Below are 243,793 nucleotides of genomic sequence, written 5' to 3' on the forward strand. Positions count from 1 at the left end.
GAAACATGGAGATGCTTTAATGTCAGCTACTCCAGGTAGTCTTGTTCTCTTTAGACCAAGGTTATTATAGTTAATGGAATCTAATATCAAAACTGAAACTATTATTAAAAAAAATTTTTGGTAAACTGAAATAAAGTAATTAACAAAGCCGAAATGAAAAACTAAAACTAAGCAAAACTATTAAAGTGGCTGGAAAGACTAACTGAAATAAAATAATATACTAAAAATATTTTTAGTTTTCATTTTTGAATGAATATTCTTGCCTTTAGTCTTTAACCCTTGTAACTTTTAACTCTAAAACTAAAAGTCATTGACCACAAGCCGCCCACATATGTCCATCCAGTGAACGGCAGCTGGTGATGGTGGGTGGCTGTTCACACAGCATTTGCGGTGACAGAGCGAGCTGAATACAGGCGCATAAAGCATGAGAAATAGCAATTTACGTGCTGCCTTTCTTTGCGCTTGTCGTATATGAAGATGTACTTTAAACGCCTGAAATCGGAATGTGCTGGTCAACAAAACCTTTACCATTTGGAAAGAAAAATCACAAGTGAGTAACGTTTCAGTTTATTCTCAGGTGTCTGCGTTTTGTTGACAGTAATTCACCTGCCACTTCACTCAGGAGAAATCCTGTTTGAAAATAAAACAGCATTGTTCGAGAGACTGACGGTCATTATACAGGATCAGCATATTGTTACTGACCAATTACTTTTGCTTTAAAAAAGTCGTTTAACAATTAAGTGATACAAACCTTGTAAAATTCCTTAGCTGGCAACGTCTCTACTGGACTACTGGTAGGTAGGCGAAGAGAGTCTGCCAACTGGTAAAAAAACTAATCCTACTAATGTGTTTTGTATTTATTCTAAATGTATTAACTTATCTTTTTTTAGTTTATATTCACAGCTCAAAATTTGTGAAAATAATCCAGTAGCAGAATTATGTTTAAAATATTTGTCCCCCTTTTTTCAATTTTTCTCTCTCTGTAAAAATAGTTGAAATATCATATTCTTTCTGTTCTTAACATCTGCCTTATCATACATTTTGCACACCAGGGATTTTTCCTGCCTTGCATCCAAACCTGCCTGGGTAGGCTCCAGGTTTCCTGCCATCCTGCTCTGGATAAACAGGTTTAGATAATGTATATATTATTAATAATCTCAGATGCTGTCTCAGTCGTTTTGTGCCCATCCATACACCTATTACCTGCTCTTGCTCTGCTCATTATGGGTTTACAGTTCTTATGCAAGGGCTATTCAAGTCTCACTGCCCCTAACTTTGACAATACATGCTTGTTTTTCTTTGTTTCCGTCAATACAGCTAGGTGGGCTCTATACACTGATTCAAGACTAAGAGCCCTGTTCTTCCTAAACCCCCATAATTTTCATAATCACACCTGTCAGAACACAGTAGAATCTATTTTTTGATTTTTGATATCTTTTCAGGCCTGCAGGTGACAAAATTCTGTCTATAAATTGTATGTGCCTGAGATGGAATCAGAGATCAATATGACTGGTAGAAAATAAAAAGCCCAGTATGGGAGATTTTTAATGCAGTATTGAAGGCATTCATTATAAGCACATTGTCTTGGAGTGAGATAAAAACCCAAACTTTAAAATTCACCTAAATTTCATTACAAATTGGCCCATTCTGGGCAATAGAAGGTAAAGATAAAAAGTGCCAACAATCAGTCCATATTTGTTCAGCATAAATGACATAGAAAATATTTTAAAAATTATAAAATTGTATAAAATTGTTCATATTCAGTATCTGGTTTTGATTATGCTGTTTTTATCAGACAAAAACAAAACCAGATATTAAACCTGTAGTGTAGTGTAGTAACCATCCACTAACATATCCAAATTCATTAAGTGTACAGTTCTGTCTGATTATGACACAAAACTAAACTCCATAGTAGCTCTTTAACCATACCATTATTACTAAAACTGAAACTAATAGATATAAAAATAAAATAGAAATGTCTTTGTGAAATAAAAACTAAATTAAAACTAAAAATACACAAAGGAAGGAAAACTAAAACTAAACTGAATTTCCAAGTAAAATCAGAAAAAATACAGAAATAAATACTAATATAAAAAGGCAAAAATATAATAACCTTGCATCAGACAGGTCTCGACCACTTCGCCCAGGTTCAGACTCAATTGCTTTATGCTATTATTTCCAAGGCACACCTGGGTACCTCTCACGGTGTACCACTATTGAAAGACGTGGCTTTAAATGTTCTGCTGATCTTTGTTCTTTGTGGGTGGAAACCCTGACATCGCTTGCTCCTGAGCCCTCCCTCTGGATATTTAAGAAAGCTGTGAAGGCTCAGGGGATGGAGATAATTTATTTTTAGGAGTTTTGGTGAGTAATGTGTGTTTTCTGTATTTGTTTTTCTAGTTTTGTTGAATCATTGTGCTCCGTTTTAAGGATTCTAATTGTTTGACTTGCTTTTTGGGACTGGTTTACTTAGGACTCCATTTTAGGTACTTCTAATGTACCTCATTTGTCCTCTTTTGGGCTTTTTGCATTTTTCTACACTTATTTTGAAACTCCAAATCATAAAACCAATCAAAAATCATAACACAGTCAACATGCCATGTAAAGTCAAAGTTGTAGCCACACCAGATAAATAACAGGCTTTCTTTCTCGCAGTTACAACTGGGCAAATCAGCAGATTGTCTTTACCACATTTTTAATAAAAACAACAAAATTAAATAATATCTCTGCTGTGGCCTTACTGGCTTGAACACCATAAGTACTGTTCCTTACCTGTCCATCCTGCCAGGCATTTACAGTATCCACTAATGGGGTCACAACCCCTGGCATGGCTGCAGTCACATTGCTCGCTACACTCAAGTCCATAAGTGCCATCCTAACAGCAGGAAACGAAACACAAAGTCGGGAGGCTGGCAAAACATTTGCATTTATCTATTTAGGAAAAAGGTAAAGCACTAGCAAATTGCCTGAAATTCGACCCTTAATCTGGCCACTCACCGGGCAGGGCAGTTCGCAGCTCAGTCCCCTCCAGCCAGGTGAGCAGGTGCAGGTACCGTCTATGGGGTTACAGGCAGCTCCATTAGCACAAACACAGCTCTGATTGCAGTTTAGCCCCCAGAATCCATTGGAACATGGAATGGAGCAGTCAGCCCCCTGCCATCCTGGAACCAAAACGGAGTACAATTTACAGCAAACAAAGTGGAATTAAACAACAAGCAGCTGCACACCAAACCTTTGTATAACTTCTTATGGTGGACACAGAGCTTGCATTCATGTGTTGTACGTTAGAGTGCTTGTAGACACAATAATTCTCACTTGTGTCATCAGGCACCATCATGTCACCAAATGTTAAACATAGATTGTATTGTTTTACAAAAGTGAGGTTTGATTTTGTGTTTGCAGTGTGTAATAGAACTGTACAGATGTGGACAGATTTGGTGGGCCCCTTACAGCTCATTGAAAAAGTGCTGTCTGCCTCCTGAAAAGTGATGAAATGAAAAGCCCATTGTCCCCAGTAGGAGGTGAGACACAAAAATAACAGGACTGGGCTTTCCTGGAAAACCGTTTGGATTTCGGAATCATAGAACTATATCCCCTCCTACACACCCTCTCAAACCGCCAACCGGCTAGGTATATCCTGTGAATAGCCCAGTCAGTATTTGCACAACAATTGCTACACGAGTTGCCGTGATAATGTTGGGTGAAAGAATTGAACAGCGAATCAACATCAAATTTCTCGCGAACTTTCTCTTTTTCCGTAAAGCAGTTTTTGACTGAAAACATCCCTGTCCTACATCATCCACCCTATTCGCCCAATTTAGCTCCAAGTGAGTTTTACTTGTTCCTGAAAATCAAAAGTGACCTGAAGGGAACACATTTTTCTTCAATGGATGAAGTGAAGACAAAAACGGCAAGCCTGTTGAAGAGCCTCAAGCAAGAAGCCTTCCAGCACAGTTTCAATCAATGAACGATGCGAATGGAGCGGTGTAGTGATCGGGAGGGGGAGTATATAGAAGGTGACAATGTTTAGAATGCTGTAATTTATCAATAAATATTTTTTTTTACCAATCCGGATATTTTTGTGTCTCACCTCGTATACCTGCATGCCTTTCATATGTCATCAAGTAAAGCAAAGGAAGTGAGACAAGAGATCAAGTGTTGCTTATTCTACAAAGATCTTCTAACATGACCTGGACATATTTATTGGTACCCCTAGACAAGTTCCTAAATGATTGGATTCAAGTAATTTTTCAGATTCGCTGTTTTCTTTAATTCATATCATATCTCCAATTGTGCAATCAGTCATTCATCCGATTTAAATGTAGGAAAGTCATCACTCTGCTGTTTGGTGTCATCATATGTCCCACACTGAACATGGACCATAGAAAACAAATGAGAGAGCTGTCTGAGGAGATCAGAAAGAAAATTTCAGACCAGGAAAATTCCAGAAGACCATCTCCAAGCAGCTAGATGTTCCTGTGACAACAGTTGCAAATATTATTAAGACATTTAAGGTCCATGGGACTGACGCCACCCTTCTTGGACAAAGCCGAAAGAAGAAAATTGACCCCAGATTGGGCAGAAGGATAGTGAGACAAATGGCAATGGACAACTTCCAAAGAGGTACAAGCTGAACTCCAAGGTCAAGGTCCATCAGTGTCTGACCACACCATCCGTCACTTTATGAATGACAGTGGGCTCAATGGAAGAAGACCCAGGAGGACTCCACCATTGAATGAAAAACAAAGTCAGAGTGGAATTTGCTAAAATGCATATTGACAAGCCACAGTGCCACCTTCAAGTCTGCATATCCAGTTCGAAGATGCAGGGAGCCCGTGGCTATGTTGACAGCTCCGGTCAGCAGTCTATTGCGGGGTTTGGTCACAGACACCCACATTCACTCATACTGGGCAAGTTTTAGGGTGACAACGAACACTCTGGTGTACCCAGAGGACGGGATGGAAACATGCACTCGTATGGAGAAATCGCTCACTGCACACCAACAGAGTCATGGACTGGATTCGAAGGCACCAGCACTTCAATCATGCCACCGCATTATAATTTATATTTTGTTAGGTGACTATTTTAACTTTTTGAAAAATCAGATGAGAAATTGAATATAAACAGCAAAAGCTGCACATTAGGTAGTCAGATACCCTCTTATCTGTGCGCTGAAGTTGCCTTTCTGGAGAAATCACAACAATGGCTCAGTTGCTGGCACTTTTTTTCGCAATAGCAGCTTGAACCTTTCGCATTGTCTCTGTTTCACTAGCAGATATTCTTGTAAGCCTGGGTGCAGGATAACAGCATGTTTGCTATGAGGCGCAACAGAGACAGGCAGGATTGGAATAAGCAGCACCAGCCCTGCCCCCAGACTTCCATTAACGTTTGAATCCAACAAGTCAGAGTCCGATTCAGCGATAGTATGCAAAACATCGTCCACTAACTATTTTGCTTTGTGCATTCGCTTTGGTCTCTCGAGAAATATAGGTGCCATTTTAGAGAATGTTTGCTCTTCACTACTTATGCACGCATAGGGAATCAAGGTCAAATCAACAAAACTAACTTTCCATAGTAAAAGAGAGTCAAACTAAAATGTAACGGTGAGTTTTGTCACAGTTTACTGCTGATTACCATCTTCTACCCCTAAATTATGACATCACCCTGAAAGAGTTAAAGATCATGCACAATAACAATAAATCCAACCAATTTTTCCTCCTTCCATCCTCCAATTGAGTGTTGTCTGCTACCTCCCGACTCTGACCCATCCAATGTGAGGCAGCAGGCATCTTTTCAAGCCGGACCCAGGAATGCTTCTGGTGCCATTTCATGTCTTCCTGGAAGTGCTTCCGGGCCATATACAAAGTAGGGAGGTCCCCTTCCTGACAACACCCTCTATTGGCACCCATGGGCTGCAACAGGGTTGCACTTCTGAAACTCCAACTCCCAAGCAACCCTGCTGGTGTCCTGACTGGGCTGCCACCTGCTGTATGGGGGATGGAACTGCTCCCCACTCCCGGCTTCCGCTGGTCCAAATAAAATTTTAGTCTGGTCAGACACAAAGTTATTGCCTCGTCTAGCCAGCCAACCCATCTGCCTTTCTGTTCTGGTTTCCCATGTGGATAAGAAACTGTCCTCCTTCTTGGCCGAGATGCCAATATATATATATAAAAGCCAAATACCACTGACTCACTCATCACGAAATCGCCCAAACCATGAGGACTTGGGACTTGAAATTTGGAATGTAGGTTACCCTTGGCGCTTAGGTGCTTGCTAAGAAACGGTTTTAAAAATTTCATGGTCCAACCGTGAAATTTCTTATAGTTTTTTAGACCCGTTTTTATGTCTGTCCGCTTTTCATGAGAGAACTACTTAACGGATTTAGATCGTGTTTTTTTCTATAATTTGCTTGAACATTCAGTTGATTCTGCGACTTTCTCATTGCGCTCAGTATCATAGTTCGTTTGCGGTACCAATTTATTAGTGCAAATCCGAGAGAGACTTGTCTGGCTTTGGGGAGGGGTGTGTGGCCCTCCTCACTCACGCGTCTACCTTGGGGTGTAACCTTAACTCCGATTAGTTAGCAAACGAGAGAACTACTTAATGGATTCCGATCTTTTTTTTTAATAATTTGCTTGATCCAGTTGATTTGGCGACTTCTATCATTGCGCTAAGAATCATAGTTTGCTTGCAGGAGTGATATATTTGCGCTAATCTGAGACAGAGGCTGCAGGCCATGGGGAGGGGGAAGAGTGACGTCAGGAGTAGAGAGCTGGGCCAGGCCCTCCTCACCTCTCCTGTTTCATTAATACGCGGGGGATGGCTAGTACTTAATAAATAAAAATGTGATAGCTACTGTATCTCTTGGATGAAGCAACTAAAAAAATGTAATGCTCAAACTTTCAAAGCCGCTAACTTAGCTGTCAAACTCGCCTAAAAGCTATGCCATGTGTGCATTTTGTAACTTGTTAACTGATGAAAGCAGCATATCTGAGGTACACAAAAACATTCTGAACAGCTGGACACAGCAAGTAACTTCAGATGGTTATACGTACAACTCTTTGTTTTGCTGATGGAAGTGTGTTTGTCGTGTACAAGATTGTCGTGTGTGTGCTCTTCAGCTGAAGCCTACAGATATGAATATGAAGATCAGTGTGTGACAGAGTGCTAGGAGGCATCTGTTGTGCGTTAGAGTTGTGCATTTCTGGTGTGATTAAAGCGTACACTTGTTGTCTATCAGTAGGTCTACAGTGCCCTCCATAATGTTTGGGACACAGACACATCTGCTTCACATCTTAAAATTACAAATCAAACAATTCAAACCTTGAAATGGAGGGGCTGTGTATAAAAGTGTCATTTCTACATGGTGTGACCAAAATGTATCCTTAAAAGTCTGCAGTGTACACTTGAATCACAATGTCTGAATTGTTTGATTTGTGGAGCAAAGTGGTAAGTCAAGCAGAAATGTGTCTTTGTCCAAAACATTATGGAGGGCACTATACTGTGGATGCATGAATGATGGATTAATGGACAAAAGGTCGTTTGACAATGTGTGTGTGTAGTGGGGGTCTTTGTACCTTCTCTGCAGATACACGAACCGTCTAACGGAGAGCAGTCGGCTTCATTCATGCAACTGCACACTGCTGAGCAGTTATCCCCATAGGTCCCAGGACGGCATGTTTGAGTGCAATCTTCTCCCTGGTGTTTCAGGATAAGAAATAAAAAAAGCAGAGATGAAGAGATGAACTGCTGACTGGCACAGGTGGCAATGCAGCATTCCCCTCATCACCCCATGTTTTAATAAGTGATGTCATTAAAGAAACATGCAGCTCTGGAGAATCACGGCTCTGCGCTCGTTACAGGGGTCTTTCAAGTATAAATGTGAAGACCTTAGAGACAGCAGTTTGAGTGACAGCTGACAGGAAGCATAAGGATCTCAATTAGAGCTCTAGAGCCTGAATAAAGTGCAATGACAGCCCCTCAGCAACCCCCATTACCACCACGTGGGAAAGTTTTCTGCCCGTCTCATTCTTTCTGCTCAATATTCCTTATTTCCCTCTTGTTTTCAGGGGCTCCCAATGTGCTCCTCGGATCTCTGTACTGCCCTCTCAGAAGTAGAAGATCTGCCCTTAGCGTACAGGTTCAATTCATGTTGCACTTGGTATCCTACTGAGCACAATTAGTTTGACAGCAGAACCCCGTGTGTCTAAATGTACCTCCCATCTTGGGATCCCATCCAATTTATAAGCAGTCACTGCTGCCATCCTCCTCAATTGTGAATAAAAACCAAAGTGGTAGAAAACCAGAGCAAACCATCATGAAACCAACTCCATGACAAATCTTAATAGTGGACATCCACCAATAAGAGGTTGATAAGGGAATATCTCCTCTTGCCACTTACACCACGTTGTGACACCTACCGTAAACCCTGGTGCGCACACACACTGTCCTGTTATGCTGTCACAGTCAGCCCCATTGTCACATGAACATGGCTCTTGGCAGCCTTCTCCGTGGTACTGTGGAGGGCATGTTTCATTACAATAGAGCCCCGTCCATCCTGCAGCACAGGTGCACTCGCCAGACAGGGGGTGGCAGCTGGGAAATACAAAAAAAAAATAATAATCACTGTTTAGCGGAAAATGAAATTATGTACATTTAGTGCAGCAAACATATAAGGTTGACATTGTTGAGACATCGATATTATGCAGGCTTACTTGTTACAGTATAGCAGGTGTGACCTCCAGGGGACACCACCGCACCCCAGACACAACCACACCAAGACAGTCCCTGGTGCAAGTAAATGTTGTTTTATTTCACAAACACCTCTTTCACAGTCCTCCCCACAATCTTCAATTGACGATACTCCTTCTTCTCCTCCAGGTGAACTTTGGCCTTTGCATCCCGAATCTGACTCAACTGGAGGAGGCTGGATGGCTTTCTTTTATGTTGGACCCGGGAGTACTTCTGGGTTAAGTGGAAGCCCCCCAAAATAGGGAGTCCTTCTCCCTGCAGCACCCTCTGACGGCACCCAAGACACTAACATTGTTATCCCTCAAGAATACAAATCCCATGGATTCCGGTGGGTGTCCATACTGGGTCCATGCCAGCAGAGCACTGCCATTTATTGTACTGGGGAAGGAACTGCTCTTGATAAAGAACCTCCACCAGTCCATCCATTAACCTTTCATCCATCCATTAATCATGCCCCATCCTGGCAGGGATATACCTCCTCTCATGTTGTCCTTCCATTATGGCTTCCCAGCCGGGCAAGAATCCACCTTTCACCCTGGTCGGGATGCCAGTCCATCCACCATGGCACTTACTCTGATCACCTCAGAGTAAGAATGCCATTTGTATAAACTCAGCATGGTGAGCTGCGTACCACATTGTGAGAGATGGCATCCCAGATGGAGCAGTACCAGGATCTTTACCCAACTTTGATGCCAGTACGATGGAAGGACAGGAGAAGGCAGTGCATTCAGGCCTTCCCCTACACCAGGGGTACTCAATCACGATCCTGGAGGTCCGCAGTGGCTGCAGGTTTTTGCTCCAACCCAGTTGCTTAATAAGAAGCACTTATTGCTCAAGTAACACTTCTGCTTCACTTTAGTTGTCTCGCTCGTTAAGATTTTGAACCCTTATTGCTTATTTTAGTCTTAAACAGCTGCAGTCTTGGTTTTTATTTGCTCCTTATTAGCAGTAACATGTAAATAACAAAAGAGACCAGCATTTCTCCATTGAGCTTGTTACCATTTACACCTATGTATTTATCGTGCACTAATTGGTTTAATTAAATATTTGGAAGGAAAGTGAAGAGAAAAAAGTGAAGGACTAAGAATCACTCGTCCATTTTAGCGTTCAGATCATTCGGATGATATCCTTAGAAAGAGGAAGAAAATCCAGGATATGAGAATGACCTGACATAGTAGAGTTAAAGCACTAACGAGCCATGAAATTAAATTATTGGCAAGAATTGCTTTCTAATTAAGCAACCAGGTTAGAACAAAAACCTGCAGCCACTGCGGACCTCCAGGACCGTGATTGAGTACCCCTGCCCTACACGCTAGATGGCAGGCTCCCTGGGTTGTGGCATTCTTGCAGATACCCACAGGGCATCATGGGACTTGTAGTTCTGTGGGTTAGCCCTGTTGGGTTCTATGGGGACCATCAGGGGATGCTGAGGGGATTAGTGAACCCTACATTGTGGGGCTTCAGCCTCACTCAGAAGTATTCCCGAGCCACACTCTCTGGGTTTTATATAAAAGAAGCAGCCAGCTTCGGTATGGTGAGCCAGAGTCGGGAGGAAGAAGGCAAAGCGTGAAGAGTGAAGAACAGAGACAGAAAGAGTGAAGACTGACAGTGTGGTGTGGGAAATGCTTATGTGAGAAAGAGTTTCACATAATTAAAACTCTTTGTTATACACCGGAACTTGTGTCCGTGCTGTTGTGTTGGGAGTTTGGGTGCTGCATCGCCCCCTGGTGGTCACAAGATGTACAAGGTCATATGGCGAATGATGTACACATTTACAGGTTTTGGAAGAGGCGTGTGTTCTGCATTTAGAGATAACTGTATATTCTGGCGTATATGTCCTAGTCATGCAGAAATGTTTATGCATATACACAAAGACAGGGAAGACGCATTAAATAATGAGACCTGGGGCATTGCATGTTTTTGCTGCCCCCTCAATTCCAACCCTCACAATGTATATCCTTACTAGGCACGAGCCAATACACTTAACCTACATACACTGTTTATTACAATACAGGGTTCATAATATACACTCCCATCCATCTATTTTCTAAACCCACTTTATCCTGAACAGGGCCATGGGGGAGCTGGGGCCTATTCCAGCAAGCATGGGGCGCAGGGCAGAAATAATCCCTAGGCAGGGTGCTAGTCCTTTGAAGGGTTAACACACTCATGCTTACACTAGGGTGAATTTAGCATCGCCAATCCCTCTAACCTGCATGTCTTTGGACTGTGGGAGAAAACTGGAGCACCAGGAGGGAGAACACGGAAACTTCATGCAGGGAGAACCCTGTGACAGGAACCCCGGTCTCCTTACTGTGAGGCAGCAACACTATATCACTAAGCTTAGATGCCACCCGGGTAAAAAAAAATAATATTAATTTGGGAAAAATATGAAAAAAATAAAAGGATTAGCTAAAAGTCAACAAAACACACACAACAGGCATTAAACACAATACAAAAGGTGTACATCCATCCATCCATTTTCCAACCCGCTGAATCCGAACACAGGGTCACGGGGGTCTGCTGGAGCCAATCCCAGCCAACACAGGGCACAAGGCAGGAAACAATCCTGGGCAGGGTGCCAACCCACCGCAGAGGTGTACATTTCTTCCAGATTTTTATTGAATTTTGTGATTGCAAAACTGAATACAAAATGAACCTCAGCTGCTTCACTCATCATGTACACTTCTCAAAATACCTGGGAAGTTTCAAAAATCTGACCTGCAAGCTTAAACAGTGTCTGCCCTTTGTAACTAAACACAGATGCTGCAAACTTAAAAGTCTGGCCACTATAGGGCATCACAGAGCCCCAAAGCCCAGTCACAGATAATCCAACTCCAGTTCTTGGTTCACATAAACATTATTTTTATTTAATCAAATACCTTCAGGCAGGCTTTTTCCATATTAACACAAACCAAAACATAATTCTGTACTTCTTTCTTCTCCATTCCCCAGAGGCGAGCTTTGTCCTTCCTCCACACCTGACTCTGTGCTGCGAGAAGCATCTCCTTTTCAACCTGACCTACGTCCTGGTGCAAGAATCACTTCTGGGTCAGACGGAGCCACTCCAAGAAGAGGGACACACCTCCCAATAAATCCCCCTGGCAGCACCTACGGGTATCCCAATGGGACCTTGCCAGAAGGAATGCTGTCCTCCAGTAAACAGGTGGTGGGGGTGGTGACATGTGCATACGGGGCACTTCATTCACTTTGGCCTGCCAAACTGGCAAGGGCAAACTAACCATCCCCACCAGGATGCTAGTCCAGCTGCATATTTCCCTGTGTTGGTGTCCCATCCATTCACCTCCTTTGGGACACGTGTCTATCCAATACAACAGACTTTAACTAACTCTGTGCCTGTGACCGACACCTTAATAGTCCTTCAGAAATTACCAAAACTTTACAAAATGACAAAATATACACATTTTGATATGTGAAAGATCAAGAAAATGAACACCAATATTAATTGACTGACCTGTGCATTTGAAACACGTATGTGCCATTTTAAGGCTTGGGGGCTGACAGTGCAGCTAAGCAGTGCAAACTGCAGTCTTAAGATATTTGAAACTTTTAAAATGAAAATAGTTCTTAGAATTTTAAAAGGCAGTCTACTAATTAGGCACTTGATGTGTATGTAACTCAAACTGTCCATACTTAAATTCTTTTGTAATGTTAAAGAAATAATCTTATATGAAAATGGCACCCTGACCCAAGTGCCACCTGAGGCCCTGAACAAAGAGGTGTATAGGTGTGTAGGATAATTTACTCTGCACTTTTCCAGATGTACAGGAACATCTTAAATGCACAGGGAGATGCATGCAAGCATACAGGGTCATGCAGGAGGGCTACACAAGGCTACAGGGTCAGGTAGGGTAGATCATGCACCACTGTGGGCAAATGAATAGGGACAATCAAATGCACGTGTAGCGTGTGATGCAGGAAAGTGTTTGCATGTCTACACATTCAGGTAGAGTATAGTCTGTATGTTAGGTCCAGAAGTATTTGGTCAGTGATACAATCTTCATAATTTTGGTTGTGTGTGTAACCACAATGGATTTGAAATTAAGCAATGAAGATGTGATTGAAGTGTAGACTTGCAGTGTGAATTAAAGGCACTTAACAAAAACACTGCATGAGCCATTTAGAAAAGATGGTCACTTTTATACATGGTAAAATCCCCCCCCACCCCCACCCCCATTTTCAGGAGCTCAAAAGTATTTGGACAAACTAACATGCTTATAAATATAACAATATTTGGTTGAAAATCCTTTGCAGTCAATGACTGCCTGAAGTCTGAACCCATGGCCTTCTCCAGGTGCTGGGTTTCCACCCTACTGATGCTTTGTCAGGCCTTCACTGCAGTTGTCTTCAGGTGCTGCTTTGTTCGTTGGACTTTCTGCCATCACTTTTGTCTTCAGCAAGTGAAATGCATTTCCAATTGAGTTGAGGTCAGTTAACTGACTTGGTCATTGAAAAATGTTCTACTTCTTTGCCTTGAAAGGCACTTGGTTTGCTGTCACAGTATGTTTTGGCTTATTGTCCATCTGTACTGTGAAGCATCATCCTATCAGTTTTGCAGCATTTGGCTGAATCTGAGCAGATAGTACTGCCCTGTACACTTCAGAAATCATCCTGCTACTTCTTCCAACAGTCATGTCATCAATAAACACCAGTGACCCACTTCCATTAGCAGTCACGCATGCTCATGCCATAACACTGCCTCAACCATGTTTCACAGATGATGTGGTATGCTACAGATCATGAGCCGTTCCTTGTCTTCTCCATATTCTTTTCTGTCCATTGTTCTGGTTCACTGATCTTAATTTCATTTGTCCAAAGAAAACTGTTCCAAAACTGGACTGGTATTTTAAATATTTTCTAGAAAAATCTAATCTGTCCTTTCTATGCTTGAGGCTTAACAATGGTTTGCACCTCTGTCTTTACTTTCATTAAGTCTTCTGTTGATTGTAGACGTTGGCAATGATAGGCCTACAAACCAGAGGGCTAAATTGGTTTTTCTTCACCAAGGACAGAATTCTGTGATCATCCAGCATAGTTGTATTCCATGGTTTTCCAGGCCTGCAGGTGTTACTGAGCTCACCAAGTGTGTTCCTTCTCTTTAAGAATGTACCAGATGGTTGATTTGACCACACCTAGTGTTTCTGCTATCTCTTGGATGGGTTTGTTTTGTTTTCTCTGCCTAATTATGGCCTATTTTTACTTACATGGACAGCTCTTTGGACCTCGTATTGAGAGTTAACAGCAACAGCTTCTACATTCACATTCCACACTTGGAATCAACTGCAGACCATTTACCTGCTCAATAGTTAATGAAAAAATGAGGGACCTGCTCACACATGTCTATGGAACAGCTTATCAGTTAAATATCCAAATACTTTTGAGCCTCTGGAAATGGGGGCACCTTGTATTAAAATGGCTGTTATTCCTAAATGGCTCATACAATATTTCTGTAAAAACCTTTGAATTAATCCTGAAACCGTGCACTTAATCATATAATTATTTCTTCATTTCATATCCATTGTGGGGGTGTATAGACCCAAAATTATGACAATTGTGTCACTGTCCAACTACTTATGGACCTAACTGTTGTGGCGGGTGGCCGGGACGCCTCTTCTACATATGATTCGGGGGAGCAACCATGGGCTTCTCAGTACCTCCCCTGGGACGCTTGGACGCTGCCTCCCTGGCGGACGATGGTTTCTCAGTTTCCCGCAGGGCTCCATGGGAGATGGAGTTCTCCACCGCACTGCTGGGATCTGGGCTGGCCGCCAGGGGGTGCTGTATGGGTCCCTGACCCAACCTGGACAACTATACAGCCCCGCCCGGAAGTGCAATTACAAACAGGTGATCAAGCACCTGGAGCACTTCCGGGTGGGCTATAAAAAGGGCCAGCAACCACCACTCAGGAGCCAGAATTGGGAGGAAGAGGACGTGGTTGCCAAGGAGGATGTGGTGGTGCCAAACAGGAGTGTTGTACTCATTTGAGTTAAGTGCTTTTGGGACTGTGTATTGCCTGTGGGGTTAACGGGGAAGACGTGCCCCACAAGTGAAGAAAAATAAGTCTTGTTGGATTTTACACGTGCCTCTGTGTCAGTCTGTGGCGGGTCGGGCGCTATACAGCGTCCACTAGCACACTGTATATATAAATTGCTAAGATCTGTCTGCTTGTCATGCAATTACTTGCAAACTACTGGAGCTTGAACCTTGATCTTAGTCTTGATCAAAAGCTTATAACCCAATACATACTGGTATTGCAAAAGTTTGAAGCAACAGAAAACTGGCAAAACTGACCTGTACTCATGGGGTTCTTACGGGAAAGTGATTGGCACACTGATCAGGGATGTAAAGCAAATTGCAGAAGGTGATTATGCAACAGGATGAAAAGGAATGAAAGCTCTGGCATCCACAGCACGTCAAGCACATTTGACATGAAAATTTGCTGGTACTCACAAACTACTGGGGCAAGAACCTTGTTCTTGGTTACAACTGAAAGATTATTCTAGAAACATTCTAGAAAGTGGTACTCAGCTTCAGTCTTGGAGGTCCACAGTGGCTTCATTTTAACAAAATTTTTATTTCAAACCCATTTATTTTCTACTAAAGCAATATGTTTTTGGGCTTACTTTATGATTCAAAACCCTTAAGTAGCCGACTTTAGTTTTAAGCAACTGCATTAAAGTTTTACTTGTTGCCTGTTTTCTTAAGCAGCCATCAGTTAATAATGGGGTGCAGCTCTCCAGCTAATGTGCTTCCATTTAAACCCGAGTACATGCATCGCAAAAAAAGTGTCTGTATTAATAGAAATCTGTTCTGGACCACACAACATATGGATAACGTTCTCAGAAACTCCAACAACATGTAAAGTGAAAAAAGAATAGGCCCCAGAATAGACCCTTAAGGGACCCCACAGGTGAGAAGGGCCTAAGAAGAAGAGAGATTGCCCAGACTCATTGAGGTATGTGAGGCCTGTGAGGTATGACCTATACAAATCCAAAGCAGTTCCTTGAATATCCACAGACTGCTCAAGATGGGCAATAAGGACACCATAATCAACTGTATCAAGTGCTGCAGTTGGATCTAATAGCAACATGACAGCAGTATCCACAGAGTCACTTGTTAATAAGACATTGTTTAGAACCCACAGAAGTGCAGACTCGGTGCCTTGGCGTGACTTAAAACTAGTCTTTAGTTATTTTTATCTTACCAAAAGATCTTGACTATACAATGTTCTCCTCTCCTGCTAAATTAATCTTAGCCTGGAGAGGTCCATTAATTTTTAACATTGAAGATGATCTACGTAAAGGTTTTCCAATGCAGTCTCTGTCTCAGTGTCTATAGGGAACTCCAGTCTCTGTACTACAACCTGCATGAACAAGGGGCCTGAGCTGCCTCGAAAGCTTGCATGTTGTAATCTGTTCAGATTGCCAATAAAAGGTGTCATTTTGCTTGACTTCTTATTTAATAAATTCAAGTAAAACTAAAATGGATAGTGACAAATGAGAACTACTTTGGAAAGTTACGTCCACAGTGTGGTCACTGTGAAGCTGTATTTACTTTCTCGTATATGGAGTATAGGGAAAGTATTGTAATCGTCCAAAAATTCGACCACGAGATTTTGACGTATGTCAACGTTTTAGACCTCCCTGAGTCTGAAAATACCATTTTTGGAATTATGTCTGTGTGTCTGTGTGTGTGTGTGCGTGGGTGTGTGTGTAAACACGATAACTCGAGTATGCTTTCAGTTAGGTTAAACAAATTTTGCATACAAGTATTAAGTACAAAACATAGATTTCCATCAACTTTTGAGCTATTTCTGCTAACCAGAAGTGGTACTTTGTTATTCATGCAGCTGCAAAGTCTGATTTATTCAACTTTACTTTTATAATAATTGTTCAATATATTATTCATTTGATTTGATTTGTTGTTGATGGTTCTTTAATGTACATAATATAAAAGTATAATCATTGTCTTGCGGTTTACTCCTCAAATATCCTTCCCCATATCTGAGTATAGTATACGATTAAGTCGAGGGGAGACCACTTATGATTTTTTTTCAGGGTGAATGTAAAACACTGTCTTGCCAAAATGAGTTGCATGTTGTGGAAGAAATGACCGTCACCCTCTGGGTGACCTAAAACCTCTAAAAGAAAACAGGCAGAAGGAGGTTTAAATCATAACCATTTATTCTTTTCGAAGAGAGAACACTCCTATTACAGGATGCTGTAACTAGACGCACACAGCATTCTGTAACAAGATGCACACCTTTTCTGCTAGATGAGGTCTTTTTTATACACAAGTAAAAGCTACAGATTTAGATTACATCATACAAAGTTTCTTACCATCATTGGCAGCTTCCAGTTGCTATCCAGACACAGGGCAAAATGTACCGTACTGAATTATAAGTAAACACATTCAGCAAAAGCATGTAGATCATTAATGTCAAGCATCCCGTGTTTGCTTTGCCATTTTTAGCTCCTTTCTTTATTAGCACAGAAGCTGAAGGCAGATGCCTTCCTCTTACAGCAAATAAACAGATAGTTTCCTGCTGACAGCCCGATGCAGTCTGCGTGCATCCCGTCCCAGCTTCCCTAAGATACCTGGAAACGCATTTACATTATATAGTGGACTTTGCTAAATGTGCTTAATTACTTTAAATTATAAAATCCAAACCTCACAACTATTAGTTAATTTGTCTTGTGATATTTTTTACCACAATGTGTTTCATAGTTAAAGACATAACAAAACATATACAGCCTTGCAGAATGCAATAAGCCATCATAACGTGTCGCAGGGGAAGGAGAATGCAGGTGTATACAGATTGGAGTATACGGCCATGGATGTACTAATTTAGGATATAATAGAACATGCAGACATACAGGGTTATGTGAAGTGCAAAGAGTCATATAGAAAAGAGTGCGCACATGTAGATCGACATTTAAACACAGAACGTGGTGTGCAGTTCTATGCAGATTAAGGTGTGTAGGCGTGATAGCCCGGTGCATTATCAAGAAAACATTTTGCCCCATTTTTAAGCAAAGCTTTGGACTCACCTCAGGGTATTCCTTAAATCGCAGGGGCAATGCTTGTCACACTTTCGTCCATAGAACCCTTCGGGACAAGATCGTTGCTGGCACCGGTCCCCTGAATAGCCTGGCTCACATACACAGGCTCCATTAACGTGGAAACACTTGGCTCCATTCAGACAGCCACACTTGTGGGCACACTTGACACCATAGCTGCCGATGGCACACTCGTCTTGACACCTAGAACGGAGAACAGAGTGTGTGAGAGGTGGAAGGTGCCTGATGTTAAGTGTCATTATGTGTATGATTAGAAAGAACGGTGTGATTAGATGCCATTCACTTATTGTGTTCAGTCACTAGGCAGAGGATAATCAGCTCATACTCATTATAAAGTCAGTATTCCAGGCAGATGAGCTCCTGGATGAACAGGTAGTTTGATTTCTCCAGAAATTGGGCTGCAGTAGCTAGAAATCGGGATAAAGGTTGGAGTATTGTGTGTTGCAGTGCATATTGCATTAAACGTACCCTCAGGCCCCAACCTATGAGCATGCACTGTAATTTTCTGCCTTATGCCACACATCCCGATGTCACACAACAGGACTCGACATGACTCTAATTGGAGAGTATGTCAAAAAGCTTGTCACATTACTTGATGCAATTTTCAGTCGTAGCCTTAATTTACAGTACATAATCTTAACAAGTTGTGGACAGTCGCGGAATGCTCCCATGGCAGTCACTTGTATAGTGTGACATCCTCGACATCTAAAATAAAATCGCCATGATTGTGTTGCCATTTATCTTTGAGTGCATGTGTGTGAGTGAACAAACAATCAGTGCTCAGCTAGAAGTATAAGACATACAATGCAGCAGCAAGGACAAAAGCAAAGAAGGTGTTTTGGAACACAGAAAGAGAAGAGTGGCTTGTCTCTGATATCTCATGTGACTGAAAAAAGAATCATAAGAACCATACCTGGACAGCCACCGGCACTGTCATGCATCATGTTAATTGACTGTCAAAATGAGGTACATTTGTACTATTTTTGCAGTGCACTAAGAATTTTGATACTCGTGGTGAAAAGGGAGACTGAATGAGGACTCTGAGTGTCTGGGCTTGCGAGTGTCCTGGATATAAACCAAGATCCAGGCCTTTAATGACATCTTGGGCACAGCCATCTGTGACTATTCCTATGACATAATTCCTTTCTGGTGACTATTCCTATGAAGTCAGTAGATGGATTGGGAGAGCATGGGGGGTCATGAGGTTGCTGGTTAGGGGTGTGTGGTTCTCCTGGACAAAAGTCCAAGTCTTTAGAGTCCAGGTGCTCCCTGATTCACTATGTGGTTGCAAGACATGGACGCTATCCAGTGACCTGAGATGAAAACTGGACTCCTTTGATACTGTGTCTCTTTGGACAACCCTTGGGTACTGTTGGTTTGACCTTGTGTCGAATCAGCGGTTGCTCATGGAGTCCCGAATGAGACACATTACCTGCATTGTGAGGGAGCATCAGTTACGGCACTACAGCCATGTGGTGCGATTCCCCTAGGGTGATCCGGCTCACAGGACCCTCATTGCTGAGGGCACGAGTGGCAGGAGCCCACGTAACACCTGGCTGTGGCAGATAGACATTCATTTCCAGAGGGTGGGATTGGACCACATGCTTGCCTGGAGGGTTGCGAACTGTGATCCCAAGTTGTTTTGTCATGTGGTGGGTGCGGCAACGCATTGTACTAGTGCCTGCTACCCAACCTGACCTGTGCTGAAAAGTCATGAGAGAGTCATATAAATCCATCATCCCCTGCGATTCTAAGTCATGTAATCTGACATTCCCAAAACAGTGAGATCCACCAACCACAGTCATTATGTATGACATACTCTCCGACTCAAAGTCACAGTGTTCCTCCATTGTGGAGTCTGATTACAGGATTCCCTTACAAACTTCCACCAAGGCTCCAAATGTCACATTGTGCCACAAAAATACTGCAATGTCATCTCATTTTGACAGCCAACCATTATGGTGCACACTAGAATAAGCCACAGTCTTGGCTTATTATTTATTCGCTTTTCATTTTGATGCATGTAATCTGTAAGTTGCTTTGTTATACTGTATGCCACTGTGACAAGCCCAGCAGGTGAGGAAACCTGCAGCTTTCATGTCACAAATCACTCAAGACACATTCACAGAGCTTCCACTTCATGAAATCCATGTCAGATGCTACTTGGACAAACCTATAAAGGGATCTCAAAGCCTCTTGTTTACGTCACACTTGGCCAGACACTGGTCTTATGTCACAGGCTCCTCAGGTTTATTTACTTGACAATATAGTCATGAGAAAAGGAAAGTGCACCCTATTTCAGTTCTAAGGTTTTACTGTATGTACCAGAACATAATAAAAAATATCATCTGGTCCATAGCAGGTCTTAAAATACAACCACAGATGAACAACACCACATGACATATTACACCATGTCTTTATTTATTTTACAGAAACTAAGCCAAAATGCAGAAGCTGTGTGTGAAAAATTAAGTCCACCCTTACTGCTTCCTTAGGAACCGAATCCAATGCACTTGATTAATGGATCATCAGCAAGTGTGACCACCTCTATAAAAGCCGAAGTTTTGGTAGTTTGATGGTCTGGAGCATTCAGGTGTATGATAATACAATGCCAAAGAGGAAAGACATCAGCAATCTGGGAAGGATTATAAGGCCATTCCCAAACAATATGAACTCCATCATTCTACAGCAGGTGTCCAGCTCTGGTCCTGGAAGGTCGCAATGGCTGCAAGTTTTCATTCTAGCTCTTTTCCTAATCAGCGACCAGTTTCCATTGCTAATTGCCTTCTTTTCCTTTCATTTTAATAACCCTATTTTTAAGGATTCAGTCCTCTTGAGTTAATTCTTTTCATCATTAAATGGCAGCCAAACAGAAATGAAACCGATGACCAGGTAAATCAGGGCTTCAAACTTCAACCAGTTTCACTCCAACCAGTTTCTTAATGAGAAGCCGATTCTTGCCTTTTAATTAAACCTATTATTTTGTAACGGCCGGCTCACTTTCCCTGAACTGCACCTACACCACCAAGACCCGTGGCCTGGCAAGCTGAGGAACGTTAGACCCAACAAGCCGTACTTCTTCCAAATAAACTTCCCCAATTGGCAATCAAAGATAAGCCAAAAGACAAACAATATGTAAAATAATAAAGTGAGTACATATTAATAAAAAAGAAATGAAACAAACTCCAAACAATATATATATAGATATATACAGTCATGGCCGAAATTATCGGTACCCCTGGAATTTTCCCAGAAAATGCACCATTTCTCCCAGAAAATTATTGCAATTACAAATGTTTTGGTATACACACGTTTATTTCCTTTATGCGCATTGGAACAACACAAAAAAACAGAAAAAAAGCCAAATCTGACATCATGTCACACACAACTCCAAAAATGGGCCGGACAAAATTATTGGCACCCTTTCAAAATTGTGGGTAAATCATTTTATTTCAAGCATATGATGCTCGTTTGAACTCACCTGTGGCAAGAAACAGGTCCTGGCAATATAGCAATCACACCTGTAGCCAGTTAAAATGGAGAAAAGTTGAGTCAACCTTTCTGTTGTGTTGTCTGAGTGTGCCACACTAAGCATGGAGAACAGAAAGAAGAGCAGAGAATTGTCTGAGGATTTGAGAACAAAAATTGTGGAAAAATATCAACAATCTCAAGGCTACAAGTCCATCTCCAGAGAATTTCATGTTCCTTTGTCCACTGTGCGCATCATAATCAAGAAGTTCACAACACATGGCACTGTAGCTAATCTCCCTGGACGTGGACGGAAGAGAAAAATTGATAAAAGACTGCAATGTAGGATAGTCCGAATGGTGGATAAACAACCCCAATCAACTTCAAAACATATTCAAGCTGTTCTGCAGACTCAGAGTGCAACAGTGTCAGCTCAAACTATCCATCGACATCTGAATGAAATGAAACGCTATGGCAGGAGAGCCAAGAGGACCCCACTACTGACACAGAAACATAAAAAAGCCAGACTGGAGTTTGCCAAAATGTACTTGAGGAAGCCAAAATCCTTCTGGGTGAACGTCTTGTGGACAGATGAGACCAAGGTAGAGCTTTTTGGTAAAGCTCATCATTCTACTGTTTACAGAAAACGGAATGAGGCCTACGAAGAAAAGAACATAGCACCTACAGTCAAACATGGTGGAGGTTCTAAGATGTTTTGGGGATGTTTTGCTGCCTCTGGCACTGGAGGCCTTGACTGTGTGCAAGGCATCATGAAATCTGAAGACTACCAAAAGATATTGGGGCGCAATGTAGGGCCCAGTGTCAGAAAGCTGGGTCTGCTTCAGAGGTCATGGGTGTTCCAGCAGGACAATGACCCCAAACATACCTCTAAAAGCACTCAGAAATGGTTGAAGACAAAGAGCTGGAGAGTTCTGAAGTGGCCAGCAATGAGTCCGGATCTAAATCCGATTGAATACTTATGGAGAGATCTGAAAATTGCTGTTGGGAGAAGACGCCCTTCAAATCTGAGAGACCTTGAGCAGTTTGCAAAAGAAGAGTGGTCGGAAATTCCAGTTGAGAGGTGTAACAAGCTTGTTGATGGTTATAGGAAGAGCTTGATTTCAGTTATTTTTTCCAAAGAGCGTGCAACCAAATATTAAGTAGAGGGTGCCAATAATTTTGTCCAGCCCGGTTTTTGAGTTGTGTGTGAAATGTCAGATTTGGCTTTTTTTCTCTGTTTTTTTGTGTTGTTCCAATGCACATAAAGGAAATAAACATGTGGATACCAAAACATTTGTAATTGCAGCAATTTTCTGGGAGAAATGGTGCATTTTCAAGGAAAATTCCAGGGGTGTCGATAATTTCGGCCATGACTGTATATCACACCCCAACCAGCCCTGACATAACACTCAACCCCATTTTAATTCCATGGCTTGTTGCTGCTCTCATTCTGCTACAGCAGACATTCCCAAAACTGTTGATTTTCTGTTTTCTATTCTAAGAACACCATCAAATATTTTGGTGACCTGAGCAGATCAGCCTTACTGAGACCTTCAGCTTTCTTTATTTTCAGATACTGTGGTTAGCTCATCATGTGGCAGCTTGTTTTGAGTCTCATTATTGTTTGGCTGCTAATTAAGGAAAAAGGAACAACTAAAGAGTCTGAGTCAAGTTAATTCAAACTAAGTTAAAAGAAATGAATTAGCAGCAAGAACTGGTCACTAATTAAGAAGCTGGTTAGAATGAAAACCTGCAGGACCGGAGCTGGACATCCCTGTGCGATGGTACGGGTTGCCTCCATGTTCCCTTTAGCTTAATTGATAGCCTTTTGAACCTGCCACTGTCGAGAACGTAAATTGGATGGGTCACAGCAAGTGAGGACACACACAGTCAACAAGGGATGGGTGTAAACAGGTGCACATGGCTTTTATTTAAACTCCAAATGAAAAGTGTTTGAAATAGTGCAGTAAAAAAATCATCCAAAATAAATAAATCTCTCTATTATCAAAGAAAATCTTGAGACGAGACTATTTCCAAGAGATTTTTTTCAAGTCCCGCCCTCCTTTCAACAATTTACGGTTAATGGCCCACGGTCCTCTCACCTCTCATTCGTGTGAATCCTTTTGTCAGACACATTTCCTGCGCTCTCAGCACTTATACATTTTTTTATTTTCCTCACTTTAAGTTCCCAATAAAAGAAGACTTATTATGTCCAAATCTTGAAGAATTTCATCCCGAAGGGTTATCAACAGAAGAAATGAGTCCTCAGGCAATCCTAGCACCGAGAAACGATGAAGTCAAAGAAATTAACACGAAAATTGTTGATCGGTTACACGGCAAATTGGTTAAATGCATATCAATAGACTATGCTGAAAAAGTTGGTGGTGATGTTGTGGAAGATGAAAACATCAACTTACAATATCCCGTAGAATATCTATAACTGTTAACACCCTCTGGTCTTCCACTGGCCGAATTACTGTTGAAAGAAGGATGTATCGTAATGTTATTGCGTAATTTATATATGAGTGATGGGTTATGCAGTTGGACAAGATTAGTTGTATTCAAAATTGGTTGAACAATTCTGACATGTAAAATTTTAACAGGTGATAAGAAAGTTAATGTAGTACATCTTCCACAGAAAACATTAAACACCAAAGGAGATCTTGATATGCCATTTGTATTAAAACGTTTACAGTTTCCCGTTAGAATAGATTTCGCTATGACAATTAACAAATCACAGGGACAAACATTCGAAAAAGTCAGTTTATTTATAAGAAAGAAAAGATATTCACTCACGGGAAGTTATACGTTGCGTTGTCACGATGTAACTCCAAACACAGAATCAAAATTCAGTGCAATATTGAAGAAATGTTAATTACAAATATTGTTTTTACTGAAGTTTTACAGTAAAAGTGTAAGTTTAAAAGTATTTGCATGTTAATTTCAATGCCAAACAGAACGAAAATATATAACGCAACGAATACCTCAAACGCAACATGAAACATAATTTTCTTTCAATTTATTACGTTTTACTGTTTTTAACTATGGATAATTACTTGGTGTAATGTAAAATAGTTAGTTCTATTATGCATATGTAACAATTCCCATGAAAATAACAATCTGTTTAAATTGTATACAGTATTTGCTTCCCTATACGCGAGCGGCAGAGCTGCAAAGTGGCAAGCGCATAGCGCCCGCATGAGGGTTGGTGAGCAAAGCGAGCAGGGGGCAGAGCCCCCTAGTAATCTATCAGAATAGTGTCCAGGAGGAATCTAAAGTCCAATAAATAAATAATCCTTTAAAATGAGGTTAAAATCTGAGACCTTCGAGCTCCAAATGCTGCCTTCTAAAAGTGATTTCGCCTGCACTTACCCCAACTGGGCTCTTGCAGCCAGTGAAGGTATCCTCCCAACAGGTGCAGTCAACCAATAAATCCAAGCTTCATTCCGAGCCGCCCTTCCATCGGCATGTGCCGGCCAGACTGTTGAGCCACATGTGCTTCTCCCGCTGCTCACATTTGGCCCTTGTGGGAGACGCCATCAATCAGGCTGCTCCTACTCCCTGGTATTCATTCAACAGGAGCGCCCATATCTGAGCCTACAGCCCTGAGACTCTGTCCTGACCACCTGCCTCCATTCTCCCCAACATCTCCTGCCCCCTTTCCTTTCCTTTCCTACCTCTGATCACTCCGTCTGTCGTCCTTTCCTTTTTCTGTTCTCTCCCTCTCTATCACTTGCGCAATCCTTTTAAAGGCAGGGGTGAGGCGCAGCTGCAGCAATCACAGCTCAAGCGCTAATTAGGGTCACGGCAATCCTGTAAGTGTGCACAAAATGCAGGTCCTTCCACTCTCACCTCTTGCATTGAAGCCGCTCCTGCCATGCTAGCACGCCCTGTCCAATGACGCAATTGTAGATGTGTAGCTGCTGGAGTATGTGAATTTCCCCTTGGGATTAATAAAGTATCTATCTATCTATCTATCTATCTATCTATCTATCTATCTATTGAAAATGTGCCAGAGCCGTGGATCTCTTACCACACCCTGTCCCACAATTCACAAGTGGGAAAACTCTTCCCAGGAGTGGATGTCCCAGCAAATTTACCCCAAGGTCAGACCGTGCAATGCTCCGAGAAATTGTAAAAAAACCCAAGAACTACATCTCAGACTCTACAGGCCTCATTTAGCATGTTAAAAATTCATGACAGTATTAGAAAAAGAATGAACAAGTATGGCTTGTTTGGAAGGGTAGCCTGGAGAAAGCCTCTTCTTTCTAAAATGCACATGGCAGCACAACTCAGCTTTGCAAAGTTGCATCTGAACAAACCATAAGACTTCTGGAAAAATGTCCTTTGGACAGACAAGGCCAAAGTGGAGATGTTTGGCCATAATGCACAGCGCCACATTTGGAGAAAACCAAACACGTCATATCAGCACAAACACATATCGAACACAGTGGTGGAGGGATTATGATTTGGGCTTGCTTTTCAGCCATAGCACCCAGGCACCTTGCAGACATTGAGATGACCACGAACTGCTCTGTATACCAAAATATTCTAGAGTCAAATGTAAGGCCATCACATGATGGGTAAAGCTTGGCCGAAACTGGGTCATGCAACAGGACAATGATCCCAAGCACACCTGTAAACTACAACAGAATGGTCCAAAGTCCAGACCTCAGCCCAATTGAAATGCTGTGGTGAGAACTTAAGAGAGGTGTACATAAATGAATGCCAATGATCTGTAGCAACGCTGTAAAGAAGAGTGCGCCAAAATTCCTCCCTGACGATGTGAGGGAATGATAAAGTCAGACAGAAAATGATGACTTCAAGTTATTGCTGCTAAATTTGATTCTACAAGCTATTGAATCATGGGGTGTACTTAGTTTTCCACACATGACTTTTCCATTTTGGCTTCATTTTTGTTAAATAAATAATGACACGCTGGAATCTGTTGTGTGTTGCTTTGCACCTGAGATTAGATTTAAATAATTCTAGAACCTGGTAAGGACCAGCTGATTTTATTATGTCCTGATATATAAAATTATAAAACTTGTGGTGGATGGCCGGAGCTCAACCGGGCCGAGAAACGCCCAAAGAGAAGAAAGATGGGGGAAACACCTATTCAGGGACACTGCCTCCTCCAAGACGCCAGATGGCGAGTTCCCTACAGCGCAGCGGTGCCCCAGATTCCCGCAGGGCATCATGGACTTTGTAGTTCAGCCTCATAGCCCTGCTGTGTACCGCCAGGTGATGCTGCCGGGAGACACGAGAATTTATACTTTCCATATAGCCCGGAAGTACTCCCAAGTCATGGGGACGGAAGGACAGAAGTACCGAAGAAAAATGTAATTCTCCATCTGACCCGGAAGTGTTGACAAGTCACGTGAACAGAAGAGGAGAAGCACTTCTGGGTCAAGAACTATATAAAGGACTACGGGAAACCCAGTAAGCGAGCCAGAGTTGGGTGGGAGTGTGATAGAGCTTGCTGGGAGGTGTGGAGGAGAATTTTATTGTATTGTTGAGTTTGATTTGTGTTTATTGTGGTGGATGTGGTACTTTGGAGGCACTACAGAAGAAGAAAAAGAAGTAAAATATTCTTAGTGCTTTTAAACTTGTGTCCGGAGTATCTGTCTGTTGGGTTCACGGGGCAACAGCACAACTGTAAGAGGGTGTACTTTCTTTTTCACATGACCGTATCTCCAAATTACATATCTCGCGCCACTCTGTACCACCTGCCAGACAATTCAGCCTATAGGTGGTTCCTTGTAACTTTGAGCCAACACTTACCTGTCTCCAGTATAGCCAGCAGGGCACTGGCACTGGCCAGTTACATGATTGCAAATACCTCCATTATGGCACGGACAGTCCTGTGTGCAATTAATTCCAAATTTTCCATACGGGCATGGCTGGGCACAGACAAAGCCCTGAAGGAGAAAGCCACAATAATGAAATATTCACAATTTGGACATTTATGGTAATTCTGGGGTATGAATTTGAGAAGCAGGCATTCCTAATTCATACCATCCATCCAGCAGGGCATGAGCACTCTCCAGTAATGTGGTGACACATCCCACCATTTTGACAGGGACATCTCATCTCACATTGAGCACCGTGGCTGCCAGGGGGACAAAGTTCTTCACAGCTGCAAAAAAACAAAAAACAAAAATGTATATGTAATAGTTCACACTGGTAATGTGTATCTCCATAATCTGCTCCCTTCCTTGGAGACTTACAACACTCCAGTGTAGCCAGGAGCACAGCGGCACTCCCCAGTCTCATGGTCACAAGTGGCACCATTCATGCACTGGCACTGGAACTGACATCCTTTCCCATAAGTCCCCAAGCTGCACGACTCCTCACACCTCCAGCCCTTGTAGCCATCTGTGCATACACAGGCGCCAGTGAATGGATTGCACAGCGCACCATTCTGGCACTGACATCGGTTACTGCAGTGTGGACCCCAGTGATCACTCTCGCAGCCTGCAAAAAGACAACAGGGCATATGGGAAATTACATAAGGGCACAAAATAAAAAGCTAGGTCAGTTTAGTAGAACAAATGTATAATTAAAAGACCAGCGACGTCGAGTGGTCCCAACCATACTTAAGAACAAATGGGTAGACCCATCCATTTTCCAGATCTACTTTTTCCCATTATGGGGCTGAAGGGATTTGGAGGCTATCCTGGTAGATTGGACACAAGTATTAATGTATAAATTAGTGTACTGTATATGCTGTACACACTGGAAACAGTAATACGGTATTGGAATGTGAGGAGGCTTGCCAGGTTACATTGACTGTCTCTTACATCTGTGATAAGGACACTGTATAGCGCCCGACCCGACACAGACTCACACTTAGGCACGTGTAAAAAAACACAAAAAGACTTTATTTTCTTCAGCTGGAGGGCACGTCTTCCCCGTGAACCCCCCCAGCCACAACACAGTCCAAGTAAGCACAGACTAATCAAAGCAACACACGCCCTTCTGGCACCACCACTCCTCCCTTGAAGCTTCGTCCTCTTGTCCCAACTCTGGCCACTGAGTGGTGGTGGCTGGCCCCTTTTATAGCCCACCTGGAAGCGTTCCAGGTGCTTGACCACCTGGTTCCAATTGCACTTCCGGGTGGGGCTGAAGATTTGTCCAGCTGGGCTGTGGAATCCATGCAGCACCCCCTGGCAGCCACCCCAGCTCCCAACTGGGCTGTTGAGGACTCCATCTCCCATGGATCCTTGCGGGAGGTTGAGGCATCACTGCCGGCCAGGGAGGCTGCCACCAAGTGTCCCGGGGGAGGTATTGAGTTGCCCATGGTTGCTCCCCTGGAACATATGCAGCAGCGGCATCCCGGCCGGGCATGGGACCCGGCCGTCCGCCACACATCCTAATATCTTTCAATCACTTTGATGAAGATGCTGAAAAGATCTTTGGAAACAATGTCTATAAAAATATTCACCCTCTGGAAATTTTCACAATTTATTATTATACAAAATTGAATCACTGTGGGCGTAATTTAGCTTTTTTGACACCAATCAACAGAAAAAGACTTGAAAACAGATCTCTGCAAAGAGGTCTAAATGAATTATAAATATCAAACACAAAATAATTGATCACTTCCTTCAAGTCAGTATTTCGTAGTGGATACTGTTTTGGCAGCCATGACAGCCTTGAGTCTGTGAGCACAGGTCAGGTCTCTATCAGCTTTGTACATTTGGTAATTTTTTTCCCTATGCGTCTTTGCAAAACTGCTCAAGCTCTGTCAGATGTCATTGGGACTGTGAGTGAACAGCCTTTTTCAAATCCTGCCACATATTCTCAGTTGGACCAGGGGTCTCACTTATAAAACTTCTTAATGTAAAAAATGGTATTACACCAAAAAACAGGAAAATGCGAACGCCTAAAAAATAATCACACAGTGTACACATTTCTACACAATTTACCCTTTATAAATCACAATGGTCTTGTAAATGTGTTTGTGAACACACCTCAAACCCGGCCCTGTCCCACCCTGAAACAACCATATATGGACCATGCTATTCAACCTTATACATATGCAAACAGGAAGCTGCAGACATTCATGGGCTGGTAGCACAGTCACATGACACATCCAATAGTGAGAGACAGAAGTTCTCATGACTAAATTTGAGGCACGCCAAAAACTATTTACACAAAATTTGTTAAATAGTGTAATAAGTACATAAGTTTAATATGTCACTGTGCTCTGTACACAAAACATTTTATAAATCCACTCACATGTACAGGCCAGATTTAGCACACTTGGGCTCAGCATTTAGCACTGATAGGAAAGCATTAGAAGACAAGAAAGGGACAACTACAAAAATGGGCATTGTACTATTTCTGTGTGTCAGAGTCAGCATGATATTGGATCCTCTCTTTGCCTTGTTTGGAATGGCATGATTTACCTAAGTAAGGGCCTGCACATGGAGAAAGAGTATAAAGCCTTGGAACATTGCTCGGCACACCTTTGAAGCCGACGGACAGATGGGAGATAAAGTCATCCGATCCTGAAAATCCTTCCAGCGCAGCGACGAAAATGGCAGACTGTATACAGTAGATCGAGCTCCCACCTCGGTAAAAGAATCTTGCTATGGCTTCCTTGTCTGTTATGCCACGTAAATCGTCATTAAAGAAAGCTAAGTTATTTTATCTTATGTGATTTCTTACCGCCGTATCACTATGGCAGGAGTATTGCCTTTTAATATTATATCTATATAGTTTTGGGTTATTTAAGACGCCACAATTAAAAATGAACTTATTCCAACCAGGGAGTTAGCGTCCCCTGGAGGAAAACAAATAGTAACATGTTATTCCTGCTGTAAATACCGTAAGTTACGGCCACAACATGCCTGAAATAAAAGAGGTCCAATTTCTGGCAATGAAGGGGATCGCTAGTCACTGTCTGAGTGTGTGTGTAATGGGAGGAGTAGAAAACACACATCTACGTTCTCTAATATCTATCTGTGAATTACATCTGTAATTGGAGATGATGCCTTTTTATTCGGTATTATGCCAGAGCAGTCCTGATGATTGTCAGTCTTATTGTGGCATCATAGATGACTTGATTGTTAATAAAGCAGCCTCATTCTTGCCTTACTGCAATATGAATACAGTAAAATGCTCAGATTACATTAGGGAAATGGACAATGGTGCAAATTGCCTTTTGATATTGGTAATAACATGTTATGTTTTATGTATGTGCACCCACACCATACAACAACTGGATGTAGCACTTCGTAGGTTGGTTAAAGGCATCCAGCACAATGGGCATGATGGAGTGAAGCTTGGCTAAGACATTCCTGACTTGTCAGCCAATTCCCTGAAAGGTGACAACAGGTACTCTATACTGACCAAAAAAAAAAAAAAACAAAAAAAAGTTTTTCAGTGTAAACACGCAACATTGGTCCTCTTAAAATGGAACTAAAATACAGTCTGTACATCATATTCATCACATTTGAGCTTTAATATGTTTGTCATGTCAACCCACATTATAATAACAGCTCAGTGATATGAACTATGCGTACAACTTGTTATTTGTCTGGTTTGGTGGCATTTCCCAAATTCATCAAAGGTGTTGTCATTTCCCAGTTTCTCCGAAATGTTGCATACCCACGGATCAGAGTTGCCATAAATATATGCATGTTCCCTTGTCAAGTTTTCTTTTATAAATCCCAACATCTGTGTGGGAAGTTGCATACGCACATTTCAAGCCTCTTTTTTGTGCGTACGCAAGCTTTATAAATAAAGCCCCAGGACATTCACACTGTTGGTTTTAACCCATCTATGGGTTTATGCTTGATGTCGTTGTTTTGCTGGAAAATGAATGTTTTTTGGCAATTTTCCTCCCCTGTATTTTGCTGTATTTGGTTGTATTGTCTACCTTCACAAGCATCCCCACAGCTTGATGTTGCCACCACGATGCTTCACGATAAAGATGGTGTATTTTTGATAATGTGCAGTGTTTGATTTACTCTAAACTTGGCATTTAGTCTGATGGCCAAAAAACTCAATTTTGGTCCCATCAGACCAAAACAGCTGTCTGTTTTTCCTTCTGGCAAACTCTAGCTGAGATCTTGTGTGCTTTTTCTCTTTGCTGCTCTCCCATAAACCGGCAACTGCTGAAGCACCCAGGTAACAGTTGTTGTGTGCACAGTCCCTCCATTCTCAGCCACTGTCAATTGTAACTCTTTCAGAGATCTCGCAGGGCCGTCTTCACAGCATTGTAGGCCCCTATACAACCACTCACAGGAATAAAAATGTAAATGGTCAATAAAACTAAAAATATATTGATTGTATTGGCACTTCCAATGAAATCAGTGTTTAAACATTAAAAAACATGATGTACAGCAAAGATTAATCAACACAAACGTTTGAACAATGTAACATGAGCCTTGAAAAACGCAAAAATTTCAACATATAAATAATAGTCAATTGGTAAACCATACAGCATGGGGCCCCAATGCTCGTGGGGCCCCCGGGCAATTGCCCAGCATGCCCATGCGTTACGACAGCCCTGAGCTCTCATAAGTCTTTTGGTGACCTCCCTTGCTCATCTTCTTCTTGAATGGTCATTCCGTTTTTGTGGACATCCTTTGCCATTCTCTAACCATTTCTTACTACCGTATATACTTGCCGATTAGTTCTCCCGCGGATAAGTCAGGACTTGATTTTACCGTATAATTTCTGGTATTTTTTTGATGTCATATAAGTCAAATGCGGAAAACTCACGCTATTGGTCCATGAGATTATGATATGCTAACGCCCATCTGAGAAAGTAACCACGGAGCACACTTCCTTTGCCTATGTGACCACACGGTAATACCTGAACTCTTCGAAGCAATGTTTGCACTGTTTTGTGTATCTCACACCCTCATACACCTTTATCGTAAGAGCATCCCTTATCTACAATGGAGGGTTCAATCAGAAGAAAATGTGAAGCTGGTTTTAAATTAAACATCGTTGAAGTAGCGAAAGAAATTGGAAACTGCGCTGCTGCAACAAAATTCGATGCGTCTGAGAAACTGGTGCGCAGATTGGAGGAGGAAAGAAGATGTACAAAAAAAAATTAAGTGTCGCATTTTTGAACAGGCGTGTAAGTTGGGGTCTGATGTTATGATCAATTTTTCAGGTTTCAAGACCCGACTTATACGTGAGTATATACAGTAATTGATTGCTCTGTTCTCCAGGAGACATTCAGGGACTTGGATATTTTTCTGGTGTCCGTCCTTTGACTTGTGCTTTTCAGTCTCCTTTTCACCGAGGGCCTTCATTATGTAGATTAGACCATAATGCTAACTCGTCACAAGATGGCCATTCCAGATAACGTGCGTTTATACTGCGATCAATTGAAACCCCTTGACTAGAAACCGGTGATCTCTACTTAAGTGATTAGGTGATTTCTAAAAGCAATTGGCAGCACCAGTGAATACTTATGCAATCAATTTAATGTATGTCTTATAATTTGTCATTCATTTGGGCCACTTTCACAGATATCTGTTTTTACTTCGATGATAATGATTCTTTTTCTGTGGATCATTGTCAAAACAGGCACTGTGGCTCAATGTTGTATAACAATAAAATATGAAAACCTCCAAGGTGTGAATCCTTTTTGTAAGCACTGTATACCAGATGGCACAACACAAAAACATAAATTTGTCTGAGAAATGTAGTAGTAGTAGATGTTGAAGTAAACTGAACAATTTTATGTTTACCCACCACCATGCAATTCACATCAGATCGGCTTTCTTCCCACATCCTTAAATACGTGTAGGTTAGACTGATTGAGAATATACTGTTACATAAATAAATATTAATAATGACAAAAGTGCAAGTGTTATGTGAGGTGTTACTGGTGACACAGGTTGGCTGGCATCCCAGCTAGGATGGGTGATTCCTTATCTGGCCATGAAGCCTTTAAAATGGAAGATCACTGATGGATGGGAATCACAGTTGGGTTGGTTGATGGAATCTTTCCTAGCCAGGAGGCCACAATAATGGAAGGACAGAGGGAGATTGCCTTCTGGGGACATGTATTCCCCACTGAACAACATGGAAGCTGTTGAGGTATGAAGGTGTGCTACCAGCAGGAGCTGCTGGGAGAGGACTTCTCCTATTTAAGAAGGTTCTGCCTGACCCGGAAGTGCTTTCTGGGTGTAATCGTGTGGCACTGGAAGTACTCCCAGGTCCAGCATAAAAGGAACCGTTCCACCTCATCCAGATGACATGGAGTTGGGACAGGAGAAGGATAACACTCACCAGGGCGGGAGTAGAGGAGAAAGAAAAAGAAGTATTTGTGATTAGGATTATATATTGCAGAATACTCCTCTTTAGGGTATATGTTAAAATAAGCAGTCTGTGAACCTGGGACAGTTGTCTGTTTGGTTGTATCTGAGGTTTTAGGCCTTGCTACACCCACTATAGATCACAGAGTCATGAAACATTAGAAAAACGTTGACGAGAACAATCGATTTAGCCCAACAAAGCTCACCAATCCTATCCACCTAATTCCTCCAAACTAACATCAAGTCGAATTTTGAAGGTCCCTAAAGTCCTAGTGTCTTCCACACTACTTGGGTCTCTTATTCCATGCGTCTATGATTCTCTGTGTAATGAAAACTTCCTAATGTTTGTACACTGTTTACCCTTAACATGTTTCCAACTGTGTTCTGATGTTCTTATTGTACTCATTTTAAAAAAGTCTCAATCCACTGGACTAATTCCCTTCATAATTTTAAACACTTCAGTCATGTCACCTCTTAATCTCCTTTTGCTTAAAATGAAAACTATAACTCCTTTAATCTTTCTTCATAACTCATGGTTTGTAGCCCTGGAATGAGCTTTGTTGCTCTTCTCTGGACTCTTTCTAGGGCTATTGTGTCTTTTTTTATAGCCTTGGGAACAAAACTGCACACAGTACTCCAGATGAGGCCTCACCAGTGTGATATAAAGCTTAAGCAGATCTTTCTTGGACTTGTACTCCACACACCAGGGTGCTATATAACCTGGCATTCTGTTAGCCTTCTTAATGGCTTCTGAACACTGTCGGGAAGTTAATCTTAATGTTGTGTCCACCATGACTCCTTATCCTTTTTATAAGGTGTACTCTCAATTTTCAGACCTCCATTGCATATTCAGACCTAACATTTTTACTTCCTATGTGTAATACTTTACATTTACTGATATTAATCTTCACCTGCCACAAATCTGCCCAAGCCTGTATGCGCTCCAAGTCCTTCTGTAATGATTCAACAGATTCTCAGTTATTTGCCAATCTAACTAACTTGGTATCATTTGCAAACGTAACCAGCATGTTACTTATGTTGTTCACCAGTCCTCATCTGTTTTGTTTTGGTTATGCTTATATTTAATCCCCACTTCTCTGATTCCAACCCAAATACTCTCAAAAGTTCTATTAATGCCATTATACTCACTGGCAGAAATGCTGTATGATGCACATATTCAAGATCTCTCACAGGTGCTCCGCCAATATCTAGTCCGCCACTATTATCTGTTTCATCAGCCTCCCTCAGGACAAGGTCCAACTTCAAGTTGAACAAACATGGCAATAGAATGCTTCCTTGTCATACTCCTGTCCTGACTCCAAACCACTGAGAGCTCTTTTTTAAAAGCCTGGGGAACAAAACTGCACACAGTACTCCAGATGAGGCCTCACCAGTGTGTTATAAAGCTTGAGTAGAACCTCCTTGGACTTGTACTCCACACATCAGGGCGCTACAGTATATAATCTGATATTCTGTTAGCCTTCCTACTGGCTTCTGAACACTGTCTGGTAATTGATAGGGATGAGCACTCCTTAATCCTTCTTCATAAAGTGTACTTTCAATTTTCAGACCTCCCATTGTGTATTCAAACCTAACATTTTTACTTCCTACACGTAACACTTTACACTTACTTACTGTGGCACGCGGCTGGGGTGGCACCCAGCCGGGACGCCCAGGAAGACAGGAGGAGGGCTCATGCCTCCTCCAGACCACGAGGGGGCGATCGCCCTGGTTCCTTTGGGGGCCACGGGTACAGAGCTGGGAAGCTCAACCCTGTAGGGGCCCGTGGTCACCGCCAGGGGGCGCCCCAGTGCCTGGAGAGCCCTGGACCTCAGCACTTCCGCCACACCCGGAAGTGCTGGGGGGAAGAAGACTGGGGACACCCAGAGGGCTTCCGGGAGCACAGCCGGCACTTCCGCCACACAGGGGAGTGTCCGCGGAGGAGTGTCAGGAAGCACCTGGAGCCCATCCGGGCGTGTATAAAAGGGGCCGCCTCCCTGCAAACGAAGACTGGAGTCGGGTGGAAGTGGACAAGAGTTGTGTTGGAGAGCAGTGGAGGTGACCTGAAGGAAGCAGGCACTGGAAGGAGAGGCCTGGACTTTGGGGGATTGGTGCAGGAGGCACTGGGTTTGTGCACTGAACCTTGTAAATATGTATAATAAACGTGTGTTGGGTGAAAATATGATGTCCGTCTGTCTGTGTCCGGGCTGCTTCTCACATTACATTAAATTTCATTTGCCACAAATCTGACCAAACTGTCCAAGTCCCTCTGTAATTAGGCAAATGATTCTAGATTATCTGTCAATCCACCGAGCTTAGTATCATGTGCTTGTTATTTATATTCCTATTCAAATCATTTATATATATTAAGAACAGCAGCATCCCTAGCACTGACTCCTGCGGAACACCACTCTTAACATCAGCCGTTTCTAATTGGGTTCCTCACACCACAACCTTTGGCTTCCTGCGTCTGAGCCAATTTTGCACTCATCTACAAACATCACCCTGAACTCCCACTTCTTTTAGTTTGATGCCCAACCTTCAATGTAGCACCTTATTAAGTGCTTTCTGTAAATCCAAATAAATAACATCATTTGCTCCACTTTGATCATATCCTTTTGTTGCTTCCTAATAGACAACCTCCCCTGTCTGAACCCATACTGACTGTCCAATAAAACTTGTGTTCTTGCCATGTTTTGCTCAATCTTATTCTTAACTAGCAAAATACCCGCGCTTTGCAAGTGTTAAAGAAGTTATGAAAAAGAAAAGGAAACATTTTAAAAATAACGTAACATGATTGTCAATGTAATTGTCGTAGGCTTATTTTAGTATTGAGAGTGAATTTGATGATTGTAAATGTTGTGTACGAAAAATGCACATTTTTAGGATGTAAGGATCTCTTTGTAAACGACGTTTGCAGTTCTGCCCTCTGGCTGTAAAATGACCAAGCTGTCTGCTGAGCTTACTCTTGAGCATGCAATGTACAGTTGGACATGTGAGAAGCAATCTTTGTGTCAAGTCAATGCCGACCTTTGAGAGTCTGGCCCTGTGACTTATTTATTGTCATAGCGAAGCAGTGTCACGATGCGGGTTCCACTCCATGCTTCCATCTTCTTTCTGGGAGCTCTTGATCCCTAAACCATCAGTAATGTCACCGATGAGCTAGGCAGTGAGGCACAACAATGAATCAAGGGGATGGTGCAAAAATGTAAAGTGCTTTTATTTAAAACCAACAAAACAAAACAGTGTTCAAATAAATCGTGCAGTGTCTCAAAAATACGTCATCAAATAAATAATCCATTAAAACAGAGGTGAAATCGTGGAGGTTAAAATCTATTAGGAAAAAATCCTTTAAAAAAAACAACGAGGTTAAAACAATGGCTGGAAGCTGTCTTTTAAGGCAACCCGGTGCCTTTCTTCTACTGGTGACTCCCCTGCTCCTCCCATCCAGGCTATGCACCAGGGGAGCCACCCTACCTGCACCTGACCTTCTCTCTGCCTTCTCCCGCTGGTCCATTCGCCTTACCGATCCCTGGCTTCGATAAGCTTCACTAAACTGTGACTTGGGCTCCCCAGTGACCAGGGCGCTCACGCTGGGGCTTTCACGTCCCAAGTCCCGACTCCCGCTGCCTTCTTGGCCTTACGCGGTGAGCCATCCTTCTTCCAGATCACTCCTGCTCCTCAAAATGCTCAGCAGGAGCAACCACTACCAACTGCTCCCAGGGTGCCGGCCAAACACCCCACAAGAGCTCACTGCCCAGCTGCATCTCTCCACAGACAGCACATTCGCTCACTCAAGCACTGGCTTTCTCCTCACTGCTTCTTGCCGCCTTCCTCACTCATAACTTCCGTACGTCTTTTCTTGTTCTTTTTTTCTTTCACCCTAGCTGCCTCGTGCTTCTATTTATTACAGGGATGTGGATCAAATGTGGCAATTAGCAGCTCCCGGCACCAATTATGGATGCAGACAACTCCTCACCTGTGCATTTAAATGAGCAGCATCTGCATCACTCAGGAACCTGCTCCCAACACACATACCATGCCCCCTTGCTAAGCCGCGAGTATGGCGATTATTTATCGTCATAGAATATGGAACCAATTTAGAAAGCAATTTAAGATGGAAAATCTTTTATCTGTGGCACCCCTGCAGGAGAACCACCTCTTTCAACCCTCGCAAACATATCCAGTTTTTAATACCTGGAAAAGATTTGGGATTAAAATGCTCAGAGATCTTGATATAGACAATATCTTTGCATCCTTTGAACAATTACATTCCAAATTCAACTTCCCAGCTACACATTTCTTTCACTATCTTCAAATTAGAAACTTTGTTAAACAGAAACTGCCCGATTTTCCTCATCTCGTACCCTCCACCATGCTGGAAAAAATACTGCTCAATTTCGAGGAATTAGACACCATTTCCGCATTATATAAAATTTTCTTAGAGTCCCTTCCTTTTAAAGATCCAAGAGGACATTGGGAAAAAGATCTCTTAATTAATATATCAGAAAAGGAGTGGAAGGTAGCATTGCAGAGAATTCACTTGAGCTCCATATGAGCAAAGCTTAGAATTATTCAACTAAAAATTATATATCGAGCTCATCTGTCTCGCTTAAAACTGTCCAAAATGTTTCCAGGGCAAAATTCAACCTGCGAACGCTGCAACCAAGCTCCTGCCTCACTGGGTCACATGTTCTGGGCCTGCACCAAATTAACATCATTTTGGACCAAAATTTTTAAGTGCCTTTCAGACAGCCTTGGTGTCACAATCCCTCCTAACCCATTAACAGCTGTGTTCGGTGTTCTTCCAGATGGACCTGAAGTGGAGAAGGACAAGCAAACGGTGATTGCATTCACTACACTTTTGGCACGCAGACTTATTTTGTTAAATTGGAAGAATCCTAACTCTCCTCTTATAGGTCAGTGGGAAACCGATGTTTTATATTATTTGAAATTGGAAAAAATCAAATTCTCAGTTAGAGGATCTGTACAGAAATTTTTTCAAAACGTGGCAGGATCTAATCAATAATATATTAGAATAAGATGAAATAATTATTTCTGCATTTCTTTCCCTTCTCCATTTTTTATTTATCTATATATATTTTTTCCTTTCTTTTGTTTATTTTTGCCCTATTAAAAGGCCCTAAGCAATTCTCCTTTGGCCAAGCTCTCCTTCTCAAGGGTGGGGTTTGATTTGTCTTCAATTCTTTTTTGTATAAATTGATCTATTTGTATGGAATGATTACAATAAAATTAATAAATAAAATTTAAAAAAAAAGAAAAAAAAAGTGATCTTTTTGACGTGAGCTGTGGACCCGCTACACCACAAGCAGACCCTTACTGGAAACTGAAGGCGTTTGAATTGGAATGGGAGGTCAGAGGTTATGAGAGGGACACAAGGAATAAACACAGTCTCCCCTGAGCCAGTTCCAGTGAAGACAGTTGCCTCAATGAGGTTCTTGTGCAGAGATTTGACCTGAAGCCTGGTGCCGTTACAAAGTTTTGGTGGTTGTAAGTTTTGTAGTAACATAATTGGTGTGCCAACCTTCAATAGTACAGTATGCGGAGGCATGCCCGGAGGATTAAGAGTGTGAAGAAACTAAGTGAAAAGGCAGGAGTCACCAGCAGGAAGATGTGAAGCAAGGCAAACAATAACAGGCTTGAAGCGGTGGACTAAAGAAGAAGGGAGCAGTGAGTAAGACGAGCAGCTGAGGAAAGTAAGGAAGCGAGTGAGGAGGCACATGAGCGCGGGATGTCGTTAATGTATATAGGTAGGGAGCCAACCATGTGGCAGGTTGGCCATGGAGAAAAGGGAAGGGAGACTGGGGGCAGCCCTTGTGCGTCTCTGCCATGAAATAAATCCTCTGTTAACAGAAATAAGGAATGAAACCGCCAAAAGGAGAGGTCAGTTCCAAAAGTTCCTTACAGCATAATGGTGAGAACCGCCAAAAAGAAGTCGTTATTTTTGAAAGTTTGTTACAGGGCACAGCGCGAAATGAAACATACTTAACGTTTGTAAGTACAGTGTAAAGGATGAGCATGGGAAATTTGGGCTTCCTACGTATACTGGAAGTCACAGAAATAGTGAGGAGGGGTTTTCCCTATCTATATATACAGTTTAGGGGGTACACCCGTTTCCCCCCCCTTCGGTGTTGCAATAGAACATGAAACATACCTAACTTTTGTAAGTACACTGCAAGGAATGAGCACGTGAAATTTCAGCTTCCCACCTATATGGAAAGTGGCAGAATTAGTCATGAGTCAGTGAGGGCTTTGCCTTTTATATGTAGAGATATGGATCTGCCTAATCAGCCTTTTTACATAATGAGATATTTGCCATTTTCCAGTCCCCAATTTCCCCAGTTTGCAGGGACTTCCTAAAATTATGTGTCAAGGGTTTGTATATGTACTCACTAACCTCCTTAAGAACTTGAGTGTTAATATTATCTGGTCCTGGTGATTTGTTTTATTCCAGCCTATTTAATCTGAGCAGCACGTCTCCCTCTATAATTTCCATTCACTCAGTACCTCCCTTTTACCGCTGGGAGGTTATCCACTTCCTCACATGTGAAGACTTCAGAAAATGCAAGTTTAGAGCATCTGCTATTTCTCTGTCTGTAATTTTTAATTCCCTTTTACTATTCCTGATGCACTTCCACCTCCTCCTTGACTGTTCTCTTTCCTACAAAAGTACTGAAAGGGTCACATTGGGTCACCTTTCACCTTATCTGCAACATTCCTCTCTAACAATAAAATGTGAAAACTTCCATGACATGAGTCACTGTCATCAAAAAGTCTGAAGCGTGGGGTAGCTGTTACACCAGGGGATAGAAGACATAAAATATGAATTTGTAGTACAAGTAATATAATAGTGGGGGGAGGACACATAAGGATATGAGGATGATATGCATGGGTACAGTAAAACATGGGAGTGCAGAGATGATAAAAGACGTGTGGACACTTTAGCAATAAAACATGTAGTGTCACCTTTGGGCATAGAAGGAATGCAAGATGACAGCAGTGTCAAATTAGAATATACTATATAAGCGATAAAAGTATTAGTGCTGTGTCACACAAGGGTGCAGAGAGGGTGATATCAGGTATGAGTAAGATAAAAGATGGGTACAGGTGTCATGGATGGTATTTAAAAAAGAAGCAGTGCCAAGCTATGGGCCACAGACAATCCAAAACATACTTGCAGGTGCACACCTCCTATGCAGGCAGATGATGATCCAAATGGTTCATTCTGCTGCTTCTGTCACCGGAACTGCACACAACCCCTGCTGGCTATCCTGGCAGAAGTACAAAAGGCACTAATAGGCCATAATAAGAGCAGCAGTAAACTTGGCAGTAGGCATCACAGTTCCAGTGTCTCAATTTCACAAGATTGCTACTCTGTGATTTAGTGTCAATTGTAGAACCTCTGCTAACTACTTCAAAGGAGCTCATCTTCCTGCTCGAGATTATTGCTGAGAAATCTGTCTGGGCACTCTGGGTCGGTGGTGTGTATCAGTGCCACTCAAGTAAAACAGTCGTCTATGCAGCTTTATTTGTGTGCATTGATTTCCTTTTTAATGAATAATTCTAATGATAATGCCTTGAGTTTTCTCAGCAGCACAAATCAGTGTTGATGCATTGACTGGTGTCACACTTTGTGATTCCCAATTCCTGCTAGTGCTACCTCATCCATATTGTAGCAAAGAGCTAGGGAAGGAGCCTGGATGTGTAAAGATGAAAACAGCAAGAAGGCCGACAGCATAGTGAGGGTCAGCCTCACACAGAAAAATGGCACCTTGAGACCACATTTATTCAAGGACAAAGCATCACATGAGGACATACACACACACACTAAGCATTACAATGGCTCTAAAAAGTATTCACCCCCTTGGAAGTTTTCCTATTGTATTATTATACAACATTGCGTCACAGAGGATTTGATTTGGCTTTTTTGACACTGATTAACGGAAAGAGACTCTTTACTGTCAAGGTGGAAACAGACCTCTGCAATATGATTCAGATTAATTACAGATATAAAAAACAAAATGATTGATTACATCAGTATTCACACCCTTCAACTCAGTATTTAGTAGATGCCCCTTTGCCAGCCATGATAGTCTTGAGTCTGTGTGCTCAGGTCTCTGTCAGCTTTGCACATCTGCACATCTGCACATTGCAATTTCTTCCCATTCTTCTTTGTAAAACTGCTCCAGCTCTGTCAAGTGTCATGGGGATCATGAGTGATCAGCCTTTATTAAGTCCAGCCACACCTTTTCAAATGAATTGAGATCTGGGCTCTGATTCAGCCATTCTTGGACATGCTTTATGCTGCTGTCATTGCTTTGCTGTAGAGCAAATCTTCTCCCAAGACGCAGGTATCTTACAGACCACATCAGGTTTACCTCCATGTTTTTTTCTACATTAATTTTCGTCTCTACCCTCATAAGCCTTCAAAAGCCTGATGCAGAGAGGCATCCCCATGGCATGATGCTGCCACCACCATGCTTCATGGCAGTGATGGTGTATTTTTGATAATGTGCTTTGCTTGATTTATGGTAAACATTCAGTTTAGTTTGAAGAGTCCTCACCAGACTAAACATCTTCCAGCTGACATCAGAGTCTCTCATGCACCTTCTGGTAAACTCTAGCTGAGAGGTCCTGTACATTTTTTCTCTTTGCCACTCTCTCATAAAGCTGCGGCTGGTGAAGCACCTGAACAACAGCTCTCGTATGCGCAGTTTTTCCAATCTCTTCTGTAGCTTGTAACTCCTTCAGATTCCTCATAGGCCTTTTGGTCACCTCCTTCACTAGTCATCTTCTTTCACAAACACTCAGTTTCAAGTGGACAGCCTGCTCTACGTGGATTTCCAGGTCCACCATACTCTTTCCATTTCTTAATGACTGACTTAACTGGACTCCAAGGATATTCAGTGACTTGGATATTTTCTTGTCTCCATCCTCTGACTTGTGCTTGGAGTGTTCATCTGTCTTCTTTGTGTTGGTTAGCTCACCATACTGACTCATTACATGTTGGACCTTCCACATGCAGGTACATTTATACTAAAATCAATAGAAGCGCCACTCAGGTGGTCTCTATTGAACTAATTTTGGAACTTTTAAAACCAGTTTGTTACACCAGTGACGATTTAGAGGTGCCCATATTAAAGGAAGTGAATACTTACATGATCAGTTATTATTGCTTTATATTTGTAATTAATTTAGCCCACTTTGCAGTAATGTGTTTTCACGTTGACTTTAAAGAGATAATGGACGATAGGAGAAAAATGATTATTGCACCACTGTATGAGAAAGGATGCCATGAAGAATGTAATAATGCAAGAGGTACTGTATAAGTTTGCTAACTGTTCTGGGAAAAGTGTTCATTAGAGTGATTCTGAATCGAATATTTGCAAAGATAAACCAAGTCGTACGTGAACACCAATGTGGATTCAGACCATGCCGTGGATGTTAAGATCAAGTATCCATAATGCATCAAATTATAGAGACGTCACCGGAGTTTGCACAAAAGCTTTATATGTGTTTCATAAATTTTAAGCAGACTTACGATTTGGTATGGAGAGAAGGACTGTGGGTGATAATAAGAAGATGGGGTATACCAGAGAAGATCGTAAAGATGGTACTCAAACTGTACTAGAACACAGACGAATGTGTAAGAATTGAAAAAGAGCAATGAGCAATAAGCTGTGGTCCTCCAGAACTCGACTCCATTGAGGAGGCTGTCATCAGTAATAATACCTGAATACACTATGGTTAAGGTTAGGATTGGAAGAAGAGTTATCTGACTCAAGTCAAGTAAACTAAGTTATAAAAACCTGCAATCCAACTGGCTGTCTAGCGGAGCTTCTGAATTGTGGAGCTATGGAGGTCTGCAGCTGGACCCATCTCAAGAAGAGAGCTCTCAGTGGTTTGGAGTCAGGACAGGAGTAAAACAAGGAAGCATTCTGTTGCCATGTTTATTCAACTTGAAGTTGGACCTTGTCCTGAGGGAGGCTGATGAAACAGATAATAGTGGTGGACTAGATATTGGCGGAGCACCTGTGAGAGATCTTGAATATACGCATCATACAGAGCTTCTGCCAGTGAGTATAACAGCATTAGTAGAATTTTTGAGAGTATATGTGTTGGAATCAGAGAAGCTGAGATTAAATACAAGTATTGCCAAAACAAAAGAGATGAGAACAACATAAGTAACATGCTGGTTAATTTTGCAAATGATACCAAGCTAGTTAGATTGGCAGATAATTGAGAATCTGTTGAATCATTACAGAAAGACTTGGGACAGCATACAGGCTTGGGCAGATTTGTGCCAGATGAAATTTAATGTCAGTAAATGTAAAGTATTACATGTAGGAAGTAACAGTTAGGTCTGAATACACAATGGGAGGTCTGAAAATCGAGAGTACACCTTATGAAAAGGATTAGGAGTCATTGTGGACTCAACATTAAGATTAACTTCCAGACAGTGTTCAGAAGCCACTAAGAAGGCTAACAGAATGTTAGGTTATATAGCGCCCTGATGTGTGGAGTACAAGTCACAGGAGGTTCTGCTCAACCTTTATAATGCACTGGTGAGGCCTCATCTTGAGTACTGTGTGCAGTTTTGGTCTCCAGGCTACAAAAAGGACATAGCAGCGCTAGAAAAGGTCCAGAGAAGAACGACTAGGCTGATTTCAAGGCTACAGGGGATAAATTACAGAGAAAGGTTAAAAGAGCTGAGCCTTTTCAGTTTATGCAAAAGAAGATTAAGAGGAAAAATGACTTAAGTGTTTAAAATTATGAAGTGAATTAGTACAGTGGATCGAGACTGTTATGTTAAAATGAGTTAATCAAGAACACGGGGACACAGTTGGAAACTTATTATGCATAAATTTCACACAAACATTAGGAAGTTTTTCTTTGCACAGAGAACCATGGACACTTGGAGTAAGCGACCCAGTAGTGTGGTAGACAGTAGGACTTTAGGGACTGTCAAAACTCGACTTGATGTTATTGTAGAATAATTAAGTGGATAGAAATGGCAAGCTTTGTTGGGCTGAATGGCCTGTTCTAATCAAGATTGTTCTAATGTTCTAACAAAAAGAAACAAACAGATTGGAATGTAAAAGGTCAAAAGCTGGAAAGAGAAGGGAGATTCACATATACCAAGATCATAGGTAAAATGCAGCTGTAAGATGGACGTGACAAAGAGATTAGGTTTGGCAGAAGCAGTATTTGTTAAATTAGAAAGAAAACTTTGGAGGCACAGAGACATCAAACTGTGGTCAAAATTATGAGTCTGCACCAGACTAGAAGTGCCGGTAGCCTTGTATGGAGCTGAAAGCTGGAGATTTAGCTAAGCAATTAAGAGAAATCTTGGGTGTGTTTGACTGAAGATGCTTCAGACAGATTATGGGAACAAGATGGCCAAAAAAGATATTAATGAGGATTTGAGAGAAAAGACCGTGTAAATGGAACTAAGTGAAATAGGCATATCAAGAATAAAAAGATGGCAGGACATGTATGGCACAAGGACAACTTAAGAACAGCAAGAAGAGTTGAAAGATGGTTTCCAGTAGGAAGGAGAAGAGCAGGAAGGCCAAGGAAGAGGTGGAAAGATATGGAGACAGAGGAGCAAAGGGGAAGAAACCAGGAGGAAGTGGCCCAGGATTGAGAGAAGTGGAGGAAACTTTATAGCTGGTGGGGACGCCGCATCAAAGACGATAGAAGCATGGCTAACTAACATTAAAGTGTCTTTCTCTGTTGGTTAATGTTAAAGAAGCCAAACAAAATCCATTGTGATTCAATTTTGTGCAAGAAGAAAATGTGAAAACTTCCAAAGGGGGTGAATATTCTTTATTGCACAATAAATGGCAAAAATGTATAAAGTCACTCACACGTGTGCACATCTAAGGGACGGCAATGTAAAACAGAGATTAGGACTAGAGCTTCACAGCCCTGGGCTCAAATTCGCAGGCACTACTAGTGTAGAGTTTGTACTTTCACCCTGCATCTGCGTGGGTTTTTCTCTCACATCCTCAAGATCTATAATTTTCGTTAATGTATGACTCTAAATCGACCTAGCTTGCACACCACCCTTGTGTCTTGGCTCTAGCCTCCCAACCCTGAACTAGAGAATTAGATTAAACAATGGATAGCTGTGCAGATTCAGTCCCATTACTTAAACGCTTACACCCCTCTGTGGCCTCAGACGTATTCAGACACTTCAAGGACACAGGATCAGACCTATCCACTGGTCTTGAGCGAGTCTCTTAACCGGCCTATGTTCAAAATGTGTAAACATAGATTTTTGAAAGAGGCAACACTTAAAATGTATGAAGCTCTTTGGAATGATCTCACAACGGAAGGTGCCTTAAAAAATAATCAGTAATTGATCCGGAGCCTTACACATACAGCTGGTGTTTGCCCAGTGCCTCTCACAAAGCTCTCACCTTCCACACTGTTATACTGTAGGTCATTCTGTTTGACCACCTGTCCCCCAGCCCCCACATCTCAAAGTGGCCTCTTGCTACTGAATTGAAGGAGACACTTGAGAAAAATCAGCCGGTCCAATTAGTAGTGCGGGCACTTTGTCTCAGGCAACGCACAAGGTATTTGATTAAGAATTCAGCAGAATACTGCACTACCGGCGGTCGGTGGAGATGTGGAATTCATCGACGGTACAGATGCACGCGGGCGAGCAGCGCGCTAAATGTCAGCCTTTAATGTAAAATTCAGATTGAAGCTCCACTTGCTTGGAAAAATTAAGAAGTTCCATCTGTAGTCTGTAGTCATTCTCCTCATAGAAATGCTCATGAAAATGGTGTGTGTGTGTGTGTCTGCAGCAGACACGAAAAACGTCAGTCCTAGAACACTGCAGTGGCTGCAGGTCTTCTAATTCTTGCTTGAAAATGGTGTCCTTGCGTATCTCCTTCATGCACTTTCAGTATAAAAATCATCAATCCACTGTTAAATCCCAGCTCAAGATCACCTAGGGCATTGCCAATTCTGGCAATATTGGGCACAAGGCAGGGTCCAAACCCAGACGGGGCACAAGTCTAAGGCATGACACTCTCATGCACCCACTCAGACGATGATGGTAACCTGTGCATCTTGGAGAAGACAAAAAACCCACACTGAAACAGGGAGAAGGTGCAAATTCCACACAGACACTAGCCCCTGGTCCACAGTGCCACCCCAGTGTAAAATTGTTTCCATTAATTTCATATTCACTTTTACACTATATTCCAGTATAGACTACAGGCTTTGTGTTTATGACTATCATAACATAAGAAAACATTCCACAGCCATCTTTGTGAAAATGCATCTCCAGTTAAAATGACTGCATATGCTGTTATTAACTACTGTACATCTTCACATTTGCACTATTTCTGGACAGATTTAAAATTATCTTCGTTCAAAGTGCCTGTCAATTTAGCATAAGACTGCAAGAAAACAGTCTATTTAGAAAGAGCCCGGATTCATAAAACACATCCACAACGACTCACACTAGACCAATGAATCAGTCAAACTGCAGAGCAGAACTACTGAACAATGGGCAAACATGCAAAATTTACACAGAAGGCATACCAGTAAGTAATCAATCCCAGCATAAAGAGGGTTTAGTCATCTGGGGTGTGGAAAAACAGAACTCCTCCCATGAGTGAACTCGGGGAAATTGAGTCCAAATGGATCCTGGTCTAGACCTCAGTTCTGGAAGTGGTGGCTAAAAGCTGTGCTCTTAAATTGTTCGAGAACATCTCATGGCGGCAACTTTAAGCACCCAATGGTGGACACCAGAAGTGAGAGAAGCAGTCAGACTGAAGGAGGTGGCCTACAGGGAAATGGTCTCTGTGGGATTGCTTAACTCGGTTGAGAGGTACCAACAATGCTAACAAGACTGCTGCAATTGTGGTTGTGGGAGCAAAAGCTTGAGCATTGGAGGAATTTGGAAAGGTCATGGAGTACTAGGGTGTTGTACCGTGTTAGCCATTATGAATGTAGAGAAAAGCCAAGCAAAATGACACCTTTTATTGGCTAACTAGAAAGATTACAATATGCAAGCTTTCGAGGCAACTCAGGCCCCTTCTTCAGGCAAGATGTAATGTAAAGGTCATGGAGAAAGACTATTGGATGGCCTCAAGGCAGTAATAGCAAACTGTTCAACGCCTCAGGAGGGGAAGGTGCGACCTTGTCCAGATTGTATTAATCAAGGATAGGGAGGTGTTTACCTCTTCTGGGAAAATTGTCAAGAGTTGGAAGGAACACTTTAGGAAGTCCTCAACATATAGACATGCTCTCCTACCACATCCTGTTGGGGGATCCCATCCCTGCTGCTGAAGTCACTATGGTGGTTCAAAGACTCTGGTGGTAAGGCTACTTGGATTGGATAAAATCCGACCAGAGGTGTTGAAAGCACTGGAAATTGTTGGGATTGCATGGTTAACACATCCATTCAATGTCACGTGGAAGGCGCATAAAGCACCCTTGGAATGGCAGATTGGCGTAGTGGTCTCCATATTGAAAAAGGGTGGCCTAAATCTGTGGTCCAACTCCAGAGGGATCACACTCCTCAACCTCCCAGGTATGTCATATTTAAGGGTGCTTCAATAGAACAGAAGACCAGTTCTTCTCTTTGGCCCAGTTTCAGTTGTCAAGTGGGAATTCTAGGGGTAGTATTGTTGCTTCATGCAGATGATGTTGTCCTCTTTGTCTCTTCTGACTGTGACCTTCAGCACATACTTGAGTGATATGTTCCCAGTTGTGAAGCGGCTGGGATGAGAATCAGCATCTCCAGGTTTGAGGTAATGGTTCTCTCCTAGAAAAGAGTGGATTGCTCTCTCCAGGCGAGAGGGGAAGAACAACTGTACTTAGTGGAGATGTTCCAGTATCTTCAAATCTTCTTCACAGGTGATGGAAAAAATGGAATATGAGATCGACAAGTGGATTGAAGTGGTGGCAGCTGTTCTACAGGGTTGTACTGGTCCAGTGGGGGTGAAGTAGAGTCTAAACACAAAAACCTCAGTTTACTGGATGATCTACATCTCAGTCCTTACCTATGGTCATGGGTTGTGGGTAGTGTCCAAAAGAATGAAAATATGAGTACAAGCAGCCAGCTCAAATGTGTTGGGCATGTCATAAGGATACCTCCTGGGTGGCTCCTCTAGAGCTGCTCTAGGCACATCCCATTGGATCGAGACCCTACAGCAGACCCAGGATACACTAGAGGGCTTATATCTCTCGGCTGGCTTCCGAACACCTAGGAATTCCCAGGAAGAGGTGCAGTTTGTAGCTGTGGACAGATAAGGATGGGCAGACTTGTTTGGCATCCTGCCACTGTGACCATGAAAAGCAGATTTAGAAAATGAGATGAGATGAGGGTGTGAAAAGGCCTGAAAGATGCATTAATTTCCCCTGCCACAACTTTAAGAATAATTGAGCACATCTTTTTTAATTCGGAAACAGATTTACAGAAAGGGCAACCAAATGAGAAGTTGTTTGACAGGCATGAATCAGCCTCTGTTTAATTAATTAACTGAAACAATAACTCACAACTAACTGAGGCCATCCAGGACCATTCTGGGCATGCGTGGTCTACCGAATACACCTTGCCACACATGATCTAATCCTTCACCAGATAAAGCTTGGTGTGCACATCAAATGACATGACTAGAGCAGACCAAACAAGGCTCATTAAGATTCTGAACTTAGCAGAACATTACCAGTAAGAGCCCTTTACAATGATTAAGCAATATCAGGGTGGACTGCTATTGTTGGGTGTAATCTGAATGGCTTATGTAAGTAGCTTGTGGACACTTGTAGCGAGAAACGATTGGTAATGCATCTGATCTCTGTAACTGTTATGATATAATGAATAAAACTGCAAAAACAGTATGCCTCTGCAGCAACATGAACATGACCAAAAATAGGGTCACATTGCCCAATTAATTCTTTGCACCTAATTTGCATTGTACACTGCATCATCTGAGTGGAACTAACACACAGAGAGAACAAAGAATCAGCAAAGAACGCAGATCACCTGAACAGAAGCCCAGTGTGCATACCAGATGTACAATGACTTCATGCTCTTTTAAGGTGCAGGTAGAAGAAACCTTTTTTTAGCCCCCAGTTAAGATGACATTGATATTTGTACCACTGGACCCCAGGTCATCTGGACAGCAGCCTGGAGTATGTTCGAGATGCACATTGATTTCATGCTCTTCTGGCTAAAGTGAGGCATCAGGAAGCTGAAGTTTTAGGTGGCAGAAACCCTCTTCCCTGGTAAGATGACATTGATATTTGCACCATTGGACCCCAGTTCATCTGTACAGCAGCCCATTGTTTTCATGTTCTTATGATTAAAATGATGCATCTCGAAGCTGAAGCTCAGGTGATAGAAGCCCTTTTTTTCTCTGGTAAGATGATATTGATATTTGCACCACTGGACTCCAGGTCATCTGGACAGCAGGCCAGTGTGTATACCAGATACAAAATTATTTTATGCTCTTCTGGCTGAAGTGAGGTACCTGGAATGTGAAGTTTGGGTGGAAGAAACCTTTTTTTCCCCTGGTAAGATGGTATTGATATTTGCTCCACTAGACCTCAGTTAATTTAGACAGCAGCCCAGTGTACAAAACAGATGCACAATAATGTCATGCTCTCCAGGCTGAAGTGAGGTACCTGGATTATCAAGTTTGGGTAGTAGAACCCCTTTCTTTTCCCCTATTTGCACCATTGGACCCCTGGTCATCTGAACAGCAGCCTATTGATTTCATGCTCTTCTGGCTAACGTAAGGCATCTGGAAGCTGACATTCAGCTGGTAGAAAACCTTTTCTTTCCTGGTAAGATGACATTGATATTTGTACCATTGGATCCCATGTTATCAGAACAACAGAAAGTGTGTAGACCACACACACAGACAATGATTTCATGCTCTTCTGGCTGAAGTGAGGTACCTGGAATGTGAATGTTCGGGTGGTATAAACCCATTTTTCTCCTTGGTAAGATGAGATTGATATTTGCACTATTGGACTCCTGGTCATCTGAACAGCAGCCCATTGTTTTCATGCTCTTCTGGCTAAAGTGAGGCATCTCGAACCTGAAGTTCAGCTGATAGAAGCCCTTTTCTTCTCTGGTAAGAGGACATTGATAATTGCACCACTGGACCCCAGTTTATTTGGACAGTAGCCCAGTGTGCAAAACAGATGCACAATGATTTCATGCTCTTCTGGCTGAAGTGACTCATCTGGAAGCCTAAGTTCAATTGGTATGAACCCTGAAAAGATGATACTGTATTGAGGTTTGCACCAAGGGACCTTCACTGTGTAAGGTCGAGGAGGAAAGGCCACAATGCAGATCTATGCAAGGGTTCTGGACGGAGAGCATTTCATTTCACAAGCAGCTTCTCAACCCAGACGCCAAGGAGTTAAGATAGCAAAGACAGAAATAGAAGGCAGAAGCACAAGTAATGAGTTCCTGAAAGCTGTTTTTCCTCAGCCTCCAATTCCGACGGGGCTCAGTGCATTTAAAACAAATTTTTATAATGCACCTTTCAGACAACTAACATCTCTCCTTGTGCCTCTCTAATTGCCTTTTAATGATCTCACATTAATGCAAATTTGATTCATCAGGAAATAAATCTTGTGATGCGCTTATGACTCTCTGCAGGTAACTCTTCCTGCTAACTGTAAAAATATGAATGCTTGTGCCAAGAGGCCAAGTCCCAGTAAGGGAGATGAGGCCACACTCCCCATTACAATGCACATTTTATGACCACCTCACACCCCCTCTTTTTTGTAACTAAGGTCTTTAATCTTACCATATCTACCAACATAACCAGATCTGTGCCTTCACCAACCACTTGAGCCGCAATCTTTAACAATTACCAGGTGCTGGCTTCCCTGTAGTTTCAGAGTTAAATGGTTCCTCCTATTCAAGTGGGAATAGAAATAAATAACCTTTAATACTGATTAGGGTACTCTAAGACATAGAAATTCCAGAACAGAAGGAACTTGGCTTACTGTACAATATCTATAGCCAGGCTGTCAATCCCAGATGCAGGAGGGTCGCAGTGGCAGCAGGTTTTTGTTACTGCTGCTTTCTCAATGCATAACCAATTACTACTGCTAATGGAGCACATTTCTATTGCTTTAGTTTTAAATTGATTTTTTTTTTTATTATTACGATTCAGAACCCTTTCTTCTTTTTTCCTTAACGATAATGAGATGCACAGTGAGCCAACAGATGGCCAGCTAGCTCAGGAATCTCAAACTTAGTACCTGGAGAGCCACCATTTTCGATCCAAACAATTTCTTAATTAGAAGCAAATTCTTTTTGTTAATGAAATAAATTATTTAATTCCGGGGCTTCTTAGTGCTGTCACTCTGCCACAACAGACCTTACCAGAACGGTTTCTTTTCTTTTTATTGAGAGCTCCATCACAATGTTTTCTGATTCAGGGAAGCTCAATATTTCTCAAGCCTTCACATTTTCTTTTTGTTTAATTTACTAAAACAATATGGCAGGCAGTGGCGCTTTTGGCATAAAAAGTCTGAAGGTACTGTAAAAGAATTTTCTTGTGAGTGTGCAAAATTCTCCAATGTAACAATGACTTATCTAACTAACAAGATCTGTCCCTCTTTTGCTTATTCCTAGCAAAACATTTAAGTTCATGGACATTGCAAAAAAAATAAATAAATAAAAAATAAAGCAATGCAGTGCTGGTGCCCAGTCTGTCCCAATTGGCATCAGATCATTCTGACAGCCGTCTACAGCGCCCTTCATAATGTTTGGGAGAAAGACACATTTTTCCTTGATTTCCCTCTCTCTTCTCCATAAATCAAACAATTCGGACGTGATTAAAGTGCACATTGCAGACTTCCACTTCAGGGGATTTTCATACATTTTGATCAAACAGCACTTTTTCTACATGGCCCCCCATTTCAGGGCACAATAATGTATGGCACTTCGCAATGGCAGCCATCATATTTAGGACTTTGTCTCATATCTGTTACAAGCAATGACTGCTCGAAGTCTGTGATTCATTGACATCACCAGGTGCTGAGGGTCTTCCCTAGTGATGCTCTGCCAAGCGTCTAATGCAGCCATCTTCAGCTCCTGCTTGTTTTGGGGGCTTGACTCCTTAAATGTTCTCCTCAGAACATGAAAGACCTGCTCAGCTGGATTTAAATCGGGTGACTGCCTTGGTCATTCAAGAATTGTTCATGTTTTAGCTTCAAAAAACTCCTGTGTTGCCTCAGCAGTATGTTTGGATCATCATCTTGTCGTATGAGACATTTACTGGAACTTGAGCAGATCAGATGTTTCAGTACGGCTCAGAATTCATTGTGCCACTGTCATCAGCAGTTCCATCATCAATGAAGAGAAGTGTGCCAGGACCTGTGGCAGCCATAAGTGCAAAAGCCATAACACCCCCGGCACCATATTTAACAGATGAGGTGGTCTGCTTTGGATCTTGGGCAGTTCCTTTTGGTCTCCAGACTTTGCTCTTGCCATCACTCTGATCAGGTTCATCTTTATCTTGTCTGTCCACAAGACCTTTCCCAAGAATTCCGCAGGCTCTTTTAAGTCCTTTTTCACAAACTGTAATCTGGCCATCCTGTTTGTGTGGCTAACTAGTAGTTTGCATCTTGCAGTGTGGCCTCTGTGTTTCTGTTCATGAAGACTTCTGCTGATAGTCGTCTCTGATATGTCCACATATCTGCCCCCTGAAGACTGTTTCTGATCTGTCAGACATGCGTTTGGGGCTTTTTCTTTACCATAGTGGGGATTCTTCTGTCATCAGCAGTGGAGGTCTTCCTTGGCCTACCAGTCCCTTTGTGATTACTGAGCCCACCAGTGTGTTCTTTCTGTCCTAAGGTTTTACCGATGTCTCTAATGGTTTTATTCTTGTTTTTCTGCCTCAAAATGGTTTATTTGAATTTCATTAGCACAGCTCTTGTCCTCATGTTGAACAATGGCAGCTACAGTCTCCAAAGGATAGAAGCAAGCCGAGGTATCTTATGAAGCCATAAAACCCACATGAGGAATCACAAACACATGTGACGCCAACTGACTCAAACATTATAGAGGGACCATTTAGTGAAGGTGTTGTCATTCCTACATGTTGCAACTGAAATGTATGCAAATACCCTTAAATGAAAGTCTGTAATATGCACTTTAATCACAATGTCCAAAGTGTATGATTTGTAATTTTAAATTGTTGAGTAGAGGGGAAAATCAAGGAAAAATATGTCTTTGTCCCAAATATATGGAGGGCACTGTAGATTTAAATGCTTAGTAAATCGAGAACCTCACAACCACCCACTGCTCAGGAAAACATATTGGCTATAAACTGCCGAAATCAAACTGGCAGCAAGTTTAGAACCGAACAGCTTGGAGTTGAAAAACAAAGACAGAATAAGCAGACTACACACATTGCAAGTCTAGTAGCAGTTCTAACCAGGGCTGGATTACCCATTAAGCAAAATAAGCACGTGCTTTGGGCATCAAGGGAATTTGGAGGCACCACAGAAATTTACCATTAAAATTTACCATTGCCGGATTTACTGTGGACCATATGGTGCAAAATTTGGTGGCAGTGGGTAGCGCTGCTGCCTCGGAGTTGGGAGACCTGGGGACCTGGGTTCGCTTCCCGGGTCCTCCCTGCATGGAGTTTGCATGTTCTCCCCGTGTCTGCGTGGGTTTCCTCCGGGCACTCCGGTTTCCTCCCACTGTCCAAAGACATGCAGGTTAGGTGGATTGGCGATTCTAAATTGTCCCTAGTGTGTGCTTGGTGTGTGGGTGTGTTTGTGTGTGTCCTGCGGTGGGCTGGCACCCTGCCCGGGATTGGTTCCTGCGTTGTGCCCTGTGTTGGCTGGGACTGGTTCCAGCAGACCCCTATGACCCTGTGTTAGGATATAGCGGGTTGGATAATGGACGGATGGACATACAGATATATACAATAATAAAAATAATAATAAAATAATAGAGGTCAATGATATATATTAATCTTGGGAATACAACAAAATTAGAAGCTGGTAACTGCCACACGGTCCACTGAGCCTCATGTGATCGTTCTTGTCCTGGTCATGTCGGCTGTCCTGTTCAGTTCAGTTCCACTGAGAGTGAGTGCAGCATCGCCAGATGTACAATAATTTTATGGCATGTATGGTAATACATAGTATACCATTATCATATGCATTCTGTACAATACTTTGAAAAAATGTTAATTTTGTATAATAATTTTATATGAAAAAAATAAATATTCTTAATGCCATATGTGGATCAGCCATTAACGAAAACAGGCAGATCCTTAGGGCAGCAAGGGAATGGGAGTTTTTTCTACTAGCTATCATGCCCTTAACTCTTTCAATCTAACACTCGACTTCACTCAGTTTTATTGTAATTGTTCTTATCTACGGAGTGGTGGCTCTGAGGCTAGGGATTTGCACTGGTAATCAGAAGGTTGCCGGTTCGAATCCCGTAAATGCCAAAAGTGACTCTACTCCATTGAGCCCTTGACCAAGGCCCTTAACCTGCAATTGCTCCATCCTGGGTATGACGTTAATCTGCATCCAGCCCTGCATATAGGCCCTCCAACCTGCAGGGAAAAACCTGGGGGTTGGTGGCAGAATTGTCACTCCAGCCACCATTAAAAACCTCACACTGGTTCTGTTCCACCTGAACATGTGTGGTGCTGAGGTGTCACACACTGCATGGCTGCACTCGGGTCCCAATCTGGGATCCTGAGTTGGTTTGTCATGTGGTGGGAGCGGCAATGCGCTGTATCAGCGTGTGCTCATAACCCCTCTCTCTCTCTCCTCTTATCTACTGTGTTTGGCTTTAATCTGCATTATTATTATTACGTTTACTTTGGCATGGGCTAAAACTGAAGAGTATGGATTGAAGGAGTCATCAGAAATCAATTTTTGTTTCCATCTCATGACATAAGAGTTTCACTTCCGTTGAGTGTAAAAACAGCTGGCTGAGGGTGCCTAGCATTTAATTCATCAGGTCATTTGCATAACAGACCCTTAAGATCCTTATTTTATTATTATTTTATTATTTCTTAAACACTTATCCCATCGGTAAAGTAATTGAAGGGTCGAGGGGACACCGTTGTTGGGTTGTGCTTAGGGCATCACTTGGTCTTATTCCGGCCCTGGTTCTAACTATTACGTGGTTAACACAAGGCCAGAAAACAATTGAAAAAGTTGTTTTCTACATTAATACCTGTACTTTTCACACTGGATTTTGCATGTCTTTGACACAGGAACATTATAGTGCTGGCTTCTTTTGCACAAAGTGGAACAAACGCACATTAGCTTCCTTTGTGGCTTTTTCAGGTTTACAGTGGTTTTCCTGAGCAGTGGGTGAAAATCAAGATGCAGCGTAATGTCTTGTGACCAGTGTATTCCTGATATTGATGTACTGATTATTTTTTAAGAGAGTAAATGCCGCTAGACTTTTCTTGCTTTTTTGCTGATGTGTGCTGCGTGGCCTTGCCTGGGAAATTCTTGAACCAAAAGTGCAGATGCACAGTTAAAACAAAGAAATAAATTACAACAGAAGGTTCACATTATAATATGGGTGACCTCCTTCAAACTCATTCACTAAACTGGTAAGTGTACACACATATGCACACACATCCAAGAGTGCAGAAAACAGTGCTGGGCCCAATGGTCCAGACGAATCACACCCAACCCAAAGGCAATTTCACAAACTACAAGAAGCAAGATTTTCTCAAGCTAGGTAATTACAATGAGGAAAATAATAAATAATGATAACTCTTTCCATTTATATGGCACTTTTCAAGGTACAGTGAGTAGGGAGCCACTTCATCCACCACTAATGTGCAATATCCACCAGGATTTCCACATTGATTACTAATAAAATGTGGTCTGAACTTCATCTAAGTCATAATTATAGACAAAGACAGTCTGACTAAACTAATAACACACAAACAGTTATAATTTCATGTCTTTTTAAAGCATAATATGTTATCATTCACAGTTTAGGAATGAAACAAGCAAGTGAACCCCTGTGTTAAAGTCTTCTCCAAAAGCTAAATGGAGAAAGGTGTTTCAATCAAGGAGATGAGATTGGAAGTGTGGGTTGCTTTGGTGCCACGCCATTTAAATAAACGCACACAAAGCCTGGTTACTACCAAATATGTTCTCCTCAAGAAAGAGCATGAATCATGCATCGATCCAAACAACTGTCACAGGACCTTGGAAGACACAATATAGAGATGCATAAGTTGGAAAAGGCTGCAAAAGCACTGCTAATGACCTGGGAGGTTCCTCAATCCACGGTAAGATAAATTGTCCACAAATAAAGAAAATTCAAGATTGTAGTTACTCTTAGGAGTGGACATCCTGTAATGATCACTCTAAGAGCACAAAATGTAATCATGAAAAAGGTGCAAAAGAACCCAAGAATAACAACAAAAGATCTCCAACACAAGACTACAAAATGTTCATGCATCCACTGTCAGGAAAAACACTGAACAATAATGGTATTCATGGAAGGAGACCAAGAAGGAAACCACTGCTTTCAAAAAGGAAAAATTGCAGCATGTCTCAAGTTTGTCAAAGTCCACCTGAATGTTCCACAACATGTCTGGGAAAAAGCTCTGCAGACGAATGAGACAAAAGTTGACCATGTGGCACAAATATACAACCATTTGGAGGGAAAGGGGCATTGCATACAAACACCAAAATCTCAATCCAACATGGTGGCGGGAGCTTCATGATTTGGCCTGCTATGCAGCTTCAGGGCCTGGATGGCTCACAATCATTGAGGGATTAATGAATTCAGAGGTGTATCAAGACGTTTTACAAGTGAATGTAAGGGCAGCAGTCCATGAACTCAACCTTACGAGAGGCAACAAGACAATGACTCAAAACACTCAAGTAAATTAACTAAAGAATGGCTGAGAAGAAGACGATTTGTGTTTTGGAATGGCCAAGTTACAGTCCTGACCTTAACCTGATTGAGATGCTGTAACATGGCCTGGAGAAGGCTGTGCAATCAAGACGGCCCAGAAATATTAATGAACAGACTTGTAGAATTTTGGACTATTCCTCCTATGTGCAGTGTTGCATGAGTCTTACAAGCAGCTACAGGAAGTGTTTGCTTGAGGTTGTTGCTGCTAAAGGAGGATCTACAAGGGTTCACTTACTTTTTCCAGCCTGCACTATGAATGTTTACTCAATATGCTTAATAAAGACCTGAAAATTATAAAAGTATTGTGGGTTATTAGTTTAGGCACTTAGTGTATGTGACATAGTGGAGGAAAAGACCACATTTTATTAATAATCAATGCTGAAATCCAGGCAATTCCAAATGGTCGATTACTTTTTCTTGGAACTATACCTATTACCATCAGGCAGTCCATGGATTGTCATGTGGTATGGTGGTATTTTAACTCTTTGACGTAAAAGTTCAACCATCCATTTTCATTTGTTTTTTCATTTCATGATCATACTGTTTCCAGAGGATATCTTTGTGAACCTCTGTGTTAAAGTCTTCTCCAAAAGCTAATTGGAGAAAGGTGTTTCAGTTAAGGAAATGAGATTGCAAGTGTGAGTTGCACTGGTGCCTCACCCTCTAAATAAGGGCACACAAAGCTTGGTGAATGACAAGTGTGTTCTCCTTGAGAAACAGTGTGAATCATGCCTTGATCCAAACAACTGTCAAAAGACCTTGGAAGACACAATATAGAGATACATGAAGATGGAAAGGGCTACATAAGCACTGCTAAAGACCTGGAAGGTTCCTCAATCCGTGATAAGACACATTGTTCACAAATAAAGAAAATTCTGAATTGTAGCTACTGGGCATCATGCAAAGATTACTCCATGAGCACAAAATGCAATCCTGAAAGACATGCAAAAGATCACCTATCAATCTATGTAGTACAAGGTAGCAACCATACATGTATGAGACTCCAGTCCATAACAGGTTACATTAGAACATTAAAATAATTGGGATGAGAATAGTCCATTCAGCCCAACAAGCTCATCCATCCCATTAACTTAGATTGTCCAAAAGGTCCCTAAAGTCCTGCTCTCCACCACACTACTTGGTCTTATTTTGTGTGTCCATGGTTCTTTGTGTGAACACACGTTCTAACATTTGTGCAAAATATGCCTTTAAGAAGTTTCCAACTGTGTCCCAGTGTTCTACACACCCTCACTTACTCATAAGAGGTCAGTCTGAATTACTACATGTACATTGTTGGAGTGTGGGAAGGAACTAGAGCACAAAGTGTAAACATGTTAGTTAATTCCACATGCTTAAAAGCGGAGTACCAAGATCAAAGAGGGCTGCAAGGGAAAGCAACCTACTATGCTGGCCCTCCATTCCTGGCAGCAGGACATCATTTATATAAGTGAAAAGGGAGGCATTTCAAGCAGCCATTCATTTCCAACATGATAATACTGACAGAGGGACGCTGGAGTGTGTTGTCACACACATGCGAGTAGGAGGCAACTAAAGGGCTTAGAGAATGGTACCGACTCACCCAACCGGGGGTGGCGGAGTGCACGGACTTTCTTTCTAAGTTCCCTGCAGACCTTTCCCAGGAAATCCCACCAGGTTCCGGTGCCTCGACTCTGAAGATGTCACTTCCTGTCGCGAAGGACGGCATCACTTCCTGTCCCGGCCCTGTGGACGACATCACTTCCCCAAGACTTCCTATAAAACCTCACTCCCCTCCTCTGGATTTCAGTTCTGTTTTGGACTCAATCTTGTAAACTACTCTTGCTTTACAATTCTTTATTTTTGCAGCCAGGAACATATTATACAGGTGGCTGCCCCAAACCTTTACCATGTCTGATGTCTTGTACTTTCATAGTGTATTAACTTCTGGCAACCTTTCACTTGTAAATTCAGATTAGATAAACACATTTTCTGCAATGGAAATATAGGGTTGTAAGCATGCAGGTCTTCTACCATCAGGAGGCTTGTGATTTCTAATAGTAGGAGCCCATTCATATTATCAATTATCAAACCAGCTTAATCTAGTGTGGGGGACTGGAGCCAATGCAGGCCATACTGAAAGCTTTGATGGGGCTTCAGTCCATCATAGTGCACTGTAATCAGAATTGAAAAATAACTATGCAATTCTGTGATTTGGGAGTTTGATTTAGGTTTTAAATACTTATGTTTAGTACAGACACATACTGTACATTTGCTAACTGAAGACAGCAGAAAAATCTTTTCAGGCAGTTGTAAAAATCCAAGGACTGTAAATGAAGGTTAGTGACTGGAACAGGTTTAAGTTCCTGACTGACAGAAGAAAACAGACTGGGCTAAAGGAAGCTACTCCATGTATATTACTGGTCAGCAGAACCTGGAAAAGGCTCACTGAATGTGCTACCGTGTTACTAATCCATAAATGGTATCGGTCAATGGAAAGTGCGAGCTTCAAAGAGCCAAAGGCCCCATTGACGCAGATGTGACGTCGACTCTGTACCAAGAGAAATGCCTCAAACTCCTCCAAAATGGGCTTACAATTGTCAAAGACCCAATGAAAGAACTGTCAGACAATACTGTTTCAGTGGCTTCTCTTCGGCTGCATGTATGCATGTATGTACAATACTGTGCAAAAGTTTTAGGCAGGTGTGAAAAAATGCTGTAAACAAAGAAAGCTTTCAGAAATATAAATAATGATTGTTTATTGTTATCAATTTACAAAATGCAAAGTGAGCGAACAAAAGAAAAATCTAAATCAAATCAATATTTGGTGTTACTACCTTTTGCTTTCAAACCAGCATCAATTCTTATAGGTACACTTGTACAAAGTCAGGGATTTTGTAGGATTATAGTCAGGTGTCTGATCAACCAATCATACCAAACAGGTGCTAATGATCATCAATGTCACACGTAGGTTGAAACACAGTCATTAACTGAAACAGAAACACCTGCGTAGGAGGCTTAAAACTGAGTGAGGAACAGCCAAACTCTGCTACCAAGGTGAGGTTGTGGAAGACAGTTTCATGTCATGGCAAGATTGAGCACAGCAACAAGTCACAAGGTGGTTATACTGCATCAGCAAGGTCTCTCCCAGACAAAGATTTCAAAGCAGACTGGGGTTTCAAGATGTGCTGTTCAAGCTCTTTTAAAGAAGCACAAAGAAACGGGCAACGTTGAGGATCGTAGATGCAGTGATCGGCCAAGGAAACAGTGCAGCAGATGAAAGACACATCAAGCTTATTACCCTTCGAAATCGGAAGATGTCCAGCAGTGTCATCAGCTCAGAACTGGCAGAAACCAGTGGGACCCAGGTACACCCATCTACTGTCCGGAGAAGTCTGGCCAGAAGTGGTCTTCATGGAAGAGTTGCAGCCAAAAAGCCATACCTCCGACGTGGAAACAAGGCCAAGCTACTCAAGTATGCACAAAAACATAGGAACTGGGGTGCAGAAAAATGGCAGCAGTTGCTCTGGACTGATGAGTCAAAATTTGAAATATTTGACTGTAGCAGAAGGCAGTTTGTTCGTCGAAGGTCTGGAGAGCAGTACAATAATGAGTGTCTGCAGGCAACAGTGAAGCATGGTGGAGGTTCCTTGAACGTTTGGGGCTGCATTTCTGCAAATGGAGTTGGAGATTTGGTCACAATTAATGGTGTTCTCAATGCTGAGAAATACAGGCAGATAATTATCCATCATGCAATACCATCAGGGAGGCGTATGATTGGCTCCAAATTTATTCTGCAGCAGGACAACGACCCCAAACATACAGCCAAAGTCATTAAGAACTATCTTCAGCGTAAAGAAGAACAAGAAGTCCTGGAAGTGATGGTATGGCCCCCACAGAGCCCTGATCTCAACATCATCGAGTGTGTCTGGGATTACATGAAGAGACAGAAGGATGTGAGGAAGCCTACATCCACAGAAGATCTGTGGTTAGTCCTACCAGCCGAGTTCCTTCAAAAACTGTGTGCAAGTGTACCTAGAAGAATTGATGCTGTTTTGAAGGCAAAGGGTGGTCACACCAAATATTGATTTGATTTAGATTTCTCTTTTGTTCATTCACTGCATTTTGTTGATTGGTGAAAATAAATGATTAACACTTCCATTTTTGAAAACATTCTTTGTTTACAGCATTTTTTCACACACACCTAAAACTTTTACACAGTACTGTATATTAATTTATTATTATACTGCACTGTATATTAGGAGTGAAAGCTGCATTTTAAAGCAGGTTAAATACCATATATCCTTTTTTTGTACCATGCTTCTCATGACTTACAGTTCCGCCATGGTTACTGTTATATTTCAAACAGGGTTTCTCTCCTAGCTAGTTCAAAGTCTTCTTTTGTCTTTTTTGTTTGTTTATTTTTGAGTCTGTGCTAATGTTACTTTTGTTTAATGTCTGCTTTTTTTTCTATGCCTGTGCTGTGGTCCATGTATTTTGTGGGTGGTCCTCCAAGAGGCAGGACCACCTACCAATATCCACCAAGGACTGCCCCCGACCCTATAAAACCGGAGGATCTCCCATAGGTCCTAGTGGTTCATTTCAATTGTGCTAGGGAGTTGGTGAGTGTTTGTTATTTGATTCTTTGGAGTTTTGGCCATTTATGCTCTGGTTGTTGACTTTGCATTTCGCATGTGTATTGGGACCCTTTTTTCCTGTGGACTGCCCTTACTGGCAACTCAACAAAAAAACAATTTATTTCTTATATGGCCAAAGTTTACAGAAGGTATGCCTCAATGGGCTTTAACAGCCCCCCAAGCCTTGACCCCCTAAGAATACATGAAAAAACTCCCAAAAAACCATCCATCCATCCATTTTCCAACCCGCTGAATCCGAACACAGGGTCACGGAGGTCTGCTGGAGCCAACCCCAGCCAACACAGGGCACAAGGCAGGAACCAATCCCGGGCAGGGTGCCAACCCACCGCAGGACACACACAAACACACCCACACACCAAGCATACACTGGGGCCAATTTAGAATCTCCAATCCACCTAACCTGCACCTTTTGAGGAAAAATAAATTAAAGAAATCTTGAGAAAGGAAATTCAGAGAGAGAGAGAGATCGAGATCTCCTTCGAGGTAGGTTGGGTGTGCAAATTGTGACAAAAAAATGGGGTAAATACAACACACAACACAGAACACAAGTGATCCTCTTCACAGAGCTTGACAGACAAGCTATCATGGCCGCAATACAAACTACAAGGGAAAACGCAAGAATTGATTATAGCACTCACTAAATACAGAACGATCACATATAAAGGATACAGATTTGTTCCAAATACATGAAAAGCAAAGTAGAAAATAATTAACATGAATTAAAAACAACATCATCTGTCCATCAGCTAATTGTAGAACCAGAAAAGGAGTCAAACAACCAGACACAGTCAGAGTCCTGGAGACCTCGACCAATTAGCCACCTTCCCCTTATTGGCCATTCGACAGCTGAGTCAGTGCTGGGCCAGCCAATCACATGAAAGGACCCTTCTACCTGATGATTCCAGTTCTCCTTTATCTAAGCAAGCAAATAAATTGGCAATACAGAAGTATTGAAGTGCCACACGAGAATACCAAGAACAGCTTTGCTGTGCTCTACAGTGCTTCATGTACTTACAAAGCATTTTTGTTATAATAAATCTTTTATTTTATAAAGATTAGACGTGCCCCTTTTTGTATCTGGCCAGGGTTTTTAACTGGGTTTCTCCCTCTAGTGGGCATTTTTTTGGAAGTGATTGATTGTTTTGGAACTCTCAGTCATAACATTTACTTGGGAGGGATATGTATAGTGTCAGATACGCGTGAGAATAAAAATAAGGTCCGATGGCCAGGGAAGACAGACATAACAAAAAAAAACTTCCAGACAGCTTGAGAAAAAAACAAAATCTGCAGGGGTACCGAGGCCACGAGACCACCTCTAGGCATTCTACCTAACATAAATGATCTCAATCAGACCTCATGGTTTACATGCTTCACATGTTAGAACTTGATGATGATGGTCATGTGGACTTCTGGCCTTTAATCAATCAATGGAGGGATAGCACGGTGCTTTGATTAGGTGGTGGTGGCGCAGATCGCCACCACAGAAAACCGGAAAAAGAACAGCAGGGAAATAGGGCTTAGTACGGATTTCGGAGCCACCAAGAATGATAATGATAATTAAATGCATATATAGAGTATCAAGGTTAAACTAAAATGAAGCTATGAGAAAGCCATGTTAAAATAATGAGTTTTTAGCATTTTTTTTTAAGTGCTCCACCATATTAGCCTGGCAAATTTCTGTCAGTAAGCCGTTACAGATTTTTGGTGCATAACAGCAGAAGGCTGCCTCACCATTTCTTTTAAGTTTAGAAGTCTAGAAAAACTGGTTCTCTGATATTGATACAGCAGTCTAGCTGTATTGAAATAAATCTAATTAATGCATGTGGCTAATGCTAAACTTATTCTTGCAAATATTTCACAAACTTAAATTAGGTTGAATGACCTCCCCTGATCCCAATTATTCTAATGTTCTAAAAATGGGCTTCCCACCCACAAGCATGGAGACTCTTCGACTGTACATAGACACATTTTAGTAGACATATCTCCAAAGAAGCTGGTTTAAAGTTCTGCCATTTGTAATGAATGGCAGACAGGAACTGGCAACCCAGCTTGGACTGAACAGGTATCCTTTTTCAGTTGGGAGTCCAGTATAATGGAAGGACCAGGGGAAAACAATTGATTCAGGACATTTTCTTCCCAAACTTGATACACAGCAGCCTCCCTGGTTTAGGATTCCCACACGGACGCCCACAAAGCATGCTGGGACCTGTAGTCCTGTGGGGCAGCCATGTTCGTTCTGTAGGGGCAATCATGGGAAGTTGGAGGGATTCACACTCCCTACGTTTTAGGATTTCCGATTGACCTGGAAGTACTTCCATTGGCCTATGCCCTGGCACTAGAAGTTCTCCTGGTTCCAACATAAAAAGGAGCCACTCGACCGCATTCAGATCTAACCAGAGTCAGAAGGAAGTAGACAAAGCTTGCCTGGAGGACCAGAAGAGAGGAGAAAGATATTGAAGAGTGTAAAGGTATTCACAAGATGAAACCTTTTGTTTACATAGAGAGTTGTGTCTGTGTGTTTGTGTTTGGGGTGCTGCAACACCCCCTGGTGGTCACACCTTCCAAAAGTAAAGGTGTCTTTGTCCCTGTTAGCTCAAATGCATGCTAGCAGATCTACATGTAGTAATCTCACATTAAATATAACTCATTCTGGCAAAACTCTCCAGCCTGAGCCTAGAGGAGCTCAGCTTTCTCAAACAGTAAAGCTTCTTTAAAACTAAGTGGCCATTAGTGCTTCATATGACCAGATCTGGCTTTGGCGCTCTGATTTCTTCAATGAATGCCGAACACCTTACACACAAGGACGAACCGGTCAGCTCTCCCGTGGAGTATACATTTTTGAAAGCTCAAAACAGGTGCGCTAGCCCCACAGGCAATGCATAATTTGTTTCTCAGGCAGAGACTTTTGAAAATTGCAGGGGATCTGGAAAAAAAGGATGAACTCAATGCACACACACCTGACTTTACAAATTAAAATGCACAATGAGCTGCTGCAAGACACGTAAATGTGCAGATAAACATTTCCTTTGTAAGCAAACAGACACACACACACACACATATGCAAAGGTGCATATATACACAGAAATGCATTTGAACACAAACACATACACCACAGATAAGTGCAAAGTTAAAGTAACACAGAGACATACATAGTGGCCTACTGGACATTAAAGATTGTGGATTCAGTTCCCATAATTAACTCTAAGAGTGAATCTGAATGAGTCATGTGGCATCTCCATTGTCCACTAGTTGTAATAAAAGGATAAGTGTCTGTTGGGACCTGAAGGGATGTGCCACAGAGCCCTAAACCTTAGACACAACTCCATAGACACAAGTTCCAGATTCAAATAATAATTTATTTGGTAAAATACCTTCAACAGGTTTCCAGAAGTTATGCCAGACACAATTCTCTCTTTTCCTTCTCCTTCTCCACTCATCCCAGTCAACCTTTGTCTGCCCTCCACAACCAACGTCAACTTGCCTGGGTGAGGCAGAGAGGCTTCTTTTATCTCAGGCCTAGGAGTACAGGGCATCATTACCTGTAGGAAGCACTTCCAGGTCAGATGGGAGCTCCACAAAGGAAAGATCATGAATTCCTGCAGCGCCCCCTGTCAGCGCTCATGGAACCCAACAAGGCTGCTCTATGGGACTACAGCTCCCAGCAAGCTCTGCCAGGGGTCCATACTGGTACCGAAGCCCAGGGATGCTGCCGCCTAGCATGTTAGGGGAGTTACTGGTCAGAGTAGGTCATCTCCCCTTGTCCCTCCATTACACCGGCCTTCCGGTGTACCCACTTCCATGATCTGCCAATCTTCTGGCTAAGGTAGGGAATACCCTGCCATTCTTTGTATCCTTTTCACATGGTGGTCTCCCAGCCAGGGAAGGTATCATGCATCATCCAGGTTGGAACTCCTGCCCCTGCCTGCAGATCATCAAACTGTGTGACTGTGTGTCCATCTGGTTGCTAGGTCTCTGTCATTCCCAAATATGGGGTTGAAATCTCAGTAATCAACATAGATCTCAATGCTAATATTTGCAGTGCACCACCTATTGGAATGTATTTTGTAACATACATAGTAATAAAATGCATTGAATTTGTCAGTCCAACATATGGTCATCACAAACATTTGTAGTAATAAAATGCATTGCATTTTTCATTCCAACAGATGGCGCACCACAAACATTAATCCTGCTTTTTATGAATCCCATACCAATAGGCATATAACAGATATATGCATTGCATTGGTTATTCCAACAGATGGCACATCACAAACATTAACACTGTGTTCAAGAATCCCATACCAAATCGCGCATCACAAACATTAACACTTCTTTTACGAATCCCATACCAATAGGCTTTTAACAGAGATATATGCATTGCATTGGTCATTTCAACATATGATGCATCACAAACATTTGAAGTAATAAATTGTATTAATGCAAATGTCTGTGATGCACCATATGTTGGAATGACAGATTCAATGCATTTTATTACTACATATATTTTTAAAAATACATTCCAACAGATGGTGCACTGCAAATGTTACTTAGATTTCAACCCATGTTAGATAAGTAGGACAGTTTGTATTGAAATAATTGTACTACATGTGGAAGTTTAATAAATTACTGCGGAATACATAAGACACATCTCCTCAATTCGTGGCGTACCAAAGTATATCTCTCTGTCTTCAAAGGGGAAGGTCACAGTGGACAAAAATACAGCGCTCTCTTCAAGGGAGTCGGCTATAAGACTGAGGTACATCACTGACAACAAACCTTGCACACCCACTTCAAAACAGCTTCTTGTACCCCTGTGTGGTTGGCGATTTACATACGCTAAAAGTTTCGATGAAATGCTCCTTAGAGCTCCTCACACCATGCTGGTCATATCAAAAAAGAACACCTGGAGAGAACCTCTACTGGTCAATTGCACTATGGTTCTGAAGTGACCAGTACCTCTTGTGGCACATTACAAGCTGCTTCAAGTGCTTTTCCAATGCCCGCACCCTTATCTGAGGGTTCTAGAGGTGTACTTTCACCAAGCCCCATTGATCTGACTACTTCTTTCGTCCCTCCTACCCAAATACCCACCCAAAAATGTGTACAGGCTGCCAGACAAGTTCACCATCTAAAGTTGCAGTCATTTTTATATTTTTGTACAAGCTTTAACATCCACTGCGTTTATTTGCTGATTTTCTAATGTCTTGCAAACACCATTCATGTCGGGAGCATTAGGATTAAGTCCCCCTCTAATCCCCCCTCCTCCCTGCCTGCTCCTTTTTTGTGCTTCTTTGCAATCTGACTGACCTCCCCCTGCCGCCACCCCATTGTGTCCTCGAGGCGTTCCATTTGTCCTCCACGTCTTGTTGTAAATAGCCCACTATTCTCGCCTCAGCGGTGCCAGCTTCTCAGATTATCAGGGCAGCTCTCAGCCTGGTGCTTTTGTGAGGTTATTAACGTGGGGGTAACTTACCCACCCATGGCCACACTTGCATCTCTTAAGATGAAATGGACTAGATGGGCTGATCACTTCAGAGATAAGCTGGTGCAGTCTCTTTATTAAATGGCCATTAGTTACACTCATGAGTAGCACATGAACCCGCTGTGAGACAACAGGACCGGCAAAAACGGAAAACTCCAGCTCCATATTTTAAATCCAAACACACTGGCTCTGTTCCTGGGATGGAAATGAATGCTCAAGATAATACATCTTACTCTGTTTTAATAAAATGAGTGAGTATCAGATCATTACCATTTCACTAGTTCCACCAGGACTGGACAATACACTTAACACACAAACTAGACACTGCCTTGCCACTGTAGCCTCCACCGACTGGTCTCTTAGCCCAAGACAGAACATCAAGCACTGCCAACCTGGCTCAAAAATGCATATGAGAACCCACTAAACAGGTAACCTAGTCCAGACTACCCTGACTGGACACCAGAAATAGTTCTGCATCATCATTTTCCTGGGGTTGCCACTTACCACTGGAACAGTCAATGCCTCCCCAGCCTGGCTCACACTGACAGGTGTCTGGAGACACACATCGGCCATGAACGCATTCCTCCGTGCACAGAGCTGTCAAGAGAATAAACATAGAAGGGGTTAAGTTCACTCAACTGGAAAATGGGGAAAAGAAAGAAGAAAAAAAAAAGTAAGAAGGTACAGTCATTACACATATAGCACCCTCCATAATGTCTGGGACAAAGACATATTTTTCCTCGATTTACCCTCTGCTGCACAGTTTAAAATTCAGACGTGAACATTGCAGACTTTCATTTAAGGGGATTTGCATATATTTTGGTCACAATACTTTTTTCCACATGGTCTCTCCCCCAAACCACCCATCCCCCCCCCCCAAATTTCTGGGCATCATAATGTTTCGGACAAAGCAATAGCAGGTCTATTAAAGCCATCATATTTAGGACTTTGTCTCATATCCCTTACATGCAATGGATGCTTGAAGTTCATTGACATCACCAGGTGCTGAGGGTCTTCTCTGGTGATGCTGTGCCAGGCCTTTAATGCAGTCATCTTCAGCTCCTGTTTGTTTTAGGGGCTTGTCCCCTTAAGTTTTCTCTTCAGCATATGGAAGGCCTGCTCAATTGGATCTGTGACTGGCTTGGCCATTCAGGAATTTTGCATTTTTTAGCTTTGACAAAACTCCTGTGTTGCCTCAGCAGTTTGTTTGGATCATTATCATGTTGTAAGATGGAGTCTAAGGAGTTTGGAGGCATTTACTGGAACCTGGGCAGATCAGATGTCTCTCTACACCTCAGAGTTCATTGTGCCACTGCAGTCAGCAGTTCCATCATCAGTGAAGAGAAGTGTGCCAGGACCTGTGGCAGCCATACATGCCAAAGCCATAACACCCCCACCACCCTGTTTAACAGATGAAGTGGTCTGCTTGGATCTTGGGCAGTTCCTTGTCATCTCCACAGTTTGCTCTTACCATCACTCGGTTATAGGTTCATGTTTGTCTCGTCTGTCCACAAGACCTCTATCCAGAATTCTTCAGGGTCTTTCGGTCCTTTTTCACAAAGTGTAATCTGGCCATCCTGTTTGTGTGGCTAACTAGTGGTTTGCATCTTGCAGTGTGGCCTCTGTATTTCTGTTCATGAAGTCTTCTGTAGATAGTCGTCTCTGACACACACACACACACACATCTACCCCCTGAAGACTGTTTCTGATCTGTCAGACATGCGTTTGGGGCTTTTTCTTTACCATAGTGTGGATTCTTCTGTCATCAGCAGTGGAGGTCTTCCTTGGCCTACCAGTCAGTTGCAATTACTGAGCTCACCAGTGCCCACCAGACTGCAGGTAAAGACAGACCATGAAACACCTCCTGATCTGCTCTCAGCTGGAAAAATGCACAATGGAGGACCTCATCATGGCCACAGACAGAGCTATAGCCTGCACTCACCACTGGAAGGGCATATAAAACCTCTGTTTAAGGACTTGAGGAGAACAAGAAGAAGAAGGCCAGTGCATTCTTTACTCTTCATGATATTCTAGACAGTTGATTGAATCATCCTAAGGTTTTACGGATGTCTCTAATGGTGGTTTGATTCTTGTTTTACAGCCTCATAATGGCTTCTTTGACTTTCACTGGCACAGCTCTTGTCTTCATGTTGACAACTACAGCCTCCAAAGGGTAGAAGCATGCCGAGGTATCTTATGAAGCCATGAAACATACCTGTGGAATTACAAACACCTATGACACCAATTGTCTCAGTCATTATTGTGCCCTGAAATGAGGGCACATGTAGAAAAAGTGTTTTGTGACCACAATGTGTGCAAATTCCCTTAAATTAAAGTCTGCAATGTCCACTTTAGTCACATCTGAATTGTTTGATTTGTAATTTTAAACTGTCAGAATGGAGGGGTAAATCAAGGAAAAATGTGTCTTTGTCCCAAACGTTATTGAGGGCACTGTAATTGCTGTGTTGCCCCCAAGAATGTAACTGGTCAGACTGAGCAACTAACCAGGAAAAAAAAAATCCCAACACCCCAATTCCCAGGACTCTACAGGTAAACTGAATTATGGTGGTCCACCTGGGTGTTGCTCTGTCTCATGTCCCAGTAGAGTTTAGCTGACATTAAGAGATGAGACATTCTCAGAATCCAAAACACTGACCGCCACCAGGCAAGCACCACGTTGATTTCTCAGATATTGGCTTAATCCGATGTCACATTAGATGACTACTAGTTGGAGGGAATGTCAAACTTGAGGGCAGTTATGGATCTCATCATGTAAGTATGCCAGATTACACGACCGTAAGTCACAACGTATGTTAGATTAGATGATTGTGTGATGACCTTCCATCAATTTCACATTTCCAAAGTATCGCAAGCTCCTCCCTTTTACTGACAGCCAATAGCGTGCGGCCTGATGAGCTGGCACACATGCCAAGGCTTTACAGGGGCAGCAACTTCAGCCGCAATCTCTGCTATTATTATTTTTTTTTGATTGTGTCATGGTACTTAAAATATAAGACATCAGATAGATAAGTCTCTCTGTTGCTCATGAGCTCCAAAACACCTATGTTCTTTACTCCTCGTTGCTGCATTATATGTCGTGTACTCCTCGTGAATGCTCATTGGTTGTGCACACAGAGCCCGCCCCTTTGACTTAAGACAAAATCAAATCTGTTTGACTTTGTTAGGGCAAGTCACAGAGTGGCTAGGCTGAGTCGCGGGGTATGTCAGACTGCATGACTAGTGGTCACAGGAGTGTGCCACAAATCCCTGCAACTTGCTAAGATTATGTAAATTAAACCTGGAGCTTAAAATCACTGGAAAAGTCATATAATGTGACATGGGCTTTAGTTGGACTCCACATGTTGCTGCAAACAACAGAAACTCTTAGGACTGTTTCTAGCAAGTACTGACAAGTTGGCACGCATTCCATTCATCTACCATACCTGCTTATCCAATTAAGCAGGGCACATTCTTATGTCTGTGTGGTAGGTATCACCTCCGGGTACGCCAAATTTTCCTCCCACATCCCAACTGTAATTTCTAAATTAACCCATATGAATGAAGGTGCCCTGTGATGGACTGGTGTCCCATCCAGGGTTGGCTCCTGTCAGGACTAGCTCTAGCCATGACACAAGCCGCAAAAAGTATATGTTGGAAACAGGGAAAGAGAAACAGGACTGGCCATAACTACCAAAAATCAACAAAGCAGGCAACTGTCTAGTGTCCACCCGTATGTGTACAAGGAATGCTGAAGTGTGGACACATGATCGTCTCCATCCAAAAAAACGTATGCTTTCAAGAAAGCAAGTGTAGCCAAATTTAAAAGAACAAACAATATATGCACTCCTCCACCCTGGGTGACCTTACAGGTCACTTCCATAACAGAAGATGCCAGACATTACACAAAAGTGATCAGATTGTGCGTGTTGCTGGGTGTTTGTGCAGACGTTTCATGAGAGATGGGACGTGCTAGTCTCTGACAGTGTGCCCAGTTGCGATGGAGGAGTGTGCGTGAGGAGCATGTGAAGAAGAGATTGAAGTCAGTATATATGCTAGCTTGACTGGGTTTTTGCCAGTGAAGGAAAAAGCAGCAAATTGGAAAGCACATATGGGGCACAGACCTCTTGTATGACTGCATGTGGCGTGTGTGGCTTTGCAACAAGCACGGCAGAAAATGTTTAGCACAGAAATTGCACATTTTGTAAGACGCTTACGATAAAAGCATCTAATCATTTAGTGAGTTGTTAGATTTTGACTGTTTTGTGGAGTGGAAATTCAAAAATGTAGAAAACAAAAGAGGATGCCTACATCCCTTTAGATGGTTAACGCTAGCAAGATCGCTTTCTATGGGATGATCGCACACACAGGGCCCTATTTGCCTGCACATTTCTTATCCAATTTGTGTGTGTTCATCCTTAGTACACTTGGATGTTATGCGAGTAGCTCAAATATGAGATTTTGAGTGCAGGTTCAGGCTGATGGGATGAGTCCCACGCATCCACGCAGCGCAGTGGTGTCTCGAGAGGCAGACAAAGGCTTATTTATGCTGAGCTGCGGACTCTTCCCAATCGATAAAGAGACGCAGGGCCGCTGCTACAAAACTGCGAATGACAATTCAATCAGCAAAATCATTTTCGCTTCAGTCAGGCCGCCTCGTCAGCAGAGCGGCACAGCTCAAAGCTTCCGCAGGGCGGGCGCAGCGCACAGGCGCTTATCTACGCGAGGCGCCGCGACGATCTTATCGAGCTGCCTAGTAATTGGCAATTGTCACCATGCTGCCAAGTGTGGCTCCTCGTCGTCCTTCAGCATAGCGCAACAAAAGTGACTACCACCACCCCCCCACCCCCCCATCAGCATTAGCCCCCTGAAACTCACTAACAGTTCCAAGTACTGACATCATCTCACTACCCCAGTACACCCCTCCAAAATGAGAAATACTCATTTACCATTATCTACTCCCCACCAGTGGTGACCTTTGCAAGGCACTGGCGCTGTAGAATTCTCGGTTATTATATTTTGGGTTTTTCTTTTAAAACAGATCTGAATTTATGAAAACAGAAAATGAAATCTTGAGAACTTTGGTGTTAAATGTACGAGCACATTGGCTCTGTGTGCTCCCTTTTTACCCATGTGAAAAGAAACCATCCCACTGTTTGCAAATTCCTGCACCTTCAAGGGGTCACAGGGGACGGTAAAGACCTTCACAAAAGAGGACCAACAAAAGCAAGAAAGCAATTGAGCAAGTAGACATAGTACTGTGTGAAAATAGGGATCACTAGGAGGCAGCTGACCCTGGTACATATGGTGTCCAGCAGACCTTATTGGTAGGTAGGGTTGGTTTCTAGTCTGGAAAATGCAATGTTCCCCCATGAGGATACAGTGTAGACCTTCCCAGAGAGAGAGAGAGAGAGAAAAGAGTGAATGAGGCTATTGAGGGCTGGCATGAAGTCATCAGGCATCCTGGCAAAAGAGGTGGAGGTGGTTTCCCTTACTAGGGACACTGGGACCAAGATACACATATTTAGGAGAAGTGAGGGAGGACTCCCTAGGAGGATACAGAAGGGTTGGTTTCTACTGTGAAAAATGCAATGGAGAGTGAAATCAGAGAGAATGAGACAATTGGGGACTTGCATAAAGTCTTCAAGCATCCTAGTCAATAGGTGGAATTAGTGTCCCTTACAGGGGACGCTGGTGCCAACATACACATTTATAGGAGCAGTGAAGGAGGACTGACAAAAGGATAGTCCTTCTCCATCAAACTACTAGAAGGAAGTAGGCAGATGGTGTGGTGGACAGGTGGGGCTCTTCCCTAACCGGGACGCCTGGAAGGACCGGGAGAGGGACAATACCTCCCTGGGTCCACGAGAGGGCAGCTGCCCTGGTCTGCATTGGGGCCACGGGATCAGAGCTTAAAAGTTCAACCCGGTTGGGGCCTATGGCCACCACCAGGGAGTGCCCGGAGGATTATGGAGCCCTGGATTGCAGCACTTCCGCCACACTCGGAAGTGCTGCCAGAAGATCATTACGAATCACCTGGAGCAGATCCGGGGCATTATAAAAGGGGCCACTTCACTCCATTAGTCGAGCCAGAGTCGGGAGGAAGAAGCTTACGAGTGGAGGAGTGAGAGTGGCAGAAGAATAGAGGAAAGAGAGAAAGAAAGAAGGGACTGAGTAATTGTGGCTGATTTAAGCATTGTGTGATGCTGTAAAGATTGGGAAGAAAAGGATATTAAAACGTGTGTGATTTTTGAACATCTGGTGTCTGTCTGTTTGTGTTAGGGGGCTGAACTTCCACAGTGGTTAGATAGTGACATTTATATAGCGCTATTCTAAGCACACAAGGCACTTTACATTGACAGTGAGCAGCCACTTCAAAGACCAACAGTGTATAGCGTCCACTTGGATGATGTGACAGCAGCCATTTTTGCGTCAGTATGCTCACCACACATTAGCTATCAGGTGGTGAAGTGGAGTGAGAGAAAGTAAGTCAGTTAAGAAACTGGGGATGATTAGGGGGGTCAGAATGGATGAGGTCATGGTGGAAAATTTAGCCAGAACATTGGGAAATACCATACTACTTTTAGAAGGATCTTTTACGATTTCAATTGGTCTGGGCCTCAGCTTTATATCTCATCCCAAAGAAGGCACCATTTTTATAGCACGGTGTCCCCATCACTGCACTGGGACATTGGGATCCACACACAGACCACAGGATTAGCACCCTTGCTAGCTTGACCAATAACTCTTCTAGTATCTACCTAAGCTTCTCATGGATGGTTTCCCATCCAAGTACGGGCTGGATGCAAATGTGCTTAGCTTCAGGTGGATGACCTGTACTGAAGTGCACATCAGTAACGTACCAAGAGTACTTCTCTCAGGTTCTGAATCTCTTCTGGATAAGCGTTAGCGCTGGACACCCCTGTCTACTCACTGATAAGGGATATTCCTCCATACTCTCATATACGCTGTGCCATGAACACTTGGAGAGGTGGTATGGCTGCTGGTGCAGTGAACAGTCCCCAACTAACAGACAGGCCGTGTTTTTCATTTAAGACAAGTGGAATCTAATGATGCCTGAAAAATCCTGGATCTTTAAGGCTTACCACAGGCTTAGTGTTACAAGTACGGTAGGGACCCCTATCTCCATGTGGAGTTCCGGGACTGGACTAGAAGTGAATCTGTGAGTCAATTTATAGCCATGAAGGTAAGTCTGGAGTTGAGAGTAGAGTTTTGGGTAATGGCCCACTGGTGGGAGGAAGAGGCCAGAATGGCTGATGAGATTTCTAGGCAAGAGTACTTTCTTGGTATGGGAGACATTGACACGTGGATGGTAGATAAGGGTATAACCAGACCTGTCATTCTGGGATTGGGAATTCTGGGGGCTATGAAGAAAGATTAAAAGAGCTGAAACTTTTCAGTTTTAGCAAAAGAAGATTAAGAGGAGACATGATTGAAGTGTTTAAAATTATGAAGGGAATTAGTCCAGTGGATCGAGACTGTGACTTTAAAATGAGTTCATCAAGAACATGGGGACATAATTGGAAACTTGCTAAGCTTAAATTTCACACAAACATTAGGAAGTTTTTCTTTACACAGAGAACCATAGACACTTGGAATAAGTGACCAAGTATTATGGTGGACAGTAGGACTTTAGGGACTCAAAACTCGACTTGATGTTATTTTAGAAGACTTAAGCAGATAGAAAATAGATAGAAATTTGTTGGGCTGAAAGGCCTGTTCTCGTCTAGCTTGTTCCAATGTTCTGGGAGGGTCTCAAGGGGATGTGCCCATCTATCACACTGATAGGTTCATTCAATTAATGATTTTTTTTATCTTCTGTATTAAAAAAATACTTGTGAATTCACAAAGAATTAAATTTGATTGAAAGACACCTATCTAGTAACCATGATTAAATTTCGTGCCCAGATTGGTTATTTGGCACTGGCAGTAACTCATCGCTACATTAGGTGGGAGCTTATGCATTCATGCAAAGTCATTAATGAAGATAGTTGATTATTACACAGCAGACAGCATCATTTTAAAAAAAAAAATGACAGTACGGATATTACAAAGTGCATAAAATCACTCATGCGACTTTTATTACAGACAAGATTGGAAAGAATTCTGCTTCTCAATGTGATGTAGCAAAGAACCCCATGTTGAAGGCGACAGAATGCAGATGACAAGTCGTAAGAACAGGGGCTTGTGCTGGTATTAGACGAAAAATTGGCACCAAGCAGAGTCCGACTCATCACGATGTCAAGTCTGTTCACTGTGGATGACGTAGGCACACAGAATCCCTCACAATTCATACTGAACACCAACTGAAGGAGCTCCACACAAGGTGAGTTGTAATTTTGTCTCTCTCTGTTTAGCGGTGTGCGTGTGCATCCTGCACCCACTGTAGTGTTTTCACTGCTAATTCTGCCACAGTGATGTTGTATTCTGACATCAATTGCATAATTATAAGGACAGCATTCACTTAATATACTATTTGACTAATTTATCTTTATATATAATACGCTACCGTGGCTGTTAGTTTGTCTGTCCAGGATTTTAAATCACCTGTAGCTTGCAAACCATTTGACCTATTCATCTGAAATTTGGTACACATATACTACGTGACGTCTACTATCCGCTTTCGGGGTGATGATTGACCTCCAAGGTTATTCCTCTTTCAATCAACTCTCGGCAGCAGCTAGAAGGGCGGCCATGTGGCGCATGCGTACGGGCACCGTTCTCATCCCTACCACTTTCACCGTCACTTCCCCTACCTCTTCAAATCTTAAATCATTTTTGAGGCAGATTGAAGACTTAAGTGCCAGCGTAAGTGAAAAATTAAGGAAAATGTACTAAGTAATTGCAACACAAACACTGACTTAATCAGTTTTAACACGAAAAGATGCCAACGAAAGGAGAAGAAGCGGGCCGCTAGGGTGGAGAAAAGAAGAGCTGCTCAGCAAGCAGCAAGCAGCAAGCACATCAACCTCTGAGCAAACGAATGCTAAACGTACAGAGAAAGAGTCTGAAAACTAGGAATGCTTAAGTCAAGTGTAACGTGCTGTGTGCCGTTACTGGTATTTTATATTACAACTACTGTTGGGGTATTCAAAATATTAATGCATTTGTCTGGTTTTATTCCTATGCTGTTTTCTAGTTAGTTCCAGTTTAGCTTCTCAGTAATCATTTTGGAAATTCATACTGACGAGTGCCTGTCCACAGAAATACAAAAGCCTGCATTAAGATCTAGTTTGGACAACAGTTCTGGGTGCAACAACCTGTGGGACAGCAGGGCGCTTTTTTTCCCCTGCCACTTATTTTGTGGGTTTTTTCCAATATTTTATATTTTATTCCAGGTGTGGAGAGATGTTAGCAGGGCAGCCGACCCAATTACTATAAGGGATGCTTCTCGAGATTGAAACATGACAGGTTGTGTCATGGCAAAGAAAAACTTCAGGAGTCTGGATGCCTTATGAAATCAGACAGGACTTTATTCACATGGCACTGAATCGGTAACGGATTCATGAAGCAGTCTCCGAATTGTCACCATGTGCAGTCCTTTTATGTTCTTGTTTCCACCCCCATCCTCTTGTGTGTGTGTTATCACCCACGCTCAGAGTGCTGGCTTCCTTTACATACAGTAGTCCGTTCATACAAAGGACATACCTAAGGCACTTCCTCTTATTGTTCAGGCACAGTTTCATATTATATGTTGTAACGGACATCAGGAATGGCCTGGCATTCTGGCTGGGATAGCTCATGGACCATTACCCAGCTGAGAGGTGAGTTTGTTGGAAGAACAGAGGGAGAATAGCTCCATGGTCTATTTACCTCCCCGAAACAATAGGTGGCAGCCCTCTTGGACGACGGTGTATGTGTGGATACCCACAGAGCTGGCTGGGAGTTGTATTCCGGTAACACTGCGAATGCGGTGTTACAGCCATACCACCAGGGGAAGCTGCAGGGACAAATCATCCTCACTTCAGAGAACATTTGTCTGACTTGGAAGTACCTCCAGCCAGTAATGTTGTAACACCAGAAGTACTCCTGGGTCCAGCATAAATGAGGCAGAGTTTCCTGTATGGGTGGTCAGAGTGTATGGGTGGAAGGCAATTGACAAATATCACCAGGAGGAAAGAGGGAAAAGGAGAAGGTAGAGAAAGGAAGAATTGCACTGTGAAACTGTTATATCACATGTGCAGATTTGTGTTATAATAAATCCTTATTTGAGTTTATATTGGTGTTGGAGAGTTTTGGGGCTCACTGGTGCTCCCTACTGGTCACAGTGTATACATAGTGTTTTCCACTACACAGTGGAACCTCGGTTCACGATCGTCTCTGAACACATACAAATCAGGTTACGACCAAAAAATTTGCCAAACTTTTGCATCTGTTCACGACCACACACTCAGTATACGAACAAGCCAGTTTCCCTTTCGGTTTGTGCGCACCAATGATTTCCGCACGAGTTCAGTTTCTCCCTGTGCATTCCCTGTGCAGCAAGCGACAGAGAGAGAGCAGAAGAGAGAGACAGACACTTGCACGAGAGACACACACACACACACACACACACACACGAGAGAGAGAGAGACACGCAAGCGTGCGCATGAGAGAGAGAGAGAGGGCCAGCCATATAAGGCCGAGAAGGCAGTTTAAAAACAAGCCCGGTGCATTCTTTAAGAGACTGCTTCGAGCATTGTTTTAACCTTGTTGTATTTAATGAAGACTTTTTTCTATTGGATTTTAACCTCTACTTCACTTCTGTTTACAGCGATCGGTTCGTAGCGTGCATTGTTGCAATGTTACTTTTCTTGGTTGTTTATTAAATTATGGATTTTTCAAATGTTCATTTTTTTCCCTGTGCTTAAAACTCATTAAAAAAATGAGTGTTTTTAGTGAGCGGTTCGTAGCGCTATAGCGCAAACTCTTGCAATGTTAGTTTTCTCTGTTGTTCAACGTTTTCTCAGTGTTATTCAATGTTTTTACATTTAGTTTACTATTACGCTGTGCATTCTATGGTATACTTTAACTATATTCGTGCTTAAAAATCTTTAAAAAAGTATATTTACATACAGTTCGTACGGTCTGGAATGGATTAACCGTATTTACATACAATCCTATGGGGGAAATTACTTCGGGTCATGACCAAATCAGGTTATGACCAGAGTTTTGGAACGAATTACAGTTGTGACCTGAGGTTCCACTGTACTTATATTTATAATACATAGAGAAGCATATTCATTCATTTAAGATGGTTAATGAGATAGTTCGCTTATTAGCTCATAAAATAACCTACAGTTGGTGCCAAAAAACTACTCTATTGTTAACAGCCCTATGTTCTTGGACATCCATATTTTATCAACTCTTTGAGCAGCTGCAACAGTGATCATGTCTGACTGGCAGTACAATGGTACTGCAACTGTGATGAATTTTATTGCTGTTGTGAGGGATGGCTGGGAGCCTGGCCCAGCCAAGAAAGATCAGGGGAGATAGCATACACAGACATTATTTCCCCTGAACTTCCAGATGATAGCTTCTCTGGATTGTGGCAATCCCATGGTTTCCTGCAGGGCATCATGGGAACTGGAGTTTTTGGACTCAGCCCCACTGGGTTCCGTGGGTACTGCCAGGGTGTGCTGTGGTGTACTAACAAGCTCTTCCTTATTATGCTCCAGCCTAACCCCAAAGTGCTTCCAGACCACGATTATGGGACACCGGAAGTACTCCCAGGTTTCACATAAAAGGAGCTGCCTGTCACTGTTCGTGGAACAAGAGCTGTAAGGAAAAAGGACAAAGCTTGCTGGGTGGAGCGGAGGAGGCAGTGACCGAGAAAGAAAGAGAAGAAGGAAGACAGTGTTACTGTGGTTTGTAATTGTTGTTGTGGAGTGGGAAACACTTACTGAAGAGTTTCCCACAAATAAAATCCTCGTTTTCTCTGACTTGTGTACGAGCCTGTCTCGTGTTGGGTGTTTGGGGAGTTGGAGCGCCCTCCACTGGCCACACTGTACTGCTGACAGTTTACATCAGGGTGTCAGACTGATGTGGTGTTCCAGGTGCCACGGAAGTCAGAGCTGGGAATGACGTCACACTTAAGTTGCCTACGTTTCAGTAAAACAAATATGGGTGCGCCCAGGAAAATCTTTGTTGTGCTAGCTTCATCAGAATAAATACCAGTTGACAACACCACATTACGTGCCATTTTGCATATCCAAACACCATAGCAACATGACAACAGATAGACATTGGACAGTACTGTGTGAACGACTGATTTAATGAGACACAAATATACTGTTTATTAGCATGTCTGTCTAATACTACAGCTTTCACAAAAGTTTGTGGTGTACATCGCAATTTTGGATCGAGTTCATGACCTGAAGTTGGGCCATCTCAGGCTTGACAGACCAGCCCTAAGTTTCCGAGTCGGAAATCCAACTTAAGGGAGTGTCCCCATTGAAAATTCCAACTGGGAGCTCTGAAATTCCAACTTCCCAGTTCAAATTGAACACATCATTACATCTTGGTGGGCTGCAGTGTGTACAGGTTTTTATTCCTACCACTTAGTAACCAATTATCGCTGATAATGGACCAGACTTTGTTATGTTGATTTTAATTGACTGGTATTTTAAGATTCACAACTCTTGCTCCTTTTTTCTTAACCAAAAGTGGAATGGTGGCTCTCTAGCTAAAAGGATCTGTGCTGGTAACTGGAACGTTGCCAGTTCAGGAATGCTACTCCTCTGGGAACCTTGAACAAGGTCCTTAACCTGAAATTGCTCCGGTTGTTGATGTATAAATAGTTGACCATGTGCTTTGACCCCAAAGTTTTTCTCTTCCTCTCCAGAGAGTAAATTGGGGTATGCAATAAATGACAAATTCCTAATGCAAAAAATTGTATACAGTATGGCAAACAAGAACATGAGAAGTTTGACAAATGAGAGGAGACTATTCAGTACATGAAGCTTGTTTGTTTAGCTAATAGCTAAGCTGTCCCAATATCTCATCCAGATTATTCTTAAATAAAGTGAACTAATTAAATAAATTATTATTACCATTATATTGAGATGAAACACAAATCATCAGATAGCCAGACTATGTGACCATCATATAATATCTGTTTAAATAAAAGATTTCAGATCAGGTCAGGTTGGGCAGCATGTACTGGTACAGTGCATTGCTGGACCCACCACACGATGAAACAGCTCGGGATCCTGGTTGGCATCCCCCCAGGCAGACACGTAATCCAGCCCCACCCTCTGGAAAAGACCCTCTGTCTGCCACAGCCAGGGGTTACATGGGTGTCCCCTTGACCTGGTCCAGCTGCTCGAGGGTCTGCGAATCACGCCACATGGCTGTAGTGCCATAACTGACGCAACTTCACAATGCAGGTAACATAAAGAATAAAGGATTTGAATTAAAAAAAAAAAAAAAAAAAAAAAAAAAGAGGTCTAAGAATTATTGATCTGCTCTGCCCTACAATACATGCTGCTTCAGACATAATAAAATCAGTTTTGGAAAGAATCTAAATTGGCAAAATGAGAGCAATAATAAGCCGTGGAATTAAATAAAGTGTTTCATTAACATCAAGATTTGGTATCTAATTAGGATATTGGAGATAAAGAAGATGGTGGCCCTCCAGGACTGTTTTGAGACCCCCCAGAGTTAACTGGTAATGTGTTGGCTCGCTGTGCATCTCATTAAGGTTTGCTTAGTTCTTAAACAAAAAGGATTCTGAATCTTGTAAAGCAAGTCAATTAAAATTAAGGCAACAGACGTCTTCTCCATTAGCAACAATAATTGGTTACTAATTAGAATGTTGGTTGGAATGAAAACTTGCAGCCTCTGCAGCCCTCCAAGATCGGAGTCTGGTTTTATGGGAGATATCTCAGTTTGAGATAGCATAGCAATGCATCATTCCATAACCATAAAGCTATTAGTGCAGCATCTGCAAAGCAAAGAAAAAAAAAATTGCTGAATCAGCTATGCCCCCTATAAGTGTTATTTATACCAAATGTTGCTACACCAAAACTGTCTGCAGTATCAAGAAGCTCTGTCACCGTAGTCAGAAACCTCGGCTTTGGCAGAAGACACCATGAGAAAAAGACAAAAACCATGGAATTTAGAGACTTTGCTACCTTAAGGCTGTACATTTTAAAGCAGATGTATGAATAACACTTTCATTTTATGTCCAACCTGCTATTTATCGTCTAGTAGCCTGTTACGACTAAGCGCTGAGTAGGATTACCACTGCACCCTTCTACGACAGCCCTTCCAAGTAGTAATAGCATATGGCAAAGAAACCGAACTTAAGTCTCAGAAATAGTTACTAATCTCCCTTACTCCTACTGCACTACCCCAACAAAGACCCTAATCTTGTCAAGTTAAACTTCACCCCCCCTCCAACCAATCACTCCCCCGTCTGCCATACTAAGACATTCTAACCTCTAGCATAACCCTCACAGCTACGCAGAAACACAGCTAGCTGCCATTGCACAGAGTCATTCATTTGCTAGGTTTTTCCAAAAAGCTCCCCCAGGCCACTCGTGTCATAGGCACAGCTGCTAACCTTCTTTCTTCTAGATGACCAAAAACCTAAAACACTCAACCTGAGGTAAAATAAGCCTGCCATTTCTAAGGGGAATTGAAAAACACACACACACACACACACACCACAAACAACCTTGATGATTAAGAGTACCCAACTGCCACCTCTGAGAGTGAGGATTGGCATTTTAAACAGCAGAGGCATACAAGTTCTAGCATTTCATAAATTCTTTAAACACTGAACAGGCTATAAAGGAAGTTGACTGGCAGGACTCACGAATGCACAGGTCAGCGCTCTCATAGTAGCCCGGGCAGCACTGGGATCGTCGTCGGTACATGGTCCTCAAAGCCCTGCGATATGCCGCCTTGTAGCTGATCCTGAGGGGAAAAGATATGAAAGGGCAGGGTTACAGTACATGGCTGCATTCACATACCAGGAGTAGAGTCTCAGTTGTTTTGGACGAATTTGAGTTCACCTCTGAAATGAGAATTAATGTTGGAGAAGAAGAAGGAGAGTTTGGGAGGCTAGTGTTATTCTCATAACCCCCCACACCCAACTTAAGGCAGACAGTGTATCACCAGAGGGTAGGTTTCTAAACCTCAGGGTGCTCATGTCAATCTTGACCCAGAGTACCTGCTTGTGTTCTATAAAATTGTAATATACATTTTCTGAGCAAATTACGAGGAACACCTGTACTCCTGTTTATTGAAGCAATTATCTAATCAGCCAATCACGTAGCAGCAGCGCAAAGCATAAAATCATGCAGACACTGATCAGGAGCTTCAGGTAATGTTCATATCAAACACCAGAATAGGGACAAATGTGACCTTAGTGATTTCAACCATGGCATGATTGTTGGTGTCAGATGGGCGGGTCTAAGCATTTCAGTAACTGATGATCTCCTGGAATTTTCACAAACAAAAGTCTCTAAAGTTTATTCAGAATGGTAGGAAAAACAAAAAACATCCAGTTAGCAGCCGTCTTGCAGACAAGATTACCTTGTTGATGACAGCAGAGAATGGCCATGACTGGTTCAGGATGACAGAAAGGGTACAGTAATTCAAATAACCACGCTGTTATTCTGCTCACCACAGCTGTACATCTCACAATGCACAACATGTTGAACCTTGAGGCAGATGGGCTACAGCAGCAAAAGACCATGTCAGGTTTCACTCCTGTCAGCCAAGAGAAACCAGCTGAGTCTGCATTGGACACAGGCTCACCAAAACTGGACAGTTGAAGACTAGAAAAAAGTAGCCTGACTGATGATTCTTGATTTCTTCTGAGATACACAGATAGCAGGGTCAGAAAGCATGAATCCATGCATCCAACCTGTCTTGTATTGTAATAGTGTGGAATGTTTAGGCCTATTAATACCAATCAATCATCACTTGAATACCATGGCCTGTCTGAGTATTGTTGCTGAGCATGTGCATCCCTTCATGTCCACAATTTACCCATTTTCTAATGGCTACTTCCAGCTTAATAATGCACCATGTCACAAAACAAAAGGTTTCTTGAACATGACAATGACTTCAGCGTTCTTCAGTGGCCCTCCCAGTCACTGGATCTGAATCCAACAGAACTCCTTTGGGATTATAATAATAATAAATTACATTTATATAGCACTATTGTCGCTACTCAAAGTGCTTAGACAGAGGGAAACCACTTCATCCACCACCAAGAATGGATGGGGCAATGATGGGTAATTTAGGCAGAACATTGGGATGAACCCTACTCTTTTCAAAAGATGCCCTGGAATCTTTAATGAGCACAAAGTGTCAGGACCTCGGTTTTATGTCTCCTCCGAAGGACGGCGCCATTTTTACAGCACGTTGTCCCTGTCACTGCACTGGTGCATTGAGATCGAAGCACAGACCACAGGGTAAGCACCCCCTGCTGGCCTAACCAACACCTCTTCCAGCAGCAACCTAAGCTTTTCCTAGATGGTCTCTCATCCAGGTACTGGCCTGGCCCGAACATGCTTAGCTTCAGGTGGATGATCTGTTCTGAAGCACAGGTGGAATGGCAGCTGATGATATGGTAGAAGGGTAGCATGAATGTGCAGCTGACAAATCTACAGAAACCTCTGCTTAGTTAGTGAACAAGAGAACTACTTAACGGAATTAGATCTTTTTTTTCTAGAACTTGCTTGAACATTCTGGTTGATTTTGCGACTTCTCTCATTGTGCTAAGAATCATAGTTTACTTGCAGGAGTGATATATTCGCGCTAATCTGAGACAGAAGCTGCGGGCCGAGGGGAGGGGGAAGAGTAACGTCAGGAGTAGAGAGCTGGGCGGGACCCTCCTCACTGTCCTATTTCACTAATACGCGGGCGAAGCCACAGGGTATGGCTGTGTGTGTATACATACATACATACATATACATATATACACACACACACACACACATACATTATATATTATATATAATTATTACATTATATATTATATATAAAGTGAGGGATGGTCGGCCATATATTCCGGCCCACACCTCCAAACCGCCAGGTGGAGCCCTCCCAGCAGTATGGAGGCTCCCTGAATTCCAGCAGGGCCTCATGGACCTTGTAGTTTTTACAAACAGCCCTGCTGGATACCATGGGGACTACCAGGAGCCACTGTAGGGAGGCTTGGGGAATGCTACGTGCTCTATAACCCGGAAGTACATCCTGGTCACATGAACAGAAGGAACAACGTGCTTCCGGGATAAAGAAAAGGACTTTTTATCTGACCCGGAAGTGATAAGGAATCACATCTGTATGGCAGGGTGATGAGAAAGAAGTCGCTTGTTGTATGCAAATGCTCATTTAGACAAGCCAGATTCATTTTGGAACAAAGTGCTTTGGACTGATGAGACAAATATTGAGTTATTTGGTCATAACAAAAACTGCTTTGCATGGCGGAAGAAGAACACCGCATTCCAAGAAAAACATCTGCTACCTACTGTCAAATTTGGTGGAGGTTCCATCATGCCGTGGGGCTGTGTAGCTAGTTCAGGGACTGGGGCCCTTGTTACAGTCGAGGGTCAGATGAATTCAACCCAATATCAACAAATTCTTCAGGATAATGTTCAACCATCAGTCACAAAGTTGAAGTTACGCAGGGGTTGGATATTCCAACAAGACAATGAGCCAAAACACAGTTTGAAATCTAAAAAGGCATTCATGCAGAGGGAGAAGTAAAATGTTCTGGAATGGCCGTCACAGTCACCTGACTTGAATATCATCGAAAATCTATGGGATGATTTGAAGCAGGCTGTCCATGCTCAGCAGCCATTAAATTGAACTGAACTGGAGAGATTTTGTATGGAAGAAGCCAATGATAAACAAAAATCCAAAGAATTAAGAGGGGTTCCCAAACTTTTTCATATGACTGTGTATTATATATATATATACATACATACACACACATTATATATCCAGGTACTCTGGTTTCCTCCCACAGTCCAAAGACACGCATGTTAGGTGCATTGGCGATTCTAAATTGTCCCTAGTGTGTGCTTGCGTGTGTGTGTGTGTGTGTGTGTGCCCTGCAGTGGGCTGGCGCCCTGCCTGGGGTTTGTTTCCTACCTTGAGCCCTGTGTTGGCTGGGATTGGCTCCAGCAGACCCCCGTGACCCTGTAGTTAGGATATGGAGGTTGGATGGAGATAGATATATATATATATATATATACACACATATACACACATTGTGATATATGGCCTGCTGTTCATCCCGGCCAATACCCTCAGGCCGCCAGGTGGAGCCCTCCCTGCAACATAGAGGTGCCCCGAATGCCAGCAGGGAATTATGGACATTGGAGTTTTCCTTTACAGCCCTGCTGGATACCACGGGGGCCGCTAGAAGGCGCTGCAGGGAGAAGCAGCGACTATTTGCCCTATACCCCGGAAGTACATCAGAGTCACATGGACAAGAGGAATGACGTGCTTCCGGGATGAAGAAGAAGACTTTTTATCTGACCCGGAAGTGATAAGGAGTCACATGGACTGAAGGATGGGAAACACTTCCGGGTTAGGAAATATAAAAGACTGGGAAAAACACCAGAGCGTTGAGCTGAGCTGGGTGGAAGGGTGGCAACGCGTCTGGGAGTGTGGAGGATTGTTTATTGATTGGATTATTGTTTATGAGTATTGTGGAGAGGAGGGTGCTTTGTGCACGTTATTGTCTAAATAAAAATAATTATTGGACTTTTACCTGGTGTCTGGCGTCTGATCGGAGGGTTCAAGGGATTGATAGCGCCCCCTATATGTCACAACATATATACATACATACACACATATATATATATATATATACACACATATATATATATATATATATATATATATTATATATATATATATATATATATATATATATTATATATATATAGGGGCGGCATGGTGGCGCAGTGGTAGCGCTGCTGCCTTGCAGTTAGGAGTCCCAGGTACGCTTCCCGGGTCCTCCCTGCGTGGAGTTTGCATGTTCTCCCCGTGTCTGCGTGGATTTCCTCCGGGCGCTCCGGTTTCCTCCCACAGTCCAAAGACATGCAGGTTAGGTGGATTGGCGATTCTAAATTGGCCCTAGTGTGTGCTTGGTGTGTGGGTGTGTTTGTGTGTGTCCTGCGGTGGGTTGGCACCCTGCCCAGGATTGGTTCCTGCCTTGTGCCCTGTGTTGGCTGGGATTGGCTCCAGCAGACCCCCGTGACCCTGTGTTCGGATTCAGCGGGTTGGAAACTGGATGGATGGATGGATATTATATAATATACAGTATATAATTTTCTAGTAATTTGCTCAGTAATTTGCTGAATTGGCTTCTTTTGAAATCTTACTCAAGCTACAGGCAAATCGCTGCAATACAAACAGACCACATTCTGTAATGGGTAATAGCCAGATGAAGAGGAGATACACATGATATGTAAATACAATGAATGAGAACAAATTGATACAGTTGACTGCACTCGTATAAATGCAGCTCACAAAATCTTAGGAAGAACGATTCCCCTTATGACTGTAGCCTGCCCATCCTGTAATTTCTTCCTCCAACAAATCAAGTAACCACCCATTTCCCTGATCTAAGATCATGTACTGCGTGCCCAGCTGCCCCAAATCCTCACCTGTGCCGTGTGCATTTGAACCAGTTGAGGATGTCTGTGCATCTGGTGTAGTAGACTTGGTCAAACGGATGAGTATAGGACTCCTGAACGGTGACAGCATAGCTGCAGAGAAACACATGAATTAAGAGGCTTGAGTGGGATTTGGGAACAGGGATGCAGTGAGGAGTATGTGCTGTACGCCACAACACCCCACCCCCAGCTTACTTACCTTTCCCAGTGGCTGCACACATTAGGATCATCAGGGTTCAGACTTGTGGCTGTAGTCAGCCAGGAAAGAAGGGCCAACAGCTTTCTCATATTTACAGCCTAAAAGAGAACATAGGAGACACAGGAATGTACTATATATTATATAGTACCTTTCATAACCTAATCTTAAGTAGGATGGCATAATATCTTCTAGGGACCCCCAATCTGTCTGCAAACCCATCTCATTAGTTTGCTAGGGTACCTTTTTCTAACTCTCCAGTGATTATTAATCTAAACTATGGCCCCAGAGCTCTACAGTGCAGAGATGTTGCAAGCCATAGAAAAAAAAAATCTTCCACTTCCCTCGCCCTCAGAAGTGCACAGATAGCAGTGACATCCACAGGCAGGACAGCAAGTCCCGACAAGCCAAAATATTCCTGCTGTGGGGAGGGGGTCCGGAGGTCGGCCTAGACAGGCCACTGAGGATTTTTCTCTTTTGACGCCTTTCTTTGTCAAATGAATCTCGCTGGGAGCAATTAATTTAGCAAATCAAAATTTAATGGAGACAATTATGCATCAAAACCAGAAAGGGGGTGGACCTGTTGGACCTTCTCCATCATTGCAGGAGTGGGCAGCTCCCATTCCATTAATTCACTAAAAAAAAAAAATTCTTGTTGAATTGCTCTGCAGACTCTTATCTGCCCTTTACTTATTAAACACGCTACAGTAACCCATTAGGTTCAGGTTTAGTTTAGTGTGGTGAGAGGCATGAAAGGATCCATTTCATATTCCAGTAGAAAATCAAAATGCCCAAAACACCCCCCCCCCCCCCACCGGTGCGCTGGACATCATGCTTATATCTGACAGCTAGCTGCCCTATCGTACCTTCACTGTGAGAGTGACAACCTCATTATGGGGTTCAGAGTGAAATGGAAACTAATTAGCAACAACATTAAATTAGCAACGAGTGCAGTCTGTCAATTAGAACAACACCCTCATTAAAACGGGGGGGGGGGGGGGGGGGGGGGTGAACTGCATGCAGCATGAAAAGAGGGGCTGCAAAAGGAGAGGAGCAATGGGAAAAGGGAAAAAAAATAATTGGAGGGAAGGTGAATTTAAAGACAGTTGTAACAGAACAATGATGGGGGCCTTGGAGGCCCAAAGGGTAAAATGATGATGGGGCAACTAAAGGATATATAGGAGGAAATTTAAGACGTGGCAGATGAAAGAATAGGTTATAAGAAGGTTTCTTTTACTGGCTGAAGCAAAAAAAGATGAGGGCCATCAGAAAGATAAGTGGAGGCAGTGGCGTAGCATAGTGGGGGCGGCAAAATTTCACAATAAATAATAATAATATCTTGTAAAAATTTGAACCATACCTAAATAAGGGGGCGGCGGAATTTTCCTCCGCCCCGGGCGGCTGACACGCATGCTACGCTACTGAGTGGAGGAGATGCTACAGCAAAGAGGATCTGCAAAATGAAGGCAGTGGGGAAGTTCATAGGAGCCATCAGTTGCTCCAATATTTAATGGGATACATTTTAGAATGTATTTGTCAGGATATACTCTGGCAGCACATCGTATAGATCCATCATATTCACTCCCTAACCCAAAATTCAGCATTTTCACTAAGAAGTAAACAGTTCATATCAACACCTTCAACACCACGGTAATTCCAGAGCTGAACAAGAAGAATGTGTTGCACCATACCTTTAAAGAAATAAAAAGGACTGTGCCCTCCTGAAGGAGCAGGATGTATAAAAGGCACAGACACATTTAAAAAATAAATAAATAAATAAAAAGGGAGACAACTAAAGCACTCAACACTGAAGCTACTGGGTAGACAAAAAGCTTTTCAGCAGCTTCATGTGTTGTGCTTCAAAGGCAGCTCGGCATGCAGTGCTGCCCTCACGCGGGCTCTGTCCTCCGCTGGGCCGCTTTGATGTTGGCTGCAGAGCTCCCAAGACACCAGAATCCTCTGCAACAAAGCACACACAGTATAGCGGCGCAACAAGGCTTTGATGTGCCACAAACAGCCCTGTCCGTCACAGACGGGTTAGCACCCCCGGGGGCAAGAAGCAGCACGCATCAGACCTGCTTGTCAAGCTTGCATGTGTGAATATATGTGTGTGTGTGTGTGTGAGAGAGAGACCATGCATGCACACCAATCTGTGCAGCATTCATGTGTGTGTAGAAAATAACTTATGTATACACCAAAACCTCGTAGGCATTGTGGGAGTGTCCACATGGAGCAACTACAAGGAAAAACTCACCTAGGTACAATCAAGATCTGCACAGGGTTGATGTCTGTGCATGCAGAGGTGCCAAAATTGTGCAGTGTAGTCAGTGCGGGAAGCCAGAAAACAAAAAAAAAAAAGTTATATACAAAAAGGGAGGAACCATACCACATGCACCTGAGAACAGTCCCTCCACCTGAAGCTAAGCATGTTCGGGTCCAACCAGTACTTAGATGGGAGACCAACCAGGAAAAGTTTGGGTGGTTGCTGGAAGAGGTGGCGGTGAGACCAGCAGGGGGTGCTTACCAATGAGGTCTGCCTGTGGATCGCAGGAAGCCAAGACGCAGAGAGACATGAGCAGCAAAGAGGGAACTTTGATGATGTTCTTGGTGTGGACAAGAAAAGGGATGACTTGTCTGACAGGGATTGTAAAGCTGTAATTGACCACCCCAGAGAGGCTGCAAGTTTTATTTTCCAATTTGCAGCATCCATCCATTTTTGCACCAGTATGTTCACCATACATTTGCTGTTAGGTGATAAAGGGGTGAGAGAGATAGCCAATTAAAGACGGGGGATGACTGGGGTGAGGCAAGAATGACTAGGCCATGGTGGGCAATTTAGTCAGGACATCAGAATACACCTTGCTCTTTATGAAGGATGCCCTGTGGTCTTTTATGACCACAGAGAGAGAGAGTCAGGACCTCAGTTTTACATCTCATCCAAAGGATGGTGCCATTTTTACAGCACAGTGTCCCCATCACTGCAATGGGTTATTAGGATCCACTAACAGACCACAGGGTAAGTGCCCACTGCTGGACTCACCAGCATCTCTTCCACCAGCAACCCAAGCTTTTCCTAGATGGTCTCCCATCCAAGTGCTGGCCAGGCCCATACATGCTTAGCTTCAGGTGGATGACCTGTTCTTAAGTGCATATAGTATGGCTTCTGCTATGAGCTACTAGGAGACAGTAAATAGTTAGATAGTAACATTTATATAGTGCTTTTCTAGACACTCAAAATGCTTTACCTAGACCAGGGGTCGCCAAGTCCGGTTCAATTAAAATGAATTCACAAGACGTTAATTAGCAGCACAAACAGGGCACTCATTAAAAAAAGGGTTAGGATAAAAACGTGCAGCCATGGTGGTCCTCCAGGACTGGACTTGGCGACCCTTGACCTAGACAGTGGTGAGGCACTTCAACCACCACCAATGTGAAGAATCCACCTGGATGAGATGACTGCTGTCTTCAGTGCCTCAGCATGCTCACCACACATTACCTATTATGGGTTGATTAGGAGGCAGAATGACCAGGCCATGGTAGACAATTTAGTCAGGACATCGGAAAACACCCTTTTATGATCACAGAGAGTCAGGACCTCGGTTTTATGTCTCACCCAAATAATGGTGCCAATTTTTACAGCCAAGTATCCCTGTCACTACACTGGGACATTGGGATCCCCACATAGACAACAGGGTATACACCCCCTGCTGGCCCCACCAACACCTCTTCCAGCAGCAACCCAAGCTTTTCCTAGATGTTCTCTCATCCAAGTACTGGCTGGGCCCAAACAAACTTAGACTTAGGTGGATTACTTGTTTTGAAGTGCAGGTGGCATGGCTGCTGGCATTGACAGTGATGTGACTGCTGGCACACATATATAGCCAGTAGGTACCACTTTTTTGTCTTCACTCAGTTGAGTGAGTGTTTTTAGTGCCACAACAGACTTCCAAATCTGTGAAGTTGTGCGTATACGCCCCACTGTGGCTTCGTCTACTCAGGTGTGGAGGAGCAGCACCACCCTCCAGTGGCTACCATTGCCAAGGACTCCTCCTGTCAGCACATGCACACACACCTCAGCTCTATAAATAGAAACACAGAATTTACAAGTTTGAGGTATCCGCCTCCTGTGCAGAGATTGCAGGCGTGCACTAATCCATCGCAGTGCTTCAGGGAAAACTACAAGCAATTTCCATCCTATTGATTGTTTCCCGCTGTCAATGACACTCCGAGTTTTTTTGGAAATTAAATTCCAGGCCACGTAGTGCTGAGCACTCCAGCCGTCAAACTGCGGCTGAGTGGTAACAAAACATTTGGTTTTCTTGGAATATGAGGAAAAAAAAAAATACTCTGCAAAACCACAAACCTACATAAAAGTAATTCACAGAACCCCTGGGTTTGAAATGCCTTTTTTTTGGAAAAGGAGGGCTTACCAGTTTTGGAAAGAAAATCTTGTTCAGATTCCCTTGTATGCTTTGCTCTGTGTTCTAGTCATTATTAACTACTGTATTGCAATTTTACTAGTAATCCACTGTTGGATCCTTCACTCAAAATATATTTCCAATCACTTAAAGACAGAAATACTATTCTCAGGTAAGACAGTTATATACCGTGTTTAGTTCAAGGAAGTCATTAGATAGCCAAGACCTCTATATTGTCGATGTGTATGCATCCTTTAAGCAACAATACTTTATATGTAATCTTCCAGTAACATGCTATTTATGCTATGTAAAAGAAACGTCAACAGGAACTTGCCCAAATTCTGTATCTTCCATCTGGGTTTATGCTTGAATCTATACTAGTTCATAATGACATAGATATCACTTGCAGTAGCATATTTAAAGGCACACACAGCTAGATGATCTAAGCCAAAAACGGCAAAGGGAAATCTCAATTAGGGTCTAACATAAGGAATGGAATTCATCCATCCACCAGATACTTTCTTTCTTCAATCTGTGCAGTACGTGGTGTATTTCAGGCAAAACTGTACATTGCACATGTTTATTCTATCCAAATTAACAATGGACAATGAAAGACTTTGCTGCCGGAACACTTTTGGGTGTATCTTATTGGATGTTGGTCTGCTGATCGCCAACATCCATCCATCCATTATCCAACCTACTATATCCTAACTACAGGGTTACGGGGGTTTGCTGGAGCTAATCCCAGCCGCAAGGCAGGAAACAAACCCCAGGCAGGGCGCCAGCCCACCGCAGGGCGCACACACATACGGGACAATTTAGGATCACCAATGCACCTAACCTGCATGTCTTAGGACTGTGGGAGGAAACCGTAGTACCCAGAGGAAATCCATGCAGACACGGGGAGAACATGCAAACTCCACGCAGGGAGGACCTGGGAAGCGGGTCTCCTAAATGTGAGGCAGCAGCACTACCCACTGCGCCACCGTGTCACCCTTGCCAACATCACCTTTAAATTTTACTGTCACATAATTTTTTATTTTATTAAGTATACACATACAATGCAACAACTGGAACATTTACGGTGATCTTAAAGTGGTGGTACTACAACTTAAGAATGCAGCTTCGATATTCAAATGGGACAGTCGTGCTAAAGGGTTTCATTTCATAAAAGCACTGGCTGCTCCATAAGGACAGAAAAGTGTGGCACGTAATTCACTTGTCAACCCATCACACAAATATTTTTGCCTCCTCTTTATATAAAACTTTAATGATTTATCCACAGAGTCACTTATACAAATGATAAAATTCACTCTGACAATTTATACTCATTTGGACAGGACATCTACTTGCAACAAATGCGGACTGCAATGGGTTGTCGGTTCGCATCTCACTACGCAAACCTATTTATGGCAAAATTGGAAGAGGATTTTATGTCAACGTGCGTCTTAAAACCAATGTTGTACCTCTGTTACATAGATGACATCTTCATAATCTGAACTGTCAGTGAGAAGGACCTCCTCTGTATTAATAATGAATATAATTCTTTCCACCCCAACATAAAGCTGGAGCTTAATTACACAAAAACAGAAGTCCACTTGCTTGACACCACCATTCACCCGAAAGATAACATCTTTGTGACCTCTGTTTTTCACAAACTAACAGACAGATGGACATACCTGAGAAGTGATAGCTTCCAATCCAAGCATATACAGTAAGGTGCTCCATCATTTTCAGCCAAGCAATATGTCACAGTTGTATATGTCCCGACAGACCGGGATAGACAACTACAGGAGCTGAGACAAGATTTCATTAGACAAGGATATACTCCCAAAACAACAGACACTCAAATAAGTTGAGCTACTGCCATACCCAGAAACAACCTTCTGGAATATAAAAACAAGGACAACAAGAACCGCATGCTCCTTGTTGTCGCCTATAACCCACAACTTGAAGCACTTCAAAAAATTATAAAAGAACTTCAGCCAATATTAAATAATGATGACACACAGATGTTTTCCCAGAAGCTCCCCTCCTGACATACTGACAACCACCAAACCTGCAGCAACTAATTGTCCGAAGCTCCCTGAATGAACAAACATATAATGGTACATCTCCCTGCCTACAGAAAAAGATGTAAAATGTGTGTTCATATTTATAATGCGGATCGTATAGTCATATCCCACTGCCGACAAGCACATTGCATAACGGGATTATTCTCCTGCAGATTATCTAATGTGGTCTACCTAACCAAGTGTATAAAATGTCCCAACACTGCACTCTGTGTGGGAGAAACTGAACAAACACTCCACCAAAGAATGTATTTACACAGTTTCCACATTAAGCATGGCGATAGGGATGTTTCTGTAGGAGCTCACTTTAGTAGCATTGGACACTATGAGAAGGACTTTAAAGTCACAGCAGCGCTTATGGGCAACTTCAAAACACAGCAGGAGAGAAAGGAATGGGAAGTTAAACTGATGATAAAATTTGACACATTACAACATGGTTTAAATAGAGACAAGAGTTTTATGACCAGATACGAGGACTATGACTGACCCAGACAAACTGACTATAGATCCACATTGTATGGAAAAGTCATCAAAAACTTTATCTTGACATTAACATAACACAAGACTTTGTCTGACAGTTATTGTATGAAAAGATCTTGACTATACAATGAATCTTAGCCTGGAGTGGTCCATTAATTTATAACATTGAAGATGATCCACGTAATGGTTTTCCAATGCGGTGTCTGTCCCACTGTCTATATAAACACAGGGAATTCCAGTTTCTGGATTACATCTTGCCTGAAGATGGGGCCTGAGTTCCCTCAAAAGCTTGCATATTGTAATCTGTCCAGTTAGTCAATTAAAGGTGTCATTTTGCTTGACTTCTCATTGTGTCCATAATGGCTAACACAGTACAACACCCTGCCTCTATAAAGCTTTAATGAAAGTGATAAACAAAGAAGGTGAAGGGCTTCAATATTTGTGACAGAGGTTTCAACAAATAAATGATGCCATGATTAAGGAAGGCATTTTTGTTGGTCCACAAATCAGGCATTTCATCAGTGACAAGCAGGTTCAAAGATCTGCTAGTCAGGCTGGAGGACGTCACAAGGATGCAGTTGAGAGATTTCTTGCTAACTACACAGCACCAAACTTGGCAAACATGCTTCAAGTATACAAAACCATGAAGAGCAACATTTCACTAAAGATTCTTTTTCCGCATTCGCACTTGGGACTTTTTCTCTGCCAATGGGGCAGTCAGTGATAAACGTGATGAAGTCAGAATAATTAAGCAATTAAGCACATTAATTGAATAAAAGTTTAATCCATGTTATTCCAAACTTCAACGTGATACAGTCAATCTGAAATTATATTTGTGTCCAGCTTGAAGCTGTCTCTCATAATCAACAAAAAACTTAAGCAAAAAAAAAAAATCCAAACTGAATAAAGTTATCAAAATCCTGCTTTGTTATGTCATATGTTTTGGGAATGCCCTATGCTGAAATCATTCTGAGAAAAAAATGTCAGATAGTGAAGATTTTATAAATATTCCCAATTCTTTAACATCATTTTTTGTAGCTGTGCTACCTAAAATCTAAGTAATCTATGTAGACTTCAGCGGTAACTTTTGCAGTGCACCATCTACTGGAATTTATTTTATAATGCATGTAGTAATAAAATGCATTTCATTTGTCATTCCAACAGATGGTACAACACAAACATTTGTAGTAATAAAATGCAATGCATATGTCCCTGTTGTGCAACTATGTCATTTGGTATGGGATTCGTACAAGCAATGTCAATGTTTGTGATGCACCATCTGTTGAAATGACAGAGACATAGCAAATGGACAGACACACACATGCACCAGTCTAGCTGAAGCCAGGCATAGTGAGAGAACCATGGAGAGAACCATGAGTGAATTTTGCTTAAAAGTGGATGAGAACAAATAGTCAGCTAACTGATTGTCACATTTCTAAACCAATCCAACACCTCATGAAGGCGGCACTCAAAGTAGGGGCGATGATTTCAAACTGCAAAGCGCAGTGGTGCTCTTGTTAACTGGGTCCAACAGAGAGCAAGCCTCCGATTACAATGAATAGTTGAAATGTCTCCTAAAAAAACCCTTCAAGCATATAAATGGGTGTAACGTGCAAAGAAAACATTGCACATGTTAAAAGTAACCATAACCTGTTGCAAAAAAACCTTTCTGTAGCATTAGATTACACCTTGGCATTCAAAGACATCAATGGACGAGTGGTAAACCTGAACGTCATCTCAGTTGCTGTGTGCACTCCCAGTTGTACACCATTATGACAACAGTGTAGGAGTCGATGCGAGTTTGAAAGAAATGGCAGCTAGGCTTGTAAAAATATGAACTGTAAAATATGCATTTGAAATAAACGACGTGTCACACTCCATAACGAGGATTGCCATTAACAGAGCTAATAATGAAGAGCGACAAGTGATACAGATTTCAGTACTCAAAACACCAGAATCAACAAATCTGCCTAACGACACCACAGAACAGGCAACGCAGCACCCACCTTCAGACTGTGCATCCAACGAGTAACTAAAAGACGTTAACCTGACTGTCTAATTGGAAATGCAAACATGCTATGTTAAAATATCTGCAGCATTTTAACACATAGTATAGTATATACTGTATATAAACCACAATGGTTATATCTCGATTTCCTATTGTTATCCTATATAGTGATGCAATAGTCAAAATGACAAAAAGATATCAGGGCAAACAGAAGCACTCCTTAAATGTATGTAGCTACAGTAGTCTACGCATGTATGTCTGTCTGTCTTCTCTGTTATTACAAATGAATTTGTAAACTGAGCTCCTGAATGGATGACGGCAGTTTTAGCTTTTAATTTCCTTTCAGCGTCAAGTCTTTTATTCAGTTTCTTTTGTGGTCTCCCTGAACCCCAACAGTTTAGTTTAGTGCACGGACTGCAGGAATTATGTTTGGGTGGTTTAGGAGGAAGCCCTGCGAGTGCTGCCGGATTTTGTGGCTATTCACTGCAATTTTTTTTTAAAACTGGTTATTTCCAGATATGTATTCTCATTTTAGAATCCCATCTAACCCCATGTGACTACAGTCACTTGTCCTTTTATTAAAGTGGATGACCTGGAAGCTATAGGTTTGTTTTCATTTTAACAAAAAAAAAAAAAGTGGGGATCAAAAGAGGGTGTATATTCAAATGCAGCTCTGAACTCCATTTTTGAGACGTGCTTGCTGCCATACCAGCAAGCTAAAACTGCTGTTATCCATTCAGGAGCTCAGTTTACAAAGTCATTTGTAATAACGGAGAAGACAGACAGACATACATGCGTAGACTACTGTAGCTACATACTTTTAAGGAGTGCTTCTGTTTGCTCTGATATCTTTTTGTCATTTTGACTATTGCATCACTATGTAGGATAACAATAGGAAATCGAGATATAAGGCTAATGGCCTTACTACTTTGAGCAAAAGTTACTAATTAATCAGGACTTACTGTATTCTACCTATAGGTGAAAACTGTTGAAAGACTGGGCTTTACTGACATTGACATACCACCGAGTTCAACTCATTGTATTACTGAATTATACTGATGCAGATCCATGGACTGGATTCAAGCCGGCCAGTGGAGTTGGGTGCAGATACTGCACTGGGCACTGCACAGTGGCTCAAATATTCTGGGGACTCAAACGGATTTGTTTTTTGTGGGACTGCTATCTCCAACTACTGCCAGAACAGTGAGGACCTGCTATGTAAAACTTCTACATGCAGTGGGCTATTTGTGATCCCCGTCTCCTACCAAGGCAGCAGTTTACACACACGTCAGCCAGCAGTAGGGAGCCCAGAGGTGTTTATCTCAGCTGCTTTGACTTGCTAATCCTCGAAGAAGAAATATCCAATACACATTGTTCTTAAAGATTTCATACACCTGTGGGCCTGATTGACTGCCCTGACTATTTAATATCCACATTCACACGTAACCTACTTCCTTCACCACATAATTGTGATCAGCTATTACTCTAGGCTCAGCTCACTGGGAGATGGGCAGGTGGTGGCTCCCATCAAAAAACAACCAGAACAGAAAAATGTAAAGTTTGGTGAAGTTGTTTGTTTACTCTATAGGTGTTTATAATAAACATAGATCCAATCACAAATTAAACAGTTTCATGATTTAGTCATTTCCCCAACAAGATCAATAAGGTGCACCTTTGCAAAACACAATCAGTATTACTGTACTTTTATTATCATCAGTGTTATGAATATGAACGCTTTAAAATTTTCTCTGACATTATAAGTTTCAGAATACCTGAAATCTATTTATGTAATTTTCACTTGGTTCAGAATATTTAAAGTCTTAAAACACCACCACCATTTTGGCTTACATTGTTTTGTGGCTGCTATGTCCATTGCTACCATGTGACAGCAGAACGTCATGGAAAGTGATGTCACTTGTTTGACAGTATAAAAGATCTGTGTTGCCCAGTTCCCATTGTCCAAGTTTCTGGATAGCAACAAAGAGTTTTTGCGATGCGTTTATTAGAATTTTAGTGTCTCTTGGCTTTATTACTTAGCTTTCCTTTTCAAGTTTTTGGATAGTGTTTTGAGTTTTGTTTGTTGAATTTTTGTCTTCGAGTTTTGACTTTGAACTGTTTCTTGGCAAATAATTTTTGAGTAGGGCGGCATGGTAGCACAGTCGTAGCGCTGCTGCCTTGCAGTAAGGGGACCAGGGATCATGTCTTGGGTCCTCCCTGTGTGGAGTTTGCACGGTATCCCTGTGTCTGTGTGGGTTTCCTCTGGGTGCTCCGGTTTCCTCCCACAGTCCAATAACATGCAAGTTAGGTGACATTGTGATCCTTAATTGGGCCTAGTGTGTCATTTGGACGCAATAATAATAATAATGCATTTTATTTATAGGGGCACTTTACATTAGCAGTAAATCTCAAAGTGCAACATAAAAAGTTTAAACAAAGGCAACGCAAGATAAAAACAGAGATAAAACAACAATAATTATAGTATTGCTGTTAATAAGCCTTCCTAAATAGAAAAGTCTTTAGCTGTTCTATAAAACAGACCACAATCTGCTGTCTTCTTAGGCTCTCAGGTAGGGCATTCCAGAGCCGTAGACCAGCGGCTGCAAAGGCTCGGTCTCCCATTGTATGTTGGTCACAGGGGGACGAAGGCGGTAGGTATTTGTAAAATGGAGGTTTCTTGTAGTGGATTGTACTAAAAGGAGTTCTTTAAGATATTGTGGAGCCTTTCCATGGATACACTGGTGAGTAAACAAACAGAGTTTGTATTTGATACAGAGGTGAATAGGAGCCAATGAAGTGATCGAAGGATTTGTGAAATGTGTTCATATTTCTGCACCCTCATCAGGATTCTTGCAGCACTATTTTGAATTTTTTGGAGCTTTTGAAGGCTCTTGTTGGGTATCCCGATGAGGAGTGCATTACAATAGTCCAGTCTGGATGAGATAAAGGCATGAACCAGCTTTTCAGCATCACAGAGGGAGAGGTAGGGATGGAGTTTGGCTATGTTTTGCAGATGAAGGAATGCAAGGTGATTGACATGTATATCAAATGACAGATGGGAGTCCAACTTGACACCCAGATTTGTAACAGAAGGGTAGAGGGTAATGGTACGGCCAGAAAAGGAAATACAATTTACAGAGGAACAAAGTTGATGGGTTGCCAATTAAAAGAGCTTCAGTTTTGGTGCTGTTCACCTTGAGGAAGTTCTTGGACATCCAGACCTCAATCTCATCCAAACAAGAGGAAAATGTTGATGGAGGTGTAAGAGAAGTTGAATCCAGTCTCACATAGAGCTGCGTATCATCGGCATAGCAATGGAATGAAAAATGAAGCAATGGACATGTGTGTGTGTTCACTGTGTTCAAGATTTGTTCCTGCCTTGTGCCCTATCCTAGCTGAGATAGGCTACAGCAGACCCCCCCCATGACCCTGTCCAGCACTAAGCGGGTGAGAAAATGACTGACTGAATTTCTGAGTAGTCCATCTCCCTTTAATGTCTATTCTAGTCTTCTTTTTGATTTAGATTGATATAATTTCTTATTCCCCAAGGGGAAATTGTCTTTTTGCATGACCTTTGGAGGTCAGAGTGCATATTTATGACCAAGCAATGCACACTGCCCCCTACACACATAACAAAATGATACAACATGGATAAACCCTGCTAAGAAAATTCACTCTTGTTTAAAACAAAAATAACAAAAAACGTCTGTGCACATCTTTAAAATGCCATACTCTCTCCATACTCAACACCAGCTGAAGTGCCTACCATTGCCAGTAAAAATAAATGTGGAAAAACATTCTTTTGGAAATTCCACATGGCTTAGCACAACCCACAATGAGACAGAGAGATACACTCTTAGACAAAAGCTGTAATTTAGGAAGAGAATAAAAATGTTATCCAGATTAGTAAAGAAGAAAATGCTGTATGTACCTGTGGTCTTTAAAAACACACTTTGGCCAGCAGAAAACTTTATGCGTGCTGAAGACAATATCCTCCAACAGCCATAGTGTATTCCTGCTGCCTGAAGGGAATTGTAGTCCCTAGTTGGCACTGGTTTTCGGTTTGCACCCCCTCCCAATATAACCACTCTCTCCCTGGCATGACATATAACCTGCAGTTTAGGGTGAAGGCAACGGCAAGGCACATACAGCATTCCGTGAATATCGGTTCAGCCATTTTGGTGTGATTAGCAAACAAACAGACTTCTACACAGCTTACAATCTTATTTATATAGATTCGATTTCTGTACTGGTACACTCACTCTTGCTTATGGTGGTCTGTCAAAAATGCGATAACAATGTAGTCGATCTAATCCACCTGAACAAACCGATACTACTACTACCACATTATTATCAGAGAATGGAGATACTATCTGGTTAGGTTCACCAGGGGATTAAGCCATTGCTGGTGAATTTGTCAGAGATGCTCCTCAAAAAGTCATGTTTTTGTAGATTCAATAGACATTATGCCAATTTAACTGACTGTTTTCCACATTTTACGATCTGATGCAAATTGCTCCAGTTCTTCTGATGAGATGCTTCACAGCTTCAAGGATTTCTTCAGATAATCCTTGAACCACTTTTGTTGTTTAACTGTTATTGAACCGATCTAATTCATTTCCTTTTAGAGACCTTGTCTACGTAAGTAAGGCATCTTCACACAAGGCATCTGAACACAACAAATCAGCTTGGAGAACAAATGTGGAATTCCTCTAAAACAAATGTTTACACATACAACACAGCACAGTTTGGAGGCTCCCCCAAAAAACTGGAATCATCACCCCCATGGCAGTTATTCTGATGATCAGGATAACTATTTGGAATATGTGACATCTAGGATGACCAACCAATGTGGAACTTCAGCTGGGGTGGTAGGAGGTGTAACATGGAACACAAGCAGGAATTATATATTTTCTGCAGTTCTCTTCAGGCTAATACATGTCACAAAAGAAGAGGCAACATGGACACAAAAGCCAGTATCTAAGTGCAAACTTAGTTACAAGGTCTTAATTAAGCCCCCCTAACATTAGGGCTTCTAAGTGCTGTGCATATCTGTCCAGCAGACATTGTCCACTAGCCACCGTAAGAACACATACTCTAAAGCCCCAGAAGCTCTTGAAACATACAGCTTGCTGTGTATAATGTTGTCATCATCAAATACAGAGACTTCCTAGCACCTGTCACCAGTGGCCTGGAGGCTGCTGGAAAGGTCGCTGCTGATCTGTATGCAGTGTGACTCTCTCTCAGTTGGGTGGGGGGGTTAGCTGACTGTGCATGGCAAGCCCCTCTCTAACTCATGCAAATACACTGCTAACTCTCTATTGATTGATTTTAAAAAGAATTTCTAAGAGCGCTTCTTCTCAAAGCACAAATCCCTAGGGAAGGAGAACTTTCAGAAGAATAAAGAAGTGTCAGATATTGAGAGTGAGAAATAAAAAATGGGTCTTCAGGGTGGTGTTGATGCAAGGGTGGTATTGGCATGGAGCTCCTGTGGGATATGAAGGTATGGCACGGAATCAGTCCAAATGCGCCTCCCCCCAATCTGTGCATTTTGGCCCATGTAGAGCACAGTCTAATACAGCAAGGCACCTGCATAGCCCCAAGAACCTGAAAGAAGGCCCTGCTGCAGAATTAGATTGCAATCTGTGTCTACAAGTAGCAGATGATAAGATACTTTCTAAATCAAAAACATACAGTGTAGGACAGAAAACTGCTAGATGATATTGCTTTTGGAACCAACTAAACACACCTGGAAGCTCATATACTAAATTCCCCAATAGCCAAACAGATGCTGGGGACAAAACACACTAACAATAGAAAGTATGTGTCCTTTCTTTAAAAAGGAGGCATGACCTAGATGGCAATAATGATGAAGCCTACAGGCAGATTCCCAGATTGTCATGGTCCACAATGACAACTTCCACCTCTCTGGTTCAACACAAAGCGCTCAGCCAAGAAAAAGAAAGCACTTAGTGGGTCGGGCTGGCGGCCACTCCATTCTCCAGTCAGCCCATCCCCCATTTGGCAGCAGGAGCAGATCCTTTTGAGTCGAGGCAGTGCTCTCCTCCGCCTCCCAGAAGTGGTCCTCCAGAGGTTAGTACATGTCGGTATGGGGACTGCTGCATTGAGGATAGCGTATGGTGCAGCACTCGCGATAATGCAAATCAAACCCTATATAAAATGCTACTGGCCTGAGTGCCAATCCATCGTGTCCTTGGAACTCCTAACGGCCGAGCTGTGCAGCCAAAAGTCATTCATTAATCAAGTCTAATTAAATTTATTGATCCGTGGATTTGCAGCTGAAAGCCTCTGCTGGACAGTGAAGCAGAGCCAGACTTTATAGAAACACGAGACTGGGCTAAACTACATCTGGACAAGCCTACTGAGCTAGCATCCCTTGTACAGTGTTAACTAAATAATCCTGTAAACATTACACATCCACAAAGTAGGCAGAATGACCCATTTTAAGAAGAGATCTTTAGCACATAACACAAGATGAGGTTCCCCCTACTGGATGAATTTGTGCTGGCAGCCGTGGCATGACACATGGGCATTTGCGCATATAAAGATTGACTGATAGAGTAAGTTAAAAAATATGGGCTTTAATTAAAGTGAAAGCTTTTTCGCTTTTGAGTGCCATGCTCAATTCAGCTTTAACTCTCAAGGGAAAGAAGCATTGCCCTCCCTGTTTCAAGGACCAGAAAATGAACGTGGGTGTAAAGATGTGCCACTTCATAAACTTGCTTCTATAACTGAATACCTGTGTGAGAATGTCATAAACAATGCTGAATGCCATTGCTGAGCATTTCCCATGAAACTGCTGGGCACCCAGAACATAAAGAACTCCACTGAATAAAGTCCAAAGAAGCACAATTATGGGAATTACTATTTCATTACCAAAACGAGGCAATGCCAAGCTGGTCCGCCTACGACCCTAAACTGGGGATTACATCTTGCGACAAGTGGCTATTGACCGGATGCTTACAACCTGGTCAATTACAATACTTCAAGTGCAATGGTTCGTCTTATTTCAGCTGAAGAACATTTAAAACTGTGCAGTAGACAATGTTCAAGATAAAGAGTGAGACCCACAATCAGCCCCACTGCAGTACTTGCGGGATTTGACATACAAAATTAAACACAAAACAAAAGTAAAGCTGATGCTAGATAAGCAAATACACTGACTCTATTATCATCACCAACAGATGAAGGTACATGAATGCACCAAGGTGGCCAAACTTGTGTAAAAGAGGAACATGTGAGGGTTTGGGTGCAGTGAACATTGGCTCTGCATATTACATACCTGCTCGAATATTGACGTGGCAACCAAATCATAAAAGAAAGGGATCTCACAGCATCAGATCTCTGCTGTCATTCAACAATCCTTCCTTTATAGAGTTAGGTAAAGCTTTAAGAAAAAGGCACGCAGAGCAGCTATAGTATAAAAAGGCTGGCCACACTACACTCCAAGACCCTCAAGATACTCAAAGATCTGCTAAAGTCTCCCACAGAGGTGTAAAGGAATACAGATTCAGTTTCCAACCACCTGACGTAGAAGCCCCCCCTCGGATAATCGGAATGAGTCTGTGCATCCAACCCACGTACTTACTGTCCGAAGATTAATCAAGTGTCACGGGTGCTTTTGTAGAAAACTGACCCTCGCAATATGTAGGCTGCAGTGAGGGCTGAAGTCCACATCAAATCATCATTTGTCATGATCACCATTAATGAGAAGCTGCAAAGACTATTTTCTACCCTCTCTCTCTCTCTCCTTCTCGCCCCACCTTGTTCTTTCTCCTCAGAGGAGGGGATTCGCGACAGTCTCGCCTCTGGTGCAGGTGAGGATTTCCAAGCACGGACGAACAACTCCTGCACATCCATTTACTCAACACTGATCTAATCTTCGCCAAACATCAAACATTAAAGAAACCAATGTGCCCTGCTTAGATGCATTAAATCCGAGCAAATGAACGCGTGGCTCAGTTCACTTCTCTGCGGTCCTCTGGTCAGCCTGCGGCGCAACACCGAAACGCAAAGCTTTCAGTGGCGCTTTTTAAAACTGTTTTCACAGGGAGGCCAAACCTTCCGGGACACCGCAGATACCTCCTTCCCAATACCAAGTTATAACCACCTGCACCCCAACCTCAGCGCTGGAAACCCCCACTCCGTAAGTCTTGCCCGCCCAGCACTGCACTGTCCTTCTCTCGGTGCTGCGCACTTGCTCTCACACTTCCCCATCAAACTCCTCACCCGTACCTGCTCATTCAACAACCCGTGCCGCTCTGAAGCCTGCCCAACCTCATCATCTCAACTTAAAGCCGTGACTGTTTCGCATTCCACATAACGCAAGGTGATCAAGTCACCGTACCTACCCTCCCCTAAACACCTCACGACCCCGATAACAGGAGTTACCTGCCCCTATGAGACTTCAACATACCTTAAAGAATTATTGGCACCACATGCCTTCTGGAAAGTCAAAAAAAAATCAACTCCGGAATGCTTAGAAATTCGCGAGGCTTTCGAGTGTCAGTCCTCCCAATCCAGCAATCCCACACCGAGCACACCACTCTTCTCTTCACTCACTGCTGGCCGGCCGGCGGAACGGGGCTGCTTTAAACGTCTGTGACGTCACCGGGTGCGCTCTCCGCTCCACGTGCGGCTGGCTTAGGGGCTCCTTGAAACTTCCACCCAGTGGTGGTTGGGACGAAGCGCGGCTAACATGAGTGTGCGTGGCGCCTTGTGAGGTACAGTTTGCCCTGTGCATTTTCGGGGGGAATGTGCGTGAATAGTGGGTTTGGTGTCGACGCGTGGGGCGCACCACAGTTCGGTGGATCGGTTACTGTCTACGCGAATTTGCGGTAACTTTATCATTATCCAGAGTGACTCTCCAATTGACAGGACTCAGAGAGTGGAAGTCAATTGCTCTCTCTATGAAGTGCTGTCTTCATCCTCAGGGTCCCCTCAGGGCAGTGTTCTTTCTCTTCTGCATCGTCTACTCTAATAGTAAATCTGAAAACATGTCCCTCTTAAAATTTCCCGATGACTCAGCGATTGTCAATCTAAGAATAAATCGAGCCATAGTCCAGTGGTAGGTGATTTGGTTAACTGGCTTGACGAGTCTTTTCTACACCTAAATGTTACAAGAACTGAGAAACTTATAATTGATTCCAGAAGAAACGCCATTCACCGACAGGAAACAATGATCAAAGAACAAGCAGTGGAGACTTATTGACAGCTATAAATATCTGGGGACAATAATAGACTCAAAACTGACATTTAAGGAAAACATAACATCCATCTGAAAAAAGGGCAGCAGTGCCTCTACTGTTTAAGGAAGCCGAGTCTTTGATATGTAAGTTCTCCCATTATGTTACTCTTTTATAAACCTTGAATTAAGTCTGCTTTATTTATGTGCTGCTGGTCGGATTTGAGAAATATTAATGTCAGTAATAAAAACATAATCAAATTGTAAAATAAAGCAAATAAACATTAAATAAATAAATAACAAGGTCTCAACAGTCCAATCTCACTGATCTGTTTAACAAGCAAATATTATGAAAAGCAGACATTCTCAGTTGTTCAGGTCACAGGTTCAATGTTCTAAGGATAAAATGCAATAGACTCAAATACTCTTTCATTCCAACTGATATTAATCTTCTAAATAAGTTCAGCTTTATTAAACATTCACAGGCTGAAATCATTGGATGAACAGTTAGCATTTTCATCAGTTATGTCTAATTGTTGGTTTAATTATTATGTCTAATATGTTTGATCTAATGCTTCACCATAAGTGCTCACTGCTATATTTTATTTATTTGTATTAAATTTATGCTTAATAGCTGTATTCTTTGTTGATGTGCTTTTAATACTATGTCATGGTCTCTCTGTGTAAAACCTGCTGATAAACCAAATTTTCCTCTTGGGACAATAAAATTGAATTTAATTGAATTAAAGAACACTGCATTAACAAACAAATGGTTCTTTGGGTATGCTGCTATTACTCCTCTAACTTAAATTGACTTTACTCAAAATTAACAGGTTTTTAGGCTTCATGTATCCATTTCTAATATACCTGACCCAGATTTATTGGATGTCACATTAAGAAGTATAATTTGCATACAAATAATATGAATGGATTTCATTGCTTTAAATAAGAGCACCATTTGTAGAAATTATTTTAGGGTATATTTTCCATTACCCAATCATCTTAGCTTGACTCTACTCAAAATTAATATGTTTTTAAGATTTAAAAAAGTGATTTGTAGGAATATTTGTCATTACACATCTGTTTTAACTTGATTCAACTGAAAATGAATGTGTTTGTAGACTTTGTGTATTTATTTCTAGTACAATTGACAATTATTTTGGTTGTCATAAGAATTTAATTTATGTATATAAAAATCAAATGAATGTCATTGTTATCATACAGAATGCAGCGATGTCATATCCGCTCATTTTCATTTTATATTTTGCAGTGTGGGGGAGAGAGGATTTCACATAGAGTTATTTTTTGGGACTATTTCCAGAATGGTTCAGCAGTTTTGGGTAATTTTTGGTGGCACAAAATGCCTTATTAGCATAAGCTGAGTTAATTTGCATTGAGCGACCACCATTTTTATAAAGACATCACAGAGTTTTAGTAGTCTTCGCTCATTTGTCTAAGAGAAAGCTGGACATAACAGTCCATAAAGTGCCAAAGATTTGTGTGATTATGAAGATGGCTTTGAGCACGTTTGTCTTCTAAATAAAGATACCAGAGTGGTTCTTTGGTGCAGCGCCTAAACACAGTCACATAAAGGTTCCAGAAAGAACCTTTATTTATTTAGATTCATAACCGGGTCCATACAATAAATAACCAGGAATAGATGGCAACAGATTAGTGAAATAGCAATGGCTCAGGATTTTAAAAGGACTCTTGCTGCATACAGTAACTCGGGTGAAGTCCCATTTTTCTTAATATGTTAGTGTTCTATTATATAGCCTACATTACACTTAAGATTTCAGGTTTTCTTTCTACATATTAGGAAAGTTTTCAAAGCACAAAGAACCAACATCATATGCAAAGAACCCTTTCCAGAATGAAATGGTGCTTTGTCAAGCAATAGTTCTAATGAGGAACCACAAAACCTATGGAATAACCACAAAATACCTTTAAAGAACCAGTATTTTTATGACTGTACGGTAGTCTTCAAATCTTCTGCACACCCTACACTACATGAGAAGGCTTTACTCCTTGTGGTGACAGGCAGTGATTTAATATGTTAATTGCCTAGGTATGTATTGGTAATGTTATTTACTGTACTAATGTTGTGGTTATGGTTAGCGATTTGACGACTTGCTAGTTTAATTGAAATCTAAAAATAAAATTTCTAAAAACAAAGATTTGGGGTTTATTTAATGGATTAGAAATTAGCATGCAATGCACAAATGTTCAATAAACATATTTACATTTTGTTAACATTCAGTAATTTGTTAACAAAACTGTTTTTTCACATTTGTCAGTTTACATAAGTCTATGTAACTCAAATGAATTACTTTCGCCTAATTTCTTACAATCTGGTTAGAGTAACTAATTTAAACTGAGTTTAAACTGCTCAACACATGTACATTTAAAACTTTTACACATAAGTGAATTAAGTTCCTCCAACAAATCATGTTTTTGAGTAGTATTTAACATCAGCATCCTCTAAAATGATTTTTCCTTGTTGTGTCCTTAACGGGCATAAATCCAACTGGCAGTGTGCCATGCACTTGGTTCAGACATTATTCGTATTATTATAGCAGGCAGTGTGGCGTAGAGGATAAGGCTTCAAACTCTGAGTTTGTCTGTTCAAATCCCAATACTATATCACTGTGTGACCCTGAGCAAGTCACTTAACCTGCCTGTGCTCCAATTGGAAAACCAAAGGAAATGTAACCAACTGTATCATAAATGTTGTAAGTCGCCTTGGATAAAGGCGTCAGCCAAATATGTAAATGTATTATTACCTCTTTAGCAGACGCCTTTATCCAAGGTGACTTACAAAGCCAGTTTTTATAATACTAAAATAATTAGACGGTGCTAGCTTGTGTGCGCTGTCTTGGTAAATCTCTTCATATACGTGCCGTGACTGGCTTCTCCCTTTTTCCCATCCCACCCCTTGTACACACGTTTCCTACCATGCACACGCCATGCCATAGTGTGGCACTACTGAGTAAATAGCAGCGTTTTTCTTAGAGTAACCCCAGTCCTTCCCCAAAGCAAATTACTCCTTGAAACCAAACTGGCGTGCGCCTCACCTCTAATATAGCCAGATTTGGTTTCCTCTTTATGTTCTCTCCTTGCCAGGTGTGTTTTTAAGAGGTGCACACCCCTTGGCAAATATTGATCAACTGATTGATTAATTTTGTAACACTGTCTTGTAGCACCTGTTTCCAAGCAGTCCCCGAGACTGATATTTACTCGATTGTGTTGACTGACCTCTGTTGTTGGTCGCTTTGAATAAAATCGTCTTCTAACCAAATGAATGTAAATGTTAATATTCCTCCAATAATGAACAATATTACCGTTGTCCTTAATACTACACTCTCTTCATAGAATTTATGTCCCAAACTGGCGAGTTCGTCAACTTTACCACTTTGTCGTTTAAAAGAACACCGAAATTCCCTGAATTGCATTGCTTTGCGCAACCGATTGCCTCACAGCCTTTATGTCTTCAAATCCCTCAAACTGTCTGGCGATTCTTCGCCAGATTATTATGCACAATATCACAGTGGAGCATATCGGGTGAGTGTGCTTCACCCCATCCTCATCAAACTACCCGGTATTGTAGCGGGACTGCTTCCCAAGGTGTCAGTTACACCTCGTGAGTCCTTCCACTGTCCAGACCCCGAGAAGGAAGCCGGAAAGGCTGAGAACACCTGAGCCCTTCAGGCAGTATCGGCAGCAGTGCATCATTGTACTTTTCGCATTATGTTAGTTTTTTTCCAACTTAATCATTCTGTGTGATTGTCTGAGGCTAAATTCGAGGGCATCGAGTGGTTAGATCCTGAATTAAGATAACCATCATGCGAGAACCAATTTCGTTCAGTGCTAATCGATAACACTTTGATGTTCAGTAGACTTTTTGGCGTCTGGGCCAAAAGACTAAAAATTAATTTATTTGGACAAGTGAGCTCAGTGGGATTTGCAGCTATAGGTACAACTGGACAATATAAGCAGCTACTCGAGAACACGCTGTCGTTAACAATGTCGTAACAAATGTTACAGTAGGAAGCAAGCAATCAAGACGGGACAGTCATCTGAACAAAGAGTCGGCTGCTGTCATTATTTTACACTTTTAAGATATTTACATATTATTTAATGATCGATACCTTTCTCAGTAAGAGCGGAAAACAAGCAAACAATGCACTTGTGCCGCAGGGAATCGGAATGCTAAGCCCGTTAAGCGCGCTCAGAAACTAAAGCTTTACCTTCCCGCACCAGGAGGGGGCGAGCCACACACAATTCTTGGCTGCTGAGCAGCCAATGGAGGCCATGCTAAAAACCGAGAAGATCCTACACATAAGGAGTTCTAGGGGGAAAACAGTGCGAGTCGTTCGGGAGCATTATGTGAGAGATTCGGTTCCCTGTTATAGCATTCTTTGTCCTGGTTCGTGTCAGAACGGTGAGTACAGAAAGTTGTTTATCGTGGTGTTAAGTGTAGCGCCTCCAGATGCTGCGGCCTAGTTTGCGCGCCCATTCAGAAGACGCCTTCTGTCACAGCGGAGAAAGCGAAGTTGTAGCCGTTGGTTTGCTTTCAAACCATTACCGGTGTAGCAGTCTCGTCATGCTAAAAAAGTGTTCAGTGTTGTTTACAAGGTCCAGTCGGTTGGGGTTTACGGCCAGTGTGAGCAGTCGTGACTGCTGTACTCCACCAGAAGCAGCGGCCTTGCTAGCAGTCAGTAACCGAGCGGCGTGCACTCTTGTGTGCCAATGGCAAAGCGATCGGATCTTTTAAAGCATACGGGTCGTATTGGAATTTAATTTGAGATTGCGAGGGGGACGTCGAGGGGAAGAGTTATATTAAGGTAAAACTGCAGACCACACGAGAGGTCTTCCCGAGTCTTAGTACAGCACAGTGGTCATTTTTCAGTTTAATTCCAACCCCATTCTTAATTATAAACCAGTTATTGTTGTAATAGAACTTTTTGTATAGTGAAATTCTTCATTCATGCCTATCAATTTGCATACGGAAGCTTGCAGAAATTTGCAAGTATAATTTATTAACAGCACATTTAAAAATTATACATTTACACTACCGGTCAAAGGTTTTATGGAAGTGAACGCAGTTTAAATTCTTAATATTTCGTGAAGTCAAGACATATATAAATAAACAATGGAAAATAAAAAATTCAAGGAATTATTTTGTTCCAATTTTTGATTCATCAAAGTAGCCACCCCTTGCTGATCTAACAGCCAAACTGTGGTAACCCTTTTTATTCAGAATGTCAGTCACTCTGTGCAAGTCACCAACTCTGCCTTCAGCAAAAGAACCCCAGACCATCACACTTCCTCCTTCATGTTTGACAGTTGGTGTCACCAACTCGCTGGCGTACAAACACCCTGCACGATGAACCGAAGATTTCAAAATTTGATTCATCTGTCCATAAGACTTTCTTCCAGTCTGCAGTAGTCCACAGCCGATATTTCAAGGCCCTATTTTGGCCTTTAAGGAAGGGCTTTATTACTGCCAGGTGCCTTGTCAAACCTGCAGCACAAAGTCTCCTCCTCACAGTACAAACTGAGATTTGCGTTTTTTGACCTGCACTGCTAATCTGTGCGTGAAGCTGTTGTGCTGTGAGGCACCTGTGATCACACAAGCTGGTGACACTCAGTAACTTGTCTTCTGATTGGCTTGTGACTTTGGGTCTGACAGATCTCTTCCTATCAGAGTTTCTTCCAGTTTAAAATTGCCTTTGGATGGTGTAGGACACCACTGAACTCACTAATACTTTATTTTTTTGCAGTTTGTCTAAATGAAAGATGTACACTTCTAAGGGTAATAATACTGTTTCATTTCATTCATTAATTGCCATTTTCTTGCTATTATCACCGGAATATTGTCCAGTTAGTACTTCAGAGGGTGTAGTAACACAGTCTGTTCCAACTGTTCTTTAAGACGGACAGAGGGTTTTAAGTGATCAACAGAAGGACACCTTTGTAAATTGTTTGCTGCAAATTGCAAGGCTTAATTTACTTTAATTTCTGCAGAACATCTGTAGGTTGTAACCTGTTAGTTGTTCCCTGAAAAAGGTCCATTCGTAATATTCTGAAATTTCCTTTTCTTTCAATTTTTGCTAAGCTAAACTTTAAATTGAAACCAATTTATTTCTTACCTTTTCACTGTTTTAAGTCATTCATTGCATGAAATGCAACTGATTAAATTAGGAGAAAAACTGAGTTGTTTCAAAACCTTTGACTGTTAGTGTGTAAATGTATGAGCTCATAGGAAGAAAATAGCAAATAGAATGTTTTATTCATTTAGAAAATCCCATTGTTGTGAAACTGGATTACAATCCCCCAAACATTGATTTCCATGTAAATGGAAGTTTGGTAATGAGGGTCATTAAATTTAATGTTGAGTTAAGTTCAAATTCTTCTGTAATGTTCAAAATGTCTTTTTCACCTCTTAAGTTAAAATTACAATTTTTGTCAGAAAATTGATTTTTTTATGTATTGTATAAAGGTTATGGATGATTACATCCCAGTAAAGGGAGAAAATTTTAGAATAAGTGGTTTCTGAGATATCCACCCTGGACGCCGAGACCCAGGGCAGTTTTTTCATGTTGTCATTGTACATAATTGTTGGGGAACCTTGTTTTTACAAGTACTTTTGTTACATTACTTACAAAAGTAATTAAAGCTGTGCGATGCCTGGGTTGCCCACAGCTATCCTTTCCTCCTTGAACCCAAGTCATCAATAGTCATTAATCAAGATAGACTTAACAACTAGAGTGATACAAAATCTTTGCTCAATACATTTATTCAAAATAGTGCCCAAACAATAAATAAAGTGCAGTGCTTTCTTCTGTAAGTAAATAATCCACAATAAAAACAGTGTTCAAGTGGAGGTTAGGATCTCAATAAATAAATACTCCTAATGCAGGCAAATATCAAGTTTCAAAACACAGGATCAATTCTTTCCAAAATCTTGTGCCCCAGTGCATCCTTCCATGTTCATGTTGCTAACCCATAAAGTCTGCTCAGCTGCAGGAGACGCCCTCTGGTAGACACTGTCACCCCTCACTTGCGCGAGTCCTTACTGCCATCCACTGCTGTCTTCTCCCAACACAGTCCCTTGGTGTCTGTGGGATTTCTTTGAGCAAGTAGCCTCCCCTGTTCTCTGGATGCTCAGCAGGAATGACTCTACTTCTGGAGTGTCACTGCTCAGCCCAGGGCTTTTTCCCCCGAACACCATAACTCCTCTCTGCCTTGATTCCGGCATTCTCTTTATACCTCCTTTGTCTTCCACTTGTTTTAACCACTGTCATTTTATTCTATCTCTTTCCCACACTACTTTTAAACCTTGTGGGTACAGGTGCTCCACCTGACAACCTGTGGAATGTCAATAGAGAATAGCTGAGCTAATCGCACCCGCTAGTAATAAGTAGTCTGCTTGTTTCTATACTGAACATCCCACGGCCACACAGCTTTTCAGCGGCGCGCTCCTGTACCCACAAACCTGAGTTTAGCCCACACTGTTTTTAATGAAAAACACACATTGCCAGTAAACCTTTAAAGATGTTTGGGATTTTTCAAGTCAGTTATTTCTTCACAAAAATGTTGTTAATGCATTTGTCATGAAAAATTTTGTTCTAAAATTTAAAAAATATCTTGCCCTCACTCGTGCTTTACAGTGGAGGCTAATGGGGCATCACTGGAAAATAACCGCTTAAAAACTATATGTCCAAGACAGTTGTTGAGTATTGATCCACGTTTTGCAATAACACACACATTGTAAAATGGTGTTTTTCTGTTTAAAAATGGTATGAATAAACTAATATTATAAAATTCAGTCATTTTAAGAGAAGATCAACTGTGCATATCATCTCAGATTTTGTCGTCTTGTGCAATAATCTTTCGCAACCCTGGGAACGATTTTTTTTGAAAGACCAAGTCATAGTAAACTTTTCAGGCCATGTACTTGGTATTGTTTAGATTTACTTCCGAATTTATTCTTGTACAAGCAACTAGAAAACATATTTACCATTAGATAAATAGTGCCTGGTACAGTATATGCAATAAAATTATTTCCAGATTCCATTTGTTGTCACAAACATGTTGGAAACATGGAAGGCATGTTTTCTTATACTGAAGCTTTTGCCACTTCATCGGTTAAGTTTTTAGTCTTTTATTTCTTTGGTGGTTCCCCATGCCCCATTAGTCTCCATTTTAAATAGGCAGTGAGGGCAAGATTTACTTATTTTTTTTTTAATGTTTTATTGAACACAGGTTGCTGTGCTACCAGATCACATTTTCTGAACATCTCTATACCAAATAGCTAGATCAAAACTAAACTGACACTCTTATTGATGTTTTTGTTACTGGATTGCACGCAGCACAATCTTTTTTTCTGCTTGGCTGTACGATTGAGTTGTGCAAAATACTATTTTTCTTCTTGCCTTTCACCCATTGCTGCTGCAATATTCGTTGGCTCCCAGTGACCCTAAACTAGGCCAATTAAATTTAGCCCTTAACCCATGCAGGATTAAATGTATATTGGTGGCTTTGTTGCACTTCTTTTCACTTGATCGTACGCTACGTATGTGCTTCACCTTTTCCTCCCTGGCTATCACCAGATGGAGTGAACACACATGTGCACATTGTTACTGAATAAATGTAATACTAACACTAATGCAAAATAAATTTGTTTTTGTAATGTCAGGAATTCACTGTGGTAGTAATGCATTTGTTTTTTTTTTTGTTTTTTTTAAGGAATGCAGGGATTTTTACATCAATAAAATATTGCGTTACGATACTCATTACTTTGTAATGTAATCTGCTTATGCAGTACATGTTACCATTAATGCATTGCCTACAACACTGTTGGTATTTATCTTCAAACAAGTTGTGTCGTGTTTGCCTTATGGCTCCAGGCATAGTGTTTTTTTCCAGTATGTAAGTCTGTATCTTTCAAAAATAATTTAATGTATATCCAAATATAACTGTAATAGAAATTCTTTAATTTGACAGAGATTTTTGTAGTCTGATCCATTTAGTCATGAGACCCGATCTATTCATTTGCAGTATTTTTGCATGAGTAGTTTTTGAGATACATAATTTATTTAAATATATATACACACACACACACACACACACAGTGGTACATACAAGTGCACACATACACTCAATGAATTTTTTAAGACAGGCAACAGATAGCCTGTATGCCCTACCATAGCACATGCTTGATGAGGAAGAGAAAGACATGAACACATACATAATAGATCGAGTATGTGAATTTCCCCTTGGGATTAATAAAGTATCTATCTAATAAAGTCGATGTGCTCAAAGGCATTGAGACATCCCTGCATCAATCTGCCTATCAATGCACACACTCTCTGTTTTGTTTCAAATTAAATATTATTTAAGTTGTTCATATGATTCAGTTTCCTGTTTATTGTACTGCACATTTATTTGTGAACATAATAAATATCATAGGTTAATGTACTTGAGTTTGTATCCTTGTACAGTGCAATTGGTAGTATAGTGTAGACAGTATGTTGTGTGTTTGTGTGTGTGTGCGCGTGTGTATAAATGTGTTTGTCTGCACACATATGAAGACAACATCAAATTGAATGTGTTACTTCTGCTGGTAAAATTATAGTTGTTGTGAAACTGTGGATTAGAATTCCCCAACCTTTTTACTTTTATTTCACTCTAAACAGCTTATTCAAACAGCAGTGGTACTATGCACTGTTTTATCTTTTTCTTTTTTTATTTGCCCCTCATTATTAAAATACTTTTTTGTCCAAGAGTACAATGCACAGTGATAAAACAGATACTTGAATAAACATGTCAGTGCTTCCAATATTAATTGGCAAATAGTAGTCCAGATGGTCAGTAACTAAACTACTGCATGTGTGTAGGAGCTATAGGTAATCTTTTATAGCTTTACAAGGGAGAGAAAGATGATGTCTAAGGGACAGTGGTTCACTCCTGGCATAGATGATATGGTACAGACTCTTAGAATGCCAGTGGCATTCTTCCTAGCCTCCTGTTCACATGATAAGGGCAGGATTTTGGGAGGCTGTAGCATTGTGAAAATTCACCCTTTCGTAATTTTGTCCTGTATGCTACAAAGTTATAGCTTACTGTAGTATGCGTATGAATGTTAGGTATATCTGCTGTACCTGCACATGGAAAACTGCTTTAAGGAAGATTAGACTTCTTTCTAGCTGCTTTATAGCTTGATAGCTGCCTTAAGTAAACTGAAACTTTTGCTTTGCTGCTTTATAGCGCCCCGTGTCAACAGCTTTAATGGGAGGTTTTACTAGTTGGCATGAGCAGTTCAAATGGTTGTCTTCTGACCCGAATGTTACTCAACACCTGTGCCACTTACCCATTGCAGGTGCCTGCTCACAGTACTCTTTCCTGTTGAAGGTGTCACTTTTCAGTCACTGACCCTTGTGGGACACCCACACTAGGTTCCTTTATCACTATACCAACTAATGAAACAATATGTACTTGCTATAGTAACAAAGCAAAATTAATAAAATGGTAAATGTTAGGGATGCACCGATACCGAAACGGGTATCTGGTATCGGCCTCGATACCACATTTTCTAAAGTACTCGTACTCGTTAAAAGTCCCCCGATACCGGGGACCGATACCACGGTCTGAGAAATGTCTATGTTTGAGCGGCGTGTAAGGGGTTAATCACAGGCGCCGAGTGCCCGCCCCCAGGCCCCGGCTGCAGCTCAGAGTGGGGAGAAGGCAAGGTGAGGCGAGACATGTCAGCCGTGTGGAACTATTTCAAAGTGAATGAAGACGACAAAACAAAGGCGGACTGCAAATTGTGCTCAGCGAAATTGTCCAGAGGAGGCTCAAAAGGTAGCGCATTTAACACAAGTAATTTAATCAAGCACCTAAAATCCCAACACGACAACGAGTACAAAGAGTTTACCCACGCTTCTAAACCAACACAACCCACGCTGCAGCAAACTCTTGCAAGATGAGAGAAAATGTCCAGAGACAATCCACGTGCTGTGAAAATAACACAGGCAATTATCGAGTACATTGCATTGAGTGACCAGCCACTCACGGAGGTAGAAAATGTGGGATTCCTGCGTCTCCTCCATGTTCTGGAGCCCAGATATGGTATCCCAAGCCGCCGCTACATGACTGACATGGAGCTGCCTAAACTACACGACTCCATGAAAAAACATATCCACAGCCTATTGCAAGCCTCCTCTGCGTTTAGTTTCACCACGGATATTTGGACAAGCAGTGTTAGCCCCGTGTCGCTAATTAGCCTAACCTCCCAGTGGATAGACGAGAGTTTCTTGTTTTTTTTTGTTAAATTATATGACTAAAGCTGTTACCTGTAAATTTAAATCATGTTTTTATTAAGTACTCGGTATCGGCAAGTACTCGGTATCGGCGAGTACTGAAATGCAAGTACTCGTACTCGTACTCGTTTTCCAAAAAAGTGGTATCGGTGCATCCCTAGTAAATGTCAATAGTAGCAAAAAGTGGGATATGTATTTTAAGGATCCTTTCTTTGAGGACACAGATGATGCGACTCCCTTCAAGCCTGAATGCTTAGCTGCTTAAAAGTTTCTTCAGGCCGCAGAGGTTTTGTATCTTGTCAGTTTTAGTGGGAATGCATATGTCTTGTCTGAGATGATGATGAAGATCTTCTCTCTTGCTTTGTCTTTGTACTGCATGCATCTCAAACTTTAAGGAGTTTCACCACATAGAGTTAACAGTGTGTGGGGAACAGGCCGGACACAGACAGGCAGACATCATTTTGTCACCCAACACACGTTTATTTACAACAATATGTACAAGTATGACACACACACAACCCAGTGCCGCAGCACCAATCACCCCAAAGTCCAGGCCCTTTCACAATGCCTTTCTCTTCTCCTGACCGCCTCCACTCCTCTCCTCTGAGCTCCATCCTCTTCCATCCGACTCCAGCCATCGAATGGAGGGAGGCAGCCCCTTTTATATCCACCCGGATGTGCTCCAGGTGCCTCCTGACAATTTTCCGCTAGCTCTCCCCAGTGTGGCGGAAGTGCTGGCTGCGCACCCAGAAACACTCCGGGTGTCCCCAATCCTCTTCCCCCCAGCACTTCTGGGTGTGGTGGAAGTGCTGAGGTCCAGGGCTCCCAAGGCATTGGGGCACCCCCTGATGGTGACCACGGGCCCCTACAGGGTTGAGCTTCAAAGCTCTGCACCCGTGGTCCCCATAGTCACCAGGGCGGTCGCCCCCGCGTGGTCTGGGGGAGGCGTAAGCCCTCCTCCGGGGCGTCCCAGCCAGGTCGTCCCCCCAGCCACCTGTGACAAGTGATTGCATTAATGAATGATAATCTTAAAACCACTGCTTTGTTTACATTCCAAAATTTTGTTCTTTTCCCAAACTGATGCCTATACCAATCTTATTTTCCCCCAGGCTTATTAATGTTGTTTCACATTCCAGCACTAAATGTTTTGTCTAGCCGTCTCGGTTTTTTTTTTTTTTTGTTTATGTTTGGTGGGCTCGAAGTATTTAAACATCTGTTCATGCACATTTGATATATGTGCATAAAAATGTTTTAATCTTTTATTTACCCTGTGTTTGTAGTAGTGGCAGACAAAAAGTTGAAATGTTTTCATGGAGAACAGAGATCATAAAGGTTTTGATTTAATGCACTTCACTGGGGGCCAGCACTAAATAACAGCAAATAATATTAAAATGCTCCTGCAAAAAAATCTCAAATTATTGGGTTTGCACAATTGCATGTTTCATAATCCAAGTCATTAATCCATTTGTACACTCAACGTGCAAAACTTCTGCATTTATTTGCTAAAATATTGTTAAATATTTCATGGAAATTGTTTGATTCAAGTTTGAATGTTCTTACTGTTCATGCATTACTCTGATTTGTTTTCCATATGTCTTTTTTGTGTCTTAACAATTGCATTTTTTTTTTATACTTGAACACTTTCGGGATAGTTATTTCATTAAGGAAACCAAGTAACAGGTGTAATAAGGTGCTATATATGCGCCCGACCCGACACAGACTGACAATGGAGGCACGTTAAAATAAACCAAAAACAAATTTAGTTTTCTTCTTCAGGTGGGGGCCCATGTCTTCCCCGTGTCCCTCAGCCACAACACAGTCCCACAAGTCACAAGCACAAATAACTCTTCAAGTCCTCCACTCCTCCTTGGCAGCTTTGTCTCCCTCCTCCCGACACTGGCTCCCGGAGTGGTGGCTGGTGGCTCCTTTTATACTCGCCCGGAAGTGCTTGACCACCTGCTTCCAATTGCACTTCTGGGTGTGGCTGAACTACGGGCCAGACAGGCCCGGGAACCCCTGCAGCATCTCCTGGTGGCCACCCCAGATCCCAACAGGGCTGTGGAGAACTCCATCTCCCATGGAGCCCTGCGGGTACCTGAGGCACCAGAGTCACCTAGAGGGGTTGCCACCAAGTGGTCAGGGGGAGGTACTGTGCAGCCCATGTCTGCTCCCCTGGAACATATACAGAAGAGGCGTTCCGGCTGACCATGGGCCCCGGCTGTCTGTCACACAGGTCATTTTTTATAAACAAGTAGAAACCATATGTGTGTGTTTCAGTTTAAAAAAACAAACAACAAAAAAAAAAGCAACTTTTTACTCCGAGGCCTTAATTTTTTTAATAACCAAAAGTAGTAAAAATGCAGTTTGCAAGATGAAATTCATCATTGTAAAATATAATTTTTCCTTTTTCAGTGACATTAAAACTAGTCTTTCTGAGCTTTCTAATAGCTGAGCCATGAAAGTTTGATATGGGAAAATATAGTTCATAAGAAGACACAAGAAAAAAATTACCTATATCTCAAGGTGAAATTGTTAAAAATAAGCAAAATATATTCCTGAGCTCGGAAGGTGTGTATAGTTCACGTGCCAAATTTTATCAAAATTATAAACGGTGATGGGAAAGCTGATAAAAATGTATCATCCTCTCTACTCTGAATTGAATTAAGCAGGTTTAAGATTATCCTGTAATCTTTCATTGAATCCACATAGCATTTGTTCAGAAAAACAAGAAATGGTGTACAGTAATCCCTCCTCCATCGCGGGGGTTGCGTTCCAGAGCCACCCGCGAAATAAGAAAATCCGCGAAGTAGAAACCATATGTTTATATGGTTATTTTTATATTGTCATGCTTGGGTCACAGATTTGCGCAGAAACACAGGAGGTTGTAGAGAGACAGGAACGTTATTCAAACACTGCAAACAAACATTTGTCTCTTTTTCAAAAGTTTAAACTGTGCTCCATGACAAGACAGAGATGACAGTTCTGTCTCACAATTAAAAGAATGCAAACATATCTACCTCTTCAAAGGAGTGTGCGTCAGGAGCAAAGACTGTCATAAAGACAGAGAAAGCAAACAAATCAATAGGGCTGTTTGGCTCTTAAGTATGCGAAGCACCGCGGCACAAAGCTGTTGAAGGCGGCAGCTCACACCCCCTCCGTCAGGAGCAGGGAGAGAGAGAAAGAGAGAGAGAGACAGAGAAAAACAAACATGCAAAAATCAATACGTGCCCTTTGAGCTTTTAAGTATGCGAAGCACCGTGCAGCATGTCGCTTCACTAAGCAGCTGCACAGAAGGTAGCAACGTGAAGATAATCTTTCAGCATTTTTAGACGAGTGTCCGTATCCTCTAGGTGTGCGAACAGCTCCCCTGCTCACACCCCCTACGTCAGGATCAGAGAAAGCGCAAGAGAGAGAAAGAGAAAAGTAAGTTGGGTAGCTTCTCGGCCATCTGCCAATAGCATCCCTTGTATGAAATCAACTGGGCAAACCAACTGAGGAAGCATGTACCAGAAATTAAAAGACCCATTGTCCTCAGAAATCCACGAACTAGCAAAAAATCCGCGATATTTAAATATGCTTACATATAAAATCCGCGATAGAGTGAAGCCGCGAAAGGCGAAGCGCGATATAGCGATGGATCACTGTATAGTGTAGTTTCTTAATAGTAAAACATTTGAAGCTAAATAACAAATGTACAGATTTCTTAAACATGTATGGCTTATGCGGAGGGAGAGAGGGATGCCCTTAGATTTTTTCATAGGTAATGACTGTGAAGTTTGTTTGTTTGTTTTTAGATCTTTCCTCTGCTGTCCACTCCTGAAGTGTTGTAATAGGAAAAAGACCACTATTTATTTTTAACTAGTTTAGTGGGAAAACATTTGTGTTTACTTCGGGAGCAACTCACTGATGCAGTGATTCACTCTGGTGCTTCATTTCTCCAAATCTGATAGTTACACATATTTGTGGTTTTCTTCTGACATCTTAAAGTCATGCATTTTGATTTATTTGGCAGTTCCTTGGTTTATAATGAGTGCATGTGTCATACAGGTAACTGGTGTTCCTTATAGTCCCAATTATGCACCCCTCCCATTCCAACAATAGCCCAAAGCATGGACAGATTGAGTGGGCATTATTTCCCCTTTACTATGTAATGAAAAAGCAGACTTATTAAAATAGAAAACTTAAAAAGACTGCTTTAATATAAACATCAGAATACAAATGTTCAGTGTTGCTCCTTTTCAAGAAGTATTACCACTAGGCAATAACATGTTAACTTTTTTTTGTTTGTCACATGAGTCGATATTGGTGATTCTTACAGCATTTTTATGCTGTATTCAAATATTTAATCAGACTTTTCCTCTCACACAAGGGTTTTAAGTGACACACAATTAAAATTTACAATGAACGTATATCTACACCTTCAGGGAGCATCTCCCCTAAAAGGTACATGTCTACAATTTTCTGCTGTATTTGGCCTCAGGAATATTGCTGTTAAGGATTCAGCATTAGTCAGCAAGTCTACCTGGTCTCCTTGCCTTGGTATTGCTTTTTATTTTTGAAATGCCCTTATGAAACCATTCACCATGCTCATCACTGAATGGTCCTGGATTTCCAGGGAGAAATTCTGGAAATTTATAAAATGTCAACAAACAGCACTAAAAACATTTTACTCCCCAATTTAACTTTTAAAACACTTGAATACCTTAATGAGGGTCTATATACTAAGTATAGATAGATTTCATTGTCCCCATGGGGAAATTTGGCCTTTAAGAGAATCTCATTCCAGAATGACTGGAAAGAATGAAAACTGCAGTTATTGTTGCAGTGAGGCATTATGCAAATGTATTGCCACTGGTATAAAGCAGCCCTAGTCAGGTTTCATGACTTCTGCTGAATAATTGAAAGTACACATTGTTGGTATGTCAGAGAGAGGATGTGTAGCATTGTTCATAATGGCACTCAGTTTTGCTTTCATTCTATCCTCCACTACTACCTCCAGGGGGTTCAGAGTACATCCCATAACTGACCTTGCCTTTAAATTAGCTTGTTGATTTGGTGGGCCTCTCTTGAAATGATGTTATCCGTCCAACAAAGGTATAAAATTGCACTGGCCTTCTGAGAGTTGTGAAGGATGTCCCTTCCCATATTAAAGGAATGCAGTCTTCTAAGGAAAAAGAGTCGGCTCTGCCCATTCTTTGCAGTTCTTTTGTGTAACAATACCAGTCCAGCCTGTCATCAATGTGGACCCCTAAGTACTTGTGCCAGTATACCTCCTCTACATGCACTCCATAAATCAGGCATGGGCAGTCAGTCCTGAAGGGCCGAGGGCCGCAGTAGCAGCAGGTTTTTGTTCCAACCCAGTTTCTTATTGAGAAGTCAATTATTGCTGATGAAGCGCTTACTGCTCAAGTGATATTTTAATAGTTCATTTTGGTGGTCTTGCTTGTTAAGGTTCCCCACCCTTCACTGCTTATTTCAGTCTTAAACAGTTGCATTCAGTATTTTTAATGGTTCTTTATTAGCAATATGATGCATTTGACAAAGGAGCCAGCAGTTCTCCAAATAACTTGTTTCCATTTACACATGTGTGGATTCATCATGCACTGTTTGGTTTAATAAAACACTTAAAGAGAAAAATGTGACGGACTGGAAATTATCCATTTTAAGCTTCAAATCATTTGGATGATATCCTTGCAAAGGAAAATCTACAATATATAATCCTAACATTGCAGACCAACAAGCTATACAATTAAATAAGGTCTGAAATGGCCAAGGACTGGTTTCTAATTAAGCAATTGGGTTGGCGCGAAACCCGGCAGCTACTGCAGCCCTCCAGGACAGATGTTGCCTATCCCTGCCCTAAATAGTGACTGGGTTTAGAGGCTGTTTGGTGCGTCTAAAGTCAATAACCAGTTACTTAGGTTTGCTGCTGTTAAGTTGAAGACAATTCTTTCTGCACCTGACTCCTATACACTGCCTCTCCCCCCTTATTCAATACAGCCCATCAGTGCAGGATCAACACGAATATTCTGCAAGTGACATGACCTGGGGTCTCTTCAAGAAAGTAGGATTAGTGTGAAATCCGGTTAAAGTAAATCAGGATTCATGGAAATCGGGCTCATTCCATTCCAGATAACCTAGCTTAATCCAAACCAGCCTTTCTGGAATAGATTAATTCAGAATTACATGGTCCTCAAGGCCAAAGATGCAGATAACTCGGTAATACTGATTTTTAGAATGGGCTCATGATTTGCCTGTTCCAAAAAGAAAGATTTTATAAAATCCAAGTTGGTTACTTTTGCAATCAATGCACTGAATCTAGCTAGCAAATAGCAGGTTTAACATAGAAAATGAATGCTTTGCCACCTCAGTAATTAAGGAGCAAAGAATCCAATCATGAAATCAAAGTTTATAAGTGTCCTGTTAGAAATGCAGATTTCACCAGCACTACTGTATTTTAAGAAGCAGAAAAAAATACAATAAAATGTTGAAAATGTCATGCTCTTTTCTAAATGAGTATTCAACATAGAAGCAGAACTCCTTCACCAAACTCTCCCCGGGTAAAAGTAATTGGACCCAAATCAGACATTCTGGCATATCCAGAATTATCAGACATTCTCCTTCAGAACTTTCTGGCTGAGAGCTGAATTCATGCTTCCCTAAATTATAACAAGTTTCCCAGGCCTTGAAGCAGCAAAGCATCCCCACACAATCATACTACCACAACCCTGTTTGTCTGTGGGCTTGACTTGGTGAACATGTTGATTTTCCTACTCACTCTGGTGGTCATATATTGGACCTGATCTGTACATCTGGCTTATCTGTTGGCCACACTTATATCAGTGATTTGGGACTCTCTGATCATAAAGCAGTACTTTTCACTGTCTGAATACCTCTACCTCCTGTTACCTGTAAACGTCAAATTTCTATCAGGCAAGATATAATGGCTAACACGGTGTCATCTTGCTTGGCTTTTCTCTACATTCATAATGGCTAACATGGTACAACACCCTAGTATTTCAGAAACCTTAAAAATATATGTCCCTCTATCCTTGCTGGATCCACTTCTGATCATTTTTTGTCTTCCCCTATTCCATAAACACTAGATAGTCTTGTTGACTATTACAGCTCACACTTCATTCAGCACTAGATAAAACCGCTCCTTTAAAACATAAGGAGGTTTCTTTTAAGCTTTCAGCTCCATGGTACAATTCAGAGTTACGATCTATGAAGGCAGCTGGCCAAAGCCTTGAGAGATTGTCACGTAAGACTTGCATCACTGTGCATATTCAGGCTTTCTCTGACCACCAAAGGGCTTACAGGGATGCACTAACTGCAGTCAAGAACACACATTATGGCAGAATAATAGAAAGTAGCCATGATAACCTGAGGGTTTTGTTCTCTGTAGTTTATGAACTACTTCCACCTGCATCTGGCCCAATTACCACCTCTACTGAAGTTTCTGAAATTCCTCCACTTTTTCTGTAATAAAATCAAAGATGTAAATAATTCAACATAAATCAACAATCTATTTATATCTTTTCTTGTGTGCCCACTCCATCCAGCTCCTTTTCTAAATTTTCATCAGTCACATCTGCATTTGTTAATGATTAGTTTTGTAAGTTGAGCCTGAAAACTTGTGTACTGGACTCCATCCTCACCATAGTTCTTACATCCTGCCTTCATGCCATAATCCCAACAATTACAATAGTAATAAATACATCCTTTGACACTGGCTTTGTGTTAGCCACTTTTAAAATCGCTTCTGTAACCACAATTTAAAAAAAAGTATGGTCTTGATGCTGATAATCTTAACAATTTTCTGCCTATTTCTCACTTACCTTTTCTGTCAAAAGTTATTGATTGTGTTGTAGCCTCCCAACTCACCAATTACTTAACATCTAATAACTTGATGGAACACTTTCAGGGCACAGCACAGCTGTGAAATTGCTCTGCTTCAGGTAACTAATGATTTGCTTATGGCAGCAGACTCTGGGCAAACCAGCATATTAATTTTGTTAGATCTTAGTACAGCATTTGACACCATTAGATATAACATTCTACTCCCCAGAATGGAGAACATGCTGGGTATCTCTGGCACTGCCCTCCAGTGGTTTGAGTCCTATCTGACTGATGGGCAAGCATTTGTTAATCTTGGCAGCAGCAGGTCCAGCTCAGCGCCAGTAACACAAGGAGTTCCTCAGGGCTCTGTCCTTGGCCCTCTGCTCTTCTGTATCTATATGCTTCCTCTTGGCCATATTATTCGTAGTTTTGGACTGGGTTATCATTTTTATGCAGATGATAATCAACTGTATTTCAGTGTTAAAAGCAAAACTTCATCAGAGCTTTCTTAGCTCACAACTTGCCTCAGTGAAATTAAAACATGGATGGAGCATAACTCTTTAAAATTAAACTGCAACAAAACTGAACTCCTGCAAATTGACACTAAAGTGCAAATTAAGAAAATGAGTTACCTTTCAGTCACTCTTGACGGTGATCTCCTCAAACCACCTTCTAATGCAATGAATCTTGGTATCATTTTTGTTTCCTCCCTTTCTTATTCCACTCACATAAACCACATTAAGAAACTTTCTTGCTTTCACCTCCGTAATGTATCCCGTGTTCGTTCATTCCTCTCCTTTTCTAATGCTGAGGAACTTGTCCATGCTTTTATAACTGTAACTCCGTACTGGCAGGTGTCTCTAATCTTGTATTACAGCTCCAGCTGATTCAAAACTCTGCTGCAAGAGTCCTTACACAGACCAGCAACAACAAACGCATCACACCTATCCTGGTTCGCCTCCACTGGCTTTCTGTATATTACAGAATTGAATATAAATTTCTGTTATTAACCTACAAAGCCTAAAATGGCCTTGCACATGACTAAATCAGTGACCCTCTTCATCACTTTGCTCCTGTTCGCCCACTAAGGTCCTCTGATTCTGGCAGTCTTGTTGTGCCCCTCACTAACCTGCATTGTATGGGTGACTGGGCCTTTAGCTATATAACACCTAGCCTTTGGAATGACCTTCCTAAATTAAATAGATCAGCTGACTGCATTCATTCCTTAAAAGTAACTACTTAAAAACTCGCCTATGTTGGAAAGCTTTTAACTTAACCTAACATTTTGCCCATTCTTTCAGTTTACCTCTCTGTCCATAAGACTATACAAAGGCCCGAGTTGACACTGATTTTTGTACAAGATATTGTAGCAAAGTTGGCATTAGCTTGAAAGCATATAAAAATGCTTTTATAAAAATGATTAAATGTAAGAATTAGTGCTGGGCGGTATGACCAAAATTCTATATCACAGTATTTTTCAAAATTACAGTAATCCCTCGCTACTTCGCGGTTCACTTTTCACGGATTCACGACTTCGCGGGTTTTTAAATACAAGTGATTACCCGCCTATCACGGAAGTTATGTTCCAGACCCATCAGCAACAGGAGAAAATCTGCGATATAGAAAGACCATATAAATAAACATTTTTATAGTTTAAGCCTTAAAATACCCATCCCACATGCTTTAAACACATGTAAACTTATAAAACACACTTTGTTAACACATATGATATGTGGATGTCGGGCTAAGGATATGAGTAACATCTCACTATTATAAAACATTTTAACTTCACGCAAGACAAGACAGTGAGACAGGAAAATTGGTGATATACAGGCTTTTAAATTATTGACAGGCAGAGCGACAAGCAGCACAAAGCCAGCACAAAGTCCACTTCTCCTTAGCGTTCATTCAGCTCCCCACCCCCTTGACAATGCGAACTGCGCCTCCGGGGAGGGGGGTTTGAGCGTACCTGCATTCAGCCCTCACAAAACCACACACACACACACACTCCTCCTCCTTCCGAATGCGCAGAGCGACAAGCAGGCATTTTGGCAGAAGCAGCACAAAGTCCATTTCTGCTCAGGGTGAGTTCAGCTGCCCCCCTTCACAAAGCGAGTGCAGACACATTGACGTCTGATCGCTGCGTGCAGTGTGCAGTGTTGGTCTGCGGTGTTTAAGAATGTAGAAAGTGTTTAAGAGCATAGGAAGTGTTTATAAGAGTGTGGGAAAGGTTAACAAGAGAGTGAGAAAGGTTTATAAGAGTGTGGGAAGGGTTATAAATTCTTAAAATATGTATAAATAATAAAATAAATATAGGTTGCTACTTCACGGATTTTCACCTATCGCAGGGGGCTCTGGAACGTAACCCCTGCGATAGGTGAGGGATTACTGTATACCGGTTCCATGGTATTCAACTGTATTTTTTTCCCATGCATGAGTGTATGTTAACCACATTTTCCACTGCAATTACTGCAGTAGACTGGCTAAGAATAACCTATTCCACTGTCATGAGAATTGTACATTGTACAAAAAAAAATTTTAATGTGCACAAAAGTATTAATACAGGTTTGCATGGGACCATAAAGTTATAGTTTTCAAGGGGGTGGCACTTGTGAAGAGAAGGAATCACATTGCATGACAGTTGCAGTCAAAATATAGAACCTTTTTATTGAACAAATTTTACAAACAACTTAAACTAAAATTTTGAAAACATATTTTCAACCACCCAAAGAGGCATTAAGACTTAGTAAAATATCCAGAGGTGCTTGTCAAAAGTTGTACTGCACTGAACATGTCTTAGAAATGGAATACATAGTAAATATTTTTTGTAAACCAACTACACTTTCTGTTAATGTTAACCATCTCTGTCCACTGACACATTAAAGTGACTTTTTAAACAACTTTACCATCATTAAACTGACATAAGTTAATGTAGCACATTAAATGCTTTGTGTTAAGTGTTCCCCAACCCAGTTGTTAAGCGCTACACGCTTCCTAAACTGACTGACTTCCTCTACACTAAGAGGAGGCACAGGCAGCGATACATTCACTTCATGATATTCCTGCTCTCTGAAAATTTAGAATGCTAAGGTAAATACTTAATATAATTTTCAGGATGAAATGCATTAAAGCAGATATTTGTGACACTAGGGGTCGCTGTTGCCCCGTAAAACCCACAGACCACACGTCCAAACACCAGGTAAAAAGTCCCAGTAATATTTATAATAATAATGAGCACAAAGCACCTCCACAATACTCAATAATCAATAACAATAAATCAACAATAATCAATCCTCCACTCTACCCAGCAGCTCTGTCACTCTTCCTCCCAACTCCGGCTCTCGTTGCTGGGTTTCCCACAGTCCTTTAAGTAGTCCTTGACCCGAAAGCGCTCCTGTCCTTCAGTCCACGTGATCCAATAGCACTTCTGGGTCAGATGAAAACTCTTATTTTTCTTCAGCCCGGAAGTACTTCAGTTCTTCCGTTCCTGTGACTAGGGAGTACTTCTGGACTATAGGGAAAATAACAATCCCTGTGCCTCCCTGCAGTGTCCCCTGGCGGCACCCATGGTATCCAGCAGGGCTGTGAAGCCGAACTCCATTTTCCATGATGCCCTGTGGAGATCTGGGGCACCTCCATGTTACAGGGTGGACTCCATCTAGCGGCCTGGGGGTGCTGGCCGGGATAACTACCAGCCATCTCTTACATATTAAACATGCACGGTAGTGTGGCGGTAGTGCTGCACCCTTGCAGTAAGGGGCCCCCAGGTGTATATTCAGTATAGAGAACTTTATGGCAGTTGTGACGAGGCTCCAAAAAACTGGATGTATGAATGGGTATTGCACAGGTTTAACTTAAATATTGTGTAAATGTTGGGTTCGTGATCTGGTGTTCATAGTCACTAACACAGAATTCAATGGATGTTCATCTGAGTGGGCTTTCTTTATTGCATGCGTGCTGTCTCTGTCTAACGTACCAAACCCCCACTTCCTATCCTTCCTTTTTCTTGCTCCACATAACCAGTCACCACACAATAAACGTCCTTATGAAATTAAAACTAGTTATAAACTTAGACCACGAAGTGTTCAGAACTTTTAAAAAAAAAAAAAAAAAAAAAAGTCTTCGTTATACATGTTTAATTATGCCATCCATTCAGGGTTGTGCCCATCCCTGCAAGCATTGTGTGCGAGGCAGGAGGAAATCCTGAATGGGGCACCAGCACATCGCAGGATGAATACTAGCAATACATACACTAGCAGGGTCAATATAGCATAACAAAACCCGACATGCTACATGACTTTGAAAGGAACCTGAAGCACGCTGAGTAAACCCACCAGAAAAACATGCAAATTCAAAGCCGGGAACACCGGGACCCCATTGCTGCGAGGCAGCAGTGCAACATCCACGCCAACATGCCCCCACATGATTAATATATGCTTAAATGCATTTCATCATGAAAATATCAAGTATTTATCTTGGCATTCTAAATGTTCAGAGAGCAGGAATATCATGAAATTAATGTATTCTCTGTGTTGCCTGCATCTCCTCTTAGTGCAAGAGGAAGTCAGTTTAAGAAGCACGTAACGATTAACATGGCTCTGGGAACACTTAACACAAAGCATTTAATGTGCTACATAACTTATGATGGGGTTTGAGAAAATCTAGTAAATTAAATATTCATTTTAAGATGAAGTTTAATTTACAATGTTCTACTTTAATAACAAATTACGAGAATAAAGTTAACATGTCGACTTTAATATCGACAAATGGCGAGAATAAAGAAGAAATGTCGAGAATAAAGTCAACATGTCGTCACACTATTACACAGTACCCAAGCACATTACACAGTATTGAAAAAAATAAAACAAGTACAACTTGGCTTGCAGTATTATCCAGTAGTATAGAAACAGTATTCACACTTTTGAACATAATGGTCCACATCCGACCTTTTAAATCCAAAGTATCTCCAGAGAACAGACATGACTCCTTTTTCCAGCAAATGTTCTTCTGTGTCATCATGTTCAACTTTATCGTCTGCTACAGCTTCAGTTTCGGAATGTTCTGTCCATTTTCACCACGCAATACCTCCACTACCGCAGGTACTCCGTTGCATGCCTGTTTAGTGGTGTAGCAGTGAAAAAGAGCCCCCGCGCAACACCTCCACTAACGCATGTACACCGTTGCATGTGTTTAGCGGTGTAGCAGTGAATAAGGTCCCCCTTAAACAGTTTCCTGCTGTGCCACATTCCAAACGTTGTTTAGGCAATTTAAACCGGTGTTGCGGTATAAGAAAAATCCATATAACAAAAATAAAAAACGGTTTTCGGTATGAACCGGTATACCGCCCAGCACTAGTAAGAATAATGGATCTAATATGCAAAGGAGTAAAATAACATTCTCAAGCACTACATAAATATTGTGAGTTGTGGAGTCTTCCACATAACTATACAAGAATCCTTCCTGCAGACTTCACAATACATATGACCATTTTCCAGCTACAAATAAATTTTATATAATTTTAGCCTGTTCAAGTAACATATTTTCCTATGCTTAATTTAATTCATTCTGGCATGGGCTATAGAGATGCACCGAAAGGAAAATTCTTAGCCAAAAACAAGTTTTAAGAAAACAATGGGCTGAAGGCTGAATATCTTTTCTTATATATTTTGTGTCTATTTGTTTTTGTGCCATTGTTTAAGGTCTAAATTAAATCAGTTACACTTTTGATTTATGCTTTTCAGTGACTTTTTTTTTTATTAAACAGCAAGTTGGTGAAAAATCCTTTTATTACTGAAGTCTTTCCAAAGATGATGTATCTTTAAAAAACTGAAATGAAATAGATAAATAAGATAAAGCCAATAACAAAATATAGTTTTGTAAATAATAAATGACTTACTCCATTATAGTAAATGATGACTTATTCCAATAATTAATGTACACTTCCTCATCATTCTGACAGATGATCAAAAAACAGTTTAAACCAACGTAAGAGGGTACACTATTTAAAAAAGTTTATAGTAAGAAACTGTCTGCTGTAGTTGCAATAATTTTAATGTAAAAAATACGGCATTACTTTCCGAAGCTGTATATTATACAGTAAATAAGTAGTTTGTTTTCAGCACATTACAAATGAATTGAAGGTTTTACCATAAACTGAAATTCCCACTGTAAAAAAATTTGCCAATCATTAAACTATCAAAAGTGTTGTTAGAAGCACATACCAGTTTATAGGATGCATCATTAAAATAACAGCCAGTAACAAACAAGTCATTTAATTTTATACATTGAAAATAACTCAATGTTTAATGAAGTAGGTGCATGTTCTCCGGTAGAGGAGAAAAGTTTCCTGTTGTGGTGTATGGTATGTTACAGGTTTGCCAGTTTATTGTAAATAACTCCCCATAAATCTTCTTCCATAACCTCAACAAACCTTCATCTCTTTTGTGGGGGTGGAGTGGATTAGGGAATACGTTTGCTAACTATGTTTAAGTTCCCACACCCACTGTACAAAGGTTTGCAGGTCACCAGTAACAATATTGTAAAAGGGAACATTGCCTTATGTAAATATCATAACTATATGCAAACTTTGAAGTTTGTACCAAGAAAAAAAAAATCCGGGAAAACTGCATCATACTCCATATGGCAAACCACACAAACATATTTTACCTTGGGTGCACGTTAATTAACAGTAATATCAAAGAAACGGCTATATAAAGCCAGTACATATGATCATTTTGAGTTAAATTGATATAAGGTAGCTGTTTAAAGTTACAGAATATATATTCTTAGTAGACAGGTGACAGTGTATTGCATCAAATTCAGACACAGGGATCAACAAACAGCAACTTTTCTTGAAACAGCTTGATATAGTAAAATGGAAGATATAAAACGATTTCCTTTCTAGTAGCATTATCTCATTTTTGGTGTAGTGGTTACCATTTTTTCACAGAGAGGCGATTTTTTTTATTGATTAACATTATATTATTCCGTGTTACTGAAACAGGGCTTTACATTTTACAGTTGTTTATGATTACTATTTTAAGTTTTATACTGTAAAATGAAAGGCCAGTTTTTTTTTTTTTTATATATATCCGTGTAGGTAAAAATGTACTGGCAACTCATTTAAATTATCCTGGCTGAATTATCTGTGGTCTCATTGTCTGCTGTCTTATAAATTTGAAGATTTTTGCACCCAGCCATTAGTAAATTTGTTGTGCACTCTCAAATGATTTATGTCTTTTACTCATACATGACGTACTTGGTCCAAAACCAAGAATATTGAAGTATGAGAGCCAAGATAGCTTTTCGAGGTCCTTTGGCATTCTTTCACTTCCAAGATGTACAGATCCACATTATTTAGCTCAACTTGTTTAAATAGTAAAAAAAAAAAAAACTCCCTGATTCAATTTGTCCTGATATTTTTTTCCCTTTTCCCTTCTCCCTTCCTTTGCTTTTGTGAAAGTGTTGCAGTCTCTCGCAGTATGTCACGTATTCCTTGTTGTATATACAATTTTCTAAACGTCATGTTTATACCCCACAATGTGCTGCGATATGACATACTACTCATTCCTTATAGAACTGGAGTGAAAGCATCATTCATAACCAGTACAAACAGCATCACATATTTGGCCAAAAAAAATATCATTTTTACTTATTCTTTTGAATGTGCCTTTTTTTTTTCCTGTTTTTGGCCAGATATTTTCAGTAGCTGGAAATTTGGTGCAACTTTATAAGTGCATTTTTTTAAATTGTATCTTTGTATTTCATTGCACCACACAAGGGAGGAGGACCAACAGAAATCAGTAAAATCCAATATTAAGTTTACTGTGTTGATTAGTGACGTTTCTGTGTGTTTGAAAATCTTTGTTTAACAAAGTGTATAACGGATATTCACTCTCCTTTACAGGGTCTGATCATTTTAATATTGTAATTTTATTTCCTCTGCTCATTCTTCCACCTTACATTATACATCATGAAATCCTCTAACCCAGCTCTAAAATCACTGGAAAGCCTATATTGCAAATAAAAATTTACATTTGTGCACCAAATGAGGAGCTGGGGAATTGGTAATGCTATTTCCATACTTAGAAAAGCAGAGCATGCTCCACTCTTTATTTCTGAATGTACATATTGGAAGAAGAAAAGCCACCTACTGTACATATTTAAAAAAAAAAAAAAAAAAGTCATACTATGTTTATTTTTTAGTGTTTATAATTAGGAATAGTAATTGGAGTAAGAAAAAAAAAAAATAAATAAATAAATAAATACAGTCGTCTTCTTTCCCCTAAGGTGTCTGTGGAAGAAATTTAACGGACACCTCCCAACTGGGTGTCCCATATAGACAGTAAACACAGGCAAGAGAAAGCATCAGTCATTCTTTTTTATTATCTTAAGTCTTGCAAGAGGTAACACCTTCAGCTCAAGCAGATTATTAGCAAATGTTACAAAGGAAAGGAGCACCTTCAGCACTATATTTATACTTGACTGATTAGGTCACAATTAAAGGAATTAATTACATAATCAGAAAACATTTAACATGATTGGTTACACCCAGTTGCTAACGAGACATGACAAACGTTGATACATTAAGTAACCACAATTAACCCGGTCCACTGGGATGATTGATAGTACTGTCAGCTTAGGAGTATGTGACTTTAAGAATGTGTCCAAAGGTACGCTACTTGGAAAGGGTTTGCACATTCATTCCATTTCTTAAGGTCTGTGAGACAATGGGCTTTTCCCTTTTAATCCAGCTGGGATCATCAACAGGAAACTTAGCGTAAGCATTATAATACAACAATGATTATGCTTTAAAATATGACTTTTTCTCTTAAGCTTTATATATTTTTGCTATAAAAAAACTAAAAATGCCTTTATAAAGTTAATTAAAATGCTTTTATCACAGTGAATATTAAAGTAACAGCTTCAGCCTTTAAGCATAAACTCAGAAGATAAAAATATGAATCTCTGTACATGCTAGGTGCACATCAGACCAGGGTTCAAATTCAACTGTTACATGTCCCATTACAGTTTGGGTGGCATCTGGGTAGTGGCTATTATTTGTGTGAAGCAGTAATTCCAAGCAGTGTATTTCTGACCCTGATAATTCTATCTTTTTGTTTTTAGATGGGAAATGTTTGTCAGGTGATGTGACCCATTACCTTGTTCCAGACTGGAAGGTGGTGCAGGATTTCCAAGAGATCCTAGAGTTTGTTGACCTCAAAGGAGTGATATTTATGCAGACAGCATGCCAGGCAGTGCAACACCAGAAAGGAAGACGGTAGGACATTCCTTTTGCAATTGAGATTTTTTGACCATGTTGCATTTAATCCCCCCCCCGTTGTAAGCTCAATATACTTAATTTGCATCTGATCAAGTTGGAAGCAAATTTTTCAAATTCGTTTTCAATGTGTAATAAAATCCTGGTCGGGGCCCTCGTGGTCTTAAAAGTTTCACTTTACATTGTAAAGGTTTTGCTGTTAATTCCATTGTTAGAGATGCAAAGCTGACATAAGTGCTCAATTCTTGCTCTTTGCTTCATGACAAATTAGTCTGCCCATAATAGATGTGGATAAGGAGGAAAAAGCTTGTCTGTAGTTTCCCCTCATTAAGCAGCATTGCTGATAAACTGGGTTATAATGTAGATTGTATAGATTGTAGACAGGCTAGAGTTTAATTTTTCAAGCTCCACACCACCTAGAAAAGGTTTTGGCTGCAAATTAAGTACACCTTGTCAGACCAGTGACCTGTTGTGGTTTTCACCACATAGTGTAGGATAAAGCCAACTAAGAAAAATCAGTAGATAACTAACTGGTTTTGAATTCTAGCCTAGCAAGGAGTTGAGGCATTTTCTTTATATCCATGTTGATTTTCTTCAGGTACTCTAGTTTTCATGCAAACCCACTGGACAGTCAAATGATATCTGACTGTATGTTTTTAGCCTGTATTTATAACTAAATATGCAAGTCCTTGAATGTGCCCTTACAATTGACTGGTGTCCCTAATATCCTACTTTGTGTCAGATAGTATGGGATAGGCTCAAACTTCTCTTCTGTGACTTTGCAACATAACAGCAAACCTTGCAAAGTGGATGAATAATTCAGATTTTTACAGTCAAGATCTTGCCCTGCTTCTCGGGTTTAGAGTGCTCTGTTCAAATGAAAAGTACAACTGAGCCAGGTGTACATGATGAATACCTCCGCATATAGCTTTGTATCCTTGCGAAGAAAAGAGCAGGTAGTGTTCATTTGTCAGTCACTTTGTATAATAATTGTGACAGAGCACACACTTAAACTTTTTGTTTTTGTTTATATTATGCATGAAAGTTTAAAGAAATCAATGTAAATACATTAGAAGAGAGAGATACTTTATTAATCCCCAAGGGGAAATTCACATACTCCAGCAGCAGCATACTGATAAAAACAATATTAATTAAAGAGTGATAAAAATGCAGTTCAAGTTAAAAAATGCAAGGTGGAGAGTGCAAGGCAGGTATAACAGTCAATAACTTTGTATAATGTTAACGTTTACCCAAGGGGGTGGAATTGAAGAGTCGCATAGTGTAGGGGAGGAAACGATCTCCTCAGTCTGTCAGTGGAGCAGGACAGTGACAGCAGTCTGTCGCTGAAGCTGCTCCTCTGTCTGGAGATGATACTGTTCAGTGGATGCAGTGGATTCTCCATGATTGACAGGAGCCTGCTCAGCGCCCGTCGCTCTGCCACAGATGTCAAACTGTCCAGCTCCGTGCCTACAGTAGAGCCTGCCTTCCTCACCAGTTTGTCCAGGCGTGAGGTGTCCCTCTTCTTTATGCTGCCTCGCCAGCACACCACCGCGTAGAAGAGGGCGCTTGCCACAACCGCCTGATAGAACATCTGCAGCATCTTATTGCAGATGTTGAAGGACGCCAGCCTTCTAAGGAAGTATAGTCGGCTCTGTCCTCTCTTGCACAGAATATCAGTATTGACAGTCCAGTCCAATTTATCATTTAGTTGCACTCCCAGGTATTTATAGGTCTGCACTCTATGCACACAGTCACCTCTGATGTTCACAGGGAGTCCGTGAGGGGCCTGGGCCTCCTAAAATCCACCACCAGCTCCTTGGGTTTGCTGGTGTTCAGTTGTAGGTGGTTTGAGTTGCACCATTTAACAAAGTCCTTGATTAGGTTCCTATACTCCTCCTGCCCACTCCTGATGCAGCCCACAACAGAAATGCAAGAGCTTACAGAAGACAATTGTAACTGTAATATGTAATAGATTTGTAATGCAAATTGACAAACAGTATGTTGTGTAATGAAGCTTTTAGAATAGTGAGACTGTCAGGATAGGAAAATCCTGGGTGTCAGGCAGGTAAATAAAGAGTTGGCAGTGTGGGTGTAGGCAAATAGGAATACAGTAGAAGTCAGTCTGGTACAATAGACAAGTTATACAGGGCGCAGAGCTCTATACTTCCACTGGCTGAAAAACTGCTGACTGATTTGATGCATTTTAAAAGCTCTGGAGAGTGCAGAAACTTGTTTTTGCTTACAGCTCGTTTTCATCTATAGTCCCATTAATGAGACGTGTTTCCATTCTCCTAGGAGCTGGGGGTCGCTGAGGAGCAAGATGCTGCTAATTGTTCCTCACGTTGGCCTTGGTTCTTAATTTGATGGACTTGACAGTCTAGGATTAGAATGGTAGCTGACTAGCATCCCTGCAGGTTATGGTGACATTCACACTGGCTGCAGGGTAAATATTAGAGGTCAAACTTTTTTTTTTTCTTCTTCCATACTTAATAAGTTGAGCATTTCTCTCCATCTTCTGTTTCGAGTTATGGTTAATTTATAAACTTATTAGAGTACATGGAAGCCCACTCTGTCGCCAGTAGAGTTGAGTTCTGTGTTGAATGGCAATATCTTTCTTGGCTGATTACTCCGTTGAAATCACCAGTATCTATCATGACCTCTCCTTTTGCTTTTTCTTGTATTTAGACATAATGTTTGTTGTAAAAGCTTTGATCATGAACAAAGCAATGTGACAACTGCAAGAAAGCATCTTCTGAAATGGCATTCTCTGGAAAGGTTTTTGTTATAGTCCTGCAATCCACCATTCTTATTTTTTTTTTAGTAGCTAGATAGATCGATAGATAGATACTTTATTAATCTTAAGGGGAAATTCACATACTCCAGCAGCAGCATACTGATACAAAAAACAATATTAAATTAAAGATTGATAACAATGCAGGTAAAAACAGACAATAACTTTGTATAATGTTAACGTTTACCTCCCCGGGTGAAATTGAAGAGTCGCATAGTTTGGGGGAGGAACGATCTTCTCAGTCTGTCAGTGGAGCAGGACAGTGACAGCAGTCTGTCGCTGAAGCTGCTCTTCTGTCTGGAGATGACACTGTTTAGTGGATGCAGTGGATTCTCCATAATTGATAGGAGCCTGCTAAGCGCCCGTCGCTCTACCACAGATTTCAAGCTGTCCAGCTCCATGCCAACAATAGCTAGGTTTCTGAAGAGCAAACAAAACGTGTAGGAAAGTATTTAACCACTCTGAGTAAAGTGTACTGTTAAATGAAAAAATTGATGAAATGTGATGCAAAAACAGTAATTTAACACATTGCAGAATACTTAGTGGGAAGAGTTGTTATAAACTGCAGAACATGTTCTTTCTGGAGTCCAGATAGGAAAAAAGAATACAACTGACATCAGGATTGGGTGTAAGAAAATCAAAATTATTTTTCTAATTTTTTGTGTACTTACCACTCTCTAATTTTTACGTGTAAGAACCTCTGGTATTTTGTAGAAAAATCCTCAGTCAACTGTCATTAGATTTTGGCCCTGTACAATGGCTGTATCAGTGAAATAGTAGATGACTATAAAAAGTGCTGGAAAACTTAAAAAGATATAAAGGTTCACCAGTTTTACTACTTTCTATTGAAACTTTAGTTTCAATACAGGATCACAGGTGAACAAAACATAACCTAGCCACATTTAGTGAACTGCATGAATGTCCCTTAAAAAAGCCACCAGTTTATCACATGATACATTTAACAATAAACCCACACTCATTCATAGTGACAATATAGTACACTCAAATAAGTTAAGCTGCATGCCAGTAGTACATGGGGAGAAACTGGGGAGAATGTGCAAATTCCACACCAAAATTGCTTCAGCTGAAATTTAAAGGAGTTATTGTGGAGCTTAGAGAATACACTGCAGAGCGCCTTGTCAGATATAAATAGACTGCATCATTTAAAAAGGCCACACACTAAGTGATGGTGACAGATACGTTAGATAATCATTTTGAAACCTCTTGACAACACCAATTAGGGGTTGGACATACTACTTGATAGAAGTGTACTCTATGTAAAATTTGGTATTGAAAAGAATCAAATCTAAATTTGATGCTAAGAAATCTTTAGTCTGTCATTGACTTGTTAGAACGATATGATCTTCTATTTCATGCCAGTCTTTCTCTTAGCACAGGTACACATATAGGGAACAAAAATTAAAAGATGTGGGACTTTAATTTTTCATTGTTGATGAGGTGTAACTTTTGACCTGCTGTGGTGTTCTATTTTTGTACAAGCCATCAGTAATGCAAGCCATTGTAAATAAAGATCATAAAACAGAAATTAAACAAAAAGCAGATTCCTGATAGTAGCAGCAATAAAATAGACCATAAAATGTCTTGCCTTAGTTGCCAGTTTATTAGGTGCAGGTTGGTCTTTCATGTGCCCTCAGGATACCCTGAATTTGCTGTAAAATTGATAAAATATATCAAAGTATGTCAAACGGGCATTAGTCTGTAGCCTGTGTCAGCTCAGTGTGTCACAAAATATTTGCAAATTAATTGGTAATGGATTTCCTCTCTATCTTGATACAAACACTCAACTGTATTAACAACTGCTGACTAGTGCCACAGTTCTGAGTATTAGACCGGTTGCTGATATAATCAACGAGGCTGAAAAAGACAATCCAGACTTACAAATTGTTGTTTTGGGTAGTTTTAACCATGTCACTTTTAGCCAGGTGCTTCCTAAATATCAACCACAAATAAAATGCCCTGCTAGAAATGGAAATATTCTAAATTAATGCTTTGCAGCTGTTAAGGATGCTTCTCATGCCTTCTCTCATGTTCCCCTTGGTAATTCTGACCATTCTATGATTCACTTTATTCCTGTTTACAAACATAAGCTGAAAACTGTAAAGTCAGTAAAAAGAATAGTTAGAAGGTGGACCAGCAAGGCAGTAGAGGTGCTTTAGGACTGCTTTGCTTATACAGACTGGAGTGCCTTCAAAGCTGCCACCTCCAATATTCACGAATACACTAATGCTGTAACTTCATATACTAGTTTTTGTGAAGATCTTTGCATTCCAACAATAACAATTGTGAAGTTTAGCAGTGATAAGGCTTGGCTCACCCTAGTGACTGCACCAATATAAAGAGTGTGCTTTCAGGTCTGGAAATCCTGAGGAATACAGAAAAGCCAAGTATATCTTGGTATAAAAAAAAACAAAACACAACAAATGTACTCGGATAATCTGCAGGAACAGTTGTCTGCAAATGACAGCACATCAGTCTGGAAAGGCCTTAAACAGGTCACTAACTACAAGAAACAAGCATCAAACCGTTCTGCTGATCTCAGTCTGGCTAATCAGTTAAATCAGTTTTATAGTCGCTTTGAAAGACAATGGGACATAAATCCACCTGATGGTCTCACTGTTACTACTCTACTCTCCTATTCTTCTCCATTTCCCTCTCCTGTCATTACTGCAAACATATATACTTTTTTAAAACCACGCTTATATTAAATTAAAAAGTGTACTAAAAAGTAAAAAATAAGTCTCTCCTACATCACTTGTAAAATAAAAGCATGGGCGCCCACGCTTTTATTTTACAAGTGATGTAGGAGGGACTTATTTTTTACTTTTTAGTAAACTTTTTAAACAGACTACGAATGCCGTGAAAATATATATAGGGGCATCGCCTCTGGCGCTGACGTCCGAGGTTCGATTCCCGAGAGGGAGTGCAGTGGAGTGTGTACACCTGATGAGCCCAGAATGAGGGCGAAACACGTGTCGTGTACTCTTTGCATTTATTCGACAGTAAACTATTTTCAACCATTCTATGACCTGCTCCTCACAAACTGAGGGCACCGTGGCGGATGTTAGCAGATTGCTGGCCAACCACAAGCGTTACCTGGTAGGTAACTACCCATACAATCAGATTGTGACACAGACTACGAATGCCGTGAATATATATATATATATATATATATATATATATATATATATATATATTATAATATTCAACTTTTTAGTCTTGGGTTTGTTTTAGTATAATTTTGTACAGTAATCCCTCACCTATAGCGGGGGTTACGTTCCAGAGCCCCCCGCGATAGGTGAAAATCCGCGAAGTAGAGACCTATATTTATTTTATTATTTATACATATTTTAAGGCTTTATAAACCCTTCCCACACTCTTATAAACCTTTCTCACTCTCTTGTTAACCTTTCCCACGCTCTTATAAACACTTCCTATGCTCTTAAACACTTTCTACATTCTTAAACACCTCAGACCAACACTGCACACTGCACGCAGCGATCAGATGTCAATGTGTCTGCACTCGCTTTGTGAAGGGGGGCAGCTGAACTCACGCTGAGCAGAAATGGACTTAGTGCTGCTTCTGCCAAAATGCCTGCTTGTCGCTCTGCGCGTTCGGAAGGAGGAGTGTGTGTGTGTGTGTGTGTGTGTGGGGGTGTGTGAGAGCTGAACGCACCTTCGCTCAAACCCCCCCTCCCCGGAAGCGCAGTACGCTCCTGCCACTTCGCATTGTCAAGGGGGTGGGGAGCTGAATGAACGCTAAGGAGAAGTGGACTTTGTGCTGGCTTTGTGCTGCTTGTCGCTCTGCGTGTCAATAATTTTAAGCCTGTACATCACCAATTTTCCTGTCTCACTGTCTTGTCTTGCGTGAAGTTAAAATGTTTTATAATAGTGAGATGTTACTCATATCCTTAGCCCGACATCCACATATCATATGTGTTAACAAAGTGTGTTTTATAAGTTTACATGTGTTTAAAGCATGTGGGATGGGTATTTTAAGGCTAAAAACTATAAAAATGTTTATTTATATGGTCTTTCTATATCGCGGATTTTCTCCTGTTGCTGATGGGTCTGGAACATAACTTCAGCGATAGGCGGGCAATCACTTGTATTTAAAAACCCGCGAAGTCGTGTGAACTGCGAAGTAGCGAGGGATTACTGTAATCCAAAATTTGAACACTTTAATATTTCTGTCCGTTACTAACGCCATCTATTGGTGAAATCTTTAACTATTCTTCATATGAAAATTTCATTTCTTAACATGGATTCATTGATCAATTAGTGAAACTGATTATTGATTCATGTATTGTCATCGGAAGTGAGTAAGTGTGCAAAATTTCAAGTCATTTGGACAATAGGAAGTGGGTTAAATATCGATTTACAAGATTTGTACCAGACAACAAATAGGCGAAGTTAAAGCAAGCGTGGTAATAATAAAAATCATCTTCAACTTATTCAAAAAGCAAAATATCAAAAAAGCTGCAGGCCCGGACATTATTTCCCCTTCCATATTCGGGCACTGTGCAGATAAGTTGTCTTACAGTATTTGCAGACATTTTCAACCAATCTTTGGATCTGTGCATTGTTCCTGCCTGCTTCAAAACTGCCACCATCATTCCAGTAGCGAATAAATGAAAGGTCACAGGCCTAAATGACTATAGACCAGTAGCTTTAACCTTTGTGGTAATGAAGACCTTAGAACGCCTTATTCTGAATTACGTCAATAATGCTACAAAAGATTTCCTGGACCCATTTCATTTGCATACAGAGCCAAAAGGTCTGTGGATGATGCAGTGAATTTAGGTTTGAGCTTTATTTACCAACACCTTGATAAGCCAGGGACATATGTGAGGATCTTGTTTGTGGACTTTAGCTCTACTTTCAGTACAATCATCCCAGAGCTCCTAGCTCAGTTCAAACTGCGTAGTTCAATCATCCATGGATCAGACTTTCTTACAGATAGGGAACAGTATGTACTGGTGCACCACATGGATGTATCATTTCCCCACTACTCTTCTCATTTTACAAAATTACTCTACCTCTGGTGATTCGTCTATCAAACTTCTTAAATTTGCAGATAACATAACAGTATTAGGCCTCATTGCAAACAATGATGAGTCCACATACTGTACAGATGAGGTGGAAAATCTAACATTGTGGTACAGCCATAATAATTTGGATCTTAACATTTCAAAAACAGTTTTTTTTTTTTTTTTGTTCTTTATTTCGCCTTATACAATTTGTTGTATTAGGAATTTGTTAGTTTTCGCATACTGATATAATCACCGAGGATGATCAAAAATTTCAGAAAACTGTCACCTACTCATGTATCACATGCTATAAATGGCTCAGCTGTTAAAACTTACGTGGGACAACAATATTGCATGTATTATTAAGAAAGCCCATCAGAGAATGTTCTTTTTGTATCAGCTGAGGAAATTCAATCTCAAAAACCGGGCTGGACAAAATTATTGGCACTCTCAACTTAATATTTGGTTGCACGCCCTTTGGAAAAAATAACTGAAATCAAGTGCTTCCTGTAACCATCAACAAGCTTGTTACACCTGTCAACTGGAATTTCCGACCACTCTTCTTTTGCATACTGCTCAAAGGTCTCTCAGATTTGAAGGGTGCCTTCTCCCAACAGCAATTTTGAGATCTCTCCATAAGTATTCAATCAGATTTAGATCCGGACTCATTGCTGGCCACTTCAGAACTCTCCAGCACTTTGTCTTCATCCATTTCTGGGTGCTTTTAGAGGTATGTTTGGGGTCGTTGTCCTGCTGGAACACCCATGACCTCTGACGCAGACCCAGCTTTCTGACACTGGGCCCTACATTGCGCCCCAATATCTTTTGATAGTCTTCAGATTTCATTATGACTTGCACACAGTCAAGGCATCCAGTGCCAGAGGCAGCAAAACATCCCCAAAACATCTTAGAACCTCCACCATGTTTGACTGTAGGTGCTATGTTCTTCGTAGGCCTCATTCCATTTTCTATAAACAGTAGAATGATGAGCTTTACCAAAAAGCTCTACCTTGGTCTCATCTGTCCACAAGACGTTCACCCAGAAGGATTTTGGCTTCCTCAAGTACATTTTGGCAAACTCCAGTCTGGCTTTTTTATGTTTCTGTGTCGTCAGTGGGGTCCTCCTGGCTCTCCTGCCATAGCGTTTCATTTCGTTCAGATGTTGACGGATAGTTTGAGCTGACACTGTTGCACCCTGAGTCTGCAGAACAGCCTGAATATGTTTTGAAATTGATTGGGGCTGTTTATCCACCATTGGGACTATCCTTCATTGCAGTCTTTTATCGATTTTTCTCTTCCGTCTACGTCCAGGGAGATTAGCTACAGTGCCATGTGTTATGAACTTCTTGATTATGTTACGCACAGTGGACAAAGGAACATGAAGATCTCTGGAGATGAACTTGTAGCCTTGAGATTGTTGATATTTTTCCACAATTTTTGTTCTCAAGTCCTCAGACAATTCTCTGCTCTTCTTTCTGTTCTCCATGCTTAGTGTGGCACACTCGGGCACACAACAGAAAGGTTGAGTCAACTTTTCTCCATTTTAACTGGCTTCAGGTGTGATTGCTACATTGCCAACACCTGTTTCTTGCCACAGGTGAGTTCAAACGAGCATCATATGCTTGAAAAAAAACGATTTACCCACAGTTTTGAAAAGGTGCCAATAATTTTGTCCGGCCCATTTTTGGAGTTCTGTGTGACAAGATGTCAGATTTGGCTTTTTTCTGTTTTTTTGTGTTGTTCCAATGCACATAAAGGAAATAAACGTGTATACAAAAACATTTGTAATTGCAACAATTTTCTGGGAGAAATGGTGCATTTTCTGGGAAAATTCCAGGGGTGCCGATAATTTCGGCCATGATTGTGATATATTTATAATATATATACACAGTACACCCCCCAAAATTCACGGGGGTTACGTTCCTAGAGCACTTGCGAATTGTGAAAAACCGCAAATTTGGATGTGGTTTAAAAAAATGCCTATTTTATAGTTTAAACCCTAAATATGCCCCCAAAACACTTCAATTTAATTTCAAACTCAGCTTAATACATTATCTAAAAATAAAGAATGTGAAGGTAAACCTGTATACTGTACTGCTATGTCTCCCGCAGTGCTAGAATGTAAAATTCCGATGTTACCGCTATATGTAGTGTAATTCATGCAAGTGCGTTTTAATTGCCAGAAGCCTTAGAAGGTGCAGGACGTTTTGGCGGCATCTTGGGGCTTTAACCCTTAAGGTGCCACATATTTGGGGGTTAATGCATCCCTGGACGCCAAATACTTTTTTGCTGCACTTTTTAAGTAAACGTCACAATTCACAAAGAAAAAGTGAAATTTTAATGGAACACATTTTTTTCATGCAAAGAGCATAACAATTACTGCAACACTGATCATTTTACACACTGCTAATGAACTGTAAAAACAATTTAAAAAAAACTACTGGAACAATATGTACAAGGTGCAACTGATGCCATGGGTGAAATTCAGTAAATCACCGAGCCAACTGTGCTTGAACTGGCTGCACTGAAGCACACAGAGGTAAACGCTGACACTGTCAGGCTAGTCTAGTGCAGCGGCTGAATCCCAGAGACAGTGAGGCTGCAGGGTGTCACGCTTGGGTCACAGAATTGCACAAACACAGGAGATTGTAGAGACAGGAACTTTATTCAAACACTTAAAAACAAACATGTCTCTTTCAGAAGTAAAATGCTCAGTATGCAGTTAGTTCTCGATTAAAGAATAGGCAAACATCATAGGGGAGCACAACAAGAGCGGGACCCCCAACAGGAGCAGAGGATGTCTGGGGGAGGAGAGAGAAACAAAGCAATCGGCCAAAAAGGACAGATGCTGTTCAGGCTTTTAAGTAAGTATAGCGGCGCGCAAGAAGCATATCACGCGACAGAGCAGCCACAAGTAAACCCAGCAAGTAAGGGAGCAATGTGAATGTAGTCTGTCAGCGTTTTTTAAGAGGGGTTTTTTGAGAGGCGTCCATGTCTTCTGTTCAGCCCCCCCCTGCTCACAAGGGGCTGGCAGTGGTCATGAGCTGGCTGCTCAATGAATGTACGGCACTGACTGATCAGCTCCTGCATGCTCGCAAATGGCACTGGGAAACAACTATAGCCGGTTGTGGCGGTTTAAGGGTTAAGAGGAACAAAACAGAAAACACAAGAACACTCAGCTGGAGATGCATCACAGTCAATCAGCAGCAAGGAGAAATGAATAACGCTGTAGCGGTCCGGTGTCACTAAGATTCACACTGTCAAGAAGACGGCAATTTATTTATTTTTATGGTGGAGATTCCAGGGACGCACCCATCCTTGGCCCGACCCACACGCATTCACAAACAGAGGCAAAAACAAAGCAAACCGGTAATCAAACAGCAAATAAAGAATGTAATGAAAACAAATTAAATAAATGAAAACAACGATGCCACCCCTGTTCCCCTTACGCCGATTACACCTTAAATATAACAAAGCACAAACAAAACACACATAGTAAATCATGAAAAACAGCAACGGATGAAATGTAATGATGAAAATAGATAGTCCAGAGATCCTCATATTGAATGGGAATGTAAAGATAGTCCTACCGCTAGTTCCTGAAATGGTGAAGACGGGTGGACGGGTTCAGGAGTGCTCCTTTCTTTGCAGGATGGCCATGAATCCACTTACAGTCCTCGTGTACACAGGCAGACGGCAGACAATTCACACACCAATCACGAAACGATCCAGGACAAAACGAATAAGTACAGGTAACCCAACAGAAGGTAGACAGACAGGAACTTGAAACACAAATTACAAAAACTTTTTTTTTTGCTTTTGGTCACTGGCCCCCTTTTTAAAAAGCCGTGCTGACATCGTTTGACCCCAACAGCCCCAGCACCCTCAGCAGAAGACCGATCAGAGCCACTGCAGGGACTGCTGGGAGTTGCAGTTTCAAATTCTATTGGCTACTTTCACCATCCCAAGCCGCGTTTTCTTCAACAGTTGCTTCCTGTTCTCTCTACAGTACAGTATTGCCACGAAAAAAGCCATAAAAATTGCGGAGGATATTTGCAGTTTCCGCTAACAATTATTAAATAGGTTCTAAGGAAAAATCCGCGAGTGACTGAGGCCACTTACCCTGAAACACGACTTCGCAGGGGTCTACTGTGCATGTGTGTGTGTGTGTGTGTGTGTGTGTGTGTATATATATATATATATATATATATATATATATATATATATATATATATATAATAAACTAGCAAAATACCCGCGCTTCGCAGCGGAGAAGTAGTGTGTTAAAGAGGTTATGTAAACATATATACATATATACATATCTACATATACATATCTACATATACACATCTACATATACATATATATATATATATATATATATATATATATATATACACATACATACATAGTGCGTTGTAACACGGGCTGTGATTGTTACATGGGAGGGAGACGACAAATCACAGCTTCCCGCTTTCTAATCGGGCCTGTGATTGGTGCTTTGACGGATGCCCAGATCCCACAGTATCTCCCCTTAGGAGAGGCGTTAGGCAAGTGTAATTGAATAGCGGTGCTGCAAGTTTAGCTTTACACCTGTTTTTAAGGCTTATTGACTGAAAGGGGCTTTCATGAAAAAAGTTAGGGATTTGCTACAGGATACACCCTCCACAAGTTAAGGAAGTAAAAATAAAGGTATATATTTCTGTTTTATTTAAACCTTTTAAGTTTGTATGCGGGCGGTATGGTGGCGCAGTGAAAGGTGCCAGTTAGGAGACCCGGGTTCGCTTCCCTGCGTGGAGTTTGAATGTTCTCCCCGTGTCTGTCTGGGTTTCCTCCGGGTACTCCGGTTTCCTCCCACAGTCCAAAGACATGCAGGTTAGGTGCATTGGCGATTCTAAATTGTCCGTGGTGTGTGTGCCCTGCAGTGGGCTGGCACCTTGCCCGGGGTTTGTTTCCTGCCTTGTGCCCTGTGTTGGCAGGGATTGGCTCCTGTATTTAGGACATAGCGGGTTGGATAATGGATGGATGGACATTTGTATGCATAGCCCCATTTGCCCGTGTTCGTTTTTTTTTCTTTCTTCAGTAATATTTCAGCAAACCCGGAGCTTGTCAGTTCAAATCCTGGTACTGACACCACTGTGTGACCCTGAGGAAGCCACATCGCCTGCCTGTGCTGCAAAAAACAAAAGTAATGTAACAAATTGTACCTCAGATGTTGCAAGTTGCAGGAATAAAGGCATAAGTCAAATAGATAAATATGTATTATACACATAGGAACTATTAATTTATTTTCAGTTAAGTCATCTGCAGCAAACCTTTATAAATGAGGGTTTCTCATTTTTAGATAGTGCAAACTGTTTCTTCTTCATTGAGGTTTTCTCTTGGAGAGCTTTTTTCATTTCATTGAAAATTAAAGCAGCAGCTGCCAAAATATGTAGCTTTCTTATTAATTTTTCAACATTGTGTAAAATAACTTTATAAAGTAACATAAAAGGTTTAAATACTGGCTATCCTTTTACACTAAAATATTACTAAAGAGATACAAAAAAAGTAAAATGCATATATTGTTTTTCTTTAAGGAGATTAAATATTACTGAAGAAAGAAAAAAAAAAAAACTAAAACAGCCAAATGGGGCTATGCATACGAACTTAAAAGGTTTAAATAAAACAGAAATATATACCTTTATTTTTACCTCCTAAACTTGTGGAGGGTGTATCCTGTAGCAAAGCCCTAACTTTTTTCGTGAAAGCCCGTTTCAGTCAATAAGTCTTAAAAACAGGTGTAAAGATATTGACAACAAGCTACGCAAACCCACCAAGACATGGAATCATTTAAATCAAGTATCATTACATCTTCCTTTCTTAAAGAGAAGTAAGGCAGTACTTATAAGCTTACATATACATATATATATATATATATATATATCTATATCTATATCTATATCTATATTAAGGATCAGTTTTTTTGTGAAGCAGCCTTAACACAGCTTTTCCGCTGTTTTATAAACGAACGCCAAGGAAGGAGCCTTTTTATTAAATCCAAGGGTTCTTCGCTTTTTTTTTTTTATTCGTTTATTACGATTGTTATAGTTCTGTTTGTATACCACGTTGTCAGTTCAGCACTCCGGTTGTAATATGACCAAGCCGTGCAAGCACACTCTTGAGAATGCAACGTATAGTTGTACAGGAGAAAAGCAATCTTGCCTGAAATCAATGGCAACCTTTTGTAGGTCTATGAACTTAATTTAAACTTTAGGTTTACACGGTGCTTTCTTTCCGAAGTACCTACACTCATGAATATGTCTGTATGCGTCAGTCGCTCAAATCCCCGTGCTTCGCACCGGCGAAGTACTGCTTTTAAATTTTTATTAAGAAGAAAAGAAAACCTTTTTAAATTGAGAGAAAATATACTAATAACAATTTGTTAAGGATCTGTTTTTTTGTGAAGCTGCCTTTACTCGAGTGATCACTTCGAGCTGACTTGCTGGCTAACCATAAGCGTTACCTGGTAGGTAACCACCCATACAATCAGATTGTGAATCAGACTACGAATGCCGTGAATGTAATTACCCCGATGTACATGCTGTCAAATAAACGAACCACACGCCGTGGTGCAATTTTAGGGGCTTCGCCTCTAGCACTGACGTCCGAGGTTCGATTCCCGTAAGGGAGTGAAGTGAGCGCTTTGCACCGGCGAAGTACTGCTTTTATATTTTTATTAAGAAGAAAAGAAAACCTTTTTAAATTAAGTCTTAAAAAGAGCTGTAAAGATATTGACAATAAGCTACGCAAACCCACCAAGACATGCAATCGTTTAAATCAAGGCGCGAGTCGAAAAACACCATCCCATACTATTAGTTAACGATTAACACATTTCTATATGTATTGTTAGCATACAATACAACTGATAATATGTTGTGCTTATTTATCTGGTGTACCGACATTTTTGCTTGTTTAACGGCTGAAATCCAACGTGGTTTGTGCCCTTCAGAATGAAAACAGTTAGCATTTACCTTTTCAATAAAAAGCGAGCTTTTAAGCCTGAGAAATCACCCCGTAAATGCACACGTTTAATTGCACGTGTTAATATGTATGCTTACACATACTTAAAAGGTTTAAATAAAGCAGAAATATATACCTTTTATTTTTACTTCCTTAACTTGTGGAGGGTGTATCCTGTAGCAAAGCCCTAACTTTTTTCGTGAAAGCCCGTTTCAGTCAATAAGTTTTAAAAACAGGTGTAAAGATATTGACAATAAGCTACGCAAACCCACCAAGACATGGAATCATTTAAATCAAGGCACGAGTCGAAAAACACCATCCCATACTATTAGTTAACGATTAACACATTTCTATATGTATTGTAAGCATACAATACAACTGATAATATGTTGCGCTTATTTATCTGGTGTACCGACATTTTTGCGAGTTTAACGACTGAAATATAACGTGGTTTGTGCCCTTCAGAATGAAAACAGTTAGCATTTACCTTTTTAATAAAAGGAGAGCTTTTAAGCCTGAGAAATCACCCCGTAAATGCACACGTTTAATTGCACATGTGTTAATATGTATGCTTACACAGTATTAAAAGACACTCAACAACGTCATTTACCTTTGTTCCCGCGTTTGATAAAAGGCGAGCATTTAAGCCTGAGAAATCACCCCGTAAATGCACACGTTTAATTGCACGTGTGTTAATATGTATGCTTACACAGTATTAAAAGACACTCAAAAATTAACGTCATTTATCTTCGTTCCCGTGTTTGACTCGTGCTGTAAATCTCTTCCTTGTTTTTAGTTCACGTGATTACGTAGGAGGCGTGGTGACGCGATACGTGACTCCGCCTCCTCCATTAGAGTATATGGACAAAAAACAGGTTCCAGTTATGACCATTACGCGTAGAATTACGAAATGAAACCTGCCTAACTTTTGTAAGTATGCTGTAAGGAATGAGCCTGCCAAATTTCAGCCTTCTACCTACACGGGAAGTTGGAGAATTAGTGATGAGTGAGTCAGTCAGTCAGTGAGTCAGTGAGGGCTTTGCCTTTTATTAGTATAGATTCACTAAGCAGCTGACAGGGCACACAAGACAACCATGGGATATGCACGACATAGCCACGCCCGCCAACTCAGAGACCCGCCCACCAACTCTAACACCATGGGATACAACGAGAACTCACAGAGCCACGCCCACCAACTCTAAGAATTCACTAAGTCCATGGCAAGCAAGACAGAGCCATGCCTGCCAACTCACAGAGCCCCGCCCACCAACAATTCACTAAGCAGCTGACCATGGCACACGCATGACAGAGCCCCGCCCACCAACAATTCGAGCGAAAGCATTTGCCAAGAATGTTTTCATTAATCAAGAACGAAAGTCGGAGGGTCGAAGACGATCACATACCGTCGTAGTTCCGCCCATAAACGATGCCGACTGGCGATCCGGCGGCGTTCTTCCCATGACCCGCCGGGCAGCCATTACTCCCACTGGCATGCCTCCACATAAAGTCAAACTTAAAATTGGTTCAGTTGTCATTCTTCTCAGAAACCTCATGCCAGCAAGAAGTCTCTGTAAAGGCACTAGACTGTTCTCAGCATTCACCGCAATGTACTGGGGTGTAAAACAATTGCAGCTCCTACCTCACAAACTGTCCATATTCCCCGGATTTCCCTGACCCCATCAGATTCAAATTTGCCTTTTACTTTTACACGCAGACAATTTCCTGTTAGATTGGCCTTTGCAATGACAATTAATAAGGCGCAGGGACAAACTTTCAAAAAGATATGCCTGTATCTGCCAAAATCAGTTTTCATTCACGTACAGTTGTATGTTGCTCTCTCCAGAGTTCTATCTTTTCATTCACTTACAGCACACAGGTGCGCGCGAGAGACACACACACAGGCGCGAGAGAGAGAGAGACACACACACACACACACACGCATACACACACACAGGCGCGAGAGAGAGAGAATCCCTGACCCCATCAGATATATAGAGATATATATAATATATCATAGAGATATATATATAATATATCATTATATATAGAGATAGATATATACAATACAATACAGTTTATTTTTGTATAGTCCAAAATCACACAGGAAGTGCCGCAATGGGCTTTAACAAGCCCTGCCTCTTGACAGCCCCCCAGCCTTGACTCTCTAAGAAGACAAGGAAAAACTCCCAAAAAAACCTAGTAGGGAAAAATGGAAGAAACCTTGGGAAAGGCAGTTCAAAGAGAGACCCCTTTCCAGGTAGGTTGGGCATGCAGTGGGTGTCAAAAGAAGGGGGTCAATACAATACAATACACAGAACAAATCCTCAATAAAAAATAAAATTTTTTTAGAAGTACGGAGCAGAATTTAACAGTAGATGATATCACATAATAAACAGTGTTGGGCCAGCCAATCCGATGAAAGGACCCCTCTTTCTCACGATTCCTGCGATCCTCCATCAGGGATGACTTTACCTTAGGCAGGCAAAACAACTTGGCAGGTGGGCAGTGGCACCAAGTGCCACATTTGAGTACCGAAAAGAGAAACACAAGAGGTGAGGGTTAGTTTCCAATTCTAACTATCATGTTACTTATGTTTTAGTGCTAATGACTAACAACAGAGATGCAGTATGTACAGTTAATCAGCAGCTCTAGTCAAGATATGCTAAACTGAAGTAGTGAGTCTTCAGCCGGGATTTAAAAGCTGAGACCGAAGGGGCATCTCTTATGGTAGCAGGCAGACCATTCCACAATTTAGGGGCCCTGTAACTAAAAGCTCGACCTCCCATTGTTATTTTATTAATCCTTGGAACCATAAGCAGACCAGCATCTTGAGATCTTAATGTTCGCTCTGGTTTGTAAGTCATGATAAGTTCAGACAAGTAAGCCGGACCTCAGCCATTTAATGCTTTATATGTTAAAAGAAGGATTTTGAAATCTGCCCTAAACTTAACCGGGAGCCAGTGTAAGGATTTAAGAACTGGAGTTATGTGTTCATATTTTCTTGTTCTTGTAATAATTCTTGCAGCCGCATTTTGTATTAATATATATATATAATAAAAAAGGTACCATTGCAGGAGACATAAAACCGAGGTTCTTACTCTCTCTGGTCTTGAAATATCCCTGGGCAGATCAGGGTGTCCTTCCTTTTGTCCTGGCTAAATTGACCATCACAGCCTGATTGTTCTGGTCCCCAGTCATCCTCTGTCCTTTATTGGCTCAAGATCTATCTCACCATGTAATAGCTAATGTGTGGTGAGCATGCTAGTGCAAAATGGGCACTGTTGCAGCATTCAAGTGGGTGCTACACATTAGTGGTGCTTGATGTTGGTCCTACTTGTCTATGTAAATGACTTTGAATTGGTTAAAAAATTGCTATATAAATGTAATTAATTGTCATTTTATTATTATTTTGTGTTTGCTGTTTTGAGTTATTTACAATGAGTCTTTGAAATATATTCCTGGCCTTTGCATAATTTTATAAATTCGATAAAAACTTTGCTTGTGCATTGTTATTAAGGTAAAGTACTGCTACATATTGATTTTGCTTTTGTGTTGAATGTTGGTGGTATTTTTTGTCAATTTGATTGATATTGTATTAATGTGTTATGTTTAAATCCAAGTTCTTAATGTGTTTACCCCTACAAATTACCAACAAATCTTAATTCTGGCTTTGTTGTGCAGCAAACTATTAACTGGAAATCGTGCTGACTTACCCAAAAGTTAGCCTGTGAGAGAAACTGTGGATGATCACTTAGACAAGACAGCAGGTGTGATCATATAGCAGCTTTATTTTCACATCGTCACAGTGAGCAGGTTTCAGAAAAGCAGGCAATCAATATTACATGACAGCGTCAGGGCTCTTCTGAACAACTGTTAGGTGGGGCAAAGTTTTTATACCCCTAGAATGCGTGATTTAATATTCATTATGAAAATGCAACAGTCAACACTTTATTATACACAATCCTTGAGCCCCTTCAATGTTCCTTGTGCAACTTGATTCCTTCCCATCGGGAGAACACATCAACAATTACTAAACAGTATCGGTACCCCTTTGATGGTGTTAATTCAATGAAGTCCATTTGAAGGTGTTCGAATGGACCCATTGGGTTAGGTGTAACAGCGGGACTTACCTGAATACCCTTTCCTACATTAAATTTCTGACATACTTTACAATGTTTGCAGAATTGCTCTGCGTATCTAGAGAAGCCTACTGCTTCCCAATGTCTCTCAACCTCTTGAACCATTGCATCCTTTCCAGCGTGATCCAGGCCATGTGCAATTTTTGCCATACCTGGAAAAGAAGCTTTTGGGAGGAAAGGTTTGTTATTTTGCTTATGGGTCCAGACTCCATCAGAGATGGATCCTTCTTTGGACCATTTTCTCTTTTCTCTGTCCATGGCTGCACTCTGTAAAGAGATAATTTGATTATCAGGGTCTTTGTCATCTTTCTGTTGAAATAAATAGATTGGTGTGTTATTATAAGCAGCCTGTTTAGCAAAGTGATCAGCTAATTCATTTCCTTTGCTGACAGGGTCCTGTTTCCCAGTATGGGCTTGGCATTTAACTATTGCCAGTTTTGATGGCTTGGTTATAGCTTCTAAGAGGGATTCTATTAATTTCTGATGTTAAATGGGCTTGCCAGTACTGGTCTTGAATCCCCTGAGTTTCCATAATGCCCCATGATCATGGCAGACTCCAAAAGCATATCTAGAATCAGTATAGATAGTTACACTTTTTCCCTCTGATAACTGACAAGCTCGGGTGAGAGCTATCAGTTCAGCTGCCTGCACGCTTAAACTTGAAGAAATTCGGTTTGCTTCCAGCAGGTGGTCACCTTTGACCACTGCATAGCTGGTTGAAGATGTTCCATTTTCCAATCGTAAAGAACATCCATCCACAAAAATTATCTCCCCTGTTCCTAAGGGTGTTTCCTGTAGGTCTGGTCTAGGTTTTATAACCTTAGTTATTTCGTCATGACAGTTGTGGGGCGCCCCTTCCTCTTCAGTTGGAAGAAGAGTAGCTGGATTTAAGGTGGAGTACCTTTCTATGGTAACATTTGACAATGTACAGAGTACATTTTGATAGTGTATTGCCCTAGCAGTAGTGAGATGTGAGGTTTTAGCCTGTACTAAAATGGAGTGTACGGCGTGAGGCACTTTTACCACTAGGGGGCTCATGAGCACTATATCTCTACTGGCTAGCACGGCCTCTGTTGTGGCTGCTACAGCTCTGAGACAGGAAATCCTGCAGCCACTGAATCCAATTTTTTCGAAAAATAGGCTATTGGCCTTTGTTTTTCTCCATGGAAAAACAGGAAGAACTGCATTCATTCATATATATCCCCCCTTTTCGTCCACGAACAGAGTGAATGGACGAGAAATAGTCAGTGATAGTAGTGCACTTTTTAAATCACAGAGAGCCTTCTCAGCCTGGCGGCCAGATGGCAGTGTTAGCTAGATTTTGTACAGGCTGTGCTCTTCCTGAAAAATTTACAATCAAACAACTTCTCAGGCTGCAAGCTGGTACTACTTTTAAAATTAGTGACCAGTCTGTGCCCTTTTTATATTTTTCTGCCAGGGCTCCTTTCAAAAGCTCTCACTGGGTGAGGAAAGGACCTTCATTCCCGGAGCCTCGGGGAAGAGCTTCATTCCAATGCCAAGGGGCACCGTTATGATCACCGTGATTTACAGTTGCCCATGTGGTGCCCAGCTGTCGGCGGAGCACCTGTGTCCACTCTGCAGCATTTGTTTTATACATGTTATCTAGCTGCTGTAACGGCTCCACAAATTTCAGTCCACCGACCACTTTGGGGTCGGGCAGTTCAGACACCACATCTTTTAATTCTTGAATGTCCCAATTTCGGTGAATCATTACAGTAGTGGGATTATTATTGCCTGGAGGTTGTGCGGGATCATGTCGGGGGTTGGGGACTTCAATGAGGGGGCAAGAGAATGTCGAGCCAGAAGGCTTAGGGGAGCCGAAGGGGGAAGTAAAACCGCTCATAGGTTTAGAGCGGAGGGTCTGACTTCTCGTGCGCTGGGAGACAAATGACTCTTCTGGTTTCTGCCATTGCAACCCAGTAGCACCTTGTGAATGATCTGAATTATCTTCATCAGGGTCAATATGTGAGGATGGGTCATAATGATATTGTTCATCGTAAAAACGTGCTCCAGACGGTTCGTCTGTTAACAGGGGTGCAGTTGGAGGAGAGAGTGCAGGAGGTGGAAGCGGGGGAGTTTGGTAAGGAGGGGGTGGACAGATTACGGGGTATAGGGGGTCTTTCTTTTCGGTCTGCTTTCTTTTACTTTCAGGCTTGTGTGCTGTCTCTACCTTCATTTTCTGCAACGCTAGCAATAATTCTTCCTTTTCTTTTCGTGTTTTGACCTCAGCAGCCAGCAGGTCGTTACGCCTCTGCTTATTCCACTTCTTACATGCCTTTTTAAAATCCAACCCAGTCTGCTTCTCTATTGACTTTCTAGGGGACCCGCCTTTCAATCCCGACGGTGTACTAGGAGCCTGGTGATTCTCTGCAAATAATCCTTCTAACGTTAGGTTTTGAGGACCCTGGGGGACCTGTTTGACTGGCTTGCTATTTGTTTTTTTCCATAGTGAGCGGCGGGATATCCACAGAAAATGACTCGACCCTCGTTTACTCCCCGTTCTACCCGCTGTCCGCTCCTTTCCCCGGATTTCAACTTCAGGTGACTTCGTGTCCGTTTATTCGAGTCAGCAGAATCCTACATCAATACTCAGTATGGCATCCGGACTGTGGAGGTTTATACCCCGAGTCCTTCCGCTAAACACACCTTGTATGCGTCAATCTGCCAGGGTATAGTCTCCGTCACCTGAGTACCCCGTTGAGACAAGAGTATGACTAGATAGCAGATGGAAAACTCAACCTCCCGTTTATTTAGACACACACTTTTAACTATGCCCTTTCACCCCCGTTCCTCTTTATTATTTTAGGAGCGTGCCATTCGCCCCTTTCTATTCCACTCACAAGGGGTGACTTGCTAACATTCACACTGTGCCGTCCCCTTCCGTGAGTCCTTAGAACCCTCCTATGGTTCTGATACAGTATGCTTTCTATTCTTTTTATACTTTTATTACTTCTGGCACACCAGTCAAACCAACGGGAATCTACTGACTTCATCCACCTGCCTGGAAATTCCCGTCAAGTCGTGCGTCGTATCGGCTAGGAGGAGGTCAGGGACTCCCCACGCAGGAAACGCCCAAGGCAGGCCAGTCCTAAGTTTTACCGGAGCTGGTCCTCGATCCGGCCGGAATCGAACGTCCTCTGGACAATCCTGCTCGAGGAGTTGTCTGCCCGTCTCCTGCCCCACGTTTGGGCGCCAAAACTGTGGACGATCACTTAGACAAGACAGCAGGTGTGGTCATATAGCAGCTTTATTTTCACATTGTCACAGTGAGCAGGTTTCAGAAAAGCAGGCAATCAATATTACATGACAGCGTCAGGGCTCTTCTGAACAACTGTTTGTTGGGTGGGGCAAAGTTTTTATACCCCTAGAATGCGTGATTTAATATTCATTATGAAAATGCAACAGTCAACACTTTATTATACACAATCCTTGAGCCCCTTCAATGCTCCTTGTGCAACTTGATTCCTTGGCTCGTTTGTTATGGCCTTCGGAATGCTTAGACCTTGAGTCCTTTTGACAAATATTTTTTTGTTTGCTCAGCAAAGCATGTTTTTAAAGCTTACTTCTGCTTAACTCCTTAGACAAGGATTAGTACAAGGGAACGAAGAGAACATTCATCTTCCACAAAACTAAAATCCATGATGAAAGAATAAAAATTATGCGAGTACACAGCAGGATTCTCCTGCTTTGAATTGTTCCAGCATAGCAAGTACTTGCCTGTCAGATTTCTATTGCTCTTTGTGCCCTCCAATAAATGTTAGTATTTTTTTTTTCTTTTTTTTCAATGGCACATCTACTTTAATTCAAATATTTAATTTAAACATTTCAACATTTATTTGGGCATGTGTTCAAAAACTTTGTGCACATCATTGTATTCTTAATTTTTCCTCTAAATGTGACAATAGCAATATGAGTAATAGGCTTTGCAATTGTTTAGGTAAGTCTCTTTACATATTAACTAAGTAAACTAAATCTAAAAGTAGAGAGTAATCATTTTCCCACCTTTAAGTTTATCATAAACACATTATCATTCTGTAATAGTAGACTGCATTGAACAGCATTGGTAATTAAACATCCAGTATATTGCTGTTAAAATTATAAATAATGCATTTTTCAAGGAGCAGCATTTTGATGGTACTGTATCTGATCTTATAAATGATCCGTTTTAATTCAGAAGGAATTAAGGTGCATTTATTTGCTACCCAATAGAAACCTTTTAAAGTATTAAGATTTTGTGCACTGAAAAAGTTAAGTATAATGTATCAGTGGGAGTTTGTATGAAAATGTAACTAATTCCTGAATATGCCTTTTAGATTATACAAGTAAATTACAGTATCTGTGGTTAGAGAGCTTTTTTTATTAAGGTATCTGTCAAGCTTAAAAATCTTGGTGGGGGGTATCTCTAACTGAGCTGAAAAGCAAGAGTTACTCTTATCCATGTATAGATCTTCCTCAAGGTAAGAAAATGATTGTGAAGCTTTTGATTTTCATTGAAGTGTTTATTCACTGCATGCAGTAAAAACAGAATGGCCTGAAATATCACAAACTGAATATTCCTAATTACTTTTCACTTGAATCTTTTAGAACTACTGGAGTCTAAAGGATATTTTGAGTTAAATGATGTAGAACAATTTGCCAACTGTTTATCTAGAATTACAGAGGTCTTTATAAGTCAAAATGATGATGGTTGCAGCTCTGCTCGTAAGATATGCCACTATTTGGCTTAATCAGCTTGCTGTGCTTTACAGTGCTTTTTTCGATGAGATATATGGAATAACTACTTTAAACTAATTCATTCGGTCTGAGCGGTGACCAGTACTTCATGCTATTCCGGAATAAGGAATTAGATATGAGGTCAGTGGATGAAGCTATAAATGCAGATTATAAATTAACCTATTCTCGCATTGTTGTCTGTATTTCTAGTACTTTGTGATTTTTAACTGTTTCTTTTTCACATCATTATCATAAGTTCCTGCTTGTCTCAAATGGTGATACTGTATTTAATTCATCTAAAGTGCCTGTTCCACATGTAGAAGGTTGTGTTATTGAAAGCTGTGGATCACTTTGTTACTGCACAGTTTGTGTATCATGATGACATTCTTATTATGAACCTCTTATACAAGCACCTGGGCACAGCTAATGTTTTACTTCTGATCAGGAAATTTTCAGTTGGTATGTTTTTGGTGGTGCCTGGCCATGTTCTGCATTTGACTTTTTTAGTATTTTGTGCTGCTTTTATGTATATTTTTCTGCTTTTTAATGTGATATTCCATTTCTTTTAACAACTAACATATTGTACATAATGAGTCCAGTTCATCCCATGGACAGTTTTAGCTTCAAGTAAGTAAAATACATTTAAGTGTTTTCGTTCATAACACTTTAGGTTTGGAGAATTGTTGTTTAGATAGCCATTGTATTAAAAAGCTGGCAGGCTTTCATTACTACCATTGGCAATGATTCCATAATATATTTATCTAAGTAAATATTGGCATCCTTTATAAATGTCAAGAAAAAGGTATATGAAATCAACAGTATATTTAATGAGCTATGTTTTTAATGTCCGAAAAACAGTATTATATTTATTTCTAAAAATAAAAATAATCTTCATTATTTTTTTTTTTTTAGTTTAACCCTACCACCCACCCTTTGTTTTGTGTGTAAAATATGGCTCATTACTTTATGTGACTTTTGTTCTGTCTAAATAGCTTCTTTGTATGTAAATACTGCTATACTGATTGTCAAGGTTGTTCTGTGTTTAGAGAAAGTGCTAAAGCTCTGATTGGGTCACACCTTTATCTTAAGAGAAATGTAAGAGTGTTCATTTTGTGTAGAGTAAACTATCATCACTAGACATGTTTCTTAAAATTATAATTACCCTTAAATCTACTGCAGAAAGAAAAGGCTTTAATTACAATGCCTCTAAATAATGATCTCCTTGCATGCCCCATCAGTCTCGGTGTTTAAATTACACCTGAAGACGCGGTACTTTAGAAGTATTTTTTTATAGCCGCCTTTGTGTATTTGCCCAGTAATTAGATTATAATAAGTGTTATGCAGAAAGTGCACCCTTTTACATATAATATGAATTTCCTTATTCTGTTTGTTTGTTAATGACAAATACTGTATGTGCTGAGGCTTTTCAGGAAGGGAAGGCAGTAGTTTCGTTGTAGGGTAGTTGATTTGTGGTGTAAAAGTGTCACGGAAAGGCACTTTAACCTCTGAGGTTGTTTTCATATTGAAGTTAATACTGGATATGCTTAAATTGTTAGCCTTGATTTGCATATATATCCTGCAGAACTTACCTACTCACCATTCAATCAGCACAGATAATCTTAAATATAAAACAAATATATCTTTAGGGCAGTTACACTCCATAGTTATGGTGCTAGGAGATGACGTGTTGCACGACACATGATTAGCACATAAAAGTAAGAATTTTACTTCACTCTGTACACATGACTGTAATGACCCTATTAACTTATAATTTAATTAGTTGTGAGTCTGTTTTTAATATTTGCCCAACTACTTCAACTCAGTTTCTTTTGTGGGTTTTAAAGCACAAACCACTCATTTTTTTTCACATCTTGGTTTGCATCTAGACTTTATGATGATGTTGTAATATCTGTGTCATATAAATTGGTGAATACCAAAATTATGAGGGTATTTTAATTTGCACAAGCTCCTGAAACCTGCATTTCTAACAACTTGCATTTAAAAATTAGTTTTGTCAGAAAATTAATTTTGTCAGATTTGTGAAATTTGTGTTTGCTTCAGTGTACAGTGGAAACATTAGCTGAATAATTACACTTTCTGAAGGGTAAGTGAAGTGTGTTTTTTGTATATTTTATATTTATTCCAACTTTAGTGCTATGTCTGTAAAATTAAACATATCAATAAAGATTGATCCATTATTTCCAGGAGATCTAACCTCTGCCTCTTATTCATTGGTCAAGAGTCTGGACTTCATTTCAGAAACACAGTCCCATGTGAATTTTATCAATTTAACATTATTGGCCAAAAAAAAAAAAGGTTTTTTTGTATTGTGAAAAAATGACTGGACAAATGACATTTGGATTATGCTACCAGAATAAAATTTGAACTTTTTTTCACTCTTCTCCATGAAAACATGAGGTTACATTTTTTTGAGGTTTCTGATTTTATTAATGCTTGATGCTTACTGATTCTACACAATTTTAATATAAACTGAACAAATGTGTTAGCGGTCCATGTGCAAGTTTTCTTTGGCTCCAAGTCATCCTCCTCTAATCTATAATCTCAGCAATATGTAATAGCTTTGAGCAATCACTGAGCCTTTGCCATCTCTGTTCTTAAGATGTTGCGTTACCATAAAGATGAGTAATACTAACTTGTGTCTATTACACACACTTCATCTGAACATTTCAAATCCAGATCAGAAGCTAAGGCCATTTAATCTCTCCTATCCCACAGTCTCCCTCTCATGCACAGAGAAACGTGCTTTAGTATGAGAGAGGAAAGTATAAAGGAAAATGCAATTTTTAAAGCTTGTAAATCCAGAGTATATTTGGTATTTGCCATTACTATAAATGGACCAAATTTAACAGAGGCCTTCAACACTTAATATATCGCAGAGGCCAAAATTACGGTTGAGATTAATTTGCCTGTAACAACAGCCCTGTACCTTACGTAATAACAGATTTGTTCTTTTATAGGTCTGGTGTTATGAATGTAAGTAAAGTTTTACCAGGGTTTGGCACTACCTCTTATGTATACACAAAGATTTGAACTTGTGAATAAACATTTAGAATTCATGCTTATCAATCCATACTGTTCAGTACATAATGTATTGATCAGAAATGTGCTGAAATACACTGCCTATATAACTTAGCTTATTCTTGATCCAAATAACTCATTGTCCATTTTGAAAGAAATTATGTCTTTAATTGACTTGCAAGTAAAACTTTAACTTCTACTTTCCTATTAGATTTAGAACCAACCAAAGAAGAGTGCAGTTAGCTATGGTTTACTGAGCAAAATTGAGGGGTGGAATGGTAATGAATGGGTTCAGGATATTGAAATTTCACAACTACAGTTTGGTCCTAATATTAAACCCCTTTTTGTTACCCACCCTTGGGTTTTATTAGTGCCTGAAACAGACCTTCATCTGCAAACAGTACTTATGGAATCTGAGAGTATGTCTTTAGCTGCAATAGTTATTAAGTATATACAAATTTATATATTAGGTATCTTCAAATATTTACTACTGGTTTAAAACAAATCTGAATTCTGAGTGTACTCGAGATTTAGTGTACATACCATTATTTTAGATTTAAATTAAGAAAAGGCTGTGTAATAAAATATTAGTTTTTACATCAGAACTAAGTGCTTTTGTTATGAGTCGGTTGTTTAAAATAAAGATGAAAAGGTCAGTGTCATGCCACAACTCAGTTGCACTTCTGAATTCGTCAAATGTTCATGTGGTATTTCTAATTTGACAATTGAGAATTACCATCTGCATGTGAATGCAGCAAATTGATGTTGCAGTGCCTTTACAAAAAGGAAGTGGGTGTAAAATTTGTGATTAAGAAATCTATTAGGAAAATATGGTAAAATTATTGGAATGAATGGTAAAAAGGAAGATGCATGTTTAACATCCAAAAGGAGGTGGGAAAAATAGGAGGGAAGGCTTAGAATTGGACACTCTAGATTAAGTAAAACTTTATGTAAACTTAAACATGAGATGGGTTATTGCAGAAATTGCAATGACCCAGAGACTGTATAGTGTGTCTTATTTGACTGTAGGTCATATGAGACACAAGAGGCTAAGATAAGAGTTGGGAGTTACACAGATGTCTCTAGATAATGTTTTAAAAAGGACTTGTCATCACAGAATACATGCATTGCCTGTGTGACTTTTTGTAACAGATTGGTCTTTACAATATCGTGAGGTTGTTTTTTTTCTTTTTTCTTTCTGTCTCTCTTATATCTTATATCACTCCAGCTCTACAGCTCAAGTCAAAAATGCCACTTTTTAAATAAATAATCGCCGCCTTTGCTTGCTGGGGAGCCCAAGTCTCGGTCTAGTGAGAGCTGAATGGAGCCAGGGCACGAAAAGCTTCTAGTCCAGTCAAGTGAAGAAAGTCAGCTGCAGGTAGGGTGGTTCCCCTGGTGCATAGCCTGGATGGGAGAAGCAGGGGAGTCACTAGTAGAAGAATGCACCGGGCTTTGTGTTAAAAAGGACAGTTTCCAGCCATTGTTTTAACCTTGTGTTTTAAAAGGATTTATTTATTGGATTTTTAACCTCTGCATTTCCCCCAAGCTTTTATTGGATTATTTATTTGACTAACTGCACTATTTATTTGAACACTTTTGATTTTGCTAATTTTAATAAAAGCACTTTGCACTTTTTTGCACCATCCCCTTGCTTTGTGCCTCACTGTCCAGCTCATCGGTGACATTACCAACGGTGTAGGGTTCAAGAGCTCCCAGAAGTTGGATGGGAGTATGGAGCGAACCTGCATTGGCACACTCGGTAATTGCAGAAATTCATCTTATGTTGGTCAGCCAACTGCCAGGAAACATTAGAAGAAGAACCAACCAAAGACCATTGTTTTATTTAGAAAAGGGTATTATTTATGACTTTATAAGTCAAAAGAAGAATCCCCCATAAATAAAAGAGCAGTGTTGTTGAGTTGTGTAAGTTTGAATCTACATTCATGAGATCCACCCTCTGGCAAAGAGTGTTTCTTTGTGTTAGGGTACTGGTTGTTACTTTTTCTGTTCCTTAATATCCAGTTTGGTTGTTTTAGTAAACCTGTATTTGACATGTTCCTGAAGACCTATGCAAAGTTCTTGTGGTACAAGTCTTGCTTATGAGGTGGGGTACAATCTGGTAGTCATTCTTGGAGTAAGCCACCATCATGTCTCTATCACAATATCATGGCTCAGGTTGTCCTGATACATTGTTAGCTTAGTGAGCTGCTGTGATCATGTTTTCCTGGGTCAGATGTAGCATGTCTTTGTTTTATAACCATCAATCCCTAATGGAGACAGAAATGGGCCAACACCTGCTTGAAAATGTAGGATGCATTAGCTATCTGTATCGCTGTGTCAGATTGTTTGGGGACTCTGGAATTTTCCCAAGTTGTGTGTGTGTTTTTTTTTTTTTTTTCTTTCTGGTGTTGCTTCTTTGGGCTAGTCTTGTTCTGTAAAACCACTCCGATACCCTATTCAGATTTTCATGGTATAATCTAGATGGAAACTCTGCTGTCATATTTTTGTCAAACTGCATCACTACATTATAAGATAGGGGAATATTAATCAGTCTGGAGCACAAGGGGTCACAGTCAAATGGAGTTAAAAACCACAGGCGCAGCAAACTGTTTATGGACTCCAGCTAAACTCCTTATCTTACTATTACGTCTAGTACTAAAATAAGATAGTAAATTACATTTTCTTCCTATCCTTCAGAAATGTAACGTAATAGATTTAGAGAAGAAAGAAATGAATGTTTGCTCTTGATAGCCTATTTGGGTATTATTTGATTGGCTGCACAGATGCTCTTGTAATGCCTCCCTTGCACCTTTGTAGCTTATGCATGCTCAAGGGATTAATCTGTACTGTCACAATATTATAAAAAGAATAGTGTACCACATTCTCTAGAAAAGTAAAAATTGGGGTCTATGGTTTTTGAACAGTTGCTCCCAAGTAATGGTGAAGTTGTACTGAATATGTGTAAATCGGCAGAAACTACATGCAGATCTTTTCATTTAACCTGGAAATCTGTGTGAAGAAAGTTGTCTGCTTTCTTTGAAAGTTACCACATGAGCCCAAGTGGAGGGAATTGCAGGCATACTGCCCAATGAATTATTATAACTACTGTTTCCCGGGGAATTCTAGTAAGGTGATAAGGCCCCATCTGTTTGTTTAGTATTTCAAAGACCACATCTTTTGGAAAGGGGGGTTGGGCATGCTTTAAAAAAAAAAAAAACGCAATTACCTGTTATACCAAGGCTGTATTTGTGATTCATAAAATCATGGAAATGGTAGGAGAGTAATGCTTTGTTTTATTCGGGAACCTGTTAATTTTTCACCCACCCAGAGTTTCATATTTTATCTTGGATTGTTTACAAGTACCAGAGTGGTGGTGACATTTATTAAAGATGTCATAGTAAAAAAAAAAGGCCAGAAAAAATATAGATAGTATGTGCCAGTATAGAACATCCAACACTGTCTCCCTTTTTAAAAATTTGTACTTTTTGTTGTATAGCATTGTTAAAATTTAAATAAATAGGTCTGTTCCATTTGTATTTACAGTAGCCTATATTATACAAGTGAACATACAATTCTCAAACATTCTGAAAAATTAATATATCTACAATAAAATGCCTTATTTTAAGATATCAAACGTATCTAACAAGCTCTACCAAAAAACACCACTTCACAAAAGCATATCTCAGATGCTCAGTGACATGATCAAAGTGAAATCTGAGACAGTCACACTTTATATTCCCTCATTTTTACCAGTAATGCACATATGAAACTGGCAAAATCACTAGTAATTTTTTAAACACATTACATGCAGTCATTGATCAATTTTACTTGTTCCCAACCTTTTTTTTTTCTATTCTTCCTGAGACTTGAAGATGTAATGGCACTGCCTGTTTCACTTTACATAAACTTGCTGTGAGTTATTTCTTTGTTTCACAACTTAATGTACTTAATGTTGTGTTCTATCGATCAGGTAGTGTTTACCCATCATTATTTGTTCAGTGGGCATATTTGTCCAAAAGTTTTTAAAAAATCAGCACTGTATACATAAAATGCATTTGAGTGATTATCATGATAGTACAAATTTAGTAAATCGGGTTAAGCTGCTGTTGGCTAGATAAAAACAAATGGTCTTAAAACAAAAATGCAGCTGGTAGACAGTTGGCAGGGCCTCAATGCGAACTGAACTAAGTGGAGTTAAAAGAAAAATCAGTTATTGCAGGAATTAATAGATGTGATCTGAATTTAATTACACATCACTGTTTTAAGCAATGTGTGTCAACACTGAAGCTATTTAAGATGTAGAGAGCCTGGAATATTTCTATCGAGCAAAGCTGACTTTAGAACAAGGCAAAACAAGCTACCATTCTTAAGCGCTCAATTGTACTTTTGAATTTCCTTAAATATTCAAATACATGACTAGTACCGTTTTGATCAGACAGACCTAGTTCTTTGTGTGCAGGACATCTGGCAAATTTGCGCATGCATGTGCAAAGTACATTATATTAGAGGACATTTTCTTTGGCTGTAATGATGTCAGTCTATTTAAATTGTGGTGTTTTTTTTTAATTTCTGAAAAAAATGTATGTTAATCTATGAATTATATTGAAAGGTGAAGTAAAGTGTAGTCTATTCTGAATTGTATGTTACCATATCCTTGGATAGCTATTTCAATAGATGATGGGAGACTGGGGTAGGGTTCCACCACATTAATAGCCTCTTACACATAAATCGCAAGAAATGTCCAAATTAACCATACTGTCAAAACCTGGCTGAAACCACACAAATACTGTATTTGAAAATGAATTTTTATTGTTCCAAATTGTCTGAATTAAGCTCCATTTCAACTGCATTCACTGGATCGTGTTTCTTCCTATACTGGTGAAAAAATAACGTGTGAAATAGATGATGCACAGCCATATTTAGTAGTAACGTTGCTCAACAACTTCCCTGTAGATTATCTTCTTTATTTCAGTCTGACAATTTTCCTAACACTTTCTTAAATAACTAACCTTGGAAAATAATTTTCTGTAAAAGAATCACATTAGTTTTTGTTTCATCACCTGGGTTCCTAACAATTACTTAAATATTAGTACATCTTGTATGGAGATTCTTTGTTATATTCCTAGCTTTAGCCTGCTGTGTTCTAGCTTTTTTCACCATATACCCAGCCAGGAGCATTCTTGAGGATTTGTTCTAAATCTTGATCCGAGCCTTTCGTGATAAACTTGATTAATCTTTAATCACATGTGCCTTCAACCCTGTAAATTTTTGGCATAGCATAAAATGGTTAATTGGAAACTTTTTCTGTAACACTATCATGTAGAGATGTAAGATGGTGGTAAGAGAATCCTTTTTGCAATTGTACAGTATTATTTTGATCACTTTTTCAATATCTGATGTATAGTACATAGCCCTTTTTGCAAATGCAGACTATCCCAATTTTTTATCATTAAGTGCCAGATTGATCACATCTATAAGCAAAATCTGCACATTCTCCCTTGGAGCTACAGTATCTCTCAAAAGTGAGTACACCCCTCACATTTTTGCAAATATTTTATTATATTTTTATATGGGACAACAGTGAAGATATGACACTTTGATACAATGTAAAGTAGTCCGTGTATAGCTTGTATAACTGTAAATTTGCTGTCCCCTCAAAATAACTCGACACACAGCCATTAATGTCTAAACCGCTGACAACAAAAGTGAGTACACCCCTAAGTGAAAAATGTCCAAATTGTGCCCAATTAGCCATTTTCCCTCCCCAGTCTCATGTGACTCGTTAGTGTTACAAGGTCTCATGTGTGAATGAGGAGCAGGTGTGTTAAATTTGGTGTTATTGCTCACACTCACTCATACTGGTCACTGGAAGTTCAACATGGCACCTCATGGCAAAGAACTCTCTGAGGATCTGAAAAAAAGAATTGTTGCTCTACATAAAGATGGCCTAGGCTATAAGAAGATTGCCAACACCCTGAAACTGAGCTGTAGCACGGTGGCCAAGACCATACAGCGGTTTAACAGGACAGCCTCACCATGGTCGACCAAAGAAGTTGAGTGCACATGCTCAGCATCATATCCAGAGGTTGTCTTTTGAAAATAGACGTATGTGTGCTGCCAGCATTGCTGCAGAGGTTGAAGGGGTGGGGGGGTCAGCCTGTCAGTGCTCAGACCATATGCCACACACTGCATCAAATTGGTGTGCATGGCTGTCATCCCAGAAGGAAGCCTCTTCTAAAGATGATGCACAAGAAAGCCCGCAAACAAGTTTGCTGAAGACCAGCAGACTAAGGACATGGATTACTGGAACCATGTACTGTGGTCTGATGAGACCAAGATAACTTATTTGGTTCAGATGGTGTCAAGTGTGTGTGGTGGCAACCAGGTGAGGAGTACAAAGTCAAGTGTGTCTTGCCTACAGTCAAGCATGGTGGTGGGAGTGTCATGGTTTGGGGCTGCATGAGTGCTGTCGGCACTGGGGAGCTACAGTTCATTGAGGGAACCATGAATGCCAACATGTACTGTGAAATACTGAAGCAGAGCATGATCCCATTCCTTTAGCAACTGGACCGCAGGGCCGCAAGAGGAAGGCCTAAGCGAAGGTTTATGGATGTGGTGTGAGAGGACATGCAGGTGATGGGTGTAACAGAACAAGATGCAGAGGATAGAAAGATATGGAAGAAGATGATCCGCTGTGGCAACCCCTAACGGGAGCAGCTGAAAGAAGAAGATACAAGCTGTACACTGACTACTTTACATTGTATCAAAGTGTCATATCTTCAGTGTTGTCCCATGAAAAGATATAATAAAATATTTATAAACATGTGAGGGGTGTACTCACTTTTGTGAGATACTGTACATAGATTTTACTCTCAGTACTTCAGATTTCCTCCTATTTCTCTTAATGCATTTGTCAGGTTAATTGGTGATGTATAAATACTGTTTTGTTCCACTGTGTCCAGCTCACTGCTTGTGATAGCTTTCTGCAATGCAGTGCAGTATTATTGAAGAGTGATGTGAATGAGGTAAGCAAAATGCAAGTTGGAATCCTGTTATTTTCTGTAGGTCATGTTGGTTTAGAGGAGGACGGCTCTTTAAAGGTACTGTTTCATCAAAACAATGTTTCTCAATCAGTGGGTCAGGTCGCAAGCCGCTGTTGATGGTTTGCAAGTTAGAACATTATAACAATCTAGAAAGGAACAGGCCATTCAGCCCAACAGAGCTTGCCAGTCCTATCCGCTCAGTTCTTCCAAAACAACATCAAGTCTAGTTCCTGTTTTTTTATAATGATAGTGGCTGAGGTCAGGTTACTTAAGTGATTGGGATTGCCGCGTGACATATTTCTGCTCCTAGCTCTGACGTGCTTAATTCACCAAGCCATAAGCTTGGACAATTGTCTTTGATTCACCATGGTGGACACCCACCCCCCGCTATAATAATTGTCTTAGATTCACCAAGGAGAAACCTACCACACCCAGTGGGATGCAAAGATACTTACATGTGAAAATTTGGGTTGTCATCTCAAAAATGATTAAAATACATTGAATTAAAACATTTATGCTTTTATAGAGGTGTGTGTGTGTGTGTGTTTTTGTTTTTTTTAATATATATACACTAGTCATTTAGCCCGTTACAGTAACGGGTACTAGAACAGTAGTGCATAAACATTAGTAGGAACAGTCTGTATTAAATGGCAAGGGACTTTGACCTCATTCTTTTTGTTGGTCGAATTTTTCTTTCTTTTGTTGATGTTTACTTGCTGAGCTGACCGTTCTTCGTGGGCTGCCGCCGTGTATTGTGTATCTTTAATTTTCTGTGACAGTAATACTGTCTTGTACGGCTCTATTCAATAAGGGCGCACACAAAAAGGCGAGCTTCAAAAGGGCGACCTCAATTGAGCGTGGCGAATAAAGGCGTTCGTAGATAATTTAGTTCAAATGGCTCTGGAATATGTGAAGAGCAACAAAGGTGCAGATATTTATTTACGCGCGCCTTTACAGTAATCCCTCGCTATATCGCGCTTCGCCTTTCGCGGCTTCACTCCATCGCGGATTTTACATGTAAGCATATTTAAATATATATCGCGGATTTTTCGCTGCTTCGCGGGTTTCTGAGGACAATGGGTCTTTTAATTTCTGGTACATGCTTCCTCAGTTGGTTTGCCCAGTTGATTTCATACAAGGGACGCTATTGGCAGATGGCTGAGAAGCTACCCAGCTTACTTTTCTTTCTCTCTCTCTTGCGCTGACTATCTGTGATCCTGACGTAGGGGGTGTGAGCAGGGGGGCTGTTCGCACACCTAGACGACGGACGCTCGTCTAAAAATGCTGAAAGATTATCTTCACGTTGCTACCTTCTGTGTGCAGCTTTTAAGTATGCTGCACGGTGCTTCGCATACTTAAAAGCTCAAAGGGCACGTATTGATTTTTTTATCTGTCTCTCTCTCTCTCTCTGCTCCTGACGGAGGGGGTGTGAGCTGCCGCCTTCAACAGCTTTGTGCCGCGGTGCTTCGCATACTTACAAGCCAAACAGCCCTATTGATTTGTTTGCTCCTTTGAAGAGGAAGATATGTTTGCATTCTTTTAATTGTGAGACTGAACTGTCATCTCTGTCTTGTCATGGAGCACAGTTTAAACTTTTGAAAAAGAGACAAATGTTTGTTTGCAGTGTTTGAATAACGTTCCTGTCTCTCTACAATCTCCTGTGTTTCTGCGCAAATCTGTGACCCAAGCATGACAATATAAAAATAACCATATAAACATATGGTTTCTACTTCGCGGATTTTCTTATTTCGCGGGTGGCTCTGGAACGCAACCCCCGCGATGGAGGAGGGATTACTGTATTTGCTGTGCCCAATTGAGGTCGCCCTTTTGAGGCTCGCCTTTTTGTGCGTGCCCTTATTGAAGGATACCGTCTTGTACGTCCACTGGCTTGTACGTCCGTAATATACCTTTAATTTTCTCTGGCGGTAATACAGGCGTGCACGTCGGTAATATGCCTTTAATCTCCTCTGACAGTAATACTGGCTTGTATGTGGCTGTAATATGCGTCACTGTATTGTGAACCTTTAATTTCCTCTCGCAGTAATACTGGTTTGTATTTCCGTAAAACGCCTCTAACTTTCTCTGACAGTAATATCGCGCATCGCACCGTGCCCTGCGCATGCGCGCTTCATCAGAAGACACCCACACACGGACACCTGGACGCACATAGGGATTTTATATATATAGATATTAATGACCTCATTAGGACGAGATAGACTTGGTAGCACACTAGTTAGGGACACTGCCTCAGCTCAATGAGACACTGTTAAAATCCCTAACTTAATCATTATTTTTGTGAAATTTACAAGCGCCCCACAAGTATGTATTTGGGTTTCCTCAAGATATTGTGGTCTTCATACCACCTGCAGGTTTCTGTTTTGTTAATTGGCTGCTCTGAATTGGTCTTGGGTGGGAATGTACATTTAGGCATTCGGTCCAGAATTGTTCCTGGCTTGAAGAATCTCTCAGCAACCCTATAATTAGTCTTAGACATGTCTGAAAATGAATGAATGGATAGTTCACTTGAACACTGTCTAATGTTTATATTGTTATTGCAGAAAAGTGTACAGTCATTAGAAATTTGGAATGTTTAGTCTCCTTTACTGGATAGGAAACAGACAGAGCAGTGAGACTTTCCATCCTACTCTGTATCCCTGCTAAAGGTTTCCTAGTAATGGAGCTCTGCTTATTTTTCCACTGTTTTTTTTTTTTTCCCTTGCATATCATTGATTACAAACTCAGTCAGAATACAAGGTGTAGCACACTCCTCTTACATGTGGAAGTGTGTTTTGCAAAAATAAATGCCATTCAACTAAAAAGGTCAATTGTTTTTTTTACAGTGGGTATTACAATTGTATACAAATGAAAGTGACAACACATTTAAACTGGACTTATTTGTAATGGTAAACAAACATGTTACATTTTGATGAACAATAATCACTTATTGTAAAACTAAAATATGCATTCACGTTAGTCTTTATGCATTTAATATTTCATAGCTTCTCATTTGCAGTTTTTACACATTCAAGACTTTTGCAGTATATTGTAACCATTTTTTGACATTTTGCAGGTTCAAGATTGATCTGTCTTCCTTATAATATCGCTCCTAATGTTTCAGGTTATTGGAGCATGGTAGTGTTCAAAAGCTTAAGTTTCAGCCATTGTTTTATTGATGGGATTCAAGTCTTACGTTTGACTGGGACCACCTATGTATCTTCACTATTCAGAGCCATTGCAGATATCTTTGGTTTTGTGTTGGTGTCTTGTTGCAATATGAATTTCTGTCTCTGTTTTCAGATTTTTTATTTAAAGACTGTTGAAGGCTTTGCTTCAGTCTTTTTCCCTCATCCTTTTTGTTTTGACAATTCAGATAAAAATGAAACCCATACTAATGCTGCCACCATCATTATTCTGATTGAGGATGGTGTTTTATAAGGTGTGAAATATGGTCTTTTATTTTCTCAACATGTAGTTCTTGGTGTTAAAGCCAGATACATTAATATTTTGTCATTTCACAGAATTTTTCTGCATGCTTTAACAGGCTGCTATGTCCTTTATCCTATAAGTTTTTTGCCTTTTTGAAAATGAGTTCCCCCACATTACTTTGCCATCCAGACCATATTTGTAGAGTACTGTACCTGAGCTATTGCAAACTAACACACAGTTTCTTTCATATCATTTAAGAGATATGCAGAAGGTCTCGAGTTGTTTTTTGTCCATTTGACTGTTTCTCAGACCAATTTTCTTTGTTTGACTGCAGAGTTTCAGTGATGACCCGTTGTGTTGTGTGTGATTTCAAGATTTGTGGTAATTTTGATTAAGAGGTGATTTGTTTCTTGTTTTTCTCTGCACCTTTTGATTTTTGATTTTGTTTTTTCTTTTTTTACATTTTTTTTTTTATTTTTTATTAATACAGTATCAATCGCCTGACTCATGTCTCCAGCAACTCTGTTCCTCCATTCTTAGGAAAGCACTTGTCTGGTTATGGCTGCTTTGTATGCAACAACCACAACAGTGCCCTCACACAGACAGGTTTATTTATTGTTACATGTACATGTGATTTCAGCTGCAATGGGTAATGCACACCGGAGAATTCCTATGAACTGATTCTAATGGCAGTAGGTTGAGACTTTGCCTTTTAATGATTTTAAATGCTAGGGGATAAAAACTTTAATACCAGCAGTCAAGCTTGCAGTCAAAGTGTGTCCTGTATATTTTTTAATCACTTCATCTCATTTTAGTCTCCTGTATTTGCTTTATGTGGAAAATCATTTTGTTTACTTGACCTATGCTGCTACTCTTTCAGTCAATGGAAGTCTAACGTCCGAACCAACAAAATCTGTTTCTTAGAGCTCTTTTCATCTCTAGAAGCTTTGGATTTTCTTCTCAAGCTGTGATTTTGTCCTTGATTGTAGCTTTGCTTGGCTTTTACTCTCTTCAGGTTTTCCTTTACTCTTTTTTGGTGTTGTACAACTTTTATATTGGTTTTAAGTTTTTCTTCTCCAATTTCAGTGCTCTGATATCACTCTTGAAATCTATAATATTAAATTCCAGACAATTTGTTGGGTTCTGAGCAGAGATTGTGCTTTGTCTGTGCACAGTCTGTTCACATTTTAGATGATTGTTATCAATGTACATCTTTGCACTTGAAAACCCTCCTGCTGGTCATGGTGACATTTTCTGATCCGAGGTTTGAGAGGGGTGGTAATTTCCTTCTTCATTCTGCCTTTGCAGGTTTGAGTTAAAATTGCCTAAATAGACTGAAAACTTGCAGGCAGTGTCCAGTCACTATGTTACCTTTGTAGATCTATAATTTTCTTTTTCTGTTTCATTTTTTCACTTATTTTTTTACCCTTTAAGTATGAAATATTTTTTTAGACAGATTAGTGAACTGATGGCCTACAACTCAAGATAGATCACTACATGAATTTTGATATGGCCCATAAAGCCCAAGCCAGCGTTCTCAACTTATTGATCAGAGTTTGATTTTTGAATGTCAGAGAGCCATCCCACATCCCTCCTTTACCCAGATTTTACTTGCAATGTAAATTATGTTAATAAAATAGTGAGTAAGATCAGCACAGTTTTATTTTTAATGAGCAATAGCTTTGTAGTAGACCCCATAATGTGATTTATTTTTGGTGTGTTGTGTAAACTTTTTTTCCTAACTTCAAAGCATTGTTTTTCTGAACTTTTAAGATAGAACACCTCAACCAATTTCTTCAACGCCAACAACTCTAAGTTTACCATTATACTTGCTTTGCAGCATTTGACCAGACTGAACTTCACATTTTCCGTATCTGTGCCAGTTACACTCTAAGCTTTAAGTAAATTTAAGAGACATAATGTGATCAGAATGGGACTTATTGAATACCAAACAAAATTTAGTTGATGAAAATCAAAAATATAGTAATCAAATTCTTTGGTAACGGGTGACCAAAAGGTAAAAGAATTTAGAGAGAGAAGACTTCATGAAGTCAAACAAAGCAAATGCAATACCAGTGTTTTTATTAAAGGCTAAGATACAATGAATTAGGGAACAATGTGCCACAGTTCTTTTGTAAAAACTAATTTTATTAAAAAAGACAAGTGCAGCTTCTTTTATTGATCTTACATGGTTATGAATTTTTAAATGTAATACATTTACACAAGATTTGGATGATGTAAGATAAGTAGTGTTTACAGGCTAACATAACCAAGCCTAATTCCAGTGTGGGTTCCGCCCACCACCTAAAACTTAAAAATTATTGTTCCTGGTTTAGGCTGTAGTAACACTTAGGTGTAAGAAAGACCTCTAAAGTTACCTTTGTTGGCTTTCTTGGTGAATAATTTTGTTTTATTTGTAGTTTTAATGCTGTGTTGTCAAAACTGAAATAGTGTATGCTTTGTTGTTTAAAAGTATACACAAAAGGCTCTTTTACCTCTATGGTTGTTTTTATAATGATGGACAAGTTATTACTGGAAATGCCTGAGTTGTTATCCTTGATTTACATGTACACCCTGCAGTACTTTCCTCTTTGATATTCAGTCATCACTCGTTTTCATCTCATATGGCAAGAGCTGTGGCTGGCTACCTCCAGCTACAATTCCCTGGCAAGGGCCAAAAAGTCACTCCACTCAAGGGTTCTTCTGTCAGGATGCCTGAATCACTATACAGGAAAAGACTACATTTTCAAACTTCCTCAGCAAAGGCTAAGAGCTACACTCCTGCCGGGATGCATGGGTGTGGTACTCCTCTCCCAGAGTTGTTACCTTTGAAAGGACTGCACAAATCAAACACATTAGCAGTATGGCCAAGACTGGCTACCTCAGCTTCAGTAACTTAGCAGGGCCCAGAAGGACACCTATATTCTTAGGCTTCCTCGTAGTTTCCCCCTGAAAGGACTGCTCAATTACTCCAACAGAAACCAGGCAATTCTCATGCAAGGTTAGCTTTATCTTTCCATTTCCTGATTGCTACCTTTTGAAAGAGCTAAATACATAACTAATCACATGGATAATTCTGGACGTAAGATATCACTAAACAAGTTTCAGCCACTTAATATTCAAACTTTAATCATTGCTTATGTTTATTTGCAGAGAAACCAGGCATTAAGTACTAGGAGTCAAAAGTAAAAGAAAATATTCAACCTGAAAGATTCAAATCAATGTCCAATGTAAGCATCACTGCAGTATAGCCGAGAGATGTTTTAATCCAACTTAGGTGCTCTTTAAAAATATAGTATGCACTGCCTTTGTAGTTGGGGCACATTTTAGGTGACACTGTACTTGTGTTCTCTGACAGCATAACGTGTCAGCATTTCTTATATTAAATGTGGTGTGTCCTCACTGTCTCAAAAGGTATACGTCATATGATTTTCTCAAAAGCTGTATAACATCTTCATCAAGCCAATATGGGTGATTTATTTTCTACTGTGATTTGATTGGTATTTTTAGTAGGTGATGTCAGATGACAAAGAATTTCCCTTGGTCCCCAAAAGCTCCTATTTTACATTTTCTTTCAAGTATTTAAACACTGGATAGTTTATCTGAGCTTAAACAAAAACAGTGTAATAGATAACACTTATTTGGAACATTTTAATATTGACATATTTTTCCAGAATGATCATCTTATTTGCATCCTAAAAAACACTGTCAAACACATCGTTATTCCCGTCAATTTCTTTAGCTGACGGTTCAAAAGGCTCACAATGCCCTTTAAAATGTTTTATCTCTAAACCCTTGTATGCCCATATTTTCTGTGTAATGTAGGAAGTCTGCCTGTGCAGCCACCCCCCACCCCCCTCCCCAACAACATGATGTCATTGCTTACCTGTCAGTGACCGTCATGTTTCCTGATCACAAATAATAGAGTAGTTTTCCCTTATGAGTTCTATAATGTGGTTATGGTCTTGTCCATACAGTTTATTCACTTAAAATGTATATTTTTTCCTACAATATCCTAAAATAAAATTAAGTTAAATATTGCAAATCATATTTAATAAGCTGATAAAATTACTTTTTTATTCCCCATTATAGCTTCAGTTGAGAAAGTTCTTCACGTTCTACTTTTTCAAAGTTTTTGTAGAACTGAGACTGAATTTACTGTAATATAAAAATTAGTATTATGCACTTTTGCAGGTAGCGTTTTGGGTGAGGATTGATCAAGAGTGAAAGTTCAGTGCAACCCAAAGCAGAACCAAACAGTTGTTTAACTCCTGTCTTTGTTGGACAGCTAGCAAAAAGAAAAGGGCCACCATTTAAGAAGCATGTACACCTTTGCTTTTTTCCTTAAACCATTCCATAGATATTCCCAGGTAGTTCAGGGTACTTTGGCTAGTATTTCTGTGGTAAACATCAAAGTGTTCAAATTCACGAGAGCTACATATGACATTAAACACATCCTAAATTGGTTTTAGTGCTTCATTGAAAACATATTATTGTTGACACAAGAGGTTTCACAAAGTTTCATTGTGTTGTTCATGGAATGTACAGCAGGAGGAAATGGGCAAATTTTAAATTATATCTGTAAGCTATTAAACATTTCAACTAGGAAAGTTAAAATCCAACACATTTGTTAACATTTTTGTAAAGAACCAGACACATTTAAATGGTAGGAGGTTGTATTTCAAATGTGCACTATATGTTCTCCTGTATTGCTATTAAGAGTTCCTTTCTCATTTTCCCATTCTTGCCCCCTTGCTGTGTACTGTACTCTAGATTTCTCTTACTTGAAGTGAGTTATAAAGCAGCTTGTTGGATTTGGGTGATTCTGCCTATTTTTAGTCCTTCTTTATTTCAGTGTGTGAAAAGGGAATAAAATAACAATTTCCAAACTAAATAGGGAAAAACTTTATTCAGCTATATAAGAACAATTTATACAAACCAGAGTATGACAGTTCTTAGTTTACATGCATGTGCAGTCACCTTCCATTACAGCAAAATGGCAAGAAACAAGTTACACATATAAGGAAGGAATACTTTTACAAATATGTATTATTCCAACTCTAATCCACAATTAGAAAGAATTCAGTCTTTATATGTTAGTTTTTTTTTTAATTTAATATAGGAAAATAACCACACAGTCTCATAAAAAGTAAATACACAACAGTTGGGGAAACTGTTCTTCAGAATGTGAGCTGCTAGACCATTCTCCTTTGCTGAGGGATTCTATATGCTCTAAAATGGAGGGTTACTTCTGTGAGCCCCTAAAATATGTTTAAAACAGCTGTGACATCTAGAGCCAAAAAAGAATGCTGAGGCTTTACAACATTAAGTTACCAGAATATGAAAGTGTAGATTCAGATTACTGTATAAAAGACAACTAAAATAATAAAACAGCTTGAAAACTAGCAATCATGTTGCCAGTGACCTACGGGGGGAAAAAAAAAATTGTGAGAGCACAACCCCTTTGGTTTTAAACTCTGTATTTTAAAAACTTAATTTCCTCTATGAACAGCATACTACTGTGTGGACCTCCAGCCTACAAGTGATGAGAGGAGATTCACACTGAGCACCTGTGACCTACATGAAAGAGTCTGGAGACACTGTGGTGAATGTTATGTAGCCTGCAAAATCATCCTGCATGACTGATTTGGCAGTGGGTCAGTGATGGTCTGGGGAGACATACCTTGGAGGGTCACACAGACCTCTCCACGTGCTAGGCTATGGTACCCTGATTAGTGTTACATTCGTGGATGAAATCCTAGGAGCCAGTGTCAGACCTTACGCTGGTGCAGAGGGCCGTGGGTTCCTGCTGGTGCAGGACAATGCCCAACCTCATGTGGTCAGAGTGTGTAGGCAGTTCCTGGATGATGAAGGCATTGATACCATTAACTGGCCCACACATTCCCCAGACCTGAATCCAACTGAGAACCTCTGGGATGTTATGCATTAGCCTGTTCGACTCCATGAAGTAGCACCACAGACTGTCTAGGAGCTCACTGATCTGCTGCTCCAGGTCTGGGAGGAGATCCCCCAGGACACCATCTACCATGTCATCAGGAGGATGCCAAGACATTGTACATGCTACTGAGTTACATTATGATATTACTGTGATGAAATACACACAAATTGGATCAGCCTGTGATTTATTTTTTGACTTTCAGTGTGATGTTGAATCCAGCCTTCAGTGGCTTAATGATTTTGGTTACCATTGACTATTGTTACATCATTTTGTTCTCAACGAATTAGACAGTATCACACAGTAAAGATATTCCACTTGAATATTTCTTTCATCATGATATGTGTTCCCATAATTTTTGGAGCAGTGAACGTAATGGTTGATTTGATAAAGATGTGCAAATTTGAATTAACCTGCAATTTTACAGGAAGTTACTGAAATCATGTTTTCTCTGTAAAGCATGTTGTGATTGAGGGGAGGGGGAGGGACTTAGGTTCTAACTTTCTTTTTTTTAATTCCAGAATGGTTTTCAAATTCAGATTGCCTAAATATTTAAACAATTTTTATTCTTTAATTTCAACAGGCAGTTAAAACCATTTCATTCACTAAATTTAAGGGGAGTTGAATCTTTAGTGTAATCTTTAGGACCATCTATGACAAAATGGTCAATGGCTAACCATTGTGTGCAGGGGTGGATGTATATGTGTGTACTGCATTTATAAATCAGACATTTTTTAATTTAATATGCAATGACAGTGAGTTCAAAAATGTGATCAACAAAGGCAACCTAAGACTTCTCCTGTTTCTAAAGACAAAACCTTGATATTGTATGTTTATATACATACAGTGGGGCAAAAAAGTATTTAGTCAGCCACCAATTGTGCAAGTTCTCCCACTTAAAAAGATGAGAGAGGCCTGTAATATTCATCATAGGTATACCTCAACTATGAGAGACAAAATGAGAAAAAAAAATCCAGAAAATCACATTTTCTGATTTTTGAAGAATTTATTTGCAAATTATGGTGGAAAAAAAGTATTTGGTCAATAACAAAAGTTCATCTCAATACTTTGTTATATACCCTTTGTTGGCAATGACAGAGGTCAAACGTTTTCTGTAAGTCTTCACAAGGTTTTCACACACTATTGCTGGTATTTTGGCCCATTCCTCCATGCAGATCTCCTCTAGAGCAGTGATGTTTTGGGGCTGTCGCTGGGCAACACGGACTTTCAACTCCCTCCTAAGATTTTGTATGGGGTTGAGATCTGGAGACTGGCTAGGCCACTCCAGGACCTTGAAATGCTTCTTACTAAGCCACTCCTTCGTTACCTGGGCGGTGTGTTTGGGATCATTGTCATGCTGAAAGACCCAGCCATGTTTCATCTTCAATGCCCTTGCTGATGGAAGGAGGTTTTCACTCATAATCTGACGATACATGGCCCCATTCATTCCTTCCTTTACACGGATCAGTCGTCCTGGTCCCTTTGCAGAAAAACAGCCCCAAAGCATGATGTTTCCACCCCCATGCTTTACAGTAGGTATGGTGTTCTTTGGATGCAACTCAGCATTCTTTCTCCTCCAAACACGACGAGTAGAGTTTTTTTCATCTGACCATATGACATTCTCCCAATCCTCTTCTGGATCATCCAAATGCTCTCTAGCAAACTTCAGACAGGCCTGCACATGTACTGGCTTAAGCAGGGGGACACGTCTGGCACTGCAGGATTTGAGTCCCTGGCAGCGTAGTGTGTTACTGATGGTAGCCTTTGTTACTTTGTTCCCAGCTCTCTGCAGGTCATTCACTACGTCCCCCCGTGTGGTTCTGGGATTTTTGCTCACCATTCTTGTGATCATTTTGACCCCACGGGGTGAGATTTTGCGTGGAGCCCCAGATCGAGGGAGATTATCAGTGGTCTTGTATGTCTTCCATTTTCTAATAATTGCTCCCACAGTTGATTTCTTCACACCAAGCTGCTTACCTATTGCAGATTCAGTCTTCCCAGCCTGGTGCAGGTCTACAATTTTGTTTCTGGTGTCCTTTGACAGCTCTTTGGTCTTGGCCATAGTGGAGTTTGGAGTGTGACTGTTTGAGGTTGTGGACAGGTGTCTTTTATATTGATAACGAGTTCAAACAGGTTCCATTAATACAGGTAACGAGTGGAGGACAGAGAAGCCTCTTACAGAAGAAGTTACAGGTCTGTGAGAGCCAGAAATCTTGCTTGTTTGTAGGTGACCAAATACTTAATTTTCCACCATAATTTGCAAATAAATTCTTTAAAATCAGACAATGTGATTTTCTGGATTTTTTTTTCCTCATTTTGTCTCTCATAGTTGAGGTATACCTATGATGAAAATTACAGGCGCCTCTCATCTTTTTAAGTGGGAGAACTTGCACAATTGGTGGCTGACTAAATACTTTTTTGCCCCACTGTACATGTACATGATACATGTACTCTGTATTTAAAGCATAATCTTTTATCAATATTTGTAATGAACGCTGTGTGTGCTTAACGTTGGCCTGCACCTTAATTAAACTCAATTTCATCTTCTAAAAGTAACTACTTTATGTCCCGTGTAATTGTTAACTTTTATATTTTTACTATGCTAATCATTTTTCTCTATTTTAAACAAACATATCAATAGATAAACTCAATTCTCAGGAAAAAAAAAACATAAATGGGTGGAAGGATGTGAGCAGAGACATGCACAGAGCTATTCTGTACTGTTTCAAACACAAATGCTATAGCCAGATGATGTTTGGGAATTTACATATTTATTAATATTGATTGAGAATTTTTTTTTAATTTTACAAATACAGTAATCCCTCGCTATATCGCGCTTCGACTTTCGTGGCTTCACTCTATCGCGGATTTTATATGTAAGCATATTTAAATATATATCGCGGATTTCTGCGGACAATGGGTCTTTTAATTTCTGGTACATGCTTCCTCAGTTGGTTTGCCCAGTTGATTTCATACAAGGGACGCTATTGGCAGATGGCTGAGAAGCTACCCAACCAGAGCACGTATTACGTATTAAATAAAACTCAACTATATTTTGAGCACGGGGGCTGTTCGCACCCCTAGAGGATATGGCCACTCCTCAAAAAACGCTGAAAGATTACCTTCACATTGCTCTCTTCCTTGCTGGGCTTACATATGGCTGCTTTGTCAAGCGATATGCTTCCCACACTGTGCTTCGCATACTTAAAAGATCAAACAGCACATATTGATTTTTGATTGCTTTTCTCTCTCTCTCTCTCTCTCTCTCTCGCTCTGACATTCTCTGCTCCTGACGGAGGGGGTGTGAGCAGGGGGGCTGTTCGCACCCCTAGACGATATGGACGCTCGTCTTAAAATGCTGAAAGATTACCTTCACGTTGCTCCCTTCTGTGCAGCTGCTTTGTCAAGCGGCATGCTTCCCGCACGGTGCTTCGCATACTTAAAAGCTCAAAGGGCATGTATTGATTTTTGATTGTTTGTTTTTCTCTGTCTCTCTCTCTCTCTGACATTCTCTGCTCCTGACGGAGGGGATGTGAGCAGAGGGGCTGTTCGCACACTGGGCTAGAAGATACGGACGCTCCTCTAAAAAATGCTGAAAGACTACCTTTACATTGTACATCCTTGCAGCTGCTTTGTCCGGTGGTGCTTCGCATACTTAAAAGCCAAACAGCCCCATTGATTTTTGTTTGCTTTTTTCTCTCTCTCTCTGACATTCTCTGCTCCTGACGCGTACTCCTTTGAAGAGGAAAATATGTTTGCATTCTTTTAATTGTGAGACGGAACTGTCATCTCTGTCTTGTCATGGAGCACAGTTTAAACTTTTGAAAAAGAAACAAATGTTTGTTTGCAGTGTTTGAATAAAGTTCCTGTCTCTCTACAACCTCCTGTGTTTCTGTGCAAATCTGTTACCCAAACATGACAATATAAAAATAACCATATAAACATATGGTTTCTACTTCGTGGATTTTCACCTTTCGTGGGGGGTTCTGGAACGCAATCCCCGCGATCGAGGAGGGATTACTGTACCAGTTTTCTCCTGAGCATTTTTGGTATTTTTGAGTTTAACTTTATGTAAAACTGGACTATCCAATTACAAATGAGGAAATGTCCCTACCTTGCAGTGTAGTGTTTGTAATTGCTACTATGCATTAGCAGCAGCAGTTACACCCAAGCCATTATATTAGCATTTTACAGAGTAACTGCAATCCTTTGTGCAGCTACCTGTATTGATCTATTGCAGAACAGTGTGGCGTGCAAAAGGTTGAAATATGTAAAATTCAGGTAGTCTTAAAGAAAATTGTATTGTTTTTGTATCTTAGCACTGTGTGGTTTGCAGAATGATTCAGATTTATGGTTCAGCATTTTAAGGTGACTTTCATGGTTAATACTGTATTGTGCGACCTCAGATTTTTAAAAAATACACCCTAGCTAAGGTTTGTTAAAGTATTTATTTTTTGTAGTATGATTATAGAAATTAATCAATATACTGTTGCTTTTTATAGGCAGTACAGGCGACTACAGGGTCTGCTGAAGGATGCCCACCATGACTGTATTCTTTTCTCAAATGAGTTTCAAAGAGAATCTTACTTTCCCCGAGAGAAAGGAGAGTCTTTTGAGAAATGGCAGACCAGGTGAGCAAGAGAGAACAACTAGCACTAGCATCTAGTCATGCGACTCCTCACACCCTCTTCTTTTGCTTCTCTGTAGGTGTATCTACTATGCTACTGTTTGGTACTTTCATCACCTAAATGGTACAGTGCCTTTGGTTATGATTTCAGAAGATGAAGAAACCATTAAAGAGTATGGGAGCAAAACACAAGGAGTTTTTCTAACTTCTGTTAAGGTGGGCCTTAGATCTGCTAAAGGGGAAGACTTACTGTACAAGAAATTACTAGCTAACCTGTGAGTCTTTAAAGTGTAAATTTAAATGCAGTGTGTACTTTACAGCCGAACCATTCATACAGTTTCTTTTTTTCTTTTTATCTTCTTGTATTACATATGTTACTATGCTTCAGTTGGAGTGTGATTAGTCTAAATGGGAGTGAATCAAAGCCTTCAATATCATGCTGTCTCTCTCAAATTTAAAAATAATGTTACTGGTGTAACAATACGCTTTCTGTTCCCAAGGCATGAATAATTCAAGTTCAGTAATGATTATCCATAATTCAGTGGCAGAATGCTGGAATAAATAATAAGGTCTATCTCAGGTATTGTGTTATACCTGAGGATCTAAGCACATTTTTCACTGTTTAGGCTATGGAGCATCAACCCCCTTTCTCATGGTCTTCAATGATTTATTTTTGCCTGACACTTTTGTTTTCTCCTCTAACATGGTGGCACAGTGGTAAAGGCTGTTTTTATTGATCCGGCCATCGTGGTTTCAGATATTGTACATAGTCATTGTCTATGGAGTTTTCACACTCTCAACTATGTACATGTGCGATTTCATCCAGTTGCTTTGGTTTTTCTGTCATGCCTTCAGACTTTTGTGTTGAGAATGCCCGCAGTTCTAAATTGGCTTAGAGTAAGTTTGGAATGAGGATCCTGTGATGTGGTGGTGCCCTTTCTGGAACTAATTACCGCCTATCGCTTGATATGATTGAAAGAGGATCTGATCCACTGAGATCCTGATTGAATTACAGTGCATCCGGAAAGTATTCACAGCTCATCACTTTTTCCACATTTTGTTATGTTACAGTCTTATTCCAAAATGGATTAAATTCATTTTTTTCCTCAGAATTCTACACACAACACCCCATAATGACAATGTGAAAAAAGGTTACTTGAGATTTTTGCAAATTTATTAAAAATAAAAAATTTGAGAAAGCACATGTACATAAGTATTCACAGCCTTTGCCATGAAGCTCAAAATTGAGCTCAGGTGCATCCTGTTTCCTCTGATCATCCTTGAGATGTTTCTGCAGCCTAATTGGAGTCCACCTGTGGTAAAGTCAGTTGATTGGACATGATTTGGAAAGGCACACACCTGTCTATATAAAGTCCCACAGTTGACAGTTCATGTCAGAGCACAAACCAAGCATGAAGTCAAAGGAATTGTCTGTAGACCTCTGAGACAGGATTGTCTCGAGGCACAAATCTGGGGAAAGTTACAGAAAAATTTCTGCTGCTTTGAAGGTCCCAATGAGCACAGTGGCCTCCATCATCCGTAAGTGGAAGAAGTTCAAAACCACTAGGACCCTTCCTAGAGCTGGCCGGCCATGTAAACTGAGCGATCGGGGGAGAAGGGCCTTAGTCAGGGAGGTGACGAAGAACCCAATGGTCACTCTGTCAGAGCTCCAGAGGTCCTCTGTGGAGAGAGGAGAACCTTCCAGAAGAACAACCATCTCTGCAGCAATCCACCAATCACGCCTGTATGGTAGAGTGGCCAGACGGAAGCCACTCCTTAGTAAAAGGCACATGGCAGCCCGCCTGGAGTTTGTCAAAAGGCACCTGAAGGACTCTCAGACCATGAGAAAGAAAATTCTCTGGTCTGATGAGACAAAGATTGAACTCTTTGGTGTGAATGCCAGGCGTCACGTTTGGAGGAAACCAGGCACCGCTCATCACCAGGCCAATACCATCCCTACAGTGAAACATGGTGGTGGCAGCATCATGCTGTGGGGATGTTTTTCAGCGGCAGGGACTGGGAGACTAGTGATGATAAAGGGAAAGATGACTGCAGCAATGTACAGAGACATCCTGGATAAAAACCTGCTCCAGAGCGGTTTTTTATCTTGACCTCAGACTGGGGCGGCGGTTCATCTTTCAGCAGGACAACGACCCTAAGCACACAGCCAAGATATCAAAGGAGTGGCTTCAGGACAACTCTGTGAATGTCCTTGAGTGGCCCAGCCAGAGCTCAGACTTGAATCCGATTGAACATCTCTGGAGAGATCTTAAAATGGCTGTGCACCGACGCTTCCCATCCAACCTGATGGAGCTTGAGAGGTGCTGCAAAGAGGAATGGGCGAAACTGACCAAAGATAGGTGTGCCAAGCTTGTGGCATCATATTCAAAAAGACTTGAGGCTGTAATTGTTGACAAAGTATTGAGCAAAGGCTGTGAAACTTATTTACATGTGATTTCTCAGTTTTTTTTATTTTTAATAAATTTGCAAAAACCTCAAGTAAACTTTTTTCACGTTGTCATTATGGGGTGTTGTGTGTAGAATTCTGAGGAAAAAAATTAATCCATTTTGGAATAAGGCTGTAACATAACAAAATGTGGAAAAAGTGATGCGCTGTGAATACTTTCCGGATGCACTGTAAGTGGGTTTGAAAATGTTATGTTACTTTTTTATATACACTAACAGTGCTGCTGCCTAATGAACCCAGAATTGTGAGGATTAAATTTTAAATATTTCTGTTTCCTCTTCTCTCTCTAATCATGCCATCTTTGTTCCTGGCTGTCTTGGTTGTTCCAGGGCAGTTGTTTTTCTGTCATGTATACACTTTTTTTCTCAGAAAGGATTTTACTTGTAGGACTATCTGGATAGCTTCTGGCCCCACCTGAACACCGCACATGACCTCTATGATTCCATTACCCAGTCACTGCGAGAGAAAGGAAGTGAAAGTCGAGAAAAAGAGTACCCAGAGCACCTGCCTCTTAGTGTTCTGGAGACTGGAATAAAGTCTGGAAGATATATTCAGGTGAGAAAAAGAACCATGAGAGGCGTTTCAAATGAATAATTGTCAGGCTTTGTTAAGGTAAAGGAGGACTAGTTTAGTTCTAGGTATTGTAGTTGGTGTTAAATTAATAATGTACAGGGTGGATGCATTTCTGATCTTTTGTTCTAAAATCCAGGGAACACTCAATGTCAACAAGCACAGAGCACAGCTAGAAGCCTATGTTCGGGTTCAGGGCTCAACAGACAAGAATACTGGTGAGTAAATGTAATGTCCGTAGCCATCATCTGCATTGTACAGTAAAGAACAACAGCCAAGTGATTGAATTATTTTTTGTTAAGACTGACTGATCATGAGTGTCTGCAGTTTTTTTTTCTTGTACACTGCAGTTCTGTTTGTTCATTCGCTTGTGAAACTTAATATAAACCAGACAAGACCAACTGAAAAGGATTTTTATTTGTAGCAAAAAGAGACTGTGTCAAATATTTTACAAAAAGACTTCTACTGTATTACACTATATATTTGTAAGAAACTGCAACATAAAGAAAAGAATTTTCAGAAATTGTGTTCTCACCTTGTATTTTGGGTACTTTGCAAAACTAAATTTTTATTTTTTTTGTAATATTTGAAAGATACTGTAATAAGTCAACTGGATGGAATATTGAGAACACACAAGCCTTTCAAAGGTGCCATCCACAAATGTAATAATTTAATGTAATAAAAAAAACTGCAGCCCAATGGTACCAAATAACTCTGTATTGCTCTTTGTTTCCTTAGCTGTCAGTAGACATTGCCGTGTTATAAAATTTTGTCACATCAAGTCAAGATTATCTCCATATGTAATTCTTCAAAAGTTCTCTTAAATAAAATAAGAAAATTGCACTTCATGATTCATTGTGATTATAATTCAGGGTACCACAGTGCAGTTATAGTGTAAAGTGATTCTCAATGTACCTTATGCATCTTATTTTTGACTTGTATACATGATTATTTTTTTTTTCTTACTGTGCTTGTGTTGTAGCTTTTTGTCTATATTAATGTGAATTTCAACATGTCGTAAATCACTTTAAATAACAGGGATACCCCGTTGCCAATGAATTTTACTGAATGTTTCTCACTGATTTTTGAACATATTGGGAGCCATGATTAATCTAAAAGGAATCTAGTGATGTATTTATGAATAAGAGCCTACTTTGCAAACTTTGGCCCCTCTTTTACACATAGCACTACCGTATATTGTTTGACTGGATTGTTTCATAGTTTAATTTAGTTGGAATACATGCACACATTTGAATACGTCTCCAGTGTTGACGTTGTGCCCTGAGAGTGAACGCATTGAACAGGCATATCCTATCTATCTGCAAAACTCTTGCATTGTAAGATGAGAGGTTTTGATTGCTAGTCACTTACCGACCCACGACTCTTTGTTTCTTTAGTTTTTCTTTGTAGTTTGACCAACCCAATGAAAGTGAATTTATAGCCTTTTTTAATATGGTCAGCTGCTATCCAGTTGTTAGAGAAAGAGAGGCTAGTCTTGCTTTGATTTACTGTTATTTATTGTATGTTGTGTTATGTGAAATGTGTTACATTGTTATTTATTTCTGTATTTGTATTTTTTGGTTTTTAATGCCTACTTTGCTTGGTTGTTTTTAAGCTAATCTTTTCCATTGCTTTCACTAAATCCATTGTTGCAAGAATGTATAATTGTTGTTCTTAGCTTTCAGATAGTCAGTCTGTCTGTGATGCCCAATCAGTCTCACTGGAGCTGCCTGATCAGGCTGATCTTCACTGGAAACGTCTATAGATGATTGTTTTGTCTAAACATTTGTAACTTAAAATGTGGAATATTTGTTTTACCAAATACTAATCAGTACTAAAACAGTAGTATCTATTGTTGACTGACACAACGTGACACTGCCAGTGTTAGCCAGTGTAACAAAACAAATATTAATAGCAGTTTCTTAATGCACTAAAAATGCAGTAGATTTCAGATGGCACTTGCATATAGAGCAGTGAAAGGCAACCTTTTTTGAGTTGAGGCGCACCAAGTCCAAAAATTTTCTTTCGTGGCGCACCTGAGGGACTGCCCATAAATAAAGTCGTGACAACACAATCTATGGACAATCGCCAATAAAAACAGTAGCGTTCGTATTTTCTCATTCTATATTTGCTCCGCCGCCTTCTATCCGTACAGTGAGCGAGATCTTCTAACAACGAGACTTTTTAAGTCTCACGAGATGTGTTTTTGACACCGCTGGTGTTGATATTATGATGAATGGTGAACAGCGAAAATTTTAACTTGCATTCAAAATAAATACATTCGTTTATTCAACAATCTGATTAACCGTTACCTGTTTTTCCAACATAAAATATATTTTTTTAAACATTATCTTTTTAATCAACCAAAAGTTCAAAAACACTAGCAATTTTAAATATTTTACAAAAGTTTTCGCGGCGCCCCTAGAAAATTCCACGGCGCACCGGTTGCCCAACAGTGAATAGAGAAACCTTGGAATTCCCTGCATTTCCTCATTAGAAAGCACAGAACATCTGTAGGTTTTCTTATCATAACAAAAATCCAAGTATTTTTGGAGATAATATCTTTCTAGCAATGAGTGTCTGCCTGCCTCTGAAGTAAGTAAGCAAGCTGATGTCATGCATCTGTGACCTCCTGAAGAACATGTTAAAAAGTGAATAACACAGCCAGAAGAAACTATGAATCTATAGTTGTTTTATTTCATTACTAATTCTAGGAGAACACTGAGAAGAATTTAATTATTTGACCAGGAATTAAAATATGCCCAAGACGAAGACTTTATGTACTTGGAGAGAAAAGCAAGCCCTTCACTGTTTTATTTTTGTCTCATTAAACTGCGTTAAGTCTTGCGTATTAAAATCTCAGTAAAGGAATGGAATTCAGCCTTTCAGAAAATGTATTCTACTTTAATTTGTACCAAGCATGCCATAATTTAACTAAAAAAAAAAAGTTATAAATCGCATATATCTTGTTTAAAATAGAACTATAGGTACTTGGGGCAAGACCAAATTTGTTAGTTATGTGCATCATTATATTGCATGTTTTTATCAGAATGCCCTACACTTAACACAGCTTTTTTACCCAAAATGGTATATCTCTTGCATAGTTTTAGCTTTAAAATCACATCTAATGCCTTGACATCCGTATTTGGTGTAATACCCTATGGGTTACAGGTGTTCTCTAAACAGTCTATTGTAATGCCCCATACCATACTATTTGCTGAACTGGAAGAATCACTATCCAAGTGAAAGTGCTGTTCTACATTATTTTAAACTAGTTGAAAAGCCTGCTGAAGCAGGCGAATGTATATTTTATGGTCTTTTATTCTATTATATTGTAGCGCTGCCACATAAAGAATAATGTTTTCTGCTGTCGATCGGTTGTTGGGGGGGGGGGGGGCTGGGACAGTCTTCCAACAGAGATTGACAGCGGTGCCCCAGAGGTGGAACTTCCGGTTTGTTCGAGGAGTAATTTGCATAAAGCGCGCCGTTTTAAAAAGAGGAGAGAGAAGAGAGAAAGAAGAAGAGCATCGGATAACAGAAAAGGCAGATCAGCTTCTGCTCTGGCCATGAGAAAAGCCTAGGAGCTCCTATCAGTCCTGTCGGAAGGTGGATGGTCATCTCTTTAGTACCTGGGAATCGATCGTTCTGCTATTACCTACGGACTTGGGTGAGCTATCTAAACGGACTTACTTTACTTTAATCATGGCGCAAGTCTGACTGTACGTCTTTTAAGACGAAGAGGAGATTGGATATATAGTCCGCTATTTTCAGGACTCCGCATCAGCTTGACGGCCGTTACGGGAGTATTACAGTGGACTATTCTGCGGATCTATCTATTATCGCTGGAACGGGAATTGGAGGGATTGAATACTATTGATGTGTAGATACATGTATATGTGTGTGGCGCTGCAAATTAAGGGTTACTTAGGTTCGGGCGGGGCGATCCATGTGTAAGGGATTGTTTTTCTATTTGTTGTTTATTTGATGGACTGCATTGATATTAAGGGATTGTTTTTATGAGAATAAAGGCTATACGGGAAATTTACTAAGGTGTGATATTGGCCTATCCTTTTAACATCTGCCTTTAGCTAGGTCAGAATAGTGGTAGCAATACTCTCAGGCTAGTGCTCGAGACGAATTGTTACAGTTGGTGCCCTCTCTGAGGAATAGGAACATATACGTCTTGATATTCCCCGTATTTTGTCTAAATTTACTTGGAGTGATTATGAGTGTGTCTTCGGTGCCACTAGAACAGGAGGATGCCAGTCCGAATGTATCGCTGTGGGAGGATCCGGTAGCCCGAAGCCGACACGTCACCGTCAGGACTCCTGCAGGAACCCATGATCTATCTAGTCTGTTACAGTCCATGTATCTGGAAGATACACTCGCACCGGACGAGGAGGACGTCGATGGCAACCCACTGTTACTCGCGGCGGTTTCCGAACGTCTTGATGCTCTTGACGAAAGAATAACCTCTGTGGCAGAAAGTACAATATCTCGGGAAGAGGGGCTCCGCGTCTATGTGGATACAGCGATTGCAGAGCTTAAAGACAACTTCACTGCCCAGCTAGCGGCTATGGAGCGAGAGATTGTGCAGTGTTTACAGCGGCGAGATCGCCAGTGGAAGGATGAACTGCGTAAGGAGATACGGAAAAGTATTTCCGCGATTAAAATGCTGGCTGCACAGTCAACGCCGGGGGGGGGGGGCATCGCGCTTTTATCAATCTCATGCACTTCCTCATGTGCCGGCGCTTCGCTTGGAATTTCCCAAGTTTAAAACGGACTATACTTCAGAGGATGTAATTGACTTTTTGGAGCGCGGGGAAGCTTTTGTGTCTGCTATACCGCTGGGCAATGAAGAACTTATGGGGGTGATAAACACCTCTTTACAAGGTCCAGGTAGGAGCTGGTGGCAGGCTGCCCGACACAAAATTACTGACTGGATTTCTTTTAAACAGGAATTCCTTAATGCTTTCCTTCCTTCCGGGTATAAGATGGAACTGGAAGAGCATCTCCGGTCGATGGTGCAAGCACCCACACAGTCCATAAGGGATTTTGCTTACGATTATCGGGCTCTATATCTGAAGTGGCAACCTGACATGGCAGAGGAAGAGCTGGTATGCCGTATATTGAACGCCTGCAATCCACGCTTGGCTGGAGGATTGAGGGGAGTAGTGACCTCGGTGGAACAGCTGGTGAAGGTGGGTTCTCTTGTGGAACGAGACTGGGCTGCTTCCAAAGAATACTGGAATAAAGTGCAGACTACAAAAAAAGAAGTTCAGTCCACCAAAGCACCGAAATAACGAAGCAGCCTAACTGAAGTGGGGGTCTCAGTGGTCCAGATACAGACTTCTCTTCTGGTGGTCTCAACACAGGTAAGGGGATTACACATAGATGCAGTCGTGGATACTGGGAGCCACTTCACTTTAATGAAGAAAAGCTTGTGGAAAAGAATGGCACTACCAGGGGAAAACCTCGAAACGGCAACCTCCGTCAAATTTATTTTGGCTGACGGCACCAAGCATGTGACCGTTGGTAGGGTTTCGTTACCGTTCCAAATGGATTTGACCCTCTGGAATGCTGAAGCCTATGTTCTGGAGGACAAGCACTTGACCATTCAATTGCTCCTTGGTCTGGATTTTACTACCTCCATCCGGATGTCTATACATCTGCATTTGAGGAGCTACTCTATAGATGGGGGTGAAATGAGGCCTTTCTTATCCAAGGCTCGTGAAGATTTGGGATGGTCCAGTCTCAATTTTTACGCTGCTGAGGTAATGACCTCCAAGTCCAACTCACTGGCAAGCGTTCTGGAACAACCCATGGAGGTACAGCCTCTATTATGTCGATGGTCAGAGGTGTGGACAAAAAAACTGGGTTTGACGCGTACAATAACTCATATTATAAGGACTAAAGAAGAGGGAAATTATAAGAGCGCATCTGGACAAGATGTTTCAGGATGGCGTCCTAGAACCATCAACTTCACCATGGGCCTCTCCTGTAGTCCTTATCAAAAAACGGGATGGGTCATATCGTTTCTGTGTAGACTACAGGGGATTAAATGCAAAAACTCATCATGATGCTTATCCGATGCCCCTAGTTCAAGAAATCTTGGAAAGTCTGCATGGTGCAAACTTCTTTAGCACCCTGGACCTCCGCTGTGGATATTGGCAGGTGCAGATGGAGGAATATAGCAAACCAAAGACAGCAGTAATTACCCCTGAGGGATTATTCCAATTCAGAGCCATGCCGTTCGGGCTGAAGAATGCTGGGGCTAGTTTCCAGCGTCTGATGGAGCAAGTTCTCAAGGGGTTAATTGGGAAAATCTGCTATGTATATATTGATGATATACTGGTGTTCTCCCCAGCACTGCAACCACATCTGCAACATCTAGAAGTAGTCTTCCAGAGGCTGCAACAGGCACATCTGACACTAAATGTGGAGAAGTGTTTTTTCCTTCAACCCCAGATTAAATTCTTGGGCCATGTGGTATCGGGAAAAGGGGTTGAAGTAGACCCTGAAAAGGTGGCAGCAATTCAGAACTATCCTAACCCCACTAATATTAAAAGTCTGCAGAGGTTTCTTGGTCTTGTTGGGTGGTATCACAAATTTATCCCTCGATTGGCTGACATCGCTGCACCCTTGCATCACTTGCAGAAAAACGATGTTCCATGGGAATGGACAGTGCATTGTCAGGATGCAGTTGAACAATTAAAGGGGGCCGTCCAATCTCCACCCATCCTGGCTCAACCTGATGTTCAACTCACATTTCAAGTTCATACAGATGCCAGCAACATCGGGCTTGGAGCGGTTCTGACCCAAACGAGCGAGGGGGATCAGAAAGTAATTGCTTATGCATCAAGGGCTCTGCATGGGGCCGAGCTCAATTACTCCACCTCGGAAAAAGAATGTTTGGCGGTGGTTTGGGCTGTGGAAAAATGGCGCCACTTCCTAGAAGGGGTGGAATTCGAGGTCTTCACGGATCATAATGCACTGACTTGGGCTTTTAATCAACCAAAGACGTCATCTCGACTGACCAGATGGGTTTTGCGCCTCCAAGCTTTCAACTTCAAGGTATTTTATCAGAAGGGCTGCAATAACATTGTCCCGGATGCGCTGTCCCGGAGTTATTGGATGTCTGGGGATATATGTATGGTAACTACTCATACTCAATGGACAGATCTGCCTTTAAGTATGCAGGACCTAGCTCGAGCACAAACCCACTGTCCTGTGTGCCAGAAGGTTGGTGAAGATTCTAATGAGATGGGACGGGATCGCATACATTTCAAGGACATCCAGGGTGTCCTTTTCCGTGTGGTGCCGGCCAGTCTCGGAGGATCCAAATGCCAGTTAGTGGTCCCGGAAGAGTATGTACCCAACTTCCTTAATTATTATCATGACAGTCCTTTTGGTGGGCATCTTGGGCGAATGAAGACATTGATGAAGATTCTGGAAGTAGCTTGGTGGCCCACCATTCGAAGGGATGTTTGGAGCCATGTGAAATCCTGTAAAATCTGCCAACAATTGAAGAACCCCCCTGGTAAACCAGTAGGATTTCTCCAATCCACTATTACATCTGAACCCGGCGAAATGCTGGGAGTTGATTTGATGGGGCCTTTACCTTCATCCAAAGCCCAAAAGACAGTGCTAATGGTGGTGTTGGACTGTTTTTCAAAATGGGTAGAACTCTTTGCTCTCCGGGACACCAAGGTTCCAAAGATCTGTTCTATTCTCAAAGATGAGATTTTCACCCGCTGGGGGGTCTCAAAGTATATTGTGTCTGACAGGGGCCCGCAATTTACTAGTTCTATGCTTCAGGAACTGTATAAAGCGTGGGGTATCAAACAGAAACTTACCACGGCTTACCATCCGCAGACGAATTTAACGGAAAGAGTGAATAGGACTTTGAAGACTATGGTAGCCTCCTATGTGGGTGAACGACACCAAGACTGGGATAAGTGGCTACCGGAGCTCCGATTTGCTATCAACACAACTGTGCATGAGGCCACTGGTGAGACCCCTGCTCGGGTGGCTATCGGACAACAACTCAAAAGTCCCCTGGATCGTCTTATCACCCCAGCACCTCTCCCTGATTCAAAAACATACAATACAATTCAGATCCTCGAAAAATTAAAGCAGCAAGTACAACGGAGGTTAGTGAGTGCAACATCCAGACAGGCTAAGTATTATAATGCACGACGGCGAGCGGTACCCTTTGCTGTCGGGGACTTGGTTTGGACTAGGACTCACCCACTCTCCAGTGCTGTCAACAGATTTGCTACTAAGCTAGCGCCCAAGTGGGGGGGTCCAGTAAGAATAATAAAATGATTAGGACCGGTTAATTTCCGCATACAAAGGGGTAGTGGTGTAGATGCCATAGTGGAAACAATACATGTGGCCAATATTAAGCCCTACTTTGGACCCGCCGTGCCGCCGACTGGGGGTGGGGATCTATGTAGCGCTGCCACATAAAGAATAATGTTTTCTGCTGTCGATCGGTTGTTGGGGGAGGGGGGGGGAAGGGAACAGTCTTCCAACAGAGATTGACAGCGGTGCCCCAGAGGTGGAACTTCCGGTTTGTTCGAGGAGTAATTTGCATAAAGCGCGCCGTTTTAAAAAGAGGAGAGAGAAGAGAGAAAGAAGAAGAGCATCGGATAACAGAAAAGGCAGATCAGCTTCTGCTCTGGCCATGGGAAAAGCCTAGGAGCTCCTATCAGTCCTGTCGGAAGGTGGATGGTCATCTCTTTAGTACCTGGGAATCGATCGTTCTGCTATTACCTACGGACTTGGGTGAGCTATCTAAACGGACTTACTTTACTTTAATCATGGCGCAAGTCTGACTGTACGTCCTTTAAGACGAAGAGGAGATTGGATATATAGTCCGCTATTTTCAGGACTCCGCATCAGCTTGACGGCCGTTACGGGAGTATTACAGTGGACTATTCTGCGGATCTATCTATTATCGCTGGAACGGGAATTGGAGGGATTGAATACTATTGATGTGTAGATACATGTATATGTGTGTGGCGCTGCAAATTAAGGGTTACTTAGGTTCGGGCGGGGCGATCCATGTGTAAGGGATTGTTTTTCTATTTGTTGTTTATTTGATGGACTGCATTGATATTAAGGGATTGTTTTTATGAGAATAAAGGCTATACGGGAAATTTACTAAGGTGTGATATTGGCCTATCCTTTTAACATCTGCCTTTAGCTAGGTCAGAATAGTGGTAGCAATACTCTCAGGCTAGTGCTCGAGACAAATTGTTACAATATGGTCCTGGTTTCTATCATGAATGATCACCAATGACACTATTGGTGCTTGCAGATTCCGTGATGCTGGTTCAGCGAGACATTGCTGCTCCACCTCCATAAAGCATTTTACATGCTTCAGCAAAAGGATTATTGTCGCTCATGAATGAACTCAGCAGGGTCATGAGGTTGGGGTTGCATTTAGAGTTCTCTTTGATTTGCATTCTTTGTGCAGACGCCTCATCAAGACCAAGGATATAAAGTTGAGCAAATCGACGATGAACATCATTTTCAGGATGTAGAGCCCCAGATCTGTGATAAATCTGTCCATGAATACGAAAGCAGTAGGGCCCGTATCCGGAAGGAGGAGCAATTTTAGCACCCATTGAAGCAAAGGCTAATGCGCTGTTAAATGACGTTATGTTGACTATGAAGTTTTTTGAGTGTTCGTGTTGTCCCGTCATGAGGCTCATCAGTAAAGCAGATACCCGTATCGGAGGTAAACTCACTTTTCCTTTGTGGCAACAGATGTTAACAGTTTATCTGCTGGTTGTTCAGCAGGGAAATGTTTCGCACCACAGAATGTGCACCGTAATGGTAAATTTCCACAAAAATGTTGGTTGATGTCGTCCTCAATAACATATGTTCCAGTGGCTGCATGAAGATGCTGAGGTGTAGGTAATTGCGTGAGTGTTGCTCTATGATTGCGGTCTTGTTGGTTTCGTCTTTCGCGTCAATGGGATGCTTCCTCCTATGTTGCATTTGCTCTGTAATAGCGGTCTTGTTGGTTTCGTCTTTCGTGTCGATGGGATGCTTCCTCCTGTGTTGCATTTGCTCTGTGATTGCGGTCTTGTTGGTTTCGTCTTTCGCGCTGATGGGATGCTTCCTCCTGTGTTGCATTTGGTTGTCGAGTGCGGTCTTTTTCGTTTTGTTGACGTTTCTGTTCGGAAAAGACCACTTCATCTAGCGGTCTTTTGCGAGGTATAATCGTCTAAGGTTTAGGATAACTCGTTCACTATTGTGAGGAAATGGTGCAGTGCACTTTACCTGGAATGTGTGGCACTAAACTCTTGACATGTGTACAGGTATTCCGGAGGGCCATTAGAATACGATATGATTCCGTAGTCCAATGTTAACCAAAATTAACCAAACGTTCTCAGCAATGTTAACATTATTTTCTAAACAAATATTAATCACCTGGCAACGCAAAACAGTCCCACGTTTAAACAAATTGTTATCATCACCTAGCCACAAAAGGTTTAAACAAATTGTTATCATCACCTAGAAACGAAAGGGAGACGTACGTACTGTATGTACATACGTACGCATAGGCATTTTATATATATATGATTGGAAAAAAAAAAATCTATTTCTCTTTACAAGGATATGTTCAAAGCTTTTTCAGAGCTTGGCAAGCATTCATAAATATATGCCGGGCTTATGATTAACCATTGTATTGTACAGGCTATTCTATCTTATACAAAGAATTACTTTAGATTGGGTCATGTATTTGTATTCTCTTTCGGGTGGGGGCAGGGGGTTGAATGCTAAGTTAGTTTAGTTTTTTTTGTTTTTAGAAGCATATGTTACTGTGATTTGACTATAGTCGATTTCACATTAGGTGACTTCAAGTTGTGGGGTCTGTCAAATTTGCCGACTACAGTCACTAGTTTCATCATTAGATCATGTCAATTTAAATGACTTAAAATCGCTGCCCATGTCTACTTTACTGACTGAGTGCCAACTTTGCAGCACAGTGTTGCTCACCCATTTTTGTGATGGCCAGTAACATGTTGCCTGATGAAGCCAGCGCAGATACAGTTACACCGAGTTCAGGCACAGTCTTTGACCTTTTTCTTTCTTTCTTTTTTTTTTTTTCTTTTTCCAATTCTGTTTTATCATGTAAAACATGAGACAACAGAAAGATGGGTCTCTCCTCTATTTGCAAAATTCAAAACTTCTGAGTACTTTATTTCTTGTTGCTACATTTTCTGGATGAGCACTTATTGGTTCACATTGCTCTAATACACTTAGAGCCTGTCCCTACAACAATGATGCAATAAGTACAAAATTCCTCTTCAGCAGACTGGAATAGGCAACAAGCATAAATGCCACTTCGAAACACTGTGAGTGATGGAGATTTTATAGAAAGTGAAGACATTTTTTTGAACTAAAGTAGAATGCATTGTGCACAGATTTACCAATAAAACATTTTTCGTTTCATTCACAGTTGATTGTATGTTACTTTATGCAATATAAAAATAACATTTTATCTGCCTTAGATCATCAGGTAAATTTGTGTGCTTATCAAACCCTATCAATTGTGAAGCCATATATAAGCTCATGGATTCTTCTCTATCTCTGAAGATGGCTTTTTTCCTTTGCACTCTAGTAATGAGTGAGTAAAAGTGTGCCTTTTGAAGGCAAATTTTTCATTTTGTGTTTCTCACTATGATTTATCAGGATTTACAATGCCTGCGGCTAATCTGTGAATGCCCTCAGGCATTCTAGATTTCAGTAGGATGACACATAGTTGGAGCCAAAAGTATTCTAATTACTTTAGTAAAATTGGTCACAGGTTAGCAGGTGCTGGCCGTGAAAAATCACACACATACTATCTAGGGTCTACCATCAATTTTGCCTACAACAATACTGAACTAATAGCCTTTTGTTTTTATATGTTTTCAGAGCTCAATAGTGACATCCTGGTGTTTGGGTGGAAGCCACGGAATCGTGGAATTCATGGAGATGTGGTAGCGGTGGAGCTTTTGCCACGTACGGAATGGAGGGGTCGAGTAATAGCTCTAAGTGAAAATGAGACCGAAAATGGAGAGGAACCCCAGAGCCAGCCAGTACCTACAGGTATCCCACCGTCGTGGAGCCTACATAATTAAACATAGATATGAAAGCAGGGAATACTTTAAGTACAATAAAGATCAAAAGGACCAAAAATCTTTACTTTATTTCCTTATTTGAATACTTTATATATTTTTTTTGTTTTTTTTATTCTTTATATCTTTCATTTGATGTATTTTTACATGCATTTTACCAGAAATTTTTATTTATAACATGGCTTTCTTAACTGACATAATTGCAAAGTCTAATCATAGATGCCTGATGTCTAAGGCATCATCCCAGTTTTGTCCAGTAATGGAGGAAAAAAAAACTTAATGCTATTTTGTTTGATGTCAAGATTGTTTTCAATATGAGAGACCAATATGATAACACATACTTCACAAAGACTGCTCACTTAACAACACGTGGTATGCTGGATAGAATGTTGGCTGTGTGTTAAATGTTTACCATGAATTCCATGGAGAAAAAGTCTCTAAAAGATCACCTTCCATAGGGACAGGTATACTTTCCTACCTCAAAACTAAAAAGGAAAATACCTACATTGTGTATACCACACAATATATATTCAGTTGAGCTTGAAAACTCCAATATTACTCTAATTTAAATGGTTATAGTACACCATATTTCCATATAAAGAACTAGAACAACATCAAAATAGTTAGTCTATTTAGTTTTATTTAATTTGATTCTAAAACTACTGTAATTGGGAAAAGGTCAAAATATTAGAGAGAAAAAGTTTATAGGGGCTTGGTTGCAAATTGGGCAAAAGGAAAATGCATACATAAATAGTAAATAATAAATACTAGTGTCAGAATTAGCAGAAATTACGCCCAAATAACTAAATTATCAGCCCCCAAACACACACACACACTCTCCCCCAAATATTGGTGCATATAAGACTAGCTTCCATACCCATCAAAGACAGGTTTAGAAGGAGCAAAAGTATATTCGGATGGCTAAGTTATAAAATATACAATCTTTTAACATGACCACCTTCTTGTTGAGCAAAGTTGTATGTCGAACTTCATGTTTTTTTTCAGTAAGTTGTTCACACTACAAATTACTTAATCTAATGCAGTTTTTTCTGATGCAGTTCTTTGTTTCACATCTACTTCTCTTCATGTTACCGAAATATTTTTCCTTAGATTTATTGCTGCTCTGTTACTTGTTCACATTTTTAAGATCTAACACCTTATTCCATCACTAAACAGGATAGGAACAAGAGACTGAGTGAGGAGTTTGAGTGTCTGGGCTTGCGAGTGTTCTGGATAAAAACCAAGATCCAGGCCTGTAATCTCTTGAGCATAGCCATCAGCAGTGTGTCTGTCTGTGGAGAGAGTGTCAACCTTGTCAAGAGGTTTACTTACCTCGGCAGCGACATTCATATCTCTGGTGACTGTTCCAGTGAAGTCACTAGATGGGTTGGGAGAGCATTGGGGTTTGGGTAATGTTGACGTTGCAAAGGGGTGTGTGACACTCCCTATATCTCTATAAAAGGACGAAGGACCAAGTTTTTAGAGTCCTGGTGCTCCCTGTTTGCTATACGGTTGCAAGACATGAACGCTATCCAGTGACCTGAGATGGAGACTTGACTCTTGTCGGTATTATGTCTCTTCGGAGAATTCTTGGGTACTGCTTGCTTATCTTTGTGTTGAACAAGCGGTTGCTCATGGAGTCCTGAATGAGGCACATTACCCGCATTGTGAGGGAGCATCAGTTACATTTCTTTAAGTTACATGGCTCTACTTTTTATTCACCCAAACCCACAATTGTGATCAGACACACAGCCAGATGCTTGTTATTTTTATATATAATTTAGAAACCAAAGAAGTAAGAATTCAAGCACTTTATATATTTTAAAAAAAAAAAAAGGTGAAGAAATGTACTGCATTTAGGGTGTGGTAGGTGGACCTGTTCTGGACGGGGGCAGATTTAATAATTTGGGACCCTAAGGCAAAGACAGAAGTGCTGTCCTCTTCAGTCCCATTACTCCCCCTTTTCTGTACTACAAAACTATGCATGGATGATATGACAATAAAGCCACGACAATAAAGCCACGGCACTTAGTAATCTAAAGCAGGGGTGGGTAAATGTTTTGGCTAAACTGTTAATAATGGCTCATGCCATGGAAGGTATAAAATCTTGCTAGAAAGGAAATAAAAGAAAAAACAAAATTTGTCTTACAATACCCAAGTCCTGAAAACAAAATTCAAGTTTGTGATGAAAGATGGCAAACTGAGCTACATGTCTTGCAAGTAGAGGAGTACAGTAATCCCTCCTCCATCGCGGGGGTTGCGTTCCAGAGCCACCCGCGAAATAGGAAAATCCGCGAAGTAGAAACCATATGTTTATATGGTTATTTTAAGAATGTCATGCTTGGGTCACAGATTTGCGCAGAAACACAGCAGGTTGTAGAGAGACAGGAACGTTATTCAAACACTGCAAACAAACATTTGTCTCTTTTTCAAAAGTTTAAACTGTGCTCCATGACAAGACAGAGATGACAGTTCTGTCTCACAATTAAAAGAATGCAAACATATCTTCCTTTTCAAAGGAGTGCAAAGCAAGCAGTCAAAAAAAAAATCAATAGGGCTTTTTGGCTTTTAAGTATGCGAAGCACCGCCGGTACAAAGCTGTTGAAGGCGGCAGCTCACACCCCCTCTGTCAGGAGCAGGAAAAGAGAGAGAGAGAGAGAGCCACAGAAAAACAAAGTCAAAAATCAATACGTGCCCTTTGAGCTTTTAAGTATGCGAAGCACTGTGCAGCATGTCCTTCAGGAAGCAGCTGCATACAGCCCCCCTGCTCACACCCCCCTACGTGAGCGCAAGAGAGAGAGAGAGAGAGAGAAAGTAAGCTGGTTAGCTTCTCAGCCATCTGCTAATAGCGTCCCTTGTATGAAATCAACTGGGCAAACCAACTGAGGAAGCATGTACCAGAAATTAAAAGACCCATTGTCCGCAGAAACCCGCGAAGCAGCGAAAAATCTGCGATATATATTTAAATATGCTTACATATAAAATCCGCGATGGAGTGAAGCCGCGAAAGGCGAAGCGCGATATAGCGAGGGATCACTGTAATCTGTTGTGGTCATTCCGATTTAAAACTTCTTTCATATTTTTAAACAGCATTATTTATACTGATTTATGCACAGAGCCAGAGTGACATCCAAAGTTCCACTTTCGGGATGTTGCTAACAACTGAATCCATCATTAATAAAATCACCATGTGCACTCTCATTCTTTAAAAACAAAGGCAAGCAAACAGCTAAAAATGCATTTATTTACCCTTTTATAGGCTCTCCCCATTCCTATAGTAAAAGGTTGATTTCTGTAATTGCTTTTTGGATGACACCGCTTGGCAACTTAGTACACTTACAACAACCAACTTAACAATAGAATCCCTGAAGTCTACGAAAGAACTCATAATCCCTGGCCACCTTAAATTCCCTCGCACCTCCTCATCAGCATCTTTTGTTTTGTAAATGTGTTGATCAGCACCGGCACCAGGCAGCCTGCTATCCCATCCCCCACTGAGGCAGCTTTAGTCGTACACCAAGTTCTTGTAGCTGAAGTCTCTTTATCGTGGTGTGAGGTGCCTTGAATTGTATAGGGTAAATAATAATATATCATTATTTGGAACACATACATTTCATGTGTGTTCCGTGTCTACAGCATTCTGTATAAATGTAGAATGGCAAGAAATGTTGAACACATAACTAAAGCTGAATCTTTTTTCATGTTCTACTAATAATTGGCAAAATTCTTGTCTGCTTGGCTGGTGCAGAGGTAAGAATGGCTGTCTCCAAGTCGAGAAGTTGCGGGTTCGTTCCTGGGTCTTTTTATGCTTTAACTGTTTTGAGTAGTGATCAGCTATTATTATTACTATTCTAAAATAAAAACATACTGCACATTTGATTTATTTGAGTCTGTAATAGCCAGTGTAAATTTATGGTACTTGTAAAAGTTAGCATTTTGTTTTATTATTCACTTTTATTCTTTCAGTCACTTTCATGCTCCCCCTAGTCTGACACTGTTCGTTTTCAAATAAAGACGTGCTATAACAGAAGTGAATTCAGATGAGGATATGGGTTCTACATCGGAGAGAGCACAGATGCCCTCCCCGCAAGAAACGTCCAGTCACACATAAGAACAACGCAGCTGCACCAACAAAAGATGTAAAGGTAAAAGATGGCACCATTTGGATGCAGCAAGAGGTTGGGCATCATCCTGCAAGTGAATCTGCCACATGCATGTCCTTCAACGAAACAGCAGGGCCTATATAAAAGCTAGATCGAATGTTATTTACCTTGATTTATTTGCGCAACTTCCTACAGCGTAAAATCACAAGTAGACTGCAGAGCTTCCCATGTTTGAATGATATGGGCATGCTGACAAAGTACATGTGCAATGCCACTCCTTATTCAGGAAAAGATCCCAGTCATCCCACAGGAGAAAGACGTTCCTAGACTATGGTCATAAAGCTTATGGATCCATTTCTGGACAAAGGCAAAATCGTAACAACAGTTGCGTGAAGTGCGACAGAAGCTTCCATCTGCAGCTAAAGTCACTTGCATACTGAAGTAGCATTGCACATGTACTTTGTCAGCATGCCCGTGTCAATCAAACACAGGAAGCTGGGAGAACTTTGTGTATGACTAAAGCTGCGTCAGTTGGGGTTGGGATAGCAGGCTGCCTGCTGCCGGTGCTGATCAACACATTTGTGAAACAAAAGACGGAGATGAGGAGGTGCGAGGGAATTAAAGGTAGCCCGGCATTACAAGTTTTTTCGTAGACTCCATGGATTCTAGTGTTAAGCATCATTTTGTTAAGAGCACTTCATGAGGGCCAGAATACTAAAATCTTTTTTGCAAGTAGTCTAAAACCATTTGCACTTGTACCAGGGGCTAGACTCTGCCTGCAGGTTATAGTTTGCCAACCCCAATTCTTAAAGGTGATGCTGTAATCATTAGCTGTAGAAGTGTAAGACGTGGTGGCCATTTGAAACTCTAGCTATGGTGGAAAATTATCATCTGGTTGCTTTTTATTCTTCTTGGCTGTTGCATTTGTTGTAACTTTAATAGGCTCACAAAAAAATTAAAAAGTACGAAGCATCAGTTTATTTCAAGAAACAGGAAGTTACATTTTGGGAGCTCTGCAACAAATGTTTTGTTTTCTTCCTTCTTATTAGTTTTTTTGCTTCACTTTGGTAGCTTCATTTCATTTTCTGTTCATTAACTTGTGTTCTGTAGCACCTACTGGTCCTGAAATTGACTCTGATGCACTACAAGCTTCTTTTCATCATTATTTTGTACATGTACTTTTTCAGACTTCTCTCACAATTGTGTGGTAGTGTTGCAGCAACATGGCATAGTCTATTATGGCCTGGACTGAATGTGTTACACACATTGATGAAAGATCACTGAAAATAAAAGCTATAGCAGCAAGTATGGAATGTTTGAGATTTTAGATGTTAAAAAAAAAGGGCCCATCTTTGCCTAATGATTAAGTCTACCCCTGCTTAAAAGTCATATGTGCACTTGTTTGACTGAGCTATGGAGTAGTAATTTGTAGCAACCAAAAGGCACTCAGACCCTCACCATTTAAAAGCAGCGATTTATTTATTTTATCTGGGGCACACCCAGCCTTGACTATGCCACACACACACACAACTCATACACTAAGACAAGAACACCATTTGTTACATTAAATTCTGAAAATGTAGAAACCCAACTAAAACCCCCCAATGGCGATATCTAATCAGCTAAACAAAGATGCGTAAAGCTCGCAAGACAGTATGTCACAGGTGTAATGGATGGTGATGGATGAAACGACTCCAGTGAACAGCCTTCTGAAGGAGATGTAAAGATTGTCCTACCTTGATACTGAATGGCCAATGATGATTTGCAACAGATGGAGTGTGCTCCATGGACAATGGCTTCCAAACCAGGTGAAACCACATGAACAAACCAGATACAGAACACAAATGTAGAAAAATTGTAACTGTAATCTAAGTGAACTGGTTTGAGTAGTGGATGAAAGCATTGTAGAAAGCAGATTTTCCTTGGCTTCCTTTTAAAATTAAGTGCCTCATCTTCTTTCACCCAACATCCCCAGAGAGAATAACAGAAGCTGCCTAGTGGCACAGGGTTCCCAACTCTCCTGGGAAGTAAAGTCAGTTTCATGTGTTGCTGCTACAAATTCAGAGTCCCATCATTGGCCATTCAGAAAATTTGCAGAATATTGGTTTACTTTGAGTTCTTTTGGTCTTTCATAGACCTGTGGAGTTTGTTGTACTGTTGGCTTAGACTTTTCTCTTTTCAGGGCGAATAGTAGGAATCATTCAGAAAAACTGGCAGGATTATGTAGCAACATTTCCTCCTAAAGAAGAAATCCAGTCCCAAGTAAGCAACTCCAAGAAGGTGCTGGTTACCCCCTGGGATTATAGGATCCCCAAAATTCGCATCAGCACTCAGCAGGCAGAGACCTTGCAGGTGAACCATCTACCGCAACCTTGGGAGCTATATTGTTACACTTGAAGTACAGCAAAAAAGATATGCAAGGCTAATCAGCACTGTGCTCCTCTATCATCAGGACCAGCGTGTAATTGTACGGATTGATTCGTGGGAGGCCTCTTCTTTATATCCCAGTGGCCACTTTGTCCGAGTATTGGGCAGAGCGGGAGATCTGGAGACGGAGCTGGCTGCCATTCTAGTTGAGAACAACATTCAGGTGCTGCCTTTTTCTGAAGCACAGGTGCGTTCAGTGACATTAACCTATAATGGTTCAAGAGCACTCGTGCCATCAGCATCTCCATTTTGAGTGTAGGCTAGCAAACCCTAGATGTTCAGTGTTGAAGTTAACCTAACCAGGATTTTGCTTGATTTTAGATGCGAGAGATGCCTGCTTGCAATCCTGAAACTCCCTGGACAGTTGACCCATGTGAGGAATTGAGGAGAATGGATCTAAGAAATACTCACTTAGTGTATAGCATCGACCCCAAGGGCTGTGAAGATGTAGATGACACATTGTCTGTTCGCCTACTAAACAATGGGAACCTTGAACTTGGTGTTCATATTGCAGATGTTACACATTTTGTCAAGATGAACTCTCTCACCGACCTAGAGGCCCAAGCAAGGTATGAGAAGTTCTTTAAAGCTCTACTAATAAGGATACTGCCTTCATCATGGACACATTTATTAGTCACTCTTCTGTCACAGGGCTACAACATACTACCTGGCTGACCGAAGATTTGACATGCTGCCAGCTGTCTTAAGTGCTGACCTCTGCTCACTACTGGGAGGCCTTGATAGGTAGGTCTTTACAGAATTGGTAACAGGAGCAAAAGGACACTAGTCTGTGTAATGCTTGATGCATTTTAATTGATTCATTGCTTATCAATTATAATACTGTGGGATATTAAAAGTGTAAAGTGGTGCCAGAGGTCAAGCTCAGATCAAGTCTCTTATAGTGTCCAACTGTTGCTGTTCATCACCAGATGTGCTCTCCCCTTGCTACTGCACACACACATTATTGTTAATTCCTTGTACCAAAATTGTATTTTAAGTGGCAACCAAATCAGAATTTCTAATACAGATTGGACAAACAGAATTATTGTGCTTTTCAGGGAAACATAAATACTGTCAATTTTGTCAAATGCCAATTTTTCTGTGTTTGTTTTTCCCACATTGATATGGTGGTATTACCCTTGTTTTACCATTTGCTTCCTCTGTCCTCTAACAGGTATGCAGTGAGTGTGCTATGGGAGCTTGAGCATAGTTCCTACAAGGTGCTACATGTGTGGTATGGTCGTACCATTATCCGCTCCTCATATAAGCTTTTCTATGAAGCAGCGCAAGCTTTGTTGGATGGAGACTGGACAGTGGTAGAAGAGATCCCAGAGCTGAACAGCCTGCCTAAAGATGAAAGAGAGAAGAAGCTTGAAGTGCTCATCTGGTCACTCCGTAGCTTGATGGATGTTGCTAGACATTTTAGAGCCTTAAGAGACCAAGGTGGTGCACTCGAGCTAGAAGGCATGGAACTGAATGTTCAGCTAGACCAACAAAAGAATATTGCTGACTTGGTACCAAAACAGCCTCTTGAAGTGCATGAGACTGTTGCTGAATGCATGATCCTTGCCAATCACTGGGTGGCTAAGAAGATCTGGGAGAGCTTCCCTCATATGTCGTTACTACGACAACACCCACCTCCTCGGAAAGAATTCTTCACAGAGCTGATAGAGTGCGCCCAGGCCAAAGGTTTCCATATTGATGTCAGGTAACATGACATTTGTTGTGATGTTTGTTTACCTTCAGTGTCTTGTATGTGTGTCTGACCTCATTGTGCAACATCAGTGAGTGAAGTGCTTTTTGCGTTTAGGACATTCTGCCTGTTTTAACCTTATAATGAAATAACTGTCCGTTCTTGGTGTACTGTTCAACACACCATGCACAGTGTTTTTTTTTTTTATGAATATTCTGCCAATCTTTGCAGCAACAATAAGGCATTAGCAAAATCCCTAGACCAGGCAGTGTACCCCAGCGACCCAGTGGTGAACAAGATTCTGCGATTCATGGCTACGCGAGCCATGTCCAGCGCTATGTATGTTTCGTCGGCAGTGTGTCCACAAGTCCAGTGTTATCACTATGGTAAGAGAAGAACAGTAATCATTTTTTTTCTGTAACCTCTTCTGTGTCATTTAACAGAATTAAGAATTGTTGCACAAGAGCAGCATTTTTACATTTACTTTGAGATTTGGTCAGAGATGATTTTATTCCAAACTATCACAAATAGAGTTTTTTTTTTTTTTTTAATTTCAAAGATCCCATTTGAAAAGCATTGGTGAATTTTCAAAATCACCAGTTTTAATAGAGAGAAAGACTCTGTGTGACCTCAATTACTGATTTATTCACTCTTTCAGAATTTACCTTGAGAGAGATTGTTTCGACTTGTATCTTTTTCCAAAGCTTTTCCCATGTGGTGGTCGTTATATTTTACCTGCCTTCCCATTCTTATCTACTTTAACTTCCTTGTCAGATACTCTGTTCACCTTTAGATCCCCCTTCACACAGTCCATTCACTCTCTCTTTGGTCATCCTCTTCTTCTCTGTCCCGACAAGTTCATATCCATGATTATTCTCCTCACATTATTTACTTCTCTTCTCATGATATGCCTGTACCACTTTAACCTTCTTTCCTGTATTTTCTTTAAAATTTCCCCAAATGTAAATGTACTCCCGATTCCCTTATTCCTGATCTTGTCAAGCTTTGTTACTACACACATCCACCTCAGCATCCTTATTCCTGCAGTATCCAGTTGCTTTTCATGCACTTTTTTTAACTACCCAGTTTCTGATCAATACAACAATGTTGGTCTGAAGACTATTTTATACTCTTTACCCTTCCCTCTTGTACTGATTCTTCAGTAACATATCACTCCTGATAGCCTTTTTACAAATTGATTGCATTTTATGGTTTATTTCTAAATCTAGCTCTCCATCTAGTTACTGTTGATCCAAGATATTTGACCTTTTCCATCAACAGAGTTTGTGCATCACTATTGTGATGGATCAAAGTCATCTGTATTGTGTTTGAGTGTACTTTTTTATTTTAACATCCAAATTCTTTTAGTAATTCTTATTACTAAATTATTAATTAATAATAAATTAATTCTTATTACACATCTAAAATAAATTCATAGACATAGAAAGCAGTTCTTGTTAGGTTTAGCTCCTGACCCAGTCTGTCAACTTTTCTCCACACGTCCTGGGAATGTCCCACGATTGCAGTTCTCTGGTCCTCAATTGCTCTTGCTGTCACCTTCATTTTGTCCATCTCTATTTCTTGCCCTTCTATCATTCTACATTTTGGATTTCTCTACTGTCATTTTTCATCAACAGCACAGTAATTATATAGCTACAACTGCTGCCAAAGTTGATAAGCTCTCCAATGGAAGAATCCCTGACCTTGTTACTTTTTGTGGGAGGTCCTCCTATATATATATATATATATATATATATATATATATATACACACACACACATATACAGTACTGTGCAAAAGTTTTAGGCTGGTGTGAAAAAATGCTGTAAACAAAGAATACTTTCAAAAATGGAAGTGTTAATCATTTATTTTCATCAATCAACAAAATGCAGTGAATGAACAAAAGAGAAATCTAAATCAAATCAATATTTGGTGTGACCACCCTTTGCCTTCAAAACAGCATCAATTCTTCTAGGTACACTTGCACACAGTTTTTGAAGGACCTCAGCTGGTAGGTTGTTCCAAACATCTTGGAGAACTAACCACAGATGTTCTGTGGATGTAGGCTTCCTCACATCCTTCTGTCTCTTCATGTAATCCCAGACACACTCGATGATGTTGAGATCAGGGCTCTGTGGGGGCCATACCATCACTTCCAGGACTTCTTGTTCTTCTTTACGCTGAAGATAATTCTTAATGACTTTGGCTGTATGTTTGGGGTCATTGTCCTGCTGCAGAATAAATTTGGGGCCAATCATACACCTCCCTGATGGTATTGCATGATGGATAAGTATCTGCCTGTATTTCTCAGTATTGAGAACACCATTAATCCTGACCAAATCTCCAACTCCATTTGCAGAAATGCAGCCCCAAACGTTCAAGGAACCTCCACCACGCTTCACTGTTGCCTGCAGACACTCATTATTGTACCGCTCTCCAGACCTTCAACGAACAAACTGCCTTCTGCTACAGCCAGATATTTCAAATTTTGACTCGTCAGTCCAGAGCACCTGCTGCCATTTTTCTGCACCCCAGTTCCTATGTTTTCGTGCATACTTGAGTCGCTTGGCCTTGTTTCCACGTCGGAGGTATGGCTTTTTGGCTGCAACTCTTCCATGAAGACCACTTCTGGCCAGACTTCTCCAGACAGTAGATGGGTGTACCTGGGTCCCACTGGTTTCTGCCAGTTCTGAGCTGATGGCACTGCTGGATATCTTCCAATTTCGAAGGGTAATAACAGCTTGATGTGTCTTTCATCTGCTGCACTAAGTTTCCTTGGCCGACCACTGCGTCTACGATCCTCAACGTTGCCCGTTTCTTTGTGTTTCTTCAAAAGAGCTTGAACAGCACATCTTGAAACCCCAGTCTGCTTTGAAATCTTTGTCTGGGAGAGACCTTGCTGATGCAGTATAACTACCTTGTGTCTTGTTGCTGTGCTCAATCTTGCCATGGCATGAAACTGTCTTCCACAACCTCACCTTGGTACCAGAGTTTGGCTGTTCCTCACCCAGTTTTAAGCCTCCTACATAGGTGTTTCTGTTTCAGTTAATGACTGTGTTTCAACCTACGTGTGACATTGATGATCATTAGCACCTGTTTGGTATAATTGGTTGATCATACACCTGACTAGAATCCTACAAAATCCCTGACTTTGTGCAAGTGTACCTATAAGAATTGATGCTGGTTTGAAGGCAAAAGGTAGTAACACCAAATATTGATTTGATTTAGATTTTGCTTTTGTTCGCTCACTTTGCATTTTGTAAATTGATATAAATAAGGATTGTTTATTGTTATTGCTGAAAGCATTCTTTGTTTACAGCATTTTTTCACACCTGCCTAAAACTTTTGCACAGTACTGTATATATTTCTCTTCTGGTTCATCCTGCTTCCTCTTCAAAATCGGTCCTGCCCACACGCAGCCGACACGGCATTTCTCGATTCCTATTCCTGCTCTTCCAAACCCTTCTCCACGCTGCCTGAGGCCTCCCATACACCCCCACGCCGCTTTTCTCGATTCCTATTCCTCCTTCGGACTACCGTGTTCCCCGCTCCTCTCTCACGACCCCATTGGTGTCACCGTGTGACCTTTCACTTCAGCCATGTGTGCGCCTGGGAGTCTTTTCCGTAGCCTGCTACAGGAAGGTACTCTGTCGACCATTGGCATTGGTTTCACTCCTTGCTATTTGTTTCGCTCCTTCCTATTTTCGTTATACTTCGACGGTTGTTTCCTAAGCCTTTGTTATAAAATGAACGACAGTATCCCTAATTTCCGCCAAATACTGCCTGTTATCTTCTGCGGTTCTCGAGCCCTCACCGTTGCCTCTTCCATCAACAAGCACAGGCTGTGGAACGAAATGAAAGTCCTAAAACTCACAAAAAATATGAGAGCTCTCAAAAGTGAAACTCAATTTGTTCAATGGCTTCTTCAAGTTCAGGAAAGTAAAACTAGAGACACTGCAGAACTACCTTCTCAATGTTTACCACAACAACAAGACCCAGTTGCTCAACTTTACGGTGATATTAATTTCTGGACTGTGACTCCCCAAGAACTTGCTACAAGACCAATACTGAACGTCACAAACAACGATTCTCTACATATTAACAACAAAGTTCTTGATCTTATACAGGGTGAAAAAGTGACCTTCAAGAGTGTAGATACAGTAGTCAGTGATGATCCTAATGATCAACTAACGTACCCACAGGAGTTTTTACACACCCTCACACCAACTAGCATGCCTCCCCATATCCTTCATCTGAAGGTGGGAGCTGTAGTTATGCTCCTCTGAAATATTATGCCATCAAAAGGTCTTTGCAACGGAGCAAGACTCATCGTTAGCCGAATACAGGTGCTGGTCATAAAATTAGAATATCTTGACAAAGTTGATTTATTTCAGTAATTCCATTCAGAAAGTGAAACTTGTATATTAGATTCATTCATTACACACAGACTGATGTATTTCAAATGTTTATTTCTTTTAATGTTGATGATAATAACTGATAACTAATGAAAGTCCCAAATTCAGTTTCTCGGAAAATTAGAATATCAATTAAGACCAATGCAACAAAAGGATTTTTAGAAATGTTGGCCAACTGAAAGGTATGAACATGAAAAGTATGAGCACTCAATATTTAGTTGGGGCTCCTTTGGCCTGGATTACTGCAGCAATGCGGGGTGGCATGGAGTCGATCAGTCTGCGGCACTGCTCAGGTGTTATGAGAGCCCATGTTGCTCTGATAGTGGCCTTCAGCTCTTCTGAATTGTTGGGTCTGGCGTATTGCATCTTCCTCTTCACAATACCCCATAGGTCAGGCGAGTTTGCTGGCCAATCAAGAACAGGGATACCATGGTCCTTAAACCAGGTACTGGTAGCTTTGGCACTGTGTGCAGGTGCCAGGTCCTGTTGGAAAATGAAATCTGCATCTCCATAAAGTTCATCAGCAGCAGGAAGCATGAAGTGCTCTAAAACTTCCTGGTAGATGGCTGCGTTGACCTTGGACCTCAGAAAACACAATGGACCAACACCAGCAGATGACATGGCACCCCAAACCATCACTGACTGTGGAAACTTTACACTGGACCTCACGCAACGTGGATTCTGTGCCTCTCCTCTCTTCCTCCAGACTCTGGGACCTTGATTTCCAAAGGAAATGCAAAATTTACTTTCATCAGAGAACATAACTTTGGACCACTCAGCAGCAGTCCAGTCCTTTTTGTCTTTAGCCCAGGCAAGACGCTTCTGACGCTGTCTCTTGTTCAAGTGGCTTGACACAAGGAATGCGACAGCTGAAACCCATGTCTTGCATACATCTGTGCGTGGTGGTTCTTGAAGCACTGACTCCAGCTGCAGTCCACTCTTTGTGAATCTCCCCCACATTTTTGAATGGGTTTTGTTTCACAATCCTCTCCAGGGTGCGGTTATCCCTATTGCTTGTACACTTTTTTCTACCACATCTTGTCCTTCCCTTCGCCTCTCTATTAATGTGCTTGGACACAGAGCTCTGTGAACAGCCCGCCTCTTTAGCAATGACCTTTTGTGTCTTGCCCTCCTTGTGCAAGGTGTCAATGGTCGTCTTTTGGACAACTGTCAAGTCAGCAGTCTTCCCCATGATTGTGTAGCCTACAGAACTAGACTGAGAGACCATTTAAAGGCCTTTGCAGGTGTTTTGAGTTAATTAGCTGATTAGAGTGTGGCACCAGGTGTCTTCAATATTGAACCTTTTCACAATATTCTAATTTTCCGAGATACTGAATTTGGGACTTTCATTAGTTGTCAGTTATAATCAACAACATTAAAAGAAATAAACATTTGAAATACATCAGTCTGTGTGTAATGAATGAATCTAATGTACAAGTTTCACTTTTTGAATGGAATTACTGAAATAAATCAACTTTGTCATGATATTCTAATTTTATGACCAGCACCTGTACATACAAATATTATTGAGTGCAAACTGATCGCTACCCAAAATTCTGAAACAATCTTCATTCCCAGAATCTCTCTCCTTCCTTCCGACACCAATCTCCCTTTTAAATTTAAACGCACACAATTCCCACTCAGATTCTCCTTCTCCATGACTATCAACAAGTCCCAAGGACAAACGTTTGCAAAGATTTGCGTTCATCTACAACAACCTGTCTTCAGCCACGGTCAGTTGTACGTGGCTTTTTCTAGGGTTAGATCTTTCGACTCATTCTGTCATCTCCACCAAAACACCAATTCACAACTCCGTCTTTCAAGAAGTATTTATTTCTTCTTGATTTCCGAATTCCTTTCTCACCGTTTTCCGTTCCTATTCTTACACCGCCGTATGCTATGGCGAGCATCAGCTAGTAATTTATTAACTTTGGTCTGTTAGAACTGTCAGACACATGGATCAGTGGTGTATCGGCTTGAACCATCAGCAAATGGACAGACCCTGTTTATGTAATTAAGTCATGGATGACAGCGAACCAATGATGTAACTTAATTTGTACATTTTAGTTTCTCTCACTTTAGCCATGTGATTTGGACCTCTGTTTGTTGTCCATGACCTGTGTGTTTTATTCATTTATTTTTTTTATTCTGTTTTCTTTTGCATAGCTCCAGAGTGTTCTGGGGGATTGAAATCTATATATGAAAATGTTTTCCTATCCCATTCTTCTAATTCAAACCAAATAAAACATTCACCCCAAAAAAAAACTCTTAACATTTCAAACATCTGAATATTAAATAATATGTACACAGTACTCTGGAACATTAAACTAAGCTGTAAACTTCTCTGAAGATGTCTTCTCCATGACCTCCCCATTCTTCATTTCCCTTTCTGCCCAGGCCTTGCTTTGGATATGTACACACATTTTACTTCTCCTATTCGAAGATATGCAGACATTCTGGTTCATCGCCTCCTGATAGCTTCACTGACCATGGATAAGGACCGGCTGCTGGGTGGTAGAGAGCTCCACAAGCTGGCTGAGCACCTCAATGACAGGAATAAGGTGAGTGCCTTAGAGCTGCAGACGCTGGCACGGTTTGTGGAGAGACTTCTTATTGGTGTAATTTAAGGCTTCCTTTTATTACAGGCAGCTCAGAGGGCACAAAAACAGTCTGTGGAGCTTTTCCAGTGCTTATACTTCAGAGACAAAGACCCTCTAGTGGACGAGCGCTGTGTTGCAGATGCAGTCATCTACTCGATCCGGGAGAATGGTGTGCTAGCCTTTGTGCCTAGGTAATAGCCACCATGACAACTTACATATATCTTGTATAAGAAAATGACAGTCTGTGATCACTTTATCTCTGCCTCCTCAGATACGGAATCAAAGGGGCAGTCTTTCTGAAGAACCAGGAGGGCCTTGTGGTCAGTGTTAGTCCTGATGGTAGCTGTACTTGGATGCCAGGAACTTTACAGAGATTTCCAGACAGGATCCGCTCCGCATGTGCCACTGGCTCTACAGTCTTCAGCTTGTTTGAGCACATCACGGTAAGGGATGACCATTTAGTGAAAGAAGCCAGAGACCATGTCAGCTTTTCAGATATGTTCAGTAACATTCCAAACAAGGATACATTGACTTTGGTTCTTTTTGAAATGTGTCATTTCTGTTGATTGCTTTAATTTCAACTGATTATTATTCAAATGACATCCACTCCTCATGACAAATGTGTGTGCAGTCCATGGTACATTCATCCACATTGCACATTGATGTTCAGTTCCCTGCTACATGTGACCAGTACACTGGAGTTTTTATTTGCTGTACAGTGGGTACCTTGAGATACGAGTTTAATTCGTTCCGTGACCGAGCTCGTAAGTCAAAATGCTTGTATCTCAAATCAATTTTCCCCATTGAAATTAATTGAAATGAAATTAATTTGTGCCAGCCCCCAAAAAACCACCCCAATTTTTTGTTAAATGTTTTCAACATAAGAAAAATGTATTTATAATGAACAACAACATTTATTTATATAGCACATTTGCATACAAATAATGTAGCTCAAAGTGAATGAACAAATATTGTATACAAACAAAATAAAACCCAATACATAAAAGAGAATCTAAAGAAATAAACAGACGTTGGCGAAGCCGATTAGCGTATTGTAATGGGTTTTTTTTCTTTCACTTCACTTTTGCTTAACTTAATTTTCTTCTTCACTAGTTTTTTCTTTTTTGCCACGCTTTCGTCACTTTCATTCGCAGGGCATTTCAATAGAAACCTGTCCAAGGAGCTTTGTTTCTTCCTCCCCTTTAGAATGTTTCTGAAATGAGTTAGGCAAGTGACATTAAGTAGCGCCACTGCATGACCAGTTGCAGCTTTTTCAGGGTGTTTCTTTTCAATAAAGTCCGAAACTTTTTCCCACACTGCCAACACTTCCTTTATCTCACTTGAAGAGATAACCTCCTCCGCCTCTGGCTCCTCTGCGATGCCAAACTCCTGCAGAACCTCCGTATGTTGCTGTGTCTGTAGTTCCATCAACTCCTCCATCGACAGTTCCTCAGAATGTGTGGTGACAAGCTCTTTGATGGCTCGTATCTCGAATTTTGGCTCGTAACTCAAGGTAAAAAAAATCGACCTAGTGACGGCTCGTATCTCAAACAACTTGTATGTTGGGGCACTCGTATCCCAAGGTACCACAGTATTTGTGTTTCTGTTTTTGTTGTAAATCTTCTGTAGCATATCATTTCACTTGTTAAACCTGCACCATACATAATACATGATGATTCCAGTGTCATACTGTATATTGTGGAGGCGACCACTAATTCCAAAGAATTACCCGGGCTGGTGACGTGGACCCCCACTGCGCAGGCTACCTCACAGAACTCCTATTTTGTAGATACTGACAGTACATTGAGATTAGCCACTGCTGGTTTTTTAGCTTTGGGATTAAGCAAATACTTCTTAATAAACTACATTCTGAGGGAATGTGTTCCGCTAATTTCCCTTGCATCTGTGTCTGAATAAATAAAATGACGTAGCCTTTTATGCAAAATGACTAGCAAAAAAGAATATATATATACAGTGGTGTGAAAAACTATTTGCCCCCTTCCTGATTTCTTATTGTTTTGCATGTTTGTCACACAAAATGTTTCTGATCATCAAACACATTTAACCATTAGTCAAATATAACACAAGTAAACACAAAATGCAGTTTGTAAATGGTGGTTTTTATTATTTAGGGAGAAAAAAAAATCCAAACCTACATGGCCCTGTGTGAAAAAGTAATTGGGCAAATAGTTTTTCACACCACTGTATATATATATATTACATACAATACAATTCCTTTTGTGGCTTAAATCTCACGTTTTCATCCGGAGTGGAGCCAACAATATTTGTTTTAATGCAAGCAGGTAGTGACCAGCAGTGCACAACAGCAAACAATATCAAAACCAGTGGCAGCTGTTGGAAACAAATTTGGGCAGAGGAACAAACTGAAGCAGCACTTGCCTATTATACAGTACCTTTCATACTGATCTATCCATCTATCTGGTTGTTCCACATGTTCTCGTGGTCCTCATCATAGTGTAAATGCACATCTTGGCCTGTCCAGTACCAGACCCATTGGACAAATCCAGGCTAAAATGTATTGTACCCTCTCCACCATGCTGCCCAATCTGAAGCCAGCTTTCCTGTTTCTACTGCACTTCAAATCTTCAGTCTGTGACATCCACAGCCTCCTTATTCTTCCCATAGTTTGTCCTATAGATGTGGAAAGGAACAGGGGCACTTGCCACCCACATTTTACACTACACCTGTCTCTAAATAGCCAATGGCTCTGCCAACTTGCCTACTTCCCCATTCTGCCAAAACCCCCATCTCTGTAATCTTTCAATAATGTGGATGTCTGTCTGTCCTATAACACATCTATAACATAAGTCCAGTCTGCTAATATAGTGCCCAGTCCCTGGCCCTTTCCACTGTATTCTATAAATCCACATCATACAATCGCTAGTCCTCTGATTTTTCTCTTGTTTTACGTCCCAGTTTGTCATTTAGCTCACCCACACAGTCATTTCCTCCCTAATTTTATTCTACACTGGCTGCCAATCTGCCCAGTCCTACGCAAGTTTGACAGGCTTAGCTCACCAACCGGGGCGCAAATTCATATTGTAAGATCTACAGACCCCATCTTAAGACACAACTCACCCCCCAATCTGTCTTGTTCTACACCCACAGGACAAGTCCAACCTGGGTACCTGTATTTCCTTGAACATAAATTTTGCCCTACTTTCCTTTGGGCCTGAACATTTTTTAGTTACTTTCTGATTAAATTGAGTTATTGCACTATGTCTGCAAGAAAAAACAAATAGCCACATAATATTGCGTTTCCCAACCTTTTTTTTTGTAGTGGCACACTTTTTGTAATGCATATCATCCAAGACACGCCGTATTCTGCTAACCACAAACACATACATGTCTCGATTATTCTGGACCTTTATGTTGTGCCTTCTAATGCCAATCATGTAGCCTTCAACTTGATGGTCAGCAGTACTAACCTCATTCTGTTGTATAGATGACTGCAGCGATTGTCATGCCGCTTGCATTTTTCAGAAGGATATTTTAGATTTTGTACCCCCGACGTTGTCCACAAAGCTTTGGTACTGACACTTTGAAACAGCAAACAGGGAAAGCAAAAAAAGGCTTGCAGTTGGCCAACTCTGTCTGTCATAACAACAACTGGACAAAGTCCACGTGTAAATCATCCTCCAATTCTTAAATAAGGTCTTTCCTGTCCAAGGTCCTTTTACCTCCATTTTTTTCTTCAAGTAAATGATTTATGAAGGGGTGTTTCGTTAAAGAAATTAACCAAATTTTCTTTAATTTCCTAAGTTCCGCTTGAAGTTGCCATTAAAGTCACACTCGCTCATCTGTAGTTATGTAACGTCAAAGGCGGGTGTGAAATGTAAACCACTGATGTCAACATGACGTTGTGCGTCAACGATTGTACAATCACATTAGATTAAAAAAGCGAACAATACTAATTCACAGCCAATAAATGTGGGCGTGTCCTCAGAAAAATGTAAAAGCAACCAATTAAAGGACAGCCTCAGGTCACCTGCTTGCCAAAAGGCTGTCGTCCTTCACCCTGGAAATGTAGGCATTCACACAGAATGTGTTTATGAATAAAATATATATAAAGTTGGAACCAATTTTGGGTGCTGACACCAGGCATGCCTGCACAAATAAACCAATTTATTTCATGATTATTTCACATTAATTTAAGTAGAATTTTTACAGTATTTGGTAGGGGGAGGTCACGCCCCACATTGCAAACTGTCTCTGATCAAAATGGTCATTAAAAAATCTCCCGTTACTTGTTTCCACATGAAGTCATCCAGTCGCACACTCGACACGCAGGCATCAACTGCTAACATTTTTTTATTTTCCTCCGATTCCTCTGGTAAAATGAAAGTATCCTACCACCGAGAAACCTGTCATAGGGGTTTGTGCTTTACAATTGATGGCCATTATGTCAGGGCAAAGGTGGGTCTTTGATTCAAAAGCGTGACCCCGTGTTGTAAAGAGCTGTTGTCCGAGGCCAGTGCATGGACATTTTCACATTTTATTGTTAACTTTTAATCACAGTGCATTTAATTTGCTTTTGTTGACACTGATAATCAAAAAAAGACTTTAATGTCAAAGTGAAAACAGATCTCTGCAAAGTGTTTTAAATTAAAAACATTAAACCCCAAATAATCAGTCTCCTAGGTATCGACACCCCTAACTCCTCACTGGTGCAGCCAACTGGTATTAGGGTGGAGTTCACCTGTCTGGGGTTTCCACTGTTTGCAGTGTAAGTGCACCTGCATGTCGAAGGTCCATCTTGTGGTGAGGCTTTATGGTGGGCTGACCAACACAATGAAGATAAAGAGCACTGAGAGCAACGCCGTGAACGGGTGATTGAAAACTCAAGAAGGAGGTTGACAAGAAGATGTCCCAAGTTCCTGAAAATCATTTGGAGACCCGTTAAATCAACCACAGTGAAATAGAGAGAGTGGAGCAGAGCTGTAAATCTGCTGAGAGCGGGTCCTCCAAAAAAAAAAATCAAGTGCCTGTGCACAAAGAAGACTAATGATGGAGGCCACCGAGAGACCTGTGAGAAACTAGAAGTTACAGTCCCCAGTGGCTCGGATTGGGGAGACTAAACAGATAAGCCCTGGTGCTCCACCAGTCACTGCTTTATGGGAGAGTGGACATGTCAGGTAGAGTTTCACAGCAGGCTTGTGGGAGACACTGGAGTCAACTGGAAGAAGGTTCTGTGGTCTGATGAGACCAAAATTAAGCTATTAGGCCATCCAACTAAATGCCATGTTACACTGCACAGTGTCTACCATACCCACCGTGAAGCATGGCGGTGGCAGCATCATGCTATGGGAATGCTTTTCTGCAGCAGGCCATGAAGAGATTGTGAGGTTAAAATGAATGCAGCAAAATCTGTAGACATCCTGGAGGAAATCCTGATGCAATCAATAAGAAATCTGCACCATGGGAGATTTGTTTTCCAACAAGACGGTAACACCAGCATACAGCTACAGCCCACGTATCAGTGCCTTAAAACAACAATGTTAATGTTGTGCTGAGGCCGAGGCCAGATCTCAAGCCTATTGAGGATCTGTGGCTGGTCTTGAAAAGGGCCGTTCGCTCACAATCTCCATGCAACTTGACAACACTTGAGCAGTTTTGCAAAGTAGAATGGAGGAAAATGGCAGTAACCAGATGTGCAAAGCTAACTGCGATTGAGAGAGACACAGACTCAAGGCTATCATGGCTACCAAGCATGTATCAAATATTGTTGGCATGGAGCTGGACCGTTTGACATCTGTGGCAGAGCGACGGGCGCTGAGCAGGCTCCTATCAATTATGGAGAATCCACTGCATCCATTAAACAGTATCATCTCCAGACAGAGGAGCAGCTTCAGCGACAGACTGCTGTCACTGTCCTGCTCCACTGACAGATTGAGATCATCGTTCCTCCCCCAAACTATGCGACTCTTCAATTCCACCCAGGGGGGTAAACGTTAACATTTAACATTATACAAAGTTATTGTCTGTTTTTACCTGCATTATTATCAATCTTTAATATTGTTTTTGTATCGGTAAGGTGCTGCTGGAGTATGTGAATTTCCCCTTGGGATTAATAAAGTACATCTATCTATCGACATGAAGGGAGTAAATACTTACATTTACATTCATTTGTTTGGCGGATGTCTTTATCCAAAGTGCCTTTACAACATTTGAGGTACTGCTGGCTACATTTCTTTTCTTTTTCCATCTGAAGTGACTTGCTCAGGGTCACAGTGTGAGTAGGAAGTTTTGAAGTCCAAAGCCTTAACAACTGCGCCACTCTGCCTCCACCGACGTGATCAGTGTTTTTATAATTGGAATGAATTTAAACCACTTTACAGATATGTTTTCACTTTAATAGTAAAGAGCATTTTTGTGTTGATCAGTGTCAAAAAAGCCAAATTAAACCTCTTGTGACTTAATGATGTGTAATAATAAAATGTGAAAACCACCAGTGGGGATAAATACTTTTGTAAAGACCCAGCATTTGTGCCTCTTCTCATTGCTTGAACTGGCCCTGCTGTTCCGCTCTCTCCTTAACTGTACATTAGATGTTTGACTTATCACTCCATCTCCTTACAGAGTACAGGACATAATGTCAGGCCCAGAAGGTGGTGGTTCAGCATCTTAGAAACGGCCATCATCAGTCACCAACAATGTGAAACCAAGAACAAGGTTGTTGAGTTGCATATTTTACCCTTTGTAACGTTTAGTTGAACAACTGTGTCTGTGGAACAGGTGGACCTAATAAAATGGCCACTGAGTGCACCTCGTACCTTCTGGACTTTTCTGGCAGATACCTGCATTGTTCCAAGCCGCCACCTTCTAGGACTTTTGCTGTTTCGGTGACCCCCATGTTTAGCCTTTGATCTTGGTCTTTATTTTATTTTTTGTTAATCCACATGCTGTTGGTTTGCATCAAGCAGAAACCGTCTCACTCTTTGTGTTCTGTCGCCTCTTTTTTCACTTTATCATTAGCCCTGATGTGTTCTGTTTCACTCCAAATCTCAAGGTGTGGTTACTGCAGGCCGTCTGACAGTCCTTACCTCTAGAGGGCGCTCTTACTCGGCTTGTTCTCGTCCCTTTTCTCTTATCAAGATTGGATTGCAGAAGTTAATTTTAGAAAATTAAAATCCCACGCCAGCAGTGCTTCATTTCCCCAACACATCTGTTTAATTAAATCAAACTCTTTCATCTTCTCTCATACTGCTGCTTGGGGACCAATGAGGATTTCTTTTATTGATATCCGCCATTTTAAACCCAACTTTACTTCCCTCCATTTTCAAATCCTTCACTTGCTAAACCTTTACGTACAGCATTACCACCTTGTATTTTCTGTAACAAGTTATTTTTAGTTTAAAGGTGAGATAAGAGCACACCCAGTGATCTGCAGGTGAAACGTTTAACTGTGACACTATTTATTTTTATTCAAAAATCTTTTTTTCTTTCTTGAAAAAGCAGTTTCATTTTGGCCATTTTCAAACCCAGCAGTGAAGTTTAGCAATGCGAGTACCTTGTAACCCAAGGAAAGACACTTTGGTTTATTAAACAGAACAACAAGTTTATAAATTAAGAGAAGCTTAGGGAGCGGACCATTAGGATGCTAAAGGAACGGCAGGTTTGTGATCATACTGTACGTGAATATGAAATCTGTCTTTTCAAGAAGTAGCAGCCATCACACACACCAGTAATGTCTTAATAAAATCAATTTCTATCAAAAATAAATCCCTCCGTGATTCCAAACTTCTGAATGCATGCGAGTGTGTATAGAATCATTAAAAAGGCATAACTGTCATTTGATTATTAAGTACAATTCATTTTATTTTGGTTAAATAATGTTGGTAAAACCAGCAATAATTAAATTTCAAAATGGGCTGCATTTTCAAAAGACTGTTCAAATGTAACAATACTTTTCCAAATGGCAGTTGGTTTTATTATGTCTACTCTAACTGTCCTTCCCTCTGATTATTTCAGTTTTCTCTTTTATTTAATTTTATTTATTCCATAGGGGCAGAGCATCCTGGATTAAATTAGGACCCCACTTGTATTGTTCAAATGCACTGAATCAAGTGTGTGTGTTCTCAGGATCCCATAACCTCCGATCTGCTCTTCCACTCATGGAGTACTTTGCTTGTAAGCACTTGTGTGTGAAGAGCTGGTGGTCCGTCGAGGTTCTCCTAATTTACCACAACAGCATGTGCTGCAGGCAGAGACTTTACTCTTTGTATTCCTTATTGTCGTCATCCTGAGTAACAAGTCACACTACCACTTAACATTTAAGGGACACACTGGTTTATTTAATAATTTTAAAATGTAGGATTTTAATCCTTATTTTCTTCTCTCTTTATATAAAAGGTGAAGATTTTGACCCAGCCATCCCGCTCTCATGCAGACAGAATTAGGATGGAAATCCTCAAAAACAAGCCACATATGTCTCAGCACCAGTTTCAAGATGGCGAGTGTAGTCAATCAGCCAAAATGGACTTTGTAAAAGAAGTGATCCAGTCTGCAGCTGCAGTCCAGAACACGGACAAAGTCACAATGGCGGACCCGACCCAGAGAAACGACGACTACTGCCAGTCGGGGCCGGACAGCCTGTACTGTCTTCTGGAACACATCCGTGAACTAGCGCTGCTCGATGTGAATGGTATGACGAAGGACCCCAGCCTGCAACCGGCAGTACATGGGACTTGAAACAAAAGATTACTCTGCTGCTTTTTTGTATAAAGTTAAATTTTTAATATTTTTAAAAAAATTAATAAAGTTTCAGAAAATATTGCAGTTTTTCATTAAAACAGAACCATACATTGTAAATGTAAGAAGTCATTATTGTTGGACTGTGAAAACCAAAAGTTAAATGTGGCCATCCTCTGGCTCCTCCAGCCATGCCACCCCCTCACTTCGTTCAGGTTCTCTTTTGCTTACGTGCTCCTCTGCCAGAGGGACTGCATGTTCCATACTCGGGGTCCCCACCTCTTCATCACTCTCAGCGTCTCTGTCTTCTGGGAAGTCTTGGGCTGTTTCTAGGGTGGAACCTGGAAAGGTGACCAACATTTAAGAGCTGGAGCAGAAATTCAGTAAAAGAACATGACATCCATTAATAGCCATAGGACTAAATCAACAGCAGCACCACACAGGAACCCTAAGCCTCCATCGCGTGTGTGTGGCTTTTTTTTTTTTTTTGGAATTCACAAAAATCAAAGTTGTAAAATCTTTTGTATTTCAAGTGCAAGGACTGAACTAAGCGTGGCCGAGATAACTGCAAACTATCAAAACAGTAATAACTCACAGCCAGGAAAGCAGCACTTCACACATTCCCAGCTTTGTTTACCTTCAGCAGGTCAGCTAAGAGCATCAGATACTAAAAGCATTTTATTTTATTTATCAAGCACAAGTCGATAGTGGGGGTGGGACATGCAAGACACTTTTCCATTTACAGACAAATAAAACTGCAGCTCTGGTTACCATACTGCTTTGGAGAGCACCATCAGCTAAATAAAACGGTACGTTGACAAGTCATCCACTGACCCCACGTCAGCTTGTTAGTCTTTCCTGACAGTACAATTGTCATTTTTAAATATTACCAAGCTGCTGCTCTTTGGGACTTTACAATTAAAGCCACTAAACTCCAGCATAACCAGCTCTATAGAAGCCTTGTTAAATATTTAAGTGTTAGTCTTGGTATTAATTTGTTTAACCTGCTTAGTCCTGAACTGGTTCCTAGGGAGTGCACCAGTCTACCCTGTCAATCACAGGGTGAAAACACAGGCCCATTTGGTGTTGCCAACCCTCCGACTTTGCATGGCTTTAGATTGTGGGAGGAAACACGGAGAGAACATGCAAACTCCACATGGAGAAGACCTGGGATACAAACCCCTGGGGTATTGTTCAGTCACCATGAAATCAAATCGCTTTAAAATGGTTATCCATAATGCATCATAAAATAAATAAAATTCTTGTCATAATTAAAAGCTACAGTTATAAATGTTATGTTTATCAAGAAGAGGCTAAAATGCTTAAGGTTACTTACAAAATCAACACATTTGGTTAATATATGAAAATGAAACGTACCACTCTGGTCCTGAGTTGAGGCTGCCTGCTGTAGCCTGAGCAGTCTCCGCTCCATTGCTAGCTGTTTATTGTGCTCAATTCTTTGGCGCTGCTCATCCGTCAGTGTGCTGCTTCCCATGGGAGTAGAGTGGACTGGTGCCGTCATGGGAGTCGAGGTAAGGAAAGGATCTGGCTCTTCAGGTAACTGGCTAGCATTTGGTGCATCCTCGTCTGTGGAGATTAGAAACATGAAAACATAGGTGATGAACTCTGGATGGAAGATGTTGCACCTCTCATGCTCTTTGTGCTTTTCTGTTGAAGAGCAGGTGGGCTACAGTAAGGGCAAACATGACACCAACCCACTCTTCATGCTTTTCCAAGCCTGGTTTTATTTGGGTCCATGCAATAAACCCCCTCTCATATCAGCAGGTCTTTTTGGTTTTGTGTTTGTTTATTTGGGGGGACCCATCAGCTTTACTCAACATGCAATTCAATTAATAGAACTTCCTACTTGACCAGGTGAATATACTTCAAGGGTACTACAAATGTATGGTCCCATCGCACAGGCAGCCTGAAACCTTGACAGACCCTGTCGGCAAGAACCAACTTTAATGTCTGTGGCGGTTAAAGGCAGCTCCACATCACTTAGGAAGCTGTCATATGAAGACCAACCACAGAAGCACCTCAACAAGCACACAGATACCCCCTGAAGCAGCAGGAGCCTTCTCAGGTACACACCAGGTTTTGTAATGAAATCTTCATGTGTCAGAGGCATGTCCATTCTGATTCGTTTGAGACAAGTCTGGAAAAATAGAAAAGGTAAAAGTTCAGCAGAAATACTTTCCAGTACCATCACTCAAATTATTATGAAAGCAGCAGAAAGTGATTGCTGAAATAAATAATATTAGTGAGATCTGTGCTAGTTATTTTTAATATTATAAATGTCATTGGCCAGCATGCTCATACAGCACAGCAGATTCATATCCAAAATCAAATACAGTGGAACCTCAGTTTGCGAGTAACTTCGTTTACGAGTGTTTTGTAAGACGAGCTAAAATTAATAAATTTTGACTTGATAAACAAGCGAGGTCTTGCAATACGAGTAGTATGTATACGCTTTGTCTGCCGAGTGTCATGTGATCACAACTGAGCTGATGGTTGTTCTCTCTCACTGCGGGATTGTGGGCAATCATCTCCTCCGTGTGAGTTGGCGTGCCTCACTCATATACAGTGATCCCTCGCTATATCGCGCTTCGCCTTTCACGGCTTCACTCTATCGCGGATTTTTTGCTGGTTCGCGGATTTCTGAGGACAATGGGTCTTTTAATTTCTGGTACATGCTTTCTCAGTTGGTTTGCCCAGTTGATTTCATACAAGGGACGCTATTGGCAGATGGCTGAGAAGCTACCCAACTTACTTTTCTCTCTCTCTCTCTTGCGCTGACTTTCTCTGATCCTGACGTAGGGGGTGTGAGCAGGGGGGCTGTTCGCACACCTAGACGATACGGACGCTCGTCTAAAAATGCTGAAAGATTATCTTCACGTTGCTACCTTCTGTGCAGCTGCTTCCTGAAGCGACATGCTGCACGGTGCTTCGCATACTTAAAAGCTCGAAGGGCACGTATTGATTTTTGATTGAAAAACAAACTCTGTCTCTCTCTCTCTTCTTTCTCTGCTCCTGACGGAGGAGGTGTGAGCTGCCGCCTTCAACAGCTTTGTGCCGCGGTGCTTCGCATACTTAAAAGCCAAACAGCCCTATTGATTTGTTTGCTTTGTCTGTCTTTATGACAGTCTCTGCTCCTGACGCACACTCCTTTGAAGAGGAAGATATGTTTGCATTCTTTTAATTGTGAGACAGAACTGTCATCTCTGTCTTGTCATGGAGCACAGTTTAAACTTTTGAAAAAGAGACAAATGTTTGTTTGCAGTGTTTGAATAACGTTCCTGTCTCTCTACAACCTCCTGTGTTTCTGCGCAAATCTGTGACCCAAGCATGACAATATAAAAATAACCATATAAACATATGGTTTCTACTTCGCGGATTTTCTTATTTCGCGGGTGGCTCTGGAACGCAACCCCCGCGATGGAGGAGGGATTACTGTAGTCAACATCCATACAAGCGTATACTGCTTACTACAGCATTGTAACTGTGTGTGTGTGTGTGTGTGTGTGTGTGTGTGTGTGTGCTGTGACAGGTGAGTCCCTGTCTTGCACCCCAAAACACAAAGCCAAATCTCAGTACTTTAGCGACACCAGCTTTACTCTGCTTGAAACAGCAACAGCGCATTTATTTATTGTAGCGGTATCTGCCACATTCCTATACACAGACACAGCAGTCAGACAGGGTTGTGGCCAAGTAGTACTGTGCCCTGTGCATGTATAATGTTCCTTGTATCACCCATCGCCGGCAGGCGCGTATAGCATGTCCGCAATCTTTTCAGATTCGCTGTTACGGCGAACTGCCACAGCACTGGGAGACTGCGATTGCTTTGGGACGCTCTTCCACGTGTCGTCCCATTGGGTGGAATCCCACAAAAATTTAGAAACTCACTCACACCAGCCATGATTCTTTTCAAAGGTTAAGGGCAGGTTAATTTGTTTTATGTATTTTTACTTTGTTTTGTATTAATCATTTTTATATGAATAAGTTTGGGTTGTGGAACGAATCATCTGAGTTTCCATTATTTCTTATGGGGAAATTCACTTTGATATACGAGTGCTTTGAACTGCGAGCACGTTTCCGGAACGAATTATGCTCGCAAACCGAGGTTCCACTGTATTACAATATTTTAGTAAAAGGTAATAGCATATTATTATTTACAGACTAACAAAAATTAAAAATAATTTGGGAAATCTAGGCTCATAAAAATGGGTTTGTATCAGAATACCACTGTACATTCACTGTAAACTCGTCCCAAAAGCACTTGCTGCTAGTACAGGTCACGCATGGGTCATTCAGCATGGGATCATACCAAGATGTTCTCGTCTTAGTCTTGATGCCATAACTATGCACTAATCAGTCGGGTACGGCGCGACTGCAATGTGCCCTTGAGCTGCGTACCAGCAGCGGATCGAGACAGGCTGCAAACTAAGGCAGTTTGCAGAAAAATGAAACCAACTCATGAGCAGAGCTAAACAACTCCATTCATACACTGGTTAATACCTGCACACATCATACAGACTTATGGACACAAACAAATACACATTTTTACAAAAGATGTCAAATCTACAACATACTGTATATGGCATCTGTCCTAATTGGGACTGAAGTACAATGTGGTCATACTTAACTCAGTGTCACACTAAATGGTAGGATTTCCTGGTAATGCGGCCTTGAACACGAAGGGTGAACATAGCAAGATTAAGACTGCAGAATACTTTTCTCAAAAGATCAAACAATCATATCACCAACTTATTTAGGTTATTTTCTTAATCACAAACTAAAAGAGCAAAATGTAACTGAAAACTGGTTAGCGGCAGCTGCTTTTCTTTTTGTTCAGGAGTTCACTTCCCATGGTGGGTTCATAAATGCATTTATTTTGCACAGTGGTTAGGTTTCTCTCTCTATACCAGGGGTGGGCAAAGTCATTCCTGGAGGGCCACAGTGGCTGCGGGTTTTTGTTCAAACCCAGTTGCTTAATCAGAAAACAATCCTTGTCAATTATTCAATTTCACAGCTTGTTAGTGTTTTAACTCTGCCATGTCAGGTCATTCTCATATCCTACATTTTTTTTTCCTTTCTAAGGATATCATCCATATGATCTGAAGTCTAAAACAGATGAGTAATTTTCAGTGTTTCACTTTTGTCTCTTCACTTTCTTTCCAAGTATTTAATTAAACCAAATAGTGCACGATAAATACACACAGGTGTAAATGAAAACAAGTTAAATGGAGAAATGCTGGTTTCTTTTGTCATTAGCATCTTATTGCTAATAAGGAGCAATTAAAAACCAAGAATACAGCTGTTTAAGACTAAAATAAGCAATAACAGTTCAAAATCTTAACGAGAGAGACAACTAAAGTGAAGCAATAGTGTTACTTGAGCAATAAGTGCTTCTTATTAAGCAATTGGGTTAGAACAAAAACCTGCAGCCACTGCGGCCCTCCAGGAATGACTCTGCCCACCCCTGCTCTGTACAGTAGCTCTAACTGAATATGTACATTTCCCAGCTCTACGTTACATGCCTTTTTGATTGAAGCTGCTATTCACACACTGAAAGCAAACAACCCTTCTATTTAGGCTACTGCAGTGTAGGTGCAATACAAGATAAGTGAGATGCATTAGTCTGCATACGGTTTAACTTCATAGCAGAGTGTAAAAAGCCATGCTCACCCCTACCTTCTTACCTGTACCTCTTTTTTGTTTCCCAGAACTTCAAGTTTATTAATAAAATCTTCAAACTGCAGCTTTGGGTAGAGGCGGTGTGCCCAGTGCTCCATATGCTGCATCAGCAGCTTTAAGTCTTCAGCCTGAAAGCAAAACGCAAAATGGATGATTAAAAAAATAAATGAAAATCGTACACCAAAAAATGCACAATAAATCTACTGACACTTATTTAAGTGAGCCAAAACTATTTCGTCTTCAAAATGGAAGTGAAATGACGAGAGCAAGTCCATTTAAAGCACGGGCTGGAGTGGATTTAAAAAAGTCCCACACAGACGTCTAGTCCAAAGATCATTTCAAAATACGCATCACTTTCATTAACAAAGGTTGACTTTTTTTTTTTTTATTGTCGACATTTTCAAATAAATATATTTCATGATTTTCAACAATGACAAAAATTAATTCAGCTATATTGCAAATCCAAGCTTCCAAATATTATTAATGGGGTATATTAGCTGCATTTTTAGATAAGCAAAAAGTGATTAGAATCACACATAAGAAATATGTCTTAATCATTAATCTCACTACACCACACCACATGCACCCAATTTGAATTGGATTTTTTTTTTTTTTGCACAGAAAAGTCAAGGAATTGGTTTCCAAAAATATTACGGTGTTTTTTTCTTTTAGAAGAAGAAAATGCATACATTTAAACAAAGAATAAAATATCCACTCAATTACTTAGTGACAAAACTTAATGTTATGGCTATTTTGCATTCTGCTCACTGAGGCCAACCCTCTTTCAGAAATGCTAACCATAAAGTTAAATTTCAGTTCTTACCTCGTTGCCTTTGCCCTTGAATTTGACATTATCAAACAGAGTTCGAAGTAGAGGAAGACCTCTTTCAGAAATTAGCCTGCACAGAAACATTTCATAAGTTAATTACATTTTGAACTTGAATCGAGATTGGTCTTTTAAATGTCGTTTCACTCAGATTTACAGTGGCATGCAAGCCTTTGGGCTCCCTCTGCTTAGTAAGACCCCCTTGGCAAGTATCACAGCTTGTGAATACATTTTATAGCCAGCTAAGAGTCTTTCAGTTCTTACTTGGGGTATTTTCACCCATTTGTCCTTGCAAAAGGCTTCTAATTCTGCAAGTTTTTTGGGCTGTTTTGCAAGCACTGCTCGATCGATCTACCCACAGATATTCAATGATGTTTAGGTCAGGGAACTGTGAAGGCCATGGCAAAATCACCAACTTGCGCCTCTTGAGGTATTCCATTGTAGATTTTGAGGTGTGTTTCACATCATTATCTTGTTGTAGGACTCATCCTCTTTTTGACTTCAACTTTTTACAGATGGTGTGATGTTTGCTTCCAGAATTTGCTGCTATTTATTTGAATCTATTTTTCCCTCTACCAATGAAATGTTCCCAGTGCCACTGGCTGTAGCACAATGCCCAAAGCCTGATCGATCCAGCAGTCATGCTTGATAGTTGGAGAGGTGTGCTATTCCTCGAATTCTGCATCTTTTTCCTCCAAACATACCTTTGCACACAGTGTCCAAAAAGTTCTATTTTGATTACATCAGTCCAAAGGACTTGCTTCCAAAATTCATCAGGCTTGTTTAGATGTTCATTTGCAAACCTAAGGCAGTGCAGTTTGTGGCTAGGATGCAGGAAAGGTTTTCTTCTGCTGACTCCACCACGAAGGTCATATTTGTTTAGGAGTTGCTACACAGTAGAACAGTGCACCTCCACTCCAGAGTCTGCTAGATGTTCCTGAAGGTCTTTTGCAGTCAAACAGGGTTTTTTTTTCTTACTTGCCTTTCTAGCAATCTGATGAGCAGTTCTTTCAGAAAGTTTTCTTGGTTTTCCAGACTTCACCTTGGCCTCCAATGTTCCCATTAACTGCCATTTCTTAACATTACAAACTGATGAAACAGCTACATGCCTTACTGTCTTCTTGTAACCTTGTGATGCTTTGTGAGAATCTAGACAGCTGCTTAGAGGAGTCCATAGCTGCTGATTGTTGAGACAAGGTTTGAGGAGTCAGACAATTTATACAGTTTTACAATTTGCATTACCTGGGGTTTCCTAACAATGACTGTGAAAAAGCCACAGCCCTAACAGCTAATGAAGGTCCGAGACCAACCTTGGGAAAAGTTATCTTGGTGTGCCCAAAGTTTTGCACAGTGCGCCTTTGCTTTTTTCACTGTACAATTGTATAAAACAAAAAATACACTAATCTTGTATAAAATGCAGAAAAGAAATGTGTCATCTTTAACCGAATGTCTTTTGGTGATCAGTTCATCATCTGCTCACTTAACTATGTGCAGTAACAGACATTTTAAGCAAGGAGGCCCACACTTTTACAACCCACTGTAGATGGGGAGGTTGCTAGAATTAAGCAACTTTTTGCTGTTTTCCCCCCCTTTACAATTTTTCTTTGGCAATGCAAACCCATCTACCTTTCACATACAGGTGCTCCTGCTTCCAAACTAAAACTAAATACACTATGTGCCTGTGTCTCACTGAAATATGTTCAATTGCTACTCATATACATAAGTCTGTTTAGTCAGAAGCTGACGGTGCTAAAAATTAGGCTTCAAAAATCTGATCTGAACACCAATAGGCTAACATCAGACTCCAAGTATAATTTTTGCTTTATACAAAGCAAAGGGAATGTAAAATGACTAAATGGTTTAATGTGTTTAATAAATATTCAATAGCTAAATAAATATAAATAAATAAAGACAGTGATACATGTTCTCATACACAACACAACAAATCAGGCCTCGTAACACTAATGGATTTCAATATACGTTTCTTGCTGTTAAGTAAATTACCTCTGGGAGTCTAATTTTGGTTGTGGTCGCTTCACAGCTCTTCTCTTAGCAACTGGAGCTTCATCCAGTTTAGAAATCTCCCCAGTCTGTTCACCTGAATCAAAACAAAGTAATAATTTCCACATTAATAAGGCCTACTTAGATTGGGGTGTCAAATTCAGATTATTTATGGTCAGAGTGGCTGCAGGTTTTTGTTACAGCCATGATCTTAAAAGGTGATCAAGTACTGCTGCTAATGGAGCATGCTCCTTTTGCCTTGATTTTAAATCAACTTTCTTTTTAATATTCAGAACCCATCAGTTTCCTTTTTCTTTTTTCAGGAGCCAGACAGCTGTTGAATTTGACAGCCCTAATGTAACACACGTGCAGCATAAAATTACTGTTTTTTTTTTACCGAGACCTGGTGGCTACTGGTTTATACTCCAATCAATGTGTTAAATGGAAGTGAACCACAAAATTACATATTTTATACTAGGTACAGGGTTTGCATATTTGCAAAAAAAATATATTCCGATATTTTCAGGTACTTTGACGATAACAATAGTTAGACAATATTCTGGATCCTTTAAAAACGTGTTTGTAAAAGTCTTCTTGATCTAGCTTGGTCTTAATGATATTTATTGTAGTTATTACTAACAACAGTAATGGAAACAACAGTCAAGTAAAACAGGTCTTATTTACTTAAAACTGAAGTAAAACAAACACAAAAAACATTAAAATCACCAGTCAAAGCATTACAGAGATCAAACTGTTTACTCATACTTTCACCGTTTCAAAGCGGTCTACAGGATTCATACAACAAACTGCACTAACACTAACAAAACTATTATAATGAGACCATTTTAAACAGACACCCTTAACATAAACAAGATATGAATTCAAAGGCAATACAATGCTAATCATAATTGAACTACTGGGCATGAACATTAGTCTGGATAAACAAACTGCTCTGCTTAAAAGGTGAATTTTGCAGTATACAAGCAAGAACAAAAATCTAACATACTGTATTATATGTAAAAATTCAAAGATACTGCATAGGGAAAAAAAACTAGCATTTGTAAACAGGTTCTGTACAACATTGCACAACGATATCAGGAAAAAAAAAAAAAAAAATTCTAGTATGGAAATGTCAAGTTGTGTGACAAACACTAATTTGTCCACAGCAGCTGGTTTCAGAGCTGCCTGGTCACATGTTCAACATATCCCCTGGTACTGAATGCCCTCTCAGAGGGGCTGCTTGAGGCAGGGGTGCACATGTACTTTTTTCCCCAAGTTTCCCCAATTTGGGTAAAATATACTTGTGTTTTTCACCAGTCAAGATTTACATCACAGTCCAACTCAGATATCATCAAGTCAAGTAGCTCCTGATCTCTTTTTCAATGGCAGTGTGCCGAGAAACATCTTCTCTGAATATCTATATTATTATGTATTTTTTAATAGCTGCTAAAGAGACTTTTTTTTTTGCTCCCTGCCTTGTGTCATCATCTGCTCCAACTTCTGCAGCCAAAGGGGCAGATGGAGCGGGGTGAGGTGACAGGGATCAGGGAGTGTTTTAAATAAAATTAAAAAAAAAAAAAAGTGCTTTGGAATCAAGGACCCCCAACCAAGATGGCTTGGTAAATAAAATGTGCCTGACAAACATATGCTTCTTCTGGAATTAAAAATAAACTGTTCGAATGGAATAATTCTTTCAAACCGAGGGCTCCATACTTAATTTCAGATGGTGAAACAAATTAGTTGTCGAGCAGTCTTTAATGGCAAACAATTTCCAACATAACTTGCAGATTGCAGTCTTGAGTAACATCAGTCTTTTCAAAGCCAAACCACCTACACACGAATGACCACGCCTTGCAATTAAATCTAACAACGTAGACTGCGAAGGTTTTCATCCCCTGGTGCGGTACACTCACTTAGTTTTAGGCAGCTATGCTAGCTTACCTTGTGGTGCACTGACCGTGCTAACCGATTAGGTTACATGAGACAGGGAACGCCAAGTCTCTCAAAACATGTTTTTGATTGTTTTTTGCACACTGAGTGACATACTTGACTGCAGCTCGCACATTACTAAAACAACTACCATGGACGATACATATCGTACACTCCTAATGCTAGGGGTACAGCAAGTAATTTATATAAGAGATTCAAATCTCCACTTTTATTGATTGCTATCTTAAAGTCTGTTAAAGACTGCTGAATGGGCAACTTGGAGAAGGATGGTTAAATTTACCTTTTCAAATAATGATTAAAACACATTTCTACACTCTTTCATTAACAGATGTAAATGGCATCTGTCCATGCGTCAATCGATTTTTTAGTCTATACCAACTCATTAGGCACAGTATACTGGAGCCTATTCCTGAAGCACTAGGTGCAAGACAAGCACTTATATTAATTTGCAAAAAGACAGTTATCAAAACAGTGTTTATTTGATTGTGAAAACACTACTTAATATTAGAATATACAGTAGAAACACTGGTTAAAAAAAAAATTGATATCTTGCAGAATGTCTAGAACAGCGGTTCTCAAACTGGGGTCCGCAAAGCGGTTCGGTGGGACCGTGAGAAATGATTGCATATTTATACTATTTGTATTTTTAGAATTATTAACTTTTACCATCCGAGGAGAAGTGACTGAGCTCCGTCGTTACCCCCACCACCTAGACCCGACCACTAATCCGCTGTTCCGTTATTCGCTGCCACCGCATTATTTATCCACCATTATCGCTCAGCGCAAACCAGCCCTTATTTTTATCATATTCAAAAATTATCAATTCTTTCGTAGAATCAAAACACTAACAGTTTTTGCATATATTAGACGCAAATAAAGGTAAGGTGGATACAGATAATCAACAAACATCATATTTTACATTTTTTGTGTTTTTAAGTGGTGAACAACTGCAAAAGAGCACCAGAACAACTGCAAAAGAAATATTTGATAAAGTGGACAGATTCTTTGAGGCGCATGGTATCAAATAGGAACATGTCATTGGCGTTTGTACTGACGGCACTCCAAAAATGCTTGGTTGCCGTTCTGGGTTTCAAACTTTGGTTAAGCAATAATCCCCAGATATTATTGGTACACACTGTACTATTCATCGCCAAGCCTTAATGGTGAAAACCATGCCTGAGGAGTTGAAAAATGTTCTCAAGTGATTACAGCAGTAAACTTCATTAAATCTAACGCACTTAACTCTCGTTTGTTTTCTGAGTTATGCAAAGAAAGCGATTCAGAATTTGAAACACTCTTGTTGCACTCACACGTGAGGTGGCTTTCCAAAGGGAAAGTTTTAAAGAGTTTTCATACTATGAAGAAATTCAGCACTTTTGCAAGATGCCAAACCAGACATGCACACAAAATTCTCCGATGTCCGTTTTCTTATATCCCTGTCATTTTTGGTCGAAATATGTGAAACTGTGAATTCTATCAACCTGGCGTTGCAAGGAAAAGATATCACAGTGCTCCATTGTCACGAAAAACTGACAGCTTTCAAAATGAAGCTCAAACTATGGCATGGAAAGTTAGAGAATAAGAACTTTGCCCCATTTCCACAGCTGAACACATATATTGATGAAAATGAGCTTAACGTCGAGGACGATATCCTTGAGGTGATGAAACAGCACATATCAATTCTTAGCGAAGAAATTTCTCACTATTTTCCCGACCTACGAGAATTTGAAAAATACCAGCGATTTATCAATAACCCATTTTTACTCTCCGTTAGTGACCTGCCTTTGGAGGACAATTTAATTCAAGAACAGTTTACCGATTTGATAAATGATGGGGGTGCAAAACATGTTTTCTGTGAAATGTGCTGTAGTGCTTTTTGGATTGAAATGGCACAGTCCTATCCCGATGTTGCAAAGATGGCTCTAAGAGTGCCGATTCCATTCGGAACCACCTAGGAGTGCAAGACGGCTTTTTCCACACTACTTACTATCAAAACAAAATCTCGAAACAGATTAGATGCAACAAATGATATGAGAGTTGCACTGGCCAAAACAAAGCCAAACATAGAAGAACTGGTTAAGGCAACGCAGATGCATCCAACCCATTAAAATTTTAACTTAAATTTAATAACTAAGATGTACGTAATATTTTCTGAATAAATAATTGTCAAAAAAATGTTTTATTCACAGCAGCCTGTACCTATGCAGTGCCGCGCAGTGGGTATGTAGCACCCTTGTGCAAAGTATTTGGCGCCTCCAAATTTTCTTGAAATAATGTTGATTTTTTAATTTTTAGTAAAAAAAAAAAAAAAAAGGGTCCGCAAGCCATCAAACAATTTTTAAAGGGACCGCCACGCAAGAAATTCTAAAGAAGTTTGAGAGCCACTGGTCTAGAACAATACAGGCTCGTTTCTCAAAACTCCCTAAGGCACTCCTTCACTTTTTTCACACTTGTTGTTGTTGCCTTGTGCTAAAATAGTTTACATTTATTGTTCCCCTTACCAAACACTACTCAGTACCCCTAAATAACAGAGAAAACAGGATTTTAGAAGTTTTAAAAATATCACACAGTTCAAATTAACAAGATAGTGATTATCAAACTGTATGTGTAAGTGGTGAAGTTTGGTGTACTTCAAGTGGAGAAGGACAAACAAGCTGTAATTGCCTTTACTATACTATTAGCACGTAGACTTATCTTTCTCAACTGGAAGAATCCTAACTCTCCTATTTTAAGTCAGTAAGTAACTGATGTTATATACTATTTGAAACGTGAAAAAAATCAAATTCTCACTTATAGGATCTGAGCAAAACTTTTTCAAAACCTGGCAGGATCTAATCTGTAACATTTTAGAATAAGCATTTAAATTGAGGAAGCAGAATCTCTTCCCCTCTTTTTTACTCTATGTACTTTTATTCGTTTATTAATATATTTACTTATTTTTTACTATCTTAAAAGTTTTACTCTGCTGGCCTTGCTCTCCTCCTCATGGGTGGGGGTTGATTTGTTTCAAACCTATTTTTGTAAAAATTGACTTATTTGTATGGAATGTTATTTGAATTCAGTAAAATCAATAAAAGAAAAGTGGTAAAGTTTAACAAATGGGTTTATTGGATGGTAATTACAAGTAATGTTGTACAGGCCCTCCAGAATAGGCTTAAAAACTGACAAGCTAACACTTTTAACATGCATAAAATCATAATTTTGTCTCATTGAGTCTATAATCAGCAAACATTACCACATTAACCTGAATCTGAAAGAATTTCCCATTGGACAGCTCACCCAGAACTGCTCTGGACACATCCTGCTGCATGGAGATTTTGTAGGACACCCAGAAAACACAGGAGGGATTATATTGCTTATATGGTTTGGGAATGCTTGGAAAATATCCCGAAAGAGCTGGAATCAGTGGCTGGTTACAGTGAAGTCTGGTCTGACTAGAGGATAAGAGGAGTAAGAATGCACCAGCTATTCCACTAAACTATTAGTTATATTAAAATCAAGTGTATGGCAGTGTCTGAAAAGAACATTTAAATATGTATATTATAGAAATCTATTAAAAAAAAAAATTCATACCATTGGCAAAGAGATCCACATCCCCGCCACTTTGACCCGGGGAGTGGTGTGGAGACAGAGGGGGAAAGTCTTCATCCTCTTCATTTTCATAGTCAGGCAGGCTATGCAAATCCTCCTTCAAATGGCTCCCCATTGTACCTGTCCACCTACATAATAGCAAAACCTGACAAGTCAATTGCAATGCATTTTAAGATTCTGTTTGACATCATATCAAGGCAATTCTGTTCTCTTACACAATTTAAATGTGCTTAAATAGAGGGAAATATTATGGTCTGAAAGATCTTTAAACAGCATATTAGGCACACATAAAGTGGTCTATGGCTGGGGTCCCCAACCCTCGGTCCGCGGCCCACTACCGGGCCGCAAGAGAACTGCCGGCAGCGGAGGCTTACTCTGACTGTGCGCTGCTGCAAAGCCCCGCCCGCCAAGTGTTCTGAAGAGAGAGACCGAGGTGAGAGTATTACAACAAAGCATTTTTATGGTCCTGACAACTTCCCCATATAACACGAGTCTATAGAAATCTTGTTACTACGAAGTACATTCAGCAGATACTTTCATTACAATGAAGTGACCTTGAAATGCCTGAATGAATCATCCACAGAGCAGTTAAATCTGTGGTCGCAGCTCACTTGTTCACATTTGCACAATGATCCCCAAACTGAAAAATTGTAAAAAAAAAAAAAAATTCTTTCTTCGAACTTTCCTCGTACTGTTTTTTTTTTTTTTTGCAGTTTTTGTTTTCTGTGGTTTTCAGTGATACCTTTTGCTTATTGCTTGTCAACATTTGAAAAACATCCACTGGATTTTAACTCATTGTCACCTTCCAATTGAAACGGCAGACACGAAAAAAGATAGCAGTGTTAATGTTTGTGATGTGCAATCTGTTGGAATGACAAATGCAAAGCATATGTCTTTGAAAAATCTCGGGTTGCAAATGTATGCGAACTGCTTAATAACTTAATAATAGAAACGTTATGTAAATTGTGTATAAAACTACCATCCACCCCGTCCGTGGAAAAATTTGTATCTAATAAAGTGGTCCTTGCTGTCAAAAAGGTTGGGGACCACTGGTCTATACAACCCCAAAAAAAAAAAAAGTTCACTCAACACATAGTTACAAGCAAGGATTCTGATAATTCTTGCACTATCTTCTCTGCTCTTGCGACACTCAGCGGTTTCTTGAAATGAATGCTGGCACTACTTTTCAGCTAAATGCGTTATAAGTATATTTTTGGATTAGTCATGATGAAGTGCAGAGCTTTGTTTATACAAGTCATTTATTTGCACAGAGAAACCTATCTTCCAGATTTGATAACTGACAGACAGGTGGGTGAACTGAATACTTTTAAACATACAGACAACTGTGCACTGCATAAGTAAATATTACTGTTGTTACTTGGATGTGTGTAAAAGCCATGTGAAAAGTCATAACTTGCAATAATTTCTTCCATGTTAAGCTGTGAACTATTATTAAGCAAGAGAAATTCAAAAGTTCAAGTTCACAAAGTCGCACAGTGCCAAAATAAAAAAAAGATGCTGTCAGATATCAAAGTCACCATGAAAAGGCGAGTCGTAGCCCACCGTCCGAGTGTCACATGGAAGCTTATTAGGGTACGGGGGGGGGAGCACAGAACTTTAATCTCGAAATTTCCACTTTAATCACGTAGTTTATTTTGTCATTAAAGTAGAACATCATAAACTTCATCTTAAAATCTTTAATTGGCACAGTTGTAGTGCTGCTGCTTTGCAGTAAGGAGACTGTGGGTTCGCTTCCCGGTTCCTCCCTGTGTGGATAGCGCTTGGAGTATTGAGAAAAGCGCTATATAAATGAAATTAATTATTATTATAAATTTACTAGTTTCTCAAATACCGTCGTAACTAAAGTAGCACGCTAAATGCTTTGTATTGTATTTGTTCTTCTATGTGCTCTGTGTGTGCGAATCACTACGCAATTCTTAAACTGTCTTTTTTCTTCCTCCGACAGGATACAGAATCCTTTACATTTGTGATATTAGAGCTCTCCGAATAATTTAAATACCGAGATGTATACTTGTTATTTTCATGATAGGAATGAAAGCATATTATTAAACATGGGAACAAGGTGGCACAATGATATTGACAAGCTGGCGCCTCGTCCAGAGATTGTTCCTGCCTCCTGCAGGATGATTGCTGCGCTGTGCACGACCTTCGATGAAATAATTTATTGCAGCAGTACTGTCTCCTTCAAATGTACTAACCTCCAGTTCCTGTCCTTTTTCTTTCTCCAAGTACCCAATCAGCTCTGTAATAGATGTCAAGCTATCTGTAGGCTTAGAACGCCAATTCATCAAAACTTTAATGGAACATTGAAATATCTTCACAGTACAGGTTAACATTAAAAAATCTGGCAACCTCTGGACCAGAGGAGTGCCGGATTTTCAAAAATGCCAGATATTGGATGGTTATATATGCTGTATATATTTAAACAGAAAAGGACTACCTGTACAGTCCTTTAATGAAAAAAAAATTAAACACTAAATGAAAAGCAAATGAAATTTTAATGTTCACCAACTAAATAAATATCATACACTGTTGAAGAGCCAATGCCGTATGTTTCACAAATGGTTCACACATACACGCCGCTATCAAGTTTTTTTTTTAGCACTTCCACTTTCTCTGCGTTCAACAATGCATGATGTTTACGTTTTACGCCACCTCTTTTCTTTGCCGGATCCATAATGGGGCTATACAGCAGCAAATAAATGATAAAATGAGAAGGAATGAGCAGGAATGCCTGTTAGCAGGTGCAAGACAGACCCAACAACTGATTATCGACTACAGCGCCATCAAAACATAAAATGGCGCCTCCAGAAAACAGTGGCACGCCAACGCTGTAAATTTGAAAATGCACTCCAAAATCCATGCCGGAAATCTGAAGGAACTGGATTATCGAATGTGAACCTGTACATGTTTAATTATTTTATCCATCTATCCATCCAGTGTTGCACCAGTCCCAGCAAGAATACAGCGCGAGGCAGGAACCAATCCCTGAATGGGCGCCAGCTCGTCACTAGAGCGGAGACACTGTGTCCTCACACTTAATTTTTAACAAAATAGATTTAAATAATGTTAAAATTTTATCTGTATAATGTAGGGATGCACCGATACCACTTTTTTGTAAAACGAGTACGAGTACTTGCATTTCAGTACTCGCCGATACCGAGTACTTAATAAAAACATGATTTAAATTTACAGGTAACCGCTTTAGTCATATAATTTAACAAAAAAACAAGAAACTCTCGTCTATCCACTGGGAGGTTAGGCTAATTAGCGACACGGGGCTAACACTGCTTGTCCAAATATCCGTGGTGAAACTAAACGCAGAGGCGGCTTGCAGTAGGCTGTGGATATGTTTTTTCACGGAGTCGTGTAGTTTAGGCAGCTCCGTGTCAGTCATGTAGCGGCGGCTTGGGACATCATATCTGGGCTCCAGAACATGGAGGAGACGCAGGAATCCCACATTTTCTACCTCCGAGAGTGGCTGGTCAGTCAATGCAATGTACTCGATAATTGCCTGTGTTACTTTCACAGCACGTGGATTGTCTCTGGACATTTTCTCTCGTCTTGCAAGAGTTTGCTGCAGCATGGGTTGTGTTGGTTTAGAAGCGTGGGTAAACTCTTTGTACTCGTTGTCGTGTTGGGATTTTAGGTGCTTGATTAAATTACTTGTGTTAAATGCGCTACCTTTTGAGCCTCCTCTGGACAATTTCGCTGAGCACAATTTGCAGTCCGCCTTTGTTTTGTCGTCTTCATTCACTTTGAAATAGTTCCACACGGCTGACATGTCTCGCCTCACCTTGCCTTCCCCCCGCTCTGAGCTGCAGCCGGGGCCTGGGGGCGGGCACTCGGCACCTGTGATTAACCCCTTACACGCCGCTCAAACATAGACATTTCTCAGACCGTGGTATCGGTCCCCAGTATCGGGGGACTTTTAACGAGTACGAGTACTTTAGAAAATGTGGTATCGAGGCCGATACCAGATACCCGTTTCGGTATCGGTGCATCCCTAGTATAATGTAATAAACATCTTGCTGCATTTCATCTTAAAAATGATATCGTCATCATATGGAAATACGCACTTTATAAAGTGGCTCAGGTTGTGCAATATTATAACTATCGCAAGTTTACAGTGAGGTAATTGTACTTATAAGTACAAACAGTTCCACAAGGAGCACTTGATGGACTGATTGAGTGCATTTATAGTTCTTGGAATGAAACGGTTTCTGAACTGCGAGGTGTTTGCCATATGAGAGCAGTTCAAATATACGGCATGGCTGAGGCAGCATGTGCTTGATGCTGTATACCATCAATTCTCTTTCCGATCAGCTGCTGTAGAGCGGTGATTCCACACTCAGATACAGCGAGATAAATACTTCAAGTGGTGCAGTGAGAGTAATATGGAAAAAGATGATCCGCTGAGGCAACCACTAATGGAAGCAGCTGAAAGAAGAACAAGAAGGTGCAGTAAGAGTAACAACGCTAAAGTAGCTATGGTATTTGGAATAGTTTGGCTATTCCATGGACCATTATATTTTTACAGGTTAATTACAATCAGATGCCTTAAACTAATAAACAATATGCGGTTAATTTCAATGTATATGATAAAGCCGCGTCAGGGATGTGGATGTAAAAAAGAAAGGAAAACCACACTGGAACAAAAGCACTGTTTTGACGCTGGGTGCTGGCAGTTTGCAAAACCGAGCGGAGAACTTGCGTATGCCAGGGTTTGAGCTAGTGTGAAAATGTGTGTGGCTTTACGCCAAGTTTAGGTTTTACACATTGCGATTTGAGTGTGGAAACGAGAGTACGCAACATTTTTTGTGCGTATGCACCGTTTATACATGAGGCCCCAGGAAACCAAGTTCAAAATTTGCACACTCTCTGTACTCTGTTTCTACATGCATTTTAAACACAAATCTCAAAAGGTATAAGGTTTTATTAACAAGAGCCATCTAACCTGGTCCAGTGTGATAAATGGGATACTGTGCAATAGATGGGCATCTCTGTGAAGGTCTGGTTACTGCTGTGATCAGTGTTTTTCTAACAACAATGCTTACTCCCCAAGCTCACGAAATTGCAGCAACTTAATATTTGGGCACAAAGCTCTCTAGCATTTTCTTTTCTATATTTTAATTACTTCTACAGAACAATATGTGAATGGAAATATATAAACACTGAAATAAATGATTTTACAAGGCATAGGCTGTTTAAAAAAAACAAAAAAACAAAATCAAATCCTAGCTACACATTGTGATGGATGGCCGGCTAAATATTCCGGCCCACCCCTCCAGGCCACCAGGTGGAGCTCTCCCAACAGCATGGAGGTTCCCCGAATTCCAGCAGGGCCTCATGGACCTTGTAGTTTGTATGCGCAGGCCTGCTGGATACCATGGGGGCCACCGGAAGTCGCTGTAAGAGGGCTGTCAGACCGTTATGTGCCCTATAACCTGGAAGTACGTCCTGGTCACATGAACAGTAGAAATGACGTACTTCCAGGTTAAAGAAAAGGACTTTTACCCTGACCCGGAAGTAATAAGGACTTGTGGATTGTTGGACAGGAACACCTCCGGGTCAGGGGGTATAAAAGGACTCTGGGAAAGCCCAGACACTGAGCTGAGCTGGGAGGAAGGGTGGCGAAGTGTCTGGGAGAGGAGGCTTGGTATTTGTAGTGATTATTGATTATTGTATGTGTAGTGTGGAGTGGAGGGTGCTTTGTGTACGTAATTATTATAAAATAAATAAGTCTTGGACTTTTACCTGGTGTTTGGCGTGGTACCTGAGGGTTCAAGAGGTCGATAAATACCTCTACTGCTACAACATTTAACATAGAAAAATAAGGCTACTTGAAAAAGGACCCGAAATAAAGCTGTAGAATTAAATAAAAGTAATGCTATAGGGCTAACCCAGTATGTAATTGTCAAAAACTATGCACTTAAGGCAGTGCTTTAGTTACAAAAAACAAAATTAATAAAATTGACTAGTCTTACTTGGCATACAAATATTTGTCAAGTTTCTTTGTGTTTGTACAACAAGTAAAAGGATTTGCTCGATACAACAAATAATTTAAAACCTTCAGCATAAAGCTTGTCACAGTTATTGGCAATAAACAGCAGTCTTTTTTTAATATAAAATGTCATTGGCAGGGACTCGCAACAAAAACCTGGGAAACAAATTATCAGTCAAGTTTGGAGGCAGCCACAAATGTTCATATGTTTTTGATAGAAATGCATACCTTATTTAATTAAAATGTCATTAAGTTGATTTTAAAATACAGCCAAGACATAACTACTGTTTCTAATGGCAAATATTGCTTGAAATTACCAATCTTTTACTCACATATGATGAAGAAGCCAAGCCTTTAGCATTCTAATCGTCAATTGCCTTAGCTTATCCTTAGCCATTTTAAATGCAAACCATTCATTAGCGATATCTTTTTGATTGAATTATCATCACTGAAAATTGTTACTCAGTTTACTCTTGTTGCAAGGGTACTAACATTCCTAAAGTTCAGTTTCTAGGTTAAAAAAATGGGCAAAATGAAACGGCTTTCTCAACATGTCAATCTGAGTTTTTGCAGAATGAGGGTTACTCATTGTGAGAGACTGCCAAGAAACTACACACTTCCCACAAAGATGTACAATACAGTACTACCTTGAGAGAAGAGGACAAACTGGAACTAACCTGGCCAGAAAAAAAAAAAAAGAGGGGAAGGCTCAGATAAGTAACCGCATTAAAGGAGAGGGACATAAATTTCTGTAGTTAGAGAAACTAACAGTTTGCAGATACTCAGTCGACTTCTTTCTTAAATACACTCCAAATGCCGCTGTCATTTGCAACAGAGAAAAGACAATTCCAGAATACTGGCCTTAGAGACAGAGTTTCAAAGAAAAATCTGTACTTCAAACTGAAAAAAAGGTGAAAATTTTAAACAAAAAGTACAGAAATTAGATGAAACATGACTGGAAAAGTGTATTATGGTCAGGATTCTGGAGTCACTGTTCATCTGTTGCAGATGACCCTGGTATTTGGCATGTAAGCCAACGGAGTACCTAGAAGACATTTGTTTCTCACACTACAGACTCTGATCTTCCTTACCTTCTTATGCAGTTGTGCATCTCGGCCTTCCCCCATCTTTCTCTATCCTGGTCAAATCCAGTTTGCCCTCTACAGTCAAGACAATAGTAGACACCTTTGTATTAAGTCTGTAGTTTCTTGGCAATCTGCCCGATGAAATACTGTATCCTGCATTCCACTAAAAAGAGGCTAACATGTTTCTTGTGAAAGTTGTTTTATTTTGCCAATTTGTGAGCCCAAAACTGAACTTTGACTACAAGTTCCTCTCAATAACAATGTACAGAACAAGAAGTTTTAATTTTTCTAAAGCACTTCCTACTAGTTCCACAATAAGCAATTAGCATTGAGACATGATTTATTAAGGGTAACCTAAGGGAGTTGACCGTTAGGACACGGAAGGAATGGTGGCTGAAAACGATGATTGCAGTCAAAAGTGCAGACGAAATTAAAAATGACTAATTTCGAGCAGTATTTGCCTAGTAATGTATTGGCTGTATTTTTAAATCAATTAAGTGGTACCTTGGTAAAACTAAGGTATGAAGGTCTATCAAAAACATGAACATTTCGGAGTGTGTCCAAACTTCTAAATGCTAGTGCACACTCTCGAACCCCAATTACCTCATTAACTACTTAGGATCCCGAGCTGAACTGCCGACACATGAACAGTTTCAAAGTGCTGCCCCACTAGTTAACTGAGGAGGAGTGTTTAGAACTCCGTTTAAATAAAAGCTAAAACATATACTGTACGTGATACTTCGAATTGAAACTTCAGACAAATTCGATTATATGCACACAATCGTTCAAAAAATTTGATAAACTTAATTAACTTGATAGGCAATCTATGGCTGGTGAAAAAAACCACACGACTATGGAGGGAGGGAGGGAGCGAGCGAGCGAGCGAGCGAGCATGCATGCACATGCATGTGCACGTCATCACGTAATTAAACTAATACGCAGATGCTCCCCACCAGTTAACTAACCTCAAACCCATTTATCATTCACAAACAAAGGTAAACTGTATTTCAAATATATAATCTCAAGCCCTTTTCCTTTACAATTTTCATCACTCTCCGATTTATTTTACGCATACCACTTAAGCTATGAAAAAAAATACATTCAATCCCAAACTTACCTCAAAGCCACGCGTTTCTTCGAAACCGCGAGCCAATTATTATTTTCCCATCCGAACCATGTATTACAACATCTTTACCACTATAGAAATAAAAGTATTGACACAAAAACTCCTTAATAATCGACTCTACGCAACCAAAAACTGCAGCACAAAAACACCTTCCTGCGCCGACGTATACGTTACCCGCCTAACTCAAGAACCAATCAACTCGAGATTGACGCCAAGGACCAATCAAAGCAGAAAGATACGGACTAATCACCATTGTGGTTACTTGGGTCCCCTCCCCAGGTGACCAATGAAAGATGACAATGCTAAAATTAATAATCTTGTGCTCGCCCATTTCCATCTCGGTAAGCGCGACTATTTGAAATTGAACGTGCGCACTGGTTATTGGAGAGGAACTGATACCGAACTCGAAAAAGCTAGTTTAT

General features: G+C 40.8%; 4 protein-coding genes and 1 non-coding gene across 7 annotated transcripts in view; 2 read left to right on the forward strand and 3 right to left on the reverse strand.

Moving 5' to 3' along the window:
• slc24a1 (solute carrier family 24 member 1) overlaps positions 1-41,772 on the forward strand; it is a 201,610-nt gene extending 159,838 nt beyond the window's left edge. The window contains exon 11 of the transcript XR_007933727.1: positions 41,745-41,772. The gene's annotated coding sequence lies outside the window, so the exon portion shown is untranslated. The remainder of the gene's footprint in view (positions 1-41,744) is intronic.
• megf11 (multiple EGF-like-domains 11) overlaps positions 1-105,181 on the reverse strand; it is a 127,979-nt gene extending 22,798 nt beyond the window's left edge. Inside the window, exons 1-14 of one of the 3 annotated variants that reach the window (XM_028823104.2) lie at positions 104,682-104,844; positions 104,097-104,650; positions 87,516-87,613; positions 87,308-87,409; positions 82,489-82,589; positions 68,175-68,267; positions 27,551-27,797; positions 27,339-27,459; positions 27,105-27,241; positions 17,823-18,035; positions 8,421-8,595; positions 7,578-7,698; positions 2,998-3,161; positions 2,773-2,875 (exon numbers count right to left, since the gene is read on the reverse strand). In XM_028823104.2, the coding sequence (XP_028678937.1) occupies positions 2,773-2,875; positions 2,998-3,161; positions 7,578-7,698; positions 8,421-8,595; positions 17,823-18,035; positions 27,105-27,241; positions 27,339-27,459; positions 27,551-27,797; positions 68,175-68,267; positions 82,489-82,589; positions 87,308-87,409; positions 87,516-87,604 (1,666 nt within the window). In that variant the 5' untranslated portion in view covers positions 87,605-87,613; positions 104,097-104,650; positions 104,682-104,844. Of the gene's footprint in view, positions 1-2,772; positions 2,910-2,997; positions 3,162-7,577; positions 7,699-8,420; positions 8,596-17,822; positions 18,036-27,104; positions 27,242-27,338; positions 27,460-27,550; positions 27,798-68,174; positions 68,268-82,488; positions 82,590-87,307; positions 87,410-87,515; positions 87,614-104,096; positions 104,651-104,681; positions 104,845-104,924 lie in introns of those variants that run through there. The other 2 variants (XR_007933725.1, XM_028823102.2) reach the window with 2 other exon arrangements.
• A 4,784-nt stretch (positions 105,182-109,965) lies between these two features.
• On the forward strand, positions 109,966-221,103 carry dis3l (DIS3 like exosome 3'-5' exoribonuclease). Its single transcript, XM_028823845.2, has 17 exons — positions 109,966-110,133; positions 133,985-134,138; positions 181,819-181,947; positions 182,024-182,159; positions 184,798-184,965; positions 185,120-185,198; positions 196,918-197,091; positions 203,406-203,575; positions 203,676-203,837; positions 203,972-204,219; positions 204,302-204,394; positions 204,825-205,358; positions 205,575-205,729; positions 212,156-212,319; positions 212,404-212,549; positions 212,630-212,801; positions 220,732-221,103. The coding sequence occupies exons 1-17, from the start codon at positions 109,995-109,997 to the stop codon at positions 221,068-221,070; spliced, it is 3,162 nt and encodes a 1,053-aa protein (XP_028679678.1). The 5' UTR covers positions 109,966-109,994; the 3' UTR covers positions 221,071-221,103.
• Positions 221,104-221,131: 28 nt separating this feature from the next.
• tipin (timeless interacting protein) lies at positions 221,132-243,552 on the reverse strand. Its single transcript, XM_028823846.2, has 8 exons — positions 243,363-243,552; positions 235,118-235,263; positions 229,598-229,691; positions 227,591-227,666; positions 226,773-226,895; positions 223,165-223,228; positions 222,448-222,657; positions 221,132-221,411 (listed from the first exon to the last, which is right to left on the reverse strand). Exons 2-8 carry the CDS (start codon positions 235,248-235,250, stop codon positions 221,230-221,232), a joined length of 882 nt encoding a protein of 293 aa, XP_028679679.1. The 5' UTR covers positions 235,251-235,263; positions 243,363-243,552; the 3' UTR covers positions 221,132-221,229.
• On the reverse strand, positions 222,971-223,101 carry LOC114668274 (small Cajal body-specific RNA 14). The gene has a single exon (XR_003718864.1). It is a non-coding gene; the product is annotated as a small Cajal body-specific RNA 14 (non-coding RNA).
• Positions 243,553-243,793: the final 241 nt, after the last annotated feature.

The sequence above is a fragment of the Erpetoichthys calabaricus genome, chromosome 17 (genome assembly GCF_900747795.2).
Source record: "Erpetoichthys calabaricus chromosome 17, fErpCal1.3, whole genome shotgun sequence".
NCBI lineage: Eukaryota > Metazoa > Chordata > Cladistia > Polypteriformes > Polypteridae > Erpetoichthys > Erpetoichthys calabaricus.

Excerpts from the sequence above, each read along its gene's own strand:
- tipin (XM_028823846.2), bottom strand. The coding sequence starts at position 235,250 with ATGGGGAGCCATTTGAAGGAGGATTTGCATAGCCTGCCTGACTATGAA. Across the intron at positions 226,896-227,590 it reads TCAAGGGCAAAGGCAACGAG|GCTGAAGACTTAAAGCTGCT; the intron begins GTAAGAACTGAA and ends TTTTGCTTTCAG. Across the intron at positions 223,229-226,772 it reads GAAACAAAAAAGAGGTACAG|ACTTGTCTCAAACGAATCAG; the intron begins GTAAGAAGGTAG and ends CTATTTTTCCAG.
- dis3l (XM_028823845.2), top strand. The coding sequence starts at position 109,995 with ATGGAGGCCATGCTAAAAACCGAGAAGATCCTACACATAAGGAGTTCT. Across the intron at positions 110,134-133,984 it reads TCCTGGTTCGTGTCAGAACG|ATGGGAAATGTTTGTCAGGT; the intron begins GTGAGTACAGAA and ends TTTTGTTTTTAG. Across the intron at positions 181,948-182,023 it reads TTTGAGAAATGGCAGACCAG|GTGTATCTACTATGCTACTG; the intron begins GTGAGCAAGAGA and ends GCTTCTCTGTAG.